The sequence below is a fragment of the Plecotus auritus genome (assembly GCF_963455305.1).
Source record: "Plecotus auritus genome assembly, chromosome: 1".
Lineage (NCBI taxonomy): Eukaryota > Metazoa > Chordata > Mammalia > Chiroptera > Vespertilionidae > Plecotus > Plecotus auritus.
In genome coordinates, this window is record NC_137770.1 from 231,959,857 (window position 1) to 232,229,591 (window position 269,735).

At 40.9% G+C, this 269,735-nt stretch overlaps 1 protein-coding gene across 2 annotated transcripts; it reads right to left on the minus strand.

Moving 5' to 3' along the window:
* Positions 1-31,585: 31,585 nt before the first annotated feature.
* Positions 31,586-180,166, minus strand: STIM2 (stromal interaction molecule 2). Of its 2 annotated transcripts, XM_080657871.1 has the most exons (13): positions 179,508-180,166; positions 119,627-119,757; positions 86,220-86,334; positions 60,243-60,354; positions 56,403-56,518; positions 53,413-53,590; positions 52,521-52,698; positions 47,747-47,914; positions 47,463-47,486; positions 46,943-47,043; positions 46,475-46,713; positions 38,491-38,764; positions 31,586-33,264 (listed from the first exon to the last, which is right to left on the minus strand). In XM_080657871.1, exons 1-13 carry the CDS (start codon positions 179,899-179,901, stop codon positions 32,787-32,789), a joined length of 2,508 nt encoding a protein of 835 aa, XP_080513997.1. In that variant the 5' UTR covers positions 179,902-180,166; the 3' UTR covers positions 31,586-32,786. The 2 variants fall into 2 exon arrangements, with proteins under 2 accessions (XP_080513997.1, XP_080513998.1); XM_080657872.1 differs by lacking the exon at positions 47,463-47,486.
* Positions 180,167-269,735: the final 89,569 nt, after the last annotated feature.

Genomic DNA, 269,735 nt, shown 5'->3' on the forward strand with positions numbered 1-269,735 from the left:
TGACCCATGAACCGCGTCTCTCACCTTTTAATCTGCACATCCAGCAAAGGGTGGGAAGTTTTGTACTTCTTCAAGCTGAACGACTCACTTTCCATTTGAAGCCCATCTGAAAGCAGGCAGGCCATTAGCAGAGCTGCATTCAGAAGAGAATCTCCGCGTGGTGATCAAACCTCACCTGGGGAGGGAGGCGGAGTCTGCTTAACTGCCTCCAACAAAGTCTGAGCGGCATCAAAGCCCAGGAAAGCCCCCCCTTCACAGGCTTCAGAAAATCAGGCCTAGGATGAATAGCCAGCAGGCATGGGGGTTGGAGAGGGGTTTTGACTTGGCCCCTGCGGCTCCTCTTCTCCTGGGAACTTTCCCAAGTCCCACCTTCCCTCTGCCCCCACTCACCCACTTCCCGCTTTTACCTGATAGGACAAGAGGGAACTTTCCATTCTGCCTCTTCCAGGCCTCCCCTGGCTCCATGTGGCTTCATGAACTCTCAGAATCTAATTTAATGCTCAGATTTGCTCAGTCCAGGCTCCTACCACGAATGTGTATTCAGTTCTCCTACAGAATTCCTGATCTCTGTCTATGCATTTCTAACTGCTGTTTTACATGCGTTTATAGGTATCTTCAAAAATGTTTTAGGGGAAGGTAAGATCTCGAAGTAGGGCCTATTGACAGATGATAAGGAGCTGCACCTCTGGGAGACGAAACCACATGTTCAAGAATCTGTGGTGCCACACCCATGTCCTCTCTGTCTAAGTCTCCCTCCTCTCCCAGGGCCTTCTGGCCCCGGGAACTAAAACTCCAGAGGCCAATGTGGCTGGTGGCAACTTACCATGCTCCTATTTGCTAAGCCTGTCCAGGAAACCAAGAGAGAAAGCAGAACTTGGCTTCAAGTACTTTGATACCCAGGCTGTGTGTGTGCGTGTGTGTGTGTCTGTGTGTGTGTGCGCATGAGCATGCTGTGTCTACCCACTTTAATAATTAAGTGTGCATCTGAAACTCTGCAGGAATGGTGACCCTCTCATGTCAATTCCTTTTTAATCCCTAAACCCTCAGGGCTCTATCTCAGGCACCAGGTTTTTAAGCTGCTCAAGAAAGGAGGAAAAACCTTGACACAAACATAAAAGCTCTATTCACCCAGCAGGAACCGCCATTTGCTATCAACACGAAGGCCTTGCCTGACAAGTGGGTTCAGAGGCTCTGTCCCGAATGGAGAAGAAAGAATAACAACAAATTTCCGAGTGTGTCAGCACAGGTGAGGCTGGGCCCAGGCTGGGCCCCCTGGAAGAGTCAGGACTGCAGGAGGCCCGGCCCCGGCAGGCCTGATGGGGACGGTCAGTCCACGGGGCCCTGCTCACAGGTGCACATCCCTCTGCCCCAGGGGCACTCACACTGCGCGGCAATCAGAACCACCCACACGCTCCTGAAAGCAGATGGTGGCCCACCCCAGAGTCTCTGGTCCACAGGGTCTTGGGATGGGGTCTGGGGATGTGAATTCCTACTCTGTTCCCAGGAAAGGGATGCTGCCGGGACACGGGCCACACATGAGAACCATGGCTCCACTCATTTCAGTTAAACATGATGAGACTCTCAGAGACCGTAGAAGCGCCAGGCAGTGTGGGGACAGAGAAATAAATAAAGCGTCCTCTATCCAGGGCCTAAGAGCCAAGCACCTTCCCTGCCTCCTGCCAAGGTGTTTCTCATGCTTTTGAGATAAGGTTGTGTTTCCAATAGGACCACCCAGGAATGCTGGAAACACAGACTCCTAGGCTCCTCGCAGAAAACCTGGAGTTAGTACAGCTCCGATGGGATCTGCATACTCAACAAGCTCCCGGTCATTCTTAGCATCATGAATGTTTAAGACGGACTTGACGTAAAGCCTCGTTTTCCAAAAACCCCAGAACGTCTATGACATCGGGGGTCTCAGAGGATCCCAGGAGTGCTCCCACCTCTACTCTCCATGACCCAGCACGCATTATTCGGAAGTACACTGGCTCTTTCCCATCAGGCATCCTGACTAAAGAGCTCTGGAATAACAAGGGGCAAGACAAAGAAGAATCAAGCAGTGAGACCAAGGCCAGGTGAATTTTATTAAGCCTGGGTGGAAGGCATGAGACGCTGAGAGGTCTGGAAGTGATGTGGTAGATTTCAAAACGACCACAATTCTTTGAAGTGCCTCCCCCAAAAGATGTGCCATCTGTCTTTCCACCCCTTGAATCTGAGCTGGCCTGTGACCGGCTTTGAACAATAGCATGTGCCAGAAGGGACACCGTGCAAGTTCCCATCCACAGGTCTGACCGCTTCCCTTTTTGCTGTTACCAGGAGAATAAGGCCAGCCAGTAGCTGGGAGAAGAGGACGCACACGAGGAAGCCTCAGTCCATAGCTACTCTAATCCTTCATATGCCAGCAAGCCCCAGCCACAAACCACACACATGCCCAAGCAAGATGGGCCAGACCAGAAGAACTGTCCTGCTGAGCCCAATTCAAACCACCTGCAGAATCGAGTGTTAACTGGATGACTGTTCTTTTAAACCACTATGTTTGAGGGGGGGAGGGTGTTACATAGCAAAAGTTACCTGAAGTCAACAGAAGGGAGGCCAAGAAATGTCAGGGGAACCTTGAAAAACAATTCCATCATTGGAGCATTTTGCCGTAGGCCAGATCTAAGTATTGTGCTTCTGCTGTATGATAAGGCCACCTTCTGGCTTCCCCAAACCCCCCAAATTCAAAGCTTTACACTGAATAGTAAAGAGGGAGGACCTTCTAACTCTAACACCTCAGCCTTGCTCATTGTCCATTGCTCTGAACTGCCATTTTCTCACTTATCTCTGTTACCATCCAAGAAGGCAAAGCACGTCAGTGCCCTGCACACACACATCTAAGGAGTGTCCTACAACTACCTTGGTAATTGAACTCTGAAGAACTCTCTGTGCTGGGGCATTCACACTGAGCTAACTCTTAGCAAATGGGAAGCTGAGAAGCAGGTGGCAAGCTGATAGGTAACAGCAAGGAAGGTACCAGGGCCTGGACACCAGTCCTGCCTCTTCTCCTTGGGAATCTTGGGACAGGTGCTTGACCTCCCTGGACTCCAGGTCTTCAGTGGTTGGATTCAATCACCACCCAGTTTCTAGAGACCTGGAGAACAGGGGATGAAGCGCAGCTAAGAGAGCTGGGCCACAGTCCTGGACGAGCTGGCTTTGTGGGTGTGTGACCCATGCATCTGCACAAGCCCCAGGCTCAGCAGAGCCCCCTGCTTGTTGTAATGCTCAACTGTCCTCATCTTGAAATTCTTAGTAATTTTATCTTTGAACTTGGGTTTTGTCAGTGGAGGCCTGTGGGCCAAAGGAGCATGCACATGAGCAGAGGAGATCTACACAGCTCCTGGCTGCCATGGTCACCAATGGTGTTCAGGACCAACAGTGTTCAGGTCCCCCACGAGCACAGAATGTCAGGGGAACCACAGTGTGGAGACTTTCACAAGAATCAGGCTGTGGCTGTATAATAGGGACAGGGACAGCCCTGAGAGACTGTGGTCTCTGTTCAAACCAGAACTTCATTAAAATGCAGAACGAGTTCTGAAAAGCATGAACAACCAGGGTTGGGACATGAATGTGCATACTCTCTCCCCAAAACTCATGTGTTGCCATCTGTTAGGATGACTGTTATTTTAAGCCACCGAGTGGGGCCTTTTGGAAATAGGGTCTGTGCAGATATAATTAATTAACTGAGGTCCCACCAGAGTCGGGTGGGCCCCACTCCAGTATAAGAAGGGGAAGGTGTCTTATAAGAAGGGGAAGGTCAGACACTGACAGGCACACAGGAAGACTGGAGTGAAGCTGTCAAAAGCCAAGAAGCCACCAGAAGCGGGAGAGAGACTTGGAAGCTCCCTCCTTCCCTAGCGCCTCAGAGGGCGATGGCCCCATCAACACCGATCTCAGACTCCGGCCTCCAGAGCCTGAGACCACGCGTGTCTGCTGTTTGCACCGCTCACTTTGTAGCCCTTGGTTACAGCAGCCCCCGCACAGTAAGTCAGAACCTGACCCCATCCCGTCTTCTTCCTATCGTTTCCCTGTGTTCGTCACCACCAGTGCTGAGCATGATGGCCCAGAAGGAAAGACTGGCAATGGCGAACCCCATTTCCTGTCCCTCCTTTCTGACTCATCAGCAGGCCAAAGGCAGAGCTGACATGATGAGCCGGTATCAGGCGGCGAAACTGAGGAACAGCTGAGTTCAAACAGAGACAGACTCTCAGACAGCAGGCAGGAGGTGGGGTGTGGAAGGATTGAACAAAAGGAAAGGAAGAAAAGAGAGGACTCATGGACAACAGTGTGGTGATTGCGGGGGGGTGAAGGGGGGTAGGTGGAGGTGGTAGAGAGCATGGAGGAAATAAAACGTGATGGAAAAAATAAAAATTCTAAAAATGTATTCTCATTTGAGATGAGCTTGAAAGAGAAAAAAAACAGCTGAGTTCATTTTGTGCAGCATTTCTGCTTAGAGCACAATACATGTACATATATAAGCTACGGAATACGAATTATGTAATTTCGTTGATTCTATGAGTTAAATCCTCTTATATTTGCATTTAAAAGAGGCATCACCCAATACAAAGATGAACATGCTTCAAATTAAAGTTTAATTTTAAGTCACTTAGAACAGCATTAAGAAGCAATATAAAACACCACGACAAGTTGAAAAAGAGACCGTGGAAGAAAGAAAAAAGCTTTTTCCTTGACCACCTTTAAAGGCGCTTCATTTCCCGGTTTGTTTGTTACTAAAGGACCTGCATTCTCATGTTGCACTGGGCACTGCACACCACGCAGCTGGCCCCGCTTTAAATCCGCCAAGAGCTGCAGGACATGATATTCCTACTCGGGTGCTGTGACCTTTCAGCTTTTCCCCAACTCCAAATCCAGGTAGTTCTGATATTATTTCTTACAACTATTTATATGCCTATAGCAAACACAAATTTTACATCATCACAGAGCTCAAGTGTGCAAACTGTTGCCTTTTTCATTTCTCCATGACAAATACAAACTTAGTTCTCAAGACTTTTTTTTTTTACCACTGATGGAGGGAGGGAAAAAGCCAATTTAAGGAAACTCAATGACTTTGGGGTTTGAACTCAGTTAATTCAGGATACTCTCCCTGCAAACCACACACACACACACACACACACACACACACACACACACACACTGTTCATCTTTAAACCCAGGAAGGAATTAAAATCAGGGAAGATATTCCAGCTTACCTTCACGGGAGTTCATCCACGCGGACTCGTGAAGGTATGAAATCCCGTTAGTCTCTGGCCTTCAGTCCTCCTCCCTCTGCAGGTGTGGCTGAGATGCTGGAGGCCAGCTCTGCCCTCCAGCCCACACAGCTTCTTTGCATCAATTCATGCTCATGGAAAAGCCCTCCCAGGTCCAGGAGCCTGCCTCAGCCTCTCCTCACTTCTCTGGGGCCTGCTGGGGCCTCAGGGGCTTGACTCGGGGTCCTCTTAGTGTAGGTCAGGGGTCAGCACACTTGGCCCAGGGGCCAAATCTGGCCCACTGCCTGTTTTTATAGGTGAACTTTTCTTGGAGTGTGGTCAGGCCCTTGCACTTATATTTTGTCCATGGCCACTTGCACTCTTCAATGAAGCAGGTGTGACAGAGAATGTATGGCCCACGAGCAAAAATACTTATCATCTGACTCTTTATAGAAAAAGTTTGCCAACTTGTGGCCTCGACACGCTGGCTGTTTCTTCCACTTACTGTTTCTATCATTGCAATAGATGTTCTTTTCTTCTTGGGCAGGTTTGCTCCTGCTCAGGGAGCAAGGCTTCAGTCCTCTCTGCTTTGCACCATCCCCCAAATCAACTGGCGTTTCCATTTACCCCCTAGGAAGGTGGGCCTTTGCCCGTGTCCCAAGATGGAGACTCATCCTTGTCTTAAGCCTGGTGACATTCTCTCCGCTTGTCCTCCACCACCAGGAAGCCTTCCAATCATGTCCCCTCTTTGGACATAAAAACTGATTTTATATCATCAGATTCGGACATGTGTATTAATTAGCTCTTGCCGTATGAGAAATTATCCCAAATTTCACCGCTCAGCCAAACAAACATTGATAACCTCACGGTGTCTATGGGTAAGGACCAGTTGGTCATGACTAGTTAGGTGTCTCTGCCTTACGATCTCTCCCAAGATTGCAGGCAACCTGTCACTGGCTGAGCCCCTGTCATCTCAAGGCTAAGGCGGGGAGGAGCCACTTCCAAGCCCACCCACATGGCCTCTCCAGGAGCTGCCTCAGGGCCTGGCAGCTGGCTTCCCCCGGAGTGAGCAATCCAAGAGAGGGTGAGAGGCACTCCCAAGACGAAAGCCACCTCCTCCTTACACTCTGTCCGTGGAGTGACATCTCATCGTTCTGCCACTTTCTATTCTATCTGAACTAAGGAGCCATATTCCACTTATGGAGGTGGCCTTACAACCACCATATCACTAGGCCTATGACAAACTCCGGCCTCAAAATACCTCTGTCAAAAATAAAACCAAAAAGCCATGTTCTTGCAGTAGAAAGCCTGGCTACCAGACCATTGCGTCTACTGCTCTCTCTGCAATCGCATTCAGAAATTTGTTGGAAAACCATTTGGAAATGCCTCAGTGCTGCTCCCTTTTATCTCACTCCTCCCCTGAAGGCAATGAGTACTTGGTGACAGAAACAAAACAAGAACCACAGAGAAAAATCCCCCAATTTCATCCGACCATATTTAGTACTTCACAAGGCATTCTGGATGTCTGAAATCTATCTGTTGAAGCAAAGGAATCAGGCAGATAAGATGAACCAAATGAATGGGGATTGCCAGAGCATGTGCCATAAATAGTCCACAGTTGTGAGCATGGGACTGTTTGAGTAAGTATTTAGAGGTCAGCAAGCTAGTCTTCCAGGATCGGATCACTGGAAGACACTGGCTAGAGAAAATCAAAGTCACTGCTCAAATGGAACCCATTCCTCACACATACGCATTCTCCTCTCTCTGGCTCCTCCAGTCTCCTTCCTCAATCTCACAACAGCAAGCTTCACACTGTTCACTTGGAGAGCTCAGCCTTGAGTAAGATCAAAGTCAAGTGGCCTCCCGGCATTACAAATATTGAAAACATTTCTCACCTTTCTCCTTCTAAGAATAAGTAACAATAAAAACAACAGCTACTGTCTCTTGCATATGTATTATTACTTACATTATCTCATTTAATTTTCATCTTCACAACAGCCCTGCCAGAGAATTTTTTTTTTTTCAAATGGATGATCAGCTCAGAGAAATTAATGCATTTTCCCCAGGTCACACAGCCATGACATAGACGGTATACACCTGTGTCTGTCTGAGTCCTGAGTTCATTCTCTCTGCAGTGTGAACGATTTGGGGGAAATATAATTTCCACATTAAAATATACATAAATATATCATGCAGCCAAAAAATTAATGTGTGTTGTTAAAATCAAGTAAATGCAAGCTTGTGGTCTGGGCTTGGATACACATAGAGATCTCTGGAGAGATGGGTTTCCTCTTGGTTGCCCTTGAAGTTTCCTTCATAAAAAAAAGTTCAAGATGGTTGGAGTGTGGTCTGGTGCACCAAAAGGTTGCAGGTTTGATTCCCGGTCAAGGCACATTCCTAGCTTGCGGGGTCTACCCTCGGTCGGGAGCATATGGGAGGAAACCAGTCGATGTTTCTCTCTCTCACTCTCTCTCTCTCTTTTTCTTCTTCTTCTTCTTCTTCTTCTTCTTCTTCTTCTTCTTCTTCTTCTTCTTCTTCTCTCTGTAAAAATCGATAAAAAAAAACATATCCTTAGGTGAGGATTTAAAAAAATATATTTTTAAAGTTCAAGAAGCATAACTAACCCCCTGTGTCCCCACAAGTAAGCAAACAACAAGTTTACAACAGCAAGACACCAGATAAAGTTTTTTTTATTTTTTTGTTTGTAATACAGTCTTGATTCCTCTGGGGCCCTCTCAGCACAGCAACTTCTCCCAAACAAGTGAAAATGATTGGGGTTTTTCATCCCTGCCCCGCCCTCCCTGCCTTTGCGTTCTGATACAATCCTACTGAGACCCTTACAGGGAAATGAGACGTTTTGATTTGTTTGTTGATTTCAAAGGCAAGTCCCTGGGAAATACCACAGCAATTGTGTTCCAACTCACCTGAGTAAAATGTGTTTGCTTATTCGAAAACCATCTTTGCAACAGGAGCAAGCCGAGCAGAAGATGCAGAGATGGGAAGGCGGGGGCCCACGGGGGCGCTCGGAAAGTTATGAAGTCCCTAAGATGTACCAATGTGTCATACTGGACAGGAAAGGGAAGGGAAAAAAGTGGGACAGATTGAAGAACACCACTCAATCATTTAGACTCCAGTCACTGAGAACTGGGACATAACCTTGAACGAATAGATAACGGCCATTTAGAGAGCAACTACGCGTCACCAACGCTGCCCGGGTGACCTCATCTGTGCCTCACAAAGACTTTCTGGGGTAAGAACTGTTATTCCATGTTACATGTGAGTAAAATGAGGCAAAAGGTCCAGGAACTTTCTGAGGTCACTGAGCTGAAAAGGGGAGAGAGGGGGGGAAATGGGAGATATCTGTAATACTATCAACAATAAAAAAATATATTTAAAAAAGAAAAACAAAGCACAGCAGCGCCTCCTGGTGGGTGAGCACAGCCAGGTGCTGGGCGGGTGGCTGGCTGCCCAGAGAGGGCATGGGGGGAGCTCCGGGCCCCCCAGACCTTGCTCTGAACTGTACCCTTTATAATCCATCAGCAAACGTTTAAAAAGAAGCAGCAGAGGGACGCTCCCTCCTGGAGTCTGGTTCAGCAGGGCCATCGGGGGCAGCACAGGCTGTACCCTAGAAATCCCCTCATTATAAGTCATCGCATTCTCATTTCTCTAATTAGAAAGCTCCCCCACCAGAGGTCTGCACGCCTCTGGGGAAGCAGAGGTCAGAGAAGCAGCTGCTTGAGTTCATCACCCGGAAGAGCCAGGGCAGTGGAGAAGCCCTGCCGCCCCAGGGGTGATGGCTGAGGGTTTGCCAGAAGCTGCTGCCAGCCTCGTGCCAGCGTCTGCCCCTCTTCTGCCCACAGCCACCTGAAGGACAATAGCTTGGCCTTCTCTTCTTTCCGCATCTCCCTTGAGTGCCTCTGACGGTCTGAATAAAAGCCAGAACCACACAAGGACCAGAACGGTGGGGCGTGCAAGTCTCCATGCTTCCCACGGGACAGCGGAGTGTTGGCCTGGAGACGGCCGTGGCACTGAGCTGACCACAGCCGATCCCGCCGAAACGCTACACAGTCTGCGCCTCCCTAATTCGTCATGCCAGTTTACAAACCCGGGACCACGTGAAGGAATTTTGTAGTGGATGCCATCATTCTATTCTCAGTCTGCTGCTGCATAACGAACCACCCCAAACTTCATGATTTACTAGTAAAACCACCGTTTATTTGGCTCACGATGCCCTGGCCAACAATTTGGGCTGCGTGGAGCCGGTCCCTGGCGTGTGTGTGTCAGCTTCCTTCCAAGAAGTCAGAGGCCCTCCTGGGCATGGGGGTGGCTGGCCGGCCGGTGGCTGGGACAGTGGGGGACCCCTTGCTCTCGCCCTCCAGCACATTAGCCCAGGCTCATGCCTGTGGAGGCTGCTGGGCTCCAAGCGTCTGAATAGAAGTTGCAAAACCGTTTGCTGCCTGGACTCTGAACTGGTGCGCCCTTCAACCACATTCTGTTGGCCTGGCCGACGCCAGTCCCAAGGCCCGCCCAGGGTTAGCAGGCGGGGAAGTCAACCCACCTGCCGCCGAGGCGCAAATGGAATCACGTTCCAATGGGGGATACACACGCGGAGTAGAATGGGCACGTGTGCAAACATCTGCCAGACCTCAGCTCATCTGGGGAGGAGAGGGGTAAATGAAGGTGGAATTGTTCTTAAAAGCCCCTTTGCAGGACTTTGGCACGTGAAAGCGGGTTGTTCATGTCCAAGAGGAAGGCACATGGGGGATGTCCCCAAAAAGCCCTGTGGGTTTTGTGCATCACGTGGGTCTGCTGCTCAGAGAACGGTGCTTGGAAAACAGCACTCTGCCCCCGCCCTTCCCTCTCCTCCCCGCCTGGTCCCAGCTGGAATCTGGGAAGAGATCTGTTCTCATAATTCAGGGAATGAAGCGCCAGCGCCATGGATGGGGCAGACACCACTGTGGGGGAGAAGCCAGTTTTACAGCAGGGCTGGCAGGGGGAATAAAGCGCCACGCGGTCCCCGACCCCCGCTTCCAGCCCGGAGCGCAGTGGGCTGGAGGCTCCCTGAGGTCATTATTGCTGCGCGCCCCGGTGGCCGGGTAATAACTCTGTGCGTATGGAATGTGGTGCCTCTGAGGAGTGCCAAGTAATTTACAATCACCTGTTAATTAATCCTCAGCCCCCACCTGAGAGGAGGGTGGGTTACTGCGCCTCTCTGACAGATGTGTGAAGTGGGCAGAGGGAGACAACGTGACATTAAGCGTCTGCCCAAGGTCACCTTGTTGTCAAACTCGCTGGCCACGTGCCCAGCTCTGCCCACCTCTCGTCCTCCCGTCTGCGTGGATGTCCCTCAGCGCCAGGGTCCAGCCCGTTCAGGAACATCTGAGTTTCTCAGATCAAATGGGAGGATTTTGTTGTTCCAATTCCTGGGGCAGGGGGTGGGGTTCCTGTCCTGGTTTGGGTTGGTTGGGTGCTGACGTGCGCAGAGTTCAGTGCACTCACCCCTTGGGTGTCCCTGAAGAGCTGGCTCTCACTGCGTTACTTTGCATGTTGCTCAGACACATCAGTTACTCGGGGAGTGTGGTTCCCAAGGTGAACAGGGAGCCATGGCAGCTCAGGGTGTGAGACAGGGACCCCAAGATCAGGAGGGATGCCTGTGTCTCCTCTTTTCTTTCCTTTTCTTTTTTCTTCTTTCAATATATTTTTACTAGAGGCCTGGTGCACAAAAATTGCACACTGGGGGGGGGGGCCGTCCCTCAGCCCAGCCTGCACCCTCTCACAGTCTGGGACCCCTTGGAGGATGTCCGCCTGCCGGCTTAGGACCGATCCCCATCCCCTTCCCTCCCCGCCCCCCATTGTGCCCCTAAGCCAGCAGTCAGACATTCCTCTCACAGTCCGGGACCCCTCTCTCCTTACTGCCCGCTGCAGCAGAGGTAGAAGAGGCTCTTGCCCCCACTGCTGCGCTGGCCAGCTGTGAGCTGGGCTTCTGGCTGAGCGGTGCTCCCCCTGTGGAAGCGCACTGACCCCCAGGGGGCAGCTCCTGCATTGAGCCTCTGCCCCCTGGTGGTCAGTGCTCATCATAGCGACCTGTCATTCTGCTGGTCTTTCTGCTGTTCGGCTGATTTGCATATGAGGGTTTTATTATACAGGGTTGATTTTAGAGAGGAAGGGAGAGAGAGATAGAAACATCAATGATAAGAGAGAATCATTTATCGGCTGCCTCCTGCACATCCCACACTGGGGATCAAGCCCACAACCTGGGCATGTGCCCTGACCAGGAACCAACCAGGTTCATAGGTTGAGGCTCAACCACTGAGCCACACCGCCTGGGCCAGGGTCTCGTATTTTCACTATAACATCTGATTAGGAGATAAACACAGACTTGCTGGTCTACACAGACCGCACTTACACCAACGCTCAGTAGGCGGGCGTTGTGATAGAATGTATTGTCGGTTAGCAGCCGAACACGTCACAGAAAACGCTGCTCGCTCCAGAGCAGCCTCTGAGAGTGCTTTCAGGCATCCTTTGCGATTTATTTTCAAAAGGCCCCCTTCCCTACGGATGTGTTTTTCCACACATACGAACCAAACCAACCAGCGAGGGGAGGAAAAACTGTCACCCCCAAAGAAGAGCTATGCGGTCCATTGAAAACCCAGCCCCGAGGGGGAATGAGCCCAAACAGGCAGAGAGCTGAGAGCAGCTGCTGGCAAATGGAACAGACACTTTGGGCGGCACAAAACCCTCGGAGCCCCTACGCACTGAGCATGGTGACTTCCGGGGTCAGTTAATGGGAGAAGGATTTGCAATGTTTGCAACTTTGAGAAATACTATTTGTGTGTGATACAAAGTTATGCCAACTGATGGATCTCATTCCTTCTTTCCCTCCCTCCCTCCCTCCCTCCCTCCCTCCCTCCCTCCCTCCTTCCTTCCTTCTTTCCTTCCTTTCTTCCTTCCCTTCCTTCCTTCCTTCCTTCCTTCCTTCCTTCATTCCTTCATTCCTTCATTCCTTCCTTCCCTCTTTCATCAAATGTTTACTGAGCACTTACTTTGTTGAAGTCCCTGTTCCGGCCTCTGGAGGGATGCACCCCAAGCCTGCAATAGAAATGCAATGAATTAATATTCTTGACTCTCTCTCCACTCCTCTGCCTTCAGGCTGGTGAGACATGGTGGCTCTGCCCGGGTGTGTTGTTGGTCCCATCCTGGCAGATCAGGATGCAAGCAGAAGTCCACCCTAGGACACAGTCTAGGAAGGCTCCGTAGAAGCCCAGATACTCCAGGTCTCAAAGGAGGGAGGCCATGATGGTGGAGCTGCAGTTGGAAGGGACAGAGTGTCACCCAGGAGTCCAGATCATGGCATGTGGCAGGGGTGGCAGGCAGAGCGGGCACGGTGGGGAGGCAGTGTGTCCTGGTGTGCGGGGATTGGCCCCAGCTTGTCGCTACTGGCTCATATCAGGAGGTTCCCGCCGGACCACACTAGCATCCCTCACCCTCAGGCTTCCTTTCACTGGGAGCTACCACACTTCCTTTCTGCTCCTGGGTCCTGAGATCCACCTTGCATGTCTGTGTATGACAGGGGACGATATGCCCTCACGTGTTCTTACTAAATGCTCGTGACTGAGACTTACTATCTTCAACCTGATCTTTTCCCTCCCATCTGCCCTCACCCACCAAATCCTCTTGATTAGATCCCAAAGCCACATCTGGCTGGTTCAAACCTCACCTCCACCTCTGCATGACCCTGGGTGAAAGATTTAACTCCCGAGCCTCGAGGGTTGCATCCGACAGCTGTTTCACAGGGTCGTTGTGACAAAGCAATGAGATGCCCTATGTTCGGTGCTTGGCACAGTTGGCCACCGTCAGTAAATGTTAATCCGCTTTCCAGCTTCTCTCTTTGTTCTTGTGGCAAGTCGCTCATGCAACTGTATTTGACTCGAGTGATAGACTGCTTTGTAGAAAACTTAGTGACAAGTAGCCCTTTAATTGATGATGAGTAATTCAAAGGAATGGGAAGTAGAATCTGTATTGAGCATAAGGTAACAAAGATAGAAATAAGAGGCATAGCCTTGGCGGTGGGGGAAGGATCATAATTGATTTGCATATGCACATTTACCAGGGAGTCGGAAAACAGTCATTTGTTTATTATCAAATCCTGTAATTTCAAATATTTACAAAGCATGTATCAACTCCACACAACCATATTTTGGGAGGTAATCTCCCAGAAATTTGCCACACAAAAATGCACTCTATATTTAAAGAGACAACAACAAAAAGCACCAAGGTGTTATCAAAAGGGGATATAAATATGATACAAAATGAACCAGGTGAGAATAAACGTGTGAGGTTGGGAGGCTTGGCTTGCTTTGGGTAGGTCCTGGAGTGGCTGCCAACATCAGTTTCTATGTAAAGTAGTGAAATAGGTGCCACAAACAGTGCCAAGTTTGGCGGCCATCTGAGGAGTTGCAACTAGTGGATAATGAGTTAGCGTAGACAGCTTGGAGACATTATCTTTTCTGACCTGTTTAGGAAGGAAGGATTTAAAAAAGGTCCAAAAAGAAGCAAAGAGAAATTCTAACTTTACCCACACAGTCTATTGCCTCCCCTCTGTTCACCAGCAGGCACCTGAGCCACAGGAGCTCCGGGGGAGGAGTACCCAGCCCTGGATGACCCAACCCTCCCCGGGGCCCAGCAGGAGCCCCCAGAACCCAGCCCTCACCTGTCTCCCACCTGGAGCCTGCTCAGCACCACGTTGCTATCGCTCTGTGCTCTAAAGGAAGACAAGTGTCTTCACCTGCATTTTATTTTGAGCCAAACACACCTTGGGCCAATCCAAGGGCAATGATGATTCTCTGGCCCTTCCTCCCTACTATGTGCATGACTCCCATACGTCATACACATAGTAGGGCTTAGTGAACAGCAGTAATGACTCTGGGGACAGAGGGCATGTTAGCATTCCAAGCCAGCCCCGGCCCAGCCGTTTCCCTCACAAAGCAAGAATCAGGAAAACCCGAGAGAGCAATACCAGCCCGAAGCTCACCACCCGGGGAAGATGACTCCTCTCCAGTTATTAAAAGAGGCAAGTCTGGCCAAAACCGGTTTGGCTCAGTGGATAGAGCGTCGGCCTGTGGACTGAAGGGTCCCAGGTTTGATTCCGGTCAAGGGCACGTAACTTGGTTGCGGGCACATCCCCAGTAGGGGGTGTGCAAGAGGCAGCTGATCGATGTTTCTCTCTCATCGATGTTTCTAGCTCTCTATCCCTCTTCCTTCCTCTCTGTAAAAAATCAATAAAATATATTTTAAAAAAAAAAGAGGCAAGTCTTCTGAGATGCAGTCCACAGAGCTGCAGTCATAGGTGATCACAAACACAGGGCCACACGGGCAGCAGACGTTACTCCCGTAAGTCATACACGTAGTAGGCAGAATGGAACAATCACGTTGGTAAGATGATTGGGACACACACACACACACACACAGACACACACACACACACACGAGAGGTATTTTCTTCAAAGAGACATATACACATGAAAAACTGATTTTCCTCAGCAAATCCAGAGCTCTCCATGTTCTGCATTAAAGGCATCACGTGACACCTGTGAGCAAACCCAGCGTCAGGTGGGCAGGCCTCCGTGATTCCCATAGCGACACATGGGTGTGGCTGTGACACATGGAGTGGAAGCTCTCTGCAAAGGCAGGAGTTTAGCTGAGCTTGAAGAAAAAGCAGTGTCCAAGGCCCCAGAGCACCCCAAACTCCCCTGGCCTTCCATCACCGATCACAGTGGAGTAGGACAAGCATCACAGTTGTCATTCAAATCAGCCGCACGATTGGGAGGCGGCTGTAAATTTTATTCAGTCATGAGAGTGGCTTTATTGTTGAGGCCACTGCAGGAACACAAATCGGCCAGATTTCTGGTCCATAAAAAGGGCAGCATTGGAGTCTGGAAGAAGGTGAAGCTGAGAAGAGCAAGTCTTCTGAAGATTTATGTGTAAGTGAACTTCAAGTGCAAATCCGGGAAACCGGGCCCTTTAACACGGCTCTCCTCTCGAAATATTTGTCCAAACCTTTGAACTGAGCCCAGCCACTCAGGGTTGCAGCTGTGCGGTGTTCTCGAAAACGTATCAAATATTAAAAACCCCATTTTGCAGCAAAACTAAACTTTCCATGCTGAAAAGGCAGAGTCCTACTGAAGCAAACTTCCCTTTTGTTTTCCACCAAGGGAAACGCAGGCATGTTTACACCTTGGACGTTCTGTGATAGAAGATTTTTTTGTTCTTTCGTTGCGGAATCAGGAAGGGGCATTTTTATCACCTTCATCCTGGACTCTCGCTTCCGGATGTCAATCTCCGAGCAGAGTCACAGACCTCAGTCCTGGGGACTGGGCGGATGCGGGGAAAGATGGAACTGGCCTCTGGGGCCTCCAGTGGTGCTCTGGAGGAACTAGATGGACAACACAGCGACGGTCCCTGGGGCCTGGAGCTCTCTGCGGAAGGCAGGGTTTAGCTGAGCTCGGAGCAAAAGGAGTGTGTAGATAGTGAGCTATTTCCTATTTCCATGACTTTACACACACTATTCCCTCTACCTGGAACGCCCTCTCCATTTTACCTTCTCAAAAATCGCCTCTTGCCCCACTGACGTAGCTCAGTGGCTGAGCATCGACCAGGAGGTCAGGGTATGATTCCAGGTCAGGGCGTATGCCCAGGTTGCTGGCTCCATTCCCAGTGGGGGGGGGGGGGGTGTGCAGGAAGCAGCCGATCAATGATTCTTTCTCATCATTGATGTTTCTATCTCTCTCTTCCTCTCCCTTCCTCGCTCTGAAATCAATAAAAGTATATTTTTTTAAAAAATCACCCCGTGGCCCTGGTCAAGTAGCACAGTTGGATCGAGCGCTGCGTAGCTTAGCTGGTTAGAGCATCATTCTGATATGCCACGGTTGCAGTTCCATCCCTGGTCACAGCAACCAATGTATACATAAACAAATAGAACAACAAATCTCTCTCTCAAATCATTTTTTTTTTTAAATCCCCTCTTCTTCCATTAAGAATCTCTAAGTCTAAAGTCAGGACACCTTCCCACCAGACCAGCCTCCCAGCCCCGCTCGCCCCTTCCTGTTTCCTCAAGTCATTCAGCCTTTGCAGATTCTGTCAATTACACGGGGAGCCTTTGACAGGGGAGCTGGGCTTAACACATGGCTTCCAGACCCCAGGCGAGAGGAGATTGTCCCGAGGTGGTGATGCAGACCTGCGCTTCCCTTAACAAGATCCCATTAGCCAAAGGCTACACTGCTGAAAACACATGCTCTGTACAAAAGGTGACTTGTCTGGAAATTTTTCTTGAAACTAGAAAGGTTGTCAGAATTTTAAATGCTCCAGAGAAGGTGGCTGTTTCTGTGCTCTGAGTCAGATTCCACCGTCCCAGAGGGGAGAGCCGATGAAACCCTGGACAGAAAGTTAGGCAGGCCCCTCACTTGTCTGGGGAATCTTCCCCATTATTTCTCACCGGGCGGATGGAGGACCAGCAGGCTTTCAGAAGGAGGGGGGATTGTGTTGTGGAGACAGGTGTGTCCAGGAAGGCTTGGCGAAAGACAGACAAGACAGACGCTCTGAACTTAGGTCCTGAAGGACTCGGAAGGGAGGGGGAGGGGATGGGGGTGGGGGTCTGGGACAGGCTGAGTCAGGACTGATTCCTGGTCCAGCAGGGGTGGGAGCTGAACGTGAGGAGGACAGGCTGCTTCTCCGATCTCACAGGGCGGGACCCAGCTCATGCTCACAGGAGAGGTGAGCGCCCGAGAGCCTCAGCGACTGCTGCCCTTTCTCCTGGACATCTCACGGAGGGGGGGCGGGGGGGGGGCTGCCAAGCTCGACCTAAAACCGGGCTCCAGGCAGCATATGGAAAGCGGGGGTGTGCCAGCGGCAGAACAAGGGTAAAAGCCATCATTTAAGGCATTCAGTTCGGGGTGTGGGAAGACTTCACCATTGAGGTAAAGCTGCCTCTCTCATAATAACAGGGCCAGGTCACGGAGGACTCTGCCTGCTGCGTCCAGTTGTCTGGGTAAGCCGGGGAAGATGGATGGGTTCCAACCCACGTGCCATTCCCAGTGAAATCACAGCCCCTGCAGGGCTCTGTGAGAAGGTCACGACCTCCTCACGGTGGCCTCAGGGCTCAACCAGGCAGCACCCAGTTCGCCTGTCTGCCTGCACTTTCCCTGTGTTCACAGGGAGGAGAACGGCGGCCAGCTCCATCCGAGGTCAGCCCAGTGTGGATGCAATGGCACCCACAGCATTCCATCCCCGAGGAAGCGTGTGCAGGGACCACAGGACCAGTTTATCGGGGAAATTGTAACACTTGAACACTGGATGAGAGAGAACTCCATGGAAGTCTCCCAACCCTAACATTTTAGGGTGTCATCAAGGTGAGGACAACAAGAAAGCTTAAGTCCCACGTAGGTTCGTCCAGACTTTGACCGGCCAAGCTTGTGCTAAAGGAAACTGCAGGGTCCCTGTTTCACACTCAGCTGTCAAGTGGCCTGACCAGAACTAAAAAGACGCTGCTTTCGAAACCCAAAGCACCAAACCCAAAGAACGAAATCAGTGGAATGTTAGTGGGCTGTGCTTGAAGATAAAATGGAATACTTAATATTCGTCTGGAGCACACCAAAGCCAATTACACAAAACAACTCAAAATGAAATATTTAATTAGCTGCTCTGAAATGGATTTGTTCTCAAACCATTAATTTAATTAACACACACAACTTCCCTTTCCCAGCACTGGCCTTGTTTATGGATGAGGCCGACACACAGCACACATTTGTCTACTTATGTATGTGTATATCGCTAAGAACCTCCCCCTTGTAGTACAGACTATTTTCTGCTCTCTTGCCTCCCATAATTGTGGGTAACATTCATTATCCACAAAATAAAATAAAGAAATTGCTCCAAATGAGAAACATTAGATGTTTCAGAATGCACAGAGAAGGCCTATTTTTCCAATGTGCACTGCAGATGTGGCAGCTGAACGCATGTGCTCACACACACACTAAATGAACAGCCCACATAATCGTGACAATTACTAGTATACGTTGCAATATATTCTGTTTCTACTAATCAACTCTGGAAGCCCAGAAAAGGGGCGGGGGAAGGATTGTTTTGTTATTTTATATATTGCATCTTATGGACACCACCTATTTACTGATAAATTTTACATTATTGAAAAAATACTATAATAAATTTAGAACCTAAAATGACTCCCACTGGAAAATTATATAACTAACGTTTTGAAGGTGGCTGGGATGGGGACTGAGATACCAGTACAATGCTGCCATCTAGAGGACATAATGAGAAACTGCAGCCTCTATTTTTATTTTTCTGATTGCTTTGTTCCCCAGACTTACAATAAGCAAAATAAACGAGTTTGCTGGTATAACTGATATTGACAGGAAAAGGAGACTGGGCTTTATAAATAATGAGATCCCTATTATTCTAACATGGCTTAAATCAGAGCTGTCAAAAAATTTTTCACTTCCACGAACCGTGGGGTTTCTGGGAGGTTGAAGAAGGGGCAGGGGTGCCGACCGGGAAGCGAAGTCACAAACAGATGTCCACCAGGACCCTCCGGAGCCTGAATGAATGAGCAAGCGCAGGCTCAGTAACACCTGGAGTTTCTTCTTGTTGTTGTTGTTTGTATCATGAAAGCTGAAAATGTGTGTCCGTAAATGTGAAATCTCAAAATATTTTCATTTGCCAATTAAAAAAAAATGTTTAACTTTTCAGTCTGAATGAAACATGTCTAGGGGCCAACTTTGGCTCAGAGGGCACTCCGTTTGTGACACTTGAGATGGAAAATACATACATGTTGCTGGTGACAGCTGACCAAACAAGGAAGGGAGGGCGGAGTCCTGGAGTTGGTTACCACCTGGGAAATGTATGAAGTGCAGTCTGTGCCAGACCCAGAGGGGCCCGTGCCGTCAGGCAGAAAGACAAGGATCCAGCATTCGCTTTAGCTGCCCCACTCCATCATCCACAGACTTCGGCTGCGAAGGACTTCCATGCAAACGCAACCAGCCATTTCTCCCAACACGTCACACGCGTAAACGCGCTCATAATGCTGAGTTATCGGTATGTGAGGCCAACCTTGCTCCTAACTCTGCTTACATCTGAGAAATAGCCCCCAAGAATCGTGAACCAGGTGATGAAGACACGATAGGAAAGAAAGGAAGGAGGAAAAGGCTTAGGAAAAAAGGTTAAAAACAGAGAAAACACGAGCCAAAGACGAAAACAGGGCGCTTATTCTGATGTTGTTTTCAAATTATTGCAATGAAAAAGTTAAAAATCACAACTACGGAGATCCAAGATGGCGGCAGAGGAGGTGGAAGATACACTCACCTCCTGGACCAAACTGGAATTACAGCTAAATTACAGAACAGTCACCTTGCATGGCCAACTGAAGACTAGCTGAAGGATTTACGGAAGCCAAAACCAGACTGGTAGGGAGGGTGGAGATTCGAAAAGCATGGCTGATTTTATATGCAATTAAGCAAGCTTGGTTCAGCATCCTTTCAATGACTTTATATACCTGATCCTTTAAATTTCCTTTGAGTCAGCTTCACCATTCTGCTGAGTCCTTTGTTAATGAGTTTAATAAATCTTTGATACAGGCTTATTTAAATTACACACACACACACACACACACACACACACACACACACACACACAGTCCCCAAAAAATGTATACACACTTTAACAGTTGATAGTTTAATTGATGTTTCTTTCTTTTCAGATTCAACACATTGGAATTAATAATTATTCAAAGTGTGTTTATATTTTTGAGGACACCATATCTATATGGTGGTTTTATATGTATATAACATCATTGACTACCTTCCTAGATTCAAATGAAAGCCATGGGAAAGGGATTATTAAAGATACATGCCCTAACCGGTCTGGCTCAGTGGATAGAGCATCGGCCTGCAGACTGAAGGGTCCCAGGTTCGATTCCGGTCAAGGGCATGTACCTTGGTTGTGGGCACATCCCCAGTAGGGGGTGTGCAGGAGGCAGCTGACCGATGTTTCTCTCTCATTGATGTGTCTAACTCTCTATCTTTCTCCCTTCCTCTCTGTAAAAAATCAATAAAATATATATATTTTTTAAAAAGATACAGTGAAAAGGAGAAGCCCGACAGGTCCCCAGCACTATGCATCATCTCATAAAATATGATGATAACGAGGAGGTATAACATCCCCACTTAGATGAACAAACAGGCTCTGAGAGGATAAATGATTTGCCCTGGATCACAGGTAGGAAATGTCAGGGCTCATACTCAGAGCCAGCGAGACTCCAAAGTCCATTTTCATAGTAGTCCCCCAAAGAGTAAGACAATAAGGAAACAGGATTCAGAAGAGGGACACAGGTGGGAAAAGGCACGTAACAATTTCTCAAGATGTACATCTGGCACCTTGTTTTTTCTGAGGGGGGAGGAAGCAGCCGGTACCCCCAGCATTGCCCTTTTACAGGAAGCACACTGTATGTACGTATCAATGTCCACAAGGATAAATTAAGGTAAAAATATTGAGAATCCATAAAACAAACATACAGTGGAAATAAACAGGAACCCAGGGTTTTGTGCCTGTGGTTCTGACTGCTCAGCCCCGGATGCTCCTGCCCAGGTATTTGCATGGCTGTGCCCCTCACTCCTTCATGTCAGTACTGAGCATCCAACTGCAAACTGCAACCCACCACCTCAGCCACCACTTGGGCACTTCCTGCTCCCTTCAACTAACATGTTGCACATTCATTTGTTCATTGTATCCCCCGCGAGAATGGAAACAGCACAAGCGTGAGGCCTTGGTTTTGAAAACGGCGGTATTCCCAGCATCAAGAATGGCTCCTGGTGCATGGAAGCAACTGAAATAGTTTAAAATTTATCTCAGGGTCAAGCAAGTGCACCTCCTACACACACACACACACACACACACAGACACACACACACACACACACTCACACACTCTCACACACACACACAGATACACACACAGACACACACACACTCACACACACATACACACACACACTCACACACACTCACACACAGACACAGACACACACAGACACACACACTCACACACACTCACACACACACACAGACACACACACACCCACACACACAGACACACACACACTCACACACACACAGACACACACACAGACACACACACTCACACACACACTCACACACAGACACACAGAGACACACAGACACACAGAGACACACAGACACACAGAGACACACACACTCACACACACACACAGACACACACACAAGACACACACACAGACACACACACACACACAGAGACACACACACAGACACACACACTCACACACACAGACACACACACACACAGACACACACACACAGACACACACACACACACAGAGACACACACAGACACAGACACACACACACACACACTGACACACACACAGACACACACACACACACTCACACACACACTAACACACACTCACACACACAGACACATACACACACTCACACACACACAGACACACACACACACACAGACACACACACACACAGACACACACAGACACACACACTAACACACACACAGACACACACAGACACACACACACTAACACACACACACACAGACACACACACTCACACACACACAGACACACACACAGACACACACACACACTCACACACACACAGACACACACACACACACACACACACAGACCTCCCCTAGAGAACAGAACTCCCAGGTAAAAATAGACATGAGAATTGCCTATGGCAGATGTTTCTAATTCTTTACTCAGAACCCACCCCCTTCTTTCCTATCGGTAGCATCAGCATTCCAAAAAAAAAAAACAAACAAGTAAATGCTGAAGCATCCATTGCCCGGCCTCTCTAGCTGAGGATGGCTGTGGGGTGTCATTCTGGCAGATGAGCTGGAAAAGGGGGCTGCAGTGGCACCACTGGCACACACCGGTTTGCTTCTGCCCCTCTTCCTGCTTGCGAATGTGATACCAGAAGTAGCACAGTTATCTCAGGCCATCTGGCAACTCAGGATGGCAGTGGAGGGTGCAGAGCCTGGTCTCTGCGGCACCCCAGAGCCCTGGACTGCCTTCCCCGGGACATCCAGTCATATGAGGAAAAATAAACCCCTCATTTTTCTGAGCCACTGCTTAGTTGTGCTATCTGTGACTTGGCAGCTAAATGCAATTCTGTTAAAACCCCCGAAGTCAAAACTGTGCCTCCCTCTTTCCTCTCCTCCAAATCCAGGCCTTACAGTCCACTTGTGGGAAAAGTGGGTGTGCTTGGCACCCACCCAGCCAACTGAATGGAAGGTGGTGGTTTGTTTAACAACCCATTCATCATGGCAGGACAAGTAATAGAGAACAAGAGAGTGAAAGGCCCTCTGCTTTCCCTGTGCGAGCCTACAAAACATTGGGTTCTCTCAAATTTCTCTAATCAGGAAAAATAAGTCACAGAGGAAGTAGGAAGAGGAAATGAAATATTTCCCAGATGGAGAGAAGAGAAAAGTCCCATGGTTTACAGGTTGGGGATATAATACATATATAGCCCTGGCTGGTATGGCACAGTTGGTTGGAGCATTGTTCCTGTGCCAAAAGGTTACCGGTTCAATACCTGGTCTGGCACTATTTCCTTTTCATCTCTCTCTCTCTCCTATCTACACTAATGAAAGAGAAATATGCAAATTGACCATACCTCCGTGACGCCCATCAGCCAATCAGGAGTGAGTATGCAAATTAAACCAACAAAGATGGTGGGTGCAGCCAGGTGGGGCAGGCTGCCTGCTATGAGGGGAAGGGCGGGAGGCGGAGGGAGCTACAGGAGCAGTGCTCCTGCCAGGAGCAAGGACTTGCAGGCTTCCAGGCAGCCAGGAGTGAAGCCAGGGGAAGGAAGGCCTATTCTTGCACAAATCTTCATGCAACGGGCCTCTAGTCTTATATAATAAAAGCCTAATATGCAAATCAACTGAATGACAGAACAACCAGTCACTATGAGGTGCACTGACCACCGGGGGTCAGATGCTCAATGCAGGAGCTGCCCCTAGCCCACAGGTCCCAGGCCAGCCAAGGCGAGGGCAGGGCTGGCAAGTGGGTAGTGCCAGGCTGGCCAAGGAGGGTGCCAATGGGGGCCCCCCGATTGCCCTGCAGAGGGAGGCAACTGGTGGCGGCGGCGGCAGCGGAGGTGGGGGGTGGGGCCGTCGAGCGGGTGATGCCAGGCCAGCCAAGGCGGGTGCCAGTGGGGGGCCCTGATTGCCCTGCCAGTCACCCCACAGATTGGCCCTGATTGCCAGCTGGGCCTGGGGACCCTACCCATGCACAAATTTTGTGCACAGGGCCTCTAGTATATATTATATATGTTATATAATATATAATATGTAATATGTAACATGTAATATGTAATATATTATATATGTGTATATGTGTGTGTGTATGTATATATATACTTGTTACCGGGAAATCCCTGGTTGGACTCAGGCTGCCTGTCACTGTGTCCAATAATGAAGGCAGGGTTGAATCATATAAGTTGTTTATTGAGAAGGCTGGCCAACCAAGAATACAGGGCGTTTATAAGCATTCAAATCCTGTCTTACAGCAGGTGCAGGGGACAGGATTATAAAGGGGAGTGGGGCTGGGGAACAGACGTCAGCTATTGTCATCAGGCAATGAGATGATGTTGATGAGATGATGTTTTGACTCCTGGTGGGTCGGTCTGACCAAGCTTATTCGTTCTGCTTGCTGGATTCACAGCTGAGTCACCTCCTTAATTGCTTTGCACAAGCCTTGAAAAGGAAACAAGAAAAATTTACCCCCCTATCCTATATAATAAAAGCCTACTATGCTAAGGGTCTGACCATTCGTTTGACTGTTTGACCAGTCGCTATGACATGCACTGACCACCAAGGGGCAGATGCTCCGACTGATAGGTTAGCTTGCTGCTGGGGTCCAGCCGATCAGGACTGGGTGAGATGGCCCAAATCAATCCCAATTGCCCCGATCGGGACTGGGTGAGATGGACTGGACACACTCTGGACGAATCTGAGTACTGGGCCGGTTTCAGCCCAATCCCCACAGACCAGGTTGAGGAACCCCACTAGTGCACAAATCCATGCACTGGGCCTCTAGTTCATTTATAAGAAACTTAAACCCCTATTCACATAAGTATATGTGTTCTAAGATTTAAAATAATATGATTATTTTTCAGATTAATTCAGGTGCTCTATCTATCAGATTATAGGTTCCCCCTATCACAATCAGTAAACATATCCTCCAGTATCCTCCAGTGAGGATTATAAATAAATTAATGAATGAAATAAAATGCAGATATAGTAAGTGTTCCCTGATACAATCAGAATCATCTCAGGGAGATTTTTGTTGTTGTTGTTGTTCCTTTACATCTTTATTGTTGGAAGTATTACATAGGTCCTCCTTTTTCCCCCATTAACCTCCTCCATCTGACTCCTGTCCTTGCCCCCCTCCCTCCACAGGCCCTCACCACCCTATTGTCTGTGTCCATAGGTTATGCATATATGCATACAAGTTCATTGGTTGATCTCTTCCCACCCACCGTCCAGGGAGATTTTTGAAAAATGTAGATTCTGAGTCCCTAACCTAGAAGTAAACAAACAGAAACTCTTAAGACAGGTCACCTAAATGTCAATTTGGAGAAAGTTCTCCTAGTGCAACTGACTCACATCCTGGTGAGAACCACTGGTGCTCTGGTGGCCTCACAGTGTGAAACCACAGGTTGAAGTGAAGTTCTAACCCACAATGTGACTGCATTTGGAGATAGGGTCTGCCAAGGTGGTAATTAAATGAGATCACAAAGTCTCTCTCTCTCTGTACATGTATGCACACCCCTATATGTGTACACACACTTGCAAGTGTACACATATGCTCCATGTGAAGATACAGCCAGAAGGCAGGAGGAAGACAGCAGCACCAGACTATTCTGTCACCTGACCTCAATTTCCAGCCTCTGAAACTGGGAGGTAAGTTTTTGTTGCTGAAACCATGCAGGTGTTTGAGCCCCAGCTGACGAATACAGAGCCTCCAACTGCTAACTTTACTTCCTACTGCTCCCTACACTCTCTCTAGGGTCCTTACTTGGCCCCTGAAAGACCCTACTCATTCTCAGCCTTATATTTGTCTCCCTCCATTTGGAAAGAAAACTGCTGTTTACTGAGTATCTAATTTTGTGACAGGGGCTAAGGGGGAATTTAAGGATATATAAGGCAACCCTCAAGCTGTCTGGAAGCAAGAGATGTAAAATAAATGAGAATCATTTTTCCCATGCTTAACCCTTTTAATGATTTTCCTATTGATCTCAGGATCAAGTCTAAAATTTTAAATATTGCCTGGCAGGCAATGCACAATCTTGCCCGCTTCTCTTGCCCTATGACTACAATCCTGTGCTCCTAGCCTTCATTCACTTTCCTGAACACACCCGGGTCTTTCCCCTGCAGCCTTCTCTATATATGCTCTTACCCCTGCCTGGGCCACTCAGAACCCTGTTCACCTCCTTGTCTGTTTCCTGCTGATTCTGCAGGGTTACGTGCAAATGCCGCTTCCTCAGGAAGGCCCCTCCTGACCTTCAAGTTAAATAATCACATAGTCCCATGAACTCTTTCTTCATGGCACTAATAACAAGCATGGCAATTTAATTATTTGTAGAATTGCTCAACAAAGTAGGCCATGTTTATCTTTGTTACTGTTGTATGCCCAGCACTCAGCACATTATCGGTTCTCACTATGTAATTATCAAAAGAGTAAGATCTCATAATACAGAAACCACATTAATCGCCGGATATGTAGTTCAGCCATAACCTGCTGAGCTCAGGAGAGGGGGTGAGCACTAGGCCTGGAGAGACCGAGTGACGGCACAGACACACACTTCGATAGAGCCATTCCCGTTAGGCCCATTCCGACCGCACTCATCACTCAGAGTCCAGCTTTGGGAATATGCTCTGCAAGGAACACACATTACTCCAGGCCATCTTGATCCCTATCTTCCCCGAATCTCCACATAAGATAATGAAAAGACAGTATACAGTGCTCACCGGTACTGCATTTGTCACAGTCTTGAACTGTTTCCTAACCATTGAACTTGTGAATGCCCTTAAACCACCTGAAATTTGAAGGCGGCAATAATGTGCTATCTATGTATTCAGGCCTGGAGTGCTAGTCCTTGGGAGTTCACAGCTAGACAGGCACCTGAGCAGTTCAGTTTATTGGGCAAATAAGTAAACAGGTCATTGTAATATGACGTGACAGGTGTGTGATACACACAAAGTTCTGGCCATTCACAGACGTGGTATTGCACCCACTTTGGGGACATGTATGGAAGTCTTCGTGGAGATGCCCAAACTGAGTTAAAGGGTTCAGGTTAGTGGCCCAAGAATGGAGAGGGCATCTCAGGTAAAAGCTGCAGCCAGAACAGTGGAGGTGGGTGGGAGCAGCCTGGCTCGTTCAGGAAACTGCATGAAATTCTGTCGTAGATGGTTGTGTTATGTCCACAAGGACAAGCCACGAGGCTGGGGGAGTAAGCAGGGCCCAGAATATCCGTCTTCTCCTAGACACTGTGAAGTTCATATTTTATCCCACAGGGGCTGAAAAGGTGTAGGAAGATTTAATGGGAGAAAATCCACCATGTGCTAAGAAAGCTCACCAATGAGGATGAAAGAGGGTGAGTCTGGGTTCACTTTGCTTGTTGAAGGTAATACAATGAGAGGTGAAGGCAGCGAAGCCAGAGGCATTAATTAGCTCAGATACCCAGGGACTGAATGGACAAGACTTGGTGATCTGACAATAAATGTACCCTTTCCCTGCCTACCTTCCCTCATTTCCCAAGGTCCTATGCCCGGTACCCCTGACCCCCACCTCAGCCTTCTTTTTTAAAAAGTTCTTGTGATTGCACTTTTTGGAGACAGATGACCATCCTGAGTGTTAATAGAAAGCTTTCTCAAGGAGAAGAATCAAATTTGAATGGCTGGTATTTCAAAAACAAAACATAAAAGCCACATTCTTATTCTAGAAACCTTTCCCAGGTCCTGAGTGGGGGTATCCTTCCCTCTCCCCCAGAATCCCTTCAATGACACCACTGCCCAGGAACCTCAGGTCTACATTTCAGCAGCTTGCATTCCCACAAGTGGAAAATTAGCCCACGTGACACTCTAGAGCTGATGCTTCAGTGAAAGACATGGTCCTTAAGAAATAAACACAAGATATTCTTAACAGAACTGCACCACTGCCCTGGCTGCTATGTGAAATGAAATGTGGCAATCAAGCAAGAGGAAGAGCAATTTTGACCCAGATAAGATATCTTGAGTGCTGCTTCTACAGGGAACTGGAACCTGCAGGGCAAACCAGGAAGAAGGTGGGGAGGGGAAGCAGAGGCGCTGTCCTTGCTCTGGGGGCTGGAGGTATGAATGGCTGAGCTACTGAAACTGCTCTCACCAGGTGGAGGTCCACTGCCTTCCTTGAGCTCACTGCTCTCTCATTTGCAGAGGCCGATGAAGACACTGCGACATATCCGGTAAAAACTGAAACATCAGAATAATGGAGAACCTGGCCATCAGAACTCTTAAGTTATGAAAGGATCCTGGGCATTGTTTAATCCCAGCACCCCGCCAAGATCTGGACTGAGGCCTCCCCATCATGCCCTTCAACACACACTGCCAGAGACAACCCCTCAGGGCGGGCCACTGGGGAGACCTGTAGAAAGCTTCAAGTCATCCCAACACAGGACGGAGCTAGTCCTGAACCTTGTCCTGAAGCCCACTTGACAACAATTGATTCAAGACAGGATGAGGCCTACCTGGGTTCATCTGAAAGGACATGTCTCCCGACAGAGACTGTTCTGTTTCACGGCTGGGGGTGTGGGGTAGAGACGTCTCTTATCAGTACTATCAGGGCTTATGTGGGATTGCTCAAAGGCTGTGTTTCTCTCTGGTAACAACTTACCTCAAAATGAGCACCTGCACCACTATTACAAAGGGTTTTGCTGGAACTCAGGAACTGCAAACTCATTTGTTACAACTAGACTACGAGGTCGTAGAAGCCCTAAAACTAACTTGCCCGTGGTTATGTCTCGGCCATAGCACATCTCTCCACACCCTCAGCAAATTAGCACCTTTAAATTATCCTTAATATGTTTGAGCTACACAGTCTCTCTCCCCATTAGCTCCCATCTCCCCAACATTTGATTTACATTTCCATCATGGTCCTTATTACAAGGATTTTTGTTTGCTCTGTCTCCCCTATTAGATATCGAGTTCCCTTAGGGCATCAGCCCATCGCATTGGTCTCTATACCTCCAGAGCTTATCATGATGCTTGGTACAGAGTAAGCTATTAAATGTTGATTTAATAATTAAGTGGATTCTATGTTGTCTCTTACCTCTAATTTTTTTGGGGAAATCTACTCTCTCATTCAAGACACAAAAACAGGAGATCAATAAAATTAAAACTTAAATCTAGGTTGACTTTGCTGAGATTTCCAAATAAAAATGAAGAAGTACATGATTTTTAAAAATCACTGTTTTAGTTGGTAAATAAGTAATACAATAGCTACATTTGAAAGACTGTGTAAGACTTAAAAAAACACTAGGACCCCAAAAACTTAATGGGCAAAAGACATGAATAAACAATCCACTGAAATGAAAAACATATAACATGAAAAACTGTCCAACCATACCAGACATTATTTACCTATTAAATTAGCGAAGTTTTACCCACGAGGTAATTCAGAAACGACAGTGTGAAGCAAAAGGGTGCTCATACATTCAAGTATGGGATGAGATATAAACGTGGCTATGTGGATAAGGAACGTTAACAATAGTTATACTCACGGTATGTATGTGAGACTGTGTGTGTGTGTGTACATAGATACATACTTATAAACATAAGCTAAAATATCTATGGTTTTTTCTATACACAATAGGCATATTCCAAGGACTCAAAATGTTGATTAACATACAAGTTAATGATGTGATTCTATCACTTACTAGATAGGTGATCTTCAGTAAGCTATTAATTTTCTGGGCTCAGTTTCATTAGTAAAATGGTGATTTTAAAAATCAAAGGAAAAAAAATGCATCTGCCTTACAAGGTTGGTGCAAAGATTAAATGAGAATGTATACTAATGAGTTCAGAACAGGTCCTGGCACATGGAGCGCTCAATAAAGGTTTAATACTATTAGTCCACAGACTAAAAATTTGAAAACAGCCTAATGATTAATAATAAAAAAAGATGAGATTATGGTGAATCCATACAATGGCATATTATAATCATCAAAATGTTCATTAAAAATTATTAATGATATTGGAGAAATGCTTATATTAAATGAAAAAGCATGATATGAAATTAAATACATAAGAGTATCAGTATATAGAAAATGATCTAGCAGAAAACTAACCAAAATAGTAAAAGCAATTATTTGGGCAAAATTTAATGTTGGCTTTTTTTTTTTTTTTTTGTCTTCTTCATACTTTTAAAATTGATTTTTAGAGAGGAAGGGAGAGGGGGAAAGATAAACATTGATGTGAAAGGGAAACATTGATTGGCTGCCTCCTACACACCCCCCTACCTGGGGATCGAGCCCGAAACCAGGACATGGGCCCTGACTGGGAATCAAGCCAGCAACCTTTTGGTGCATGGGACAGCCTCCATCCGAGCCACACCAGCCAGGGCTCTTGTTATACTTTTCTATCATGAATTGTTTTTTTATAGTAAGGAAGATATTGCTTTAAAAATCAGGAACACACAAGTTTTGTAAGGTTAAAATAAGGTACCAAATGGATCATTTAAAAATTTTACATTAATGTCTAATTCTTCCTGTAAAAATGGTGTAATACAAAACTTTTTGTGGCTTTCCAAAACAATTACTTTCTGTTGAATTTACAAATAGGGAGCTTTGTAATGCAATGTAAATATTACAAGAAACACAAAACAGTAAGTATCCCTTATTTAAACTTGTTTATGAATGTGTGTGAGATTAAGCACAAACGATGCATTCCCTGATGTAGGATGGTGCACACTGTACTTAGGCCAGCCTCTCCCACACTCCACCACAAGTCTTAGCGTCCAGGGGGTTCTGATCCAGAATTCCCTTCTAACCTTAAATAAACAGCAGCAGGCCTTGCTGGGAGCACTTAGAGCCATTCCTCCTCCCAGCTTCATTCCATCTCCAGCAGCTCTTACCTTTTCTCTCCAGCAAACTATACAGGTATCTCATCCCTTTTGCAGTTTTCAAAGGGAAGCACTCCTGTCTGGTTATAAGAAGGAGAAAAAAGATAAGGTATTCCCTTCATTCTGAAGAAACTTCCCAGAATGCTTTTTAATTCTTTGTGCACAACTTTTCCCTTCATTAACAGCCTATGTTCAACCCTTAACCTTTCAGATGATCTTACCTCATACTCAGCCCAAAACACTATGTTTGTTTCAATTTTTGCCCTTACAGTACTATTAACAATATAAATATCCATCCTATATAATAAAAGCCTAATATGCTAAGTGTCCAGTCGTCTGGTCATCCATTCAACCAATCAAAGCGTAATATGCTAACGATATGCTAAAGCTGCTCAACTACTCATTATGATGTGCACTGACCACCAGGAGGCAGATGCTCTGACTGGTAGGTTAGCTTGCTGCTGGGGTCTGGCCAATCAGGACTGAGCGAGATGAACCAGACATGCCCTGGAGCCCTCCCACGGTCCCTCCCAGGCTGGCCAACCTCCCACATCCCTCCCTGGCCCTGTTCGTGCACCAGTGGGGTCCCTCGGCCTGGCCTGCGCCCTCTTGCAATCTGGCCTGAGGGGGGACCCCCCCCTGCCCCGAGTGCACAAATTTCGTGCACTGGGCCTCTAGTATATATATAAGAACCAATCAGGGCCTCGACAGTTTTTAACAACAGTATGAAAAAGAATAAACAATCACACTTTACAGGAGACCTCAGGAAACTGTTAATATTCTTAATAAATTATTTCTGTGGAAGAAATCTCAAACTTCTTGTTTATCAATCAGCATTTTCATCTAAAAAGGACTGGGTTGGACACTGTATTTTAGTCATAATGCTGAAAAACCATTCTAGCTAATAAGTATCAGTTGTTTACCCAAACATCCATCCACATGGTATTACCCAGATAGTTTATGATTGAATTTTTCAAAGTGTTTTAAGTAGAAACTCCCCAATGTTAATGTACTATGTTGCTCTATGTGACAATCTTTATAGTAAAAACTACCCTTAAAATAACCTATCAGTTTAATGAGCCCCAAACTTTACAAATTAATACAACACAATCTAAATGCACCATAGATTTATATTTGTTAATCGTGATATCAGAACATTTAAACATTTCAAACTACATAAAAATATGACAAACAATATAAAATAGAAAGAAGTTTGTTGACAACTTACTTTCAAAACATTGCTATTTCTTATATTGCATTAGCAACAAGATAGCTTACATAGCTCTCCAGGAAACATGTAGTGTTTTTAGTGGAGTGTTATCAACAAAAACCAGCACAGTCCCACACAATAATGTCTCCGATTTATTATCTTTTCCACAGTACAAATTTCTCACAAACCATAAATCCTTTGCGGTTATTCAAAGTCTGTAAACAAGTGTCTGAATCCCCACATTCCCCCGCCTCTGTTTAAGTTTGTGAATGTTTTAAGTCCTCTGATCAAGTTTTCACTCTTCCACTTGCATAAGGAATAAAGAGCCTTCTTCTCTCTTTAAATTATGTATATTTTATCATACAGCCTGCAATGCAGTAAATCACAGTGAAAGCCCTGGGAAAAACAAAACAACATGATCTTTACAGCAGGACTCAAAACTTTAAAATATTAAATGCATTTAAAGAAGCTTCCCATAATAAAAGCATGGGTTTTCATTTCCAGAAATCAAGTCAATTAGAAACCCTAGGTTCTACTTAAAAACCCATTTGATCTAAAAGTGAAAACAGTCCCCTATCCACAGTCATCTTATAAACTTTATACAGTTTCACTTGCAGAGATTTTTTTTCCAGTCTGGAAAACAGTAGTGCAATTAGTTTTAATTCTTGTAAGTTATTTAGTCCAGGATGTAAATAGCTCTGTGGAAAGATAAGAAGATGCTCTGGTAAACAAGAAATTTTTGCAAGCCCATGCTGGCTTACCAGTCCATTAAAGCTCGTAAGTCCATAGTGGCTTTCAATAAATGTTGTATATACATCACTAATAACAAAGCAGAAATAAATAGGCAGAAGTAAACTGTAAACTGTCTCATCTCTTAATAATTTTTCAGAAATAACTGGCTTGATGAATTGATTACATAGTCATTTAAATAAGCAGACAGTAGACAGTTGCCCTTAAGGACATTCCACTAGGGCATCCAATCTGGAAAGCCCCAATGGATTTACATTCCTAAAATTAAAACAAAACAAAAAAAAAAAAAGGGAGGGCGGGAGATAAAAGTTTAAGGATGCCACTTGAATGGAATTCCACCAAGTCAGCCAGTTCACTTGGATTTCTTCTTAAAAAGGTTTTTGATTTTTGATGGCTTTTTGCTCTTCTCTCCATTATGACAGAGGTCATGTGGGATGCTGCTTATCCTGGCAACATTCGGGGCTTCCTGCACTGGTTTACTGTTGTTGCCACCTGAGGAACAGGATGTGTGGCGAGCTTTAGGCACCGGGATGCCACTAGAAAGCTGGTTCATGCTACAGGATTTCTCCAAGATGCCGTTGTACACTTTGCTTGCAGGACTGAAGATCATGCTCTTTGTTTCTGTCAGCCCTACACAATCAGGAGAACCCCGGGAGAGATCTGCAGTTATGGGCGAGTCTCCTCTGGACGAATCCTCTAGAGAGAGCTCATCTTTTGATATCTTTCGAGGAGACAGTGTTTGGTATATCTCAAGGCTTGAAGGAGGAGACTGCTTCCTTCCAATGGAAGAATTTAAGGAGTCACATTCTGAAGCTGTGTCTGGTACTTCCCTGGATGAGACAGAGGTAAAGGTAAAATTTTAAATTAATATTGAGTCCCAGCAGACATTCTAATTAAAACAACTCCCATCATTTCAGCTATCAAAATGTAAATGGGGGAGCCCCAGCCGGTTTGGCTCAGTGGATAGAGCGTCAGCCTGGAGACTGAAGGGTCCTGGGTTCGATTCTGATCAAGGGCACATGCTTCGGTTATGGGCTTGATCCCCAGTAGGGGGTGTGCAGGAGACAGCTGGTCAATGATTCTCATCATTGATGTTTCAATCTCTCTCTCCCTCTCCCTTTTTCTCTGAAATCAATAAAAAAATATTTTTAAAAAATATAAATGGGGAAAATGCTAAAATTTATACACATTTCAACAAAATTTGAAAATTACTAGTTTAAATAATATAACTTAAACTTAATGTTTAATTACTAACATAAACTGTAATAATGCAATCTACCAATCTAAGAAAAATAACGTATGTTATACCTTCTTTGTTAAGAGAAATAAAAATGTTTAAAGTTTACAGACTTTTCTTATCATTTCAACTACTTTTGTGTTAATGAGTATTTTTCTTCCTAAATTATATAGTTGACACGATATATTTGAAAAGATTAATCTTAGTCACTGCTTCTCCCTTTATTTAATTTTTTAGTCATTAAATTGATGAAATATAGCTTCCTGAAGAAGGAACAAAGAAATATACTAAGAAATATATAAATTCTCCCAAGTTTAAAAAACAAAAAGGAAATTGAAGTACATTAGGGCAGGCAAATGAATGGGAGTTGGAAGCCAATGATGTAATGCTATTTAGAAGTGTACATGCAGTAATTTCTCAAAGGTTTATTCCAATGTGATTTCCCCCCCTTTCTCCACAGTGGAAATAAGAAATAAAGAGGAGTGGGAAAATAAAGCTCACAACCCCAAAGCCAACATATAGTAAGTGCTATCAGCCTTCCTTCAAAGTATACCTGGGATCCCACCTCTTACTCCCCACTGCTGCCATCCCTCTTCCTGAACCACAGTGAAGTCACCTCCATCACTGCAATAGCTTCCTAACTGGTCTCCCTGCTTCCGTTCTGGTCCTCACTCTGAGTTACTTCTCCACACAGCCTTTTAGGTATTTTAAAGTCTCCATCAGACCTATCATTCCTGTGCTCAGAACTGTCCAATGCTTCCTCTCATACTCAGGCTAAAACCCCAAGTCCTTGTCCAAGTCACAAAGGCCTGTCTGAGCATGCCCACGGCAGTTTCTGTGGCTGCACGCTCTCCATTCTGCCTCATTCCACCACAGCCTCTCCTTGGCCCTCCCGTAAGCTAATCTTGTGGCTCCCAAAGGGCATTAGCACTAGCTGGTTCCTCTGCCGCCCATCCTCTTCCCCTCCATCTCTACATGGCTTCCCCTTCTCCATGTCATTCAGGTTGTGACACCACCCCTAGCCACTTTATCTAAAACAGCATTTTTTCCCCTTCTATCTGCATCTGTTTAGTATCCCAGAACTTATCACTACCTAAAATGATATTTTACACTAACATGTTCATAGTCAGTTTCCTCAGGAGAAAGGAAACTTAATGAGGACAAGGAGTCTTATTAACTTCTGTATTCTCTGCACTGGAATAGTGGCAAGATTACAGTGGGTATTCAATAAGTATGTAATGGATGGGTGGAAGGAAGGAAGGAAGGAAGGAAGGGAGGGAGGGAGGGAGGGAGGGAGGGAGGGAGGGGGGGAGGGAGGGAGGGAGGATCCTGATGAATAGAGATCATGTCTTATTCTACTTTTTATACACACCATGCCTGACACGAATATTGTTTACTCTATGAAAAAATGATTAAGAAATTTCAAAGTACAGTCAAGGTAAAAATAGCAGGCAAAAGAAATGAGGTGCGAGAAGGAAGAGAGCTGAAGACAGAATAGAAATGCAAGAACACATCTTTTCATAATCTATCAGTTAGAACTAGGACAGGACCTTGTCTCACTTGTCTTGGGAGCTCAAGTTATTAGCAAGTGCATGGCACACAGCAGACTAAATTCATATTTATAGAATGAATGGAACTGAATGAGCTCTCACCTTGGATGACCTATGATTACTATAATTATTTATGCTGATATGCATATTTATTACTTTGATATGTATATGAACATATCTATGTTAATGCCATATTTTAGAAACATTAGATTTCTGAATGTTTTTAGTCATTTCCATATACTTTACCATGTGTGTGAAGATTGTCTTTATTGCACTATAAGCTCTCAGAAGGTACAACATCCCTTGGGCAAATAAAGACTTAAAAATGCTTCCAGATAATGCAGTTCCATGTACTGCATAATTTTCCAATGCTTTTACAATCTGATAATGGGCAGTGGTAACAGAGGCGAGGCAGTCAGGAAAAAATGACTCAAAAATCTATCTTTGGTGGGGACTTTTCTGCTAGCTTTCTTTTGGAGATGTCCATTAATTGAATAGCATATATGATTGTTATTGAAGCTACTCAGCTGCTTTAGTTACTATTTTATTAATTTACTTTCTATTTTGCTACATGGTTTGGCTGCTCTGTGTGAACTTCTAAGGTAGGTTAAAAATATTTCAAAAACTAGTCCCAAAGGTCTAAATTAGGAGTGGGGAACCTTTTTTCTGCCAAGGGCCATTTGGATATTTATAACATCATTTGTGGGCCATACAAAATTAAAAATTAGCTTGCTAAATTTGGTCAAACATTTCATTAACACCCCTAATGCCTTGGCAGGACCAGATCAAATGATTTCTTGGGCCTTGATGTTTGCGGGCCGGATGTTCCCCACCCCTAGACTAAGTCATGTGTGAAAAGAGCACTGATCCACGTTAGGAACACTGTCCTGGTCCTGCTATTGGTCAGCTGTACAATCATGGGCAAGTCACTTAATTTAAAAAGGTCTCCATTTTCCTGTAAAGCTAAGAGAATTTGATTACCCTCTAACAATACTTCCAGTTCTAACATTCTAATTCCAAAACAAATAATCTAAAATGTTGCATCTTCTGCTAACTATTCAGATCTGGAGAGCAGGTATAGTATACCTTAAAACCTCCCATCTTTTCTAGAGCACATATTCTTTGGAAATGTCCAACTTAACTATGTGTGCCATTTATATTATTTTTCTATTTCTTTTTCCCCCTACAGTTGAATTCATGTAAGTTTAATGCATGTGTAACAAGACAACTCAAGGTGAAGTTTAAATGAGTGCATATGTGCATAATGCATCGGACATAAAAGATCAGTAAATAATAAATGTTATTATTTTGTAAGGGTTTTGGTGGCACAACACTTAAGACTGAAAATAGAGAGGAGGAAACGTTTTCTGACTCTAAATTCTTCTCATATTGCTGAGCTAGCTATGAATTTTTGATGTTGCTATTTGAAATGAAACTGAAAACTTCCATCAATTCAAAAATTCTATTGGAAAGCATAAGTCTGGAGTTTTTCTACTAATTTCCATAAGCCACACAAAATGAGTTTTGTTAGTAAAGCCATCCTTCTGGTGACTATAGTTATATTGCAAAGATTATACAAAGTAGCTAATTATAGAGTGCTAACCAAGCAAAGTTGTGTCAAATTCTCCAATTGTAATGAGAATATAAAACATGGACTATCTTCTTAGGAATATGCTATAATGATCACTTGCTAATCATAAAACTTACTTTCACTAGTAGATGAAACAATCATGCATGAAAATAATTATTTGATGATGACATCGACTAAAGAATCCATGATAGAGAGCTACACGGGATCTTGGGAGACCATCCAACCCATTTCATCTGGTTTTGTTTCTCAGACAAAAGTAAGATTTTGGGGCTACATGGCTATTAAGTGGCAAAATCAGAAACCGACTCCGTTTTTCTGTCTAACCATAGGCTTCCACCAGGACAGTGGTTTAGAGAGAGAGATCCTCCATAACAACAGGCCTCATGGAGCACCAGGGTCCCTAAGCTGGACAAGCATACCCTGCCACTACTCCTTTTGATAGAAAACAATCGTTACGAATACAAATTCCTTCTTTAAGTTCCTCACACTTTCTTAAACCTCTAGCATCTGATACTTCTTGTTTACTATAAAGTGTTAACACATAAGAGTAAATCATTAAGTGACAACAAATATTTTAAAAACTCAGTCATATTCAATGTTTCTTTGTGCTCAAGTATATTTAAGCTCATGCCTTTATACTTTACATATAAAATAGTAAGTTTATGTTTAGAGACTTGAGTTACCTGGGTGCTATGGCCTCTTCTAAAAGCTGTATCGCAAAATATCTTCCTATGCCTGTATAGTGGGCAGAATTCTAAGATGGTCCCCAAATTCCCAGCCCTAGTACACAGACATCTTCTCCGAGTCAGTTATTTTGTTGTTGTTGCTTTTGTTAATCCACACCCAAGAATATTTTTCCCACTGACTTTTAGAGAGAGGGAGGGAGGGCCGGAGGGAGACATCGATGTGAGAAAGACACATTGATTGGTTGCCTCCCACACACACCCCAACTGGGGCTGGGAGATCAAAACAGCAACACAAGTATGCACCCCTGACCAGGAATGGAACCTGGGACTCCAGAGTGTGGGCCGACTCTCTAACCAGCGAGCACACTGACCAGGGATCCCAGTTAGTTATTCAATCAAACACTAATATAGAAGGGATTTTGCAGATGTAATTAAGAGCATAAAGCATAACCCAGTCTACCTCAACATAGAGAGATTATTATCCAGGTGAGCCTTTTAAATTTGGGTCTAGAGATGAAAGATAAAGGCAGTCAGAGATTCAAAGCAAAGGAAGGATTTGACAGAAGGGAAACTCTCTGTTGCTGGCTTTGAAGATGGAGGCCACATGGAGAAAGGAACATCGGGCAGCTTCTAGGAACTGAGAGCAGCCCCTGCACGGGAACCAGACCTCAGTGCTATAACACCAAGGCACTGAGTTCTTCCACAACCAACTGAGCTTTGAAGAGGCCCCAAAACTGCAGATGAGAGTGGAGCTCAGTCAATGCCTTGATTTTACCCTTGTCAGATCCTGGGCAGAAAACCCAGCCACTCCAAGCTTGAACTTCAGCATACAGAACTGAGATCTAACAACTGGGTGCTGTTTGACATCACCAAGTTTGTGGTAAGTTCTCATGCAGCAATGGAAAACTAATAAGACACACCAGTCCTACCCACCCAACTCCCACCTCCCACACAGCAGCCCAACATATACTTAGTTTATTCGCTGCCAATACCATTGCTTCTCAGCAGAGAAGTAAATGGCCTCCTCCTCCTCTTCACTCCGATAAAGAGCAGGGCAACTGGACACTGAGAGGATATCCGGATCAGGGGAGGCCAACGAGTGCTGTGTGTGCTGGGGGTGGTGGGCGTGCCGAGGGTGTGGCGGGTGCGGAGCGTGTGCAGGGAGCTGAGCTCGCTGGGTCTGAGGTGAGGATGGCACGATGCTGCGACGAGAGCGACACAAGCTGCTGCTTCTGGCTAATGACCCAGCAGGTTTAGCCATGGTCCCTGAAAACCAAACATAAATTTTAAAAAAGCTCATAAAGCCCCGTGCTCCTCTGTACACGCTGTAAATACTCACAAAAGGGAACTGATGTTACTAGTATGTAACCACTTAATCTACCTTTACTGAAATAAGTGACTGAACCATTATTACCATCCTCCAGCATCTTTACTGCTCCTCAGGAAAGTTAAGAAATAAAAAATAAAATCTAACAAAAATGAAATCAGGTCTAAAAATAAATAGAAATGAACATAAACAAATTAAGTTTTAATATTAAATTTGATATTACTAACCAAAAAGATTTTAAAATTTACCCAACATAACAAATCCTTAAATTTAAAAAATCAACATAGCATATTTATAAGGAATTTGTACTTTGTTACAAAATAAATTTCAACATTAAAAGAAGGAAATTATCAGTAAAATATAAGTTGGATTTTTCAACTGTTTGATCCCTGGTTGGGGTGCATGTGGGAGGCAACTAGTCCATGTGATGCCCCCCTACCTCTCTTTCTCTCAAAAAAAAAAAAAAAAAGAAAAGAAAAGAAATCAATTAAAAAAAAGAACCGTAGCTGGAGCATCGGCCTGTAAACTGAAGGGTCTCGGGTTCAATTCCGGTCAGTGACACATACCTCAGTTGCAGACTTGATCCCTGGCCCTGTCGGGGCTTGTGCAGGAGGCAACCAATTGATGTGTCTTTCTCACATCAATGTTCCTCTCTCTTTCTCTCCCTCTCCCCCTTCATTTCCACTCTAATAATCAATGGAAAAAATATCCTCAGTTGAGGATTAAAAAAAAAAAAAAAGATATTGCTTACAACCATACAGTAATTTCCAACATTTTTTTTCTTAATTATGCTGCCATGTCTTTTGCCTGAAAAAAACATATGAATCCCTGTATTAGAGTTATATACACTTGGAGTTGAGGGTCTTTCTTCCTTGTTGCCTGAAGAGGACTGGATGGGGCTACAGACAGTTATAACACTATAAAATCACAGTATTAAAAAGCAGGCACTGCCCTGACTGGTTTGGCTCAGTGGATGGAGCGTCGGCCTGCAGACTGAGAGGTCCCAGGTTCGATTCCGGTCAAGGGCATGTACCTTGGTTGCAGGCATATCCCCAGTAGGAGGTGTGCAGGAGGCAGCTGGTCGATGTTTCTCTCTCATCGATGTTTCTAACTCTCTATCCCTCTCCCTTCCTCTCTGTAAAAAATCAATAAAATATATTTAAAAAAAAAAAAAGCAGGCACTTTGACCTTTCAACAGCATTCCTTTACATAATGTGAATGTTTTACAACATGTTCAGGCTATTATTAATTTCCAATTAAGGCAGATATCCACCCCGCCTGTGATTTATAAGAGCAGTTAAATAAAACATCCAAGTTCATTATATAGAAATTTATTACTGAGGTAATTTTCATTCTATTATCAATAATTAGATAAGAGAAGCACAGTGATTTAGTATGACCCTCTATTGCAAACTGTATTTCCTTATGCCAGGGAAGATAAATTTTGTTTTGTAATAAGGGATTCCCCCTGCCACCAACAATCAGAAATAGTAAGTCATATATGGACTTCTAGTTCTAGCAATATGGCAGTCAAAGATTACCTGATCAGCAATTCCCAACTCTCAACAATGTACTTTAAATACCCTCAAACATTTCAATATGATGAATAAAATACAACAATAGTTCTAAATGCAAACTTGCAAGGAAGAATAAAAAAAATCAGATGCCAAAACAGAGAAGATAAAAGAAAGAACTACTGGGCCTGTGAGTGACGGTGGAATTACTGTGGAGGTTCCCAGTCCCAATAATTCAAGGGTTTGGGTTTTAATTTGGGGATATAAAAGACATCTTGAGCCCACATGAAGTAAGGAATAGGAATTGTGAGTGTTCTGGATAAAAACTTGGGTCTAGATAGGCTACATTCCTCAGTGAAAGCATGTTTTAAAAAATAATCTCTTTAAAATAGCTCAGTAAAAAACTTCAGACAGGAAAAGGCAATAGTTAAAGTGATTCTTAGAGAAAAATTTGTAGCCATAAAATCATACATTAAGGGAAAAAGGAGAACTAAAAATTCATAAGCTAGGTGTCTAAAAAATAAAACAAAAAAAAGTAAATTCCAATAAAGAAAATAAAAGAGCCCTAACCGGTTTGGCTCAGTGGATAGAGCGTCGGCCTGCGGACTGAAGGGTCCCAGGTTCGATTCCGGTCAAGGGCATGTACCTTGGTTGCAGGCACATCCCCAGTGGGGAGTGTGCAGGAGGCAGCTGATCGATGTTTCTAACTCTCTATCTCTCTCCCTTCCTCTCTGTAAAAAAAATCAATAAAATATATTAAAAAAAAAAAAGAAAGAAAATAAAAGAGCAGAAATAAATGGAGACTATCAACAACAAAAACAGTTCTTTGAGGAGTGAAAGAGTGAGTGAAATAAAATAGTCAAATTATGCCAGGTTAATCAAGGATAGGAAAACGAAAGGATTTTAAGATATAAGTGAAAAATTTTAAATCATGTTAAATACTATGGACAACTTTAAGCCAACACATTTTAAAACTCGGGTAAAACAAACAATATTTTAGAATCACATAACTTAAAACTAGGCTTTTACCCATTATAAGAAGCTAAATCAATAGTTTTGGGGGAAAAAATCTGCCCCCTTCTCTCCTGCCAAAAATCCTTAAACAACAAATAATACTACCAGAGTATGGAATAAAAATTCAAAACATTTATTGGGTATTATTATGGGTCAGGATCTGTTCTAAGTATTTTACAGGTATTATTATTTAAATTACAAAATAATTACACAAGGTGGGTTACATTTTATAGAGACTCAGAGACAGTGCTTCCTACAAGGCTACACAAATAAAAAATAATGGATGTTTTATGAGATATTCAAAACAAAATACTGGACAACATTAACCTATAAGGTGAGGGGGTGTGATACATATAAATGGTGGTGTAAGGATTCAAATCTAAGCAATCTTGTTCCAGAGCCCACATTCTTTTAATTTTGTTTTTATTTATTGTTTTGACAGAAGAGAGAGAGAGAGAGAGAGAGATTGATTTGTTGTTTCACTTATTTCTTATATGTGCCCTGACCAGGGATCGAACCCACAATTTTGGTATTTCAGGATGATGCTCTAACCAACAGCTACCCAGCCAGGGCCAGAGCCCACATTCTTAACCGCTATATTTTACCACCTCTATTTAAAAGTAGGAAAGAATGGGATGGAAAAATAGGCATATTCCTTGACTTACTTTGTGATGCTAGTTTTACTAGTAACCTTGATATCAAAATCAAACAGAGTGTTCGGAAGGAAAAATTATTGGCTAAACAAATGATTAAAAATATAAAAACCCTAAATAAAATAATACAACCAATCAAATCCAATTTATCTTAAGTCATAATGTACTGTTTGCATAATAAATTGGATTTGGTTTGTCACAATGTTGTTTTTATAATAAATTGGATTTGTTTGCTATATTATTTTATTTAGAGTTTTTACATATTTAATTAAATAGATTACAATTGCACAGAATAAAAAAATAAAGCAAGTGATCACCTCAAAATATGTAGAAAAAGCTGGTAAAATTTACATCCATTGATTTAAAAGAAAAATCATTATTAGCAAAATAAAAATAAAAATTAAATTTCTTAATTCAAAAGCAATCTACCAAAAATGTAGACAGAAAAAAATTACACTTCATGATGAAATATTATTGGGAGCATTCTTTTTAAAGTCAGAAATGGCAATCACTACTACCTGCAATCACCACTCTTATCAACAGTTTATTGGAGGCTTTAGATTGAACAAAGGGGAAAAATCATTAGGATTGGGAAGAAAACAGCAACTCGTTATTATTGTCTATACAAAAAAATCCAAAAGGTCCTTAGAAGAGAATTCAATGTTTCTGTATACAAAATCAGCATATCCAAATCAACAGTACTTCCCTAAACATCAGCACAAGCTATCATACCTAGCAATTAACCTTTAAAACAAAAGATATGCAAGAACTACCCAGAGAAAATTACAAATCTTACTTAAAGATATAAAAGTAGGTCTCAAATAGAATTTATGAATAATATTTGTTCCCAAGTAAGTTAGTAAATTCAAAGAAATTCCAGTAAAAGCCCAATGGAATTTCATAAGCTGATCCTAAAAAGACCAAGAGTAGCAATTCTGAAGCTGAATAATAAATGAAGGCTTTGACCTACCAAACCTCAATACTTACTATGAAGCTATAAGTAGCAACTAAGGCAGAATGGGACCAATGAAAGAAAACAGAACCGGGAAGCATTTATTTGTCTATGGAGAGAAGTGGTGTCAAAATTCAGCAGAGATAGAGGAGAAATGAGGCTGGGACAACTGTTTATCCATACAATGATATATTTTGTTCACAATATGAACAAAAATACAATGATATATTTTGTTCACAATATGAACAAAAATAACTTCTAGGTATATTAAAAGACTAAGGGATTAAAGCAAAATTTAAAAACTTTTAGGACAGCTAACAAAATCTACCACCTTCTGAAAAAGACATAAAAAGCACAAATCATAAATTTGCCATTAAAATGTTTTTTTAAACTCTTCTGATTAAAAAAGAAAATAAATAACATAGCACAATAAAAAAGCAAAGGCAAATCCTAGGAGAAGATATCTTCAACCCTCAAATAACCAGTTAACATTTAAAAAAAAATTTCCAGATCAGTAAGAAATCCTGGAGAAAATTCCATAGTAGGAACAAAGAACTCAGGAAGGAATCTGAACAAATGTCAATAAATGATATGGTACTTGATCTCAATAGTCATCAAGGAAATAAAATTTTTAGTAACAGTAAGGTATCATATAACACCCATTCAAGCTATAAACCAAATCACATCATTCGAAGTATTGTAAGGATATAAGAAGACAGGCTCTCATATATAGTGGTTGTGTAAACTGATAGAACCACTTTGAGAGCAACTTGGCAATGACTAGTAATCCATTTCTAGGTGTTCACCCAGAAAAACCCTCAGAGCTACGACATGGAGATGAAGGTAAAGATGCTCATTGTAGTAGTATTTTATAAGGGGAACAAAAAAAAAAGAGAAAGAACCTATCTCCGTACAAAAAGGGATAAACTGTGGTTTATTATTACAATAAATAAATAAATAAATAAATAAATAAATAAATACATACATACATACATACATACACACACACACACACACACACACACTGTGGTTAACTTATATTAAACAGTTACAGTGAATTTAATTAATCTATATAAACATGGAAAATTTATAAAAACAGTTTTGAGCAAAAAGAGTTAAAAACTATACATCAATATGTACAGTTTGATAACATTTATGTAAATTTTAAAATAAATAACAATTGTATCTATTGCTTATGGATAAACCTGCATGTAATAAAAGTACAATTGGCTTTAGAATATAAACAACTTCAGAAGAGTGGGAAAGGGAGGCGATCTGGTTTAGCTGTAGCTGTAGTGGTTTATTTTGATAAAGAGATGAATAAAGCAAAATGTTAATATCTGTTTACCTTTGAAGTAGGTGAGCATATTGTTTTTAGGAATATCTGGAAAGGTGTATAATAACAGATGTTAAATAAATTGCTACTGCATTCCCTGTGAATGTCTATTATAAAAGTACCAACAGGAAAACAAACAATCGTCTGCTCCTACCCACACAGGGCTAACCTTTGATAGTATCTTCTCTGTCTTTTTTCCTTACAAATAATTAAATACAGACAGTATTATGCTATGTATGTATAGTTTTACAACCTTACTTTGCTCTTAACACGCCGCAGGATGTTTCCTTGTCATTATTTCACACTTAGACAGCTTACCTACCCAGAGTACAAATTTAAAACTGCTCAGGAGGGTATATAATGAAGAGCCTTTATCCTACCTTAGACCCTCATCCTATTGCCAGGAGTTTCTTATTTATCAGGTCTAGAAATTATGCTTTTGTAACTAAGCAGAGTGAAGTATCTCTGTTGTGCCACTGGGTGGAGGCAAAGCTCTCCAAGTATAATTTTTGGTATGAGTTATTTTTCAGAGATAATAAATTTGTTCACAGCATTTTTAAACATCATATTAACTTCAAAATCAACTTGTACTTTTTTCATATTTAAAAGTTCAAATTTCTATATTACAATCACTGAAAAGTTAAGATAATTATTCACATTTAATGCTAAGTGTTTTAATGCACATATGAATATCTTTTCCCTTAAAAAAGTACTTTAAAAAATCTAGTCAATTTAGGGGATACATCTTCATGCACACTTTTGATGGTGCATAATTATGCATTCTAAGGAGGCACTGCAACATTAAAAAAAACACTTTAGTTTTCAAACAGCATCATATACCTATGAATCCATGTTATATTTGTCAAGCTTGGGGCATATAATTCAAATAAACACAACATTCAAAGAGCAGAGCTGGCCCAGATCTAGATATAACTCTGCAACCATCACTATCTTGCAGCATAGGGCCAGTAAAATGAGTGAGGTCACACACTCAGTTCTCATTACATTTACAATCTGTCCTCTCCTCCCTCCTCTTGTAAGATTTAGTGCCTCCCCAATCTGTTTGCATTATCTGTCTGCTGGTTTCATTTTTCCAACCTTAGAATTAAAACCACAGAAATGGACATAAACACAAAATCACTATTTATTTGCAAATTTAGAGATTTCTTTCATAAAAATGTTTTAAAAATTAGAACCCTTTCTAAATCATAATTTCAGGAAAGCTATAATTAAATAGAAAAACTCAAACTGGAAATGCTCACATATCATGATTTATCTCAGACTAAAATTTCCATGTAAGTCTTCAATCAATTAATAATTAACTTCTGCTCTCCATTCTTTGGACTCCTGTTCTATATACACTGTTTTCATAAAGATCAGAAAGGTTAGGAAAAATGAAGCCGGTAGGCAATAAGGATAATGATTTCTAATACATAAAATACACCATTTTAAATTCAAACTCTCTATACCTTTGCGAAAAGTCCAAATACTTATTAATAAATTCTGAAATTTATTAATAAAACCTAAAATATTTAAATTTCACTTTCCTGCCAAAATGTATTTTTTACCATGTAAAATTTTTCAAAGAATAGAACATAACAAAGGAACTGTACATTTTCTAGCAACAAAAATATCTACAAAATTTTCTAAACATAGACATAAACACAGTTTAATTTTATATAAAGGTAAATTGATTCAGTGCTTTATGAGTCAACACTCTTTCAATAAAAGCACAGAATTGGAAAAGCAAAACAAAATATTAAATAAACATGCCTACTGAAAATGTCAACTCAATTTTAAAAAAATTACAGGCTGGCTGAAAGTCACACAGTTGGTTAGTGGCAGAGCTAGGATTGGAACACAGGATTAGAGCGTGCCTTAAATTTTACTTTGTACTATAGATTACGCTGCTTTCTGAAAGAATGTTTTCTTTAAAGTTCAGCCCTTCATTCATAAAAGTGATTTAGCATGTATGATGTAACACACACACACACACACACACACACACACACACCCCTCAGACAGTATTCTCAAATAGCAAACACAAATTAACAACAAAAAGAGAAAACAAAGAATGTACAAGATGTTTTATCATAGCCTTCAAAGTAAATGCTCCATAAACGGCGTGGTGTAAAGTTACTTTGAAGCTATCCCAATTCTCTTTTGAACTCATCACTTACCAGGAAACTGTGACACTATCGGAGGTGTATCTTCATCTAAGTCGTCAACTCCTCCAGCGATTGGATAGGGTGGAATGGAGACTCTGGGCATCACCACCCAGCTGTGGTCAGAATAAAGGGAAGAGGTCAGGCTAGGGAGCCCCGAGTTATGGGCTATCTGGAAGCCACAGATCTTCTCAATCTGTTGCCAGCGAAATAGTCGTTCTCGTAAACAAGTTGTCAGCTCAGAGAGAGCTTTCCTGGAAAAGACAACACAAATTAGTTATTTCAAGTCGTCCTTAATATGGCACTGAAAAAAGACAACTACATGAATAGACCATGGCAATTAGCTAATTTCAAGAAGAAATTACACACTCTTAGAATTAGTATGAATTATGTGATTATACATGACCAAATTAAAATATAGATTGTCCCAAGAATTACATATTTCAGCACAGTGAAAATAAACAACTAAAATAACATGCTTACTTTGCTTCCAGAATTTTGTGGTCTACCTCATCTAGGGAGGAGCTGTGTGCAACATGCAGAGTCCCGAACACTGTGCTTCTCTTCTTTTTAATTTTCTCTGCCTAGAAACCAAAGGAGAGAAAAATAAGGCTAGGTTTGGGGAAAATATACATATATTAATGAAGTTTATTTTGTTTAAAAAATATTAATAATCATAAAATCAGTGAAAAATTATTAGTCAATAATATATAGCCCTATTTTCCAAAAAAGAAAATAGATGAGGGAAAAAACAAACATGCTTTCCCAACTTAAACAATATGATTAAAAACTCTGTTCTGGAGAATTTGTCTCCTATTTCTGTGATTCAGAAAGACCTGAATTTTTTATTAAAACTAACAAATAACATTATATCCTACTGCAACAGAGGTGTTAGTGAGTGAACTGAACTCTTTTTTGTGTGTGTGCTACATATCAGATTAATACTTAATCGTATTTCACACAATTTAATAAAGTCAGACATTAATTTCTAGTAACTACTGACCTGAATCAGATATGAAGCAGCAACCTAGAGGAGAAAAGCTCTGTATAAAACATTTATAAGGATAATAAGGATGACTTTTAAATGACACTAAGGTCATTCTGAAAGGTATACACCTCTTTAAAGAAAGCAATTCTACTTTACAGCCTATGATTATGAGTCAATTAATATCAATAAGTTCCAGTTCAAAAAAGGAATCTGCAATAATAAAAATTTATTCATATCTTTGCATTGCAACTGGTTAATCCTTCTAGAAATTTAGTAAGTTTTGAAATATAATAGAGTACCTCATCCTTAGCAATAGCTAATTGCATTTCGGCATTTTGTCTTTTAATATTGTAGTACTGTACTTCTACTTCATGTGTCAACTGAAGCCATTTTTGAAGTGCATCTGGAACAGACCAGCTGCTTCTGAGTTCAAATTCTTTTTCAGCCTTTTTTAAAGCCATTCGAACCTGGATGGGTCAGGGAGGGAGAGAGGGAGGGAGAAGAAGGAAAAAAAGAGAGAAATTTCTTTTATGATATTCAAATTAAAAATTTTTAAAGAAATTAAGATATTTTAGTTCCCAAATTAAGAGAAAAGGCCATTTTAATTATGCTCTTTGTAAACACCATTTTAAATCACGAATTCTAAAACAATATATTTCTGACATTAAAACTTAAGCTGTAGTTTTAAGTGCATCTTAAATTCACTAAGCAAAGTTGTAAAACCAGAGGATAGAGGGGACCTACATAGACCTTAAACTGTAATATTTAGTTTTTATATTTTATTATAACCAGACTCACTAAGAGTGAAAAAAATAAATCTAGGGCATATGAAAACTAAAACTTATCACATTCTTCTCATAATGCATTATTTGTTTATGAAGTAGGATATGAATAAGTGTCCAAAATAGGGTGAATATCTGTTCTACTACCCCTTCTAACATTCCCCCAAAGCCCTACTATATACTCCGTAACTATACACTCACTGTTCTGGAGAATTTTTACCACTGCTATTTAATCCACTGCTCCTAATATACCAGAAAGTAGATAAGTTGTAAATTTTGAGAAAGTAGATTCTGACTGAGAGTCCATCTGATTTTTCCATGAGAAACCATGCATAACCTTCAGTGCCCACGTCTTCCTTTCAGTGCCCTTGAGGGGAGCCAGTGTTAGTGTGGGAGGTGGTATTACATGCTAAGGAAAATATTCTTAAGGAAAGCATCACAAAGAAAAAGGACACAAAAGGAAGAGACAACCCATTCTAGGAATGATTCACTTAAACTATCAGAATTCAAGCTAAAGATATGTAAAGACACATGATGAAATTTATGGAATTACATATGCTGAAGACCTTCAGACAGAGTAAGGAGTGACTATGGAGAATCCTGCTTCTGAACACCATAACTGCAAATTAATTTTCCTCAGGCTAAGTAAGGTAACTAAAACTCCACTTCTAAACCAACATGCAGGAGAATGTTTGATCTAAAAACCCAACATATTTAAATAAACTTTGTTGTTTGCCAGATTAAACTAAGAGTACTATACACAAACTTTTGAAGAAGAAACAGAATGGCTGTCAGATACTGTAAGAAAAAATATGCAGAAAGCATTTTTTAAAAGTCTACAATTTAAGAACAAAAATTCACAATGGACACTAAGTAGATAAATCAAAAAACAAATATTAAAAGCAAGGATAAGATTGCTGAAAACAAATCCTAAGCAACATTTGCCTGACACAATTCAGGCAATGTGCTTCGGACAATACTGTGTTTAATAAGAAGCTTGGCTAAGCTGTGTGGCGTCCTGCTAATCTCTCAGGAAGAGAGAATGTGAGCTCAGGTCCTGTGATGTGCATAATACCACAAAGTGAAGGGCTGCAGGCCCTTCTTCTGACAAGTTTTTAAAGCTAAATTTTCTTATGTAGTTTTCATTGCCAAAGAAGTATATACACAATCTAAACAAATTTCACTGAAGTTTTTCTTTTTAATCATGAAAATTTTCCTTAATGTTATATCTACAAAGTTATTTCTCCTAAAGTAATTCAATGAACACATTTAATATAGAAATGATATATTTCCAGTATAAATTAAGGCTTTACTATGTTTTGATTGACTATCAAATAATGTCTCAATTTTTAAAAAAAATCCTTACCTTCTAGTAATAGCAACTATTTAAACTATTTTTCTGCTAATTCCTAAGTTTATCATTTGACCTAAATTCCAACCCTTAGATTGAATTACATTGTTATTTTTAGGGGAATGGATCTAAAATTGAGTAATTAATAGGTTTCACAAATTATGATTAAGTTGTTTAAAAATATAATTATTGACATAGTTTTTTGTGTAAAACAGCAATAAGTAAAAACATATTAGAAAGAAACAGCCTAAACATCTGGAAAACCTAGCTTTTAGATGAAACTTGATTCGTTATTACCTCTCTGATCTCTAGCAAATTCTTTACTTTCTAAGGCTGACTGTCTCATGTAGAGCAGGGATACTATGAATTGTCCTGACTTAAGCTTCTTTAGACTTTAAGAAAAAAATTACATATGTGAAAAGAATTTACGCAAAAGATATCAAAGTGGTACTATTATTTACCCAAAAGTTTTTGTTTTAGGGTAAAGAATACTATATAAAATATGTACCAGATTCTTCTGCCTTCTAATTTTGAGAACTTGATTTATCCCCCAGACAAAATATAGTAATGCTTCCAACTATGTAGAAATGTGGATTATATAACAATGTACTGAAATTTCCCAGTTAAACTTACTTCCATAAACAAAGCCTTTAATAACATTAAAGGAAAACATGGACTCTGGAATATGACATGCAGTATCTTGACTTTGCCACTTAATCTTGCCACTGTGTCCTAAGGTAAGTTATTTAACCTCTTTACATATCTCATCTGTAAATGAGGGTAATCTCTATGTTTTGTGAAGATTAAAATTTAGCAATGAACCATTTGTAATATGCATAAAACACATAAACACTCATAAAATTGTGTTTCTTATTTCTATAATCATATTGGATAGAGATCTTTCTAAATACCCATTTCTCTCCTTTAAACTTACTTCTCACTGACTCCAGATCTCATTAGGATTCTTTGTACTGAGATATCATACCATGGTAATCTTAGGGTCTCCATGCCAAAAACCTCAGATGAGAATGTTAGTGATTCTTGGGCATTCTTTTCTATTGTCTTGTCCCTCACTGTGAAATAGTCACCTATATAATACTGCTATCAGTTTATATCTCCATAGTGTAGAGAATTCCCATTACTGCTTTCTGATTTGTACTTTTTATCTGCAAAGTTCAGAAAAACAGCTAACAAGCTTTTAATTTAGTATTGGGAACAAACCAAGAGTTAGAAGTCTCAGTGGGAACAGGCAGGGAGTTCTCACAGAAGGAAAGGGCAAAGTAAGTCTTGAACACTATAATTTTAGCTAGGCCTTTTTTGTTGTTGTTATCCTCCTGTTCTTTACTATGATCTGTACAGAAGTGCTTTTTGTTGTTGTTTTTTTCAGGTAAATAGAGCCTGACTACAATTATGTCTAAAAGGCAACTTAAAAGAACAAACTCTTTCCAGGGAAAAGGTCCAAAAAACAGATGTCTTGGGTTATATGAAAAGAAGAGTTAGCAGTTAATAAAAGAGATGGCTGACTGCATTTAGTCAAAAAAATTACAAACTCAAAAGAAATAGTAATTGCACTTTGAACATTTTCTCAGGAGTTGAAATTGAAACTCATTCATCACATAATTTTTATTTATTTAGCACTTGACTAAGAAGGCAACAATGCAGAAAGCAAAGTGGAAGGCAGAACACCTAGGTTCTTGGCCCTGGTTTACAACTGAGTCACTCTCTAATCTGGAGAAAGTTTTCTCCTCCTCATTTTGTACCTCAGTTTTTTTACCAATAATACAAGGGTCAGAGTCAAAAAAGGAGATGAGACCATAGAACCAGAGGTTGCAGTGACATGCTTTGAAGATGAAGGAAGGTGCCAAGAGCCAAGAAATGCAGGCGGCCCCTACAAGTTGGAAAAGCAAGGAAACAGATCCTCCCCTAGGGCCTCAAGAAGGAATGCAGGCCTGAGGACCTGTTTTAAACTCTGACTTTGAGAACTGTAAGACAATAAATATGTGTTGTGTTAAAGCCACTACGTTTGTGTTAATATTTTATAGAAGGAATAAAAAACAAATATATCTGCCTATAATTAAATTCTTCCAGAACCACCACCCACAGGACTACCCAATGCCTGAATGCCTATTATCCATCTTGAGTAAATTCATGGTGGAAGCAGATATTGGAAAGGACATCCTTTAGGCCAGCGGTCGCCAACCTTTCAGACTTCACGGACCACCAGTAGTCCGCGGACCACCAGTTGGCGACCGCTGCTTTACAGTCTAAAATTTAGACAACCTCACAATTGTTAGCAGATTCTATTCTAAAGCCATTTAATAGGACTCAAATGGATGTTTAATAGAGATTCTTTACCTTTGCAGAGAAGTTTAACATTAGACATACTTTACTAGGTTACAGTTGAGAACGGAAACATTACAGATGTTAAATTAAATAAACGCATTACATTTACTCAAGACAATTGACATGGCCTGGGATGAGAGTTCATGAATGAGAGAACATGATGACAATTTTATCTTTTTTTTATATATATATATTTTATTGACTTTTTACAGAAAGGAAGGGAGAGGGATAGAAAGTTAGAAACATCGATGAGAGAGAAACATCGATCAGCTGCCTCCTGCACACCTCCTACTGGGGATGTGCCCGCAACCAAGGTACATGCCCTTGACCGGAATCGAACCTGGGACCCTTCAGTCCACAGGCTGACGCTCTATCCACTGAGCCAAACCGGTTTCGGCAATGGCAACTTTATCTTTTAGTTACTACTTTGTTATTTTGCTAAAAGGATTTTGACCAATGCAAACAATATTAACAAATGATTCTTTGATTAACCGAAGAGTATACAATTGAACTAAATGTACAAGATTGAACAAAAACAAAAAACTCAGAACGGCAATACAAATATTCTAGCAAATACTTTTTTAAAAATGTAAATACCTGTTCCAATTCCTGCTCTGCATATTGACGTCTACTCAATTCACTTTCAGCTCCCTCCCTTAGCTCCTTCAGCCGACAAGCCTCCTCCTTTGCGAAATTGATTTCATCCATCATTTTGCGCTCTAGATTTTGCTTTTCTACAGCAACATTTCTGTTTTCTTCCTGTGCCTTTTCAAGTCTTAAAGAATAAAAATGTAATTCCTCACAAGTTTCCAAAATTTCATTTTATTAAATAAAAAATAAATATATATCAAGTAGTAGGATATATGCAACCAAAATTTGTAGAATTTTCTATTAATCTTAAGTCTGGATAATAAAATAATTAGGTAGCCTATTATATACAGCTATTTTGGTTATCTTTTTAAAAATATATATTTTTATTGATTTCAGATAGGAAGGGAGAGGGAGAGATAGAAACATCAATAATGAGAATCATTGATCAGCTCTGGGCATGTGCCCTGATGGGGAATCGAACTGTGACCTCCTGGTTCATAGGTCTATGTTCAACCAACTGGGCCACACTGGCCAGACTATTTTGGTTATCTTGAGATCAAAATACAGGGATAACAGGGAAATACTCTTTAGCAAAGAGACTTTTAGGAAATACAGAATTATTTAAATCATGTCAAAAATATAATTTAATTTCATATATAATTCCACCTATTTATGATTGATTTCCATTGGTCTCTACCCATTCATTCCCTAGAGCATACCTTCATAATAAATCAATAATTATAAAAATATAATGATACTTTTGTACATATATGAAATGAAGTATACATACATTCCTGATGTATCAACCTAAATGTGTATATGCACATGCCCATATTACATTTTCATAAATAGTATTTTCCTACATAAATAAGACTTATAGCTTGTTTTACTTACTCACCTCTCTTGTAAGTCCATTAGACTTTGCTCTGCAGTTTGCAGACTCTCTAAGTCTTTCATCATTTTTGCAACATGTTCTTTTGATGTTTTATTCTGTGTGTAAGCAAACCAGCAACCTCCAACACCAATTACTATAGAAACTGTGAGGATAAAATCCTTCATCCAGTTATGAGGAGGGCCTATGGAGAGAATTAAAGATGGTTAAATTAATCTTTGAGTGTAACAGAATCTCAATACACAGAGAGACTTTTTTAAAATTAGTAGGCATCTAAAAATAAAACAAACAAAAAAAGTCAAGATGACCCGCCCATATAAAAGCTCAACCTTTTAAAAAATCCTTTTCAAATAATCAATGTGTTTATTGTAACTACCTGATATACTAGACCTACAGGAGACAGAGACAAACCAATATGGATGCTCCATGTCCCTGCTGGTACAGGAGGTAGTAACAGAAGTCCTGGGACCCCTGAAAAACCGACAGCACCTCCCATGATGTACTGAGAATGGTCCTCTGGGTGAAGGAATCATAAAGAATGTCAGCATCGCATTCCAACTCCTATAGTCAAGTTAGGCAGCTGTGATGCTTTGATAAACAAACTGGAATGCTATTCATTCACCAAAAAGCATCTTCCCCAAGCATATAGCCATGTAACTAATTAAGACTAATCCGTGATTTTCAACCAAAGGTGGTATTTTTCCCCAGCAAACATTTAGACTTTTTCTTTTTTGGTCACAATTGGGAGGAGAGTGAAAGCAGCTGGGGAGAGCTGTTACTGATGTCTAGTAGGTAGAAGCCAAAGATGTTGTTAAACATCCCACAATGCCCAAGAAAATAATTTCCCCCCTCACCCTCTTCTACAAAAAAATTACCTAAGAATTATCCAACCTGCAATGTGAATAATGCCAAGGTTAAGAAACCATGGGTTAAATGACCATAACAATATTGTTTTAGATGGTTACTTGCCAGAGATATCTGGGTTATTAGGAAGAATAGGATCACCTTCCCTACCAAGTCAGGCAAGACAGTAACCCCAACATTGTTGTAAGTAAAGAGTAAGGAGCCAGGGCCTACCATCTTCAATGATACAAAACATAGAAATCACTAGTCAAATAATGTCCTCGTTTATTAGGAACTTTACTAGAGTTGTCAATACACATTAATTTTCAGGGGGCTTTTTGGAAGAAGACACAATGATAACTAACACAATAAAATGTATGCATGACAAGTTCCTGTGCTTACAAGTCTAGGGTTCGTATATGTTTGCACAGTGCAATAAATAGCATGCTCTATGCTAGACACCCTCAGGGTTGTGTGTTTCCAGAGTGCATGCCCTCGCCCACAGTGAAAGAGATGCACTACCCCAGGGTAAAGTCTCAAAGGATTTATTTCTATTTCTGCCTCAGACTGAGAGGTTCCACTCAGGCTCTAGTTCAATTATGAGCCCTTTTCAGGCTGAAATATAATCACCAGAAATAACAATAAATAGATGGGCAAGTTTCCAAACTGCAGTATGTACCACAAACTAGAAAAGATTTTAGGGGAAACTCCTTTAAAATGTATCTCTGTTCATTTGACATTGCTGGTTTTGTATAAACCTAACATGGGTGTTCCAACTAGAGGCTCATTCACTCAAATAAAAATTTTAAGACAAACAATAAAAAAATGCAGCTTAATTAGTTTGTTTATTAAAATATTTATTTTCAACATTCTCTGAGACTAGTTTGGCTCCTTTTCAAATAATAATATAATACTGTTTTGGCTTAGACTTAGAGGGTGCTTTGTTCCTGAATTAATAAAATATAAATATTTCTGACCAAGTTTTATATAGAGATAAGTTATGGAATTTAATTCCTATTTTCACCAATCATCCACATGAAAAAATTAGGAAGAATCGCACAGAAGACAACCCCCAGGAGATCCAGTAGAAAACTTAGACAAGGAAAAGGTTAGAAAGGGCATCATCTCCGTGGAATGCTCGGCATTTCAGTAGTGTTCTATTTCCTAGGGTTTGTAATTTCCAACAGTGCATTTCCACCAACCCTCACAAAGGGAAGTTCCAGCTGTTTCACCAGCTGCTCTTTTAGCCTGAGCCAAAAAAGAACCTCCAGTAAAGTCATGGAATCCATCCAACCGCTTCAGCAACTCTTTTTTAGCAGAGCCACTCCCGAGATAGTATCATAGAAACCTGCAAGTGTCCTAGCTTCAAGAATCGAGGTAAAATAAATGTTAGTTTCCTAATTTGTAAAAGTCATTTTTCTTGTATTAATTATGTTATTCATTTTTGGCTTCGGAAAAATAAAACATAATTCCCCTAACATGTGCCTCTTGAAACACTTTCTGAAATTTGAAATTAAATAAGCATATTAAACTTTCCTTCTGAGAAACAGTAGTCCTGTCAAATTAAAGAAATACAGGTTTATTTTCTTTACAAATATGACAGATTAATTACTTAACTATTCCTCTTCAAAACAATCTAAAGAACAATTCACCACCTTGTGCTTGTGTCAGGAGAGTCTGTTATTTTGTAAAGTTTTAAAGTGGGTCTTTACCTTTGATCTATATAAAAAATTATTTTCTTGGTGATTAATGAAATCAAGTTAGGTTCTATTACTTCATGCATCAAGATGGTTAGATTGCACCATTTTTTAAAGGGACTCTTCAGTGAACATCCAACTATAATAACATTAACAAATTGCTATAAAGACATAAAGTTTCAAATCTAGAAATTTAATTCTAAATTTTCAACTAACATAATGTTTATAACTTTTAATATCAGTAAACAAGCGTTGAAAATTTCACACTCTATATTTCAATGACAAAAAGTCTAACCCTATAAATCTTTTGTTTTAAGATAGTATTAAATTTCCTTTATACCTAATAGAGTATTCTTCTTAGTGGTCTACTACCTTCCTTACTTTTTCCTTCTTTAGATAACAAATAGATGATCTGATTATTCTTTTGTATCAAATTCTGTGAGAGCAAATACTAACGTGTTAGAGGTCCAAACAAAACCACATCCAGTGCCTTGAGCTGAAGTTTTTGTCTGTGACTCCGGTCGCTGATTTTCAACTGAGATATCATAAATGAAGGTTCATGTACTGCTATCCTGTTCAGTTAAAAAAATACATATACATTAAATAAAAATATTTCTAGCATATAAATTTAAATATTTGAGCAACATATTTAATACTTTGCATATTAGTGATCATTAATGTAAGAGCTTATTCAAGTGTGATTTAATACTTTATTACATTTATCAAAAACCTTCTCAGTGCAATGTTAGCTGTACAAACACTCCTGAATATTAATAATTTAGTTGCTAGGTTGGTATTTTTGTTTTCTGAGGTTATTTTGTACTATAACTTAATATGATTTTAAAATTTATCAAATTCAAAATATTTTATAATCATTAATTACCTGACATCCTACTGTCATTTCACAAAGAACAAGAAACTTATAAGTAATAGCAGACTTTAAAAAATAGTATCTAAGAAGTCTATACCTTTACAGTCTAATGTTTAAACTGTTTAAAAATTAAACAAAGTCTACTAAGTCATCAGTGGGAAGCAAGCAGTCATCATTGGTTGGGAAAGTAAACTGAAGGACTGATGTAATAAGAAGTACTGACCCATTTTATTAGCTATGAAAAAAGTAAGTAGGGGGCCAAAGGCACAGGTAAAACAAGGTAGTAAAATCACTTCAATTTGGACTTCAAACCCAAGCAGCTCAGTCAGTAGTCAGCTAAGATTTCTTAATAACCAAGTATGATGCTTATAATAATAATAATAATAAAGTAATTGTTAATAACAATGACAATAAAAACAAGCATGTACTATGTATCGGGACCTGGGTCAGGGCTTAATTAAAATTCAAAACAAACTATATTATATGTGAGAGTGTGTGTGTGTATTTCCCATTTTATAGATGAGGAAACTAAAGTAGTGAGAGGTTGAGTAACTTGCTCAAGATTACATAATTAGTAAGAGGTAAGGCAGAGATTCAAACCCAAATATGTATGATTCCAACGACTGCACCTGAACCACTACACTTGAGTTAGGGCGATATCAGAACCTCTGAGTATGAAGAAGTTATAGGAACTCCTATAAGGCTTCTATAAAACTTCAGAGAGTAAAGATCTCTAACTTTCCCTTTATAAAATGGCTTCCTTCATCTTCTCCACAGATACCTTACGTGTATGTTCCTATTACTCCTTTAATATGACACTTATCAAAGTCCTTGAAAGCAAAAACGATCTTCACTCTGTATCCCCAAACCTAGCATGGTGCTTGGCAAAAGTAGATGCTTGATAAATGTTTGTATAATAGATGAATGAATGAATGCATGGATGGATGCATGAATGAATCCATAGCAATACTATCAATAGACTAAATTTAAGAAAGACAATGAGATGTAGTAAAAAGGAAACTATGTAACAGAATTTTATGCAAAGTTCAATATGAGCCCAGAGGTGGAAGTGATTCTACCTGAGTGGGTGAGGATGTCAGGGAAGATCACACAAGTCTGAAAGGAATGAGGAGGAATGTATCAGGTGAAGAGAGCCTCAGTATAAGCTCTGGTAATAAGAATTACAGAGAACAGAATATACAGTAAAAGGCTTAAGATAACCATTATAACTAATATAAAACTAACATAATTTTGGCTATCTATTTCAGAGGTAACAATATTTTAATGTCACAGAAAGGAAACAATAATGAATTGTTTTAGGCATGTATACATCTAGAATGTGTAATATATTTTCTAATGCTTTTTTATAAATAGCTCCTATATCTGCAGTTGCCCTACAAAACACTCTGTAGCTTACATGGTTGTTTAAGTTAAATGATACTGCCTCTTTAAATGGACTTATCTAGCTGCAGTACCATATAAGATTCCAATGTGCTGACCTGAAAGCTTCTACATACATAACTTTTCTTCTGTAGAAACATGTTCACTATTTTTAAAAATTGATCTTGATTAAGTGTGTATTATTTCAACAATTCTACCAGAATTTGAGGTATCTCTGATATCCTTTATTTAATCAAAAGAAAAAAGTAGCTATAACATTTACTGCCATAATACAGAGTAGTCAATTTTATTTAATGCTGTTGTTTTATAAAGAAACTTCCCAAAGACAACATAAGAAAAATACCATGGGTTCCTCATAACCAGGGTAACATATATAACTTAGAAAACTTTAATCCCATTTTAATGCTCTACTATCCTGCTTGTTTCAATTTTTCTTATTTAAAAGCAAGAACTATATTATATTTGATTTTTGTCTTCTTTCCAGCATCTAGTTGCACCATGAACATAAAGATACTGAATACGCACTTGTTGAACTAACACTTATCCCCATAATTTCATCAATATAGTCATGTCCACAGTAAAAAAATACCGATGTCGATATTCAGGATACATTTAAGGGAAATGTGAAAACTTCCAACTTGCAATCAATAAAAGTCATTTATTTAAATAGGGTAGGTAAGCAAATTGATTAGAAATACAATGTGCATATTTCATCATGTATAATAATGCTATATAATAAAAGCCTAATATGCTAAGTGTCTGGTCGTCTGTTCAACCAATCAAAGCGTAATATGTTAATGCCTCTCAACCACTTGCTATGACGTGCACTGACCACCAGGGGGCAGACGCTCCTACCAGTAGGTTAGCTTGCTGCTGGGGTCCAGCCAATCAGGACTGAGCTAGACAGGCTGGGCACGCCCTGGAACCCTCCTGCGGTCCCTCCCTGGCTGGCCAACCTCACACATCCCTTCCCAGCCCCGATCATGCACTGACGGGTTCACTCAGCTTGGCCTGCACCCTCTCACAATCTGGGACCCTTGGGGGATGTCAGAGAGCCGGTTTTGGCCTGATCCTGCAGGCCAGGCCAAGGGACCCCACTGGTGCACAAATCTGTGCACTGGGCCTCTAGTTAGATAATAAAAAGGGATTAGAGTCTTTTTTTGGTATAAGAAACAATCCAGGGAGGAATGAAACATAAGCAACCTTGTAAGGGTCAAATTCTGGTAGAATTACTGCAAATTTTAACATTAAAATCTATAAATATTAAGTTTACTAATGGAGATTTAGGAAACATAATTCAGAAAACTAGTAACAATTACAGACATAGAAAGGATAAATTAGCATCCTAAACTCTGGTATCAGATTTATTTGTGTTCAAATGCTGCCTTGGGCAAAATATTTAAATTCTCTCTGACTTGGTTTTTTAAATCTATAAAATGGGGATAATAATACATAGTTCATGTTAACCATGAAACTTATATGAGATAATATAGAGTACCTCTATGCAATTTACAGTTAAAAGTGCTTGCTATTATTTACATTTTGTTCATTAAAATTCATTTTTTAAGGTTTAACTTATGGCCACTAATACTGAGTGGTTATTGTTATTAAAAGAATGCCAATTAAGAAGGATCTATAAATTAATCCATTCAAACAGATCTTTTCATAAAGGTGGATCTGTATCAAATAAACAATTTTTTTTTTCATATTTACCAGATGGTCTGAGGTTGGTTCCTTTGATGTTATCTAAAAAAAAAGATACAGCTGGCCCACCTTCTCATTCTCAAAATTACTTTTCTTGGGTATAAATTTTTTAAAGGGTGTTTGGTATTGTTTAGACAAGAAAAATTGATTAAAACTTGCAAAAAACTCATACCTTCAAAAATTAAAGAATGGATATATGTATAATATGTCCTTTGAGTTCTTAGCCACAGAAGTAACTTGTAGATTTGGCAATGAAAAGTAACATGTAGCATATAACTCTCCATGAGTGGAAAAAAAACATTTGGATAATAAACACTCACCTGGGAAGCGTTGTTCCTTTGACATTATTGTCTCTAAAGTTCTTCTCATACTGGGGTAGTTCTACAAATTCTATTAACCACTGAAGTGTGTCCTCAAGGGTCCAATTATGAACTACAAGGTATAAAAGGGGAAAGCATATTTATACACACCTACTTTCAGAATTTATATAAATTATGTATCTATTTATATAGATACACATAAACACACACATATATAATTACTATAATTTCAGAGGAAATAAAGATGTTAGACTCAATTTTTCAATTCAATTCAATCAATGTTAAGTACTAAAATGGTATTTAGCATTCTCTGAGAGCTAAAAACAATGAAGAAATACCTCCTACCCTAAAGGGCTTACAAATCTAGAACAGAGAAAACACATTAAAAGAGACAAAACATTAACATGGTTAATTCTAAAATAAGTAACTATGCAAAGTTTGTGCAGGATGAAACAAACCATTATTTCCCTGAATGTAGAAATCTTATTATTCATCATTCTTTCCACATATGCACCGGGAATATGGTAATAAACAAGATGAATATAAAGTTCTTGCCCTCATGGAACATAAATTACCTTGGGACTAGGGAGGAGCAATTTATGAAAAAAAGAAAGGGGGGCAGATTTCAGATATTGATCAGCTATTAAGGAAGGAAAGATGTCAGGATAAACCTCTCTGAAGAGCTATTATCAAGACCAAGACCTAAAAATTAAAAGGAACCAACACTGTGATGATCTGGGTGAAAAATATCCCAAATTGGCAGGAAAAGCTAATTTAAGGACCTTATGATAGGAATGAACTAGCTGTGGTTGAGAGATAGGAAGAAAAGAAGTCAGAGTGCAGATCATAGAGGGTTTTCAAAAATTCTGGACATTTTTCCAATTTCAATAAAATGGTAAAGGGTAAAATAATCTATGTTTTGAAACTATCAGCCTTCAAAATGTGGAGAATGGATTATAGGAGACAAGACTGAAAACAGAGAGAAATAAGGAAACCACTCCTTATATATCTGCCCAAGCAGAAGAGATTATTGCCTTGGATTATGGTGCTGGTAGAGAATATGGTGACATGTGGTTAGATTCAGGACATATTCTGGGATAATGCTGCTAGATGTGCTGATAAAGTGGGTGGGGGTTGATAGCTAAAGTAAAGCCCAAAAAAAGTACAGAGGATGGTGCCATTAACTGAGATAGGAAAGAATGGTGGGGACAGACTGGGGAGGCAAGTATCGGCAGGTGGCAGAGATCAAAGATCTGTTTTTAGACATGCTATGTTTAAAGTATGTAGTAGATATTTAAGTGTAGATAAGCAGTCAGATATACAAGTCTGAACCTTAGGAAAGAGTGAGGTTAGGAATGGAGACATAAATTGAGAGTCATCAGCATGTAGATTAGACTGAATGAGAACTTCCAGAAGAATGAGGATAGTTAGTAATGGATTCTAAGAGACTGGATCAAAATCGTGAGGAAAATGATAGCCAACATCTCTTCTCCTGGACACTGATTTTTGAATTAAGCTTTCTATATACACTTTTTCCTTTGAGCCTTAAAAACACACACACACACACACAACAAAACAAAACAAAACAAAACAAAACAAAACAAAAAACTTACGAGGCACTAACATGATCATCTCCATTTTGGAGATGAGGAACTGAGACGTTGGTGAGACCAAAGTAGTCAGTAGCAAGACTAAATGTGAACCTAGGCTGACCAACCACAGGACCTGATGCCATACTATTCTGAGAGCAATAATATTAATTAACAACCAGTTAAATATTGGAAGTAACTCAGACATTTGTTTGAAGAGTATGAAGGACCATGATAGTTTATCCAAAGGAAATGATGCAAATACACTTGAAAAATGAAGAGCTCCATATTATCTGCATTTAACTTAAGGATTTTGGAAAACAAAGTGTTTATATACCACAGAAAAGGTCCAAGAAAAATGAAGAAAACAAGTGAACAATAAAAGCAGACCTGGGAATCCATCTGTATAAAAAGGAATCTGCCTTTTTTAATTATTTAGAGAAAAAGCTTAAACAAATTATTAGTTAAAAATTAACAAAAATTCATTTAAAATTATATATGGTAATTGATAATTTTATATTGATTCAAAGCTTTGACTATTTTCTTCATGTTCTCTCCTTCATGTATTCCTATCATAAGCCTAGACATGTGCCTGAGGTTGCTGTATCAATTTAGCCAAATAACTTAGAATATCAGCCAAAGATTCAGGCCTTGGGTACCTTCCACTAAATTTAAAATATTGAAAGTAGCCTTTTTACTCTTAAGTTTCTTCCTATTCAAGATGAAGTGCATTAAGAATTGTCCTGTCTTGATTGCCAAAAACAACAACAGTGCAGTTGCATTTCACACACCCACACAAAAACCTCAGCCAAGAAAATAGGATAAGATTCTCTGTCATTTCTAGAATGTTAACTAATCAACAGCAAAAAGCCCTAATGTAAGCACACATAAAAATATTCCCTCAATTCCAATAGAAAGGTCAGAAAAATGGAAAAATCAAATGAAAAATAATATATAGTTAGAAGTGCCCAAATCCTAGCATTACTCTACCTAGTAAATTAAATATTATAGCGATTCTAAAGTAATCTTTTTATAATGAATCTTTAAACAAAATTCTAATACACACAGTTTACTTCGGGGGGAAGTTTACTTCTTGTGCTACGTGGTATCTTTGGGGATGCCTAATAATTACCTTCTCTTCTCATGACCAGGACTTGCATTTTGTCTTAGCCTTTTCTACTCCAAATATACTAGTTGTCTTTCAATTCTTAGGACAGATCATTCTATGTCCCTCCTCAGGGCCTTGCACATGCTGTTTCACAGGATTAAATCCTTTTCTCCATCCCTGTGACTCATATTCACCTATTTACTTTATTGAGTCTTCATATCTCAATTAACACTTTCAGGGGAGTCTTCCCAAACATTGCTCTATGATCATAAATTACTTTGTACTTCTTGTGCATAGCATTTAACTACTTATATTTATTTGTATAATTATTATTTCAGTATTTGTTTAATCCACTAAAGATTAGCTTCTGGCTCACCATTCTATCCCTAGCACTTGGTATACAAAGAGTGTTCAACACATTATTTATTGGATCTTCTTGAATAAATGAAGTAGAACATGTATATTTGACAAGTATTATCAAAATCTATTTTCACATTTTAGTGAAGAGACCCTAATAAACAGAAATAGAAATATGTCTGCATAAGCAATTCTTGAGAGCAAAGGAGTTATTTATTTGATAATTATCTGGTTCCTTATTGCCCGCCTCTCATTGCCTGTTCACATGTGCTGTTGCTAAATAGCACTTTCACCAGAGGGAGGCAGAAAAAGAGATGGTATTCTTTTAAAAAATATATTTCCCTATCTGCAAAGCTACAGAAATACCAATTCTACACTTTAATGTATCATTTCTGCAGTGAATTGTGCCAATACTCTAGGTTGGTGTCTCTGAATGATTTGGGCAATTTATTACAAGACCAACAGAAAGAGCTCTGGAAAGAGACCCGATTCCAGTTTCAGCTGTGCCGCTGATTCACGGACTCCACAGCCAGGTTATTTAACTCAGTTTCTTCACACACAAAATAATGAAATAGAGCTAGACTATCTTTAAAATTAAGTCAAATTCTGTTTCTATGATTCCATTATAACAAACAAAAGTTGGCATTTAAAATATTGCCTAGACAGTAGGTTAGAGAATACTGAGAGGGAAAAAAGTAACTAACTCTAAGAACTTTCAGGACAGCAATAGAAATTGCTGCTGACACTGTAAGGTGTTTATTAAACATCAGGGCATTTGCAAACATTATTTCAAATAATTGTTGCAGCCACCCTTAGAAGTAGACACTTATATCATCATATGGATCCTAAAAGTTTATGAAGGTATAATTCTTAATTAAATATCACTGGTTAGCAAATGATCCAACTAGGTTTCAGACCAAGTCTGTTTCTAGAGTTGTTAACCACTGTGCAGTAACATTGCCTCTTTAGAATTAGGTTAGTGTCCTGACAATCAAATAGGCACTACAAATAGACAGTTTATGCTCCAGACATACTTGCATACATATTTTCAGCTCCCTGAATACCATAGTCCTCCATGCCACTCCTTCAACATGGGACAACTTTCACTTCTCCTTCCTTCCTTACCAGGCTTGCCCTTCCTTAGCCTGTAAGACTCAGCCCAGGATCTCCTTCCTTCCACCAAGTTTTTCCTATCCATCCACTTCCAGATTATAGTTGCTCTTTGTGTTCCCTGATCACCTGTACATACACCTGTGCAGGATTTCACATACTCTAATGTAACTGTCCATGCCTGTCTTACCTCCTGGATGATGAGTTTCTAGTGGGCAGAAACTTTTCTCTGCTTAATACAGTGTTTATTAACACCACAATGTCACATTCATTTGATATAAGATTTTACATTTTATTATACACTTTCACATATTTTTTCATTTAATCCCCCACAAACCACATTTGAGAGATAGCTGTTATTTCTACAGTCTAAACAGAGAACCTTGCTCAAGGGAGGCCAAGTAATCACACACATGATCACACATGTCTAGCAACTGGGACAGCTAGAATTTGAACTCTAATCCTCTGATTCTAAGTTCACTGCCAATATGGGTGGCTCCTGGTTTGGAACAATAACTCGCTGTTTAACTCTAAAACTTGAAACATATTTTTTCTTAGAAACAAATCTTTCAGACATACAGTAATACTAATAATAAAATAATCAAGCATTATATATGAGCAACCTGTCACAGGTAATTGCATTAATGGTTCCAGGATTCCACAGACACTTCAAGTATATATTGTGGCCTACTGAAGGCCTGGAGGTGGTGACAGTAACTCAATGGAGCTATGCCGGTTCTTCATCATGGGGGTGACTCCTATGACTTACAAAAGGGGCTCTAACAGACTGAAGGGCAAAGGAGATTCAGAGCTGGAGCAGGGCTCAGGGGAGAGTGGGGACAGGATGGGGAACATAACCAAGCCTCTAGGAGATGAGGGTGAGAGGATGAGGGTATGTGGGGTGGGCACCTGTTTATGGATTTCCACAGGAACAGAGGCAAGGTGAGGAGTCTCCTCATCTCTCCCTTGCTATCAACGGGGCTGATTCTACCACAGGAAATGATGTTGCTGATTCTGCACCAAAATTGTCTCCCTTTTCTCCCCTTCCTATTTGCTACTGACAGAACCACTACCATATAATTATTTTGGATGTATAAAAATATAAAAAATGATAACTGAGCCTAAGAGGAGAATGCTTTTAGATAGCAGTAGCTTCAGTAGAAATGGGGAGAATGAAGAGACGGTAAGGGCTAGAAATAGCCAGCACCAGAGAGGTAAGGAACCCGGCATTCCTGTGGCCACCCAGCTGAAGCAGCCTTCTGAAAAAGACGCACGTCATACACAGGTACACGCTCAGTTGTACAAACTAGGTTAGAAGTAGGAGGAAGTGATCTTAATTTCTATAACACTTACTTTTTATACCAAATGTCTTATCATATGTCCTGCATATTTTGTAACTATTTGCTTCACTATATCTTATGTTTGTACTATACTATATACTAGAGGCCCTGTACACAATTTGTGCACCAGTGGGGTCCCTTGGCCTGGCCTAGGGGATCAGGCCAAAAATGGCTCTCCCACATCCCCCGAGGGGTCCCAGATTGCGAGAGGGCACAGGCCAGGCCAAGGGACCCCACCAGTGCACAATCGGGGCTGGGGAGAGACGCGGGAGGTTGGCCAGCCGGGGAGGGATTGCGGGAGGGCTCCAGGGCATGTCTGGCCTGTCTAGCTCAGTCCCTATCGGCCGGACCCCGGCAGCAAGCTAACCTACCTGTCAGAGCATCTGCCCTCTCATGGTCAGTGCATGTCATAGCAACTGGTTGACTGGTCAACTGTCTGCCCCCTGATGGTCATTGCACATCATAGCGAGTGGTTGAGCAGTGTTAGCATATCATTAGCTTATTACCCTTTGATTGGTTCAACGGACGACCAGACAACCGGACACTTAGCATATTAGGCTTTTATTATATAGGATTGTAAACTTCCATAACAGGCACCATGTAGCCCAGCACAGAGTTGCTGTATATTAGCTGAATGTACTAGTATAACTGACAGAGAAGAACCTGTTTTGTTTTGTTTCTAATTGTCTTCTTCCTTTCCCATAGTTGTGTGAAAGACAGACTATACTATTTTCATATTATCTCATTTCAGAGCAGCACTGGGAAAACCTTGACTCCCAAACAGGATCACAGGGACCTACATAACATAACGCAGGTTAGAAGGTGCCAGTTAATAGCTGTGTGTTTGACAGCAGGATGAGGTAAGAATTTGTGTGTGCTTCCAGTCCATCCCTGCCTTCAGCAAATGTGATACACAAATCAGTGTGAAAGATAAACGTCAAAAAATGAAATATCCATGTTTACTTGCTCCTTTCATCTATAAAAGGCAATCTTATAAAACCAATGCACCCAGTGCACTTAGCCATATACTTGTATTAAGTTACAGGCCTAAAAATACAAAAAGGCTTAGTGAAGTACTACCATGTAAGTTTTCATCTGTTATAATTAATATACATACATGCTGTCCTAAAAACCTTCACAGATGATTTGTGAATCACCTACATACTGTAGAGAAAAAACTAATTTCTAGTTATAAAGTATTAGTGTGCATGTAGAAATATGTTAATAATAGTAGTAGCTAATATTTTATGAATACTTGACAATTTCCAGTAACTATGCAAAATGCTTTTCATGAATTATCTCATTAAACTCTTTCAACACCCCTATGAAGCAGGTTTTAGCAGTAACATTATAATCTTGGTTTACAGATCAGGAAGCTGAGGCGCAGAGAGTATGAGTAAACTTGTCTGAATTCACACACCAAGTAAGTTTTGGAGATAGGATTCAAACTATGTCTGTTGGCTTCAAAGCTCCAAGTTAACCACTAAGCTCCTCCTCCTGTCCTTCCCCAGTATGCTGAGAAAATTTCCAAGTGAAGCCAAGCTCATCATCAGTCATGTCAAACCTTGGATATATTAGACACACTACTACACTTATTCTGCATTTCATTTCTTAATAGCTCTCCTACTAGTTTTTAAAAACTGCTATAATTCTAAATTTATTATAAAAAACATCTGTGGTGTTGTTCTTAATGTTAAGAAAGCCCCTGGCATAACTAATATATTTTAGAGAAACCAACTTCTGATATCATAATACAGTACTATATACTAATACTTAAATACAGTATAGTTAAATACACACTACTTTCTATTAAGGCCTGAAAACATCTTATAAGTATCAAAGATTTGGTAAGAGGATCATAGAGGAGAAATAATAAACATTATTAATGAAAGTGACTATATTTAAAGTTGGCCATATAAAATGGTTATTGAAAAAAAGTTCTATATTTTGAATTTTTTTAAAAGGGATTTTGCTTTCTGGGTTTTTAAAAAAATATGTTTTTACTGATTTCAGGAAGAGCATGGGAGAGGTAGAAAGATAGAAACATCTATGAGAGAGAAACATCAATCAGCTGACTCCTGCATGCCCCTACTGGAACCTGCAACCCGGGCATATGCCCTGACCAGGAATCGGACCTGTGACCTCTTGGTGCATGGGACAACGCTAAATCCACTGACCCATACTGACTGGGCTAAAATTCTATATTTTGAAGCTTCTCTGATATAAAAACTATACACAGTTTTAAAAATATTTGAATTATTGGCATGTTTACAAGAAGTACTGTATTCTAAAATATGAGTACACAGTAATATTCACGACTTTTCCAAATTCAATTTCAACTGACAATTCCAAGTCATATAAAAGCCTTATAAGTTCTCTGTACAGTGACGGACATACGGATCACAGGAAAATGCTATTAACCTAAGGTTCAATACAGCAGGACTCTGATAAAAAGTAGCTTGAATTAAATGTAATATAAACATAAAAAATAACTGATGAACAAAAACAGATCCAGAGACAGAGAAGCATCAATCAGACCGTCAAACCTCAGGGGGAAGGCAAGGGAGGGTGGGGGGAAGGGAAAGAGATCAACCAAAGGACTTGATGCATGCATATAAGCATAATCAATAGACATAGACACTAGGGGGGTGAGAGCATGAGTGGGGAGGTGGGAGGGGGAGCTTTAGGGGGATAAGGACACATATGTAATATCTTAACCAATAAAGAGAAAAAGTAACGTTTTAAAACACGGAGAGGAAAAGTTTAAAGCCTTTCACATTTCATCTCAGCTCAGTTACAGACGTGTGTGTCACTCTGAGTGAGACTTTCCTGCTCAGCTGCTCAGACAGGCTTATCTTTAGAACAGTGCAGGATGCAAGCGCCTCATCTGCACGCGGGTCAGCGGAGCATGTCTTTGTACCATGGACGAAATTCCTGCAACATGCTGAATTTGGACCCCTAAAAGGCACAGTCGGAATCTGGGAAGTTGAACCAAAGAGAAATACACACTTTCTTTCATGAGCTCCTTACCTTTAACCATGCAAGAATTACGTGAAATTTTTAGGCAAACTAGGTAAATGTCTTGAACATTCAGAACTTAAAAATGATCAGGCTATTCTCCTCCCAACAGTGGTACAACGGTCACTAGGGAAAGGCATTACTACTTTTTCTGTTGTAAACTGCAGTCTTATTAAACAGAGTGTACTATCAACACCTTGCTTCATGAAGATGGTGAGAGATAATACAGGCATATCTTAAAAATAGAAACTGGAGAAACAATGAGTCTCAAAACTATAAGGCTGTTCTGAAGATTAACAAAATGTATTTGGAAATGACTCCAAGGAATGGTAAAGGTGCTCTACAAGTGTAAATTTATAATCATAATAAAATATAGAATCAGAAATTTTTGTAATTAAAGAAATTTAATGAATACACTTTTTTTTTTTTTTTTTTTTTTTTTTTTTTTTTTTTTACAAATGATTCAACAAAACCAAAACCAGTGGACACAATGGCCATACTGGAACTAAATGTTTAACCCAGTTGTCCATACTATCTCATTATGCTGTCACTGAAGATATCACCTGAGGGACTGAGTAGCTGAATCTCTGGGTATTCATTCTTTCATTTTAGACTTGTCCCTCAGCCTCTTCTTTAAAACAAAACAAACAACACCCCTCCCCCAACACACACACAAATCTGAAAACCACTAAGCTGAGAACAAAAAGAACATTTCACATCAAACAAACGTAAGTTCTTTTAAGGGCAGACAATACTTACACATTTCTAAATTCCCAACATGTTTTACAATGACAAAAATATAGCAGGCACTAAACAAATGTGGAATGGCAGCTACATCTTAGGAACTCAATTAATACTTATGGATGAATGAATGACAAAATAATTCTACTAACCAAGGCTGCTAAAAAAAAATGCCACCTTCATTCACTCTTTTTAGTGGCATTTCTAAAGAAATAAACTCTTTCAAAAATATGACGAAGCTTCACAAAATTGAGAGGATGCTGGTTTTCAAAAAATATGTTTAACAAAAAAAAAATCTACTTGTAAATTATAACTCACATATGTTTTCTTTACTTTTCTACTATTAAAATTATCAAAAATGCTCAATATATTTTTCTCTTGCAATTTGAAAGTTTCTTCAAAAGATTTTCTATGCAAGTAACTAGGGATTCTTTCATTCTGCAAATATTTACTGAGTACATGGTAATTACTACTGGGCAATGAATAAAATAAATGTAAGTCATCAGTCAAGGAATTATTGCCAAGACTAGCAGAAAGCTCAATGTGGAAAAAAAATGTATTGATTTTAAGAGGGAGTTCAACAAAAAATGAACACAAAGCCCGGCTAATAAATACTTTCTAAAGGGCATAAAAGGCCAGCTAAGAATTGCGCTTTCACACCTGTTGTCACACAGTCTTCAGGCAGGAAGAGACATACATTCTGAACTTGTTAACACTAGTTTCTTCTAGAACAGAAGGAAAAAAATCACCAATTCCAATGGCAGAAGCATTTTCAAGGGAGTTTTATTCAGGAAATTTCTATATGATCTGCAACTTTTTCTACTACAATTAACATTTTAAAATCTAACAGTTCACAAATACTATTACATTTACTTGGTATATAGCATTTTCCAACTCAGACTTCCTATCTACAGTACTGCTTAAACTAATTATTATCAATGCCAAAGCAGCTTTCAGGAAAACTTCGCTTGTTTTGTGAGTAATGACACATGGTTAAGACAGTAAAATATTAAATAGCCTCCCCACTTACAGGGGACTGCTATCAATAGCTAGAGTTATATGAGGAAAGGAAAATGTGAATAATGTGCCTCAGTAGTAAAAATTAATTCATAAAACTAGACTCATTAACACAATGACACTATCACTCAGACTTTTTAAAGTTTTTTCCAATTTTCAAATTCATTTCAAAACCCTGGCCAGTGTGGCTCAGTTGGATGAGCATCGCCCCATGCTGCAAGTGGTCACTAGTTCGATTCCTAGTCAGGGCACATGGCCAGGTTGCTGGCTCAATCCCTGGTAGAGAGCGTGTAGGAGGCCGCCAATTGGAGTTTCTCTCTCATTAATGTTTCTCTCTCCATCTACCTTCCTCTCTCTCTCTCTCTCTCTCTCTCTCAAACCAATAAAAAACAGAGAACAACAAGAAAACCTTTTAATTGACCAGCAATTGCCAGGTTCCATATCAGGATGAGAAAATAGGCTAGCGATGGCCAGAATCTGCATAATGGAGACCCTGGGGTGGTGACTCTATGAAGCCAGAGGTCCATACAAGTCAGTCTCCTGAATGATGTAACATCCCAATGGGGGCAGGAGACTAGCTATATACAAGGGTACTGAGCAGATTAAGAAAATATATTGAAGGTAAGAGAGCTAGGTTTTCAATCAGTGAAAGGAGTTAGAAATAGGGAAAGAAGTTAAGTTAGAATTAACTCAGGAGTTGGTATCAGTGTGAACTCATAATTTTTAATATAGAGAGAGTAATAAATATAGGGGTATATGTTTCTTAACTCTGTCCACTGAGAGAGCCTGAGACAAAAATACCTCATAGCCGTGAGCACAACTAGTACACAAACATTGGTTTCTAAATAGCATCTCAACTAAAAGTAACCCCCGTTTCCTTGGGGAAACGGTTTTTCCAGGGCTAGGGTTGAGAAATAAAATGAGCCTGGAACATCCTTTTGTACTAGAAAGTAAGGGAGAGCTCAAAAAATGATGGAGACATTCATATAAAAGAATACAGAAGCCAGCTTGAAATGCTTCTCACGAGCCGAATTTGGGATAATTTAAGCTTGCAAATAATGATAACGAATTATAACCCACTGAATAAAATAGGAAAAAAGAAATCCAGGAGCCCACACTGATATAAATAAATAAATGCAGAAGATCAAGCTTCAGGATAATCATAAATTGAGATGCACTATTTCTCCAATTTCTGTTTTCAAAATATGTATGTTATCCCCAACAATCTTCACAGGACAAGGTGTTAATAATACATTCTATTTAAATCTCTTCCTTACAGTAGAATGCAAATTAATAAATAGAGGGAATTTGAAAAATCGCAATCTGGCAACCATCAGAGTAATAATTTAGGCAAGAAACATCAATGGATGTTAAAACTAGTGGGTTACATTATATGAGAACTGTGATTTTACAAAGTCTCCAAGTTTCTCTTCACACACACAAAAATTATTAATTACAAAGGTGGGGATAAAGTATCTTTATAGTTATAGAAATGTAGCAGATAGTATCTTAAAATCAAGTAATCACAGGTAACACCTCCAGTAACAATGACATCATGTGCCACTCAAAAGAATGTAATGAAAAGAATCATTTCTGCAACAGTCCATCCCAAAATGCATGGCCTGGATCTAAGTATACGAAAACATCGAACAAATCCTAATTTAGTTACAATCTATAAAAACTGTAGATTGAAAATTAGTGACCAAAGACATGCAAGTCCAGGAAATACTAAGAAACTGTTCTGAATTTTAAAAAACTACAGAGCCAGACAACTGGGTATGATGCATACTCCTGGATCCTTTGGCTATAAAGGTCATTATTAGTGCAAATGCCAAAATTGGAATGAGGGCCTCTTGACAAAGTGTGTTTTGGTCTTGCAACTTTTCACTAAATTTGAAATTCAATTAAGAAACTAAATTTAAAAGAAATCTTGTAACTCTTTTTCAATTAGGTAGGTAGAGAGTTCTAATAATTGCTAACTTCTCTATTACTTTGTAGCTTGTGGTTTTCTTCATAAAAGTAAGGTAATCTTTCAACAGCAGACACTGGGCCCTATTAGCTGTCAAGTACTGTTCTAAATTCTATATATTCATTAACTTATTTAATACTAAAACCATCCTCTACAGTGGGTACTATTATTAGCTACATTTTATAGATGGGGGAGTTCAGGACAGACAGATGAAGGTACTTGCCCAAGGTCACAAATCTAGTAAGTGTTTTGTAGAGACTTGAATCCAGACAGTCAAGCTCTATAAACATTTTGGGATACTGTCTCTCCAGGAAAGGATAACCATACTTTGGGGTTTCTCAATATATCAGTGTCTAAAAGATGAGAGGCTTCAGTGATTATGAAGTCTCAGAACCCATAAAAAGTTTACTTGTTCAATATTCACATAATACCAGATTAAAAAATTGTAAGATTTCACAATATTGGAAAGCTTCTAGTATTTAGGATGCTTATCTAGTAAAGAACTAATAAACTACTATAAATATATTTATAATACATTTTGAAAAGTAGACTTTAAAGGAAACCCAATTCTTCTATTGACTTTGGTTGCATTCTTTTAGAATAATCTAAAATGCTAGTAGTCTTTTTTAAAAATGTGGTGATTATATTGGTTTAAAATACTAAAACATTATTATTTCTCTACTTTTATGGGCTGGAGTTAAAATAACCTGTTTCATATTTGTTTTGCCTTTTCTAATTGTCTATTTGGTAATTACAAGTTCTATTCCTTTGTATTGATTTGTTCTCTTGCAAGTGACTTATTTCCTAGATCCAAAAGTGTTTTCCTTTTGTTTTTTCTTCAGACCCCAGCTGTGCCAATGAGGAAGAAAGTAATTCTGCTTACTTTGGCATGACAGTGGTGGAGACAAACTAACAAGTTATTAACAAATAATGAAATTCAGAGTTCTTATTGAACTATAAATTGCTATTTCTTATGCAAAACAAAGTATTTTGTAGTAAGTAATGATTATTTATTTTAATGGAAGTGTTGACAAACCTAAATCAATAGAAATGATCTAACTCTTGCCCAACCAATTCATTTGTAATATAAACAAATTCTTATATTCTAGAAGACAAATACTATAGCCATTTGTAGTCTATACATGCTTTCAGACTACACAAATGCTATAATGTATTGTAGCAATTTGGCATTTCAGAGAAGTCTGCTCCTTGTTTCCTATTAATGTAAATAAAAATCAGAGACACTGATACTAATACCAAATTAATTTTTTTTAAATACTACCCAAATTTTTCATTAAAAATATAGAAAAGACAGCACTGTAAACTATAAAACTACCATATCTTAAGGTAGCCTAGGTCATAAAAAAGTATTGCTTTTTGTAGAATTGGTAACAGCAAGATATTACGTACATCTTATAAGTCAATAAAACTTTTTGTCATTTCATAAAGGCATATGCTCCTAGACAATTTTCTTAATTCCTTTATAAACTTTAAACTTATTGGTTCTCTATTGTTATATTTGTTATTTTTCTCTATGGCCTCACTTGGCAAAAATTCATGAGTAACTCAAATGACAAGAACTGCAAGACAACGTGAAGACACAGCACTGCATAAACCTTCCACATTATCAAGCATACAGTAAAGCGTAACAACACTAGAAAGAGAATTTCATATTCTTACATATTACTTAATTGTGATTAACACTATTTGCCTTTAGAGGGTATTAATCATCTCATTCACAAGATTTCCAAACTAACTCAGAGTAGACAGTGCCTAGTTTTTAACACTTCAAATTTCATTTTCTGCTCCTCTAGGGATACTTTTAAAAATACCTACGCTCCTCTTACACAGTATAGACATGTCTGGTGATCCTAGGTGAATGCAGACAGGTTTCCACCTTGTCAAAGTAACAATGCCATGCAGTAGTGAAAATCCATACATACTAGTCAGGAAGATTTGGGGAAGAGGTGAGGTGGCACAAAATTTACTGATATAGTTTCCAGTGTTGAGAGTTATATTAACTTATTTCTTTAAAATACCAATTTGGGATTTAATGAGACATCTATATTTGGGAAATGATGTATTCAATTAACATAAAATTCAGAGTGGGACAAAAAAAAGGCCATGAGAAAATCCAATTTTAGTCCAGAAGTTTTTCACTGCAAGTGTCAAGAACAGATCAGATTTTTCTGAAGGAATAGCTATGTTTTATATCATGTGACCATGCTACCAGACCCCCCAAACCAACCTCTGGATCCAGAATAGCCTTTGAAGCTTTTCTTCTAGCTACTAACCTCAAACTCTCCTTTTTCATGCTCATCAATCTGTTGTGGCTGTTTGTGTGCTAGGCACTCCTTCTCCTCTCTGTCATCTGAGACAAAGCTCATGATCGCCAGTGAGAGGAGGCCAGGGGATGAAGTAATCATAGGACTCCATTCTGGGGTCACAGTGATAGGTCTCGGTATAACCACATAACCTAAGCCAGTTACTTCCTGATTTTTTTCTAACTAGAGCAGGCAGGGAAGACTCCCTATTTCTCTTTGGTATGATGTTGGGAAAACATAAGCCTCAAACTTCCAGCAGTCACAGTGCTAGTCTCTAGGAAATGCAGTAAAAAAAAATAAAACCAAAATTCAGAAAGAAACAGAGAGAGAAACAGATAACCAGAGTAGATTCAGCCCCTGACTACACACCTACACCATCCCATTAAGTAAGGATAGTTTTTAAATTAAGAGAGATTGATTTTCTCAACTGGGCCATTCCATTAATATATAAACATGTTGTAAAATCTTCCATCTTTCAGAAAATAAAATCTTCCTTCACATCAAATTTGTCTTTAGGTATCATAGCTCCATTTCTCTTCTCCGTCTTTTGAAAATCAACAATATTTACTGTTTTCACTTCCTCTTCAATCCACCTTAACCGGACTTTCACTTCCACCACTATGGTGCAACTGCTTTAGCAAACAAACTTAACTTATACTTTGCTAGTCCTATGGTGAGGTCTCTGTCATCTCATGTGAATTTCTTGAGCTGTTGACACTGACTGTGACCTCTTTCTTAAAACATGTCCTTCATATGCTGTCAGGACCCTACATATCTAACTGGTTCCCCTCATATCTATAACTGATCATTTATTCTTCTTTCTTTTCTGGCTTCCTCTCTGCTTCTTGGCCTTTCAGCACTAAGTCCTTCACCTGTTTGCATCATGATCTCAGTATTTTTCAACCTTTTTTTCATTATTCTCACACACACACACACACACACACACACACACACACACACACGTGTGCGCGCACCCAACTGAGCCTGTTCAGACTTTTTTTTCCTCATTACTTCCATTTCCAAGACATTTTAATACTACAGGTGCATAACACCTAGGAACCATCCTAATTCTCATCCCCACACCCCTATCAACTCCCTGAATCCAACCTAACAGCAAATCCTATCAGTTATTCCTTCAAACTATAAAGGACCTCTCTGCTACCTCCCTCTCACCTAGACACCGCAAGAGCATCGACAGGTTTCCAACTACATTCTTGCTCCTCTTCCTCAAGAGCCTAATATCCATACAGTACTTACAACAATATTTTCCAAAGATAAATCACAACACTATGTTGCTCAAAACTCTTAAATGGAGCTAGACTTGCAACATACTTACATTATACTTACAATAAATCCCAAACTCTTTAATAGGCCTTGAACGATCGTATGAGATCTAGCCCTGCCTCTGTACATCTCACTGATCCATTTGTCTCCTACCATCCCCCCGCACCCTGCTCCAATCCCTTATAACCTTCAAGCTATACTGACTTTCTTACAGTCCCCCAAATACTTGGAGGTCATGCTAGACTTAAGAATGTTAGCCTACCTGATCCCTAACCCTGGAATATACTTCACCCAGACATTTCCTTGGCTCACTCTCATCACTCAGATCTATAACCAAATAGCATTTCTTTGGGGAGTTCTTCCTTAACTAGACCTCACCCTACCTGGTCACTGACTATGTGTTAGCCTGCTTACTTTTAACATATCACTTATCTGTTCCAGCAGTCATGTGAGTGTATATATATCTACCTGCACACAGACAAACTGTTCATTGTCTTTCTAAAAGAGTGTTAACTCCATGAGGGCAGGATATCTATTTAGCTCAAAGTTCTATCTCCAAAATTCAGAACAATGCCTGCCTCACAGGAAGAACTAAATAAAGTTTTGATGACTTAACAAATAAATGGAGCAAGTGAGTCTGACCTTTGTCACTTGTAATTAATCAAATAATTGATGATAAAGTTACACTTACAATAAATTTCCCATTATTTGAGGTAGGTAATCTGAGTCTATCTTTTGCCACTAAAACAAAAAAATCTTACTAAAACAAACAACTTAAACTTTAAAATAAAGCTCTGTAGTTAAAAAAAAAAAAAAAGAAGAAGAAGACATAATATACTGTAATTTCAAGCCACCCAACAAAGCATGTTGAACAATCAGTTATGCATAGGAATTTATTAAGCATTTAGTTCTGTGATAAATTCAGCCTTCAGTATTAGCATAGTGTAGGTACCATTAAAAACTGGAGTAATTACTTTTTTGGGCATTCCTGAAAATCACTCAAAAAATCAAGACACAGTCCTAAAACATATATCCACTAACTTAAAACTCAACCTTCCTTTTTCAAAAGCTTCCAATTACACATCTAAAAGAGAATGCAGTCTAATGTCATGGCCAGATTCATGCAATTGAGCATGCTCATTAAAAACAGATAAGAGAAATTTAGACAATTACCAAAGCAGATCAATCTTCAACTATCTCACACTGCAATCTGGGATGTGCTTACCTTTGCTAAGGTCACAGGCTCTGGATCAGTGGGTATGCAGCTAGTACACAGAAACCTATTATTATTCATGGTAGTAGAGCTGTAGCACTATCATTAAAATTCTGCCACAAAATATTTGATACTGGTCAAAACATGGAAAATAATGATGTTAGAATTCTATTTTCTTACAATATATAATTCAGAAACCAAACAAATACGTAAGTACATTTAAAAGGTAGGGAATTTCTTGAGCCTTGCTCTCTAATTATTCACCCTCCCACTTCCCCTTTTGTGAGCCCACCTCCATTCCTTCCAAAAAGTTCCAGACATTGTTTTAAAAGAACTGATTTAAATTCTTCATAAGAAATAAATTCTGTGAAGGATTTGAAAATGGTTAGTAACATGCCCATAAGTCAGTACCATCTAATAACAAAGAATTATTCTATCAATAAAGTTTTTTTTGCCTGTATTAGCTTAAATTCCTTTAATCTAATATATTTTCAATCCATAAACAAATACAATTATCCATAAAAAAAATAAATGCGGACATTAAATGGAAAGGTAATAAGATGCAATCGCAATTACCAACTCTTATACATAGTGGTAGTACTTTCTGAACAAAGTACTGGCTGAATTGGCCCTGGCCAGTGTGGCTCAGTTGGCTGACTGTCATCCCATGCACAGAGAAGTAGCCAGTTCTATTCCCGGTGGGTTCGATTCCTGGTCGGGGCACAATTAATCCTAGCAAACCAGTAATAAGCAATGACCCTATATTTCCGAGAGTCAAGTGTTCTGAAGTAAAAGAGTGAGAGTGTCAGCAATGAAGGAGAAATAGAAAAGAAGACAACTACTGTAACAAAAACAAAAATGAATTAGCCCTAAATGAAGAGGTCTGAAATGAAGGGAACAGTGATAGAAATGCTAACGTAGGACGAAGATTAAGAAAGATTAGAAACTTATTATGCTCTGAACTCATTTGGATAACGTTATAACAAAAACAAAGCTGTTTAACTATAAAGAAATCAAGGACATACTTTATATAAAACACAGAAATGAATTCTGATCAATACAGAACAGTGTTTTGCAAACTGATTAAGTAATCTGCACACCAATCAAATAACATTTACACTACTCTTTGAGGGGGAAAAAAACCCATGTTAAGCCCACAGGTATCCCCAGTTTTTCAAAAGTTCACATTATACCACTTTGCTTTTATAAAGATCTAGAACAGTACCTGTTCATCAATGACCAAAAGAAATACGAAGAAGATTTTTACTTTTACGAAAAAGGGTGAAAAGTGAAGTGTTTGGTGTTTGGCAGCCAACTGTTAGAGAGGCACCTTGAGCAGCAAGACTGGCACCACTATCCCCTTTCACACACATAATAAATACTGCTAACCAACAATTTCTACAGTATATAGCCTTCTTTGCTACTGAGATCAGACACAGATCAAGCTTCCTTAATGCAGTGCTCTAGGTAACCACTATCAATTGGTAGCTTTGGTATATGAGTGTAATCTTACGTGCCACTTTGGAGCAGCTCAACAGGCTGAAAAGTCAAGGCTCACTAGTCTGTTCTCTCTCTCTGACTGACCCTATTTTCTACTATTCCTCAACTCAGATGCCTCTTTCAGCAATGTCAGTCTCCAATATTCCCAACTTGTTCCCATTTTGTCTTACAAGAACAGTAGTAACAAGAGATAGTCATTGAGTACTTGCTATGTGCTAGGCACTGTTCTAAGCCCTTTACATGCACAAATTCATTTCATCCTCAACAATTTGATGTGGTAGATGGCTTTTATCCCCTTTAACAGATGATGAAACTAAGACACATAAAAGTTAAACATGACATATTAATGGCAAAAGGCAAAAATATAAAACATTCATTTATTCTTATCTCACATATACTAACTCTGACTATAATAGTACCACTTACCTAGTATTTAATCAAACCTTCTTGTGTGGTTCCTTAACATTTCACCTGTGATACTAACAATAATAAAAGCCCCTTGATGAGAAAGGTATTATCTTATACTTCCTTGTATCCTACCACAGTGAGTGCCACACATAATGTAAATATACATATAAATATTGTGTGGTTGGACCCTAGCTTGTATGGCTCAGTAGATGGAGCATCGACCTGCAGACTGAAGGGCCCCAGGTTCGATTCCAGTCGTGGGCATGTGCCCGGGTTGCGGGCTTGGTCCCTAGTGGGGGGTGTGCAGGAGGCAGCCAATCGGTGGTTTTCTCATTGATGTTTCTATCTCTCTCTCCCTTCCTCTCTGAAATCAATAGAAATATATATATAGTGTTGTTGGTATCACAAAGATAATGTGACCTTATTATCTGCAAGGCCTACATTTTTAGTTCCTCTTCTGATAATGCTAAACAATATTTACTCACCCTTTTGCTTTTGTTTTCATTCCAGTCTCATTGTAACCAATAGGATACATCTGAAAAAGCTGGTACATTTTATGAACATTTAAAGATCTATTTACACTTTCACTCCTAGGTGAAAATCCTTATAAATATTAAGGATACCCTATATTATAAAAGCCTAATATGCTCAATGTCCGGTAGACCGGTTGCCTGTTCAAACAATTAAAGCGTAATATGCTAATGATATGCTAAGACCACTCAACTGCTTGCTATGACGTGCACTGACCACCGGGTAAGACAGTCAACCAGTTGACCAGTCGCTATGATGTGCACTGACCACCAGAGGGCAGACGTTCTGACCAGTAGGTTTGCTTGCTGCTGGGGTCTGGCCAATCGGGATTGAGTGAGATGGGCCAGACACGCCCTGGAGCCCTCCCGTGGTCCCTCCCCGGCTGGCCAACCTCCCGTGTCCCTCCCCAGCCCCGATCGTGCACTGATGGGATCCCTAGGCCTGGCCTGTGCCCTCTCACAATCCAGGACCCCTCGGGGGATGTTGAAGAGCTTGTTTTGGCCTGATCCCACAGGCCAGGCCGAGGGACCCCACTGGTGCACAAATTCATGCACTGGGCCTCGAGTATATAAATAAAATGTTTATAAATCCTCCTTACTTATAGAGATTTAACATACATGGTCAGGAATATTTTTTCCTTTATATTTCCTTTTTCATTTACATTTTGTTTTCATAAACAGAAGAAAACAGTCATTTCTGTCTGGCTGGGCTTGACAACAGTCATTATTAAGTGTCTACCTCTCTCTTCTCTCAGACAATTTCAGTTCCTTTAAACTTCTAATTAAAAAAAAAAATTAAACCTTCTGCAGAATTTCAAAATACCTATTCGATTTGTAAAGCCCCAAGTTACACAATGACCTTAGGTAAGGTAAGACCCATGCTGAATAGGATGGAAAGATTACCTCATGGTTGACACATGTTATAATATTTAACCCAATGAGTTACCTTTTTAAAAACAGTACATTACTTAATCAGGTTTTTATCCACCATGATCCTTAAATCTTATACATAACCAATGATTTTCCATCTACATTTTCCTTCATTAGGTAACTGGCTACTATTTAATTGTATTCAGCAATTCTAACAACATATCCAGTTTATAAAAATCTGTCTAAAATCTAATACTCATTTTTAAAAGGCTTTTATTGGCACTGGACTATTATCATGTACAAATTGACCAAGCATTCTCTACAGAAACCTACCCCCAAAAAAGTGCACTCTGGTCACATTGAAATTTTTCTGTGAAATTAGGATCAATTTCTATGCAACACACTTTTAATTTTCGTCAGTTGACAACATTCCATAAAGATCTTGGGTACATTTCACCCTCCAGAAATTACATACTACAATGGCAAGTATTTAGGCTAATAGACCTGTTCATTTTATTAATAAGTATTATGGGACTGAATCAAAAACCTTACAAAACTTTATATACAGCTGAACATTTCAGTTATTCAGCTTTACTATAAAGATAAGTGAACATTTACTGCCTACCAGGTATTGTCAGGTACTTTTACTGCATTAGTCATTCATATCACACAAGAATTGCATTTTATAAGTGAATTTTATAATGTGCCCAATGTCTTAATGTTCATAAAGAGAAGGGCCAGCAGTTACATTTGAAGAACTTGAAAGCACACATACTTCCTATAGCCTGCCACCTCCATTTCCACTTCTAGTAAACTTTCAGGTAACTGAAGGAACCATGAGGGGGCTACCATTTGTGGTCTACCTCTTTATCCCCTTCCAGAACTCCTGGTCAACCCTCACAGCCTATCCCAAACACAATTTTCAGAGAGATAATTACTCCTTTCAGGAGCTATCTCTATATCCTACACTTGTTTCTATTATTGTACATATCACATATATTGTAATTATTTGTGTACTTTTTCTTTCCTACTTAGCTATTTACTGCTAATATCCCAGAGACTGTTTAACTCATTTTTAATACCCAGGCTCCAATGCCGGCTTACGACACATTAGATATACCTATTCTACTGGTGCTTCTGTAACATGAATTAGCTTATGTGTAACTGGTAAATAGGGATCATGTCAATATAAAATATGTCACATCATTTCATATGTGACTGTTCCTCACATGTTATCATTTTACACTGCCAAGTAGCAGCAAAAGGATCCAAAGCTTACAGAATGCCAACACAGCAAACCATGAACTTAATATCCCCTTACACACCCCTCTTCCTTTAAGCTCAATTTGGCCACAGCCTCTGTCTTAGAAATCTTTGTTTCTCAGTTCTCATCTTCCAGCATTTTTCCCTTGTCTTCATAATTTAGTAATCTCAACTCTATCTAAAACCCTCTCCCATTAAGTTATCTTTACTTATTTTTTAAGATAAAGTCCAATACCTACTATAGTATTTATTGATTAGAAATTTAACAAATCTTTTTACCTGTGCTAGTATTTTTATTAGTAGTGTTAGGGCTCTGGTTACAAAGTTGCATAGGTTTTAAGTATGATTCAAGCCCATTATTTCCCATAAACTCTGTAATTTTTAAGTTCATAATTTTGCAAGATAACGTGTTTTTCAGGAGTGCATACATTTCATTTTCGCAGAAATGCCTGAACTGAAATGATGTTTGATACACTGAATATTTGATGAAACTAACTACTATCTAATGTTCAGTGTTACACATTCATCTATTCATCAAATGTTTACTAAATATTAAAGTACATAAGGCACTGCTCCAGTCATTAGAGATACACCAATGATGTGCAAAGTATAACTGTGTATGATTGTGTGCGTAGGCATATGTGTGTGTGCACACATGTGTATATTTGTATTCATATTGAACTAAATAACCTTGAATTGCATATTATTGCTACAGGTACATTCTAATTTCTGTATCAGCAGTTTCCAAAACTTTTCACTGGAATAATTTTTTTGTTTCCCAAAAGAACTCTTTATACAGAAACAAAATATACCAAATAAAAGCAGAACCCTACACATTCGGCATGTCCTATTCCTGAGATACTCCAAGAAAACTGGGGCTTGATAGGCTATGATTTAAAAACAGTGAGTGATCTAGCAACAATGCCCCGCCTTTACGTGACCCCTTTAATACGAAAAAAGAGTCTGACATGGGTTGAGAATATGAATTAGATCACTGTTAAGCTTCTGGAGGTTTACTTCACTCGACTGACTCCTCTCTCTTCTCTTTCATGAAACTGTTTTAGTAGGAGCCCTGAGACAACTCCTCCCACGCCCTAATCCCCTAAACATGTATGTAAAAGACGGGCTTCGGAGAAAAGGAAGCAAGAATAGATAAGTTAGGACAAGTCTTTGGAGACTTAGAGGAAAATCTTCTCATCATAATGGTGAAATCGTAAGGGTGGAAATTAAGGTAAAAACCTAGGAAAAATAAGAGGCTTTTCAACTTTAAATGGCCTTAAGCTTAAAAAAGAAAAACAACAAACATTCTCATAGATCACAAAAGATCTCACCAAACTCACCAGGACAGAAAGCCAAAATTGGGTTTAACGACAGAGTTCCCTTGGATTTGGGACACGTTAGTAAACAAAATAAATAAAGACCCCCCTGGCTTATATTCTTGGGGTCAGGGGAGAGAGAGAAAGGAGACAAACATCCTATCTAATAAAAGAGTAATATGCAAATTAACGGTCACTCCAAGACACAAGATGGCTGCCCCCATGTGGTCAAAGATGGCTGCCCCCATGTGGACACAAGATGGCCGCCACAAGATGGCCGGCAGGGGAGGGCAATTGTAGGCAATCAGGCCAGCAGGGGAGGGCAGTTAGGGGTGAACAGGCTGGCAGGAGAGGGCAGTTGGGGGGGACCAGGCCTGCAGAGGAGGGCAGTTGCAGGGGGACCAGGCTGGCAGGCAGAGGCGGTTAGGGGCAATCAGGCAGGCAAGTGAGCGGTTGGGAGCCAGCAGTCCTGGATTGTGAGAGGGATGTCTGACTGCCCGTTTAGGCCCGGTGGGATCGGAACTAAAAGGGCAGTAGGACATCCCTCAAGGGGTCCCAGATTGGAGAGGGTGCAGGTTGGGCTGAGGGACACCATCCCGTCCCCCCCCCCCCATGTACAAATTTCGTGCACCAGGCCTCTAGTAATGATGAATAAGTTAATTATGTAATATATTAGAAGGTGATACACAATATGGGAAAAGGAAAGTGTGAAGCTGAGTAACAGGAATCAAGATAGCTAAATAGAGTGGTCAGGGTGGGCCTCAAGAGAGAATAGCCCTGATAGACTTTAATAAAAGTGGTAATGGAGTGAGCCATGAGGGTGTCTGCATTCCTGCAGTTGTAGAATAGCAAGGAGTCCGCTAGGATAAAGCTCAGTGAGAGTGAAAGATGGACAGGACAGAGAAGGAAGAGAGGTAACAGGGTGGGAGTGGAGAGCAGATCATGTAGACTCTACATTGTAGAGGCTTATAAGTTCTTTGTAAAGATTTTGGCTTTTACTCTGAGTCACTGAAGGGTATTGAACAGATCTGACTTATATTTCCAATAGGTTACTCTGCTAAATGAAGAATAGACTGTAGCAGAACACAAGTATATGCAGGGAGACCATTAAAGGGCTACTGCACTTACTCAGGCAAGAGATGGGGGCTGAACCAGGTGGTAGCAAAGCAAGTGATGAGAAATGGCCAAATACTTTTTGCTTCTTTCAATGGCTAAGTGTACTACATTCAACTTATCACATACCTAATACCTAAAATATACTAATAGCAATAATGGATATCCAATTCCTTTAGTAGTATCTACATATTACTATATTTCTTGTTAATAGTCTTACTGAGTTTCATACCATTTAGCACTTTCCCCTATAAAATGTATATTCATTTATTCCTATTCTTACTCAAGTTCATATTACTTAAAAGTGGTATGGGGAGGGGAAATGGAGAGAAAGATTTCTTAAGTCTATTATTTATTTAAATTGGTGGTGTTTTTTTACCTTCTTTTTCTTCTTCCCAGTATATTGCAAAACACGCCTCTTTTAAAAAGTGAAATACACACACACACACACACACACACACTGGAGGCCTGGTGCACAAAATTCGTGTATGGGGGGGGGGGGGTGTCCCCTCAGCCCAGCCTGCACCCTGTCCAATCCAGGACCCCCTTGGGGGATGTCCGACTGCCGGTACAGGCCCTGGGATCAGGCCTAAACCAGCAATCGGACATCCGTCTCATAATCCTGGACCGCTGGCTCCTAATTACTCACCTGCCTGCCTGCCTGGTCACCCCTAACTGCCACCCTGTGCTGGCCTGATTGCCCCTCACTGCCTCTGCGTGCCAGCCTGATCACCTCTAACTGCCCCCCCTGCCGGCCTGGTCACCCCTAACTGTCCCCCACTGCTGGCCAGGTCGCCCCCAACTGCCTACTCCCTGCTGGCCTGGTCACTCCAACTGCCCCCCTCTGCCGGCCTAGTTGCCCCCAACTGCTCCCCCTGCTGGCCTAGTCGCCCCTCACTGAACCCCCTGCCAGCTTAATCGCCCCCAACTGCCGCCCCCTGCCGGCCTGGTCGCCCTATGCAGCCTGCTGTTCAGTCGTTTGGCTGTCCCTCACTAACCCCCCTGCCGGCCTGGTCGCCCCACGCAGCCTGCTTGTTCAGTCATTTGGTCGTCCCTCACTAACCCCCTGCTGGCCTGGTCATCAGCAGCCAGCTTGTATGGGTGTGAGGGTCAATTTGCATATTAACTCTTTATTATATAGGATATATATACGTGTATATATATATATATATATATATATATATATATATATGCTAGCTGTAAACCATTTACATTAATAAAAATATTGAGCATTGGTGGAATAACCATTACTAAACATTACCATTGACAGTCTAGCAAATTTTATTACTTTTCTATATTCCTCCTTGGTAATCTGTCCCAGATTCCTTTTAATTTCACATCATCATCAAACTTGCAAAGAAAAACATATGCTACAACATAATTATTTGACTTTGGTAAAAGAACAGAAACATTAGATATTTTGGTTGACTGTTACTCAAAAAAAAAAAAAAAAGCTTAATGGACTTTTAAAAATATTTTAGTAGCTTTCTAGTATTAGGGATCAAATTGAGGTTTTAGGTCATATACTTTTCCTGCCCTAAACAATTACTGTCCATAAATAAGCTTGAGGATTTACGAGTAGAAAAAGAAATAAAATATAAATTACACAATGTTAGCATGCAAATATTAGGAAACTCCATTAAGGGTATATTTAAGGAAAAATGTACATGTTCCATGCCTTCTAAAGACTTCAGAAACTGTTCTCCATAACTAAAAAAACTTTGGGATCCATGTTTACTTGATAAAATAATTATTTACTAAAATATAAGTATCCTCAGAGAAATATCCTCACAGAAATGTTACATTGATTGTTTTTTTTGTAAGATTACATGCAATTAGTGAGTTAACAATGGCTAATCAGGGCAGAAGAGCAAGTAAGGGATCTAGATCACTAAAAATAGTTTTACCTTCTGATGTTTTCCATCGTTTCCATAAATCCTCAACAGTTATGTGTTTATCTTCTCTGTGCAGATGGCTGTGTTTTTTAGTAGCATCTTTATATTTCATATCTTCTCTGATAAACTATAAAAGAGAAAACACTAAGTTAAATATACTTAAATTCACTATTTTAGTCTCTATAATGGAGAAAAAAAAGTCTAAAATCCAGTGGGTAATGATTATCAGGTAATAACTGGTACATTTTTTGGTATTTTATATTCACATTATTCACACGTTTATATAATTTATTTAATGAAATGCCTTCTATTACTAATCATGACAACAGCAGCAGCAGTAAAAGTACTTATTTAATGTTCATTATTTGTCAGGAACTATTCTACATTATTTACTATGTCTATATATCTATCATAATACATACACACACAGTTATTTAACTTTATGACAGATCTATTATGCGTGCCCAATTTATAGATGAGAAAACCAAGGCTCAAAGAGGTTAAGTATTTTGTCCAAGGTTGAAAAAATAATAAAAAGCAAAGATAAGATTCCAACCCAAGCAATTTGGTTGTGCTCAACACCATAATATCCTGCCTCAATATTATATATTTTTACCAACTACTTAGTATCTCAAAACAAATTAAATACTAATCTCAATTACTGCACCAAATTTCTATATTCTCTTACCTTTTAAGCTATTACTTACACTATTAGTTTAATAGTGGAGAGAAAGCACTAAAAACTTTTTTGCTGAAAACCAACCTGTTTTACATTACTTCTTATATAAAAATTTTTCATTGTTCCCCATTGTCTGCCAAATAAAAAGCAAACTCCTTTTTATGGCTTACATACCATACCCAATTCTGTCCCTGACAATCTTTTAGGCCTTATCTCTTGACACTTTTCCCATATAAACTCATCAATCAAATTACATGAAACTAATAGTTTTTTTTTCCCCAATTACTATGCTTTTTTTTTTAAAATATATTTTATTGATTTTTTACAGAGAGGAAGGAAGAGGGATAGAGAGTTAGAAACATCGATGAGAGAGAAACATCGATTCAGCTGCCTCCTGCACACCTCCTACTGGGGATGTGCCCGTAACCAAGTTACGTGCCCTTGACCGGAATCGAACCTGGGACCTTTCAGTCTGCAGGCCGACGCTCTATCCACTGAGCCAAACCGGTTTTGGCCAATTACTATGCTTTTTATACTTCAACACTTCTGATTTGTATTGTTTTACTTGGTCCTTTTATTTATTTACTAGTGGCCCGGTGCACGAAATTCGTACACTTAAAAAAGGAATTAATTAGAGGAAATATTTTAATATTGCTATTTGCCCTTATAATATAAGTGTCAGAGATGAAAGAAAATTAGTAAATATATATGAAAATCTCCCTCCTGACAGAGTCTGGGGCACACTGCAGGACCCAGAGTCAAGTCCCCACAACCTGCATGCCTCGAAATCGCACCCAACCTAGCCGGCCCCACCACTGTCATGTCCCACAGGGTGGGTGGGCGCAGCCTCAGGTGCCCCGGCCCCAGGGTAGGGGGCACGGCCTCAGGTCCCCCAGCCCAGCCTCAGGTCCCCGGCCTTGGAGCTGGGGCAGGGTGCACGGCCTCGGGGCAGGTGACACAGCCTCAGGTCCTCCAGCTCTGTTGCCAGGGCAGGGGGCACATCCTCAGGTCCCCAGGCCTGGCCTCAGGTCTCCTGGCCTCAGGTCCCCTGGCTCTGGTGTGGGGTGGGAGGCACAGCCTCAGGTCCCCCAGCCCCGGCGCCAGGGAGGGGGCATGGCCTCAGGTCCCCTGGCCCCAGCGCCGGGGTGGGGGGCGCAACCTCAGGTCCCCCGGCCCCAGCGCCGGGGCAGAGGTGCAACCTCAGGTCCCCCAGCGTGGCCTCGGGTCCCCCAGCCTGGGCACAAAGGCACAAGGGTGCAAGGGCATGAGGGTGTAACGACCATTTGCATATTAGCTCTTTATTATATAGGATTTTCTTCTGATTCCAAAAATATACAATCATACAAAAGATTAATTCAGAAATCTACAATGCAGAAAGTGAAAATCCCCAAGGGCATATTTTTCTCACTTTTTGGATGCTGACAATGGACATCACCTTTAAACAAAAGATCAACTTTTGCTTTTGAGTAGAGTTATTCTCTACTGAAACAAAAAAGACAATTTTAATAGCTGTATAATATTGAGCAAATCATTTCACTTTCCTGAGCTTTAATACCTTGGGTGCAAAAATGAAGAAGCAAGCTTTTTAGGATCAACAACACTATTCCACGGTGGTCAGTCATTAAACTGATACCAATCTATAGTATAGACAGAAATGGAAAATAGCATTTAGAACCTTTATAGCAATCTGACGATGTTTTCAAAGCATCTGACCTAAGCATGTGATAAATGTACTTACCATGCATGCCTTATGCATAATGAATTAAAAATGAAAAATCTGGTCCTTCACCATAATTTGAAAAGCACTAACCTAAAAGGTCTATTCTGGCCCTTATATATTCTGTTGTTTGAAATAATGCCTTACTCTGTTTCTAAATGCCCCTTTAAAAGTTATTTTTAAACGGTCCTGCCTCATTACCCCAATTACTTTTTATCTATTTCTATTCCTATTTTCTATTTCTCTTTTCCTGCCCACCCCTCCTGCTCTTCCTGACTGATATCTTCGGAATCTAGTACATATACCTGAACAAGTCACTTCCATTGAGATACTGAAACACTGCCCCTATCTTTAACAGAGTCCAAGAGTTAGAGAGAAATTCTAGATTAAAAACCATAACTGACAGAACAGGGTAGGAAGCCTGCTTTGGAAATGGTTCAGTCAGTTGAAATAAATGGCAGCTGTTTCATTTAAAACAACAACAACGTCTTGGGAAATTCTTCTCACAACATGAACACAAAGAACCCAGAAGTAGAGTTTGTGGCTTTAGGATCAATATTTCAGAATAAAGCTAATTTTCATATATAGACTAGATGCAGCATTCTAGTAACTTGAACTCTAAGGAAGCCCAGAATAAGTGTATAGCTATCTGCCAAAATATCTACACTAATAAAAGAGAAAGATGCAAATTGACCGTACCTTCATGACGCTCACCAGCCAATCAGCAGTGAGTATGCAAATTGACCCAACAAAGATGGCGGGTTAATTTGCATACACAGGCACCCAGTGGCCAGGGGCAGGATGCTTGCGTCATCGCCATGGCAACGATGCAGGCGTTTTGCTCCACCCTAGCCACTCTGGGCCTCTGGGCAGCGTGGGAAGGCGAATAGGCAGCTCCGGGCCAGAGCAAAGGCTGTGCCAGCAGCCAGGGTAAGGAAGGCCCATTCTGCATGAATCTTCGGGCGCCTAGTACACTTAATAAAAGAATGCAAAAAACATTTTTAAACATATGATAGCATCTAAAGCTCATTGATGTAAAAGAACTACCTATTTCCTAAGGAAGTTGGGTGAAAACTAAAAAACACATTGAATTATATTTCCTCTGAAATTACCATTTAAAAATGAATATACAGAGTGGTGAAAAATAGGTTTATAGTTGTTCATATGGAAAATAATACAATAATTAATAAATAATGATAAAAGAATAAAGTCCTGTGTTTTATGTACTCACAACTATAAACCTACTTTTGCCCGCTCTGAATACTTCTGTTTTAAAATATAAGCCCAAGAATGCAATTCATAACAAACCACATAAAAGTATATCTCTTCTATGTATCTTCAACATTTTGATCATAAAATATGATTTGAAAATAGTATGATTAAAATTACTTTACATTGAAACTAAGTTGGAAAATGTTTAACAGAACCTAATACACTTGAAATCATCTGCTCCCATTAAACCTTCCCAAAATCCTACAGAAGAGCAGGCCATTCTAAGCAGACTTCAAAAACTCCCTAGAAAACTGCAAATTTTAGAAATGAGACAGGCTACTAAGAAAAATTTTAAGGACAGTCACCAATAACTGAAAATGCATGACAAATTACAAATACTTCTTATTCATTGAAATATGAATTATGAAATCGGAAAACAGACCCTTAAATTCTATGAAGTAAATCTTCAAATAATGTACAACAAATAATGTAGATTTCTTGGGAAGCATATCCAATTATGCAAACCTACTATAGGAAAACCTGAATTGACAATACAAATAAAAGAGTGCTAATAAATAATTACTATTGGACATCTTTTTAAAAATATTTACAAAGGTAATTCTTTTAAATAAATTATTCTAGTACCATTATAGAAATTACATACCCAAATCCAGAAAGGTAGCTTTTAAATAATCAACCAATTTCAGTTTCTTGTACCTATTATTATTTTGTATATTTGTGCTGTTATTTTTGTTACATTTATTTTTGTTGTTTATATTTTATTTTTATGTTACCTTACTTGTACTTTGTATTTGTGCTATTATTTTTATGACACTGCTTTAATATTATCTGATACATGTTAGTAAAGTCCTTACTTAACGTCATCAATAGGTTCTGTGACTTTAAACAAAATGATGTATAATGAAACCAATTTTACCACAGGCTAATTGATATAAACAGGAGTTAGGGTCCCCTCCCGGAGCTGCGGGCTTGGACGCGGAGTCGCCGCCATCTGGAACCGGAAAGTGGAGCTTATCGGAAGCCTGAGAATCCACAACTGCGGCACCCACGGAACAGCTGCGAGCCCCAGAACAACGCTCCCCAATTGGCACAAACACACGGGTTCAGAGGAGCTCTACACTCCACCACGGAAAGGTCAGATTTCGCCTAGGATGAGGTGAGGTCTCTGGTCCCAGCGCGAGAGAGGAACGCGCGTTTTGCGGGAGCTGGAGGACCAGGGAAGTCTGTGCCTAGAAAAATCGGTGGCTGCTGGGGCTGGCGTGATCTGTGAATGTGGAAGGGGGTCCTCAGAGCTGCTAACAGAAGGGCTCTCTAAAAAGCAACCCATTTTGATCTGAAGTGCAGGGACACCCTAAGAATTCCAGGGGTGTGCTAGACTTACGCGCAGCCACGGAGTGCGCACACTTGGGCTTTTTCCTCTTGAAATTCTTGCTTCTGATTACTAAGCCCAATTCATAGGTTCACCCAGTTGGGGACACCCTGGGAGACTGCAGGGGAAAGTTATTTTTCTGGAACCTGGGGATTGGAGCGGGGAGTGACCATTGGAGAGCCAGCTCTGAGGCAGCCCACTCCCACAAACCGGTAGTGAGTGCCACAGGGAAAGAAGGCTCTAACACTCCCTAGAGAGGCCATAGATAAACCCGGAAGTCAATCCAGAAACACTGCCACCCAGGGGCTGAATCACAAATTGACTCTTGTGTAATCAAAAATAAAGGAATACGAATTAAGACACACCGCCTGCTTAAAATCAGGACTGGCTTACATCACTGAAGAGCAGTGGAACGCAGGGAACTGCAATACTGTCCGGACTGAGAAACAGGCGTGCCAAACAGAACAACAGAGGAAGTGAATGACCTTCACTACTCCACATTTTATTTTTATTTTTTTATTTTCATTTTTTGCATCTTTTACTCAAGAAACTAATTTTTTTCCTCACTTGATTTTACCTTTTTAATTATTACATTTTTATTTTCAATCCGTATTATTACTACTGCTATTTTATCTTTTTTTTTTTTTTTAAGTGTCATTTTATTTTCTCTTCATTTTGTTTTGGGATTAATGTTCTACATTCTATTTTTATCTTTCCTTTAGCATCATTTTACTCTATCTCAAATCTACCTTTATGCCATCACTCTCTTCCTCACTTTTCCCTTTTCAGTGTCCTGTTTATCTTACCCCTTTCCTGCTTTAGATTTTCCCTATTCTTTCTGTTTACCCCCTTTTAAAATTTCACCCTACTTATATATCTAATCTCCAATCCCCTGCTCCAAGTCCATACACACCTCTCTCTTCGCTGTCTTAACTATCCAAAAAATTGTGTTTCTCTCTGTCCTTTTGTTGTTCGCTTGAATGTAGATTATATCGAATTTTTATGCTTTTTTGTGAGATTGTTTTGCTTATTCTTCTTTTGTTTATTTTTTTGTTTGTTTAGTGCTTCAGCTTTCCCTTGCCTCACTCAATATTAGTTGGTGTTGTAGTTTGTATTAATCCCCAGGTACTTGTTGCTGGCATTTGCTGGGATAAGTGATTGTTCTATTGGAGTTTTATCCCCAATATATATAGTCTGTTTCCCTTTCTCTCTTAGTCTCTTTCTTGTCTCTCTTACTTTTTTTTCTTCTTTTTTTTTTTCCCTTTTCCCAATTTCATTTTGACACCACCCTTTTTTTTTCTTCTTCTTTCTTTCTTTTTCCTCTTCTTCTTTCTCTAATATCCCCTAATTTGCCTTTCTCCGGTGGTCACCTTTATTGGAGGTTATTAATATCGTGAATACATTCCTGTTCAGTGCCTTGTGTGTTGTACCTGGTAGTGCTGTATTTTGTGCCTTTAAATTGACGCAGGAGAGAGAGAACTACATAACCAGACACCCAGAGAAGAGAGACCATGGGGAGACAAAGACACAGCCCGCATATGAAAGAAAAGCAGGCATCACCAGAAAAGGAAGTAAACGAAATGGAAGCAAGCAACCTTCCAGAAAAAGAATTCAGAGAAATGGTCATAAGGTGGCTGAAAAGAATGGAAGACAAATTCGACAATATGAGCAAGAACCAAGAGGAAATGAAGAAGAACCAAGAAGAAATGAAAAATGACATCGCTGCTGTAAAGAACTCAATAGAAAGCATCAAGAGTAGACTAGAAGAAGCAGAGGACCGCATCAGTGAGCTAGAAGACAAGATGGGAAAAAATACCCAAGTAGAGCAACTTCTAGAAAAAAAAATTAAAAGGCAGGAGGAGAGCCTAAGGGAACTTTGGGACAACACGAAACAAAACAACATCCGCATAATAGGGGTACCAGAAGGAAAGGAAGCTGAGCAAGGAATAGAAAACCTATTTGAAGAAATAATGACAGAAAATTTCCCTGATATAGAGAAGAAAAAACCCACACAAATCCAAGAAGCTCACAGAGGCCCAAGCAAAATGAACCCCAAAAGACCGACGCCAAGGCACATCATAATTAAATTGGCAAACACTAACGACAAAGTAAGAATCTTAAAAGCGGCCAGAGAGAGACAGAAAGTTACATACAAAGGAACCCCCATCAGACTAGCAACTGATTTCTCAACAGAAACTCATCAGGCCAGAAGGGAATGGAATGAAATATACAAAGTCATGCAAAGGAAGGGTCTGAATCCAAGAATACTGTACCCAGCAAGGCTGTCAATCAAAATTGAAGGTGAAATCAGGAGCTTCACAGACAAAAAAGGACTAAGGGAATTTATTACCACCAAACCAGCAATGAAAGAAATGCTAAAGGGTCTGCTGTAAAAAAAAAAAGAAATAGGAAGCGAAGAAGGAACACAGGTGTAAAGAATAGGAATGGCGACAAATAAGTACCTATCAATAATAACTTTAAATGTAAATGGATTAAATGCCCCAATCAAAAGACATAGGGTAATGGATTGGATAAGAAAACATGACCCATATATCTGCTGTCTACAAGAAACCCACCTCAGAAAAAAAGACGCACACAGACTGAGGGTGAAGGGATGGAAAAAGGTTTTCCAGGCAAATGGAACTGAAAAAAAAGCTGGGGTAGCAATACTTATATCTGACAAATTAGATCTCAAAGTGAAGGACATAACAAGAGATAAGGAAGGCCACTTCATAATACTAAAGGGAGCAATCCAACAAGAAGAAATAACTCTGGGAAACATATATGCACCCAATACAGGAGCACCCAAATACATAAAAAAACTCCTGGAGGATATCAAGGGAGAGATTGACAGCAATACAATCATAGTAGGAGACTTTAATACCCCACTATCACCATTGGACAAATCCTCTAAGCAAAAAATCAGCAAAGAAACATCAATCCTAAATGACTCACTAGACCAGATGGAATTAATTGACATCTTCAGAACATTTCACCCCAAAGCCACAGAATATACATTCTTCTCAAGTGCACATGGGTCATTTTCAAAGATAGACCATATGTTGGGACATAGGCAAAGTCTCTTCAAATTCAAGAAGATAGAAATCATATCAAGCATCTTCTCAGATCACAGTGGCATAAAACTGGAAATCAACTACAATAAAAACAACCCAAAGAAGTCAAACACATGGAGGCTAAACAGCATGCTATTAAACCATGACTGGGTTACCAGAGAGATCAAAGAAGAAATAAAAAACATCATGGCAACAAATGACAATGAAAACACTACAATCCAAAATCTATGGGACACAGCGAAAGCAGTCTTGAGAGGGAAGTTCATAGCTCTACAAGCCTACTGCAAAAAACAAGAAACAGGGGTAATAAATTATCTAACCCAACAACTCAAAGAGTTAGAAAAAGAGCAACAAGAAAAGCCCAGTGTAAGCAGAAGGAAGGAAATAATAAAGATCAGAGCACAGATAAACGACATAGAGACCAAAGAAACAATACAAAAGATCAACAAAACCAAGAGCTGGTTCTTTGAAAGGATAAACAAGATTGATGAACCTCTAGCCAGGCTCACCAAGAAGCAAAGAGAGAGGACCCAAATAAACAAAATCAGAAATGAAAGAGGTGAAATAACAACAGATCCTGCCAAAATACAAAGGATTGTTAAAAAATACTACGAACAACTCTATTCCAACAAACTGGACAACCTGGAGGAAATGGACATATTCCTAGAAAAATATAACCTTCCAAAACTCAATCAGGAAGAATCTAAACAGCTCAATATGCCAGTAACTCTGGAAGAAATTGAAGCAGTCATCAAAGAGCTCCCGGCAAACAAAAGCCCGGGGCCAGACGGCTTCACAGGAGAGTTTTACCAAACATTCAAGGAAGAACTAAAACCTATCCTCCTCAGACTATTCCAAAAAATTCAAGAGGAAGGAACACTTCCAAGCTCCTTCTATGAAGCCAGCATCACCCTAATACCAAAACCAGATAAAGACAACACAATGAAAGAGAATTACAGGCCAATATCCCTCATGAATGTAGATGCCAAAATCCTCAACAAAATTCTAGCAAATCGGATCCAGCAGTACATCAGAAAGATCATACACCATGACCAAGTAGGGTTTATCCCAGGAATGCAAGGATGGTTCAATATCCGAAAATCAATAAATGTGATACATCACATAAACAAATTGAAAGATAAAAATCACATAGTCATATCAATTGATGCAGAAAAAGCATTTGACAAAATCCAACACCCTTTCTTGATAAAAACTCTCAACAAGGTGGGAATAGAAGGATCATACCTCAACATAATAAAAGCTATATATGATAAACCCACAGCTAACATCATACTCAATGGGCAAAAACTAAAACCATTTCCCCTAAGAACAGGAACAAGACAAGGATGCCCACTCTCACCACTCCTGTTTGACATAGTACTGGAAGTATTAGCCATTGCAATTAGACAAGAAGAAGAAATAAAAGGCATCCAAATTGGAAAAGAAGAAGTAAAGCTGTCCTTATTTGCAGATGACATGATATTGTACATAAAAAACCCGAAAGACTCTATCAAAAAACTAACAGACTTAATAAATGAATTTGGCAATGTAGCAGGATACAAAATTAACGCCAAGAAATCTATGGCATTTCTATACACCAACAGTGAACTTACAGAAAGAGAGACTAAAAAAGCAATCCCATTTTCCATCGCACCAAAAAAATTAAGATACTTAGGAATAAACCTAACCAAGGAGGTAAAAGACCTATATGCGGAAAACTACAGGACACTGAAAAAAGAGATAGAGGAAGATGTAAACAGATGGAAGAACATACCATGTTCATGGATTGGTAGAATCAACATCATCAAAATGTCCATACTACCCAAAGCAATCTATAGATTCAATGCACTCCCCATTAAAATACCAACAGCATATTTCACAGACCTAGAAAGAACTCTCCAAAAATTCATCTGGAATAAAAAAAGACCCCGAATAGCCACAGCAATCCTGAGAAAGAAGAATAAAGTAGGAGGGATCTCAATACCAGATTTCAAACTGTATTACAAAGCCACTGTCCTCAAAACAGCCTGGTACTGGCACAAGAACAGACATATAGATCAATGGAATAGAATAGAGAATCCAGATATCGACCCAAACCAATATGCGCAATTAATATTTGACAAAGGAGGCATGAGCATACAATGGAGTCAAGACAGTCTCTTCAATAAATGGTGCTGGGAAAACTGGACAGATACATGCAAAAAAATGAAACTAGATCACCAACTTACACCATACACAAAAATAAACTCAAAATGGATACAGGACTTAAATATAAGATGGGAAACCATAAAAATACTAGAGGAATCCACAGGCAGCAAAATCTCAGACACATGCCAAAAGAACTTTTTCAGTGATACTGCCCCTAGGGCAATGGAAGCCAAAGAGAAAATAAACAAATGGGACTACATCAAAATAAAAAGCTTTTGCACAGCAAAAGAAACCATCAACAAAACAACAAGAAACCCCACTGTATGGGAGAACATATTTGCAAATGGTATCACTGATAAAGGTTTAATTTCCAACATCTACAGGCAGCTTATACAACTTAATAAAAGGAAGATAAATGATCCAATAAAAAAATGGGCAACGGACCTAAATAGATACTTTTCGAAAGAAGACAGAAGGAAGGCCAAGAGACACATGAAAACATGCTCAAAGTCACTTATTATCCGAGAGATGCAAATCAAAACGACAATGCGATACCATCTCACACCTGTCAGAATGGCTATCATCAACAAATCAACAAACGACAAGTGTTGGCGAGGATGCGGAGAAAAAGGAACCCTCGTGCACTGCTGGTGGGAATGCAGACTGGTGCAGCCACTGTGGAGAACAGTATGGAGTTTCCTCAAAAAACTGAAAATGGAACTCCCATTTGACCCAGTAATCCCACTCCTAGGAATATATCCTAAGAAACCAGAAACACCAATCAGAAAGGATATATGCACCCCTATGTTCATAGCAGCACAATTTACAATAGCTAAGATTTGGAAACAGCCTAGGTGCCCGTCAGCAGATGACTGGATCAGAAAACTATGGTACATCTACACAATGGAATACTATGCTGCCATAAAAAAGAAGGAATTACTACCATTTATAGACACCTGGATGGAATTAGAGAACATTATGCTAAGTGAAATAAGCCAGTCAATGAAAGAAAAATACCACATGATCTCACTCATTTAGGGATAAAAAACATTATAAACTGATGAACCAAAAGATAGTTACAGAGGCAGTAAAGCATCAAACAGAGTGTCTAATTACAGCGGTAAGGTTAGGGAGAGGTGGGGGAAATAAGAGATCAACTGAAGGACTTGTATGCATGCATATAAGAGTAACCAACGGATGCAAAACATTGGGGGGTGAGGGCAGGTATGGGAGTGGGGTGGGGGGGGGGGCAATGGTAAGATATGTACACATATAATACCTTAATAAAAATTTGAAGAAAAAAAAACAGGAGTTAGGTTCCTATGGCATCTCACCAACATTTTGACAAACTGAGGTTGAATGAAATGACATGACTGGAGAACCTGCTGTACAGACATATTTTGGGGCTTTTTCCCTGAGAACCTACTAACATTAGTGTAAATCCCTGAAAGCATCCACTCACCACTCCCTCACTCCATCACCCACTGCCATAGCCATCTGATCAAAGGACAAACAGTTGACCAAAAGAAGGCAATCCAGAGCCATTCTCTCTCACAGGACACTATAATTCAAACCATGAAAAGGGTCACTTGGCCATGGCTCTGGGTTTTTAAGGTGATAAAAACCCTGGTATTGAAGGTGGCATTTTATGGACAGTCAAGATAGGCCAGGTGATAAGGACAACAGAGGAAGCCAATATGCAGGAAGAGAAAGTAATAAAAGAGGACAAAGATAAGGACAGAAAGAGAAAGAAATGGCACCAGGAATTGCCTTGACTCTTGATGACCTTCCAGTTTCAGTCCCTCAGGATGCCTGGGCTACACAATTCTTGTCCTGATTTCCACAACATGACAATGATAAATCTGTCTCCCCTTTTATTTTTAAATACACAATTTTAAGACCTCAATTTCTAGGAGAAGTGATTTATTATCCCAGTTAGGCACTCAAACTCTGCAGTCTGACATACTATATTCAAAATCTAACCATTACTTAAATCCTCTTTCACCTCATATTTCTCCTCTGTACAATGAGAAAAATAAAACTGTCTATTTCATATGGTTAAGAAGATTAATTTAAAAATGTATAATGCATACAAGTGTTAGACAATAAAATTACATTAACTCAAACTATTTTGGTTGGTTTTTATATATTGATTTTGTTATTGCTATTGAAGTTTAAAGCCTGAATAAATGAGTTTCACCCTGACTATATTGGTAGGCTTAATGAACATTTGGGAAACATCAGACATTTATAAAGATAAGATTACCCAATATTCTTAAAGTACCATTTCAGATATTCTAAAACAAAATACATAATACATAAATAGAAAAAACATAGCTCTTTCACTGACAATGTAAGCAGAGACTTTTCCAAAGGACACCTGCCATCAAAACAACAGTGTCCAAGGTCTGATATGTGAGTCAGTTAAAGCAGATGGGTTCCTTGAAAAATTTGCAGGGTCTTCCTGTCTTGAGAACAATATTAAATTGCTTAGCATAATGTCTCAGAGGAAATGATGCATAACAAGAAGGATACTACTCTTATCACACTTTGAAAGATGAAAAAGCTAAGGCTAAAGGAGAGTTTGCAATGTATTGTATTTTATATAGCTATTTAATAGACCTAATACTGGAAATAAATTCTAAAGAATTCCAAAGTTCAAGTTCTTCACCACCATCCTAACCTGGATGTTCTGTAAAAATGCAGATTTCAAAACTCTTAAAGGTGATAACATGCTAATAAAGCATGAATTGCCCTTGTTTCTCTCTTCAATCCAAAATAGTTCTATCAAACAGGTTTCACAGTGGTTGAGAGTACAGCTCAGTCTCCAAACTACATCTACATCCCAAATCTACTATTTATTGGTATGACCTTAAGTTGCTTCACTCTCTGTGCGTAGTTTTCTAGTCAGCAAAATGGTAATAAAAGTCATAAGTCAAAGAGGTGTGAGGATTAAGTTATTTATTTCACATGAAGTGTAAAGAAGAGTGCTTGATACAGAGTAAACACTCAACAATGTCACCTATTTCATGTAAATCACTTATTTTTTTAAAGTAATGAATTAAACTTTTGCCTTGACTTGTATATTCTGTATCATTTCTTGAAATGACTGAACATTATTTTAACATACTCTCTCTTAACTTCTAATGCAAGAAGGGTTTGATAATTCCCAAGAGATACAAAGAACTAAATCTGGCATTCCTAGTCTTATTGAGATTAAAATCCTCTTATGTATTTATTAACCATTGGTATTTCTTTAATGAAATATCTATTATAAACACAATTTACATGTGGGAACATGTGTTCTTTTCTCTCTGATAAAGCAAAGAGAGACAGAAAAAGGAAGAACAACACTTTCTAATCTCCTTCCTCACTTTTCATGTCAACATGGGAGGACATACAATGCTTGGAGCTACTGCCGCCCTTTCCAATCATAATTAGGAAATCAACAAAATGAAAGAAAAGCTAACACAGAGCCCTACACATTACTGAGTCTCTGAATTAACCTTGGAAGCATTTAGTCCCAGACTTATGGATATAATTTCAAATATTAAGCTGCTATTATTTAAGCTATTTTTAATTCAGGTATTCTATTACTTGCAACAACAACAAAAAATCATCGTAAATATACAACAGTATATTTCCACAAAGAACACATTCCAAACTCATAGTGGATGCCTGGAACCACAGACAGTACTGAACCCTGAATGTACTGTTTTCCTCTATACATACATATAGTATCTGGATAAAGTTTAATCTATAAATTAGGCATAGTAAGAAATTAACAACAGCAAATAATAAAACTATTTTAATATATTGCAATAAAAGTTATGTAAATGTGGTCAGTCTCTCTCTCTCTCTCTCTCTCTCTCTCTCTCTCTCTCTCTCTCTCTCTCTCTCTCTCTCTCTGATAACTGATCTAATAACCAAAATGGCTACTAAGTGGCACTGGGCAGGTAGCCTATACAGAAGGGGTATGTTAGAGAACAGGATGATTCATGTCCTGGGATGGAGTGGGACAGCGAGAGATTTCACTAACGGTGCACAATTTAAAACTTGTGAATCATTTGTCAAATTCTCCATTTAATATTTTTGGGCCGTGGTTGCCTGTGAGTAACTAAAACCATGGAAAGAGACATTGTTGATGAGGGACTACTTTACTGTCTCAAATATCAAAACTCCTATAACTTGCTGGTCCCCATCAATTAGGTCTAGTACCTAGAGTTCTAGACTCATTTAATGGCTGGTAATGAGCAAAGATGGCTTTTGAAGCAGAAAAACAAAAGCAAGAGAGAAATAGGGAATTATAAATATAAGGAATCACAAAAGCTAATTAATAAATTGACTTGATAAACCAGATTATCCAACATCTAATGACTGTGTCCATATATCCTTTTACTAAAATCTGTTTTTTCTTCTGTGTGGGAACTCAAGGAAGGGCAAATTTTCACATTGAAATAAAAGGAAAAAGAAGAGTGCACATAAGTGTACACACACACACACACACACACACACACACACACACACACACGTGCACACGCACACAAGCAAGCCTGGCAATTGCAGCAGCAAATAGTAAGAGATCTTTCTAAGGAGAGAAGAAAAAGATCTGGAGATAAAAGTCAGAGCTATAAATTGAGCAGTTCTTTCCATTTGACATACTTTCAGCTTTGCATCTTAAATTTAATATTTTTGGACCGTGGTTACCTATGGATAACTAAAAGGAATGAATAGTTCGACTACATTAAGGAAACTGACAGGTTCTTAACAGCAGTTCGAATAAGTATTCACCTGTTTTTTCTGTGTAGTTTCACTTTTATTATTAAAATTTTTAATCAATCTGGTTTGCTTTTTACATAAGGTAAAAGGTTAGAATCTAATTTTATTTTTCTCTAAATCTTAATTATCCAATCATTGCTTATTGAAGTAACTTTAATATCCCAATGATCTGCAATGCTACCTGTATATATTTTAAACATAGTCAGATATCAGTATTATTGCATGGTTTACCTAATCGTGCGCATGCGTGATTCTATTCCTGGTATATTCATTCTATTGAGTGCACTTACTTGTTTCACTTTAATACTAATAGAAGAAAATCAATGATGATTTTTGCATGTGCAATTTCTAATAATGACATCATATACAAACGCAATCATTTTATATATGGCTCTAGCACAAATCTAATTGACATCACTGCAACTTAGTAAATGTGCTATGAATCCCAGTACTAAGAGTACTAAAATAGCACATGATTTTTAAGATTTTATTTTTTAGAACAGTTTTAGATTCATAGCGAAGTTTAGCAAAAAAGTAGAGTTCCCAAATACCCCTTGCCCCAGAGTACATGCATTTTTTATTGAAATACTCTCTATGCACTATTATATTTAACACGTTAAGCGCCATGTCAATCACCGGTGACTGACACTGTACTTTCCGGAAAGGAAGACAAAACAGGCTTGGCGCTTAACGTGTTAAAGATCTATGATGAGCTTTATGTATAGATCAGTACACAGAGGCATACATATGCATAGAGTTAACAAAAGTTTGAGGAAATATTATTTGGGTAATCAATAAAAAAAAGAGATATTCAGTGATAGTTAACTTAAAAAGAATATTTTGTTACTTTCATTAAGAAACTATTTTCACTAGTTACTGGGAAAGATTATTACACAGAAGTAAAAATAAACTTTTAGAACACTAATGTTAGCTCTTCCGCATCCTGTCACTCTTAAGAGTATTTACTAACAAAATATATTTTAACAAACACACATTTTAATTTTCATTAAGATGAAACATCATGAAAGCACAATGCAATAAATTCTTCACATAAATATTTTCCTATTATGAACCAGACCCTCGCTGTTCTAAGTGGTGAGAATATAGCAAAATAAAGCAAACAAAACCCCTACCCTCAAATAATATACTTTCTTGCACAAGGAATCCATAAATTAATAAAGTAAGTAAAATTAAAAGTATATTGTTACTGTCCTGGCTGGTGTTTCTCAGTGGTTAGAGCATCATTCCCTGCACCAAAGGTCGTGGGTTTGATTCCAGGTCAGGGCACATACTCAGGTTTTGAGTTCAATTCCCAGTCGGGGCATGTATGGGAGGCAGCTGATCATTGTCTCTCTTCCCCTCTCCTTTCCCTTCCCCTCCCCCTCCCTCTCCTTTTCTCTCTCTAGAATCAATGAAAAGAACATACCCTCAGGTGAGGATTCTTTTAAAAAGTATGTTGTTACTTGAAATAAGAAATGTTGATTTTTTTTTATGAAGAGAGTAAAATATGTAAGTATTTTCTTATTAAAAAAATCAAAGGACAGATAACCCATAAAATTGGGGGGGGGGGCCTTAGCTGGTTTGGTTCAGTGGATGGAGCATCAGCCTGCAGACTGAAGGGTCCCAGGTTCAATTCCAGTCAAGGGCACATGCCTGGTTGCGGGTTCAATCCCCAGTGGGGGCTCGATCCCCAGTGGGAGGCAGCCGATCAGTGATTCTCTCTTATCACTGATGTTTCTATTGCTCTCTCCTTCTTCCTTCCTCTCTGATATCAATAAAAATGTATTTAAAAAAAAATTAGGGGGGGAAGGTTAGCTTTAAAGGGATAGAGGAAATAAGATATATGGGACAGAAACAAAAGGTATACTTTTTGCATATACCTTTGTTTCATAGACAGAAGTGTGAAACCATATAAATATTTTTATAATTATAAAATAAAATAAATTTTTAAATGTAATCACTAAAAGTTACAAGTTAAATTAAACAAATGAACCTAACTGTATTATCTAGTTAGAAATGTAATCATGCAGTTAGGAACTATCTCCACTGACTTTAACTCTAGGAACAACAACAAAAAAAGAACTTATTAAAAAAAGGGTTCAACTGTTTTCAGTAACCACATGAATGACGTTAATGGTAGTAAATATGTATCCTGAGACTGTTGTGTGTACACTGTGGGATAAGTCTAATGAGTAATTATGCTGGCATTGTTAAGCACCAAGAGTTCCCGTGTGATTGCAGGAAGACACGGGTAAAATCAATGAAGTTAAATAAAAACCTTGTAGTACTAAATTTATATCATAAGTATCAGGCTGAATTCATAGTATATATCATCATCTTTAAAAAAAAAAAAAACATAAAAAAAATATTCCCTAGGTTTATCCACAGAAGAAACAAGGAAACAATGACTAACAGCACTACTAGTACCTTGATTGTGGTCTGTCAGGTATATTTTCCTCCAATAAAACAAATCAAGGCTTCTCAGGGAAATGGTTGAAGAAAGAGGAATTCTGGAGCCAGAAATGTACAAGCTGAGCCTGGAACATCTTAACACAGTAGAAAGCCAGAAACTATCACAGACTACTAAGGCAAGCTAAAGTAAGTTTCTGCTGGCCAAATATAAGACAACTTCAACAACAACAAAATAAATCATAATATTTAAATGAAATCCATTTAAGTCCATGAATTCATAATATTATACATATACCCATATACTCACAACCCCCCCCCCCCCCCACACACACACACACATTCTTCTATCTCCTTTGGAGGATCCTTGGGAACTACCTAATTACTATTAGCAGTATTTTTTGAGAGAGAGAGAGAGGTGGATGGGGAGGAAGGAGGGGGAAGAGAGGGAGGAAGGGAGGAAAGGAGGGAGAGAGAGAGAGAGAGAGAGAGAGAGAGAGAGAGAGAGAGAGAGAGAGAGAGAGAGAGAGAGAGAAACATTGATTAGTTGTCTCCCATTACACATCCTGACTGGGAATTGAACTGGCAACCTAGGTATGTGCCCTGACCAGGAATCAAACCTGCAATCTCTTGGTGAAAGGGATGATGCTCCAACCAACTGAGCCATCCGGCCAGGGCCTACCTAATTATTTTTGAAAAGCTATAAATAAAGGGAAAGAATCATCCTTTCATCCTGTCTTTCCTGTATAAATAGAAAATCAAATAATTGCTATATTAAAATTTCTCTTTAAAGAAGTATTCCAACTAATAAGAAAAAAGAACAGAATTAAAATATTGGCATTTGCAACCTCTAATAGATTAATGAATCTTGGCAATAATCAACGATGGTTAATAAGATCACAAAACATCAAAGATAATGTCAATTTTTTTGGCCCACTTTAAGGAGTGTTACGATGCAACTGTTTAAACAGTAACTCCATTGTCAGAAATGAAGATAACAGAGAAAAATAAATTGGGTCAAGCAGAAAATCAGGACATATTACCCTTAGATATCCAAATGGAGATATTGATGCAATTGGATATATGAATCCAGAGCTTAGGAGTCCAATAAATGGAGGGTATTTAAAAGCTTTGAAATTAGATAAAATCACCAAGGGGGTAAGTAGGCAAATAGGTGTAAAAACTAAATTCAGGAGCACTCCAATATTAGGAGGTCAGGGAGATGAAGAACAAATCAGCAAAGAAACAGAAAAGAAGTAACCAATACAGTAGAAGAAAAATGTGGTTTCCTAGAAGCCAAGTGAAAAAAAGTATGTTGAAAAGGAAAGCATGTTAAACTAAAGAGGATGGTAAGTGATATGAAGACTGACAACTGACCACTGTATTGCAACATGGACATCTCTGCTGAGCATAGTAAGAACAGTTTTGGTGGAGTAACAGGCAAAAGCTTAAGTGAGTTCAAGAAAGAATGAGATGAAAGAAATAGTACACAGGTCCTTTCAAGGATCTTGTTGCAAGGAAAGGGTAAAGGAACTGGGAAATAACCAAAGGGAGAAGAAGATTCGGAGAAGTTTTTATTTGTTGCGTTTATAAGGTGGAAAAACAATGGCAGTTTTGCGTCAGATGGGAAAGATCCAGTAGAAATCGAAAATATGGTTGCTGAAGAGAAGAAAAAAATGCTACTTCACTGTCCTAAAGTGGTAAGAGGAGATAAGATCGAGTACACAGTCGAAGAATTCACTTCTGCAAGGGGCACAGTGAACCCGCAGCAACAGGAGAGAATATAGAGTTTATGGACACAAATGTAGACGGATGAGTCCCCAGTGATTATATGACCTCCATCAATAAGAAAGGCACATTCTTGGGCCTCTTCCCAGGTTACTGAGTAAGAAACTCTAGGTGGGCCTACTCATCTGTGTTTTGAAAAATCCTCCAGGCGATTATGATGCACACTAAAGATTGAGACCACTGGACTATGAAGATACAATATAAGTTTTGAGGAGGAAAAGAGAATAACAAAACACTATGTTCTGAAATGTTTTAGTTAAGTAATAATGGTCAAAATGGATTTTAAAGGAAGAAAAGACTAGCAATTGGGAAGACCACTTAGAAATCAAATCACAAGAATAAAGCTCAACACCTCAGAGAGGGGGTCAGGGAAGCACTGAGCCTGAGTTGTAAGTAAAATAGTGATACCATCAATAAAAACACGAAGGTAGTTAAGAAGAGACAGGGAACAGGTTTTTAAGAAAGTCAGTGAGTGACTGGTTCAGCATGAGACTTTCTAGACAGGAAAACAGAAAGAGATGGCAATGTAGATTTTCAGAATTTAGGACAGAGTAGGAGATCCTAGAAGACAAAATGTGAAAATGAAATTCAGGACAAAAGTCAGAACTGAGCATATACAGACATAATAATTAAAGCCATGAGCCTAAGTAAAGCTTCCTAATTGAAAGAAAGGAAAAAAGAAGAGCAAAAAAACCCAAAATCTTATGGCAGACACTTCAGGTTTCTGGTTCTGCATGTAAGGAGCTTGGAAGTTGCCACTTCATTCTAACAGGAAAAAGCTGAATTGACTGAAAAGTAAAAAACTCATCTTGGATCCATTAGAAAGGGGAGAACACAGGGCTAATTGCTGCCTAGTGCTGGGGTAGGAAAATCTGAACTAAAATTGACGAATTGCTGGAGATTCAGTGCAGACAACTGGAAGTCTGAGAGTTAAAAACTCCAGGGATACCCAGTCATACGAAGGATGTAGACGTTTAGAACAAGTCACCCCAAGATATGCCTCTGTGGTACATGAATTACTCTGACCTAAAGACAACAGAGACTCTGTGGGCTCAAGATAAAGTTCTGCACCCACCTTCCTAACTACCTAGAAGATTCTGAATTAGAAGCCTTGCCCATAAGAGATTATCAGAAATAAAATCTGTTTACATATCTATATGACAGCGCAAACTACTAATTACTGAATATCTATCTACTCTTCTTATCGCTCTGTAATGACCCTCTGAAACCCCAAGGTGCTTTAGCCCATCTTTAGTTCAGTGTCACATGTATCTCATTTTCCCTTTCTGTCTCTGAATCTTTCATGTGTGGGGGTTTCCGATTCTCTCATGTATGAGGGATCACATGTGTACACATGTGATTAAATTTGATTATTTTCTCTTGTAACTCGGTCTCATGCAGATTTAATTATTAGATCAGCCTAAAGAAGTTAGGAAGGTAGAAGAAAGTTTCTTCCTCTCCTTCAAGCACCTTCAAGCACCCCCATGATATTGTAAAAATTATCTCCAGGTTCCCACAGTAAATATGGGGGGGGGGGGGGGCAGGGGAAGGGGCGCGGTTCCCTGCTGTTTCCAGCAAGCAGGGGAAAGGGGAAAAGAACCATTTAAAAATATTCCAGAGCACTCTGTTGCTCTAAACAAGGTGTGCCCTCAAGGGAAACTAGCTATCCAGAGCCTAATTTGTAGGGATGCTATCAGAGCCTAACACACAAGGGGAACTACTCAACTCCAGGAGGCTCTATCTTCAGCGGAAGAAGGGAAACACCTAACTCTAGTTCACTCTAGCCATCCCGTCTCACTTAAGTAGGAAGAAAAACAAAAACAAAACCTGGGAAACCTGGGTGAAGTTTACAGTGCAGAAACAGAGGCTCACTAAAAGACTGAGACCTAACCCCTAATCATAGGACTGGAGAACACCTCCCCTCCCACCACACCTCACCATATTACTAGAGGCCTATTTACAGCAGTTCCTTTTACCCCATACATCATATCCAACTATCAAGAAAAAATTACATGGCATACTAAAAATAAAGCAAGGGTCAATGCATATTATTTTAAATTAATATAGAAAATATTGTTAAGCTAAATTATTTCTAAAGACTAAAAAATCACTTAACTCTAAGAAACAAGAGTAAGAAAAACACCCGAGTCTCTGTCCTGTTAATAGAAAATCTGTACTATATTATATAGAGACTTAGGGTAATAAACTAAACTGAGATAGATCCAAGCTTTACTAATAGCACAAACCTTGGCACAATGCTTAGATCAAATGAATAACAACTCAGTGAAGGAGCAAGATCCAGCTAAAGGTAAGTGCAATGGAAAGCAGACGGTGATAAGACATACAGCAAAGTAAGTACAAAGCCCCATTTGCCTGGGACAGTCATACTAGTATATACCAATTGGCCTGGTGTAATTATTAATAGCACCCTCTTCTACTCTCAATAGTATTCCAGCTTGGATGATGAATTATGCAGTCACCCTATCTATAATTACAACAATATATGGCATGGAGTTAATGCTACAGTAAAGGTACGTTTATATTTAATTCATTTGCAAAATGGGAATAAATAGATTCTGTACCCACCCCCAACTCAGAGATCTTTGAGAAGATGAGACAGTATCTGAAATGTGCTAAACTCTCAAAAAATATATATTACATAAATGCAGTGCCATGCTGTGATCCTGAAAATGCCCAGAAACGGAGGGGGCGGAGAGGAGCAGGACTGGCAGTAAAGTCAGGCTAGAACTGAAGGAGCACAGATGCAGGTCCTGATTCACACTCCTACTCTTCTGCCCCCTTCCAGGCTGTAACCCTATTTAATATGAAACTCTTGGTAAGGCAAATTAAAAATGAATGGAACAGGAATGGGAAACAATTTTTAATGAAAAATTGTATTTATTTAAAAAACATTTTTTATTTTTCAATTAGAGTTGGCATTCAATATTATATTAGTTTCAGGTGTATAGCATAGTGGTTTGACAATTACATAACTTACAAAATGATCCCCCCAAGAAGTCTAGTACCCATCTGGCACCATACAGTTATTACAATATTATTGACTATATCCCGTATGGTGTACTTTACATCCCCGTGACTATTTTGTAACTGTTAATTTATAATTCTTAACCCCTTCACCTTACTCACCCACCCTCACAACACCCCTCCCATCTAACAATCACCAGTTTGTTTTCCGTATCTATGAGTTTGTTCATTTATTTTTTTAGAACCCACATATATGTGGATTCATATGCTGTATCTTTCTCTATATGACTTATTTCACTTAACATAATACTCTCTAGATCCATACATGTAAAAAAGGTAAGATTTCATTATTTTTTATGGCTAAGCAACATTCCATTATACATATGTACCACATCTTTATCCAGTTGTCTATTGATGGACACTTACCTTGCGTCCGTATCTTGACTATCCTATATAATAAAATGTAAATTGACCAAACAGCGGACAACCGGTCAGCAGGGAGCAAGGCCAGTGAGCGGACGGCGCCAGGCCAGCCAAGATAGGTGGTGGCGGAGGGGCAATTGGGGTGGCTGGTGCCATCCCCCGATGGGCTCGCAGGTCACCTCCTGCAGTCAGACATCCCTCGAGGGCTCCTGGTCTGAGAGAGGGCGCAGGCCAGGCTGAGGGACCCCCTGCCCCCGAGTGCATGAATTTTCATGCACCAGGCCTCTAGTCCTATATAATAAAGAGGTAATATGCAAATTGACCCTCACTCCTTCACAAGATGGCTGCCTACAACCAGGCCAGCAGGAGGTTAGTGAGAGATGACCAAACAATTGAACAAGCAGGCTGTGTGGGGTAACCAGACTGGCAGGGGGATTAGTGAGGGACGACCAAACGACTGAACAAGCAGGCTGCGTGGGGCGACCAGGCCGGCAGGGGGGTTAGTGAGGGATGACCAAATGACTGAACAAGCAGGCTGCGTGGGCGACCAAGCTGGCAGGGGAGGGGCAGTTGGGGGATGACCAGGATCGCAGGGGGGGCAGTTAGGGTTGACCAGGCCAGCAGAGGGGGGCAGTTGGGGCAACCAGGCCAGCAGGGGTGCAGTAGGAGGCGACCAGGCCGGTGGGGGGGGGGGCAGTAAGGGGTGACCAGGCCGATGGGTGGGGGGGGGGCAGTTAGGAGCAGTCAGGCCAGCACACAGAGGCAGTGAGGGGCGATCAGGCTGGCGGGGGGCAGTAAGGGGTGGCCAGGCAAGCGGGGGGGGGGGGGCAGTTGAGGGCGACCTGGCCAGCAGTGGGGGGTAGTTAGGGGCAACCAGGCCGGTGGGGGGGGTGCAGTTGGGGACAACCAGGCGGGCAGGGGGGCAGTTGGGGGCAATTAGGCTGGCAGGGAGGGCAGTTGGAGGTGACCAGGCCAGCAGGGAGGGCAGTTAGGGGTGATCAGGCGGGCACGCAGAGGCAGTGAGGGGTGATCAGGCCGGCAGGGGGGGGAGTTGGGGCGACCAGGCTGGCAGGGGGGGCAGTTAGGGGTGACCAGGCCGGTAGAGGGGGGCAGTTTGGGGTGACCAGGCTGGCCGTGGGGGCAGTAAGAGGCGACCAAACCAGTGTGGGGGCAGTTAGGGGTGACCAGGCTGGCAGAGGGGGGCAGTTGGGGGCAACCAGGCCAGCAGGGGGGGGACATTAAGGGGTGACCAGGCTGGCAGGGGGGAGGGGCAGTTACAAGCAACCAGGCCGGCAGGGAGGGGGCAGTTGGGGGTGACCTGGCCAGCAGCTGGGGGCAGTTAGGGGTGACCAGACCGGCGTGGGGGGGGCAGTTAGGGGTGGTAAGGATGGCACACAGAGGCAGTGAGGGGTGATCAGGCCAGGGGGGGTGGGCAGTTAGGGGCAACCAGGCAGGCAGGCAGGTGAGTAATTAGGAGCCAGCAGTCCAAAATTGTGAGAGGGATGTCCGACTGCTGGTTTAGGCCCCATCCCTCAGATCGGGCCTAAACTGGCAGTCAGACATCCCCCAAAGGGTCCCGGATTGGAGAGGGTGCAGGCTGGGCTGAGGGGACTGCCCCGCCCCCCCGTGAATGAATTTCGTGCACCGGGCCTCTAGTTGTAAATAATGCTGCAGTGAACATACAGATATATATACATCTTTTCAAATTAGTGTTCTGTTTTTCTTCAGATAAATACCCAGAAGTGGGATTGCTGGGTCATATCGTAGTTCTAGTTTTAGTTCTGTGAGGAACCTCTATATTGTGCTCCATAGTAACTGAAATACCAGCTGACATCTTAATTGCAGCCTTGTGTGAGACTCAGAGCCAGAATACCCAGCTAAGTAGCATCTATATTTCTGACCCATTGAAACCGTGAGATGATAAATGTATAATGTTGTAAGCCACTACACTTGGGAGAAATTTGTTACACAGCTATATAACTAACACACAGGTTAAATTTTTAACCTAGAAAATTTCAGTTAAAGAAATATGCATTTATTCCTTTAGAAACAGTTTAATTCAAAACTCAACAATCCTATTTTTACAAAATTTTCTACTATTTTTTCTAACCTTACTTTTAGCTATTTTCATAAGTGACTATCCTTGTTTCAGATACAGATACATCTATGTTGTTAACTAAATTCTCTGAGGTGTCTAGACAAACGATGACAAAAGTATTTTTTAGGCAGAATAGCTAATAAAAGAAAAACTGAAATATTAGGTACAACGATATTTTTCATGTAAGTTAATCTTAAAGTTGATTATACAAAAACTCTAAAACTATGCTGAATGACATCAATGAAAGGGGAAAATGGATAAAAAGGAAGAAAATTTTTAAAAGAGAAGGAATATTTTAAAATTTAAAAGTAAAAAGTAATAAAGTTCAGGCACACTAGAAACTATAATAAATTTTCCAGTTACAAAGCAGGCAATAATAATGTGAATTCTCACTGCCTCCTACTGCTGTGTTCAGGGCAACAAAGCCATTCATTTATCTTATTTAAAATTATTTGTTGATCAAGTACCTATACTTCCCAAAATATCTTCAATATTGACAGCACATGCCAACATTACTGCAACCAACACCTCAATCTAAACAGGTCACAGATTCAGCATCTATCAACATCTACTCTTTTTTTTTAAATCATGTTCAAAAGATAATGATGTAGAGAGCAAAAGCTTTTTATATTGTTCCTAATCTGAAATACTCCTATCAGCAGGCCAACGCTCTCTCCACTGAACCAAACAAGCTAGGGTGAAATATATCTGTTTTTAAACAAAATTCACCTACTACACTGATAAAATTCTATTTTAATATACTTTTTAATATAAACTTTTTTATTCTAATTTTTATTACAAATGTTTAGAATTCCATTAAAATGTGAAAGACTTAGTAAGAATTCCACTGACCTATATGTTATACAGACATGCATGCTTACTTTGTTCGGCACAGTGATATTAGTAAACACTTCACACATTTGGGCATTTAATATCTGATGATGAGGTAAAAAGATTAAAATAACTTGTAATTCTAGAAACTATTATGCAATTAAATGGGCTGTAAAACATCTGCATAAGCTTCCTAATACCTCTCTATATATTATATATAATTTTAACATCTTTCCTTTGAAGGTATTTTTAATGATTAAGAAAATGTGGGGGTTTTTTGTTATTTTTTCAGACAAATATTTTTACAATTGCGACATATTAACAAATATATTTGGTCTTTGTCCCTGGTCCCTGACTCTTGCAGTTTCTTGATAGGAGTATTTTTTGCCCTTAGTTTGTGCTAGTGAGATGACCTTGGGTTAGTCTCCTACATCCTCAGGATGGAACTGGTCACCAAAAAGACTCAGTGATTAAGGTTGGAACTTTCAGTCCCACCCACCTGGCCTCTGAGGAAACTGAGTTCTATAAAAAAGCTCTTGAATTTTGAAATTCAAAGCACTTCCAGGTTGGTGAAAATATTGAGATGCTGGGAAGGTGGCATGCCCAGAGAGGGCCTGAAAGTTCCAGACCCTTCCTCCCATACCTTGTCCTATATATCTCTTCCATTTGGCTGTTCCAAAGTTGTATTCTTCATAATAAACCAGTAAACATAAGTAAACTGTTTTCCTGAGTTTTGTGATCCATCCCAACAAATTATCAAATCTGAGAAGGGGGTGTAGGAACACCTGGTTGAGAGCAGGTTGGTCAGAAGTACATATGGCCAGAGACTAGTGACTGGCATCTCAAGTGGGAGGCAGCCTTATGGGACTAAGCCCTTTAACCTGTGGGATCTGACACTACTCCAGGTGGATAGTGTCAGAATTGAACTGAATTGTTAGACACCCAGTTGATGTTGGAGAATTGAAGACTTGATTGGTATCAGAAAACACAACAGAATAGTAATATTTATAAGTTCATATATCAATAACAAAAGTGGTTTCTAAGAATCTAGCCTTATTCTAGGTACAAAATTAACCAATCTTAGTAAGTTAATTTTTAACTTCTGAAACGTGGCTATCTAAAACTATTTCAGCTTTAAACATGAAAATGTACAGCAATATTTTCAAATATTTTATAATACTAAGACTCTTAAAATTAATCATATATGCTCTCCCAAAATAATCCTTCAGCACTAACATGTTTTTAACCTAAAACAATGCTAAGCAATGATTAAATCCTCAAGTAATACCAAAATCAAAGGAAAACAAAGCACCATCAGGATAATACCTTAAAATTATGTCCTTTCAGTACAGTACCATGAAGTTTAATGTTAAAAGTTACCTCCAATTTAATTGTTCAACATAATTATAAAACGACATGGACCATTCACATACTAAATACTATATATTTCAGATTTGGCATGGAATTTGTTTGATAAAACTAATATGGTTATACTATAAATGACTAAGAAAATGGACAACAATAATTTTATGAAGGCTGTTTAGCCTAAAAAATAATTCTCTCTGTAAAAAGTATCAAATACACTAACAAATTTTATTTATTCCATAATTTATATAGATAGTAACAATTTATGGACTAATAGAATTTATGTTAGCATATTTGATATTCAAATCTTTTTTTTTTTTTTTAATCCTCACTCAGGGATATGTTTTTATTGATTTTAGAGAGAGGAAAGGAGAGAGGAGGGGGGAGAGAGAGAGACAGAGAGAGAGAGAGAGAGAGAGAGAGAGAGAGAGAGAGAAAGAAGCATCCATGTGAGAGAGAAAAACATCAATTGGTTGTCTACCATACTTGCCCAAACCAGGAATCAAACCCGCAACCTAGGTATGTGCCCTGAACGGAAATTGCATTTGTAACCTTTTGGTACACAAGACAATGTTCCAACCAACTGAGCCACCTGGCCAGGGTTGATATCCAAATGCTTAAGCAATTATACCGGCAACAAAATAAACCACTTGAGATTAGAAGGAACAATTCATCACTAATAACCTAGAGAATTATTAGTAAAAGTAATCTTATAGCTTGACTGTGTGTACTGGAAGAGAGTGAAGAAATGGTAAGGATGTTAAAAGAATGAATTACTCAATATAATAAAACTAGAGGCCCAATACACGAAATTCATGCAAGCGGCTCGGCCCTCACAGCCCAGTTTTGTCCGGAAGGTTGTCCAGCGGGTCGTCTGGATGGTTGTTCTGCTGTTCGCTCTAATTAGCATATTAGCTCTTTATTATATAGGATGACTCAAATTAAATGGTAATTGCTTTATATTGGTTTCCAGTATAATAGTAAAACTCAATAATCCATCAACTTCATTTTACTCATTCTACCTGAAGACAAACAGAATATATTTAAATGTTCTTTAAGTTGGAAACATAGTATAAGCTAGCATTATTCTATCACCTGTGGTTCTATAAATGAATGAAATAAACTGGACTATTTAGAACTGAAAGATATTCTGATATTAATGTCACTGGGCCCTAACCAAAATAATTTAACCACAATGAGAAAAGATAATCTCAGTAAGCAGAAGTCAGCTAATGCAGGGACAGCTATAGTAATAAAAGGGCAATATGCTAATTAGACTGGATGTCTTCCAGATGTACCTCCTGACAAAGCTGGGCCCGGGAGAAGCCACCCGTCCATGGTCCCGAGTGCCTGTGGGTGCAGCCCAGGCAAAGCTGCCCCCAGTCCCAGGCACCTGAGCCTGCGGCCAGCCTGGTTGAAGCCGGCCTGGGTCCCAGGTACCTGCAGCCAGCCAGAAGGAGGGAAGTCCAGGTCCCGGGTTCCTGCAGCCAGCCGGAGGAGGGAAGCCTGGGTCCCGGGTGTGGGGCCAAGGCAGAGGCAGTTAGGGGCGATCAGGCAGGCAGAGGTGGTTAGGGGCGATCAGGCAAGCAGGCAGAGAGGTTAGGGGCAATCAGGCAGGCCAGCAGGCGAGTAGTTAGGAGCCAGTGGTCCCGGATTGTGAAAGGGATCAGGCCTAAACTGGCAGTTGGACATCCTCAAGGAGTCCCGGATTGGAGAGGGTGCAGGCCAGGCTGAAGGACATCATCCCCACACACACCCAGTGCATGAATTTCGTGCACCAGGCCTCTAGTTAAATATAAGACTAAAGAGTTAATGTCTGGTATCTGATCTAATATGCACTAAGAAATCACTGTTACGTTTCCTAGCTAGAGAAAAACACTCTCAAAGTGATATTCATGATGGATTAGAGAGGAAACATGTAGAGGTGATAATCTAGGCCAGGGGTGGGCAAACTTTTTGACTCGAGGGCCACAATGGGTTCTTAAACTGGACCGGAGGGCCGGAACAAAAGCATGGATGGAGTGTTTGTGTGAACTAATATAAATTCAAAGTAAAGGAGTGGAGTGGAGAGCAAGAGAACCGGATAGAACAGCCGGATCCGGCCTGCGGGCCGTAGTTTGCCCAAGGCTGATCTAGGCACAAGATAACAAATACCAAGATGAGCAATTTTCAACCTTTCTCACCTCTTGGCATACAGAAACTAATTACTAACATTCTATGGCACACCAAAAAATATATTATACCTTTTGCCAATTTGAAAAAAAAAGGTATGATTTTGATTCGTTCACACTAGAAGGCTAGTGTTGTGTGGGCTGTTATCATTTTTTATTTGACAATCTAAGGGAAAAGAGGTCAGTGCCACTGACTAAACTGTCAGGTATAGCATGTTTTAAAAATTCTTATGGCACACCAGTGTGTGTGTCATGGCACACCAGTTGAAAACACTGTCCTAGATTAAAATAGAGCAAGCAATAACTAGAACAGATAAGTGAGAAAGAAAATAACTTTTAAGAACACAAGATTTTTTTTATAGCAAGGGTTGGCAAACTACAGCTTGCTGCTTATTTTCACAAATAAAGTTTTACTGGGACACAGACATGCCCTTTAGTCCTGCCCTGTTGTCTATGGCTGCTTGGCACTACAACAGGAGAGTTAATAGCTACTACAGAGAGAATATGACCCACAAAAATCTAAAAATTTTAGTAGCTGGCCTGCATTAGTTTCCTAGGGCTGCTGTATCAAAATACCACAAACAAAATGGCTTAAACCAATAGAAATGAATTTTTCACAATTCTAGAGGCTGCAAGTCTGAAATCAAATTGTCAGTAGAGCCGTGCTCTCTCGAAGGCTTAGGGATAGAATCTGTCCCATGCTTTTCTCTTAGTTTGTGGTGTCACCACCAATCCTTATCATTCTTTGACTTATAGCTGCATAACTCTAATCTCTGCCTCCACTGTCATATGGTCATCTGCTCCCCTTGTCCATGTCTCCTCTCCACATGATGTTCTCCTCTCTTTTAAGGACACCAATCACTGGATTAAGGGCCCACACTACTTCAATATGTCCCCATCTTAACTAATTATATCTGAAACTAGAGGCCCAGTGCACGAAATCCGTGCACAGGGGGAGGGTGTCCCTCAGACCAGCCTGCACCCTCTCCAATCCAGGACTGCTGGCTCCCAACTGCTGGCCTTCATGATTGCCCCTAACCACTTCTGCCTGCCAGCCTGATCACCCCCTAACCACTCCCCTGCCAGCCTGATTGATGCCTAACTGCTCCCCTGCCAGCCTGTTTGCCCCTAACTGCCTCCCCCTGCAGGCCTGGTCCCCCCTAACTGCCCTCCCCTGCAGGCCTGGTACCCCCCAACTGCTCTACCCTGCAGGCCTGGGTCCCCCCCAACTTCCCTTCCCTGCAGACCCAATCACCCCCAACTTCCCTCCTCTGCCAGCTGGGTCACCCCTAACTGCCCTCCCCAGCAGGCTTGATAGCCCCCAACTGCCCTCCCTTGCAGGCCTGGTCCCTCCCAACTGCCCTTCCCTGCTGGCCATCTTGTGGTGGCCATCTTGTGTCCACATGGGGGCAGGATCTTTGACCACATGGGGGCAGCCATCTTGTGTGTTGGAGTGATGGTCAATCTGCATTTACTCTTTTATTAGATAGGATAGAGGCCTGGTGCATGGGTGGGGGCCAGCTGGTTTGCCCTGAAGGGTGTCCTGGATCAGGGTGGGGGTTCCCTTGGGGTGTGGGGCAGCCTGGATGAGGGGCCTGTGGTGGTTTTCAGGCCGCCCACACCCCCTGGCGACCCAAGCAGAGGCCCTGGGATCTGGGATTTATTTATCTTCTACAATTGAAACTTTGTAGCCTGGAGTGGAGCCAAGCCTTCTGCTCGCTCCGTGGTAGCAGCCATTTCTGTTGGGATTTATGTATCTTCTATAATTGAAACTTTGCAGCCTTAAGCAGAGGCCAAAGCAGGCCAGGGATGCAGAAGCTTGGCTTCCTCCATCCCCGCGGGCAACCCTAGCCTCCTGCTCTCTCCAGCTCCATGGCTGTCGCCATTTCAGTTGGGATTTACTTATCTTCTATAACTGAAACTTTGTAGCATTGAGTGGAGGCCTGGACCGGCAAGAGCAGGCGGAAAGCTTGGCTTCCTCCATTGCCAGGGAAACCCAAGCCTCCCTCCTGCTCTCTGTGGCTGTAGCCATCTTGGCTGGGTTTATTTGCATATTCCCTCCTGATTGGCTGGTGGGCGTGGCTGGTGGATGTAGCGGAGGTATGGTCAATTTGCATATTACTCTTTTATTAGATAGGATGGCCCTATTTCCAAATAAAGTCACATTCTGAGATAATGGGGTTAGGACTTCAAAATATGTTTTTGGAAGGTACACACCAACCTATAACTTGATCCTTTACAGAAAAAGCCTGCCAATTCCTGATTTAGAAGAATAAGAATTGAGAAGTAGAACCAGGAGTACCATTCAACAGTGAGGGATTTCAAAGAAGACTGATGAGATTTTGTTTTGAAAGCAAAAGTAAGAGAACTCAGATATATGTACAAGAATCTGGACTGGCTTAGAGATGGAGGAATTAGAAGTAACCTAAAAATGAATGAACATTCCCAAGGTAAATGCTTTATACATCAGTTCAAGCACTGATGTTTAGAGAATGTTACTGTTAGATAACAATGTGATTAAATTAACAATAAGATTAGGGGATATGACTATTAAATAATATTAGATAATAGTATAGAAAATAATGTAATTTAGTATCATATAAACTAAAAGAGAAACATTTCAACAGTGACAAATACAACAAACAAACTAAAGAGGACCAAAAAATAACCAAGGGATTTACTTAACTGGAGGCCCGTTGCACGATATTTGTGCAAGAATAGGCCTTCCTTCCCCTGGCTTCCCTCCCAGCCGCCTAGGAGCCAACAAGTCCCTCCTCCCAGCCCGCCCAGGAGCTGGCAAGTCCCCGCTCCCCCGTCGCCCGGGAGCCGGCAAGTCCCCACTTCCGGCCCGCCCAGGAGCCGGCAAGTCCCTGCTCCCCGGTCGCCCGGGAGCCGGCAAGTCCCTGCTCCTGGCCCGCCCGGGAGCCGGCAAGTCCCCGCTCCTGTCCAGAGCACTGCTCCTGGAGCTCCCTCCACCGCCTTCATAGCAGGCGTCACGCCTCTCCTGGCCGCTCCACGCCTGCATATGCAAATTAACCTCCATCTTTGTTGGGTTGATTTGCATACTCACTCTGATTGGTTGTGGACATAGTGGAGTGATGGTTAATTTGCATGTTTCTCTTTTATTAGGTAAGACTAGAGGCCCAGTGCACGAAATTCGTGCACTCTGAGGGGGGCATCCCTCAGCCCCACCTGCACCCTCTCACAGCTTGGGAGCCCTTGGGGGATGTCCAACTGACGGCTTAGGCCCACTCGCCATCAGTCAGACATCCTTAGCACTGCCGCGGAGGCAGGAGAGGCTCCCGCCACCGCCGCTGCACTCGCCAGCCATGAGCCCAGCTTCTGGCTGAGCGGCACTCCCCTGTGGGAGTGCACTGACCAACAGGGGGCAGCTCCTGCGTTGAGCATCTGCCCCCTGGTGGTCAGTGCACATCACAGCAACCAGTCGTTCTGCCGTTTGGTTGATTTACATATTAGCCTTTTATTACATAGGATTAGACCACAGCGGAATAAAGAAAACAACTTTTATGGAGAAACTAAGAGGGACACCAGATGAGGGGGGTAGATAAGAATGCTTGAGAAATAAGGCATTATTTATTGTACAGTGAGTACAGTAGTAATTATATAGGTGACCCCCAATAAATCACATCTCCCAGTATTCATGCCCTTGTATAATCTTCTCCCCCGTAGACTCTGAGCTTAGCCAAAACTTGCTTTAGCCAATGTGATATGAACAGGCTCTGGCAAGCAGAGGCATGATAAGCACTTCTACATGAGAACTTGTTTTCTTGCAACACTGACACCTGGAAGCCAGCTGCCATACTGTGAGGAAGCTTGAGCTAGACTCCTAAATGAGAGGTCACATGGAGAGAGACCTTGAAAGACAAGCGGTCACCTTAAATATTCCAGCCCCAGCAGAGTTCCCAACTGAGTGGAAGTGCCATAGTGACCTCAGCCCATACCTAGGAGAACAGAAAAGGTGCCCAGCTAAGTAAGCCCAGTCAAGCCAGAAAATAATAAAATAATAATAAACTGTTGTCATTTTAAGCCATTAAATTTTGTGGTGGTTTGTAAAGCAGCAATAGGTAACTGACAGAGCCAGAATAAAATAAATATTTGAGAAATCCAGGAACATGAGACTAAGGATTCTTACAAAACTGGGAAGACTTGATATACACATGAAGGAAAAAAAGAAAAAAAAACATAAAATACAAAGGGTAAAATTAAAATGTAAAGCGAAAAACAAAAGATGTTGAAGGAGTTGAGTCATACAAGGAATAATGGGAAAATTTAAGACTAAAACTTCATTGTGTGTTATGAGAATTCCAGGGAAAAAGTTTTTCCACCTACTTCATCACTTTCATCTACTTCAATTCCACCATCTTTGTCATCATCCATTTGTTTGTGTATTGTTTGAAGAGCTTCCAGACTAAATCTATCTTCTTCTGTGAAGCATGGTGGACTCAATGACAGGCAGGGATCTGAAAATAGAACAAAGAACAATTACCAACTTGCCATACCAAAATCCAGGCTATCCTTAGAAAGTATAATATTTTTTAAAACCAACAAATTAAATTTCAAACTAAGTCAAACAAAGAGGCTTTTAAAAGTCTAGCAGAGTATTCTTCAAATCAAAATTACCACATCTAAACACAATTGACTAAGAATAAATAATTCATCTTAATTGATATTAGGCAACTACAACCAAAAGTTACACCAATAGATATAAGAGCAGATTTAAATGCCAAGGGATTTAAAATTTTCAATAATATCTTTATTCTCAAACCATTCTACTTAAGACCTCATTTAATGTTGTACTTTATTGATCTCTATTTTATGAATCATTTTATCCACACAATTAATTATGAACAGGCAGGGCTGGGACAATATTCTTCTTTTTCTCAATTGTTCATAATACCCAGAACTTAGTTGGGCACATTTGGGGGCTCTGATAAATTAACTATCATACATTTACTAAAGTTCTAGACTTCTATATTATGCAAACCAGTGAAAGGTTATAAGCTAAAGTGATAATAAGAATATCCAGTAGTCAAAAAGCTCACAGACTAGTGAGAAAGAAGATATGTGGACAATATACTGGGTTAGGTACCACTGAGAACATTAGTCTAACCCGGACTAGGAAAGAAATGTCAGAAGTTTTCTAGAGGTAACCTCGGGAAGTTTTAAATGACCTGTAGTTGATGCACCGGGAAGGAGAGAAAAGCATGCTTGGAAAAAGAAACATCATATGTTCAGTGGCATGAAAACAACATTCAGAGAAATGCGACTGGTTAACATGTGGAAACGAGTCAAAAGATCAGGTAAGAAATTGATAACAAGAGGCCAGATCTCTAAAAGTGATTTTCCATACTAAGGAATTTTGATTTTTAATACTGAAGACTATAAGAAGCCCATAAAGGATTTGAAGGAGAGGACTAACACAATCAGATTAGTTATAGAAATATCTCTGGTGACAGTGTAAAATAGACAGGCTGGAGGCAAGACTTGGAGGCATAGCTGTCAGACAGAGTACAGTAATCCCGGAAGTACTCAACTGTCCATGCCTCCAAGGAATGGAGGAGGTAAAGGATAAAGATTGCTGCTCTAGGGTTTGGTGCTTGGCCAAGTTACAGTAGCGGAAGGAAAGAAAAGACAGGTGTTGAGGATATGGCAAGAGTAATTAATTTCTCCACCTAAAATTTTATTTCCTTTTGGTACAATGACTTAAGGCCTAGAAATCTAACTTAGAATAGTTGGGAATTCTGAACTCCAATATCTGTTCTAAAGTCTTTTACATTCCTTTCTCAGTTTCCTTTCCAGCTTAATTCAGCACAAATGATCATTTTAATTCAAATTACTGACTTAAATTTCTTTAAAATATATGAACCTTTTTGAAGATCTATACCTAAATGAATCAGGTATAATGGCTACAAAGACAATGGCTAAAATATCAAAATTGTTCTCCTTTGCCAACCTCTCATAGACATCTACCTTAGCTACCCAAAAATGCATCAGTGCACATCATGTACTCCATATCAGAACATGTTTCTCCTCCAAACAGATTTCCCTGTACCTTTAAATATGATATGGAGTGCCTATAATGTGCCAAGGCCCTTGTTGGTGTGGTGCAACCAATATGACAACTAAGACCAATTTCTATCCTCAGTACCCTCACCTGTGTTAAATGCAACATGGTTTAATATCTTTTCAGCATTATACTCTGAACATTCCTATCTTTTCTCTGGATCAAGGCCAACACCTTCCACTGAGAAAAAATGAATCAGCTAAACAGAATAAAACTTAAGTCAGCAATCAATACCAATGTTAAATTCCAGGTTGTTTTCCTCTACTCAAAGGCAGATGTTCAGTCTGATTATGCAGAAATAGGCAAATGAATTAAAGTGATTTCACCTAATAAGAAGCACCTATTACAGTGTAGAAGTCAATGCCATTTTATGTACATGATTTAATCCCTACAACCTAGTGTGAGTCACGCATTACCTCTAATATTCAGATGAGAAAATGAGACTCATGAGTAACAGGTTTAAGATCCCAACCCTGAAAATGACAGTACTGAGATTCAAACCAAGTCTTTGAAGTACCAGAAGTACCAACTCATGCTCCAGAATCAGTAGAATAAACATAAATGGGTGTCACTAGTGTCAGAGAAGAATAAAGTTTTGCTATCCTAGATATTACCAGGACCTGGTTGAGGACCTGAGAGAACCAAGAAGCATAAATGTGCCCCAGGGAAGGGGATCACTTGACACTTCAGGAATGATATTCACAATCTAGAATACAAACTTATACTTGCCACATTTCTCTTCCTTTAGATAATGATATGTCTTCACTTTAATTCACACTCCCTTGAACAAACCTTTCTCACAAGTATATCATTCCCACATAGACTGACATATTTGTTGAATGGTTTAAATATATATAAATACTAGAGGCCCAGTGCACGAAATTCCTGCATGAGTCCCTAGGCCTGGCCGGCAAGGGCCAATCGGCGCTTTCTGGCTGCCGGCCAGGGCCTTCCTTCCCCAGCTGCCGGCCGGGGCCTTCCTTTGTTCCACACCGCCCCCTGGAGGTCAGCACACGTCATAGCAAACGATCAAACTCCCAGTCTCCCAGTCGAACTCCTGCGGGGACAATTTGCATATTAGCCTTTTATATAGAGAGAAGATAAGAAGCCAAATAAATTAATTTCTGAATACAAGTTATTTATCCAGCAAATACATAAATGCCACACTCTAGGTTAGACACCAGGTATACAAAAGTAAGAACAAAATTAAATATAGCAGGTGTAATGACAGATAAGTAATAAATATATAGTGGTGGCAAGCCTAAGGGAATAGCCCTGTCTATATGCATAGCAAGAAAAGCTTAAAGAAGGAAGTGATATTTATGTTGATTCTTGAAAGATGAGCAAGTGTCTGCTAGGAAGATATGTATAAGAAAGAACATAAGCTGCTAAAAGTTATTGCACTAACAAAATAATGACAATAACTATTGAAGGGGTTTAGAACAGGCCTGCCTAAGATATGCTACCTTGGCATGTGGATTATTTTAAACTGAAAGACATAGAGAACCTGTGGACTCACAAGAAACTTTTACCTCTCCCTTAAGAAATTTAAATGTGAGGCCTTGCCCCTAATAAGAGTTATTAGCAGATATGATTTTTTATGACCTATCTATAGGGCAGGGCAAATTTCTAATTACTGAACATCTGCTCTCATTATCTTGCGAATGACCTTCTGCTGAAGCCCCAAGATGCGTTACCTCATCCTTAGCTCAGAAAGTCTTAATTCATTTTCCCTTTTTTGTCTCTAAATTTCTCATGGATGTGGGGTTCCCATATACGTGTATATAATAAAATTTGGTTATTTTCTCTTGTTAATCTGTCTCATATAGATTTAATTGTTAGACCAGCCAAAAAAAACCATGAAGGGTAGAGGAAAGTTTCTTCTTCCCCCACATTATCAATTATGGAATGTCCATTGTACATCACATATATATAAATAACATATTATTCATTTTAGTTTGCCTATAAAGTAGGCAGCATTATTCCCATTTGATTAGATAATTAAGAAAAAATATTGACATCAATGCAGGCCAGATTATGAAGGGATTTACAGATTATCCTAAAGTGATAATGAAAAAGAAAAATATTAATAAATTACTCACTGAAAACCGCTGCTTACAGTTGCCCCTGTTTTCTCCCAAGTATACCCATGGCTGGATAATTCCTTTCAGTCCAACTCTAATGTTTCTCCTCACAGACCATCCTACTTCCCTATCAAAAACAGCCTTCCCTTTTACTCTCTACCTATTTTATTTTTCTTCATAACACTTTATCACAGCATACTATGTTATGTTTTTATTTTCTTACTGCCAAATTCCCCCACTATAATGCAATAATGTTACCACAGACTTTGTTTTAATCATTACTCTTTCCTAAGTACCTAGAGCAGTGTCTGGAACATCATCAGTGCTCAAAAAATATGTGCTTACTGAATTACTTATCTAGTCTTTAATATAAATGTATGGAAGAGAAAAACTTTTCAGTAAATGACTTGGTTAATTAGAAAAGTAAGATGTACAAACTGACACTAAAACTCCTCACTTCTTTATGGCACCAAAGTTAAATCTAAGTAGTTAGTAGAAATCTAATAACATTATTCCTCTGATTAAAACTATTCAATGGCCTCCTAGGGCTTAAGGTTTAAAACCTATTTATTCATGGTCAAATATTACTGTTTAAGTATTTCTTGAACAAAATATACATGTTAAGCAAAAATAATTGAAGGAAACTTTAAAATATTTAGGACAGTGTTTCTCAAGTCTCTTATGCTCTAGCATAAAAATAAAACTTTATGAGGGCAAGGACTAAACCTCTTTTATTGATTACTAGACATTAGTACTAGTATTATACAGTATATGTATATTATTACTATACATTACATCTAATAAATAATTACACCTGACTTTTACATACAAGTAACTGAGTTTTGAGTGTCATTGGAAAAGAGAAATATGTGGAGGTTAGAAAAAGAGAAAGCAGAACAACAAAAAAAGGTAAGCTCTGGGATCCACAAAGAGTAGGCTGGCTTGCCTAATGGTTCTCAATTGAGAGTGCTACTTAGTGCTCCTCCCTTCTCCCTCCTGCTCACCTCTCCCCAACTGCTGCTTCTGGCATTTAGTGGAGGGGTGAGAAGGACAGGGATGTTAAGTAACTGACCCTGTTTTCAATAACCAACAACCCAATTCAAACTAAAAAAAAAGTCTTCTTCCTCTTCTGATACTCGCTTTAGGGCAGAAGTTGTTTTATTCCCTTTTATGCCCAGTCCGGCTTAACAAAGAACTGTCCTCTGCTATGCCACTAGTATTCCTAAAGGAAGAAGAAAATACTAGTAAGTGACAGGTGGAGGAGTAGTAAGGCCTAAGTCTGGAAAGATAGCCTGGGGCTATCTGTCAGGGAGACACAATAAACCTCAGAAAGAGGAGTCTAAAAGACGCTACTCATGATTTTTAAATAGGACTGTAACATGATAACAAGAGTAAAAGAGAGAAATTTCAACTTATATTTTGTGTAGTGCTTTCAGTTCAAAATCTTGCCCATATAGTCAGTTTAAATTAAATGTTCGCTCCCAACAATGCCTTCATCCCAACCATCCAGACAAAGTAATGTAATGTAAACTGTAATCTGGCAGTGAGGATAGAAAGAAAAGGTCAAGCTGAAGTAACAACTGAATGTAGCAAAAGGAGACAAGTTTTACTGGCATTTTTAGGCCAAAAAGTGCAGGTGAAACAAAGGTACGTTTCTCTTCTATTTGGCTAAGCCAGATCAAACAACATAGAGTTAGAAAATGTGTCAAATGTGATTCCATTAAGCCTTCACTAGAGGGATATTTAAGCCACATTCTATACTTTTTCATCACGATCAATTACTATATGTAGAAGATACAGTTCAGAACCCTAAGAAGATAATAGCTTAAGAAATAAATGAAGCTGAAAAAGTAAATCCAGTCTTTAGAGCTAGTGTCCTTCCTACAATACCATTAAGGTCAGCAAATTTCATGCAGAAAAGATCAAAAGAAGGGGAGTCAGCTGACTGTTAATCACAGACCAATGACTGTAGCCCGTTAACAATGAGCAACATCATATACTGCCAAGAACTTGGCTTACACACTGAAAACTATTTATGAGTCTCATGATTAGGATTTTCTTAATTATTACTACTGAGAGAACATTTTAAAATAAATATAATTTGTGTTTATTATTTCCATCAATAGTTCAGGCATTTATCAAATAAAATACTCCAATCTGAATTATCTGAAAGTATATTTTTTAAAAAATCTTCAGAGATAATTCTTTGGCGTCAGTTTTCAATAACCAACAATGCGATTCAAACTAAAAAAGTCTTCTTTCTCTTCTGATATCCTCTTTAGGGCAGAGGCTGTTTTATTCCCTTTTATTCTCAATGTCTAGCATACCAGCAACAGCTAGTATATAGTTTGATTAATGACTATTTCTCAAAAAATCTAATAAATAATACAGGCTGCTGCATACATTTTAAAAAAAGAAGTGAACTTCAACCCATTATCTATTACATTATCTGGTATATAGCAGATATTTAAAATATACTAACATTTATTGAGAACACATTATGTGCCAAAACAACAAATGAGAAAGGAAAAGTTGTAACTGGCATATCCAATGCTATACCTGGATGCTATAAAAATGCACATCTAGAGTGTAAGGTCTGGGGCTGGGAAAGCAGGAACTTTACAAACTTTGCTTTCTAGCCTGCTTTAGCCTGCTTGAATAATGAGGAAGTAAACTTAAGCTGTCTGACCTTGTAGGCCAGAGACTAGATATGCCCATAATTTCAATGCCATGCCAGGTGCATTTTTTAATTGGATAGAACTGTGTTGTTTTCAAGGCCAGCAGCGAGATAACCACTAAGTGCACATAGGGCTGGCTCTTTAATAAAAAGGGAAGTTCTGCTTGTAGCCTTGCTTAGAATTTGAATTCATTTTCTCTAAGCCCACCGGTGAACCCACCGGTGAATAAAGTGTGACTGTGCTCTTGGACCGCGGGACCTCACCCGAGAGCTTTCAATAAACGCGATTTTTCGCTTTTACCCTGCTTGTCTTGGTCAACTTATTGGCTTCGGTCAGATTAAGTCTTACATCTCTGATTAAACCTTACATAGAGGACTCTAGAATCCCTAATATTAACTCAAACTTTTGAAAATTTCAACAGTTAAAGGAGACAGCCCTTACCAATAGAAGGCTGAGAAACTACTACAAAAGTATCTATTTATGGCAAAAGTAACAGAAAGTATTATACTCAACAAAAAATGAAGGCCTTTACTTTGAAACTGCTTCTGTCTGATGATAGCCTCTTTAAGATTTGAATCTCTTTAATCATTCTGTATTAAAAAAGTACCTATTAATTAGTCTGTACTCTTGTGAAAAGAAAGAAGTTTCCCCTATTCGTAGCTACAAATTTCCCTAAAAAAAACTGCTAATTTTGCCTGGCTAGTGTGGCTCAGTGGCTAAGAGTCGACCCATGCACCAAGAGGTAACTGGTTCAATTCCTGGTTAGGCCACATGCCTGGGTTTCAGGCTCGATGCCCAACAGGGGCATGCAGGAGGCAAATAATGGATGTTTCATCGATGTTTCTAATTCTTCCTCTCCCTTCCTTTTTCTTTAAAATCAAAACATACTTTTTAAAAACTGCTAAGTTAACTATACCTTCCAAATGTTTTAACTAGACTATCCAATACAAACTCAATTGCTTAGGTCCCTTCCCACTTTTCAGGGACATTTTTCAATTTACCATCTTATAAACATTTCATTCCCACTGATTCCCCCACCCATACAAAGCATCATCATGTCCTTGCCACTTGAAAAAGTTCCTGCTGGTCTTCTCAAAGAGCCTCATTCAAGGTAGAAGACAGAAGGTAATGCCTCTGTCTCAATACTACTGTGATATGCAATTCATTTACCAACACATTCCTCTGTCCAAAAAAATATATATATTTATAAATGTATGGTTAATCAATATGTTCCTTTGATGTATATAAATAGATGGAATATTTATGTGGTTGTATTTATCTCTATATTTATTGACAGCTACCAAATTTTTTCTGTCGTGTTTTATACTATAAACTCTTAGATATCAATATGTTTATAACATTGTTGCATCTGTCATATGTGGTAAAATACTGCTGACTAGGTACCAAAAATAAAGTAAACAGGTGCATGAATTACACTTATTTACTGGATCCTGGTTTCCCAGGATGCTATGAAAACTTAGTAAAAAATATTTTAAACAAAAAAGAAGAATTTGGGCACACACACACACACAGAATCACAGAAGCAATTCCAAACTTCTCTGCAAAGATCTTACTGACATACACAACTGGGAGCAACATGACCAAATTAATAAGGAATCAGGATTCTAAGAATCCAGGCCTCTTCCGAGACAGTACCTCATGCCACTAACATTTTGATTAGCAATGTTATGTGCACAGAGTAGTGGAATAGCTTTGCTCATTTTTAATTTGGAGGGAATAATATGATAATTCAGAGTAACAACTATAACAATGTGAATGTATTTAATGCCACTGAATTGTACACTTAAAGTAGTTAATTCTGTTATACCTATTACCACAATAAAAACAAACTACAGCCCTGACAGGTTTGGCTCAGTGGATAGAGCGTTGGCCTGCGGACTCAAGGGTCCCAGGTTCGATTCCGGTCAAGGGCATGTACCTTGGTTGCAGGCACATCCCCAGTAGGGGGTGTGCAGGAGGCAGCTGATTGATGCTTCTCTCTCATCAATGTTTCTAACTCTCTCTCCCTCTCCCTTCCTCTCTGTAAAAAATCAATAAAATATATTTTAAAAAATGAAATAAAATAAAAAACAAACTACAACCAAAAAAGAAAAAAGCTATAATGAACAAAAATCATTAATATTATCCCACCTAAATCAATACTTGGAAAATAAGGAGAATGTTGTTGCTACTGCCAGGCATTGATTCAAGAGCATGACACTGTTACACATTTCTCTCATTGCAAGAACTTAAAATTACATAAAATGACATTAATATCCCAATTTGACAGATAACAAAAGTCTATAGTGGGACGAAAAGAACTTTTAATTCATTCTCATCCTGTCACTTATTGTATAACCTCAGTAAAATTACTTAATAGCAACCTTGCAAGAGTGTTGCAGAATTAAACTATATATCACCTAACATAGTATGTAGCACATATTTGGAGCTCAATAAGCAACACTCAAAAGATAGCCTATTACAATTATCCAGAAAGATAAAGTGCCTGTAGGAATTAGCTAATAAATGGCACAGTTTGAATTCAATGCTATGTCTCCTGAAATTTAAGTCTAGTCTTTCCATTATATTGCTACTACCTTAACAGATATCAAAAATATGTTTTTAATTAAACTTAACTCCAAATATCTTGTGGCTGATTCCAAAACCAAATACCCCTAAAATACAAAGAAAAGAAAGAGGGAAGAGAGCATTAATGGGCAACTATTATATATCAGGTGCTTTACTTGGTTATCTAAGTGTCTCTCAACACACTGTAACTTTAGGATCATGCTGCTGTTTCTCATGATGAATAAAGCAAGATTCTCATAGGTAGTAATTTGCCCAGGCTTAAACAACTGGTTAATCATTGGTTGAAATTCAACCCAGGTCTGTACAAATGCAAAGAACTTAATTTTCCCCTATACCCCACAATCTATCAAAAGAATCAGACTTCGCTGTTTAAAATATACCCAAGCCCTGGCTGGTGTGACTCAGTTGGTTGGAGCATCATCGCATGCACCAGAAGGTCACGGGTTCGATTCCCAGTCAGGGCACATACCTAGGTTGCAGGTTCAATCCCGCAGGGGCACGAAGTATGTGAGGCAACCAATCTATGTTTCTCTGTCTCTCCCCCTTCCTCCCTCTCTAAAATCAATATCCTTTTTAAAAGAATTTCGGAAAGCAAATTCCAAACAAGGAATCCTACTTAAAAGCAGGTTCATTAAAAGCAGTATTTACTGCAAGTATATGATCTCCAAAGATTACTATTTTGAAAAACAAAAGGCTCATTCAGATATAAGTTTTGCTATGTGCTTATTTGTTCAAACAATTATTTTAGGAAGTTTTTAACTTTCTAAGTGAAAACAAATTCGTGTTTCCAGTTGGGAAGCAGAGTTCATTGCCCCTCCAATTTGGTCTCAGCAACTAAAAGGAATAATTCCCAGTCCATGTACTGTTTGTTACATAATAACAGAAAAATTAAAAAAGCTATGCTTCACTCATTGAAGCAGGGTGAGTCAGGCATATGTGCAATGTGATAATGGCCACGGCAGATAAATGAGGCCACAACCAGAGACTTGATGTTTAGGACATTTGTAAATCAAATACTTCTAAGTTGGGAACCACCTATATAATGTAAAAAGAAACAGCCAGCCAACCCTTTTTCCTATATAACATCCAAAAACAGGCACTGGTTTGCTTTGGTTTGACTTTGTTTGGGGAGGGGACAGTCTCATAAAAATCCTCTATTAAAGTTTTGCAAATTCAGCTTTCAACACACAGGATTCCAAAGTAATGTAGTTAACAAAGCTTACTGAAACCCTTATTGATAATTAAAACATCAAATCAGAAAATATTATAATGGTGTCTCTGAATTTTAAAGAAAATAGCTTCCTAGAATTTTAAAAAATAGCCTCTTTAATTTATCCAAAACAGCAGAGAGAAATTGAGGATGTCAGTACTTATTAGCAACCTGCAAAAGGCCTTGAAGCAAAAAGCAGAATCAAGCAAAGCATCCCTTTTAATAGTTTATGACAGAAATGACACCTAACTCTGAGGATCATTAACTTCATTCTCCAATAGTCTTTTCTATCCTTTTCACATCATGTGATTATAGCACCTATTTCTGCTTTAAAATATGTAAGTAACAGTGAAGGGAGTTCAGAGTTACACAGAGGTTACTGGAGATGTCTCATGTAGCAAATATTGTTTATAATAAGTATGGTAAACCAAAATACTCCCAAGAGTAATGTCATTTTTCTGACAGTATTTACTTCAGCAGAAACGATTTTTTTTTTAAAATATATTTTATTGATATTTTACAGAGAGGAAGGGAGAGGGATAGAGAGCTAGAAACATCGATGAGAGAGAAACATCGATCAGCTGCCTCCTGCACACCTCCCACTGGGGATGTGCCCGCAACCAATGTATGTGCCCTTGACCGGAGTCGAACCCGGGACCCTTGAGTCCGCAGGCCGACGCTCTATCCACTGAGCCAAACTGGTTTTGGCAGTAGAAACGATTTATTGCCATCAACTTTTAGGTGTTCTCTCTGTCTAAACACCCTATTTTACTGACGATAACACTAAAAGTAATGGAATTATTTAATTAATATATCAAAAATACACACACAAATTAAAATTGTCCTTCAGATTCAAATAATTCTCTTTAGGAATGTATATAAATTGACTCCAACAACTCTGCCACTGTTCAAAACTCATGGCACTCATGAATTAGCCATAAAATTACCCCAAAACATGTGCAATGTTTTCTGTATATTCTTAAAAAAAGTGTAACTTTTTCCATTTAGGATGGATCTAAACTTAGGAAAGTAATTGACAGAATATCATTTCTGATCCAAATGAGGTATCATGTCCAGTAAAGAAAAAGATTTTTCTCATATGTTCCATAAATATAAAATAAATTCTAATTCATTAACCCTTAAACTTAATCTTATTTAGAATAAGCCATTAATACTTTAAATTATTTTAAATATTTGTGACCTAAAAATAACTGTGTGATAATATAAGTTCCTGGAGAGAGTACTAAAGATATAAAACTGGCCTAATATATATCTTAACTGTTATTTAGCAGTTCAATACCAATATAAATATTCATTGATTGAAATGTAATAATCCCTTTTATTTCATAAGTTTTCCAAAATATCATTTCTCAACTTGAACTAAAACCAATGTAAGCTATTGATTTAACCATGAGTTTTGTTCAGTGCTATATTCCCATCATCTAGACTGCCTAGAACAGCGGTCGCCAATCGGTGGTCCACAGACCACTGGTAGTCCATGAGGTCCGAAAGGTTGGCAACCACTGGCCTAGAACATAGCAAGCACTCAATAAGTATTTACTGAATGAGTGCATCAATATAAAAATTTAATGAGTGGTCATAGATTAAGCTGATTTCCACTTATATTTACCTAGCTAAATTATACTAGAAACTTTTCTCTTTTTTTAATTTATTGATTTGAGAGAGAGAGTGGAACGAGGAGAGAAAAAAAACACACATCAATTTGTTGTTCCACTTATTTATGCATTCATTGGCTGACTCTTTCATGTGCCCTGACCAGAGTTAGAACCCACAACCATGGCATATTGGGATGATGCTCTAACCAACTGAGCTACCCGGCCGGGGCCTGAAACTTCTCATTTTTATATGGAACAAGCAACAAAATATTACCAAACCATCGAATGTGACAAAGTTCCAGGCACTTAACGCCATACTTACAACTGCTCAGAGCGAAAAACTCTAAGGTCATTCTTGACTACTCCTCTCTTACACATCCTATCCAAGCTCAGGAAATCTGTTGGCTCTACCTTCAAAATCCATGGCCACTCATTATAATCACTCCCTGCAAACATCCTCCATTCTCTCAAACATAAAGATAAATATCATCTTCCTTAGCATTTTGTCATTTTAGAGAAAGGGCATCTAGATATACAAACGAAATTTCAGATTGATTAGATATTAAAAACTAAACTCATTATAAACTTTTTTTTACTTCATTAACAACAGGAAGACTGTTCTTACAGATACTCCAAAAAAACTCAACCTACCACATGACAGATTGGAACACTGCAACAGCTCCCTTCCAGCTCAGGATATAAGGAAAAGACAAGATGCAGGGTGGCATCAAATAGGCAGAAATTTGCCTAAGAGGACACGTTGTCAAAAAGACTGACAATTACTGTATTCTTCCTGCCTGCAGAACTCAATCAGAAATTTCTAAGAAAGTATTTAGAATGATCCAGAATGGAATGAAAGAAGTCATTCATAAAACAGTGCTGGTCATTTTAAGTAATATTAGCTTTGCTTCCTGAAATATGTGCCTGTGTTACTGAAAAGTCTTATTTACATTATTAGCATAATCCAGGCCTATATTTCACTTCCATCTAAAGTTAAATGGCTTTGTAACTGAAAATATCATTTTTATACTAAATATGGCTAAACTCTTAGCAATTAAGAGCAAGTTCTTTCCAGATCAGCAATCTCAAGGTGATCAGAGAGTCTGTCTTCTAAACACAAACCTTTAGATCTCAGTATTTTCGACAGGGAAGGGAAATAAGTGAGAACATCTGTATACTGTCTAATTATTAAGAGCTCAAATTCAATTCCCTTTTCTCCTTATTTCCACCACTGCCATCATCACTTCTCCCACAGCTTCCCTATTATGGTCTCCCTATCGTGAGTACCATCACACTACAAATTTATCCCCTTTTATGGCCACCATATCTTTTTATAATATGAAGCTGGTCACATCGTCCCTCCTAATGAAATACTTCAGTACCTCCCAATCCTCCAAAGGATAAAGCCCAAATTGCACAGCAAAGACCCATTCTGATGATCCCTGAAGAATCTCTTCTCCAGTGATTCACCTCTATAAAACCTTCCTGACCTTCCTAACATGTTTCCTATTCTCCATTCCTAGGTCACTTTGTGCATACCTACCATAATTGCAAGTAACTGTTTACCTATCAACCTACATTCCCCCTAAATAAACCACCATCAACTGGGGTCAGACCTGAGCTCAAATCTCAATTCCATTATTTACTAATCATGTAATCTTCAGCAAACCTCATGACATCTTTGGTTCTTAGTTTACTCAGCTGCAAAATTAGCATAAAATACTCACTGTCATGTGTTCCTATTTAGAGCAATGAAAAAAATATAAGTAAAAAAATAATATATAGTTCTAAAAAACCTATAGAACTGTAGTGCAGCTAATAACACCCACAGAACCTAAAAACAGCAACAAAGTAACATTTATTATATAAAGGAACTAAACCTTCTCTATGGTGGGTACAAGTTCCACCTTTGTGATGAGAATACATGCAGACAATCCCTGACTTGATGGTTTGACTTACAATTTTTCGACTTTATGATGATGCAGCAATACCCATTCAGTAGAACCTGTATTTCAAATTTTGATCTTTTCCCGGGCCAGCAATAGGCAGAATGATACTCTCTTGTGATGCTGGGCAGAGGCAGCAAACCTCAGCTCCAGCCAGCCACAGGATCACAAGGGTAACTCTAGTGTGTACTGTTTGTCAGCATTTTTTGGATATTGTGTTTTGTGTTTTCACATTCATCACGTCTACAAAACACCTGTGTCTACTGCTTCTGGTCAGAAGAGGAAGCCAATTACTCTTGAGATGAAACTTAAGATAATTGCCCAACTATATACAGGCTAATGTAAGTGTTCTGATGATGTTGAAGGTAAGTTAGACTAAGCTATGAAGTTCAGTAGGTTAGATATATTAAGTGCATTTTTACTTACAATATTTTCCATCTGCAATGAGTTTACTGGGACATAACCCTATTGTAAGTTGAGCAGTATCTATAATGACTTTTACTAGTATTTAAAGAAAATGGCCTGGACCTGGACAGTGTGGCTCAGTTGGTTGGAGCATCATTCCATGCACCAAAAGGTCGTGGGTTCGATTTCTGGTCAGGGCACATACCTAGGTTGTGGGGTTCAATCCCCAGTTGGGGCATGTACAGGAGGCAACCAATTGATGTATCTCTCTCATATAAATGTCTCTCTCTCTCTCTCTTCCTCCCTTTTTTTTTTTTTTCTCTCTCTCTCTCTCCCTCCCCTCCCCCACTTCCTCCCTACCTGGAACCAATAGAAAGAAAATATCCTGTTTTTCAGAGAGAAACAATGTCACAAGCCTACAACAGCTATACATAATGTATACAACAGCTAACCTAACATTAAATCTGATCTTCCATTTTAAGCCAACAAAATTATAATTCACTTTAAATAAATCTTTATTGAATCCTCATAGAAATTAGTATTTAAACAAAATAAAAACAGCCTCAGTTCTTAGAAACATTTTATTCAAAGTAACTATTCACAAATGTAGCATCTGAAGGTATTACCCTTAAAAAATACAAGTGGGATTAAAATGACTGAAGTAAACTTTACAAATCATCTAAAATATGGGATACATATTTTCTACAAAGATGTTTGGGATTTTTAAATTGCCTCAGTAAACCTGAGTTCCTCCCTTTAATGTGTCCCTATGTGTCTCATCATTTCACAGGAAACAAACTTCCTAGGAGAGGAAGGGTAAGAAAGGAAGTTAGGAGGAAATTCTTAAATGAGAGTAGACAACAGAACTGGAAATAAGGATTAACAATTGAAATATGTGCTGTACCTTAGAAAGAGAAAGGGGGTGAGGAGGCAATGCTGGAGTAAAGAGTGGGGTACAGGCTGAGATCTCAAGCATACTGCAGCAGTGACAGAGAGAGAAAAGAAGTCACCTCCTGGAGACAAGACATCACAAATACTACACAATATATTGAATCTTCAAAGCTCAAATAATCACAAACCTTTCCATTAGTGGTATCAACCTAAAAACTTGAAGGAAACAATTTTGTCTATATTTAGAAAAAAATAAGACTAGATAAAATAAGAAATTAAATAGACAAATTAGATTTCAAGGAACTACTTTTTATAAGCACTACTAAAGAGTTTTCATGTTAAATATAAGGTAAAATTTTTCTAAAATTATACTGAAGCAATGGTTTTTAAAGGAATTTTTTTCAACTGGATTTCAAGTACAAAGCTATGCAGCAACCACACCTGGTCTTACTTCTTACAGTATTAGATGAATTTTAATCCCTGAAAAGTATAACAAGTCTCTCTTTGTCTAAATTCTGGAAAAAAAAAATTTCAATAACTACTTGGACAGCAGTTTTAATTACTGGTAACTTAAGAAACCAACGTCTTAAAATTCCTTTTTCTCCCTAATGTCACATGTACCTTTCTACCTAACCTCTTGGGAATGATACACTCAGCTATGTTTCTAAAGAAGTCACAGTTTCTCTCAAATACCTAGTATTTAATTTGAACAAAAGCAAAACAGAAAAAACCCAGTGATTTGGGAAGCAGGAAGTCTGGGTTGTGCAGTCAGCACTGTATACACAATACACTAGTAGCTTCTATTTCCTATAAAATGAAGGAGCTCAAACAGATCTCAAAGGTTCCTTCTAACTCACTAACTTTCACTATTTTTAAAACCTTTCATTGATATAGTTTATGGTTTATAAAGCACTTCTCAGTTTATCATCCCGAAAACTATGTGAAGTAGATACTCTTTTTACAAATGACAAATATGGGGCCCAGAAAGTAAGAGATATACCCAAGATAGTAACTGGTAGAGCCAGAAGTTGAACCCGGATACCTAACTCAAAGTCCTCTAAACATTCCTTATATATTCATTATTAGGAAATCTTACAAACTGAAGAAGCTTAAAACATAAATTTAGATAACTGTATTAAAGCAATACATGGGGCAAAAGTAAGTTTATAGTTAGTTGTTCATATGGAAAATAATACAATAATTAATAAATAATAATACAAGAAAAAACTGTATTCCCCATACTCACAATTGAAAACCTACTTTTGCCCCACCCTGTATAATAGATAAGCTATTTTTTTAAAAATGTAATTGTGTTCAACATAATTTGTAATTGTATTCATTATAATTTGTAATTATTTACAGACAAAAAGTATGCAGGTTAGAGCTCAGAAAATAAAGACAAATGAGCTGTTACTCAAACCATTCACTAAAAATTAATCAGCAACTGAATTTTTCATTTCTAACTAGTAGCTTGTCATCACAGGAAGATATTACTTTTACTTTACATTCTTCAAAGAACTAAAATACAAATCAACTGGGAATTTTTCCCACAAAGAAAATTCCAAGCCCAGATGGATTTATTAGTGAATTCTACCAATAATCAAGAAAAAGGGAATTCCACTCTTTTTTTAAAAAAAATATATTTTTAGATATCAGAGAGGAAGGGAGAGGGAGAGAGAGAAACATCAATGATGAGAGAGAATCATTGATTGGCTGCCTCCTGCACGCCCCCTTACTGGGGATCGAGCTCACAACCCTGGCATGTGCCCTTGACCAGAATCGAACTTGGGACCTTTCAGTCCGCAGGCCGATGCTCTATCCACTGAGCAAAACAGGCCAAGGCGAGAATTCCACTCTTTACACAAACTTTTACAGAAAGAAGAAACTTCTTCAACTCAATTTATTTTGGTACTAGCTTAACACTAGTACCAAAGTCAAGAAAACAGTACTAAAAATGAAAATTACAAAGCCAACCTCACTCGTGAACATAAATGTAAAAATCTGAAAACATTAGCAAATTAAATTCAACAAACTACATCATGACAAAGTTGAGTTTATTATAGAAATGGAAGATTGGTTCAACATTAGAAAATCAATTCATGTAAATCATAAACAGATTAAAGGTAGAAAAATCATATGATCATGGGGGAAATGCAGAATAGCATTCCATAAAATCAGACAATAAGACATAATGAAATGCACAGTTATATAAGGAAATATCCTTAATCTGATAAAAGAAACTATGGCAACCCACATTCTTAATAGTAAGATATTAAAAGCACAGTCTCTGAGGTGAGGAATCAGAGAAGGGTTGTATTATTCCACTTCTATTCAAACAGTCCCAGAGTTCTATACTACTACAGCAGTGGTCGGCAAACTCATTAGTCAACAGAGCGGCAAACCGCGGCTCGCGAGCCGCATGTGGTTCACGAGCCGCAGTTTGCCGACCACTGTACTACAGTAAAGAAAGAAAAAGAAGTGAAAGGTATAAAGTCTTGAAAGGCAGAATAAAAAAAATGCCATCTGCAGAGGATAAAAATCTAAAAATAACTAAGAATTTAGTAAGACTGCTGGGTTTAATAGATCAATATACAAAAATCAATTATATTTCTAAATACCCACAGGTAGAAAGTATAATTTTTAAAGGAAATGTCATTGGAAAGCATAACATACCATTTTTAAAAATCCGCAAATTCAAAATGATTCACAGAAAATAACAGGGGAGGGACACCTCACTGGTATCTTCTGTAGATTGCTCGAGCACCAACTCATTACTCTGAAAGCTGATCAATACAGGGGAGGAATGGAATCATAGTTCCATTCTCAGTCACATGCCCTAGTTGCAGGCTTGGTCCCCAGTGCGTGGAGTGCAGGAGGCAGCCAATTAATGATTGTCTCTCATTGATGTTTCTCTCTCTCTCTTCCTCTCTGAAATCAATAAAAATATTTTTAAAGTACATACAATGATTCGTTTAATATATAGTTCAAGACAAAATTAAATAACATTTAGGTATACATACAAAAATGGTAAAAGTGAAAAGAAAAAGAAGGAAAGAATTGCCGCAAAAGTAATGACACCTTCGGCAATAATTTGTCATTGAAGGTGAACATAAAGGAAGGGAATTTCTGAAGGTTTTAGTAGTTCTGCTTCTTGATATGATGGTGGTCAAGGTGACATGTCAGCCTGCCCTACAAATTTCAAGCTTTCTAGCCCCCACAATCTCCTTAGGCTATTTCTTAAAAGAAATCTGTGTGTGTGTGTGTGTGTGTGTGTGTGTGTGTGTGTGTGTACATATATACTTCTTCTATTTCTCTGAAGAGTCCTGACTGATACTGATTTGGATACCAAGTGTAGTTCTAAAGGGAAATAATTTTAAGGATGAGTTTTCTAAAGTGGTTTCTGAAATTGGTTCTCTACTCTGATTAGATATAAAAGTGCTAATCACTTCACTTCCAGTAAAGAAGGCACTTGTAGTTTATGGCATGATACTGTAACAGAGATACACAAAATATAACCACTGAGTAATCCTAATCAAATACCTGTAAAAAGCAAGATTCTGGGCAAACGTGCAATTGATATCTTAGAACATTTGTCAAACTAGCAACTATTCAACTATTTGAGATTCACTGGTGATAACTGCTGGATAAAGTTGGGAAACAAGAGGATAAGCTCAGGCTTAATATGCTCAACTGGGATCCTTAAATGCAATGGGAATAATTGGATCCTGGCGAAACAGGGGGCAAGTGGCAGTATTTAATCACCAAATACAAGGTGGACATGGTCACTAAAACAGACAGCAGAGAGAAAACAGTAATCAGAGCAGTCTGACCCACAGAGACCTATGGCATTTGCTAGTTAATCAGGGTGCCTCTAGAAGAGAAACAGATGGGCTGTCTACTAAATTCTTACTTGATCTAGATAAGCAAGTGTTCTAGGTCAAGTGAAGACTAATTTGAATTACTGAGACAGAGTCAAGTCCCCTCAATAAATTCCCAAACCTGAGCCAGTTTACAAACAAACACATTGAATCAAGGGAACAATGGAGCACCCTGAAAAGGGCCCCTGCTATATAGCCAAAATTCATACTGCTATTCTGCGGGAAGCCACCATTTGCCAATACTGTCAGTGCACTAAGGAACGCGGAAGGCCGATGGACCTTGGGCGTTAGCAGGGCTGTCGCTAAGCACCAATTGTTGAGATAGTTGTGGCTCAAGGCAATTCCTTAACCTGATAATCCTTTTACTGTTTACCAAACTTTACCTTTGATATGCCTGTATGCACTGCTAAAGGGCAAATGTGTATTCAAGTAAATAAAAAGCGGACCAGGCAATAAGACGAGGTGCCTCTTCAAGAAAGAGGTCTCCACCTGACCCCCCCATGCCTTCTAAATTCTTATTTCTTGTATAGCATTTTCATTTGTGCTTCAACCCCTCCTTCAGATCCTGAACCTAGCCATGCAGGTCACAGCACTATTCTTTCTCCTAGCCTCCCCAAATTGATCTACAGCCTTTTACCAAGGTGACTATGCAATGGGAAAAGAAAATATAGCTGACACTTGAACAACACAGGATTTAGTGACACGGACCTCCCACACAGTTGTAAATCTATATGTAACTTTTGACTCCAAAAAACTTAACTACAGTAGGCCCTAAGTATCCAAGGAAAAGTGGTTCCAAGATCTCCATGAATACCAAAACCCAAAGGTGCTCAAATCTCTTATATAAAACTAGAGCCCTGGTGCACAAAATTCGTGCACGGGGGGGGGGGGGGTAGTGTCCCTCAGCCCAGCCTGCATGCTCTCCAATCCAGGACTGCTGGCTCCCAACTGCTCACCTGCTTGCCTTCCTGATTGCCCCTAACCGCTTCTGCCTGCCAGCCTGATCACCCCCTAACCACTCCCCTGCAGGCTCGATTGCCTCCAACTGCCCTCCCTTGCAGGCCTGGTCCCTCCCAACTGCCCTCCCCTGCTGGCCTGATCGCCCACAACTGCCCTCCCTTGCAGACCTGGTTCCTCCCAAACTGCCCTCCCCTGCTGTGCACGGGTGGGGGCCAGCTGGTTTGCCCTGAAGGGTGTCCCGGATCAGGGTGGGGGTTCCTTTGGGGTGTGGGGTGGCCTGGGCAAGGGGCCTGTGGTGGTTTGCAGGCCAGCCATGCCCCCTGGTGACCCAAGCGGAGGACCTGGTATCTGGGATTTATTTATCTTCTATAATTGAAACTTTGTAGCCTTGAGCGGAGCCAAGCCTCCTGCTTGCTCTGTGGTCTGGCCGCAGCCATTTTTGTTGGATTTATTTGTCTTATATAATTGAAACTTTGTAGTCTTGAATGGAGGAGGCTAAGGCAGGCCATGGCTGTGGAAGCTTGGCTTCCTCCATTGCCAGGGCAACTCAAGCCACCTGCTCTCTCCAGCTCCGTGGCTGCCACCATTTTTGTTGGGATTTATTTATCTTCTATAACTGAAACTTTGTAGCCTTGAGTGGAGGCCTGGGCCTGCCAGGGTGTGTGGAAAGTTTGGCTTCCTCCATTGCCCGGGAAACCCAAGCCTCCTGCTCGCTCCATGGCTGCAGCCATCTTGGTTGGGTTAATTTGCATACTCGCTCAGGATTGGCTGGTGGGCGTGGCTTGTGGGTGTAGCAGAATGATGGCTAATTTGCATATTACAGAACAATGTCTACAGTCAGCCCTCCATATCCAAGGATTTCCAACATCCCAAGAGTATTTATTTAAAAAATCTATATATAAGTAGACCTGTGCAGTTCAAACCCTTGTTCAAGAGTCAACTGTAATTAGACTTTTCAAGGATTTTGGACATTGGCAATGAACACTAATTCCAAGAGATCCAAAATGTTGCTATAGTCCCTGTGTCAAGAGTAGGGGATTATAGAGGTCATGCAATCAATGGAGTTTTAACTTGGGCCCATCTCATAATGAGTTCAGTGGGTCCCCCCTGAATCGGCATATAACTTTTAATTCCCAAAAACTTAACTACAGTTGGCCTTCAGTATCCAAGAAAAATTGGTTCCAGGATCCCGCATGATTACTTCCCCAGTTGCAGATTTCATAACTGAAACAGACATACTTAGCAACTGGCAAAATCCCCACACTGGTTCCCAGACCTGTGGGATAAGGACTGGACATTAGACAAGGGAAGGCCAGAAGCTATTAGACCTGCCTCTATCTAGGAAAATAGTAATTCCGCATTCATGAAGAAATTGCACAGATTAGTGACATCATCCAGGACTTAAAGAATGCAGGGGCCCCAGCCGGGTGGCTCATTTGGTTAGAGCATCATCCATCCCATACATCATAAAAGGTTGCAGGTTTGATTCTAGTTGGGCGAGTATGGGAGACAACCAACCAACCACTATTTCCCCCTTACATTGATGTTTCTCTCTCCCTCCATCCCTGCCTCTCTCTCTAAATATCAATAAAAATATATCCTTGGATGAAGATTAAAAATAAATAAATGAAATTTTTTTTAAATTAAGAATGCAGGGTTGGTGATTCCTACCACTTGCATTGCCATTCAATTAACCTATATGGCCTATGCAGAAAACAGATAGATCTTGGAGAATAACAGTATATTATCATTAATTTAACTCGGTGGTGACTCCGACTATAGCTGCTGCAACAGATAATAGTTTCATTGCTTGAGCAAATTAACACATCCTCTAGTACCTGGTCTGCAGAAATAGATCTGTCAAATGCTTTTTTTCTTAATACCTATTAATAAAGCAGTTTGTTTTCAGCTAGCAATATATCTTCCCTGTCCTACCATAGGGTTATGGTTCAAATCATAATCTAGTTTGCAGGGATCTTGATAGCCTTTCCCTTGCACAAGGTATCACAATGACCCGTTACATTCATTATATTACACTAACTGGACCTAGGGAGCAAGAACTTGCAACTATTCTGGACTTACTGGTGAGACATTTGAGTGTCAGAGGGTGGAAATAAACTGAACAAAGATTCAGGGGCCTTCCACCTAAGTGAAATTCCTACGCACCCAGTGGTACAGGGTATGTTAAGATATCCCTTCTAAGGTAAAAGGTAAGTTTGTGCATCTAGCCCCTCCTACCTACAAACAAAAAAGAGACAACACCTAGTGGGCCTCTTTGGATTTTGAAAGCAACATAGTCCTCATTTGAATGTATTACTCCAGCCCATTTGCAAAGTGTACCAATCAGGGTTTTCCAAAACTACAGAACCAATGGGCATGCATGCCTAAATATAATATAAACATATTATATAATATTTATATATTATAGACATAGGGAGAAGGAAAGAGAGAAAAAAAACATTAAGAGATTTATTTTAAGGAATTGGCTCACACAATTGTGGAGGCTGGCAAGTATGAAATCTGTAATATAGTCTGTTAGGCAAGAAACTCATAGAGGAGTTAATGTTACAGTCTTGAGTCCAAAATCTGTTGAGTAGATCAACAGATTTCTGGAAACTCAGACAAGATTTCTAGGATAGTCTTGAGGCAAAATTTCTTCTTTTCTGGGGAAACCTCAGTTTTTGCTCTTAAGGCTTTCAATGGATTGGATGATGCCCACCCACATTATCAAGGATAAACTCCTTTACTTAGAGTCAACTGGCTACAACTGTTAATCACATCTACAAATTATCTTGACAGCAACACCTACATTAACCCACTGTACGCCATAAGCATCTGTAGACGCAAGTGGCAGACCTCCCTCACATCCACACGTGTCGATAAAAAAAAAAGGCTTCCCTAAGTGGCAGCCCTGACCAACTTTAAAATCATTTTTCGTGAGATTTTCAACTGAAATATTCAAGAACACCCAAATTGTAATATATTTATTTTTATAATATTCATTGCAAATTGATTTTTAAAATTAAATTCAAAATATTGTGGCTTGTGGGGATGGTTTCCATTTTGGACGTGTGGCACTTAACTGGTTAGTGTTTGGGCAAACAACTGGGCACCATAGCCCAGCCAAGCTGACACATAAAATTTATCCATCATACCAGGTGACCCAAAAAGTCTGGAATATGGCCAGAAAAAAACAAGGCTCTGCAACAAGTCTGACCTTCAAACTGCTCTGCCACTTGGGCCATATGATTCAGCAGATCCAATGGAGATGCTGTTTGGAGCCTATGGTAGACCCATATAGATTAATCACAGTACAGACCCTTAGGATTTTGGAATAAAGCCTTGAAATCCTCTACAGATAACTACTCTCCTTTTGGGAAGCACATTTTGGCTTGTTACTGGGCCTCAGTAGAGACTGATGCTTAAGTATGGGCCACCAAGTTAACTTGTGACCTGAACTGCCCCTCATGAACTGGGTGTTGTCTGACCCACCAAGTCATAAAGTTGGGCATGCACACCAGTACTCCATCACCAAATTGAATTAGTATATACATGGTCAAGATCACACAGGCCCTGAAGGCACAAGTAAGCTATATGAAGAAGTGAACCAAATGCCCATAGTCTCCATTCCTGCTACATTGTGTTCTCTCTCACAACATACATTTATGACCTTGTGGAAAGTTCTCTACCACCTTTTCCTGAATAAAGAAAAAAAAAACTTGTCCGGCCAGTATGGCTCAATGGTTGAGTGTCAACCGAGGAAGCAGGAGGACACAGTTCGATTCCCAGTCAGGGCACATCGCCAGTAGGAGGCGTGCAGGAGGCAGCCGGTTAATGGTTCTCATCATTAGATATTTCTATCTCTCTCTCACTCTCCCTTCCTCTCTGAAATCAATAACAATATTAAAAAAAAAAAGAAAAGAAAACTTGGGCCTCATTTACAGATAATTCTGCAAAATATGCAGGCATTATTCAAAAGCGGACAGCTACAGCATTACAGCCTCTTTCTGGGACATCCTTAAAGGACAGTGGTGGTGAAGGAAATCCTCCTAGGACAGAACTTTGAGTAGTGTGCCTGGCTGTTCCTTTTACTTGGAAGAAATGGCCAGAGGTACCACAGCATACCAATTCATAGGATGCAGCCAAAGGTTTATCTTGATGGTCAGGAACTTGGAAAGACATTATTAGGAAACTGTTGACAAAGTGATCTGGAGAAGAGATATGTGAATAGACCTCTCTGACAGGGCAAAAAACATAGAAAGATCTGTGGCCCATGTAAATGTTTATCAAAGGGTCACCTCAGCAGAGCAGGATTTTAGTAATCAAGCTGATAGATACAGGCATACTTCGTTTTATTATACTTCACTTTATGGTGCTTCACAGATATTGCCATTCCAACCCTGCATCACACATGTCATTGAGAACCATTTTACAGCATTTGCTCACTTAGTGTCTCTGTCACATTTTGGTAATTCTCACAATAATTCAAATTTTTCATTATTATAATATAGACCACATATTGGGACACAGGCAAAGTCTCTACAAATTCAAGAAGAATGACATCAGATCAAGCATCTTCTCAGATCACAATGGCATACATAATATTAGAAATCGACTACAATAAAAAACAATCAAAAAAATTCAAACACTTGGAGGGTAAATAGCATGCTATTAAACAATGATTGGGTTACCAAAGAGATCAAAGAAGAAATTACAAACATCCTGGAAACGAGTAATAATGAAAACACAACAATCTAAAATCTATGGGACACAGGGAAAGCAGTCCTAAGAAGGAAGTTCACAGCACTACCTCAAAAAGCAATAAAAACTTGTAATAAATTATCTAACTCTACAACTTAAAGAATTAGAAAGAGAGCAGCAAGAAAAGCCCAGGGTGAGCAGAAGGAAGGCAAAAATAAAGATCAGAGCAGAAATAAATGACATAGAGACAAAATATATATATATATATATATATATATATATATATATATATATATATATATATACAAAAGATAAATAAAACCAAGATCTGGTTCTTTGAAAGGATAAATAAGATTGATGTGCCCTAGCCGATTTGGCTCAGTGAATAGAGCATCGGCCTGTGGACTAAAGGGTCCCAAGTTCAATTCTGGTCAAGGGCACGTGCTCAGGTTGCAGGCTTGATCCTCAGTAGGGGGCATGCAGGAGGCAGCCAACCAGTGATTCTCTCTCAGCATTGATGTTTCTATCTCTCTCTCTCCCTCGCCCTTCCTCTCTGAAAAATATTTTTAAAAAAAGATTGATGAACCTCTTGCCAAGCTCACCAAGAAGCAAATAGAGAGGACCCAAATAAACAAAATCAGAAATGAAAGAGGTGAAATAACAATAGACCCCAGAGAAATACAAAGGATTGTAAAAGAAAAAATACTATGAACAACTCTATTCCAACGAAGTAGTCAACCTAGAGCAGGGGTGGGCAAACTTTTTGACTCGAGGGCCACAATGGGTTCTTAAACTGGACCAGAGGGCTGGAACAAAAGCATGGATGGAGTGTTTGTGTGAACTAATATAAATTCAAAGTAAAGGAGCGGAGGGGAGAGCAAGAGAACCCTCCACTCTTTCGGCTCCGCGGGCCGGATAGAACAGCCGAAAGGGCCAGATCCGGCCCGCGGGCCGTAGTGTGCCCATGTCTGACCTAGAGGAAATGGACATATTCCTAGAAAAATACAACCTTCCAAAATTCAATCAGGAAGAATTAAAAAATCTGAATAGGCCAGTAACTATGGAGGAAAACTTCCAGCAAACAAAAGCCCTGGAGCAGACCGCTTCACAGAGGAGTTTTACCAAACATTCAAAGAAGAACTAAAACCTATCCTCCTCAGACTATTCAAAAAATTCAAGGAACAGTTCCAAGCACTTTCTATGAAGCCAGCATCACCCTAATCCCCAAATCAGATAAAGAACTACAAAGAAAGAGAATTACAGGCCAATATCTCTGATGAACATAGATGCTAAAATCCTCAACAAAATCCTAGCAAATCGGACCCAGCAGTACATTAGAAAGATCATACACCATGACCAAGTGGGATTTATTCCAGGGACGCAAGGATGGTACAATATCCGCAAATCAATAAACGTGATACATCACATAAACAAACTGAGAGATAAAAATCACATTGTCATATTAATTGATGCAGAAAAGGCATTTGACAAAATCCAACATCCTTTTCATGATAAAAACCCTCAGCAAAGTGGGAATACAGGGATCATACCTCAACATAATAAGAGCCTTATATGACAAACCTACAGCCAACATCATACTCAATGGCCAAAAACTAAAACCATTTCCCCTAAGTACAGGAACAAGAAAGGGATGCCCACTCTCACCACTCCTGTTCGACATAGTACTGGAAGTGCTAGCCATAGCAATTAGATAAGAAGAAGAAATAAAAGGCATCCAAATTGGAAAAGAAGTAAAACTGTCATTCTTTGCATATGACATGATATTGTACATAAGAAACCCTAAAGACTCCATCAAAAAAATATTAAACTTAATAAATGAATTTGACAATGTAGCAGGATACAAAATTAACATCCAGAAATCTATGGCTTTTTTATATATCAATAATGAACTTACAGGAAGAGAAATTTAAAAAGCAAGATACTTAGGAATAAACTTAACTAAGGAGGTAAAAGACCTGTTTCAGAAAACTGCAGGACATTGAAAAAAGACATAGAGGAAGACATAAACAAATGGAAGAATATACCATGTTCATGGATTGATAGAATCAACATCATTAAAATGTCCATACTACCCAAAGCAATCTATAGATTCAATGCAATCCCCATTAAAATACCAACAGCATATTGCACAGACCTAGAACAAATTCTCCAAAAATTCATATGGAATAAAAAAAAGAGCGCGAATAGCCACAGCAATCCTGAGAAAGAACAAAGTAGGAGGGATCTCAATACCAGATATCAAGCTATATTACAAAGCCACTGTCCTCAAAACTGCCTGGTACTAGCACAGAACAGACATATAGACCAATGGAACAGAACAGAGAACCCAGAAATTGATCCAAGCCAGTATGCTCAATTAATATTTAACAAAGGAGGCAAAAGCATACAATGGAGTCAAGACAGTCTCTTCAATAAATGGTGTTAGGAAAATTGGACAGATACATGCAAAAAAATGACACTTGACTATAAACTTACACCATGCACAAAAATAAACTCAAAATAGATAAAGGACTTAAATGTAAGTCGGGAAACCATAAAAATCTTAGAGGAAACCACAGGCAGCAAAATATCAGACATATGTCATAGCAATGTTTACCAATACAGCTCCTAGGGCAATGGAAATTAAGGAGAAAATAAACAAATGGGACTACATCAAAATAAAAAACTTCTGCACAGTAAAAGAAACCATCAACAAAACACAAGAAAGCCCACTGTATGGGAGAACATATATGCCAATGTTATCTCTGATAAGGGTTTAATCTCCAAAATTTACAGCTCATACAACTTAACAAAAGGAAGATAAACAATCCCATCAAAAAATGGGCAAAGGACCTAAAAAGACACTTTTCGAAAGAAGACATACAGAAGGCCAAGAAACATATGAAAACATGCTCAAAGTCACTAATTATCGGGAGATGCAAATCAAAACAACAACGAGGTACCATCTCACACCTGTCAGAATGGCTATCAACAAATCAACAAAGGACAAGTGCTGGCGAGGATGTGGAGAAAAAGGAACCCTCGTGCACTGCTGGTGGGAATGCAGACTGGGTGCAGCCACTGTGGAGAACAGTATGGAGTTTCCTTAAAAAAAAAATAAAAATGGAACTCCCATTTGATCCAGTGATCCCACTTCTAAGAATATATCCCAAGAAATCAGAAACACCAACCAGAAAGGATATATGCACTCCTATGTTCACAGCAGCACAATTTACAATAGCTAAGACTTGGAAAACAGCCTAAGTGGCCATCAGCAGACAAATGGATTTAAAAACTGTGGTACATCTACACAATGGAATACTACGCTTCTGTAAAAAAAAAAAAAAGAAGGAACTCTTACCATTTGCAACAGCGTGGATGGACTTAGAGAACATTTTGCTAAGCGAAGTAAGCCAGTTGAAGAAAGATAAATACCACATGATCTCACTCATTTGAGGAATATAGTGAACAACATAAACTAATGAACAAAAATAGATCCAGAGACAGAGAAGCATCGAACTGACTGTCAAACCTCAGAGGGAAGGCGGGGGGGGGGGGGGGTGGGGGGGGGTCAGGGGTAAGAGATCAAACTAAGGACTTGTATGCATGCATATAAGCATTACCAATGGACATAGACACTAGGGAGGTGATGGCATGTGCTGGGGGGTGAGAGTGGCCGGGGAGATGTCAATGGGGGGAAAAATAATATTGTAATAGCTATGTACGGGCCAGGGGGATACTGGAAATATCAGGGGGACCATTCTGTAAAATATATGATTGTGTAACCACTATGTTGTATACATGAAACTAATACAGAATAATACTGAATGTGAACTATAACTGAAAAAGACAGAAAATTGTATGTTATATGTTTTTCATCACAATAAAAAAATAAATAAAAACCAATGTTAGGAGCATATTTTGAATAACCATGAAACAAAAATATATATGAACAAATATTATCAAGATTATACAATAACAATGACCATCATGTTGCCTTGCTTATTATCCTGCTGTATGTCCTGAGTTAATAGAATTAGACTTGTTTTTTACCAGAAACTAACATATAGTTCTAACACTTGGCTTACCAGTTATTTTCAATTAGACAGAGCATAATTTAGATTGGTATTATTAGCACATTAAAAACTTCCTCTCTCCCAACCTTATTCTGAAAGATTGTAAGACAACTAGAACAAAACCTAATAACCCAAGCCACTTTATCAGGCAGAAAAGCCACCCTCTCCCAATTTCAAAGTAAAATCTTTCAAAAAAAAAAAAAAGTGGACATAGGAGGAAAGAAGGTCATACATGGGCTCAGCAACATGGACTTTTACTCACAATAGCTGACGTGGTTGCAGCCATGGCTTAGAGTCCAATATGCCAGCAGCAGAGACCAGCACTGAGTCCTCAATATGTACATTCCCCAGGGTGATCACCAGCTACCTGATGGTTGTGAAAGTATTTTGTAGACATAGTTAACATCTACAATCTGTTGACTTTAAGCAAAGATTATTCTCCATAATGTGGGTGGACCTGATCCAATCTGTGAAAGTCCTTAAAAGCAAAACTGAGATTTCCCTGAGAAAGAAAAGTTCTGCCTCAAGGCTAAAACATTTATTCCTGCCCTATAGATTTTGGACTTAGAAGTCCCTGCAATGCTCTGCATAATTTCCTTAAAATTAATCTCAATCATATATATACAAATTATTTTAATAATTTTAAAATAATTATTAAGATATAATTAATTTAGATATATTTTCCTCTTCTGTTGTATTTCTCTAAAGAATTCTGACTTGATACAAGGTCCTTCAAAACATTAAGACACAAGGCAGCCAGCCATTCTATGCTTCTAAGAATAGATCTAGAACCCTTAGAACAGTGGTTCTCAACCTTTCTAATGCCGCGACCCGTTGATACAGTTCTTCATGTTGTGGTGACCCCCAACCATAAAATTATTTTTGTTGCTACTTCATAACTGTAATTTTGCTACTGTTATCAATCGTAATGTAAATACCTGTGTTTTCCGATGGTCTTAGGCAACCCTGCTAGCGGTTCTCAACCTGTGGGTCACGACCCACAGGTTGAGAACCGCTGCTGTAGAGCCTAAGACCATCGGAAAACACAGATATTTACATTACGATTCATTAACAGTAGCAAAATTACAGTTATGAAGTAGCAACGAAAATAATTTTATGGTTGGGGTTCCCCACAACATGAGGAACTGTATCAAAGGGTCGCGGCATTAGAAAGGTTGAGAACCACTGCCTTAGAAGGTACTGAGCTATTTCAGCTCAATATAAAAAGTTTTCATAATCCAGAGCTGTCTCCTAATGGAAAAGACTTCTCAGAAACCATTGAGCTCCCTGTCACTGAATGCATTTGAGGAGCTAATGAATGGGAGATGCACTTTAGGGGTTCCTATAATTAGTAGAAAATTTGAACGTTAAGGTTTGTCCATCTCTTCCAATTCAAAGTCCCTAACTCTATAACAGAAAACCTCAACCCAAACAGAAACTACTTTTACCATCTTTCCCAGTCTCCTTTACTAAATCCAAGTTATCTGCTTCTGCTCTTCTCACAAGTAGTTCCTAAAGACTTCATTATTTGATGTTTATGCTTATCACAAGTCCAGAAAAACTTACATTTGTATCTCTGTAGTTCCTTCCAAAGGGACCAGAAGAAAGGAAAAGGAGAAAAAGCAAAGGGAGAAGCAACTACAAGAAAATTCAATGAAATTGAATTGAAATACTACAGACTGATAATTGGGATATATATCTATGGACTTTGAAATATGCATAATATAATGAATACAGTTTGCAACAAATAAGGAATAAACAAATTTACTAATAAACAGAAAAATTAATCCAAAGTGAATAAAGCAAAAGAAATCTAGCATTTACTAAGTACTAGTATATATTTATCTGCTAAACACTCATAATAATTCATTCTCTCTACTGCCTTTCAAAATGAAGTAAGCTCTAGTTATATAATCAAGCAAATTAACTTAAACGTAAGTAACAGAGACAATAATATATTTCAAACAATTTAAGAGATTATACAAAATCAGGAAAGGAAGATCAAAAACCAAATAAACTTCAAAGGCAAAACAAATTAAAGTATGGACAAACAAAACAGATCAGGTATTTATTTGTAATTACATCAGCACATAAGAGAAAAGCTAAAAATCAGAAACTAAATAAAGTTATGAGAAATAAAAGCAGTAACGACCAAGAGTAAGAAAATAAACTAAAATAAACCTTAGGTTTTGTTTTTTTAAATATATTTTTACTGATTTCAGAGAGGAAGGCAGAGGGAGAGAGAGATAGAAACATCAATGATGAGAAAGAATCACTGATCGGCTGCCTCCTGCACACCCCCCACTGGGGACTGAGCCCACAACCCGAGCATGTGCCCTTGACTGGAATTGAACCCGGGACCTTTCAGTCTATAGGCCAATTATCCACTGAGCCAAACCAGCTAGGGCAAAACCCTATGTTTTAAAGGGACTGGGGACACGGAGATAGGCAATGGTTTGGTGTTTATGCTACCTCATAATATCCAGCATTTGAAAACTGTAAGAACTTTGTTCCAATGTCTTAACTCCTCAAATTATATAAAATAGCATAAACTTTTATATTTTTACATCACAATGCTTATATTACAATGAACTTGATTTTCAGAACAACAGAACAGAACAGCTTTCACTGTGTTTGGTAATCTGCATGCAGAACCACCCATACCACCTCCCACCATCTCCACAGCTGGCCCTAGAGTGCCATCACCTTCTCCCATCAACAGAAGCCTCCTCAGTGGTCTCCCTGCTTCCTGAAACTAGTCCTTCTATAGTCTAATCTCAAGGAAATAACTGAAGTGATTCTTTTAAAACACAAGTCAGATCACATCACAGCTTTTCTCAAAGTCCGACGTTGGCTCCTCATCTCACTCAGAGAAATGTCCTCTGTAAATTTTGGCCTTGGCTACTTCACTGACTTAATCTCTTACTCCTCCCTCCATTGCTTTGTGAAAAATAATCCATCACCAGCCCAGTGGTGTCCTTGGAAATTTCTCCAAAATCCAAGCCTGTTTCACCTCAGGGCCCAGGATGCACTTGCTGTTCCCTCCACCTAAGGGATATCCAAATCACTTGGTTCCTCCCCCTCCCTTCTTCTCAACTGTCACCTCTGCTTTCTCTGACCACTGTATACAAAACAGAAAATACACAGATACACTCTGCCTGACATTCTCTATTCCCTCTATTAAGTTTTCCTCCACAGCATATATTACTTCCTAACATATATTTACTTGTCTGCTTGTTGACTATCAGATTTATCCACTTAAAGGTAAGTTCATTGTTTTGTTTTGTTTTATCCGTTGCTCCAGTGCCTAGAACATATCTATAAGTGCTCAATAAATATATTTTGAATTAATATATTAGTCTTAAATTAAAATTTCAAACAATCTTCTCAATTATGTGAATATGCTAGTAAACAGTAAAAACTGTAAGCAGGGAAATCTGATATACTTCTCTACTTTTCCCTCCATTCTTCTCACTGTTTTGGCTTTACAATGAATATAAAAAGAAAAGTGAATGCTCCACCTATCACATTTTTCTTTTTTTTCCACTTAACCACAAATTATGAGCTTCCAGAGTCTACAACTTCCTTATTTGTCAAGTAAGAGGAACTGGCCCATGGTAATAAGCTTCTAAAGATCTAGTATTTAAAAGTCAGATTTGAAGCAAAGTGTATATGAATTTTTCAATAAATCATCATAGGATTTATCAATATTAGGATAAATCAACATTGTATCCTAAATAATAAAGAGCTGGTATGCTAATTAGACCAAACAGCAAAACGACCATCCGGATGACCTTCCGGACGAAGCCGGGGCTGCGAGGGCCGAGCCCTTGCATGAATTTCGTGCATCGGGCCTCTAGTATGTATATATAAATTACATATATGTATACCCTATCTATATCCTGAGGTGCTAAATTTAACTTCTTTTTATAATGCAAATAACACTGGACCTTACATTGTAAGCTTCTCTGCTCTTAAACTCCTTAAAGTACGATAAGCACAATGAACACTTCATTTACCTAAAAGCTCTTTCTGATTTCACCTAGGCAAAATGCAAATAAACCTAAAACTACAAATCCTCAGAAATGAAAACGATGTCACAAATATCAAACACTAAAACTTTATACACTTTACTGAAAGGAGGATCTACCAAGAGTTATGACAATTCAGGCTTTGATACCCATCTTCCAGCCTTAACAGATACCAAAAAAAATTTTGAAATTGGATATAAACATGTTGATGATTCCACATTTATAATACCTTCAAAAACAAAAAAGAAAGCTATTCTATAATACTGAAGTATGAGAACAGTGATTAACTCTGGGCAGAGGCCAGCAGTGATTATAAGAGGGCATACAGGACTTCAAGGAGGAAGGCAGGATTATGTTTCTTGATCTGGGTGCTGGTAATATGAAAACATTAACTTTGTGAAAAATAGGTGAGCTATATACTGATTCTGTGCCTTTTTCTACATGCTGCTATACTTAAATAAAAAGCTTGTAAAGAGCCCTAGCTGGTTTGGCTCAGTGGATAGAGTGTTGGCCTGCAGACTGAAGGATCTGGTCAAGGGTACATGCCTGGGTTGTGGGCTCGATACCCAGTAGGGGGCGTGTGGAAGGCCAATCGATGATTCTCTCTCATCGCTGATGTTTCTATCTCTCTCCCCCTCTCCCTTCCTCTCTGAAATAAATAAATATATATATATATATATATATATATATATATATATATATATATATTTAAAAAGCTTGTGAAGAAATAAACAGTACAGAAGTTCAAAGCTGTGAAAGATAAGGTTAAAAAACCCTACACAAATAAATAGTCCTGAAGAATTCCTGTGCTTCTGCATGTGCACCAACAGCAACATCGTGCCTGTTAAACCACACTCAGTACAAGGCAAAGAAATAAATAACAAATTTTAGAAATAATCTGCTTCCAAAATGTTTGAAATAAAACATTTATAATCCAAAGAAGTTGATCTGCAATTATTCAAGAGTCAAAAGAATACTTAGTTAAGGTCCTGAGTCCTATTGGTAGAATCCCATTTCTACCACTTGCCAGCTGTGTGAACTTGTACTTAACCTCTCAAGGCCTCCATTACCTTGCCTATAAAACAGAGATCTACTCATAAGTATTGTTGTGAGGACTAAATGAGTTATTCTGTGTGAAGCATTTAGAACAACATGACACGTAGTAAGCACTCAATAAATGGTTCTCTATTTGTGTGGGATATTTAATCTCCTCAAAATGCTAAATAAACAAGGTGTTTCTACCATAGCCAACTGATAGATTGGTGGGCACTGAAAGCAACAAAGAGCTCCTTCTTTTAAAAAACTTACACAGTGCTCTTTATATAAAGCAGGATCATTAACTATTAGCTTTCTTTATATTTGCATTTCCCTAGTAGATGCTGTAGTAGCAATAAATCAGACTCCAGTTCCATTTTAATTCTTTTAAAATCATTTATTAGAATTATCTTTAAAAATTAAATAAAAAACCATTTACAGGACTGCATCATCACAGGAAGAAACATTAGGAATTTAAAATACTAACAGCTAACAGTCTATAAGAGTTACTATTGGCAAACACTGTGCAAAACATTTTTTCAACATTTTTATTTAACCCTATTAAGTAGGTATATTATTGTTCACCCTGACTAAAATGGCTTACATTCATTTTACTTCAGAGCCTATTTTATCTCCTTCACCTTATTCTCTCACAACTCTTCATATATACCACAGATACATTCACTTAAATAAAAAAACGACCTTTTAACTATAACAAGAGACAAAGGAGGACAAGACATAGGAAGCCTCAAGTGCAAAGACTCTGAAACAGAGTTTGGCATACTCTTGCAGCAGAAAGGAAGTTGGGGTGGGGGCTGTAAAAAGAGATAAATCTGGAGAGGAAGACAGGGGCCAGACAAAGGACTTGCAGGCAAGGGTAAGAAGTTTCTATTTTATTGTAATTACAAAGGGAAGCCACTGAAAGGGGGAGGTAATGATCATTTGCATTTTTACAAGCTTCTGAGAGATACACTATAGAAGATCAAGATCAATAACAAGAAGTTAGGAAGCTACTGAAGGATCCCAGTGAGAGGTAAGGGCAGCCTGGACTAGTGTGATGGCAATAGAGCAAAGTAGAAAAACTCAAAATATATGTGGTGGTTAGAGCCCATAGTATTTACTACCAGATGGTCAGGATGTGGGAGATGAGGACCCAGAATAATCAAGTACAGCTCCTAGGAATCTGGCTGAACATTATTTACAAAACTAAGACTTGGTATGTTTCCAATAATAAAAGAATAGTTAAGTATGTTATGATGTATCCATTAGATGGAGCATTATTAATGTTTGCGGAAGGTTTGCTTCTTAGTATCTATGATGTAATGGGCATGATGTCCTACTATGTAGGCCTTCAATTTCCTAAAATAATTACTTAATCCCTCCATAAATTACTACAACTAGTACCTACCACTCTCATAGACTTTTGGGGAGGATCAAATGTGAACCTATGAAAACCAACAATAAAGTGACTGTGATCAATAACTTAAAGCTGCTAGAAGGTACCCAGAGTAAAGAAGGTAGTCAGTAAATGTTTTGTGGATAAATAGATGGGCAGATAAAAGAAACGGTGGAGCAGGAATTTAAACCCAGGTCATCTGACTCAATCTCTACAAAACCATGCACTCTTTACAAGAGGTGAGTAATAAAGATTAAAAACTGTAAGAACCGTTAGATTGTGAAATCAACTAAGGAGAACTATGGAATCCTCATTAAAGACTTTTTTTTTGGTACAAATTATACAACAATCCAAGATCTAGAGGGTTTTGTATTATACATAGTCAAGTAGATTATCTAGAATAATTAGTAATTTCTGAATCACAAAAATAATTAAAAAGCTTACTAACTTTTCAGTAAGCACCTTACTTAAGTAAGGTTGATGAGTCAGCCTGAACACACTGCAAAGGGAACACAACTAGGAATTTAGTTAAACCATGGGAGTCTAGGCAGCAAGGACTTATCTTCAGGAAGTCAAGAGCTACATAGGGAATACAAGAGAGCCAGGATAAAAGAAAACAATCTGAAACTTGGAAGGAGCCTAGCCAGTGTGGCTCAGTAGCTGAGCATCAACCTATGCATGAGGAGGTCATAGTCCGATTCCCGGTCAGGGCACATGCCCGGGTTTGGGGCTCAATCCCCAGTGGGGGGCATGCAGGAGGCAGCTGGTCGATGTATATTTCTCTCTCATAGATGTTTCTATCTCTTTCTCCCTTCCTCTCTTTAAAGTCAATAAAAACATATTTTTAAAAAACAAAAAATAAAACTTGGAAGGGAAGCAATGGCGAAAGAGACATACATACCAAAAATCAGGATTAGTTCAAAGTCTGACAAATAGGCAAAGACCATGAGAAGCAGTTATCTGTCTCCGGGATAGGGTTAGGAAACCCTCCCACCCCCAGGGCCCAGGTAAAGACCCACTGCTCCTAGAGCAGTGGTCGGCAAACTCATTAGTCAACAGAGCCAAATATCAACAGTACAACGATTGAAATTTCTTTTGAGAGCCGAAAACCGACTTCTGTGCATGGGCCACGAAGTTTCAATCGCACTGTAGGTGCGCGCCCACACTTGGTATTTTGTAGAAGAGCCACACTCAAGGGGCCAAAGAGCTGCATGTGGCTCGCGGGCCGCAGTCCTAGAGGATAGGCAGAAGTGAAGCCCACTACTTCAGGAGAGGGACAAAGCAGTACACTACCACTGGCCTAAGTCCTCCCTCAGCTACATGGTAGCATTTGGCTGCCATTGGGGAAAGGGAAAAAAGACCGAGAAAACTGGACTTTGAAGGCCCAGGCTAAAAAACCCAACCTACGACTGAGGGTAGATCAGAAGAACCAAGAACTCCCCCACTCCCACTACAAACCTAGCACACACACATACACACAGAGCCCCTCAAAGTACAGACATGCTGCTGATCATTGACAATGGAGCAGAACACTACTCAGGCCACACAAAGCGACAGCAATCCACCACTTGCAAAGTTCAAGTCTGTGGTACACTGGAAGTGACAATGGCAAAACAGAGCCATACATAGCTCAACTAGAGACAAAACTAACTCAACCTACCATACAAATGGTCTGACAGAAGAAGTGTACTAATTTGTAGGCATGGACAATATTTACTTCAGCTTTAACTGTCCTATCATTCAATAAAAAATTATGAGACATTAAAAAAGCAAAAAAACAAACAAAATCTCAAAGTCAAGATATACAGCAAACAACAGAACGAAACACAGAGATGATCCAAATGTTGGAACTATCAAAGAGGATGCTAAAATAACTATGATTAATATGTTAAAAGATCTAGAGGAAAAAATTAGTATGTCAAAGGATCTGAACAATATGTATGGACAGATGGGGAATTTCAGCAGAGATATGGAAACTATAAAAGAGAGGCAAACTGCAATAATAACATTTTAAAAAGATAATTTCAAATTTGGAGAAATTCTTTGACAGGATTATCAGTGCACTTATGATAGGTCAATAGGAATTATCAAAACTGAAACAAAAAAGGGGAAAGAGTTGTTTTGTTTTGTTTTTAAGAAACCAGAAGGGAGCGCACAATTGTGGAACAATGTCAAATGGCCTAATAAACACTTAATTGGAGTCCCAAAGGGAGAAGAAAAATAAAAGAATCATCTGAAAAGATTAAGGTTGAGATTTTCCAAAATTAATTAGACAACAAACCAAAGAACCAAGGAGGTCAGAAAACTTTTATAATTGTAAAGGTATCCTTACCTTAAATGAAGCAAGTTAAAGTAAAACATTTAGACAAAATATACAATTTTAAATAATTAACTACTAAAAACTATGTGTTTAGCAGATAGTGTAAAATATTTTCTACTATCTATAAAAATACAATGACATACTATTTACCATCTCCACATAAAAATGAACTACAGGAAATGGGTGAAACAGTAGTAAGAAAAGATTAGATAGAGATTTTTTAAAGCCTGAACTGTAAAGTATAACCCAATAAACACATATTACAGTTTCCTTCCAATAGCCACCAAACAAATATAGACATCAGACTATATTACTTTGACAAAACAAATGTTAATTTTCAGCAAGTACATTAAGTAAAGTTGTGAGTTGTAAAAACAATTATTGTATGTGAATTAATAAGTAAATCCTCTAGGAAAATTCTACTTTGTGAAAATTGTATTACAAATTTATGGTTTATCATGTCCATTATGAAAATTTGTGTCAGGAATTACTGGTGGAAAAAAGAGGGATCTAGAAATTGACAAGAATAAAGCAAAGAAGAACCAGACTCGAGACTTTCAAAATGCAATCTTGAGCTAAAGGAAACCTAGGTAAAGTCTACTTAAGTATTCCCCTGTGTCTGAAATCTAGGAAAGTGATAAGATCCAAAGACCCATCTAAGTGGTGGGAACAGAACCAACTTATAATACTCAACATCCTCATGTCTCCTGATACAAGGTCCCTACAAGAAGAATTCAAATTTTACCAATACCCTGTGAATTGCAGAAAATGTCTGAGCCGTAGTAGTGGAGATATTCAAATACTTGTTAAATAAATTTACCCAAAGCTTTTGCCATTTTATTCATCCAAGTTAAACAACATGTCTGAAACCACTGTGGACCCTAAGAGGTATGATCCAACAATTCCAAGTAACAAAAAAAGGATATCTAAATTTTCGATTAACTAAATACTGAGTAGCATACTAATATGTTTATATACTATTTACTACAATCTAAAATGGTTTTTCAAGCATTTCACAAGCTACAGAAGAAAATTCTGGATACTTCCTTATAATAAAAGGATAATAAATGAAAATTTAAGTTTTCTGAATTCCTAATTCAGAACATGCAAATTATTTTTACTATGGTATTTTCTTTTAGCAAATATAAATATTAATAAAGACATTCATGGACTTATTGGTCCTCACTTCACAGACTATTTTTTTCCCATAAGATCTTAGTCCTTCAACTTTGAATTCTGCTAGGGTAAGATTCCTCGGGAAAATCTTCATAATGATTAGAAAAAAATTACCTATAAATATACCAGGCTTTGCTCTGGAATTTGCATGTAATAAAAAACAGCTGTTGTTTATCTAGAAATCATGAAAAACTGAAAACAAAAAAAAATACTAATCATCTTTAAATTCCTAAGCAGAGTCTATTCTCATGTTTGATTTTAAGTTAGAGACCCTAAAATATCATAACGATTTTTTATTCCTTTACTAATCTAGAATATGAAGGTAAAAAACAGTCCTAACTATGTACAGTTCAATATTCAAAAAAAAACAACTTTTAAGTCTTCAAAATGTAAATCTAAATTTACAGTATGCTATAAAACTAATTGATAACTTTATAAACAAGTTTATACAATTTATCATATTCATATATGTTTGATTAAATCAGAGGATCAATATATATGCATGTTTCTATACAGCCTTGGGCAAACTACGGCCCGCGGGCCGGATCCGGCTGTTCTATCCGGTTCTCTTGCTCTCCCCTCCGCTCCTTTACTTTGAATTTATATTAGTTCACACAAACACTCCATCCATGCTTTTGTTCCGGCCCTCCGGTCCAGTTTAAGAACCCATTGTGGCCCTTGAGTCAAAAAGTTTGCCCACCCCTGTATGACATTTCAAAATAAATCCCATAAAGAAATATTATAAAGCATTTGGCAAAAACAATAATTAAAAGTTAACAGACTTGAGTTCTAATTCTAGGTCAACTTTATTACCTCAAAGTTGATCTAATAATACATGTACCTATTTCTGTACACATTGTAAATGACGGAAATTTATCATGACTTCTGTAACTGACGTTATAGGGCAAAAGGATTAATAAATCCTCTTCAATTATAAAGGAGTCTGGGAACTAGTGAATACTGGGATCAGTGGCATTCATAAAATGATAAAGTTGCCAATTTGTTCAAAGATCACAGACTGCATATAGTAAAACTATTATTGCACAACAAATGACCAGAACATTAAAAGTAAAATTATGACATTAGAGGCTTCATTTGTTTGGTTTCTAATATTTCTTTAGCATCTAAAAAGTGTTAAGCAGAAGGCATTCAAACATTTGTTGAATAAATATATTCCGTAACTAAGTAGCACAACATAATATACCAGACTGTGCCTAATACATACTGACTTTACTACTCTTAATTTCACATTAACCAGCCCTTTTTAAATGTTTTCAAAGTCTGGGAGATTACAAATTGAATAAATTGCAGTCTTTTAAATAATCATTTTAATTTCTCTAAACTCTTTAAAAATATGTGAATTTATCCATTAAAGAAGAGTTCCATTTGAGATCTTGCTCCAGCACAGTCGGCAGTTTGGCTCAAATGAACTGATAAAATTCTCTACAAGTCTGGGCATTTCTTACATTGACATTTACTTGGAGTAGTTGGCAGGATTATGAGGAAGTCTACCCAGCACCACCCTGTAGACCAGAACCCGGTCCTAGGTACAAGAAGCAAGGGTCCATCGTGCCCACAGGCTCCCGACTTCACACTGGGTAAACTGGGGTGAATTTCTCTCAGAAGCCCAGGCCTCCTTGCTTTAAGTAGCAGGCCATGACTTTAATTAAGCTGTTCTTACAAAATCCTCGAGGTGGATAAAGGTTAAGAAAATCCAGGGAAAGGGTGGGAGGGAACGGGGGGCTACTTTAATTTCAGCTTTTTAACTGGATTGCTTAGAGAACAAATCTTTGCTGGTTAAATGAGAGTCTCTTTAGCTCTGAAGGAGAAAGAACACTTGCTTTCCCAACCCAAATAGCCAATGGGGTGATAATAGTTGTCCAGATCCCCAAATCCAGGGTGGAGGAGATGGGTGCTAGGAATCAACCTGGTGCAGTAATGCAGTCAATGCCTGAGAAGCTGGCTGGAGCCTTGAGGAGAAGGGCAGAGCACCCTGGAATGTGTTATCCCGAGAGAGGGGCCTGTGCCCTGGAAAGCCACAAGGTTCCAGCAGCCTTAGGTAAGCTCTCCCTGGCTCTTGCTCGAGAATTCTTAGGTGACTAAGAATCGTTGTGGGGTTGCCTGAGGAAAAATTTTCTCTAGGGCGTAAAGCAGTCTTACAGAGATATCCATGGCATTCAGTCTAGAGACATGCATGTAAGAACTGGTTTTCCCTAGAAGTTTCTTCAGAGTCTACAGTTTTATAAACTAGTGAATTTTTCTCATCTCACTATATATACACATATATATTCATATATGTGTATATATAGTGAGATAATTTTCTATCTCCAGATGGTATTGTTAAAATTAATTAAAAAGTAAGCACTTGTAAGAAATGGGTATTCTCAAATTCTCAAAAAAATAGAAACTATCTCAATGCTTTTCAATTTCACGTGATCTAAGATTAATCCTTAGTAAATAAAAACTAGTTTCAGTTTGTTGGTTTAAGTTAGTGATCGGCAAACCGCGGCTCGCGAGCCGCAGTTTGCCGCTCTGTTGACTAATGAGTTTGCCGACCACTGGTTTAAGTGAAGTAGACATGTCTTTATTTTGCCTAGGTTTTACAAATCTAAATCCATGTTAATAGTTGACTTTTATGTCTATAAAAAATGTTTCTATAAGTTACATACATCCAAGCTAAAGAATAATTGATTTCTTCTTAGTTTTCATTAGACATTGAGGTTTTTTTTTGAGAGTTTTTTTTTCCCACTGATAATTAGAGAGTGGAAGAGAGAGGGAAAGACAGAGAGAAATATCGATGTGAGAGAAACACATCGATTGGTTGCCTCCTGCACAAGCCCTGACCAGGGCCTGAGCCAGGGAGAAGCCCGCAACCAAGGTACATGCCCTTGACCAGAATCGAACCCAGGACCCTTCAGTCCGCAGTCAAGCAGGTTAGGGCAGATATTGAGGTTTTAAAGGTTAAAAACCTCAATATATATAGCACAACTTCTAGATTATATCATACTAGAGGCCCGGTGCACGAAATTCGGGCATGGGGGAGGGGGGATCCCTTAGCCCAGCCTACACCCTCTCCAATCTGGAACCCCTCAAGGGATGTTCGACTGCCAGGATAGGGCCTAAACGGGTAGTCAGACATCCCTCTCACAATCCAGGACTGCTGGCTCCCAACCACTTGCCTGCCTGCCTGCCTGCCTGCCCCTAACCGCTTCGGCCTGCCAGCCTGATCACCCCCTAACCACTCCCCTGCCAGCCGGATCAATGCCTAACTGCTCCCCTACCAGCTGGATTGCACCAAACTGCCCTCCCCTGCTGGCCTAGTCACCCCTAACTGCCCTCCCCTGCAGGCCTGGCCCCCCCCAACTGCCCTCCCCTGCAGGCCTGGTCTCCCTCAACTGCCCTCCCCTGCAGGCCTGGTCTCCCCCAACTGCCCTCCCTTGAAGGCCTGGTCTCCCCCAACTGCCCTCCCCTGCAGGCCTGGTCCCCCCCAACTGCCCTTCCCTGCAGGCCTGGTCCCTCCCAACTGCCCTCCTCTGCAGGCCTGATTACCCACAACTGCCCTCCCCTGCAGGCCTGATCACCCCCAACTGCCCTCCCTTGCAGGCCTGGTCCCTCCCAACTGCCCTCCCCTGCTGGCCTGATCACCCACAACTGCCCTCCCCTGCAGGCCATCTTGTGACGGCCATCTTGTGTCCACATGGAGGCAGCCATCTTGTGTGTTGGAGCAACAATCAATTTGCATATTACTCTTTTTATTAGACAGGATGGGTAAAAAATGGTTGAAAATTAAGTAAATAGTCAATGCTATGAGAAACCCAAGATGGAGGTTTAGTTCTTCCTGGCTCCCTAACACCTCATTTTTTGGATTTTTACATCCCTTCATCCAGCATTTAAGCTGGACCTGAATTAGATGAAGGAATTTATGAGTGACTTTATTGAAAGTAGACATTTTACACTATTGCAAAGATAACAAAAATGTATAAGACAACTTTTAATGCCCTTTTTATGGCTTATGTAAATGTTATACTAGATGCTAAATACAAAAAAAAAAAATAGATAGAAGGCAAACCTCATATCATGATAGTTGACAAGATAGAAATAATCAAGAGTGTTTTTTTCATAGTGAAGGTCCTAAGACCTGATGCTTTCCATTTATTTGCCCTTGCAGTTTGGAGGAAATTCAGCCTCAACTCAGATCCAATGGTTACAATATTGCCCCATCCACAAGAGTCAACAAGATGATGTCCATACCTAGACTTCCTAGGAATGAGCCTTTCTAGTGCTGTGAGACCAAACTACCAAACCAAAAGGTTGGTTATCAATGCATCCTTCAGATTGGTTTATGACCAATAAATCTGTGGACAAAAAAGGAAAGGCGAGGTTCTATAGAAAGTAACCTCACAGGGTGATCTGATCATAAATTCCTAACTGGGCAGGTCATGGGGAGTAGTCATAACTGAGGCATCTAACTTTTTAGCAAAAGATTTATCTTTGCCTTAAGCAAGCCCTGTCCATTCTTGTGCATCAAGGTTAACACACCTTTGAAATAAATAATTGCCTGCAAGAGAGCACATAATCTTAACTACAATAATTTTCTGTGTATAAGACACCCCCCACTTTTCCAACCAAAATTAAGAAATCAATATTTTAAACATAAAATACATTTTTATTTAGTAATTACCACAGGTAATGTATACATACCAGTACTATGATATTATGCAGCATATCACTTTATTCAGCCTCTGTTGCATCACTGCTCTCTTGTTCTTCACTTTAGTTCCAGACATCAATTTCTTCAACTCCTATTGTATCACTGCTGTCTTCTGAATCACTGTCTATATATGTGAGATCATCCTCATAAACTGGTGGCATTTTCTGAGCTAACTTTGTTCCTGTTCTCATGGCCAAACCTTCTCTCCTCATGAAACTGAAGCACCATTTTGCCTTTCCTATAAAATCAATAATGTTCATTTCACTTGCAAACATTATTGCCTGACACTGAATAAGCTTGGTTGACACACATAAACCACTCTGACGCTGCTCCATAATCCAAGTCTTAAGCCTCTGCTCCAAATTGCCCATTTTGCTGGTTTTCCTCTTAAGTTCTTCTTCTTTTTGGGCATCTTAAGGAGTTGTTCTTCCTGTTTTCTCCACTGTCTGATCATACACTGAGTGGGAGGTGGTTCAAACTGTCTCTCTGCAGTTCTATTTCCATTATCTTTTGCATAGCTGATTACATTCAGTTTAAATTTTGCAGAGTAAGACAATCGTTTACTGGTATTTATCTTTTTATTTGTTGACATCTTTATGGGCTCAGAATGCTCAGGTCCCTGTTGCATCTGTGCACTCTCCACCTCCACCTCCAATTACGGCATCAGCTAACGTCAGTAACAATAAGGCTCATGATTGGAGGAAGCCTATTTGACAAGGTATGGGCAGCTACACACCCGCGTGGCTCCCTCCTCCCTCCTCCGCTGACTTCCATGTATAAGACGCCCTTCAATTTTCAGTCTAACAATTTTAGAAAAAAAATAGCATCTTATACACAGAAAAATATGGTGTATGTAATCCCATTCCTGAGTTGCTTCCTACCACCTTCATGTACTCTTCTTTATATTCCCTCCTTAACATAAAATCATAAAAAAAAACTGCAAACTGTTATTCTCTGAAGCATTTATTTCAGTCTGTTGAAATCTTGCTTTCAGGTGCATCTTCAGTTTGGTTCAAATAAATTTTATAATTTTTTTTTTTTAAAAAAAGAAGAGTCATGACTTAAGCCAACTGAAAAATAGAGTAATCATAACTCAAAAACTGCTCACTTTATGTAAGAAACTGAAAATTTATCCTGTAACATTTTTCCAGTCACAAATAAAGATGTTACAGTTCGTCCGAAACATATTTAAAACATATAAATTTTCAGTGCCAGCAAAGACATCTTAGATAAAAACAGATGTCAATGATTAAATCATAGTATATTCCATACTGACTCACCATTTATTTCAAAGTGTTGGATACACTGTGTCAGAGCGATATTTGTAAACTATTAATCACTATACAGATATAAGATATAATTAATTACAATAAGAAATAAACCTCCAATTCAAAAAGTATTTACAAAGCTATGGTACAACTTTTACAAGAAAGCTACCTTAATAGATAATTTAAATTATTAAAAAGAAAGAATAACCACTGTGATACAACATAAGTAGAAAGATACTGCCAGTCAGAATTGCAAAAAGGAGGGTATAAACAATCTGTTAAGAAAGTTCCAAGGGAGCCCTGGCCAGTTTCTCTCAGTGGTTAGGGCATCAGCCCACGAACTGAAGGATGGAGGGTTTGATTCCAGACAGAGCATGTGCCTCGGTTGCAGGCTCGATCCCCAGCCCTGGTCGAGGCACATGCAGAAGCAACCAATCAATGTGTCTCTATCACATCAATGTTTCTCTCTCTGTGTCCCTCCCTTCCCCTCTCTCTAAAAATCAATGGAAAATATCCTCAGGTAAGGATTAACAAAAAAAAGAAATTTTAAGGTAGAAGAAGCCAGATTATTGAAGGTGACTCTGGAAAGACTTTATAACAAAAGAAACAGAGAAGAGCAGGAACCTTGCCAATTTTTACCCACTATTCTATCTCTAACTTGTACAATAGTACACTGAACACAGAACAGTCTCAATAAATATTTACTGACTGAATGAACAAACATTTGAAATGCACCTTGAGAGATGGAGAAGACACTCTAGTATGAAGGAAACATTCACGCACGGAAATAAAGGATGATATAAGGTACGTTCAAAGAACAAAGAGTAGTCTAATTTTGCTGGAGTGAACTTATGAAATACAGATCAGTAGGAGTTTGTGTCTGCTATGAGCTATATAACAAGTTTAAACTTAATTTGCTATTAATTAAAAATAACATTTCTAATAATGAAAGTAATATATGTAAGAGAATACAAGGTGAGTTACAAGATGATTGCCTCATCTAGCACAAATGATTTAGTTCAGAACTAATGTGAATGGAAAGAATGGGAAAAGGTCAAATGTAACCCCAAGAATTTGGATGGTTATAAAAACCATTAAAAGAAATAAAGTATTTTTATTTTATTTTATTTTTTCCATCACCATTTATCCCCTAGGAAAGGAAAGGAAAGGAAAGGAAAGGAAAGGAAAGGAAAGGAAAGGAAAGGAAAGGAAAGGAAAGGAAAGGAAGGCAGGTAAAGTTAAAAACAAACAAAAAATGATGGTTGATTGGAGGGGAAAGTCAGGTAAAGAATATTACATTTATTGAGCACTTATTCCTTGCCTAAGCACCCCCATTTTACAAGTGAGGCAAAAGAGGTCAAGATACTTCCCCAAAGCTCGCAAAGTGAATTTTAATCATGTCATTCCTTCCCTTCTTCCTTCCTAAGAGAACCTCCCTTTTCTTCAAATATGGGGCAGCAATGTGCTCAAAAAGGTGGGGCCCCAGCCCTAGGAAAATTAAACCTGACTGTTTCCCTTGTCCAACGACCCAGGCCTGACCTTTGAGACATGAGAAGAAGTATGTTGAGGGCATCAGAATAGTGGGGATAATGAGGAACCTTCACCAATTTAAGAGCTGTCCTTGATTTCTCCCTTTAACTCTGGTTTCCCAATGGATTTCAGCAAACCAAATCCATTCTAATTACAAAATATCTTGCTAACCCTTCCTCTTCTACAATCCTAGTCCAAACTAGGATTAACTCTCAACTGGATTGCTAATAACTATTTTCCTAGGCAACCTCACTATAGTCACTCTTGCTCAAACAATTCATTCCCAAACAGCAGCCAAAAAAAAAAAAAAAAAAAAAAAAAAAAAAAAAATCTTTAAAATGGAAATCATGGAGCAATTGGAACCCTTGTGCTCTGTTAGTGGGATTGTAAAAAGGTACAACCACCATGGAAAATAGTATGGAGGTTCCTCAAAAAATTAAAAAATAGAACTACCCTATGATCCAGCAATCCTAACACTGAGTATATATAGCCAAAAGAATTGAGAGCAGAGAATATGTGCACAGCTGTGTTCATAGCAGTACTATTCACAATAGCCAAGAGGTAAAAGCAACCCAAGGGTTCATCTACAGACGACTGGATATAAAAAACACGGTATACATAAAATGGATATTACACAGCTTTAAGGAAGGAAATTCTGTTACATGCTACAACAAGAATGAACTTAGAGGACATTTATGTTACATGAAATAAGCTAGTCACAATGAAACAAATACTGTATGAGGTATCTTAAGCAGTCAAATTCATAGAAACAGAAAGTAAAATGGTGGCTACCAGGGGCTAGAAAGGAGCTCTTTGATGGCACAGAGCTTCAGCTTCACAAGATGAAAAAGTTCTGGAGATCTGTTTCACAACAATGTGACTATACTTAACACAACTGAACTGTACACTTAAACATAGTTAAAACGGTAAGAATGGTTTAAAAACTGGTACATTTACACAAGGGAATACTATGCAGCTGTAAAAAAAAAAGAAGGATCTCAAACCCTTTGATACCCATGGAGGGACCTGGGTAACAGGTCAGAGAATGTTATGCAAAGTGAAATAAGCCAGTCAGAGAAAGACAAGTATTACATGATCTCATTTATATGTGGAATCTAATGAATAAAATAAACTGACTAATAGAACCAGAGACATTGAAGCATGCAACAGACTAATGTATTTCAGATGGGTGTGGGGGTGGGAAGGGATTAACCAAAGAACTTACATGCATGTATGCATAACCCATGGACATGGACAATAGTGCAGTGAAGGCCTAAAAAGGGGGCAGGAGCAGGATGGAGAGGATTAATGCGAGAGGAGAAGGGGAGCATCTATAATACTTTCAACAATAGAGATAAATTTTTAAAAAGATAAATTTTAAAAAATTAATAAAAAAGTTAAGATGGTAAATTTTCATGTTTTTTTTTTACAGAAAAAAAGGTAAATAAATCATATCACTTCACTCCCTCCTTAAAACACTTCAGTTATTTCCTATCACCCACTATTTAAAACCCAAAAAAAGGTTTGTGAGGCTTTGTACCATTTGGCCTTTTCCTCTTATAAAACCAGATCACATGCTACTCTCCCCTTCCCCAAGATGTTCAGTAGAAATGATACTCTTTCACTTCTTCAAATAATTCTAATTCCTTGACAGCATTTCTCACAAATTGAAATCCTTTTTCTTAATATCTTCCCAATTGAAATGCAAGTTCCATGGGAACAAGGACCTAATCAATCTTGTTCATTGTTGTGTCCCTAGTAATTATCATATGCCTGGTATATACTTAATATTCAAATATTGAGAGATTTCACATTTTGAAAAAAAATTACTCTGAGTCTATTATAAAATATATACAAATATATATACAGATCTTAAAAGTCTATAACTGATGTTACAGCTGTTATATCTAGTTGCTGAGCAGACATACTTTCTACTTTGTACTTTTTAGTATATCCTAACTTCCCTTTAATAAATCTTTATATGCAGAAATTAAAGATCTTTTAAGTCTGATATTTTAACTGTAAAGTGCTTTAAATCTTTTAATTATATAAAATAAAGGTGCAAAATGACTTAAGCTATTGATGGAACTAACTTTTTAAGCCCAGCTTGGCTCAGTGGTTTTGTGTTGACATATGAACCAGGAGGTCACGGTTTGATTCCGGGTCAGGGCACATTCCCAGGTTGCAGGCCTGATCCCCAGTGTGGGGTGTGCAGGAGGCAGCTGATCAATGATTCTCTCTCATCACTGATGTTTCGTTCTCTCTCCCTCTCCCTTCCTCTCTGAAATCAATATAAATATATATTTTTAAAAATACCATATTACTCTTTAATCTCACTGTCTATACTCAGTTTCATATTTCCACAGTTTTAAGTACTCTCTGACCATTAATGAGTATTTAGATCACAGAGGTGACTAAAAACTGTATCTTCATACTTTTTAAATGAATATAAAACATCTTAACAATAATTCTCAATACATCACAGCACATTTATACAACTAACCTACATCTATACCTATAGATTTTTTTTTAAGTCAACAATTGAAAGCTTACACTTGCCAGATTCTGTTCTAAGCACTTTACATAGATTGACTCATTCATACTTCAAACTCATTTCAGAGGTAAGGAAAGTTAGGCACTAGCAGATTAAATTACCTACCCAAAATTATAAAACCACAGCCAGACTGGGACTCAAGCCCAAGAAATCCTGCTCAAGTCTAAAGGCTATGCTCTTAATCACACTGTACAAAAGTGGGAACAGATTTATGGCCCAGAAAAAGTTCAAGATACAAAAGGCTATGCTTCTTAAAAATTATATCCCATCTTTAAGGAATATTCATTTTAAAAAGTACAAATAGTAATTCCCCACTTATTGATACCATATTTTTAAAAAGTCATTTATCTTAAGCCTCAAGCATTATATAATTTAAATGATTTTTTAAGATGTCAGACATTTAATAGTAAAATTTTAGAAAAGAAAAACTGGTTATTTACCAATGATAAATGAAGAATGAACTCATAAAGTTCCTTAGATGATAACAGAATTTAACATTAATCAGAATGTGTAATTCTGCTACTTCTCCAGCTCATTTCCTAATTCAACCAATTACACCCTGTGCTTCATTATATTCTTGACACTGGAGAATTTCTAAAGTATAAACTATTTGAGAGAAATCCTAAATCTCCATTACATATAGTAACCTGTTATGGGGAGGATGATGCCTCACAAGAATTCTGTAAGGGTTAAACGAGATAAAATATACAAATATCTGGCATAAATTTGAATCCCACATGCAAATATGAATGTTGGTGTCCTACAAGCGAGCTGATCATTGACTCTGCCTTATTTGGTAATTCACAATCTCCATCTAGCATTCTTTGATAAATACCACTCCCCACTTGGCTTCCTCCTCTCCTACCACTATACTTTTCCCTATCTGACAAACTCTTGCACATTTCAGTGAATACAGTTACGCTGGGGGAAACTCTTCATTAATAACCCACCTCTTCACATCAAAGCTAGGAACTCCTCTTTGTCATTCTATTAAATGCAGCACACACCCTTCTGCCCTATACCTACATCACAATGCATCATCACCCTTTAAGTGGGTATATATACTCTTGGAATACAAAGCAGGGTCAATATCTTACTGATCTTGAAATTCCAAAGACCTAGCTTAGTTACTGGCATGTAACAGTAATTGAAGTTTTTTGTTTACTGGGTTTTTGTTTGTTTGTTTGTTAATGAAGAATAAAAGTGATACAAAAGAGAAAGGGGGAAAAAAAATACCCTACATTTATTTATATCATACCTTGTTCCAAAGAAGGGAGAAGGGAGGATTATTCTTAATACTACAAATATATAACAAGAAATTCCTAATATTCTGAGAGGGCCCTGGCCGGTGTGTTAAGTGGTTAGAGCATCAACCCAGGCACCGAAGAAGAGCAGGTTCAATTCCTGGTCAAGGGCACATACCTGGGTTGCAGGTTTGATCCCTGGCCTGGTTGGGGCGTGTGCAGGAGGCAACCAATTGATGTGTCTCTCTCACATCAATGTTTCTCTTTCTCTCTCTCTCTCTCTCAACCCCTCTCCCTCCTTCTCTTCCTTCCACTCTCTCTAAAAAAATCAATGGGAAAAATATCCTCGGGTTAGGATTAAACAAAATAGGTCTATTTTGTTTAATAACTATATTTTGTTTAATCCTCACAGAAGATATGCTTTTTCATTATTTTTTTAGAGAGAGAAGAAGGGGGAGAGATAAAGAAACACTGATGTGAGAGAAAAACACCCATTGGTTGCCTCCCATAGGCAAAACAACTGGGAATGGAACCTGAAACCCAGGCATGTGAAAGCTTAGGCTCTACAGCAGCGGTTCTCAACCTGTGGGTCGCCTAAGACCATCGGAAAACACAGATATTCACATTACGATTCATAACAGTAGCAACATTACAGCTATGAAGTAGCCACAAAAATAATTTTATGGTTGGGGGTCACCACAACATGAGGAACTGTATTAAAGGGTCGCGGCAATAGAAAGGTTGAGAACCACTGCTAGGAGTTTGTGATGAGGTAGTTTAATATTTTTTAGTCACGTAAATGCAATATTCACTCCAAGTATTTTTAAAATTAAAAACCCAGTACTTAATTCAGTAAAGTAGTTTTGAAATGTTTCAGTTCCCTATAATGGCAAGCTCTGGAAGATCAAAGAAAGAGGCAGAGAAAGAACGGGAAAAGACTAGAGGAAAAGGAGTAAGTTACACAGCGGCCAAGATCCATAAGCACACATAAAGACAAATTCACTTGCAAGAAACACTGGGACAGACACAGGCACTTAGGTTCTGAGATGAATGTCAATCCAAGTAAACTGTTCTTCTCATACTCTGTGGTTCCCTAGTCCTGGGGAAATGGGGGATGCAGAAGAGAGGAGGTGCTACCAATATCTTAAGAAAACACTGAATAAGCCACTATTAAATATCCTAAAACTATTTTCAGCCTTAATCTTAAGCTGTTTCACTTTAGACAATACAGCTGAGGAAGCCTAGAAGAAAGGAAATTACTCTCAGGCCTGCAGCCATGATGGTTATGCAGTATCACCTCGAGGGCCAAATGAAATAAAGCCAAAAATCAAATCAATCATTGGCTTGGGGTGCCCTATCCCCAATTTAGAACTTTCCTAGTAATGAAGTTCTCTGAGGAGGAAATGTTCAGCTAGATGAGGAACACTAGACTGAGGAGAGAACCACAGTTAAAAGCAAGCAGCAAGAACGAAACCAGTCAAGAGAATAGTTACTAAAGGTAGGATTAGAAAGTGTCAAGAAGGATTAAATATCTAATACCTACTAACATAAAGATCTAGAAGGATAAGGAAAAGAACAAATCAATTTTTTATCTACAGATCAAACTTGAAATTCACACCGTGAAATTCAAAAGTTAATTTTGAAACAAATAATATGCCAGTACTATGAAATGTCATTCAACTCTGATGCACTATAATGTTAGTTAAATGATGAAATTGTTATTCTTTATTAAGGAACAAACATTCATTTTTAAATATGGAATACTACAAAGCTCTATATAAACAACTTTGTAAATCACCTCATAAGTCCAATCATACACAAAAATAATTTTTATATAAAATGGGCACATTTGAAATAAGAAAGACACCACAAGAGTGTTTCTTCTTGCATATTTTCAAGTACTTGTACCAATTTAAGTCATTTTACAAACTCCAGGTGTTTAAAATTAAAAGGTAACTTTTGTTTCTTAAACTTCTAACAGCCAGATTCCTTTTAAATCTAACAATAAAATTTTATAAAGTTTCCTCTAAACATTTTCATAGGCAATGCATAATTTAAACTATCAAAACGTCTACTCCAATATAGCTTCCTAACTGGCCTCTTTTTTTAAATTTCTATTATCCCCTCACTTCCATCTACCCAGACCTTTCTCAAACAAAGAGTCATGACATTCATTCCCTTGTTCCAAAACCACAGTACTTCTCAAACCCTGACAGAATAATAGATTTAGAACTCAAGTTTAGGAACAAAACACTCGGAAATGTCAAAATACCTTTCAAGCCTTTTGTTTTACCTTAAAAATTAAATTTATAGTCTCCGTAACATATTCATTTTTAGTATTGGTAAATTAAACATAGCAAAATATTTTGTTAATATTGATTAAATACTTAATGTTTCTTTCACAAATAATCTAGTAAAATGAATATGCCAAGAAAATGCATCATAATTTTCCTGTGGCTTTCCATACTCCCCAGCACATGGTTAAGTACCCAATTTTAGATGTGTTGATATTTCAATATCTAGGATTTAAATTAGGGAATATTAAAGCCCTTGATAATCTGGCCTGAACCTTCATTACTCTATATATACCCTGTGCTTAACTAAAAAATATAAAGCTAAAAAAAAAAAAACCCCACCTATTAAGTTACTCCTTATCCTCCATATGCCGCCTCCTAGAAAGCCCTTTCACTCATCTCCTCAAGAAGCTGTATCCATACACAAGGTCCAGCTCAAATCCTACCATCCTCCAAGCAATCTTCCCTAATAGCCTTCCTTTCTCAAAAATTTTGCAGTCCATCGTGGTAGTACTAATCAGTCTGTCTCATTATGTTTATTTGTATGTATAAGGATGCATACAACATCTAGTTGTGTGTATAAGGATGCATACAACATTTAGTTGTGTGTATAAGGATGCATACAACATTTACTTGTATGCATAAAGATGCATACAACATACCAGTTAAGAAGCAAAGCTTTGGAATCAGAGAAACTCAGGTCAACATCTGACTCTGCAATTTACTAAGTATGACCTTGAGCAAATTACTTAAGAATCATCCTGCGTTGGCTTTGTCTGTTTTATGAAAATAGCCACTATCAGGGTTAATCTCAGAATCAAAAACAGTGATGGGTATAAAGCACTAGCACAATACTGACAGTAATAGTTTAATAAATATACCTGTTATTCCCAATATGCAGACCCATGTCTTACTCATTTTTGTATTCTTTTCCATGTAGTGTTTTGCATGTGCTTAATAATTTCTTGGTTGATGAAATCTAATCAATTTAGAACTAATCTCCTAGACCTAGACAGATCTTAATAAGATCCAAATTCTAGTGAATATCAAAAATGGCTTGCTTATCATATTATTACTAGTTAATTTTAACATTAGCTTAACCATTTTATACTTTAGCTACCATATACATAAAGATCACAAAGCATCATTCTGAAAGTATTCCACATTGCATTATTATCTTAAGTAGGCCAATATGGAAAATGCCTGATATCCTATCTAATAAAAGAGTAATATGCAAATTGACCGTACCTCTGCTACACCCACAAGCCACGCCCACCATCCAATCAGGCGGGAATATGCAAATAAACCCAACCAAGATGGCTGCAGCCACAGAGAGCAGGAGGGAGGCTTGGGTTTCCCTGGCAATGGAGGAAGCCAAGCTTTCCGCCTGCCCAGGCCTCCACTCAATGCTACAAAGTTTCAATTATAGAAGATAAATAAAGCCCAACAGAAATGGCGGCAGCCACGGAGCTGGAGAGAGCAGGAGGCTAGGGTTGCCCGCGGGGATGGAGGAAGCCAAGCTTCTGCAACCCTGGCCTACTTTGGCCTCTGCTTAAGGCTACAAAGTTTCAATTATAGAAGATACATAAATCCCAACAGAAATGACTGCTGCCACGGAGCAAGCAGAAGGCTTGGCTCCGCTCCAGGCTACAAAGTTTCAATTGTAGAAGATAAATAAATCCCACATCCCAGGGCCACTGCTTGGGTCGCCGGGGGGCGTGGCCGGCCTGCAAACCACCACAGGCCCCTCGCCCAGGCCGCCTCACACCCCAAGGGAACCCCCACCCTGATCCAGGACACCCTTCAGGGCAAACCAGCTGGCTCCCACCCATGCACCAGGCCTCTATCCTATCTAATAAAAGAGTAATATGCAGATTGACCATCACTCCAACACACAAGATGGCTGCCCCCATGTGGTCAAAGATCCTGCCCCCATGTGGACACAAGATGGCCACCACAAGATGGCCAGCAGGGGAAGGCAGTTGGGAGGAACCAGGCCTGCAAGGGAGGGCAGTTGGGGGCAATCAATCCTGCTGGGGAGGGCAATTAGGGGTGACCCGGCCAGCAGAGGAGGGAAGTTGGGGGTGACTGGGTCTGCAGGGAAGGGCAGTTGGGGGGGACCCTGGCCTGCAGGGGAGAGCAGTTGGGGGGTACCAGGCATGCAGGGGAGGGCAGTTAGGGGTGACCAGGCCTGCAGGGGAGGGCAGTTAGGGGCAAACAGGCTGGCAGGGGAGCAGTTAGGCATCAATCAAGCTGGCAGGGGAGTGGTTAGGGGGTGATCAGGCTGGCAGGCAGAAGCAGTTAGGGGCAATCAGGAAGGGGTCCCAGATTGGAGAGGGCGCAGGCTGGGCTGAGGGACAACCCCCCCCCCGTGCACGAATTTCATGCACCGGGCCTCTAGTAGTTACATAAAAGTCTAAATCTAAACACATTAGTAAGTATCCAAAGCAAGACTTTAGCAAATTAAAGAATTCCCAGGTGGATCCTACTATTTTAAAGTTACACTAACTCCTGAATCCATTTCTCCAACTGACCCTCTGAGTTGTTCTTGTGCCAGGGGATTCCCAACAGAGACCAATCAGTTTTGCCATGGTATTCTCAAGAAGAGCACCAAGGTATGCAATGTTTCCAGATCAACAAGATTCCTACTAATTCTTAAATGTGCACAATAGGCTGTATCAAAATGGATGAGTATATTCTTTATTCCTAAAATTCACAACAGCAAAACAAAAGCAAATAAACAAAAACCTACAGCAATGCCAAAGACTTATGAAGAAAGGGACCATGATAACTACAAGGAAGGAAAAAGAAGATACAGCAGAAAACCTAGCCATCAAAAGACAGCTTCAGGAAATCGTAAGCTAAATTCAGAAAGAGAAACTTCAGCCCTGGCTGTTGGCTCAGTTGGTTGGAGCGTCATCCTGTACACCAAAAGGTTGTAGGTTCAATTCCTGGTCAGGGCACAAACCTAGATTTTGGGTTTGATCCCTGGTCAGGGCTCAGACATGAGGCAACCTATCAATGTTTCTCTCTCTCTCAAACCAATTGTTAAAAAGATCCTACCCTAGCCATCCTCCAAGTATGGCTAGGTGGATAAAGTGGTCAAAGCATCGGCCCATGGATTGAAGGGTCCTGGGTTCAATTCTGGTCAAGGGCACATACCTCAGTGCAGGCTCCTCCCCAGCCCTAGTCCCAGCATATGTGGGAGGCAACCAATTGATGTGTATCTGTCACATCAATGTTTCTCTCTCTGTCTCTCCCCCTCCTTTCCACTCTCTCTAAAAATTAATGGATAAATATCCACGGGTGAGGATTAACAACAACAATAAATATATACTGAGTGGCCAGATTATTATGATCTCTGAACGCATAATAATCCGGCCACTCAGTGTATTTGTATCTCAAATGGGTACCAAAAGTATTCTAGACTTTTGCTGGAGATCAACCACCTATTTGCTCTGAGCTTTCTATCAGCCAGTGCAAAGGGGAAAACTGATCAGGTGCACGATTTATAGTATCTTTGATATCAAATAAATGAGGTACTCAAGAGAAGTACACTGAGTGGCCAGATTATTATGCATTCAGAGATCATAATAATCTGGCCACTCAATGTATATATTTGTTGGTTTAAAAAAATAAAAGAAAAACTTCACTAAAGGAGGAAAAGCAGTTTTACTATAGTACTATGTGAACTACACTGAGTTTATTGTCACACTGTAAACATTAACAAATGTATTCATCCTAAAATATTCCTCAAAGCAACATATATAAACTGCATTCAAAAAAATTAAAAAACTATTTTAAAAATGACATTAGCTGTTTAAATGTTAGGGATGCAAGATGAGATCATTAAAAGTAAAAGCTTAAAATCTTTCCAGTAACAATCATATTCATGTGAGATATTTTCATCTAAATTAATGAAAAATCCACAACACATGTGTTTAATGCTAATGAATATAGTGGCTCTTCTAAACTACTTTGAAACTGAGAAGAATTGTTTTAAATTTTCATTGAAATTTTAATACTTCCAAAAGACATGTTTTAAAATGTTTTTTAAATTAGTGATATTATAGTTAAGAAAAAACTTTTATATAGGCACTAAATAAGGTCGCATCCATGCATTTAAAAAAAATGATAGAAGCAAATATTTCCAAAGTTATTATTTGTTTCAAAAAATTATGAAACAAGTAGTTCCATATAAGAAAATTTTAACATTTAAATATTTATTATTTTGCAATAATAATTGTCCTATATATATATATATATATATATATGCGATATATTTATGTATTTGTGAGTGTGTGTGTGTGTGTGTGTATGTATAATGTGTATATATACAGGGTGTCCCAAAATATGTATAAACTTTAACAGCTGATTCTATTACATTTTGAAAATGAAATGTATTTTAATAAACAACACCTTTATAACTATTCAAAGTATTGAATAATTTTTTTTCTTGCCCTTTCATAAACTATTTCTCAAGGACCATATCTGATGAGATCAATTCCTCCTGACTAGGATCAACTCATTAATACTAAACCTGTTAGGCAAAAAAAGAAAAACATATAGTAACCAGTAACCAGTAAATTATTAAAGCACTGCTTTACATCACAATCAATAAACTCTCAGTCATCAATCCCTAACTTGCCTTAAACTTTAATTACTTTCAAAGAAAGAGCCCTAATACATATAATTTAAGCCCTTATTACACAGCATTATAAATATTGATTCCCCCGTATCAAAATATATGCACACTGAATCATTAAAAGGTAATATAAGAAAAGGAAATGTAAACATTCATTATGATAGCAGATCTGTTTACTTTGATGATTTCTCATAATATCTCTATAAGAACACTTGCTTGCTTTAAACATGCGATAGATGATTTAAAGGAAGTTTATTCTTAAAATACACTAAAGGTCTGAAGTAAAACTTTTGAGAGGCACAACTTTACTAGAAAAAATGATTTCTAAATTTTATTAATGAGGCAAACTCTAATGAAGGTTCTAAAGATAAATATTAAACATACCAATCTGCAGAGGAAGAGAGAAGATAAAGTGATTTTGGCTGTCATTTTCAGAGCTATTCGGAATAATCACAGCTAAATAACAATTTTAATATGAAGCCAAGGAGATTAATTCTCTCAGAATTCTTTCAAGAATTTGCCATTTTCAAAATTCACATGAAGCTTAGTTTTATTACTGATGCTCTCTAGTCCATTTCTATCCATTAACACTGCCTAGAATAAGATAACAGTATTTTTTAAGTTCAGTCTATGGGTCTACTTCCTGAAGTGTACAACATTAATAATTATGTTCTGGGTGTAGCACAACATTTACCAATGGAAACCATAAAAGAAAGCACTATTCACACAATCAGAAAACTAGGAAGGAACTTTACAGAGACCATACAGTTCAAAGAAATGTTTAATATGCTCTTTCTTTATCGTAGACTCGCAATCTACCTTTTCCCAGATACCAGTGCTACTGACTGTACTTACATAAACTTATTAAAATGACCACATTTTAACTTGTATATTGTGTACTTTACCTTAAACTTTAAATGGACATGATTAATTTGCTAAAAATCTATCTTCTACCAAAGGGAAAGAACAAGAACATTACAAATAAATTCCAGGGTTAATATTATTTTAGTACACTTATTTTAAAGCACTATAGTACAACTTCACTTTGCACTATAGTGCAAAAAGCTTGATATGTCAAACTTTTTAACCAGTAAGTACCAGCCTTCCTTTATCACAATGCTGCAAACATCCCAGAAATTTAAGTCTTCAAAAGGAAAGATTATAAAGTTTATTAAAATAAAATTCCATCGCAAGTCATTTTCTTGATATAATCTACATAGCATACAATAAATATACTGTTAGTGGTTCATAAATACTAAGTTTTCTGAATCACGTGTCCTTCTACCAACCACATGTTAACAAAACACCCAATTACTTTTTTAATCTTTTCTTCTCCCTATAGCTCCTAGAAGCTCAAATATTTGTTTCCCTGCCTTCCTGCGTGAGGCAATAAACCTTCATATTACATTTTTATCCTGCAACTTTCCTAATAAGCACTATTCTTCACCACATTTTTATTTGGAGGATAAAGACTATTCAAGCATAAGGCTATCCAATCTATTCTCTCACTCAAACTATACTATGCACCTAATACTAACCATTCTATAACCATTTCACCCAAATTACCAAGTGATAGGTTTGATGTTTCAAGTCCCATTCAAAAGGGCTCGATATGTTTCAGAGTAGAGCAAGTTAAATATTCCAATCATTATATTCTAGACATTACAAAACTTCCAAAAAGCTTGAGAAGTTCACCAACGCCCTCCTCTCTCCTCTCCAGAATAGTAAACATCCTGTCACAGAATCCAGAGAATAGTGGCTTTGCTCTAGAGAACAGAGCAAACACTTCTCAGAGCAGCTGTTAGTAACTTTCAGATGGCTGCTGGACTAGCACTTCAGTTAAATTAATGATGTCATCTTGTTCTGCTTTACTTTCTCTTTTTTAGTCCTGCAATTAATGTAGAAAACCTACAGATTGCTTTTTAAAATAAAGTACAAAAAAAAAAAAAACCACATACGGCTACACTACTTCTCCAAAAGAAATCATTTTAAGATCCTTACATCATTACTTAATCCACAACGTATCAGTTATACATGACACTGGAAGGCTGAAAAAGATTCACTTTTCTACCTACTTACCAATCATGTTTGCAAGTTTTCAATAATGTCGAGAACGTTCTATATTTTAAAGGTGCTGGTGCAGTCTATCAGAAGAACTGTGCAGCTCACATACAAGCCCTGAATAGTCCTGCACTTGATCAATTGTAGGTACATTTCTTGTTACCTGCTGCGCTTTCTGCACCCTTTGTCACCCGGCGATGCTCCCACCAGCAAATACTTTCCCGTCTTTTAAAACGGCCTTCCTCCCATAGCTCAAAAACACACATTAGGCTTAGAGGTTTCCTCATTCTAAGACGGAACCACTAATCCCACTAGGTATTATGACTCAAAGAATCCTTGAGCAGCCTCCCCTGGGACATCGTGCTCAACGGGGCTTTGAACCTCAAAACTCGCTGCCCGCTGCCTTTGCAAAGGCAGCACCAGAAGCAGACTCAATACCGCATTGCCGCTGTTGACTTTTTCTAGCAGCTTAAAAAAAAAAAAAAAAAAAATCAGCCCAGCACCCTGCAGACCCTACTGGCTCTTCTGCAGCACGGAAGGGAAGCTCCGCAGAGCTCAGCAAGGATCACCGGGGAGCCCGACTTACGGGCGGAGAGGCGAGTGCCCTGGAGAGGCTCTGTCGAAAGCGGGGTGTCGGGACTAAGGGGAAGGCGTCCGAGTGTAGGGGACCGCGACAGAGCAGCGGCCAGGACACCGGCGCCTGGGCGCTCGGCTCGGCATCGCGCACTGGCCAGGGCCGTCGGATAGCGGGCGCCCGGGGGCCCCTCTCGAGAATGGGGATCCTGCAACGACGGGTTGAGCCCCCACCCCCACCCCCACCCCCACCCCGCCGTCTCCCGGCCCTCACCTGTCAAGAGCGCCGGGCTGTTGCCTCCAGCCGAGGCGGGAGAGGAGGCGGCAGCCGCCGACGCGCGCCTCCCACGGAGGTTCCTGGGCACCAGCTCGCATCCGTCCGCCGCGCCAGCCACCAGCAGCCCGAGCACCAGCAGCGCAACCCAGCGCCGCCGCCGCAGCCAGCCCGAGGCCAGGCCGGGCGCCGTCGCGGGATGAGGGCGCGGAGGAGGAGCGGGGAGCAATCGCGGCGGCGCCCCGACCGCCCGCCACTCGCTCCCTCCTCGCGAAGCTGTCGCCTGCGACTCCTCGGGCCGCCCCCGCCGCCTCAGACTCCAGCTCCCTGAGGACGCCAGCCTGGTCCCCTTGGCACCGGCGGCCTGCGGAGCCCGGGTCCCAGCGGCGTTCATTGGTTCCGGTTATTGAAAAAAAAAAAGTGAGGGGCAGAGAGGTGCGGCGTCTCCGGCCGCGCGCGACACCCGCGCTGCTGCGGCAGCGAGACCAGGACCCGCTGCTCTGGCGCCTCCGAACACCAGTCCAGCGCCCGAGCCGCCGCCGCCGCCGCGGCGCATCCCCCCGCCCCCTCCGGCCCGCGCTTGTCGTAGTACCACAGGCGGCCGGCGCCTCCTCCCCACACACTTGCTCGCATACCAATCCCCCGCCTCCTTCAGTGCCTGCTCCGCGCAGGCGCGGCGCTGCTCCACTGCGCCTGCGCGGCGCCCAGCCCCGCCCCCGAGGGCGTTCCCCGGAGGATGGGAGTGCGCGGGGTGGTTTCTAATGATTTAGCTGAGCTGCTAAAATGGGGGGTCCGAAGGAAGACGGGCACGCCCTCCTTCCCCCATTCAAGCCCTCGCCGAGATTGCCGGGAAGGGGGGCTGGGTGGGGGGGGGGAGGAAGACCCAGGGAACGGCTAGAAGAGTACGGATAGTCCAAATCGTTTAGAGGAGTTATAGCCCCTGTAGACCGCAGCAAAAATAATTGCATGGGTCCTGAGCACCTGGTAATCAGAAACAGCATCAGGGGAAATATAATCTGTAAAACAGAATTTCAATATAGGTGGGGCTTTCAGGAGGCTAGCAATGTAGAAGTGGAGGTTAGACTAGCCTAGCGTTTTATTGACATGTCAACACTTTAAACGCTTGCCCATGTGCTAGGCACTGTTCTAAGCGCTTTACAGATTTATACATTATAACTCTTAGGTTTGGTAGTGGTATCCTTGTTATCAGACCCATTCACAAATGAGGAAACAAAGGCCCAGAAATGTTAAATAACTTACACACACACACACAGCTGGTTAATGAGAGACATTTAGCACCAGTGAATGGAAATACTGAAAGGGATTTATTGTAGCCTCTCACTCTCCTATAGTCAAACATTACCTGAACTCATTATCTCCCTACACCCATCTCACCCACGGAGCCTTTGCTGTGGGTTGAATAGGTTGACAGAAGAAAGGTGGTTCAGCCTTGACTTGGCTTCACCTACCTCGAATGAAGCACCACTGTGGACATGTGATGCACAGTTCAGAAAAGAACCAAGATTTCTTTGAGGCTAACCAATCTTTCCACAATTATTTCTTGACAGACTTCTTGGAGACATGATGTTCAGGTGGCAATTCTTTATAGGGCAACAGGGAGATTATATTTCCCCTGCTGAAAGGCACAGCAATTAAGTCACACTTGCTGAGTGTGCACCAAAAGGACATGATTCTGCTAGAGAACCAGGAAAATGTAAACGAAATAATGAGTAATGTCTCCAGAAGGCAACATTTCATTCACTTAATACTTACTGAGTGCCTAGCATGTGCCAGGCAGGTTACTGAGTAGTGAGGATTCAACCAGGAATAAGAAAAGTACTTGAAAAGTCTTTTACTAGTAAGTCAGCACTCAGCTATAGAAGATAGAAAACATAGCCCCTATCTGGGGAATCTTACAATCTTGCTTAGGAGATAAAATTTATACCCATTAAACAATTAGAGGCTAATACAAAGTAGTAATCAGTTGTTAAATTGGGTAAATAAACTGTATTATATCAATGACAGCAGTATAAAACCACGAACAAATGAACAAATAATGGAGACCAACCTTCTTTAAACCATCATGATGAGGGGTTTTCTTCTTCCTTTCTTTGAAAGATAGGGAGGATGTTGACAATGAGAGGGTACTGGATTTGGGGTTAAGTGTTTATTATTCTCACCATTGTAGCCACAAAGGAGACAGGGAACCTGCAAGCACTGAAGAAACTTTTTCTCACTTTCCACCTCATTTCATCTCTGACATCCGTACAGAAGTTTCTGACTGTGAAATGAGTGGCCAGAGTGTGTCTTCTTAATGAACAGAGGTATGTATCACTGTGCATCTAGCATAAACTTTACTGCATAAAAGAGAAAGTCCATTGCTTTGGAAGACAAGCCTATCTCTGGAATTACAGATGCATCTATTTGCAAGCCAAACAGAAAAGGTTCCCTTTAAGGAAATCACTTCCCTTTCTCCTCAGGCTTCCTCTCCCACTTTTCAAGCCTTTAATTTATTTTCCTTGCTTCCCAGCAGCTTCCTTCTTTCCACTTGTCAAATGCCATTCAAAATCTACTATGAGCCCCTTTTCCTTGCCACCCTTCTGTCTCCCACAGCCTGGTTTATACCTCTTAACAACCAAAGTTCACGATTTGCCATGCATTTACAGAACGTCCTTACTGTCTGATTTTCATGACTTCAAGCGTCTGATGGGCAGCTTTGAATTTTGGAATCAGACAAACGTGGTGGATATGGCAACTCCACCCCTTTTCATCTGTGTGACCTGTAGAAAAATTAATCTGTCCTCGGTTTCCAGCAGGGAACTTGGGGATCATGTAATAATGCCTGCCCCACAAGGTTGTTGTTGGCGGCGTGAGAGTGAAATAATGACAGGTCAGTCTCCGTGCAGTGCCTGGCACACAGGTATGTCGTCTCCCCTCGGGGAGAACGGGCCCCAGGCTCTGGGCGTGTATTCCGAGTGTTCCAGGCTTAGAAGAAGCTCATCGCACTTTGCGTGGTGGTTTGGTTTCATCTTCCCACAAATAACTCCCTACCTCCGTGGGGCACAGCCAGCACCAAGGCACAGCAGGATCCGGGCCCTCCCCATCCCAGCAGCAAACCCGCCCTTCCCTAGAGTCGGGCTCCCTTCCCATCTCCTTCTTCTCCCCTTTCTCCCCCGCAGCGGGGACAGCCCAAGACACCCCACCCACTCCAACCTGGAGAACCGGATCCGCTCCCGCGGGCGGGGCCAGCACAGCGCCTGCGCCGCCCCGAAGCCTCGCGCATGCCCGCTGCCTCCCGCCGCCTTTCCGCAGGTGCGCCCGCGGTTCCGGGACGCTGCGCGACGCGGAGCACCAGGCTTCCGGCTTCCACTCCGGGGGCGCTGCGTCCGGGCGCCCGACCGCCGTGCAGTGACGTCACGGCGCGGGCTGACGCGGAGGCTGTGGGTGGGCGGGAGGTGGGCTGGGCTGGAGCTAGACGAGAGGGGAATTCCGGCCGCGGTTAACCAGAGGGGCTCCTTCTTAAGTCTCGCCCGCCCGCCCACGGAGCTTCTGACCAGCCTTTGACCCGAAGGGCGGGGTGCAAGTAGGAGGTCTCGGCTTCCACTCGGCGCCCCCGGAATATCGGGGGCTGATTGAGCGCCGTCCGAAAGCCGCCATCATTTGCTCATCGAGGTTCATAAGCCTCATAAGCTTCGTGGAGAAATGCAAAGAGCTCCCTTTGGTGGAAGCCGTGTTGAGTACGGCTTGCTGCTGGTTTTCCACTAACTCCCACACAAGCTTGCAAGGAAATTGAGGTCCAGAGAACTCTGGAAACATCTCCAAAGTGGTACTAGAGGCCCAAAATCCAAACAGTAAATGAGGCCTCAGTAGGTAACTATGGCCCTCAAATAGTTGAATCAATTAAAGCACTAAAAAAAAAAAAAGACACACTGGAGGTAACTCATTAGCAAGATTCTCCCTAAAGCAAAGTTGGATATTCCTCAACTAGTTTAGGGAAGGTGGTGAACCTCATCTTCGCTTCTTCCCGGGAGTTTAAGAAATCTTTTAAAAACTGTCCTACATACGGAATAGGGAATCAAAAAAGCTTTTTTTTTTCTTTATATTTTATTGATTTTTTTACAGAGAGGGAGAGAGAAGGATAGAGAGTTAGAAACATTGGTGAGCGAGAAACACCAATCAGCTGCCTCCTGCACACCTCCCACTGGGGATGTGCCCGCAACCAAGGTACATGCCCTTGACCAGAATCAAACCCGGGACCCTTCAGTCCGCAGGCAGATGCTCTATCCACTGAGCCAAACCGGTTAGGGCTTAACATAGTTTTTTAAAAAGCCACACATCAGAGCAAAAGGAAGTCAGCTTTGCCTACCAAAGCCAAGGGAGTCAGTGGGCTTGTGGGGTCATTTCTATTAAAGAAGATGTTTACTCTGCTACTGCATCATTTGAGGTGTTCCATTAATATTGATCACCTAACACCTGATAAGGGCTAAAGCTGTAGGAGTGCTGACAGTGCCTGTAAAGAGAGTAAAGTTGTGAGGAAAACAAGTAGAGATATTCACTATTGAAAAACCACAAGAAAATGAGAACTCATTTGCACAGAGATGAATCCTTGGATAGTAAATGACAGCTGTGAACATGAAAGGCAAATTATGCAACAGGTAACATGATATGGTATGCCTATGCTCTTGCAGCAAGAGACTGAAAAAGTGATTGATAGAATGAAAAAGTTTTAAACTATGATGCAAGAGACTACATTTTTAAGTCAAATGTAGACTTAGTAAACCTAATCGTAAGACACATAACATCAGGTGTTTGTTCTAGAATTAAAGCATAGGATGGTAAAATATATGTTCCGGGGAAAGTACGGTTCCATAGCTGCAGAGCACCAATCAAATGTTCATGCTATCTGCGAGCTATGGGGCACAAGGTTGCTAAGGGGTCCCTTATAACCCTTGAAGAGATTATCTAGGAAGGAATTACCTTCGATTTCAAAGTATATAAAACATAGGATTTTAGAAAAAGATACCATAGCACATACATGAGCAAGGAGGAGAAAAGTAGACCTGTTTCAAAGTTTCAAAGGGTTGCACACCTCCCTTTTTTTGTGTGTGTGGAACATTCATACAGAGACTGCAAGTTTAACCCCCCCTCTGGCTGAGTCTAATGAATTATAAGTGCAGCCATTTGGAATCTAAACCCTGCATAAGGAGAGCAACCGCTCTATCTTAGTTCCAGGAAAGCCAGATAGGCTTATTTGAGTGAGATATGATGTCTTTAAGAATATGGATTCTCAACATAGTTAAAATGGCTATATTACCCAAAGCAATATACAGATTTAATGCAATTCCCATCAAAATCTCAATGGCATTTTTAAAAGAGAACAAAAAAAAATTATCACATTTGTATGGAAGCACGAGACCCCAAACAGCCAAAGCAATCCTGAGAAAAAAAGAATAAAGCTGCCTGACCGGTGTAGCACAGTAGTTGAGCATTGACCTATGAACTAGGAGGTCACAGTTCAATTCCCAGTGAGGGCATATGCCCTGGTTTCAGGTTTGATCCCCAGTGTGGGGCATGCAGGAGGCAGCTGATTAATGATTCTCTCTCATCATTGATGTTTCTATCTCTTGCTCCCTCTCCTTTCCTCTCTGAAATCAATAAAAATATTTTTAAAAAGATATATGTATCCCTATGTTCATTGCAATATTATTCACAGTGGCCAAGACATGGGAACAACCTAAGTGTCCTTTGATGGATGACGGGATAAGGAAGATGTGGTACATATATACAATGGAATACTACTCAGCCATACAAAAAGGTAAAATACTGCCATTTATGACAACATAGGTAGATCTTGAGAATATCATGCTAAGCAAAATAACTCAGATGAAAAAGTAAAAAACTATGTGATTTCACTCATATGTGGGATATAAAACAGAAGACAATAAACATACACAGAACAGTATGGTGGTTAATAGAGGGAAAGGGGGCAAGAGGGTTGGAGAGAATAAAGGGAGTCAAACATATGATGGAAGGAGACTTGACCTTGAGTGGGAAACACACTGCAATATGCAGATGATGTTTTGTAGAATTATCCACGTGAGACTATGTAAATTATTAACCAATGTCACACCAATAAATTTAATAATTAAAAGAGGAATATGTATTTTGGGGTTCATATACTTATTTACTAATTGTGTGACTTTGGTCAAGTTACTAAACATATTAACCTCAGTTTCCCCTTCTGTAAAAAGGTAGTAGTAGTAATACCTAGACAGGGTAATTTTGAGGTAAAAATAATTATAAAAGTTCCTGGTGCATAGTTAGCAATTACTATCTAAGCTCTTGATGGTGTTAAAAACAAGAGCTTTTTTTTTTTTTTTCAGTTAAATTGTACACAAGAGGAAAGTGGAAAGAAAGAACACAAGAAAGATATATAAGAGCACATATAACAAAAGTAAGCACATACCCTATTACAGAGTGATATGCCTGAGGGGCAGTCAATGGTGATATTTTAATCTAGGTTCCAAGAAAATAGGACCTGAGGTAAAAGCTCATATAACAACAATTCCTTAGGAAGTACACCTCAGGGAAGCAAGAGTAAAGGGACGGAAAAACGAGGAGGGAAGGAGGTAGAAAAAAATCAAGGAGATGGACTACTGAGCTGGCCAGCGCTTGCAACGAAGAGTGTTGGTTGCTCAGTCTCTCCTGATGTCTACCTAAAGGACTTGGGAGGCGATGGTATTTGAGAACAGAGAAAGGGAGAGCAACTGAGATCCTGGCTCCCCTCAGTGGAAGGTTGCTACAGGAGACATAAACTCCCCCATACTTTCGAATCATACCACCTGCCTTTCCAGGCAGCTGCCAAGGAAGCCAGATCCCTCAACAGCAGTGGTATTATTCATGCATGAGCTGAGCCAGCAAGTGAAAGGGAGCCAATAGCACTTCCCAACTGGCCACCTGCAGCTACCAGCAATGTCTACCACCTCTGTAGAAACAGAGAAGCCCCAACAACAACAACAAAAGGCTGGGGTTTCAAGACATTACGCAAGGCATGATTAAGTCGTGCCCAAAAGCAACATGAGGGACCTGGCACAGGCAGAGTATCAGGACACCTCGGCCACTGCCACCAGGGCAGCCACAGAGCCCAACAAACCTCCCTCCAAATGAATATTGAAATGTCTTTTCTGCAACCTGGAAGGATGCTGTTGCAGTGTAGTAGTGTTTCTGAATGGTGACGGTATCAGACCAAAAACTGTGGCCAGGCAAACACCAGAAGGTACATAAACTGGGTTCAACGTAATAGTAATAGGAGAACCGAGATATATAAGGCGTTGTGAGCTAAAAGAAGCCCTTGCTGCTCTCAAATACTAAATGCATTTTAGGGGTTAGGTGCTAGGATCCAAGATGAATAGGATGATCCCTATGTCCAGGATGGATAATCCTCACAGTCACACCACAGTAGTACAAAGGTAGGTATTTATTTCATTCCTTTTATTCATGCTTTGTCATTTAATATCTGTCACCATCAAATGTGGTTAAATTGTTCTAAGAAAACAGTTGGATTCAAGAAGTTCTTGCCTCAAAAAATTAATATCAAGTGAGTTTATGAATGATCTCATGCTTTACATGATGCAGCTGCCAGGAACTGGTGAAATGAGGCATTTGTCTGAATGTTTGAATATTTACACAAAGGTGTTCCAGCATGTGTTTGCAGTTGGAGGGAATGCAATGAATAAAGGATAATTTGGAAACAAGCCTTCTGTCGGAAGGAAAGGAAAGGAAGGAAAACAGAGAGCCTGGAAATATGGAGGTTCAAATTATAAAGGAGCACATTCTCATAACATTATTGCAAATCCAGGAGGAAGAAGAGGAGAGTTTAATGTCTCTTTATAACTAAGACAAATTAGTGCTATCTGGCCATGTTTACTATACAGAAAAAGAAAGAAAGAAGAAGAAAGAAAGAAAGAAAGAAAGAAAGAAAGAAAGAAAGAAAGAAAGAAAGGAAGGAAGGAAGGAAGGAAGGAAGGAAGGAAGGAAGGAAGGAAGAAAGAAAGAAAGGAAGGAAGAAAGAAAGATCATGGAATTACACACTTTGAGATAAATAAGTAAAATAAGTCATGTGCTGTTAGATTGCTAATGGGGAGGGGGGGGGAAGGCAAGGAGAAGGAAGGTGACTTTTGAGTAAAGAATTGAACAAAGTGAGTTAATCATACAGATATCTGGGGAGGGAGGATCTCAGCATGCAGAAAAGGTTGGGAAAATGGTATGTGTATGTTTGGGGTGGGGTAGGGGGGGAGGCTTGTTCCAGGAATAGCAAGGAGGTAAGCATGACTGGAGTAGATCAAGGAAGAGAACAGTAGAAGATATAAGAGAAGTAATAGGGGCCAGAAAATGCAGGGTCTTACAGGTCATAGAAAGAACTTCAGCTTTTTCCCCTGCATGAGTTTAGAAACCAGTGGGAGGTTTTGAGTACTGTGATGTGATATGACATATTTTTATAGGATCGTTCTAGTTGCTTCATGGCAGGAGCAGGGACAATAGTTAGGGAACTTCTGCAACAATCCAGATATGAGATCACGTCAGTTTGGGCCATAACAGTGGCAGAAGTGATGGTAAAAGTGGAATTCTTGGTAAATTTTGAGAGTAGAATCAAAGCTTTATGGACCAATCCAACACAATATGTGAGACGAAAGTCAAGGAGAACACTGAAATTTTTGCCTTAAGCAACTGGAAGAATGGAGTTGTCATTAGCCAAGATGGGGGAGCTATAAGAAGAGCAGGTGGGAGAGGATAGGGACAAGATTAGAAGCTCAGTTTGGGTAGGCTTAATTTGAGATATTATTAAGCAGCCAAGTGGAAACATCAGTGAACAGTTGGATATACAGGTCTCGAGTTCAGAGGGAAGCCCAGGCTGGAGATTTAAATTTAAGAGTCATCAGCATGTAGATTGAATTTAAAGCCAGGAGATTATTCAGATATTCCCCAAATGTATCCTTCCTGTCTTGGTCTTCATTCACTAAACAGATACAAATAAAAGAAACAGGACTTATCACAGCAAGGAACAAATTTATAGACTTCACTACCCATAAAAGTAGTACAAAACAAATATTTAAATAATTGCAAAGAAGGATTAAATGAATGGTCAAGTGATCTAAAGTCTGTTTATTATTGCACCCCTCACCCAAAGTTTGAAACGTCAAGGAGTAAATTTCACAATAAAAGAAAGCCTTTGGAACCCATCAACCCTGGGATCAGAACCAAGTTGCCAGCAGAGCTGGTTTTTTCTGAGGGCCCAGGGAGCAGGATCCCTTCCAGGACTCTCTCCTTCGCTTGCACATGGACATCTTCTCCCTCTGTCTCTTCACAGTGTCTTTCCACTATGCATGTCTATCTCCAAATTTCCCCATTTTACAAGGACACCAGTCATTTTGGGTTAGGGCCCACCTTAATGACCTCACTTTAGCTTGATGACATCTGCGAAGAGCCCATCTCTAACTCAGGTCACCTTTCAGAGGTATTGGGGTTTAGGACTTCAACATGAATTCGGGGAAGGACACAATTCAACCCATGGCAATGCCTATGTAAAATAATAGACCTAGATTTGAAGACTGCCTTGAAGCTTAAATAAATACAGTATCTGATACAGTTCCTGTACATAATAGGCAATCAAATTATGGGGTGACAGAAAACATACTTTGGCAAACAATAGTGATCTAAGTATAATCTCTAAAAGAAACTTTCATCAGCATGATACAGGACATGAGTTGGCTATAAAAATAATGAAAATGTCACTCTCCCTCAAAGCCAACCAAAAGTTGAAGCTATAAGTATGTTGGGTGACCCTAAAACATTGAAAGTGATTTAAGAATTAAAATTGATATGATATGCAAAGGGAATTATTTTTTACCATATTTATTAATTATAATTAATGCCAATCACTATGCTACCTGTTAGGCATCAGAGGTTAAAACGAGAGATTTTCTGCTCCCAGAAACTTTCCATCTAGTGATGGAGACATATGAATAAGGATTTACAGTAAAAATATGAAAATAGGGATATAAGTAGAATGCTACATACCACAATCCATCTGGGATGCTACGGAAGACTTCATAAAGAAGCTAAGAGTTGAGATGGCTTTGAAAGACAGGAAGCTATTACCAAGCTAAAGGCTAACTAGACAAAGAGAAAGGGGAAGACATTCTAATTGGAAGTAATAGCAACTGGGCCTTTTTAAAATAAATGAAGTAAAATCTTCCTTATAGAAGACTATATACACACTTTTTGGAGAACAATCATATTTTGCTCATTATTAGCATGTAAATCAATGAATAATAGATCTTGGCATCATGAAGCCTCAGACTCATGATGTGTGTGTATGTGTATCTCTCTATTTGTGTTCATTTTAATATTAAACCTCTTGGAAAGTTCTTAGAATACTGCATTATAATTGCAAAGATCCAAACCTAAGAGCTTATTTCTACCTAATAAGAAATGTGGTTGGACAGATGGGAGAAAGCCACTGTAATGTGCACCCACAGGAGCAGATATGGGTGGGAGATCATCTCTGGAAAAGCTAGTGGCTTCTTATTGTAAAGTAAAAGAAAAAAAGCAACAATGGCAACAAGGCTTTTGAGAATTTGATAAGGGATATTCACTCTTAGGCTGCCAGAAAGCTCAAAGCTAAATTTGCTGCAAGATTTTAATTCTTTTACAGGAAGTTAAACCTATACAACAGTTTACTCTTTCATCTTAGTTTTTATTTTTCTGTCCTATAAAAATGGTGGTTCTATACATAGAAGTGGAGAATAAAGCAAGAGAGGCAATTCTGGATTTGGGATATGATTAGTGTGAAATGCCTTGGTACATACAGGTGCAAAAATACAACAAGCATTTATACGTATAACAGGTCAGAGCTCACTGCTCTTCTCAGCTATACTTATTCTTTGATCATTTCATCCAAACTCATGGCTTTAAATGCCATCATAATTTAATGACTTCCAAATTCATTTCTCCAACTCAGAGCTATCTTGTGAACTCCAGACCCATTTTGACATCTCCACTTAGATATCTAATTAGTATCTCAAATACATGTTTAAAAACCCAAGTTCCTGTTATTCTCTCCCAAACTGCTTCTCTCTACAGTCTCCATCTGTCATGAGCAAGGGAGCATCCCTGATTAGAGTCACTCAGACACATTTGTGTCTTTCCACAATGCCAGGTTTCTTAGGAGAGACTCCTCAATAAGCCAATAGAGTCGCACGCAGGTTATATACAGAGAGGGGGCCATTACACTACAGAAGCAAGCAGAGCAAGCATCCAGGTCGAAGTCTGGTCACTAGTGGGTGTGCAGGTGGAGAGGGGGCATTGTCACAAGCCAGGTGGCTGCAGTGGCAGCACGTGTCCTGTGGAGTGGAAGTCTAGCAGGGCTCCAAGCGTGACCCTGGGCACAGCCACGCTCGAGCACTGGGTGGTTGGAGCTCTGAGTTCTAATAGCCCACAAGAGCTGGAGGTCTCACTCAGATTGGTGTCCAGATGGAGTCCTTGTCCAAATGCCCAGGCTTGTGGTTCTTAGTATTCTAGGCCCCTCCTAAGTCATTCTCCTTACACTCCATTACCTCAGTCTTGTCATCACTTGACATGATTGTCATGACTGACAGTGACTCCATATTGGATTGTCAACGGTGTCCAAAACGTCCACTCTGCTCAGACTCTATCCACTATCTTCAATGTCTGAGATCCTTCCTCACATTCTCACATCTAATCACTCAGCAGATCCTGTCGACTTTACCATTTCTCAACACTTACACAGCTGCCACTCTGGTCCAAGCACCATTAACTCTCGCCTGGATTATTGCAATTGCCTCTTAACTGGTTTCCTTGTTTTTCCCGTGCCCTCCAAAGTTTATTTTTAATATATCTGCCAAAGACCATGTTATTTCTCTCCTGAAAACCCTCAAACAGGCCATCTCTCTGGAGTAAAAGCCATAAAATGGCAGACAGGGCCCTGCATGATCTCCATCACCTCTCTGACCTCATTTCCTATTGCCCTCTTCATGCCATGGGCAGAAACCCCCTCACTCCTCCTGCCTCAGGCTTTTGCATTTGCGTTTTCTTCTGCCAGGAATGTTGCCCCGGGCTTTTTCTTTTGCTTTTCCTTCTGCCTGGAATGTTCTTCCAAGAAATACCCACAATGCTTGCTTCCTACTCTATCTCCTTCAGCTCTTTGCACAGATGTGCCCACAGATGTGGTGCTTTCCCAGACCACACAATTTAAAATTACAACACTCACATCTATCCTCCAACATGATTTTCTCCATAGCCCTTATGGAGAAAATACTACCTAAAATATGATTACCTAAAATACTACCTATTGTATGTACTTACAGTATTGTCAGTCTCACCCACAAGAATGTAAGGTCTATGAGGGTAGACATTTTATCTCCTGAGTGAGAAAAGTACCTGATAGAGTAGGTGTTCAATTACTATGTGGTGGATGTTTATCAAATCAATGACTAAACACATAATCTGGGACCCCACAGGACTTCCTGTCGAAGATTAAAAAGAAAGGGGAGGCTGTTCACAAATGGGTGGAAGGTGGACTTGTGTCCAGGTGGCAGATCACTCAGAAAGAATATACAATCTGAGAAGAATAAAGGGCTGAAATCAATCTTAGGAGCAGTTAGAGAAAGGACAGTGGAAGGAGCCTGAAAACAAGTAACAAGAATATAGAAGAAGAACAAGGCGAGAATGAGCAAGTAAAAGATAGACATACTTTCAAAAGGAGTGCTTAGCAGCATCGGATACAGCAGAAAGGTGAGGACTGGCAATAAAAAGTGTCTGTAGATTTTACTTAGCTATTTGGAAAAACTCAAGAAATGCTGATCTTCTTACACCGTATATCCAACTCCATATGGATAAAGTGTTGAATGAAAAAAAATTCAGTGAAGAAATATGTTCTTGATGGGAAAGAATTTTCTAAGCTTAAAATAAATTATATAATTTACAAATGTACTAACTGATAAATTTCACTCTATTAAGATGAAAATATTCTCTATATCAAAAAGAAGCACAGCCAAAATGAAAAGGCTAAAATAAACTGGGAAAAATATGTGCAGTACATCTAACAATGAGGAAATATTTTATATTAAAATCTTTTACAGTAAGAAAAATCTTAAAATTCTAATATATGAAAGATGAAAAGCAGGAACAGATTTTACAAAAGTGTAAATATAAACAGTTGAAAATGGTCTGCTTGACTAATAAACGAAAAAATATCAATTAAAACAATGTTAAGATTTTTTTTCCTATTAACACAGTTAAAAATATAATTATGAAAACTAAACTGTGAAAAAGGATTATTTGTCTACTCTCAGTATATCTAACCAGGTACAATCCATTCTAAGGCAATTAAAAAATATAATGAGATAGTCACAATAGCCAAAAGGTGGAAACAATCCAAATGTCCATCAGTCAATGAAGGAATAAGGTATATACTTATAATAAAATATTACTTAGTCTTAAAAAGAAATGAAATTTGATATTTGCTACAACATGCTGAACCTTGAAAACATTATGTTAAGTGAAATAAGCCAGACATAAAAGGACAAATATTGTATGATGCCACTTATATGTGGTACCTAAAATAGTCAAAGTCATAGAGAAGGAGAGTAGAATAGTAGTTGCCAGGGTCTGGGAAGTGGTGAATGGGAGGAAGTTATTATTTCATAGGCAGAGTTTTAATTTTGGATGCTACAAAGCTCTGGAGATGGGTAGGTGATGGTTATACAACATTTGTCAACATATCTAATGCCACTGAATTACACACTTAAAAATAGTCAACATGATAAATTTTATTTGTGTTTAAATTTAAATAGTAAAATAATTATTAATAGTTTTGAATACTATTTTGTTACTAATACTAGTAAAATATTAAATTTTTAATAATTACTGGTACATATTATTAATAGTAAATAGTTACCATTACTAAATAATAAAATAGTCAAAATGGTAAAAATATTTGTATGTAAACAAATCTCAAAACATATATATAACAAAAGCCTTCAAATGACCCAGTAATTCCACTTTTAGAAATTACTCTCATGGAAATAACCCAAAATTTAAGCAAAATGTTTGTCAGGATGTTATTCATAATTGCAAAACAACTCTTTGGAAACAAAAAGTGGTGGAATAAACTATGGCACTCTCCCAAACTGTACGCTCGCAGACTCTGGGACCATGCCTGTTCTTGCTCTCCACTTCTTCTCACTACCTTTCTGTGCTTGACACATAGAAAACACCAAAAAAAAAAAAAATGTTTGTTGACTTAATTCATATGATGAAATGTTATGTATAAGAAAACTTATAACAACATATAAGTTAATACAATAAGTGGGAAAAGGAAGATAAAACTTGTGTATACAGTTTGACTTTAACTATGTGAAACAAGGATTTTTATGTAAGATAATGAATTCTCTGATTGCATAAGCCGATCTGAGTTGTGGCTTTTTATTACAACCTGAAAACATCCCAACTGATCCTTGTACCCACACAAACGCTTATCTCATGAAGAGTTCCTCGTGCTTTCCCAGAGTTTATTGAAAAGTGAAAAGTAGAAAGAGAAATAGTACCATTAATAAAAGTTACCAGACAGCAAGGGAGAAAACAGGAAAATTATTTAAACAAAATACAAAACGGAACTACGGTATCATAAAAACACAGCCGGCTGGAGTGTTTAGTGTAGGATCAGACAGTTTTACAGACTTCATAAACTTTTAAAGTGATTATTATAATGATGGATATCACCCCGAGTCACCAATAGCAATGCCCAGTTTGTGCGATATATTTTTGTGTGAGAAAATGGTGCACGTTATGTAACACTGTTTAGAAGGATTTTCATTAAAATGTTTAAAGCATTTAGAAGTTTCAGGGTTTATGGGGGCAAATTGACATTGAATTCTTCAGGGAAAATAACTTAGCTGGAACTCCTCATTTTCCCAATATTGTTAAGGAGAAATGAAGTTATTTTTACTTGACAATCTAAAATTCTTGTGTTTATGTTGGAAGTTGGGTTTTCCCAAAATCTGGAGTACCTCATACTCACTTGAGACAGGGCAGGAGGCTTGTTTAAAATGCAGTCTCCTCAATAAGCCGGTCAGAGAAAGACAAGCAGCATATCATTCCACTCATGTGTGGAATTTAATGAGCAAACCAAGCTACAAGCAACGGAGAGACAGACTCACAGATAGAGAGCAGGCAGACAGCTCAGGGGGGCGGGGAGGGAATGTGGAGGCAGGGGAATTGAGCAAAAAAGAAAAAGAGATGGAGAGAGAGAGAAAGAAGACTCAGGGACATGGACAACAGTGTGGTGGTTTCAGGGGGAAGAGGGAGAAAGTGGTGGTGCAAGAGGGTATAGAGGGGATAAATGGTGTTGGAAAAAAGAAAAGAAAAGAAAAGGAAAAAATGCAGTTTCCTCTGTAGACTCTAACTTAGTAAGTCTAGGATGGGGCATTTTGTAATGGGCACTTTGGGGTGCAGCACATTTGGGATACTGGCATTTTTAACAGTCACCCAATGATTTGCTTGGGACTTTCTAAAACAATGGAATCAAGCTATGAAGACTTAATTTAGGAATTGCTAGTGAGTTATCTGCTTTACCAAGCCTCCAGCCCAAAACCTATTACTGCTTGCTATTCTGCATGTAAAGAGGTCAATAGCCTCACTTCTTAAATGAAAAAAAAAAGTACTAACCTACCTAAAATAACCTGCTGCTTTTTGTTGTTGTTGTTAATCCTCACTCCAGGATATTTTTCCATTGATTTTTAGAGAGAGTGGAAGGGAGGGGGAGAGACACAGAGAGAGAAACATCGATGTGAGAAAGAGACATCGAATGGTTGCCTCCCACACAAGCCCTGACCAGGGCCGAGGATCGAGTCTGCAACTAAGGTATGTGCCCTTGACCAGAATCAAACCCGGAACCCTTCAGGACTTGGGCTGACGCTGTATCCACTGAGCCAAACTGGCCAGGGCAACCCGCTGCATTTTTAAGGCAGTTGCAAATCATACCTGTACTGACTTTAGTTAAGATTTTATAGTTCCGTTTTTAACTTTAAAGAACTCCTAATTTTGCTATTACTAATGCTTAATGTTTAGTTTAATAATAGACCTTATCCTAGATTTCAGAGTTAATGCTGAAAAAAATGTAATAGAGTATATGACATTAGTGGTCTCTGGTGTCAGCACAACATTTTGTCACTACCTTTTCTGCAGAATGCCTGGACACCATATCTCCTTTCTGAGTCCTGCAATTGTTTCATCCCAACATCTGATACCTGGATGGAGGGTAAGTTGTTAGTAACACACCAGGAAAAACATGTAATGAATATAGAGGAGTCTTAGCCAAATGTATGGGGTGACTGAAAAGTTTGGGGAGATGTGAATGAGTTTACTTGATATTTTTTCCTCAATAAGCAAGTCAGCGAGTGAACTTTAAAAAGCGTCATGATACCACTTATATGATGAATATAAAATAGTTAAACTCTTAGAAGCAGAGAGTAGAACGGTGGTTATCAGGGGTTGGGGCGAGGGGGAAACAGGGAGGTATTAGTTGAAGGTACCAAAGTTTCAGTGATACAAGATAAATAAGTCCTAGATACCTATGGTTAACAATACTAATTGCATACTTAAAACTTGCTAGGAAGATAAACTAATGTTGTGTCCTTATCAAGTAATAATAATAATTATAATAATAAGAAGAAGGTAAGAGGAGACTTTTGGAAGTAACGGGTAAGTTTATGGCATAGATCATGACAATGGTTTCATGGGTATACACTGATCTCCAAACCCATCAAGCTGTATACATTAATTATTACAATTTCTGTATGAATTTACAGCTTTATTATATATATCAAGACATTTATGAAAAAATAAAAAGAATGTTTCCAGCCAGAGTGGCTCAGTTGGTTGAGCACTGTCCTGTGCACTGAAAGGTCCTGAGTTCGATTCCTGGTCAGGGCACATACAGGGGCAGCATGTTCAATCCTTGGTTGGGACACATACGAAAGGCAACCAGCTGATGTTTCTCTCACACAATAATGTTGTTTTCTCTCTCTCTCTCTCTCTCTCACTCTCTCTCTTCTCTCTCTCTCTCTCTATCTCTCTCCCTCTCTCAGCATGTCCTGGGTGAGGATTAAAAATTTTAAAAGGAAATTAAAATATAAAGTATCATGTTAACACTGTCCAAAAAATTTAATACAGAAATTATGTCAGAACTTGTTAATTTCCACTATATCATGTTTCTGCCAGTAGCAAAGAATTTCTCCCTCCTTCTTTCTCTTTTTTCCCTTCATGACAGGTCTATGCTTGAAATGAACCTCTAGCTATCCAGATATGGGGTCTGCCTCCACTTTCTGTCCCCCTGGGCTCAGGTAGCTCTAGAAAATAGCTTTATCCTTGACAATAATCTGTTGTTTTTTTTCTGGTACCCATAAATTCTGTCTTAATTTTTCTGTACCATTTAATCATTTACTGAAAGTCCCCAATATACTATGCTAGACAAAAATTGAGAGATAAAAAATACATCCTGTCTTTGATTTGCTCAAAGTCCAGTAGCAGAGACAGACATATAAGCAAATAATTACAAGACAGCATAATAAATGTTGTAAAAGCAGGCTGTTGGCAGGGAATAAAAAAAGACTATCTCTGCTTGGGCAGTTACTAAAAGGCTTCTTGGAGGATATAATATGTGGCCTGGGTTTTAAACAGGTATTGAACAAGTATTTTATGCATATCATACAGCATGAGGATGAAGATATGAGAGGGCATGGAGTGTTTGGTAGAACTAATAGAACTTGGTGACCAATAGGGTATGGGAACTTGAGAGAAAGGAGGGAGATGAGAATGATTCATTCATTAGCACCTACTCTGTTGCAAGGAAGTGGCTGGGATATTTTATTAAGAGAAAAGGGAAATATAAAGGTGGAAGCAGACTTGGGAGATGAGGACACGCTGAGTTTGAGTTGCCTGCAACACCTCCAGCCATACTGGCCTAATACGCCCTCAGCAATATGGGTTTGAGAGGAGGAGCAGGGTCCACGCTGATGGAGGAGGTAGAGCCATCAGCCAATGAAGAATTAGGCAGGACAATATACACAATTTGTGAGAACTGGTGAAAAATAAAAATGTGGGCCTCCTTGTTAAAAAAGCAGGAGAAGGTGCCTTCGTTGGTTCGGCTCCGTGGTTACAGTGTCAGCCCACAGACCAAAGGATGGTGGGTTCAATTCCCAATCAAGGGCACGTAAGCTCCATTGTAGGCTCTATCCCCGGCCCCACTTGGGGCCCATGCGGGAGGCAACCAATTGATGTATCTCTCTCACATTGATGTTTCTCTGTCTCTCCCCTTCCCTTCCACTCTCTCTCTAGAAAATCAATGGAAAAAATATCCTCGGGTGAGGAAGTAACAAAACAAACAAACAAAAAGCAGGAAAAGGTGCCATTGAAGTTATTAAATGTACTAAGTTACTAAAATACAAAGCGTGTTCCTTTCTTCCATAGTGTCTCAACATGTCATGGTGGTTTTTATTTGCTATTTAATGTTGCTCAGAATAAATAAAAATGTTAAATAATTGCATAGGTGTTACCATTTATCTTTATATCGTGCAATGCCAGTTTGAATTGTAAATATCAGAACATTTAAACTTGTATGTGGAATCACTGGAATTATGCAATTCATATTTCATGGCTTGACCCTGGAGGGCAACTCGAGCTGGTCAGAAGAAATGAATACAAGCCAGCCTAGGAAAGTGAGAAGGAGGAAGAAAAGGGTTCCCAGGCACAATGTGGGCCCAGAGGTTCTGGGGTACTAGTAGGGTCAGTTGAGAGCCTGGGACCGGTAAGGTCTGCATGCACTTGGACCTGATGGCTGCATGTTCCCTCTCCAGCCAGCCCCAAGCCCGATGACTCACACTCCACAGGGAGCTGGGAAGTTAAGTCAGGCATCACTCCTGTCCATGGGCCAGCTGTCCCAACCCACAGCAGATGGGTGACTCCAAGGGTATTACAACCTCTGTGCCAGGATGCACTAGGTATTTGGATCAAAAGTGGTATTTGGATCTCATGCCCAGGGAATGAGATGCCAGCCTGGTGTAGGGACAGCCACCACTGCCCCGAGATGCTACTGGCTATGAGCCAACCCTCCTGGAACCTGCACTCGAATCCCGGCCAAGACCGAGGGCAGCAGCACTTTGGGGGAATGGAGTTTAGAGGAAAAGCCAGCAGGACTCAGGGCACAAGGGTCAAGGGTCCAGAAGCCGGTGACAAGAGCCCTTCCTAGAGAAGCGGGGGAGGAGGGGTTGCTCTTAAAAGAGATGCCAAGTCCCCAGGACAAGCTCCCGTTGCCCATCAGACTTCACTCACAAAACACCAATTCAAAGATAGTGTACAAAATTCAGGTGCATGGCATTAAACCGCAAGCATGGAGCCCTCGGAGTAGGGGGCCCTTTGCAATGCACAGTTACAACCGTGGAACCAGCCCTACACCTATGCATTGCCCATAAGGATGAGAAAATAGAAAGGACCAAGGATGAAGACTAGGGAACCTCAGCATGAGAGAGGTAGGTGGGGAAGAAATAGTGAAAACCAGGCAGAGATGAACAGGCAGAAGAGAGAAAGAGAGAGAGAGAGAGGAGAGAGAGAGAGAGAGAGAGAGGTGGGCCCAGAAGCGGAGAGAAGTGGAGGACGGTCTACAGTTCAGGCTTCCCCTGGGAGGTCTGCAGATAGGCGTACTGGTCCCCCAAGCTTTTAAAAATCGGAGCCAATATTTTAACATTGAAAGCATTCTCATAAAAACTGAGCTTTTCTTTAAAGAAAAAATGAAAAGATTCAACAGCGCCGTGTCCATATTCCTCCGTGGCCAAAGTAAAATCCAGAGATGACAGCAGCTGTTCCCCTGGGAGGGGCACGTGCCCACTGCCACAGGCTTCCTGTGACTCATTTCTACACGGGCAGCGACACCAGCCAGCTTTACCTGTGTAGATTCCCGCAGAGACCTGAGTTCAGAAACTCGGGTCTGCACTGTGTCCAATGCTGCAGAAAGGGCAAGGAAGAGGGCCTCAAAAATAGGTCATTGGATTTGGCAAGCAGAAAAACATTGGTAAGATCTTAATAAGAACAGTGTGAATGGAGCGATGCATGGAAGGCAGATGGCAGTGGGTTGCAAAGTGAATGGGAGGTTGAGACAGCGAGGGTGGAGACTAATATTTCAAGGCCTTTTTTTTGGTCACAAAGGAGGGTGATGCAGAAGTAGTTTGAACTCACCCAGCTATCCCCGTTCCTCCCTGTCCTCCTTCCCACAAACTCTCTATAACTAAACATAGAAGTAAAGCAACAAGACATGAAGCAAGAGCTCTGTTTGAAATGTTACACTTGAGGAAAAAACCAATTCAAGACCAGAGGTGGAAATTAACTGGGATTTTCCTTACTCAAAGATACCAATCATAGTATTTCTTGCTGCCAGTATTGGTGATTCGAAAACAATACATTTACGCCGTTCAGAGGTTTGTGGGTGCTTTTTTTAAAAGCTACTTTATCCTATTTAATGTAATATTATTCACTTCATTTGTTTATTGATTATTTTATTTATTTTAAGCCATTTTATTCTATGATAATGTAATTTTCATATCAAGTTTCAGGAAAAATTTTGCTTATATGTCAGTACAACACAGAGTTACACAGGTTAGGCACTACTTTAAAATCTAGAAAAACTCTTTGAAAGCCTGATAGTTGATTTTTTAAAAAAATTCTTTATTGTAGTAAGTTTTACATATGTCTCCTTTTTCCCCTATTGATCTCTCCCCACCCGCTCCCACCCCCCAGCACATGCCCCCACCCCCTTATTGACTGTATCCATTGGTCATGCTCATATGCATGGATACAAGTCTTTTGGTTAATCTCTTACCCCACCCTCCCCTGCCTTCCCTCTGAAGTGTGATGGTCTGTTCGATGCTTCCATGACTCTGGGTCTATTTTTTGTTCATCAGTTTATGGTGTGTGTGTGTGTGTGTGTGTGTGTGTGTGTGTGTGTGTAATAACAGGTAAACTACTCAAATCCTAAGCTATTGTGTAAAATAAGCAATATTTCCCCTTCCCATTGTTGAACAGACTAATTTTAAAATAATGACATCTGTTTCTACCTACTCTTCTGTGCTGTTGTTTAGATGTTTTATAGGTTTCTTTCTTCATAAAGAACGTAACTTAGAAGGCTAGTATTTCATCATGAGCATGGATAGGTGTGGATTTAGCGGGCTCCGCATTTTATGAAAGGTCTCACCTGGTCAAGTATGCCCTCCCTTCAATGTGGAATTCACTGGAATCTCCAGGGCTGAATGCCTCTTGCCTGGCGTTACTAAAGAGGCTGATTTGTTAACAAATTTCTCTGATGTGATGTAGGTCAAGTTTTGGAATCCTTGCAAAGTAATCAGATTTCAACCTTAGCTTTCACTTATCTATCAAAGTACAGGAAGCCTGTTCACTCCCTCGGTGGCCTGCTCTCACCTACTGCTTAGAGTGTGGTCTGCAGATCTCACCTGGGTCCTGTGAGAGGCACAGCGTTGAACACTACCATGTCTGTTCATGGGATGGTCTGACTGTGAGTGGATGTCAAGCCTTTTAGACAAGCTACACTTACTTAAAAAGGGAGAAGTTATATAATTCTTTCATGTTTGTTTAATGACGTTGTAGAAGGCAACTAGCTTTTATTTAACAAACAGCTGGACATATTTATGAAAAGCCCCTGAGCATAACTTTAAGCACCATTGATCTATAACTTTAAACACTATTATTTGATGCTGATCAATAACTTTGGCCTCCACACTAAGCTGATAGTGTCTACATGAAGTCCAACTTGCAAGTCAGCGGGCTAGCTTTGTGTGCATAATCCCAACAACTGGCTCAGCCTAGACTTGGATAGCGGTGGCAGGGGGAGCTCATGAGTGAGCAGCGGAGGGTGTGGGAGGGAAGGCCTTTGTGGTAGGCAGAGAAAACGGATGCGAAAGATGCCAAGAGGCTGTTAAAATAGGCTATTCTCACTCTTACTTCTTCAATATTCAGTGACTCTTTAGCCACTAGATTCTGTCCCCACTACATCACTGACAAATCTGCAAACCCCTGGGATTTATCTTCAATCTTTATTCTCCTTAAACCTCGCAGGAGGTTAACAGCCAGAGCAGGACTCTTTCTTTCTGCTGCCTTTGGATTTCCCCTTGGGCCCAGCTGGCAAGGGAGCCTGGGAAATGTAGTTTTCAGACATGGAGACCTGGCCCTACAAAGCCGCATACAGAAGGACAGATGAGGCTGTGAGATAACAGCAAATAACTGGGCAAGGGCCTAATTAAAATACCATGTTTTTCCTGAAGTATTTCTTGATTCTTATTCTTCCCTGCCCCTATACCACCCCCAGCTAAAAGAAACTTCTCCCTCTTCTGACTTTTATCTGAATGTAGTTTGCCTCTTGGACTCAGTTTGAAGTATAACTATTTAGAAACCACTTTGTGCCAGACACTGTACTGGATGCTGAAAATACAAATATGAGTAAGACAGACTTGACTTCTGTTTCCTTTGAGCTTCATGGACTTTACAGTCAGAAAAAGCTAAAAACATATGATTTCACTTATGTGTGGGACATAAAACTGAAACTCATAGACACAGAAACAATATGGTGGTTACCAGAGGGAAGTGGGGAGGGAAGTAGAAATGGGGAAAGGGGGCCAAATACATGGTAACAGAAGATGATCTGACGTTGGGTGGTGGGCACACAATGACATATGCAGATCCTGTGTCATAGCAATCTGCACTTGAAACCGATATGCTCTTATTAACTAATGTCACCCCAGTAAATTTAACTTTAAAAAGTCTAGTTGGGGAGACATAAGTAAACATGCAATTACAATGTAGTTTGATAAGCACTAAGATATGTGTTGGAATTCACAAGAATGATGTTTAAACCAAACTGGGAGGGTCAGGAAGTGCTCCCAGAGAAAGCCAAAGTCTGAAGCCAAAGAGGCAGGGGTCAGGGTCAAATGCTGTTGGTAGAAAAAAGCCATGTACAAAGGCCCAGCGGTGAGAGAGTGCACTTTCCTGGAAGAACCGAGCAGAGCAGCCAGCGTGGAGATTTTTAAGTGGAAAATGGGAAAGGGAGGATTGGGGAGAGAAAGGGCTGAGGGGGCAGGTGGTGTCAGATCATGCAAGTCCTTGCAAGCCACACTGAAGGACAATGGAAAGCGTTTGAAGGTTTATTGCAGGGATGTGAGATGATCAGGTGGTCACTTGAAGAAGTTTGTGTGTAAATAACATCCCTGCACAAGTTCCACTCTCCGTGGCTGTTTGTATACCACAAGCAGCCCCATCTGTCTTCAAGTGCCTTAGAGACATTTGGTCTCTAAAAGACTCCTCTTTGTTTGAGGTTAAAATCTCACCCTTTCTGCTACTGACTGCATGATTCTATTTATCAGACATTCTGAAAAGGCAAAACTATAGGGACAGAAACCAAATCCGTGGTTGCAGAGAGGCTGATTGCCCAGGGGCATAAGGAAATTGTTTCTGATGATGGAACTATGTTTTTACAACTGTACGTGTCTGTCAAAACTCGTAGGGTCATACCCTGAAAACGGTGATTTTGCTGCTTGTAAATTATGCCTGTATAACCCTGACTTCAAAAAAAAACCACACATTCTTCCTTCTTACTGACTCTTGCACATGCATCGCACCCCTGGTTACTCTGTTCTGCCACGTCCTGCCTTGGCATTTGTGAAGTCTGATTACCCTGTCGGTTTAAATCTGTTAGCGGGCTAGTCAGTGTGCATTTCCTTGCTTGTCGGTCTTTATGTCTGCAACTATGTTTTAAGCTCTCAAGGACAATGGATAGAGCTTACTTACATTGTGTTTTTCCCACAGGTAACTCGGCGCTCACTGATTCTGAGGGGGTATGACTTGATCCAGAAGAGGGATTTCAGTTCGGATGGACTCTCTGCATTGTGGTGGACTTCCTTCTGGCTCATGTGACGTCCCTCCCAGCCTCTCCCTTGTCATCTTGGTTCATTTGTTCAAGCCCCGCCCCTTCTGTTCCTGTACAGAAATGAACGTTTCTAACCAGACAGCATGCAAAACTAAGTATTACACAGGAAGATATCATGACTAACAGTTCAAATGTGGAAAGTGGAAAGAGGACCAGTGTTCTACTGTTTCGTCTTGGAAATGAAAGGAGTGCCGACTTCCGGAGCCGCACAAGGATGTCTTTTCTCCCTCGTTGGACAAGCCACAGCCTGAAGCCGGGCGGGCACGGCCTGCTTGTGTATGTGATGCCAGAACCTGTGATTCTAAAAGATATCAGGTTTCCAGAAAACACACAGATCTACTTGTGGAGGATCAGAGAGGGATTTCCCACCCAGAGTGAGGCCTTAGGGTAAAAGGATTATTTTATCATAATTATTAACCAAAAATCTGACTTCTTTGAGTTGCTTGGAAGGACAAATCACGGCTTAAAGAAATCAGCTGTATTTCTGTCTTATGCCCTGGAAACATGTGACATGTAGAGCTCTAGATTTGAACCGTTAGGTGTTTTACATCTCTCATAGCTTGCCCAGCATGCAGAAATTACTTTCATTCCACCACAACAGCCAACAGAATAATATAATCAGGCATTTTGTTTATGCAAAGTAGCTTCAAGTTGGTCTACAACATAAACTTGGCAAATATGTGAGCCTTATTATTTTCATTCAGTGGCATCTTTAAACCTCTAAGGGATCAGCAAACTGCGGCCATGAGCCATATCTGGCCCACTACTTGTTGTTTTTTGTAAATAAAGTTTTATTGAAATACCTCCACTCTCATTGTTTACATATTGTCCATGGCTACTTTCCACAGAACAACAGAGTTGTGAAGTTGTGGCAGAAACCATGTGGCCTGAAAAGGTGGAATTTCTTACTATGTGACCCTTTACAGAAGAAGTTTGACCACTCCTGTGCTGAGAAAATAAAATTCCCGTAGTCAGTGAATCACACCTGTGCTATCAGGACTTACTTTTCAAGAATGTAAAGGGAGCATCTATGTTGTAGATGCTCTCACTAATACAGATATTGCTCTCACTAATACAGATATTTTACTTTAAATAAAAAATAGGGGGAAAAGTGAATAAAACTCATGGTTTTGTGTGTTTTTTTTCCTAGAAAGTATCTCAGGCAAAGTTTCTAGCTGGCCCGTTTTGTGATATTTAAAATTGATGGTCACGTGTCTATGTGTTTTCATGCACCTTCAGTAATAAATAACTTAAAACGACTTACCTAAAACGGTAATTATTATTAAACTTTGGGTGGATTACAAGCATCTTGGGGTACCAGCAAAGATGTGAAGATTCTCTCTTCGGGGCTAAACATGGGCAAATACACTCAAACTCTATGTATATTTTCAAGAGTTCCCAGAAGTTTGAAACCTACCCGTACAGTTCAGATAAAGGACTCCTTTGCCGATTGTGAGTCTCCACAGGCAGAACTCCAGGCACAAACCAGTTTGTGGAGGGGGCTGTGGAGGGCATCAGGGCAGGCCCAGCATCCATGGAAAATCAGACCTCACAGGCCACCTTTTTGTTTTATAAAACTGAAATCTTAAAGGGTTTTTAGGCTGCCGATGCCTGAGCTGGGTCCTGGTTCTATTGTGATCTTAGATACAAACAAAAACCTCCGTGAGCCTCTGAATTGCAGAAGTTGCAATCTGGTGGTTGGGGGATTCCCAGTAATAGAAGACAAGTGTAGAGTTCAGAAGTGGTAAGTGTCCCAGAAATATGCAAACATGCACCGCTCTGAGCGTCCCCCTACATCACTGCAATGGCCCATCTCCTATCTCTTTCCGTTTTGTCCACTCATTAGCGTGCAGTGGAAGTCATTGTTGCAGAAACATCGATTCTGCAAAGGTAGGGAGGGTGTCACATCCACTTGAAGTAATTAAAATAACCGAAAGAGAGCTCAGCTCTCTAGAGCTGGGAGCCAGGAACGCTCTGGCAAAGTTTCCACTTGCGTGCTGACCCACAGTGCTCGGGAATCCGGGCCACACATGAGTGTTTATCATTTGCATATAAGCATTGTTTATCCACAGACAGAACAGAACGCACGATGTGAACAACGTGGGGACTGGTGGCACTGACTGACCTCCGCGCAGCCACAAATCCATGTAGAACTTTTGATTCCATAAAAACTTAATCACTAAGAGCCTACTGTAGACAGGAAGCCTTACTGATAACATAGTCGATTTAACACATGTTTTGTATATGTATTATATACTGTTACTATGTATTAGATACTGTATTACAATAAAGTAAAAGAAAATATCAAGAAAATCTGGCCTTAGCTGGTTTGGCTCAGTGGATAGAGCGTTGGCCTGCAGACTGAAGGGTCCAGGGTTCGATTCCAGCCAAGGGCACATGCCTGGGTTGTGGGCTCAGTCCCCAGTTGAGGGCGTGCAGAAGGCAGCTGATCAATGATTCTCTCTCACCATTGATGTTTCTATTTCTCTCTCCCTCTCCCTTCCTCTCTGAAATCAATAAAAGAAAAATAAATACATTTTTTAAAAAACAAGGAAATCGGAAGAGAAAATACATGTATAGTATTTATTTTAAAAAATCCACATATAAGTTCAAATCAGTGTTGTTCGAGGGTTAATGGTGCCCCTCAAGTTGAGTGAACTTGAGTGTCATCTTCCTGCCAAATTCCGTGTGAGAGTGAGCGCTCCTCCAGTAGGACTTCTTACCGAAATCTCTTTTGTGGACCCTGGCCACCATGGGATGAAGTGGCTAAATCACTGAGACCCTGTTCCTCCAGTCCCTGGACTGTTTTATGGGTGTGGAGGGGGTGCGGAAGGAATTGCCAAAAGATAAGCTACAATCTCTCCACCCCCATACCCCCTGCCCTGTCCTATGGGGAAGTGGACTGGCCCCAGGTCAGGTGACAAGGCTAGCTAGAGTAACTCTGGGAGTGCAAAACCCACCTCCTGGGTAGTCAGCTATGCTCTTTGTCCACAGGCATCACAACTGCCTGGACCCAACCTAGCAATAGATTTCAGTCCTGACCAAGTAAAAATAAGCCAACAAAACCATGTTACCTGCCTCTAATAAACTTTCACCTTGAACGCTTGGTGATGCATTGCTTGGCCTAGTTGCTTCCTCTGAGAAATGGTCATCGTTTCTGCAGGTATGTGGCCAGTTTATCTTTTTTTCTCTGTGAGCAAGGGGAAGAGATGGGAGAATTCCCCAGTCTGTGAGATTGGAGATGGGTTAGTGGAAAGGGACTGGGCGAGGAGCTAGAGAAAGTGGGTGTTGATCTTAGCTTGCAGTTGCTGCAAATCCTTTCACCCCTTAGGGATCGTTTCTTCGGCTATAAATAGAGAGCTCAGGAGGAGATGATTCCTAAATGCCCTCCTACCTCTACAATGTGATTTTTGTAATTGCTTTGAAATGCCTTGGGACATTCAAAGAACCTTTGACTCCCGCAGTGGGAACAGAGTCTCAGGGGGGACATGGCCTGGGTTTTATGGAAAGAACTGAATTGTAATAAGGCTTTTCCCATTAAGGCATTTGGTACAGGCAAGCATTTAATAATAAACTTCCCCATGAGCTCATTTAAAGCTTCATTAAAAAGCAAACATATTTTTCAAAGTGAGTTCCTTCTAATTACCTGTTATTTGAGCTTCATGTTTCCTTCAGTATGGAGTCCTGGGCATCTGTGAATGGCCAGGCAGAGTTCGTAGCGTTCAAGAAAGATAATTGGTTTGATAAAGTTTGTAGATACAATGACTAAGGGGTGTAAACGAAATGGGTTTGTCCTACCTTCCCTTCCCACTCTGCTGCATCACAACCTCTATTATTTAAAACAGAATGTAAAAGCTAACATTTACTTAGTGCCTTCCCTTTGCCAAACACTGTTTTAAAGGCTAACTCTGAACACAGCACTTAAAATATTCCAGACACCATTCTTAGTCCTTTAAATTTGTTAATTTAATGAATTCACGCTAGTATCCTTTCAAGTGGGTCCTTTTACTATCCCTATTTACCAGTGAGGAAGCTGAAAGCACAGAGAGGTTAAGTAACTCGCCCAAGGTCACACAGCTAATAAACAACAAAAGCAGGATTTGAAGGTGGTCAGGCTCCACAGTTCATACTCTTAATTACTTCGCCATGGTGCACTATACTTGGACCTGCATGGATTCGGGAAGCAATGTTTTATAATAGAAGTTTTTCCAATGCCATTTCATCCAGTGTTTCCCATCCCAGCAAAGGTTAATTGAAAGATGATCTGGAATGACAGAATTGTTTCCATTTGATAATCTTTCAGCACAAGAACAACAGCTCCAAGGTTATATGGAACAGCCAAAGATGTTTCAGTCCTTTCTTTCTATCTTCATTCCCATAACAAATTTCTGAAAACACTGTTAGAATAGTTTACTTTAGGTTAAGGTAGAGTTCACAGGCCAGGTTGTCTCCATAAGACAGTTGAGGCTGGAGCCTAGGAGGGGGAAATTAATTGCCCAGTTGACTCACATCAAGTCTACTTGGGAGCAGTGAATACAATGGCACGCCTTCGTTCATGCACACAGCCTGTTGATCCTCTGCCAAGCCCATTGTATAGAAGAGGAAACTGAGTCTCAGAGTTCTCAATGCTTCTCCTGGGGGCCACACACTTAATGACAGCCAGAGGAGGAATTCTGCCTTGCAGCCCTGGGCAGTTTCTGTCCTACCCTTTATACCCACAGCTGGCAATGCATCTGCCCAGCCGGATCTCGGAGGAACCGTTTCAAAGTTCTTTCCTAATAAGAATCTTAGATATGGATTTGTTTGTTGGGTGGCCTCTGTTCCCCTTCATGCCCGGTGAAATGGTCCCATCCTCCAAAACATTTGCTTGGATTTAGGGCTGGATAAGTGCCAACCTAATGTTTTTGACTCAAATGACGGATTTGGTGACTAAGATGAGAGATCATTTTTTTGGACAGCATTTTAATCAAGTGAAAGTGAAGTACAGAGTGTTTGGACTTTGCATTTGCCATTTACTGTGATGACATTTTTGATGAGGAGGAAAAGAAAGGTAAGGAGCAGCAGGTATATCATTGTATCACAGTCTGCCCTGGTTCACCAGAGTTACCATGGGAAGGGCAAGCTACCCTGGTTAAAGTTAAAAATTACTTAGCTTTCGCCAGATACAATTGAATAAGCACATTAACAGTTTATAAAAGAGGTTGTGAAACCTCCTAAGGAAAAGAAAATATTATGTAACCGCTTTAGCAGAGACTTGCCTCGCCCAGCATCTCAGTAGGGGGTTGAATTACATGACTGGAAGGTTCATTCCTATTTCATAACTATTATTATTTCTCTGGAAGGGCTTATCTTTTATTGCTAATAACACTTATTCTCCACTTTCTCTGCTTGGTCCTCTCAATCTACGTCACCACCCACACGCAGAGCCATCGTAAATATCTACCAACACCGGGGCACTAATGGTTATTAAGTAAAATAGCACCGTCTTTGCTGCTTACCAGCAGGGTCAAAACCTTGACATGTCATCATGCCGAGCTTTGCTGGATTTTGTTGTTGGGTTGTTGAATATCTAGCTGAACCTACCTAACAAAATACGTGCGGACGTCAACTATCCATGACTCTCCAAGGGAGCATTTTGAAAGGTATATTATGGAAGAGAAATAAGAAACAATGATGATTGTAAAGCCCTAATATCTTAATAAGGATAATCTCTTTGTTTAGATTTTAAAACATGGTTAATAGTAATGCCATTCACTTATTTTTCTAAATAATGTTCACCTACTATAAGCAGACAGTAAGGGCACTAATGTATATAAACTTTAAATTGTTTTAAACATCCTGCTTTTAATGATTATTGCCTTTACTAAATATATAGTAGGTTGCTGGGCAAAATGTTCTAATACTAGAATTAATGACAGATAGAATGTGAAGTTCTACCTGCAGTGGGAATATAATTTTCCTTTTATAACAAAAATATGGTTTTCAAATATGAAAAAAAGCTTTTAAAAATACAAACAATTTCTCTTCTATATTCTCCCAGAGGCAATATGGGTGACTTGAGTCCCAGTCCCACATATTAATGAGACTTTGGTTAAGTTATTTAAACCCTCTGCATCTTAGTTTCTTCATTCATAAACATGGACATAGCAAAAGAAACTGACTCAGGGAATTGGCGAAGATCAAACAGGGTGTTTATATCATTGCATCACAGTCAACACTCAAATGGTTATTATATTCTCTTACTAACAGTTAATGTTTATTGAGGTCTTAACTTGTATGAGGAGGCCCTGTTGTAAGTGCTTTACTCATCTTATCTTAATGTTGTAATAACAATCCTAGGAAGTAGGTACTATTATCCCCATTTCACAGATAAGGAAAACGAGGACTAGAGATTTTCAGCAATTTGTCCGTGTCACAACTGCTAAGTGACAGAGCTGGATTTTGAACCCCAGCAGTCTAGCTCCAAACACTTGGACTTAAGTAGTAAAACGAAACTATAGGTACCTCTCCAGCCATTGTACTGGACTCATGGCAGGTCAGTGACACAGAAAATTGTCACCAAAAATTCAAAGCAAGGAACAATGGGTGCTTCCTCCTCAAATGCACCCACTAGGGCCTGGAGTTCTTTTTGCACACACAGAAAATATCTTTGGGAAAAATCACTGAAATGGCTGGTAAGGAGTAACTAGGTACTCCTGAAAGAAAAGTGAAAGAACTCCAGATTTTTGGATGTGAAGAGGCAAATCAAGAAAACGTCAGCACAAACATCCGACCAACATCTGAAGACAATGCTCCTCTTGCTTAGTGATGGGGTGGCAGCCACGGCCAGTGCATGTGACGGCTGGGGGCAGTGGACCTGCACACTCAGCCAGCCTTGTGCAGAGCAGCTTGGCAATGTCTATCAAGAGCCTCAAACAGGCACATGCCCTCTACACAGCAACTCCACTTCCAGGAGCTTGTTCCATGCGAAGGGATACATAAACATGTTCATTTAAACATTATCAATAATAATAAAAGCGTAATATGCTAATTAGACCGGACAACCTTCCGGATGAAGCCGGGGCTGCAAGGGAAGCCCAGGTCCTGGGTACCAGAGGGAAGCCGTGCTGGCAGTGGGGGGAAGGAAGGCCTACTCTTGAATGAATTGTGTGCATCGGGCCTCTAGTTTGTAATAAAATGCTGAAATCAACCTAATGAATTTATTACGTTTATGTCAATGTGAACTTATTCTAAATAAATGGCCATGGATGTGTACAAAGATTTATCAACACAGATGTTCATGTTAGTAAATCCTATATAATAAAGAGGTAATAGGCAAATTGACCCTCGCACCCTCACAATATGGCTGCCTATGACCAGGCCAGCAGGGGGGTTAGTGAGGAACAACCAAACGACTGAACAAGCAGCCTGTGTGGGGCGACCAGGCTGGCAGGCGGGTTAGTGAGGGACGACCAAATGACTGAACAAGGAGGCTGCGTGGGGCGACCAGGCCGGCAGGGGGGTTAGTGAGGGATGACCAAATGACTGAATAAGCAGGCTGCGTGGGGCGACCAGGCCGGCAGGGGGGTTAGTGAGGGATAACCAAACGACTGAACAAGCAGGCTGTGTGGGGCAACCAGGTTGGCAGGGGGGGGGGGCAGTTAGGAGCAACCAGGCCAGCAGGGAGAGGGCAGTTGGGGGTGACCTGGCCAGCAAGGCGGGGGGGTGCAGTTAGGGGTGACCAGGCAGGCAGGCAAGCAGCTGAGCAATTAGGAGCCAGCAGTCCAGGATTGTGAGAGGGATGTCCTGAGTATCGGGCCTAAACCAGCAGTTGGACATCCCCCAAGGGGTCCCAGATTGGAGAGGGTGCAGGCTCGGCTGAGGGGACCCCCCCCCATGTATGAATTTTGTACACCAGGCCTCTAGTAGTAAATAACAATGAGCAAGAGAGAGAGAAAGTGAGAGAAACAAAGGAAATGACTTTACCTGTTAAAAGGAATTAAGTGTAGTGCTCCTACATAATTTGGGAATTATGTTGTAGAAGTCTACAAATATGCATATTAAAAAAAACTCAAAGAATATACGCTAAGAGCTTGGCAGTCAGAATCTGAGTGGTGGTACTGAAAGTCAATTTTGTTTTATTTTCTTTGTGTTTCCCAGACTTTCAGCCTTCCACATATATTACTTTTGCACTAGGGGAAAATAAGACTATTGTTATAAATAGAAAGAAATACTTATTTTAGTGTAAAAAAATTTTTAGGTCCGTATTAATCAAGATTCTAGACTGCAGGGGACAGAAAACCTAGATCCAACTGTCTTAACCAGAAGGAAGATACTGCTTTGCTTACTTCAGGAACAGCTGGATCCAGGCCTCAGATAATGTCGTTAGGACTTGGGCCTTCTCTCACCATCTTTTTATCTCTTGTCTCTCTTTCCTCTCTAATGTTTCATTTTCAGAAATGTTCCCTTCATGTGGTGACACCATGTCTATGAAGATGTTTATAGCCTTCTCCCTCAACAAACCCATTACTTTCTATTTCAATAAGACTTACAATAAAAGTCCTGGATCTTATTTTCATTGGCCATTGTGGGATGGTATTCTCACCCCTGATCCAATCAAGTAGCCCCTTAAATGGTTATGCCTGGGTCACATGTCCACTGCTGGAGCCAGGAGTTGGGGTCAGCTAGGAAGGCATGGTGTGGGGGAATGGTAGTTCTAAGAATTCTGGTGAAGTAAAAACCAGAACAACAAATAAGGTACATTCACCACAGATTTCAAAGTTCCTTTAGATGCTGGCTATGCATGGCTAGGAATAGCATTAGCAGCCTTGAATCATTGAGGTCTCTTGTGGTTGCAAGTGACAGAGAATTTAATTAGACCTGGCTTAAACAATAAAGAGAATGTATTGTCTTATACAACAGAAAAGTCCAGAGGGAGGGCTGGCTTCAGGTGAGTCTAAGCTACCAAAGCATCTGGCTTTTGCAGTTCCTCTAATGATGACACTTTCATCTCTAGATTCCACTCAAAGGCTCCTGGCAACTCTGGGGTGTCTCCCCAGGGTAGCAGATTGCCCTGGAAGTTCACACCTCACATCCTCACACCACACCAGGTAGCAGATCACACCTCACATCCTCACACCACACCATCTGTGATCCAGAGACAGAGAATCTTTTTTTGTATTTTCCACACAAGTCCTGTGATTGCCCTCTCTTTTTTCTCCTTGGTAAGTCTAGCTAAAGTTTTGTCTGTTTCTTTATCTTTTCCAAAATTCAGCTCTCAGTTTCATTGATCTTTTCTATTGTCTTTTTAGTCTCTACTTCACTTCTCTTTTCCACTCTGATCCTTGTTATTTCCTTCCTTCTACTAACTTCGGGCTTAGTTTGTTCTTCCTTTTCTCGTGCCTTGACATGTAAAGTCAGATTGCTTCTCGGAGCGTTTTCTTTTTTCTTCCTGTAGGTGCTTACCATTATGAATCATTGGCCCAAACTGAGCCACGTGCTCATCCCACCACCAATCTATGTGGCCTGAGGATGGGATACACTGTTTGGCTTGAGCCAATTATAGTGCATTTTTGGAACTGAGGGTGAGGTTAACCACATCTAAACCATCAGTGAACACGGAGGAGGGGTGTATTCCCACGGAGAGTCAAAGTAGGGAAGGGAGAATCTATGCTGGAGAGGTAACTAACCGATGTCCACCATATCTCCTTAGGGGCATGACATGCTTTAAACTCTAGTTAGTTGTTACTTTTTGAAAGGGGAATAGTTATTAAAACTATACCCTGCTTGCGGCTTAGTTGCAGAATATTGCTAATAACTGACACGGTTAAAGGAAGAACCATTCAGAGAAAGATAAGTATCACATGCTCTCACTCGTATGTGGAATCTAATTAACAACATAAACTGATGAACAAAAATAGGTCCAGAGGCATAGAAGCATTGAACAGATTGTCAAACCTCAGAGGGAGGGCAGGGCAGGGAGGGTGGGTGGGAAGAGATCAACCAATGAACTTGTACGCATATCCACTGAGTGGCCAGATTATTATGATCTCTGAACGCCTGATGCATGAATTCGTGCATGGGTGCGGTCCGGCCAGCCTGGCCAGGGGGAGGGGACATGGGCAGTTGGCTGGCCTGTCTGTTGGTTGAACTCTTGGTCAAGGGGACACTTTGCATATTAACCTTTTATTATATAGGATATACACTGAGTGGCCAGATTATTATGCGTTCAGAGATCATAACAATCTGGCCATTCAGTGTATACATAACCCATGGACACAGACAATAGGGTGGTGAAGGCCTGGGGTGGGGGGCAGGGGCGGGCTGGGAGAGGTCAATGGGGGGAAAGGAGACATACATAATACTTTCAACAATAAAGATTTAAATAAATAAAGGAAGGAAGAACCATACATTTAGGACAGGTCTTCCATCACATCTCCATTTGGAGCCTTTTGAATGTGCTTGCTGTCATCAAGAGGGTGGAGACAGGACAGGATTCTGTATGCTGTCTTACTCAGCCCCTGTCAGCCTCTCTTCTCCCGGGTTGTAATAACCTGAAAACAGTTTTGTGTGTGTGTGCATGTTTTAAATGCATATTTTCATGAAACATATGGGCTTTGAAATGTCAGCACACAGGGAGGAAAGCAGGAAGTGGAAAGAGTTTTGCGCTCCTGTCTCTCTTATTTACACAACGGGTTCAAAGTCACGCAGGGTTAGCAAGTAAAACAAACAAAATGCCCCATGCCCACTTCGGATGGCATCTGTGAACTAGGACAGTCGCTAGCTTGGGGTTTTGGAAGGTCTGCAGGAGACGACACAGGCTAGGATGGAGCCGTTTTCTTTTTCTCTGCAGAAGGAAGTGTGCACGCCTCCCTTCGGAGCCAGCCTCCGCTGCGATAAATAAAAGTGCCCCTGCCTGAGACGGAGGCAGGAGAGCCTCAGCAACTGACAGCTTAAGAGGGAGAAAAATATCATCCGGGCGAATGTCACTGCAAATGAGGGGCAGCTTTGAAGGTGACATGGCTGCACACGCTCTGCGCAGACAACAGCAGGGCTCGGCAGATGATGTGACTCAGTCATCTGTTTTCCCATGTGGCAGCTGCTGCAGAAAAACCCCATCTTGTCTCACATGAGTCAATAGAATTCTGCAAAAGTGTCATAAATGTCAGTGAAACTGTTTTGTTGTTGTTTTTTTCCATCAGGGTGCAGGAGATGATGGGAGTGGGGAGAGGGGGTCGGGGGCTGAAGTGGCCCGCCTGGCCGCCAGAGGTCTGCCACCTGAAGGATGGTACCCGCTGGCTCGTGCACGATGGCACACTGGGGTGGAGACTTCCAGCACAGACAAGGCGAGCCCTGCCGTGACTCCTGGCTCCCCTCCGTGCTCACAGATCATCAACCTCGAATCAAGGACCCAAAGTATCAGCCAGGAAAAGGAGATTCCTTATTCAGATCTCTGATTCCTGCCATGACTGTTTTATCTGTTGGAGTTTCCCCTTTATGACTGCGCTGGCCTCTTGCTCTCTCTCAAACTACCCAAACATTTCATGCCTCTGGGCATCTGTACTTGCCCTTCCCTCAACTTGGAATGCTTTTCCCTCGGATACCTGCCTGCCTTTCTCCCTCACCAATTTCAGTTCTTTGTTCAAATAATCCCTTCTTGGGGAGACCTTCTCTTGCCACTGTGTCTAAAACTACAACCTTCAATACAAACTCCAAGACCTAGGTCCTATGAGATTTCAAGGGCCCATTATCATGGCTGGGTCTCCAAAGAAACAATGATCAGCTCTTATATATACAAGGAACATTGCAAGACCCGAATTAACCAGGGCTCCATGAAGGTCCACAAAGCACAGAATCGTCCTAAATTTCATGAAATGTCCAAGTGATTATTCATAAAATTTTCAATGACATTTAAAAATCATTTTAGGGTTGGATTTGATTTCACTTCAAAAGAACTTCCAAGTGTGCATGACGACTGCTGACATTCACAGTCAATTGCAAATGAACTGCATCACTCATTGCCAGATGATTCCAAAAGCAAAATTATAATAGACCCCTTTCAGCCAAAATGAGGGTTAAAGTGCAAGGTTGGTGCACTTACATATATCGCTAAGATGTAAGCGGGACCTTCAAGAGAAAGAGTGGCTAGGATTCAAAGTCCTTTCAAACAGAAACTGTGAAGCATTATTCACATCATGCTTGAGGTCCAAAGGTCCTCTCTTCCCATACATCACCTTACAGCCCGCATCCCTACACCAAATGCGGCACAAAGCTTAGGCCTGCAGAAAGCTGAGCAGAGTCATCTGTTCTAGGCACAGTTGCTCAACAGATATTTTTGTGCGTATTCTGTTTCCAGATGGGCCCTGAGAACACAGCCATGAAAACAAATATATCCCTGCACACTTGGAGTGTTCAGTCTAATGGGACCAAAGATTATCCGCAAATAAGTTAAATGTCTAATGAGTTAGGTGGTAGTAAGTGCTGAGAAGAAAAGGAAAGCAGAGAGGGTGTATTGAAGGTTGCAGTTTTAGACACAGGGGCAAGAGAAGGCCTCACCAAGAAGGGATTATTTGAACAAAAAAACTGAAATTGGTGAGGGAAAAGCATTCCAAGTTGAGGGAAGGGCAAGTACAGATGCCCAGAGGCATGAAATGTTTGGGTAGTCTGAGAGAGAGCAAGAGGTCAGTGCAGTCATAAAAGGGTAATCAAGGCTGGGACTAGTATTTGATGAGGTCAGAGAGATTAGTGAGAACCGACTGGGTAGGGCCTCAGGAGCCACCGTAAGTAGTTTGGACTTTATTCTGAGTGAGATAGGAAGCCACTGGAGGCAACAGCGTGACGTGATCTGATTCACGTATTAACAAGTTGACTAAGGCGGCAGCACGGAGCACAGACTGAATGTGACAAGAGCAGAAGCGGGGCGATCATAGCTTTAGCATTGCTTGCCAGTATTCCCACCACCAAGTTCAGTCCTAGCCACCTTGCTCTTCACCACCACCTGTGGTACCCAGAACCCCCGTGGGCCACTGCCGGGGGAGAGGAAACAGACGCCCCAGGTGAGAGCAAGCTGCTCACAAACACCAAAGAAAACAAATCCAGCTCCTCTTTTGTTTGAGGAGCCAGTTAGTTGCCGGGGATTAGTTCTGCCCTCCCTTCCAGCCGCTGCCCTGGGAAGCCACAAGCTGCTCTGTTGAGTGTTGGTCTCCTAGACATCCCTTTGCTGGGGGACGCCACAGACATTGTGTCCAGACGCTCAGGTGATTTTGTACCTAGGAGATAAGCCGGCTTTATCTCGGGGCTGACATCAGGAAGGACGCACTTTTACAGGACGCCTTCCAGCTCTGCTTCCCCAGGGCCCAGGCCTCAGCTGTGGGCTGCGGGCTGCTGGTCCGGAGTCCAGTAGCTGTCAGGCCGCTGTGGGCTGTGGTAAGGGGTCTGGTATCAGGGCAGGGGTCAAACATACATTTTAATAGTATAAAGTGGTGCATGCCTGTTTAAAAATACTCATACAGCCCTAGCCAGTTTGGCTCAGTGGATAGAGTGTCGGCCTGCGGACTGAAGGGTCCCAGGTTCAATTGCGGTCAAGGGCACATGCCTGGGTTGCAGGCTTGATCCCCAGTAGGGATGTGCAGGAGTCAACCAATCAATGATTCTCTCTCATCATGGATGTGTCTATCTCTCTATCCCTCTCCCTTCCTCTCTGAAATCAATAAAAAATATATTTAAAAAAATAAATATGACTCACAATACAAAATTTTTAAAAATTGAAAAGTAAAAATTCCTACTCTCTAGGCAAAACCTTTGTAAACAGCCTGATTTATGGCCTTCCAGGTTCTAAGTGCTTGTTAGAGATGCAGACTCATGGGTCCCTTCCCCGACTATTTCTTTTTTTTTAATTATTTGATTATTTAGCTGTTTGTTTTTCAACATCATTTTTTTTAAATCCTCACCCAAGGGTATTTTTCCATTGATTTTTAGAGAGAGTGGAAGAGAGAGGAAAAGACAGAGAGAAACATTGATCGGTTGCCTCCTGCACTCGCCCTGGAGCCTGGAACTGAGGTATGTGCCCTTGACCAGAATCAAACCCGGGATCCTTCAGTCCACAGGTTGAGGCTCTATCCACTGAGCCAAACTGGCTAGGACCAAACTATTTCTTTAGAACAGGGGTGGGGAACATCGGGCCCTCGGGCCATATAAGGCCTGAGAAATCATTTGGTCTGGCCCTGCCAAGGCGTTAGGTGTGAGTTAAAAATATGGCAGGCTAATGTTTAGGTGGATAATTTTGTATGCACTGCAAATGATGTTATAAATATCCAAAGGGGCCTTGGCAGGAAAAAGACTCCCTACCCCCACTCTAGTGGGGGCGGAGTATTATATTAATACGCATTTTAATAAGTTCACCAGATTACTCTTACGGGCTCTTAAGTTTGAGAAGCCTATTGTCTTTGACCTTCGCATTGGCACAGAATGTGTGTGTACATATAGTTTTACATACACACACACAGGTTAAACACATACTCATACGCACAGAGTGATTCGCATGACACAAACTGAATGTCGCAGGGCTAGTGTGACTCAACAATATCACTGATAACCTCCCATGTCAGTAGTGTATGCAGCAACATCTCGTACTTTTAAACAGCCTCTCCCTATTCCACCGCAGGATGGACACCGTTATTTGGAGCTGGTTTGGGATCCCTCGGTGGCCACTTCGTAGCTGGTAGCTGTGTAACCTTGGTCAAGTTTTTAGCTCTTTTATGGCTCACATTTTTCTTTTGTCTGTAACACCAAGTTATTAGCAGTCTTCCCCAGGTGGCTGTGAGGTTGGAAAGAGCTTAGCGGAAGGCCGGTGAGTAACACTGTGCCTGACGCGGAATCCATCGGTGATGAATAACTGACCCTCGGCCATTTTCTGACTGACCTCATGCTCTTGGATCTGGAAGTCTGGTCTTCTGAGACAGGCTTCCGTGCTCCGGCTGGGAGACTGGGGCTGTGGCTTGAAGTCTCTGAGCAATGCCCTGCAATGCAGAGACTCGCATCAGTGTGTGTTTTCCTCCGAGCCACGGCGCTATCGCCGTGACACGATGGGAAACACGATGGAATCTGCTTTGGAGCACGATTCTTCAAACCGTGTTGGGTGTTTTTCCTTTCAAGTGTTTATGTTGCTATAGAAAAGTTGCAAGAATAGCACAGAGATTCGTCACTTGCATCCCCCCCATATGTGAACATTTATCACATTTGTTTCACACACACACACACACACACACACACATTTTTGTCCTGAACTGGATGTAGTCCGTTGCACTGCTGGTGAGTGACTCCTCCCAGTTTGCCTGGCACTTTCCTGACTTGAACTTGAAAAGTTCTGCATCCGGGAACTTCTTTAGCCAGGCAAACCGGGACGACTGATCACCTTCGCTGCAGCTGTGGTGCCTATTTGCCTATAAATACTTTAATGTGTATGTACTAAAAACACGGACATAACCATGGTACAATGACCAAAATCTGGAAATGACATTTGATACAAAATACTCAGACCTTTTTTTTTTTTTTTTCTTTTTTTCAGATTTCATCCATCTTCCCAATAAGGTCCTTTGTGAAGAGAAAATCCCAGATCACACATTGCATTCACTTGCCGTGTTTCTTTTCTATTCTTTCATCGGGACTGGCTCCTCGGTCTTGGTCTTTTGTGACGTTGATATTTGTGAAGAGCACAGGCCACATATTAGGTAGACTGTCCCTCAGTGTGGGTTCAGGTGAGACTCCCACACAATTGATGCAGGTTACCTGTTTTTGGCAGGAATCCCCCAGAAGGGAGGCACCTGGCGTTGCTTTACCCCGTGACCAGGTATATTACCTTTGATCACTTGACTGAGGGGGTTTCTGCCAGGTTTCTCCACTATAAAGTTACTATTTTCCCCTTTGCAATGAGTCAGTATATTGTGGGGAGATGCTTGGAGACGATGTAAATATTTTGTTTCTCATGAGACTCTCTCACTTTAGCATCCATTGATGACTCTTGCATGCATCTATTATGTTTAAGATGGTTGCCAATGACGGGACTTTATTTTTGAACATGTTGAACAGTGGAGAATCTTTGTTAGAAGAAGTGCATGGCTTTATGGAGGAGACAGACAAGTTGGAGGTAATCACAGCACAACGTAGCAATTGCAGGGGGTAGCAAGCTACAAGCCCCTGGGTCAAATCTAGCCCAACACCTACGCTTGTAAAGTTTTATTGGAACATAGCCATGTGTGTTCACCTGTTGTTTATGACCCTGCTTTCAAACTCCAATGTCAGAATTCAGATGTTGCAAAAGAGACCATGGGCCCTGAAGCCTAACATATTGATGGCCTGGTCCTTACAGAAGTTTGCTGACCCCGGATTAAAGCCTGTGGGGAGAGCCCTGCGGAACTGAACCGCAGTTCTGTTTAAGTCACAGGTAGGGAGCATTCATCTACTCATCTGCTCCGCAGGCCCCAAGGGTTACAGCAAGTCTGGGGGGGGGGGGGGGGGGGGGGCGGAGCATGTATAGCAAGTTGGTGTGTTCCTGCCCCAGAACCTAGTAAAGTATAGGGCTTCTCCACACACATTACTAGTAGGTTACCACATACACTACAGAGGTGCCATGCCAAGTCTTACTTTAAAAAAATTAACTCTGGCCCATCCAGTATGGCTCAGTGGTTGAGCGATGACCGATGAACCAAGAAGTCCCCAGCTCAATTCCCGGTCAGGGCACATGCCTGGGTTATAGGCTCGATCCCCAGCGGGGAGTGTGCAGGAAGCAGCCGATCGATGTCTCTCTCTCATGGATGTTTCTATCTCTCTATCCCTCTCCCTTCTTCTCTCTCTCTAAAATCAATAAAAGAAAAAGATTAACTCTGCTTTTTAAAAATAACTATAAATGATCAAAAAGAAGGAAAATTATACCAAGTCATAACAATTAGATACAATGACCATAATTAGCCTGACCAAAGTCTTTGCATATCAAAGTATTCCCAAGTCCTGTAAGGATGTCCTCCTTCCTTCTAGCAAATATTTGGTACAACAAAACTCCAGGGATCAGGAGAATTTGAACAACTCTCAAAGTGTGCAACGTGTGAAGACAGACTCTGTTTTGGAACTAGATCTGATAAAGATAAATAATAAGGGTTATTGGGAGAGTAAAAGTACCAATTAGTTATTGACACGGGAAATCACTTTTATTCCCAGACTGTGTCCTGTTCACTGAAGCTCTGGACAGGATTAAGCTAAACTGAATGTGTTGCTCAGAAGGCTATGTTTTGCGACAGGAAGAGGAAGTTCTGGAAAATCAATTAAGAACTCAAAGTAACTTAATCTTGTTGATTGTTCCTCTTATGGGGAACACCCATGGGGCGCTGGAATGACCAGCTCCGGGAAAAGATCAGCTTTTTAGGCCGAGCCTATATGATTAAAGTCAAGTGGAGAGTTAAATATCTTTCTGGTGAATTTTGGCCTCCTACCCGCCCCCCCCCCCCCAAACAATCTAAATTTTTCTAAAACCAAAGCAACAATTTTTTACTGATAGAAACTATACATAGGAGATTCCTGTATGAGATAGTGTTGGTATGAGGAGGTGAAGAGAATTTTAGTGAGTCATAAGTTTTTCACTAAAAATGATTACTTTCCGCTCGAAAAAAGCATGTGACTTTAAAACAAAGAAAGCAACCCCGAACTGGATAGAATGTTCAAGATTCGGAAGAACATAAAAATGAAGCCCCAGTTGACTGCAGAATGGCAGAAGATGGGAAATAAAAAGTAGATTGATTCGTGGAGGACTAAGCACAGGAGCTTCTGTCCCAGATGCGCACTGAGGGTGGACGGCAGACTTTAGGCTCCGGCAGCAAAAGAACAGAAATGGACGTGTCGGAAGGAGGGAGGGCCGACGGTGGGCTTTCCTTTTCCGAGTCACCTCTGTGCACAGGGCAGAGTACACTTTGCTTGAAACACAGTGTCACGGACTGAATGTTTGTGTCTCTCCCCAATTCATCTGCTGAAACCCTAACCCCACTGGGTTGGTAGTAGGTGGCGGGCCTTTAGGAGGTACTTATGGTTGGATGAGGTCATGAGGGAGGCTCTCCCGATGGGAGTAGAGCCTTTCTGAAGAGAGGAGACACAGGGCCTCTCTCTGCTCTCTGTCGCATGAGGATACAAGGAGAAGGAAGCCATCTGCAGACCCAGGAAGCAGGTTCGCACCAGATACAGGATGTGCTGGAGATGTGATCTTGCTTTCTCAGCCTCCAGAATTGTGAGAAATAAATGTTTGTTGTTGAGTCTTATGATATCTTTTGTTATAGCTTTCCTCACAGACTAAGACACAAAGCAAACACTCTTTTATCAAAAAGAGTTGAGGGGTTAGGAGATGAGGAATCCTTGAATATTCTAGTTTCTGATGAGATCTTAAATTCTTTTGCATTTCTTTCGCGTTTCCTAGACATATTCACATACATTGATGTGTTTTATTATCACAGCACACTCTGAAACAGGCATCATCAACCTCATTTTACAAAGAGAAAATCCGAGGATCAGCAAAGTGAAGTGAGTTGCCCAAAATTAGCCAATCCTCAAACTCCGGCCTCCGGATGTAAGACCAGAGCCTTTCACAGGGCACTATGGGGACTGTGACTGGTCAACATAGGTCAGTGTGCAGCAGGCAACAGTGTTCACTACAGATGCTTCAAATGGGGACTCTGATAAAGAGCTGCCTACGAGGTGTGGGCAGGGAATGGAGGTGGGTGCAATCCTGGGGAACAGTTACTACCCTAAGAGCTGAAGGAGGAGGGGGACACTCCAGTGGTCCCCAGCTTACAGGGCTGTCCAGCAGGTGCTGACATGGGGAGGGAGGCAGGAAGTGCCAGTGACAGGTGCTGAAGTATGGAAGAAACAGTCCAACCTCCTCCTCCCCTGGCCCTCAGTCCTCCAGCCAGTCACTGCCACTGGCCGTCAAGGGGGTCAGCCAGAACGAGGCCATCCATGTGTGTATCTCCGTGGCAGAGAGCAGGGTAGCGAAGTATGGATCAGGCAGGGATGCGAAGGAGACAGGCAATAATAAGCAAAATAAGCCAGTCAGAGGAAGACAGATATCACATGGTCTCACTTAAATGTGGAGTCTAATGAACAAAATCAACTGACAAACAAGATAGGTCCAGAGACATGGATGCATGGAATGGAATGACAGATCTCAGAAAGTAGGGGTGTCAGGGGGTCGGGAAGAGATTAACCAAAGAACATACACTGAGTGGCCATATTATTATGATCTCTGAACGTATAATAATCTGGCCACTCAGTGTATATGCATATATGTTTAGCCCAGAGACACAGACAATAATGTGGGGAAGGCCTGGAGTGGGGAGGGGTCTGGATGGAGGGGGCAAAGGGAGGGGAGGAATGGGGGACATCTGTAGTACTATCAACAATAAACATTAAAAAGAAAAACTTAGAAGAAAAAAAGAGAAAATAATAGCCAGCACTCCAACCTCACAAAGTTGGAATACCCTAAAAAAATACTTAACACTAAAATAAAAGTGAACATCATTTATAGAGTCTCAGACCCATAATCCCTCACCTGAAGCCTTTGGGCAAGATGTGTTCTGTAATTCAGAATATTTTGTATTCTAGAAAGATAACAGTGGCATAAACCATATAGTTTATATACAGCAGGGTCTAGGGCAGCACAGCAAAAGGTATGAATATTTACTCTAAGTGTGATAAATAAAGATAAATAACTTCTCATTAGTTCAGGTCATTTTTTTGCTACTAAGTGAATTTTGGAGTTGAGGATAAGGAATTATTGACCAGTAGTTCAGTTTTCATAAGGTATCCTGGGATTTGGTGGCATTGTATTGTCATTACTAGAGGCCTAGTGCACAAAATTTGTGCATGAGGGAGGAGGGGCGCGGGTCTCCTCAGCCCAGCCTGTGCCCTCTCGCAATGCGGGACCCCTCGGGGGATGTCTGACTGCTTGTTTACAGGCTGGGATGCAGCATGCACCAGTGACCATACTTTTCATACAGGTGAAAGGCCTCTTGCTGTTGTATGGACAGCTACATTTTTTTGCCCTGATTATAAAAAGGAGTACATAACATGATCCTTCTGAGGCAGTAGTGCCATTTTCTCCATCTTATGGGGGGGTAAAAACTGAAGCAGAGAGAAGTTAAGTAATTGGCTTTGTCACACAGTTATAAGTGTCAGAATCATTCCATTCCATGCATCCATGTCTCTGGACCTATCTTGTTTGTCAGTTGATTTTGTTCATTAGACTCCACATTTAAGTGAGACCATGTGATATCTGTCTTCCTCTGACTGGCTTATTTTGCTTATTATTGCCTGTCTCCTTCGCATCCCCGCCTGATCCATACTTCGCTACCCTACATTGACCACAAAATGTGCAAGCCAGAGTCCATGCATGTCATCGCTGCATCATCCTGTTTTTTCAGTTAGAGTAGCTTTGCCAGGTTTTAATTTTTAAATCTATGAGACTATTCCCAACATATAGGGTAGGGTTCCTAGGCCTGGCCGGCAATCAGGGCCAATCTGTGAGGCAACTGGCGGGGCAATCGGGGGGCCCCCACTGGCACCCGCCTTGGCTGGCATCCTGGCGCCGCCTGCTTGCTGTTCCCTCCCCCCCGCCGACCGGTCATTCTGCAGGTCGTTCTGCCATTCAGTTGATTTGCATATTAGGGTTTTATATAGATAGATCTTAATGCTGATTGTCCTTGTATAGTTTTTCTTTTATTATCTAGTTATTTATATGTGTTTTTCTGGATCCTAGAAAATTACCATATATAGATTTTTTGAAATATTAATTAAAAAATAAAAGAGCACAGCCATTGACTTTGCAGAAGTGTCTGTCCTGGAAATGATTCACGGCAGGATTCAGCTCTAAATAGCAAGCATCCTGGTAGTTACAACTTGGCTTTGTTGACAAGAAAGCAGAGGGACACACTGCTTTTCCTGAGGGCAGTGAATGCTAGGTCAAGGGCATGGCCCCTGAAAGTGAAGCGGGCCTCACCCGGCCTCTGTCCCCCCGGGGGCTGGTGCTCTCTGGAAGGTCCAGGTCAGCAGAGTGAGGAATGGTTTCTTAGAATCCAGTGGAGATCATTAGTGGTAACTTTGCTGGCAGGCATTCCTGGTCTCTAAAGCTCTGAAAACCACAGTTCTCAGAACGACTTAACAGGAAGCCTCACCCACTAACAGAGGAAGCTGAGGAAGGAAGGAAAGATGGCAGTGCTGGGGGAGGGTCAGCAAATTAAACAATAAGCGAAGTCACATGCCTTGGGACCCGTCTATGTGGTCAGAGGAAACGCCCCTACCCATGCTTCCCTCGCTGCCCCCAACGCTTTCCCGGGTCCCCTGCGCTCACCTGGCCTGGATCACCCCTCACGCTGACTCGGAAATGTCCAGCCTCAGGGTTTCCTCTAAAACCTTTCCACCTCCTGCTCCCCATCCTCTTCATGTCTAAAACGCTCACTGTTTTTCACGACCTTCAAAGCCAAGACTCACCTCTTTCACCAGGAAGTAATCACTGCCTTCTCTCCACTCCCGCAGCCACAACGTGGTTTAGAATTTGCTCATAATCCTCAAACTGTATTTCACCTTATATTAGAGGACTTACTATCTTATTCCCTCTCCAAAATTAAAACCTTTGTTTATTTGCTACATTTTTGTCATTAATTCATTAAACATTTATTCAAAACCTACTCTTGTGTAGGTATGGTTGCTAGGCTTGGAGTTTTAAGATAAATAAGATAGGTTTCTTGTCTCAGGGAGCTCACTTGGTCTGGCTGGAGAAAACAGGCAATATGTGAGCGAGGTGGCCTGGGAGCACGTGAGAGTGATGTGTCCCCCAGCTGGTGTGTGTGTCTGTGGGGCGTGCTCCGGGAAGGCTGAAACCTGCAAGGCCAGTGGGAAGTGGACGGATGAATGGTGGGGAAGGATGCTCCTAGCAAAGAGAACAGTATAGACAGGGCCTGAAGACTGGAATATTTTCCAAGAACTGCAAATCATTGAGTACAGCTGGTATATGGGTGTCATGCAGAGGGTATTGGGGAAAGGTGAATCTGGACAGTGGTCAGCAGCCCAATCCTGGTCTTATCAATCTCGCGATGGAATCTGTTTAGCCCATGGTGTCTCCAAGTGACCTGTGTAGATGAGACACTCAGTGAGGCTCCCAGGTCAAGATATGATAACCTGCTGTCTGAGGTTGAGTTCCCATAGGAGCCGATTCTGAGATCAAGATTCAAACAAAAGCAGGTTAATTGGGAGGAGATGTGTTAGGGGGCGGGGAAGTGCGTCAGGGAAGGGGCGGCAGCCAGTGCAGGGAGCTCTGACAGCAGGTTATCGCTGTGCGCATCTGGACTCAGGCCTCTGGATGACTGTAGAACATGCTGTGAAGTCATTCCACGGGAGGAGGGAGGAGGTTGGGTATTTTGGCCAGCACCTCTCGGTCTTTGCCCAAGGGCTGCTGGAAGGGGCTTGAACTTCCCAGCACTGTGGTCTGCCCTGTGTGAGGGCCATGGGAGCCTTCAGCGGGGGAAGATATGCAGGTGCTTGAACAAGGACCAGTGAGTGATAAGGGATGGGGTGATTCATGAGCATTTGTTACATCATATAGAATAATTTGGAAAAACATGCTAGGTTATGGAGTCAGGGCAGGAAAGAGAGGGCCCACTCAAGGGGTAAGAGACGAGAGCTGGAAGAAGAGACGAGTGACAGAGGTGTGGTCAGGCAAGGCACCACAAGGAAGGCAAGTGCCAGGAGCAGGCATCAGTGGGCTCAGCACTAGGGACCTGAGGGTAGCTTTTCCATTCATATGAGGATCTTTGCTGCCAGAACACTCATGATTTATGGCAATCACAGGTTTACCCAACAATGCCTTATATTTGTGAGCTCCTTATAATTATAATTCCTTTTCACTGACCCTCTACTGCTTTTGTCTTAAAATAACTGGGTCTGTTGGGTGAGTAGGTGCTGATACCCATTCCCTATTGAGCCAGGAGTCCAAATCTTATCTCCGCCCTTCCCCCGCCAAAGTCCATTCTTCCCTCCAGTATACTAGATTTTCCCAGAAAATAATGTCTTTGGTGCTCAGCAGTGACGGTATTCTGAGTGTTATCATACATTTTTGTAATTGTTTAGTTGGTGCTTAGTGTCAGTAACCAAACATCTCGATGTCTGAAGTTATCTTTTAGCTTCAAATTTCTTGGTTTAATAATGATCTGACTTAAATGATATGTGACCTAGGGTGGTGTTATAGACAGAATGGTTTTTTACTCTCTCTCCAAATTCATGTGCTGAAATCCTAAGCCCCAATGTGATGGTCTTAGGAGGTGGGGCTTTTGGGAAGTGATGAGGTCATGAGGGTGGAGTCCTCATGAATGGGATTAGTGCCCTTTCTATTATTATTAAGGCCCTGTTGTTATTAGTGCCCTTTCTATGGAATTTCATGTAAAATCACCTTAGACAGAAGGAGGCCAAAAGAACAAAACTTGTTAAATTCCTACCATATACCCGGCAACTTGTAACAATTGTCATTTTAAAGGTGGAGAAATCAGGGCCCAGAGAGGCTGAGTAACTTGCTCAAGGTTACACATCTAGTAGGCAAAGCCAGGAATGGAGTCCATGTCTTGCTAACTCCAAAGTCCATCTTCTCTTATGCTTTAACTAGAGGCCGGGTGCACAAAATTCGTGCATGGGTAGGGTCCCTAGGCCTGGTTGGTGATCAGGGCAGATCGGGGCCTTCTGGCTGCCGGCTGGGGCCTTCCTTCCCTGGCTGCTGGCTGCCAGCTGGGGCCTTCCTTCATTCTGCACCGCCCCCTAGTGGTTAGCCCATGTCATAGCGAGCAATCGAACTTCCGGTTTCCCTGTCGAATTCCGGGGCGGGGGGGGGCACACTTTGCATATTAGCCTTTTATATATATAGATAGAGGTTTCTAGAGGATTATTGCTAAGAAAATTGATACTAGTTAATTTTAGAAATATAACAAACAAGCTAAGCATGCTCAGAGGAATCATTTTCTGGGTCCTCAATGATGAAGTGAGATGCCACTTGCATGGTTAGCAGTGCCTGAGAGCCTGGGCTCTGGGGCCAGACCCCCACCATCACTCTCCTGCTTGTCACTTCTGCCTGATTCACTGCATAACCTTCTTGGGCTTCAGTTTCCCCCTCACCAAAGCATGGTTAGTAACAGACCTTACTGCCAGGGGTATAATGAACATGAAACCAACCTCATGGTGCCTGGTGGTGAGATCGGCTGTGCCTACTTCTGTCACAACCTATGACCTGTCCTAGAGACAGTAAAGGTTGACCTGAAAAGGCCAGGAGTCCAGGACCCATCAGAGAAACCCACAGGGATTAGGTGCTTTTGTGTCCTGGGTGAACTGATCATGTCCCCCGTGGGTGGAAAAGAATGAACTTTCCAAACAAGTGGCACATGGAAGGGTGGGCGGTTCTCGTCAAAAACGTATTTTGGTTTGTGGTTTCTCTGAGCCATTTTTATCTTTGCCAAATGACCCCCTCGGGAAAATGAGGCAGCTCCACGTGTATAAATAGCCAAGATGCAGAGAGGAAGTGAGAGGTTTCCCCAGGGAGGGCAGAGCCGTGGTTGTGGGAGCTCCGAGCCGGGCCCAGCACCTTGCCCATGGGGGGCACGTGGTCAGGATCATGGAGCCAATAGACAGGTTTAAATGGCTTTGTTGTGCAAGACCTTCCTTCCTCCTGGACAGAGGCCATTGATTGTCCTGATGGTGGGCAGCTGCTCAGTCTGTGTTGGGCTGACCTTGGCTGAGGCAGGCGGTGAAGTCAGGAGTGGGAATGACTCTGGTTCCCCACTGAGTCTCCTGGGAACCATGTCTGCCAACACCCCTAAGAGCTCCCTGGTAATGTTACAGGGAAAGGAGAAGGGAAGCCTTTGCCTTCTCATGGGAGTCAGAGCACAGGGGGAAGGACGAGTCTGAATTATCCACTCCCTCTCTCTCTTCTTCTCTCACCCACTCACCAGCAATTGGGTTGTATTAGCTTCCTAGGGCTGTCATTTTACCACCAACGGGGTGGCCTGAAACAACAGCAATTCCTGTCTCACAGTTGTGGAAGGTAGATGTCCAAATCAAGGTGTCAGCAGGGTCCGACGCTCTGAAGGTCCTAGCGGACGACCCTTCTTTGCATCTTCCTAGCTTTGGCATTAGCCAGCAATCTCTGCTGTTGTTTGGCTTGTAGTTGCATCAGTCCAATCTCTGCTTTTGTCTTCATGTGGCTTTCTTCCCTCCGTGTCTGTATATATATTCACATGGCCTTTTATAAGGACACTGGTCATTGGATTTAGAGCCTGCCCTAATTAAGTATGACCTCAACCTCATCTTTTTGGGGGTTTTTTGTTTGTTTGTTAATCTTCACATGAGGATATTTTTCCATTGACTTTTAGAGAGAGTGGAAGGGAGGAGGAGGGACAGACAGAGAGAAACACTGATGTGAGGGAGACACATCGATTGGTTGCCTCCTGTCAGGCCCCAATAAGGATTGGGGATCGAGCCTACAACCGAGGTATGTGCCCTTGCCCAGAATCAAACCCGGGACCCTTTAGCCCGTGGGCTGATGCTTTATCCACTGAGCCAAACTGGCTAAGGTGAATATGACTCATCTTAACTAACCGCACTGGCAAAGACTCTAATTCCAAATAAGGTCACATTCTGAGGTTCCATGTGGACATGAATTTGGGGGGGAACTATCCAACACAGTATAGGAGTCTTCTATACCAGATACCCTGCCAGCTGGCCTGGATATAAAGATGAGGCAGGCACAAAGTAAACTTGTATAATTCCATGTGATAAATATGAGCTCATACTTTATATTTATTGAGCACTTACTAAGTGCCTGGCACTATTTTAAACAGTGTACATTTTCCATCAGTGGGTGAATGGATAACGAAAATGTGGTATGTATACATTGGAATATTACTCAATGATAAAAAAGAAGAAAATCCTGCCCTTTTTGAAAACATGAATGGAACTTGAAGCTATTATGCTAAATGAAATAAGTCAGGCAGAAAAAGACAAATACTGAATGATCTCACTTATATGTTGATTCTAAAAAAAAAAAAGAAGAAGCAAAACTGAACTCATAGATACAGAGAACAGCTTGGTAGCTGCCAGAAGCGAGGTGTAAAAGCATTAGGGGCAGTGGAGGTCAGGAAACAAGAGAAGGTGGTCAAAAGGTACAAACTTCCAGTTATAAGCTACATAAGTTCTGGGGGTATAATGCACAGCACAACGGCTACAGTTAACAATACTGTATATTTGAAAGTTGCTAAGATAGCAGATCTTAAAAGTTCTCATCACAAGAACAAAAAATTGTAACTATGTGAGGTGATGAATGTTAACATAAGCTTATTGGGGTAACCATTTTGCAATATATACATGCTAGTGGCCTGGTGCACAAAATTTGTGCAAGGGGGGGTGTCTCTCAGCCAGCCTGCACCCTCTCCAATCTGGGACCCCTAAGGGGATGTCTGACTGCAGGTTTAGGCCCGATCCCAATCCAGGATTGCTGGCTCCTAACCGCTCACATGCCTGCCTGCCTGATCGCCCCTAACCACTCTGCCTGCCGGCCTGATCAACCCCAACTGCCCCCCCCCTTCCAGCCTGATCACCCCTAACTGCCCCCCCCTGCCAGCCTGATCACCCCCAACTGCCCACCCCTGCCAGCCTGACCACCCCCAACTGCCCCCCCGGCTGGTCTGTTCACCCCTAACCGCCTCTGCCTCGGCTCTGCCACCATGGCTTTGTCCGGAAGGATGTCCAGAAAGTCTCCCATTCTAATTAGCATATTACCCTTTTATTAGTATAGATGTCAAATGTTTATGTTGTGCACCCTAAACTAATATAATTTGTCAATATCACGATAAAATTGGAAAAAACAAAATTAAAAAAACGTCTTAAATGTGCTTTTACACACATCTAATCCTCATAGTGAACCTAAGAGGTAGGTACTATTATTATCCCCATTTTACAGACGAGAAAACGGATTCCAGAAAAGCTGAGTAACCTGCCAAAGGTCCCAGAGCCGGTTCCTTTGGCTGCAGCAGTCGGGGCACATCTCTCTGAGGAGGTGGCACACAGCAGCTACAGGATGGCTGGGGTGGCTGGGGTGAGGACAAGTGTTCCAGGCAGAGGGAAAGCCACGCCAAGGCCCTGAGTCCAACACGAGGGCAGCATGTGTGAGGAGGAGAAAGAAAGCCGCTGTGGCTGAGGCCTAGTGCCAGGCGCAGAGGAGGAGGGGGCAGGCAGGAGGCACTCAGGAGCAGGGGACGCTGGGGCCTGCTTTAATTTGTACCTGGTCTCTCTGGCTGTGACTAGAGAACGGTCAACAGTAGGGCCGAGAGGAAGCTGGCAGTCCGATCAGGTAAGGATGGAGCTGGAGGAAAGGCTGCTGCCAGGCCCTGCTGGCGGAGGTGAGGGGGGAAGGGAAAGAAAACCACCAGCTTGTAGCCGGGGGCCAGGAGCGATGGGGCCACAGGACCATGGGCAGCATGGCGGCAGGCGGGAGCAGTGGTGAGGATGTACTAAGTTTAATGCTGTATGTCTGTTAGACATCTGTCCATCTTTGAAGCCACGGGACTGCATCTGAATAAGGACGTTGGGGCGGAGAATCCTGATGATTTCCTCCTCAGGAGTTGGGCCACTTGTGTGTGGGGTCACTTGTCTGGCTCCCAAACCTGGCTGCCTAGTAGACAACCCCTGAGGCCATGTTCAGATACAGACTCCTGGGCCTCCTCCCACATTCATGGAGTCTACATAGAAGAGGGCTCAGGAGTCTGTAATTCTATCAGGCCTAGGGTAGACCTCAGTGGTAACAGCTTACTTTCATTAAACACATCCTCTGTGCAGTCACTTTCTAACCTTGTTTTTGTAATCTCCTAAGAATTCTGTGAGATGGGTGCTTCCTCCCCCGCGCCCCTGTCAGATGAAAACAGAACCCCCCCCCCCCCCCCCGCCCCTCAGATGAAAACAGAAGAAGCATAGAACTTCTAAGTTTGCCCCAAGTCTCAGAGCCAAGCAAGTGTGGGAGGGGGAGCTGGGCCACGTGCTCTCAGACCATCAGCCGACGGATTTCCTGAATCTCCTGCACGCCCGGGCCCTTGTCTTCCCTTCTCCAGCGGGTTCTCTACTGCCCGAGGGTGTCTCACCTCAGAAAAGCAGCTTCTTGTCCTGAGTGGAGGTTAGAATGTCTGCCCATTTCCTCTTTGAGTAAATATTTTAAATGGGATTTAAATTTTTCCTCCTTAACCTTTCTAAATAAAAATAAACCTTGCCCTCTGGACTGTGTCTGCAGCTTCCCGTTTATTTAAGAACGCCCTTTGTCGCACACACCTCGAGTGCTGGTGAGTGGAGCCGGCCAGAGAGGAGGGCTGTGGTCAGGGCGCAGTGAGGAAGGCCCACAAGCCGGGCTCGCTTCTCTGCAGCTGCGCAGACAGCGCAGGCCCTGGTGCTGACCGGTCCCAGGGGCCGTCAGAGCCAGGCCCCCTTTGAGGGAAACAAGGCTGCTTCCCAGGTCTTCACAGCTTGAACATAGCAGAGGTCTGCCAGCTCCACCAGGTAATAACCTTGAGAATGGGTCCCGTCCCAGACAGACCCCCAGATGGCAGGGTCAATGCCCACGATCTTCAGAGAGCAGGCGTTGTGGACTTTTTAATGACACAGAAGAGTCCAGCTGCCCGCTTGGTTTCCTGTTTGTTTGTTCTGTTTTGTTTGTTTAGGAGTTAGATTCCAGGGCTCGCAGAGACAGAGCAACCGAATGAGAAATAGACACCAAATTCCATCGAATTCCATTGGAATTCAGGTCACACCATTGACTTCCAAGAGATTCCATCTTCCCTACCTCACCTCCTCCCGTCCCTTGACTTATAATTTAGCTGCCATTTACCCAGACATGCAAGCAGGAAAGATTGTTGTTCAGAAGGCCCTGCAGAATGAAACATGGGAGAGACCTCTTCCTCTGCGCAAATGTCCTTTCTCTCCTCCTGCCTCTGCCAGAGCCCCCGCCAGTTTGCCAAGAGCCACCCAGGAACAGATTTCCTCTCTGATCTGCAGCATCTGTCCTGCCCGCCCACTCCCATTCCCTGCTAATCCCTCCAAATGCACTCTTTGCCACAGATGGGCGGGAGACAACTGGGAGCCAGACCGATGCCCCTGGCTCCGGCCACGCTCATTTAGAAACAGAGCGGCAGTCGCCTTCATTCCACCCAGCAAGGGGACGCTGAGAACGCTCTTTAGTCACAGGGCCAGTTCCAAACTCCCAGGCTGGGAAGCCAAGCCTTCCCCATTTCTATGTTTGCACTCATCGATTTCATGCTGATGACTTAGTTATATTTATCTGGGAATGGTTCCGATCCAGGCCCTGGGAAAGTCCGGAGGCTTGGGTGGTATTTATGGCTCAGTAATTGCCTTGCTGTGGGGTCCTGGCTCCAGGAATAATCCTCTGAGCCTGCATCTCTCCATTTTGAAAACCAGGAGAACTCTCCCATGCAACAGCTATTTGTCAGGTGCACGGAATCGGCTGATAAAAAAAAAAAATCTTTATTTTAACAGATAAATCTTGTGATTTATTTTCTTATCCCCCCCCCCCCTTTCCTTATTAGCTGTTCTTTAGCACCCTGGATGTATTCTTGATACTCTATAGACAACTTCGTACTTATCTGTTATGAACTGGGTGATTATGTCCCCGGAGTTCCTATGTTGAAGTCCTAGCTCTGAATGCGATGGCATTAGGAGATGGGACCTTTGGAAGGTAATTAGGACCAGATGAGGGAATGAGGGTGCAGTCCCCATGATAGGATCGGTGGCCCTATAAGAAAAGGTGGAGACAGAGCTTCCTGTCTTGGCCACGTGAGGATAGAAGGTGGCTGTCAACAAACCAAGATGAGACCCCTCACCAAGAACCAAATCTGCTCACACCCAAATCTTGGGCCTTGGCCTCCAGAACTGTGAGAAGCAAATGTCTGCTGATACCCAGTCCATGGTGTTTTGTCACAGCAGCCAGAGCAGACTATGACATTATCCTTTCACTATTTTTTTTCCTATGTCCTTATAATCACCTATACACACCAATGTACATGTACATCCATATAGATACGTACATAAGCTATTTACCACTGTTTTCTTATTTTTATATTTTTCTGTATTGACTTTTTCCGCCAACACCTGATGGGTTGAGTCCCCCTTAATTCACCCAGTTTAGCTCCAATTTATTCTTCACAAGGGCCACCTATGATTTTATGGTGTAGCAGTGCTATAATTTATTTAACCATTTTCATATAGATGATATTTACTTTTGTTTCCAGTTTTGTTTGTTTACTAGTGTTCACAATTTAGTCCACTTCTGTGTAAAGATATCCTTAGGCTTTTAAGCTTTTATTCCTAAGGGATAGATTTCTGAGAGTGGGATTTCTGAGTCAAAAATATATGTATTTTTATTCATAACAAATGTTGCCATATTGCTTCCAAAAAGATTTCATTCAGACGTATTTCTAACCAGAAATTCACTAAAGCCCTCACATCCCCTTAGCAATAGGGCTTGCCACTCTCGTTTTTCCATCTGGCCAGTGTAAATGGATGTCTCATTGTGACTGCTTCGTATCACCTTGTTTGCACATGCGTTTGAGCCTCTTTTCATATGTGTTGGCCACCTGGAATTACTTTTCTATGAACTGAATTATTAGAAAAAATTCCACTTGATTATGAAGTTATTCTTTTGATTCATTGCTGAATTCTATTAGCTGATTTAAAAAATATTTTGCATGCCAAATTGATTGCTTGATTTTTTTTTAATACTGAATTATAGACTTTTTTTACATGTTCATGTCTTAGAATTAAGTGACATTTAATTATTATTTTATACATTATTTTTATTGAGGTGTAAATAACATAAAACATTATGTAACCTTAAGGTGTACAATGTGTTGATTTGATACACTTATATATTGTAAGATGATTACCTCCATAGTGTTAGTTTATACTAATTTTCCATTTTTAAAATTTAAAACTCAACTGTGACACCATCTAATACTAGTATCTATTTCTTTTCTTATTTTTTATTTTTTTATTTCTTCCTTTATTTTATTTTATATATTTTTTTAATCGTCTAAAGTTTTACATATGTCTCCTTTTTCCCCAATTGACTCCCTCCCCCCCCCAGCCATTCCCACCCCTGGCAAGCCCCCACCGCCCCAGTGTCTGTGTCCATTGGTTATGCTAATATGCATGCATACAAGTCCCTTGGTTGCTCTCTAACCCCCCCCCCTCCACTGCCATTTCTCTCTGGATCTATTCTTATTCATCAAATTATGATGATCGTTATATCCCACATATGAGTGAGATCATGTGATATTTATCTTTCTCCGACTGGCTTATTTCACTTAGCATAATGCTCTCCAGTTCCATCCATTCTGTTGCAAATGGTAAAAGTTCTTTCTTTTTTTATAGCAGCGTAGTATTCCATTGTGTAGATGTACCACAGTTTTTTAATCCACTCATCTGCTGATGGGCTCTTAGGCTGTTTCCAAATCTTAGCTGTTGTTAATTGGGCTGCTATGAACATAGGGGTGCATATATGCTTTCTGGTTGGTGTTTCTGGTTTCTTGGGATATATTCCTAGAAGTGGGATTACTGGGTCAAATGGGAGTTCCATTTTTAACTTTTTGAGGAAACTCGATACTGTCTTCCACAGTGGCTGCACCAGTCTGCATTCCCATCAGCAGTGCACGAGGGTTCTTTTTCTCTGCATCCTTGCCAGCACTTGTCGTTTGTTGATTTGTTGATGATAGCCATTCTGACAGGTGTGAGATGGTATCTCATTGTTGTTTTGATTTGCATCTCTTGGATGATTAGTGACTTTGAGCATGTTTTCATATGTCTCTTGGCCTTCTATATGTCCTATTTTGAAAAGTATCTACTTAGGTCCTTGCCCATTTTTTTGATTGGATCGTTTATCTTCCTTTTGTTACGTTGTATGAGTTCTCTGTAAATTTTGGAGATTAAACCCTTATCTGAAATAGCATTGGCAAATATGTTCTCCCATGCTGGGCTTTCTTGTTGTTTTGTTGATGGTTTCTTTTGCTGTGCAGAAGATTTTTATTTTGATGTTGTCCCATTTGTTTAGTTTCTCCTTAGTCTCCATTGCCCTAGAAGCTGTGTTGGTAAAGATATTGCTACGACATACACTGAGTGGCCAGATTATTATGATCTCTGAATGCATAATAATCTGGCCACTCAGTGTATATATACATATAGTAGAGGCCCGGTGCATGAATTCATGCATGGGTGGGGTCCGGCCAGCCTGGCCAGGGGGAGGGGACATGGGCAGTTGGCCAGCCTGCCTGCTGGTCGAACTCCTAGTTGAGGGGACAATTTGCATATTAGCCTTTTATTATATAGGATATACATTGCGTTCAGAGAGCATAATAATCTGGCCACTCGGTGTATGTCTGCTATTTTGCTGCCTATGGAGTCTTGTAGGATTTTATGGTTTCCCATCTTACATTTAAGTCTTTTAGCCATTTTGAGTTTGTTTTTGTGTAAGGTGTAAGTTGGTTATCTAGTTTCATATTTTTGCATATATCTGATCAAATTTCCCACCACCATTTATTGAAGAGACTGTCTTGACTCCATTATGTGCTCTTGCCTCCTTTGTCAAATATTAATTGAGCATAATGACTTGGGTCAATTTCTGGGTTCTCTGTTCTGTTCCATTGGTCTATATGTCTGTTCTTGTGCCAGTACCAGGCAGTTTTGAGAACTGTGGCTTGGTAATATAGTTTGATATCTGGTGTTGTGACCCTCCAACTTTGTTCTTCTTTCTCAGGATTGCTGTGGCTATTCGGGGTCTTTTTTGTTACAGATGAATTTTTGGAGAGTTTGTTCTAGATCTTTGAAATATGTCGTTGCTATTTTAATGGGGATTACATTGAATCTGTAGATTGCTTTGGGTAGTATGGACATTTTAATGATGTTGATTCTACCAATCCATGAACATGGTATGTTCTCCCATTTGTTTATGTCTTCCTCTATCTCTTTTCTCAATGTCCTGTAGTTTTCCAAGTACAGTCTTTTACTTCCTTAGTTAAGTTTATTCCTAGGTATCCTGATTTTTTTGGTGCAATGGTAAATGGGATTGTTTTTTTTTTTGTTGTTGTTTCTTTTTCTGTGAGTTCATTATCCTATCTAATAAAGAGGGAATATGCTAATTGACCATCACTCTGTCACGAAGATGGCTGCACCCACAGCTGAGGCCAAGTTCCCATAAGGAGCCTTAACAAGCAATCAGCAGGGACCTGAGGCTATGACCTCCCCCACCCCCGTGGGGCTTGACAGGGGACCTCAGGCTGTGCCCCCACCTGGCGGGGCTTGATGGAGGACATCAGGGCATGCCCCTGCCCTGATTTGGGCTGGGGGACCTCAGGCCATGCCCCCTGTCCTGACACCGGGCCAGGGAACCTGAGGCTATGCCCCCTGCCTGGCAGGGCTTGACAAGGGTGGGACTGGCTGGGTCTGGATCTAGCCCAATGAGGGGGAGGGGCTGGCTGGGTCTGGGTCTCACATGATTTTGAGGTGCATGTGGGTAGACTTGACTCTGGGTCCTGTGGTGAGCCCCAGACTCTGACAGGAGGAAGATTTTCATATACATTTTACTAATTTTCTTTCATCTCTAACACTTCTATTATAGAGAAAGGGCAAATAGCAATATTAAATTATTTACTCTAATTAATCTCCTTTAAATGTGCACGAATTTCATGCACCAGGTCACTAGTTGGTGTATAAAAAGGCCATAGATTTCTGGGTGTTAATTTTGTATCCTGTTACATTGCCAAATTCGTTTATTAGGTCTAGTAGTTTTTTGATGGAGTCTTTGGGATTTTCTATGTATAGTATCATGTCATCTGCGAATAAGGACAGTTTTACTTCTTACTAGTATCTATTTCAATGATGTCTTTAAAGTTACCTTTTTCATCTCCTCTATGATAATTAACGTTTATTTGATTTTTCTAATTATCTTATGATTAATTTTGATATTTTTCATTTTGTTTAAAAAATTATACATGTCCTTTGTTTTTAATTGTGCATCCATTTATGACTTGTAATCTCTTCTGTATATGTGGTTTTGTCTCTTTTATTTATAAATGTACATGTTTTGCTTTCTTTCTTTTATCCTTAATAAAGCTCATGCAATCTGTTTATTAATATTTCTAATTAATTCAATTTTGGATTTATATACCTATTGTTTTGTTGACTTATATTTCAATAATGTTAGATTTTTGTCTTCATTAATTTTATTTTCCTAGTTTTATTTGCTTTATTTTTTACTTTTTAAGGGTTTTTTTAATTTTTAAAAACTTAATTTTAAATTCCAAAGAATTAACAAAATAAGCCCCCAAAATATGAATAGCTAAGCATAATAATTCTTGACTAAAATAGGAACTTTTTTCAAAAGTAAATTCAAATTAGTAGTGTAAAATGGACATCAATAATTGTTGTTGCTCCTTTAATATGAATCCCTCTCCTTTTTGTCAACAGAACATTAATTTCCTTCTGGGGACAATCTCTTTCTCAACCTCAATCTATAAGATCCAAGCTCCAAGCTCAAGGAAGAGGCATATGACTCAGCCTAACTAATCAGAGTTCTACATCTTCTTGGCCACAGTCATTGGTCCAGGAATGGGCACATGACCCAAGATGGGCCAATCAAATCTCTTTCCCAGGTTTGTTAGAACTATTGGGAAAGACACTCTGCCCTGAGATTTCAGGTGAAGCAAGAGAGTCTGGAGGGGCTAGAGGCTGTCTTTGTTAGCACTTGAAAGAGCCTGTCAGTGAATGAAGTCAACACAGAGGAAGAACACAGAGATAAAGAGATGGATTCTTAATGACATCAGTTGAACCCTTGATCATCCTGTCTGCAGCTGAGTCACCCCCTTTGAACATTCTAGTTATGTGAGCAAATTCCCACTTTTGTTTAGTGTGTTTGAATTGGGCTTCTGTCACACACCGTAAGAGGAATCCTGATAGATACACTCCACGTCATGGATTTTCCACAAGAAACAGGTTCCTGCAGGTCTCTTGGCAGAATGGGTTCAAGTTACCACTGGCATAGTCACTCCATGCACTTTAGCCCACGAGTCTCTGGCTTTGCCAGCTGCAACCCTCACTGTTCCTGACCCCCTCCAAGTCTCCCAGCTTCTCTGAACAGAACATGCATACATATCCTTTGTAGCATTTGCTGGGCAATAGGACAAATACAGCATTTTTTTTTAGGAGTGGTGGTGTCAATTTTCCTGAAAGATTTAGGGAGGATAGATTACTTGTAAAGTAAACCATATTCTTCAGAAAAAAAGGAAAAATTGATGTGAATCTAGAAGATTTCAACAAAATTTTATGCATATGGCAAGTTCCTTTGTCCAATAAACCCTCAATTTTCTGGTGACATATACTTTTGAAGTAATTTCTCCCATTTTAAGGAAAACCCTCTCCTGACTCCATAGTCTCCTCCAGCTATGGCCTCTTTAAGCAACTTCCCTTATAGCAAAACTCATTCAAAGAGTTGTGTCTAAATTTACTATGTCTCCTTCTCTCCATCTTCTTCTCTCCTGAACACACCCCTGTCAGTCTTTTGCTCCCACTTTGCTCTCGTGGAGTCCCCAGTAGCTTCCACATTGCTAAACCCAAGGGCCAATTCTCTGCCTTCAGAATCGAATGTAGTTTATCAGCCTCTCCTCCTGGAAACACTCTTCGAAGACCTACATTCTGCTCCTTGTCTCTCACGGTGGCCACTCCTTTTCTACCTCCTTGGCTGGTTCTTCTCATTTCCCAGATCACTTAGTATGGGGTAGGAACTCCCAGGTCTCAGCCCTGTCCACGTGTCTGGTGGGGTGATCTCATCCAGTTTCATGGCTTTATATACCGTCCATATGCTGACAGCTGCCAAATTCATGTCTGTGGACCTTTCCCCTGAATTCCAGCTACATGCTTGTCATTGCCACTTGGCTATCTAATATGCATCTCAGACTTAACACACTGAATAAAGAAACAATGAATCTCCCCACAACCATCCTGCTCCTCCCCCATCTCATTTAATGACAATTCTACCTTTTATACTTTTAGGCTTCATACTACAGAGACATCATTGATTTCTCTTTTACTCTTATACCCCACATCCAATCAGTCAGAAAACATCTTGGCTCTATGTCCAGAATTTCCACTGGTACCACCCTGGTCTAAGTTGTCATCACCCACCATCTCTTGCTTATATTACTACTAGAGGCCCAGTGCATGAAAATTCATGCACTGGAGGGGGGGTCCCTCAGCCTTGCCTGCTCCCTCTCACAGTCCGGAAGCCCTCAGGGTCAGGAGGCAACCCGGCGATCAGGGGAAGGCGACACTCCCATCACACCTCTGCTGCTGCCACTGCCGACAGTGCAAGCCTCGGCCCGGCCCTGGTTACTTGAGCCTCGGGCAGCCCTGGGCGGCTGGGCAGCCGCCATTGGAGGCTTGCCTGTGCCTCGGGCTGGCCCTGGATGGCTGGGGCTGAGGGGACTGGGGGATTCTGGAGGTAGGTGTGCGGACCAGGTGGGCCTGGCCTAGCTGCACGCCTGGCGCCCCAGCGGGGCTGAGGGGACTGGGCACCGCTATCTTGTGGCTGTGGGCGCCACCATCTTTGAGGGCGTGACAGTCAATTAGCATATTCCCTCCTTATTGGCTGTGGGTGCTGCCATTTTGCAATGGCATGAGGGTCAATTAGCATATTCCCTCCTTATTAGATAGGATCTTAGGCTCCTTACTGGTCTTCTGGCTTCCATCTTTTCCCACTGTAGGTGAGTCTCTACCTAGCAACTAGAGTGATCATTTCAATACTTGTCAGATTATGCTATTCCTCTGCTTCCCAGTTCACGCAGGGTAAAAGCCAAACTCCATCTGATGATCCTCAAGTCTTCACTTGACCTCGCCACTTTTTTCTCCTCACTCATTCCACTTCAGTCATGTTAGATTCCTTGCTGCCCCTCAAACACAAGCGACCTGCTGATGGCCCAAATTTCTTCCTTCTGCAATGCTCTTCCTCAGCTTTGCACATACTTTGCCCCCTCATCTTCTTAGCTCTTGGCATCACTTTTTAGCAAGTCCTTCACTGATTACCTTATTTAAAATGGCATTCTTCTACCCCACTCCTGGTACCTATGATTTATTCATCCCCGACTTTTTAATTTATGCTTATCACCATTTAATGCACCATGATCTAACTTATTTATTCATTTAGTCTCTATCTTCCCAAACTCTACAGCAAGCTCCATGAGGGCAGAAATTTTTGGCCTGTTTTTCTCACTGTTGTATCCCTGGTTAATAGCAAGTACTCAAAATGTTATTTGAATGAAATGAATCAATGATTAAAGAATGAATGATACCAGTTAGTTCTCCTCGATCATGATGACTCTTCTCCAGAAAAGTCTGAGGTTCTCTTCAGAAAGCAGCCCAGAGTAATGCAGGGTTAGGAGCAAGAGGGAAAGAGGTGATAGAAGAGGATTTAGGGCAATGGTCCTGGGGAGGGTGTGCTGGAGGGATTTGGGGCTGGGCAGGGAGGCATGGGGAGGAAACCAGGCCAGTAGGAGGACATTTTAATAGTCAAGTAAAGAACTAATTATGACTTTGGGGTTTAAGCCTTTATAACTGGGACAAAAAGAGAAATACCAACATCTGGAGAGGGAGCTACCTCTGAGGAAGGATCAATTATGACTTTCCAATCCCTCCCTCCCTCCCTCCATTCTTCCCTCCCTCCCTTCTTATTCCCCATATCAGTGGCCTGGTGTATGAAATTCGTGCATGGGGGAGGGGGTGGTTCCCTCACCCTCTCCAATCGCGGACCCCTTGGGGGATGTCCTAAACCAGCAGTCAGACATCCCTCTCGCAATCTGGGACATCCTAACTGCTCACCTGCCTGCCTGCCTGATCACCCCTAACTGCCTCTGACTATCTGCTTGATTGCCCCTAACGGCCCTCCCCTGCCAGCCTGATCTCACCCCAACTGCTCTTCCCTGCTGGCTTGATCACCCCTAACTGCCTCTGCCTGTCTGATCGTCCCTAACTGTCCTCCCCTGTAGGCCTGATCTCGCCCCCAACTGTCCTCCCCTGCCAGCCTGATCTCGCCGCTAATGGCCCTCCTCTTCTGGCCTGATATTGCCTCCAACTTTCCTCCCCCACTGGCCTGATCTTGCCCCCAACTGCCCTCCCCTGCCAGCCTGGTTGCCCCCAACTGCCCTCCCCTGCTGGCCTGATTGCCCCTAACCCCCTGCCGGCCTGATCTCGCTCCTAACTGCCCTCTCCTGCCAGCCTGGTTGCCCCTAACTGCCTCTGCCTCAGCCCCCACCACCACGGCTTTGTCTGGAAGGAAGTCAGACGTCCAGAAGATGGCCGGTCGACCCAGTCTAATTAGCATATTACCCTTTTATTAGTATAGATAGATTATATAGGATAGAATTGCTTAAATGTGGGGGAAAAGCCTTTTTCAGCAGGAGGAGATGCTCTTGGCAGACAAAAACACATAATCCCTATATCTGGACTGATAGCCAGCCATATGCACTATACTGCCAAACCAGTCATTAAAAAATTGAACCGCTTTCTTATACCTTACACCAAACAGCTGTTGCCCTTAAAACCTCTCCTCAGCCCCCACCTTAGGTTCTGCCTTTGCTGTTCACCCAGATTAGGTTCTGATTGGTCAGTTTCTATGCCAGTCAGCATTAAAAGCTCTGCCTCCTAGGCAGCCATTGGTTCCTCACAGTTCACCCACATTTGATTCTGATTGGTCAGTTTCTATGCCAGTCAGCCTCTCCGGGCCTGATCAGTGAGGCAGGGCTGATCAGCAGCCCCTGTGGCTGCTGGCAAGGCCTGAAGAGAAAGAGGCTGCGGATCAGACCCTGCTTCTCTCTCCAGGCCTGATCCACAGCCCCCTTGGCAGTCAGTGCTGGGTTGCCTCAGTGCCTGCAGCATGGCAGACCCAGCCCTGGCGACCCAGCACTGACTGCAGGACTGACTTCCGGTGTCAGGTCAAGACTTCATTCATTTTGGACATTACGGACCCTGGATCTTTATATATATATATATATATATATATATATATATATATATATATATATGCAAGTAATTTTAATAATTATTTGAGTAGAAAAGCAAAAATATTACTTTTGCATAAATACCATATTCAGTTGAAAAAAATATTTGTCTGTCTCATCCAGACTTGTCTTTCTGAGGAAAGGGGTAGTCTTTTGTTTCTCAAGAACCATAGGGACATACTAATAAATGCCTCAATGCAATGCCATCTTTTGCCCCCAAATGTAAACTCTACAGCTGTGTAGTAAGAGTGTCTTTTTAATATTATCTTGGCAATAATTAAGGAATAAAACTCTGGCCTAAATGAAGTACTGTATGATCTCACTTATATGTGGAATCTAAAACAAAATTCATAGAAAAAGAAATCCGATTTGTGGTTACCAGAGGTGGGGTTGGGGTAGAAAGAGAATTGGATGAAGGTAGTAAAAAATACAGACTTCCAGTTATAAGGTCATTAAGTACAAGGATGTAATATGTAGCATGATGATTACGGTTAACGTTGCTGTATGATATTGAAAGTTAAGAGTAGATCCCAAGAGTTCTCATCACAAGAAAAAAAGCACACATTAAAAAAAATTTCTGTCTATATGAGATGATGGATGTTAACTAAACTTATTGTGGTAATCATTTCACAGTGGATGTAGGCGAAATTATTAGGCTGTACACCTTAAACTTACACAGTGCTGTATGTCAATTATAGCTCAATAAAACCAGGGTGGGTGGGCTTCTGTGGCCAACCACCTTTGCACTCCTAAAGATAATTCTCACAGTCTCTCTTGCTCTCTTTCTCCATATCTATTTATCTTACCATCCATCCATCTATCATGATAATAGCAATTGTGTATATAGCTCAGCTCATTTACATAGATATGTGTTCTAGGACCTGTTTTGGAGCTTTGCATATGTTAATTCACTTAATTCCTACAACAGCCTTGTGAAGTAGACTAACCTCTGACTGGAAACCCATCCAAGCAATAGTTCCATGCAGGTGTCTGGCAGGCGGCCTTCCACCTGGTGACTCAGGGGCCTAGGCTCCTTCTTTGGGTGGCTCCATCATCCCCCAGTACTTCAGAGTCCTCTGAGGCACCCTAAGCCAGCCGGTGGGATAAGAGAGGATGAGGAGAATCACTGGGGAATTACTGCACATCACTTCCCCTCCCATTCCATTTGCTAGAGAGTTCAATCACCCAGCAGACCCTAGAGTAAGGGAGGCTGGGCTGGCGAGAACAGCCCAGATGTATGTGAAGAGTTGGCACATATTTGTCTTTGCTGAATGAGGGTACTAGTATGCTGTTTTACACACAGGAAAAGCAAGGTCTAGAAGGTTAAGAAACTTGCCAAAAAGTTATATCAGTAGTAAGTCATGGAGCAGGATTCAAACTCAAGCTCAGCCTCCAGAGTACGGGCTCCTTATTACCACAACTGTGACGCTGTTCCACAGAAATTAGGCCAAAGAGACAACTGATCATCCAAATAAATGAAAAAAGAAAGTAGCAATGACTCCCAGGCCCCCAGAATGCTCCCATTTTCCTGTTTGCTCTCTACCTGTTGCTTCCCTGAGTGTACAGCTAAGAGGGCCAGAAACTCAGCCACAAGCCCGCCACCCGCCCTCAGATGTGTTCTAATCAGGGAGCCAGCCTCAGCCATCCTCCCATTGCTAATGCCTGTCACCCAGAGCGTGTCCTCTTAACAAGAAGCCAGCCTGACAGGTGGGGGGCTATGCGGGAAAGGGTTCACTGGAGGGAGGAGACGGGCTGGTGGCACAAAGACTTTCAAAGTAGTCCTTCTTCGCACATTTTACTTGTCTGGGGGGGACGGGACGGGGGGGCGGGGGGGCGGGGGGCGGGGGGGAGGGGATCATGTTGAGAATACCACCAAATCGCTCTTTCACAGGCCAGGGCAGTGGAAAGGGCCCTGGCAACTTTGCTTCCAGTCTCTTCTTGGCCACCCATTGGTGCAGTGACTTCAGGCAAATCACTCAATCATGCTTTTTGGGCAAAGTAAGGAGGTTTCGGTGTGATGGAGACAGGTAGGGGGTCTTAGAACCCAAAGTATCTGATTAAAGCTATGGGTCCTCTCCCATGAAATGCACACGCCCACCTAATTTTACAGGAGCTGACAGACTTCCTGAAGGGCATCCCTGATCCACTGGTTAGGGTCGGCTGGATCAGAGGTGTCTCTGAGCTCTAATGCTCATTTGTTCCCAAAGGGCAGCAAAGAAAGAGCTGCTTCCCTGGACTCTGCTGCCTCCTCTGGAAGGAAACCTTGTGGGCACCCTCTAGGCTCCTGGTTCAGCCTTCACGAGGTCTGCGCAGCCCTCCCCACAAGCCCAAGGCCTGGGTTGCCTGGAACCCTGCCCCCAGACCTGCTGGCAGAAGGCCTTCCCCACAGCCTTGTGAAAGCATGAGTCACGGCAGATCCCTCTTCTGATTCAGAAGCAGCTTGTATTTGCCTACGGAGGTTTAAGGGCCTTGTTTCCCGCTGTGCCAGCTAATCTTTAAAACCACATGCTCCTTAGCTTTGGGGGGAGTTTGTATGCACAGCCCGATGCTCAGCTGCTCCCCGGGATAGAGGGAGGCTGGAGGGGAGAGTCCTGCAGCTGTCCTGGGCACAGGAAACCCAGCGGCTATTGTCAAAGGTACGGGGAAGGATAAATACTGTAAAAAAGCAGAGCCTCCAAGTTCAAAGGAAATCCGGATGTTGTCAAGGTCAGGCTGAGGAAGGAAGGGGCCTCAAGGGAAACTTTCTGCTTCCTTCTGACCCTTGAGTATTCCCTCCACGGAAAAGCCGGGACTCCTTAGCCTTTCAGATCCTCGGAAGTCAGGCTCTGATTTGCCTTTCCAACCCCACCAGCCTCGGGCTCCAGTTAGCCTCCCGTAGGGACCCCAAGAGTGTCTCCAGCTTTTCTGGGTTCATGCTGCTCCATCAGAATGCCCTTTCCCGCCCTCCATCCGCCTCGGTCCCATCCTGCCTCAGGCCGGCTTCCAGCTCCCCGTCCTCCTGGAAACTCCTCTGGATCATCGCTAATATCAATAAGCATAATTGCTCCTTGAGTGCCTGCCATATGCCAGGTGTTTCACAAGCCTTAACACATTTCATTCCTTCAATGAGCTTGCAGGGCAAGTACTACCATCGGCATTTTATAGGGGAGCAAATTGGGTTTGAAGGGGTTAAGGAAATTCCCTGAGGTCATGCAGCTAGTAAAAGACAGAACAGCAACTCTTGGCTTCAAACCCGCCAAGGCTTACCCTGTTTTTACCGATGGGCAGGCTGAGTTCCGGAGGACCAGGAGCCAGGATGTCGTGTCTTTATGTGGCCAGGGCCAGGGGAGGCCTTTCAGGAAAAGGTCAACAGACGAAGGGCCTCTTCTCAGCGTCTTCAGCCAGAGTCTCCTGGAACCCAAAAGAGCCATGAAAATAATGATAATCGTCACCACAATTCATGAAACAATGGCTTTGGGTCAGAATTCTTTCGAAACCTTTTGACAGGTACACACTGCTGTCAAGAAAATCCTGCAGCACGCATGGGACTTCAGCCCTGAGATCGTAATCACAGGAAACATAGTGTTCCGTTTCCTAAGCAACCGGCATTCTCTCTCTTTCCATCCTGCCTGGCCCTTTATATTACAGTGGGATCCTTGATGGCTAGAGTACAAATCCAAAATGCTCTTCAATAGCATCCAAAGTTGAGGAGCAATTTAAAAATACCCCGGGCCCTCTGTAGCACAAGGCACAGGAAGGGACCCGAGCAGCAGTTGTCTGAACCTACTTCGTTCCTGTTGACACTGACGGGTGAGCAGGCCAGCTTGTCCCACAGGCGTCCATCCACAGGCGCACACGGACATCTGCATGGTGACTGGCCGCTGTGGTCCCACCCGCACCCCTGCCCCCTTCTAGGCTGAGATCTCCTCTCTCCAGTCCTGGTCCCTTCGTGCATTATTCTTACCTTGTCGCACTATGATCATCTGCTTACTGGAATGCTTCGTCCACTAGGCTGTGAACTCCTGGAGAGCAATAACCATGCCGTCACGGCCATCCTCATCATGGTGAGAGTTCACATTCTTCAGCACTAACTGTGTGATGGACACTGTGTTAAGGCTCCACATGCATTGTTGGAATCTAGTCAAAACAACCCTGTGAGGTGGGTGCTCTTGAGTTAGTTCCCTGGGGCCATTTGATTCTCTGCAGTCCCACAGGCATGCTCAGCAAGGTCTCTCTTATTCTAAAAGATCTTTGACAAAAGCTATTTAGAAGAATTATTTTCCCCCTTTAGCAAAGGCCTTGTCTTCCCGAGATAGAAACTTTTTGATCGGAATTTTTAAAGAGCTCCAGTGCAATGTCAAAATAAGAGGTAGGGAGTGTGGGGAGATAAAAGACAGGCAGACGTAGATGTGAAACGGCCTCTAACGGACTGCATGACCTTGGGCACGTTCCCTCACCACTCTGAACCTCAGTTTTAACAAATGTGAAGTGGGGGTGATGAAACCTGTCTCATGGTGTTGGGAAAACTAGGGAGAATGTAGGCACAGTGTCTCAGTGTCTAGCCTGGTGCATGACCCATGGTCGATGTTTACTACATTGCGATGGTTATCATCATGATTTTCGTGGCTGATACTCACCCTTTAATATTAGAGAGTAACCCAAGCTGGTGTTGAGCCTGAATTTATGTCAAGGCAGTTTTCAGTTCTCTACAAATAATTAGCTAATGTTCCCTAAGGCAGAGAACTACTTCTCCCCTCATAAATTCAGAAATGGCTTAGTGTTAGAACATGAACTTGCCATAACAGACCGATGAGGATGTTGGGGTCTAGGGTGAAGATCGTTTCCGTCATCAGAAGATTCACGGGGCCCACTTTAGAGTAGGGTCACCGTGAAAACTCCTGCTGTGGGTCGGGAGTGCCACAACCACACGGAGCTCTTGGTCCTCGGAGGCCTGAGGAGCTGCGTGTGGAGGGAAGCAGAGGGGCAGAGAGCCCTTGGGAATGTCCCCTGGGGAAACCAAAAGGTGAACTTTGGAAATGCTCATGAACAACAACTCCCGCTGTGTTTTAGGTTGCATCTGGCTGGTCGGCCTAGTCATTCCCGAGCCCAGGCATCTGCCTGTCGCCCGCAGGATGAAGCCAGCCCCTGCCTAGGATTCCAGGCTGGGCTCCTGGGCTCCTGGGCTCCTGCCAAGTGCCTTGGGCAGTCACAAGATGACTTGGGGGCTGAGAGATAAGAGGCTTAGACAAATGTCTTTAACCTCTCCCTGGCTTTCCCATATCAGATTAAAGATGCTAGCAAAGACACAGCCTCCAAAATTCTTTACTGGGGGAGCCCCTGGGGGCTACAGGACCCCTGAGATTCTTGGAGATCCTTCTCTCCAGCTGGCAGTCACCACGTCCTTGGTCTCGGCCTGGGCAGAGGAGAAGGGAGAAGGTTAGCCTCCCTACTCCCCGTTTAGGGGGAACAAGTTTATTCGGGTTGCTCTCTATACCTGGTAAGGATGATGAAAGAGTTCTCACTGAGGGTGGGAAACAGGAGAGACGATTTGAAGCCCAAACCGTTGAAGGGCTAAACCTCTCAGTCAGGTTAGCAGCAGGGGCAGGAGTGTGAGCTCTGCTCTGACCTGGCTCCCGGGGACAGCGGTCGGGGAGCTTCCTGGAGACGGCAGCCCCCAGCAGGCACACTCCAGGCACAGTTGTGCCATGGCACCTGGGCCAGGCCTCTCAGGCCAGGTCTGAGGAGCACCAAGGTGTCTAAATTAAAACCTGTGAAGAGTGTTTCTTCTGTTTAGTCACCCCACCTCCACCCTCCCTCCCATCTTATCTCTCACCCGTCTAGCTATTATTTTGACATTGTATTGCCAATCTTTACACTTCAGTTCAAAAAGCATACCCACCTAATTTCTCAGGAATGACAAGTTCTTTTGCATTAAAAGGGAAAATGGGATTGGTTGGTGTTCCTACCAAATAGGTTTTTTTTAAGTGCTTTAAAAAAAAAATCTCAGAATAAGATGTTCCAATTTGTTCTGATCTTCCTGGTCCATTCAAAATGTTTTTCAGACCCGGCCAGTGTGGCTCGGTGGTTGAGCATTGACCCACGAACCAAGAGGTCCCTGGTTCTATTCCTGCTCAGGGCACATGCCTGGGTTTCAGGCTTGGTCCCCAGTAGGAGGCGTGCAGGGGGCAACCAATCCATGTCTCTCTCCCATTGATGTTTCTGTCTCTATTCCATCTCCCTTCCTCTCTCTCTCTTAAAACAAAACAATAAAAACATTTTTGAAAAATGTTTTTCAGGAGCCCTTCATTCTGAAACCACATTTTCTTTCCTCTCACACATTTCAACAGAAGGTGTTTCTCTAACACATGGCAAGCCATCTTCGCATCTAGAATCAATCACTCCTCATGCCCTTAATTAAATCTTCAAGTTGGAAACTAAGCAGTGAGATCCCTTATTCAAAACACCAAAAGAAAACACAGTAGGTTTCATTGCTCATTGTAGCAATGCCAGCCTTCCTCGACCTAACCCACACTTGACATCAGTGGACAGGACCTTTCTTCAAAGCCCTGCACATACCTTTATAGCCTGGGTGCACCGGATGATGACAGAAGACTATCTCCGGTCATGAAAGATGTTGGGACATTCTTTATACAAGATGGAAACACTACCCCGGCAGTGAGCTATGGTTCCTGTTTGAGTCTGATTTGAGTTGTCTTTTGTTATCACAAGGTGTGGACTCCAACTGCAGGATTACAAGTCGCCCTGTTATTTACAATATTTGAAAGGAGATTAGCTGGTGACTCACACATCCTGCAGTCATATTTTGCAGAAAAGTGAGAGTCAAGTGTGGTCATAAGAAATGCAAATATTCTCACAAATAAGACTAACGATCTGTATTCTCTTCCCTGAGCAAGCTGTGTTCATTTCCAGGAAAAACATCAATGCATTGCTTTCAGAATATATGCTATGTTTTTTCTTCCATGGCCTTTTTTTTTTGTTTTATAAGGGGAAAAATATCAATTTGTTTTTAATCAACACAGACTTCTGGAGTATAAACAAATAAGTGATACATTACAGGGAAAGCTGGTACTGCCACAAGATGACTGTGAAAAGAAACATGATAATAATGCCTTTGGTCACCCTTAAACACAGACATGCAATGCAAAATTTAAGACAAAGATGGGAAACTGTGCAAGTAATAAAAAGCCTAACTCCAGTTTTGGTGTTTGGCTGCGGACAACTCTCAAGCCCACCACTCCGCTTTCCCTGTCTGCCCCACATCTGGACCAGCTGATGGGAAAGCCCAGGTGCCTCCTCTTTGGCACCACTGGGGTGTCCAAACCATGTGAGGCCCAGTCAGCGTGCAGGAGGCCTCACCCAGCCCCACCTCTAGCCACAGTAACACCCCAAGCCAGCCTCCTTTCCCTGCTCTTTCGAGATGTTTATGGAGCTCCTTGGAAGCCTGCCTTGCACTGCCTGGAAAGCCTCAGAATGTGAGGAATCAACCTTTTCATAGCCTCTTGGCATAGGTGTGGCATCATCAGTTTTGACAACTGAACTAAATTTTGTGTGTGTGTGTGGGGGGTGTATAGTCCATCTGCCTCTGAGGGATGATCATAATACAGTACGATCCTATTAAAAAGTTTTTACATATGTACACATATTAATAACTAGAGGCCTGGTGCATGAAAATTAATGCACTGGAGGGGCCCCTCAGCCTGGCCTGCTCCCTCCCACAGTCCTAGAGCCCTCACGGGATGTCCCAAGGGGAGTGGGCCTAAACCACAGTCTGGACTCCCTCTGTGGGAGGCAACCGGACTGATCAGGGAAGGCACCGTCCTCATCATCCTGCTGCTGCTGCTGCTGCTGCTGCCACTGCCAGCTGCAGTGGCTGCAAGGCCTGATCCCTGGGCCTCACAGCCACCGGGGCTGCCTGAGCCCACGCCTGCCGTGAGCCCAGCGACACGCAGCACCGGCCCCCATGCCTGTGTCCACTCTGGGCCGCCTGAGCCACCGTGCCGGCTCGGGCAGGCCCTCTGCCTCTGTCTCCGTCTCTGCTCCGGGCCTCACTTGCACGCGCAACCTCCTCCTGTCTGATCGTGACCTGTTATGGAGTCCCGGCCTAATTTGCATATTACCTCTTTATATAGAGATTATAATTGTGAGCAGAAAACAAAACCACACAGAAATACACTGAAACATTGACAGTGATTGCCTCTGAGCAGCAGGAGGATATGGGTAGTGTTTTCCCTCTTCATATGTCTCTGTATTTTCTAAAATTCCTGCTGTAAATATATTCCATTTTACATGTAAGAAAAAAGTAGTAGCATGCAATAAACGGTCAAGAATATTCTGCCTTGCTCTGGCCAGGTTGCTCAGTTAGTTGGAGTGTAGTCTTCTACACCAAAAGGTTTTGGGTTCGATTCCTGGTCAGGGCACATACCTAGCTTTCCAGTTCTCTCTCTCAAATTAATAAAAATATATCCTCAGTGAGGATTTTTAAAAAAAATCTGCCTTAAGTAAGAGAAAAGAAGAAAAATGCTCAGATCATTTTGATTAGTTTTGTTAACTTTACTAAATCCTGAAGAACATACACAGAAAAACCAAATCAAGCATCACATGATCAATTCTTCCTCTCTGTCTTAAAAAGAAAAAAAGAGGCATAATTGCATGAAGTTAAGAAAGTTTGACATTAATCTCTGAAACTATTTCGATGAAAATCAGCATATGAAACACATTTCTGCTAACACATACACACACACACACACACACACACACACACACACACACACACACAAGAACCCTTATCCTCCGAACTCAACGGCTGAACTGAACCCTTTTAACCTAGAATCATCTGAGAATGTTAATTAAAAATGTATTAACATTAGCATCCTGTATGTTTGTGGCCATTCTCTGGGAGACAGGCTGATCCTGAGAGAACTCATCCAGGGTCTTGGGAGATTGTTGAACTACCCACCTGGGGAGAGAAACATTCCCACCTTGGCCATCTATCCTTTGGGGAACAAGGAGTTAATTGTGCTACCATCGGAGAGGAGAACCTGTATAGATTTTGAGCTACATTAACTCTTTGAGGTCCCAGAGTGGCTTTCTCTGAACCCCTAGTAACCGGCAGGAAATTAAAGAGTCTCAAGAACTGGGGAGGGGGAGGAAAAAGGGTGTTACTCCATAGGGTGAACAGGCTGAGTTCTGATGACTAGTTTTACGTGGCACGTGGTAAAATGCCTTGTAAGTAGTGCTTAGGAAGTGTCAGCGCACAAGCCCTGAATAAAAACCATGGTGATCCCAATGCAAAACTGAGACTTAAAGAACCCCTACCTGGCTGCCTTCGCATGGGACATCGTAAGGTCTCTGCTGTACCCTTCCCTTCCCATGCTTCTTTTCTTTCTGCCCATCCCAGAGAAAGGTGAGTTCGTTTGCTCTGCTGTAGAGGTAAACTTTCGGCCCACTGGATCTCTGGGTAAGTGTTTCACCGTCTCAGAAACAGGGCAGGGTAAGGTTGGGGGAGGCGGGGGCGGGGATTCCTCAGCCTCCAGGCATCCAGAGGGAAGCCCTCGCTCAGCCTTTGCTTCACAAACATCCATCCCCACTCAGCCACAGGCCCCGGAGTTTTGAGTGAGAACTCTGGGCACCAGCTGACCCCAATACAAGCCTGCCTCCCCTTCGGCAAGGCCCACACCACCTGCTGATGACAGTGGCGTGGCTCCTGCCAAGGAGAAAATTATGTAAATTAGAAGCTCGAGTGAGAACAGTGCGTGTTAAGTCCTGTCAAGCTACAGTTGTCAGACCAAGCCTTGCATGTCACCAATGGAGCCAGGGCGAAAACCAAGTCAGGTCCCGTCACGCCATGTCTCCTAGGCACTCATCCCAGTCCCCATTCTCCTGGTGTACGCTCGCTCCTCAGTGTTAGGGCCTGAGCTTTGCAGCTCTGGCTTCGTCCACAGCCCAAGTAAGAACACGGGGGACCGAGCAGTGCTCCAGGGACTGCTGGGATGCAAGGCTCAGGGCCCCAGGGACACGGGAGAGCAGGACTAGGGGAAGAAGGGGACACAGACAGTGGTGAAGGCACAGGCACCCAGAGAGGAGTGTACCTGCGAAAGCTCTTGTCCTGGGCCTGCAGTACAGCAGTCGAGCTGGCTGGCCCCTCAGCCCAGGAACCACAGGCCCACGCAGCTAGTGGGGCCATGCAGCCCAGCACCAGGTGTGAAGTGACCTGGGAGGCCCTGGAGAGCCTGCAGCGCCGCCTGGCTTCCCACAGGCCAGGACCGTGCCTTAGGGAAGTTTGCCTTGATTCTGCACTCGTTGTACTTATTGGTATTAAAACTACCCCAAGTAGTTCATTTCACTTGCAGAAACTCCCCGGGCCAGCAGCACTGTCACTGGGAACTTGGCAGAAATATAGAACGCCAGGCCCCACCCCAGATGCACTGAATCAACATCTGCAACTTACGATGCTCCCAGGTGACTCGTGGGCACATTAAGGACTGAGCCAGGGCCTTAATCATTGGTTCTCAACTTGGCTGTACTTCGGGGAAGTTTAAAATATACGGATGCCTGGGCTCTGTCTCCAGAGATTCTGACTTCATAATAGGGGTTGTGGCCCGGGTATCAGGATTTGTAAATGATTCCAAGGTGATTTTAGCTGTACATTTTGAGAACCAATACCTAAAGTATTTTCAGATCTTTCTCCTAGACCAGTGCTTTCCAAATTTTCATCGGCACAGGAATCACCAGGGGATCTTGTAAAAATTCAGATTTTCATTCCATCGTCCTGAAGGAACAGAGCTTCTGCAGTTCCGTGAGCCCAGGGGGCACCAATGCTGCTAGTCGAGCCCAAGGACCTTACTTTGAGAAGCAAGATTTTAAGACACATCAGAGTGATCATTTGGAAAGAAACACAGTGAAATAAACACAGAAAAAAAAAAAAATCCAATTGTGCAATACCTAGACCCAAACAGTAGGGCAGTGTGGGAGAAAGAACTCAGATTCAGAAAAAATAAACAAATGGGACTATATCAAACTGAAAAGGTTTTCATAGCAAAGGAAACCACCAACAAAATACAAAGACAGCCTACTGAGTGGGAAAACATATTCGCCAATGATACACCTGATAGGGGTTAATATCCAAAATTTATAAAGAACTCAACACCAAAAAAACACACAAAACAATCCAATTAAAAAAGGGGCAAAGGACATAAATAGATACTTCTCCAATGAGGACATACAGATGGCCAATATGAAAAGATGCTTACTGTCACTAAGGCAAACCATAATGAGGCATCGCCTCAAACCTGTCAAATGGCTATCATCAATAAATCAATAAACAAGTGTCAGCAAGAAGGTGGGACAAAGGGAACCCTTGTGCACAGTTGGAGGGAATGCAGATTGGTGCTGGGACTATGGAAAACTTTATGGAGTTTCCTAAAAAACTGCCCTATGACCCAGTAATTCCATTTTTGGGTTCTTATCCAAAGAAACTCAAAACATTCATTTGAAAGAATATATGCACCTGTATGTTCACTGCAGCATAATTTACGATAGCCAAGGTATGGACCAGTGCCCATGAATAGACGAGTGGATAAAAATATGCTGGTGCAACCTGGCAGGTGTGGATCAGTGGGTTGAACATTGGCATGTAAATTATTATGTCTGTGAAAGAACTCAGGGTCATGGGTTTGGTTTCCTATCAAGAGCATGTACCAGGGCCCTAACCGGTTTGGCTCAGTGGATAGAGCGTCGGCCTGTGGACTGAAGGGTCCCAGGTTCGATTCCGGTCAAGGGCATGTACCTTGGTTGTGGGCACATCCCCAGTGGGGGGTGTGCAGGAGGCAGCTGATTGATGTTTCTAACTCTCTATCCCTCTCCTTTCCTCTCTGTAAAAATCAACAAAATATATTTTTTTTTTAAAAAGAGCATGTACCAGGGTTGCAGGTTGATCCCTGGTCAGGACATGTGTGGGAAGCAAACAATCCCTGTGTCTCTCTCCCTCCCTCTCTCTTTATACTCCCTGCCTCCCTCCTTTCCACTCTCTTTAAAAATCAATGGAAAAAATATTCTCAGGTGAGGATTAACAAAAAATAATAGTGGTACATATATACAATGGAATATTACTCAGCCATAAAAAAGAATGAAATCTTACCATTTGCAATAGCATGAATGGACCTAGAGGGTATTTATGGTAGGTGAAATAAGTTAGCTAGAGAAAGACAAATACCATATACTAGTAATGTCACTTATATGTGGAATCTAAAGAACAAAATAAATAAGCAAACACAATTAAAACAGACTCATAGGCAGAGAGAGCGGACTGGTTGTTGCCAGAGGAATGGGGTGTTGGGGACTGGGTAAAAGAGGTGAAGGGATTAAGAAATACAAATTGGTAGTTACAAAATAGTTACAGGTAGTAAAGTACAACATAGGGAATATAGTTAATAATATTGCAAAAACCATGTATGGTGCCAGGTAGGCACTAGAAATATCAGGAGGAACACTTTGTAAATTATATGATTGTCTAAGCACTATGCTGAAACTAATAAAAAAATAATATTGAAGCTAAACTGTAATTGACAATTTTAAATTAAAAACTATACTACAAGAAAATGTTCTTGAAATCAAAAAAGATTTGAAATTACATGTTGAAAAAGCACACCACAAACTTTAGAAGATCAACAACGAATACCAAGACAACTTTTAGTTAATTACTTGGCTTTAAAGGAAAAGAAAAAATTCCTTAGGAAATATAAGCAAAAACAGCAAGTGACTTAAAAGGGAAAGACAATTAGATCATCATTTTATTTTTTTAGACAAGAGAAAACAGAGTGACATATTTAAGATATTCAAAGAAAGAAAACGTGAACCAAGGATTTTATATCCAGCCAAACTTACTTTCAAGTAAGAATGATACCTATAAGCTGTTATCAACGTGCAGACTTTAGATATTGTTCCTCCCATGAACCCTTCTCCAGGAATCTACTAGAAAACAAGCACTGGACATCCAAATGCTTGGGTTAAGTAAATAAGTGATTATAGATATTTTATTTCATCATATCTGTGTCCTTGAGGTTATCCATATATGTAAAAGCCTAATATGCTGTGTCGGATCAATCTGTCGACTGCTCGACCAGTCGCTATGACACACACTGACCACCAGGGGGCAGACACTCCAACCAGTAAGTTAGCTTGCTGCTGGGGTCCAGCCTATCGGGACTGGGTGAGACTGGCCAGACACATCCTGGAGGCCTCCCGCAGTCCCTCCCCGGCCAGGCTGAGGGACCCCACTGGTGCATGAATCCATGCACTGGGCCTCTAGTATATATCTACACTAATAAAAGAGAAACATGCAAATTGACTGTACCTCCGCTACGGCCACCAGCCACTCAGGAGCGAGTATGCAAATTAACCCAACCAAGATGGCTGCGGCCATGGAGAAAGCAGGATGCTTGGGTTTCCCGGCAATGGAGGAAGCCAAGCTTCCTGCACACCCTGGCCAGCCCCAGCCTCCACTCAAGGCTACAAAGTTTCAATTATAGAAGATAAATAAATCCCAACAAAAAAGGTGGCAGCCATGGAGCGAGCAGGAGTCTTGGGTTTCCCTGGTGATGGAGGAAGCTGAGCTTCCTGGCCGGCCCAGGCCTCTGCTCAAGGCTACAAAGTTTCAATTATGGAAGATAAATAAGTCCCAGATACCAGAGCCTCTGCTTGGGTCACCGGGGGGCATGGCCAGCCTGCAAACCACCACAGGCCCCTTGCCCAGGCCACCCCACGTCCCAAAGGAACCCCCACCCTGATCCGGGACACCCTTCAGCCGGCTCTCACCTGTGCACCAGGCTTCTATCCTATCTAATAAAAGAGTAATATGCAAATTGAACATCACTCCAACACACAAGATGGCTGCCCCTATGTGGTCAAAGATGGCTTCCCTCATGTGGACAGAAGATGGCTACCACAAGATGGCCAGCAGGGGAGGGCAGTTGAGAGGGACCAGGTCTGCAAGGAAGGGAAGTTGTGGGCAATCAAGCCTGCAGGGGAGGGCAGTTAGGGGTGACCAGGCCAGCAGAGGAGGGAAGTTGGGGGCGACCGGGCCTGCAGGGAAGGGCAGTTGGGGGGGGGGGACCCAGGCCTGCAGGGGAGAGCAGTTAGGGTGACCAGGCCTGCAGGGGAGGGCAGTTAGGGGCAATCACGCTGGCAGGGGAGCAGTTAGGCATCTATCAGGCTGGCAGGGGAGTGGTTAGGGGGTGATCAGGCTGGCAGGCAGAAGCAGTTAGGGGCAATCAGGAAGGCAGGCAGGCGAGCGGTCGGGAGTTAGCAGTCCTGGATTGGAGAGGGTGCAGGCTGGGCTGAGGAACACACCCGCCCCCCTCCCCCCATACACGAATTTCGTGCACTGGGCCTCTAGTATAATATAAAAGAGCTAAAGTAAAAGCACTGTGGTCTGTATTTGAATTGGAAATCACCTCTGTACACTTGAAAGGCCAAGTAACAATGACAAAGCTAGTAGCAATGAATAGCCCTAACAGCCACATGGTGGCTTTGAAATATTGTTTTCCACTAAATGATACCAGAACCTTTCGGAGAATTGGTTGATTTGGGGTTTGGTGTGGGAAATATACACAGTGAACCTGGAAAATACCTAATAACAAGAAAGCTTCCAATGATGATTAGAATCATGTCAAAAGTACATAGCAGCTTCCTTGAAGGGTTTATCATTGACCAAAGATAGGTAACCTGAGCTTCAATAAGGATAAAAATGGCAATGGATTGAGATTTATAAAATACCATATTTAAACCCATGATGTTCATAATGATATGTAAAAAACAACTGACCATCTTTGAAGAATGGTAAGGGACAAACCCATTGTCTTGATAACTGATAAAGGTTAAAACTCACATATTACCCTGGCTTTCCTATATACACTGTCCAAAATGATTCAAATACAATTTGCCATATTAACTCACTAAAAAATCAAAGCCATATGATTATTTCAATAGATGCACAAAAGGCATTTTATAAAACTCAACATCAATTCCTAATAAAAATTATCAGCAAACTTGAAATAGAAGATAACTTCCTTAACTAGACAAAAGGCATCCATAAAAAAACCTACTGTATGGAGAGATAGTGAATGCTTTTCCTAAAATTAGGAACAAGGGGGATATCCACTCTTACAACTTATACTCAACATTTTATTGGAAGTTTTAACCAATGCAAAAAGGCCAGCAAAAGAAACAAAGGCATCCATATTGGAAAGGAAGAAGTAAAACTGTCTTCTTTCACAGACATCATCATTTACATGCAAAATCATAGGGAATCTACAAAAAAGCTATGAAAACTAATCAGTGAAGTTAGCAAGATCACTATATAAAAATCAATTGTATTTCTGTAAACTTACAGTAATCAGTAATTGAAATGAAACAATAGCATTTACAATAGCGATAAAAAATATGAGACTTAGAAAAAACTCTGACAAGGGATGTGGGAGATCTGTATACTGACAACAAATGCAGAGCTATACTGTGGCAGCATTACTGAGCGAAATTAAAAAACAAAGACAAAAAACAACACACTAAATAAATGGAGACATATACCATGTTCATGGATTGGAAGATTAAATATTGATAAGATGTCAATTCTACCCAAATTGATCTATGGATTCAGTGACATCTTGATCAAAATCCCGGAAGTCTCTTTTGTAGAATCTGACAAACTGATTCTATAATTCATATGTGTGAAGAGCTGAGCTGAGCTGAGAGTACAGAGCTGCCAGGTGTCGAGTAGTGGATTAAGGCAACAAGACAAAAACAAAGTCGCAGTCACTGCCACAGGAATCAGCAGCTAAACTGGAAAAGTGCCACCCTCCTCTTCCATTTTCCCCATGAAATAGCTCCGGTTGAAGGGTAGGTGGATCAGCACAGATGTGGGGAGTTGTCTGAATGCTCTGGGAGCCCCAAACAAAAGGCTCAGTATTATGGGCCAGGAGGAGAGAGAGGGGGGAGAGATGGGAGTGCTGTCAGAGTGAAGAAAAGTGTCTTCAGGGCCTCTCCACCGCCGCCACCCTGAGAAAGACTTCTGTGGAAGGCCCTAATAAAGCCCTCTCAATGGAGGGGCCTGGGATAGGAATGCAGAGATGTGACAGCAGGGCCAGCCCATCCAGGACTGCCACTCTTTTAAGGCTGCAATGCACTGGCTGTGCACTAATCGGGTGTGGAGAGGGCAGCTTTTCCCCATGGGGCCTGTCAGGTCAAGCCTTTGTAATCGCGGATGGTCAGGCCTACAAATAAAAGTTACACATAGGTGTTCAGCCAGGAGCCAGACTCCACAAGGAAAAAATGCAGAGATACCAGAATAGCTAAAACAACTTGGAAAAAGAACCAAGTTGGAAGGCTAAAACTACCTGACATCAAATTTATAGACATAAAATTGTTCATAACATTTCCTGTAATTAGCTACAGCATTTCTGATGTTGATAACTTTTGTATTTTTTTCTTTTTCCCCTCATCAGCCTGGATAGAGGTTTATTGATTTTACTAGATGCCCGATGCACAAAGATTCGTGCAAGAATGGGCCTTCCTTCCCCTGGCTGCCAGCACTGCCTTCACTCCGGGTGGAGCCGCCTTTCCACCTTCCCACGCTGCCCAGAGGCCCAGAGTGGCTGGGGTGGTGTGGAACACTGGCGTCGTCACCATGGCCATGACACAAGCATCCTGCCCACCCCCGGCCGCTGGGTGCCTATGTATGCAAATTAACCTGACATCTTTGTTGGGTTAATTTGCATACTCACTCCTGATTGGCTGGTGGGCATCATAAAGGTATGGTCAATTTGCATCTTCCTCTTTTATTAGTGTAGATTGATATTGTCAAAGAGCAAGCTTTTTGTTTTATTGATTTTTCTCTATTGCTTTTGCTTTCTATTTTCTTGATTTCTGCTCTAATCTTTATTATTTCTCTACTTCCACTTACTTTTGGTTGAATTTTCTCATATTTTTCTAGTTTTTAATAGAAGCTAAAATCATTGATTTGAGACCTTTCTCCTTTGCTAATCTAAGCATTTATAGTATAAATTTCCCACTAACTACTTTAGCTACATTCTAAAAATTTCAATATGTTATGTTTTCATTCAGCTCAAATATTTTCCAATTTTCCTTTTCATTTATTTTTTGATCCATGGCTTACTTAGCAGTCTGTTAGGTTCCAAATAGTTCAAGGTTTTCCCATGTAGCTTTGTTATTGATTTCTAATATAATTCCATTGTAGTCAGAGAACATACTTTACATGGCTTGAATCTTTTTAAATTTATTGAGACTCGCTTTATGGCCCAAAATATGTTCTATATTTATAAAAGTTCTGTGTGCACTTATGAATGTAAATTTTGCTGTTGTTGGAGTACTATATAAATGTAATTAAATTTGGTTAATAATCTTGTCTTATATTTTTACTGATATTTCTGCCTACCTTTTCTATAAATAGTGGTAGAGGGGTGTTGAAATTGCTATGATTTTATATTTGTCTGTTTTTCCTTGCACTTCTATCAGTTTTGCTTCCTATATTTAGAAATCGTTATGAGTATAAACGTTTAGGTGTCCGGTGGATCCTTGGGAGTAGAGTCAGGAGGGTAACGTGCGAGGTGTCCTTACACAGTGGCTGAGTGTTTACGATATATTGGTAAAAGAAGTCTGGAAGGTTAGGGAGGATGTTGTTCCTACCCTCTGGATCATGGCACTGACCTTGTCCGAGGGCTGCAGTCCTGGAGGGTTGGACTTCTATATCAGGGAGTCACTGTACCTCATAGAATGCCCCTTACAACACTTCTGTACTTAGCCACCAGCCTAACAATTTCCAGCCTCTGACAGAGTTGGGGACCTCTCTCAAGATGGTATCCTATCAGTCTGCCCAGAAACCTAAATCTTTCTTTCTTTCCATACATGTATTCAGGTCTTTCTGTTTTCTTTCTTTTTAAATATGTTTTTATTGATTTCAGAGAGGAAGGGAGAGGGAAAGAGAGATAGAAACATCAATGATGAGAAAGAATCACTGATGGGCTGCCTCCTGCACGCCCCCACTGGGGATCGAGCCCACAACCCAGGCATGTGCCCTAACCGGGAATCGAACTGGGACCTCCTGGTTCATAGGTTGATGCTCAACCACTGAGCCATGCCAGCCAGGCTCTTTCCATTTTCTTGAGGCTCTCACATATGAAATACCTAATCATTCAGCCCCTTTTCTCCTACACGAGGAGAGGAAGCCCTTCGTTGAGGGTAAGGCAGACCCAGTCCTGACGAAAGGTGACAGAGGAAGAGGAAAATCGGCCTATTTCTTCTATGGAATCTTAGCACTGACATTCCGACCCTCTCATTCTCCCCCACTGCCCCCTCAGGGGTCAGGCCATCACTGGGCCTGCCAAGGGTACAAGCTAAATTGTACACTGGAGAGGACTTTTTGCTTTCTATTTCATGAAAACTTTGCAATGATTCCATTTATAAAGGAGGGATTCCCCCCCACACACTTTTTTTTTGGGGGGGGGGGTCTGTAATTAAAATACTCTCTATCTAAGCCCTGAGTAAGTTGAAACAATGAACCAATGAATAGGCAGAAGCCAAAAGAGAGAGAACAAATTAATGTGAAAGAAAAAAAGCTAAGTCACCAAGCGAGTGCAGTGCTAGAGCAGAGACAGCCACAAGTCTGGATGTCTGAGCAGCAGCGGACCTATTAGATCAGACCACCCTCAGGCTGCCCCACCCGAGAGAGGTGGCGTGGACCACCCCAGCAGCAGGACTGACTGCTCAGTCACCTCTGAGAGGCTCAGCCCATCCAACCCTGTCTATCCCACTCTCCTCAGAATTCCGGGCTTCCAGTCATCAATTCCCTAAACTTGCTTCCCTTAATCTGACCTAATTCCCACCCATCCTCCTCCCTCCCCTCCCTAGAAAACCATTCCCTTCTGCTGCTGGCATTCCCAATTCCCTGTGTGAGGTCAGTAAACAGCTGTATTTCCCCTCTCTTCTCTGAAGGTTCTAGTCACCTCCTCACTTACCTAAAAGCTGGCTGTGCCCCGGGGCCTGGGTTCCTCGGCAGCCCTCTCCAATGGCCGACTTCCTTTCTCTTGTGCCCGGGTGCTTCAGCAGCCTTACTTTATCCCTCATGCCGAGTTTAGAGTGTTACTCCCCCTTCTCTCCTGGGAATGCTCTGCTCCTTTCAGGCTCACCCCATCTGGTTATACCACTCTTCCTCCTCCAAGGTACAGCCCCCTCCTGCATTCAGGGACGGGGACATGAACATCAGTGGGGGACCATTATTTTTCTTTCCTCCTCATTCATTCTCAGTGAAACGAACTTTTACAAGCAACTCAGTTTTCTTCTGCATCCCTCCTCCTGTAGTCTGTATTTGCCATCCTTCTTGGTGGCTTCAATATGCACGCTGGCGGTTCGCCCACCACCATGGACTCGGATGTCTTAACTTCCTTGTATTTTCAGTGATGTTTTCTTCTACTTTACCTCAGTTATCCACCAGGCCTTACATCGTGGCCTCAACAAATATGCCACCACATTTTCAAGTGCTAATATCTCATTCTGACTGCAAACAGTATCCTTCCAAGTTACTTGCAGAAGTATCCTTCCTTCAAAAGGGCTTTTACCTTGGTGTTGTGACCTTCAATCCATCCATTCATTCTTCTTTACTCAAATCCATCACGACCCCTCATTACCCTTCATTTCTCTTATTTCTCTTATATCCTATGACTCATCATGACAGTCTGTTCCTTATAACCCCCCTAACATCTTTGCCACTGAATGAGGTTCAGAGGTCTAACAAACAGCACCCTCCTTCCTGCCCGAGTTGTGAGTTGAGAAAGTGAAAATCTCGGCAGATGGAAGCAGGTGATGTCATCTTTCTGACTGGTAGTTAATAATAGGGAATATGACTCAAGCATGGGCTTTTCGAAATCAGGTCTCAGACACCTCGTCACCCGTTACCTCCCATCCCACGGGGTCCAGATTTTCTAAAGCTCAGGGCGTAGAGGGGCAGTACAAACCCTGTTTGCTGTGAGTTGCTGGATCCCTAGAGAAAGATGAGAGAAAGGGGTTGGCGTTACATGCCCCGCACCGATCCCAACCTCATCAGGGGTATCATTCACTCCTCCACAGGAGGGGAGGGGGGTGAGAAGCATGGCATCAGTAACCTCCCTCTACATGGGAGGAAACATTAGGACTTGGTGGTACATTTCCCCCAATACCTCTTTCTCCCTTACACTTGCCCTATAAAAAACTCCAGCTTTCTGGGGTCATTTTCCTATCAGCACCAGAGCAGTAGAAGGTAGTTTTCAAAATACTTTTGCAGATGTTATCTTATTTAATCATTATAAAAACCACAGGAGAGAAACTGGACAGGTAGAATCACCTATTTTATAGGTAAGAGAATTGAAACAATGTGAACTTACTGTCATATGTTACAGTTGATATGCTAAACCCAATGTATCTGAGAGGAGGTTAATTAACATATTCTTAGGATTCAGGGACTGGGACATGAACATCAGTGGGGGACCATTTTCTTATCATTGGACATACGATGCCATTACTTCAAAAAAGAGGTGTTAGTATTCTATTTCTGTAAAAAGTACTGTCTCTTACCACATTTGTTACTGAAAAAGCAAACACACAAATGTATCTAAAAACTATGAATTCCTAGCATACTACCTTGCTCAAAGAAAGCATTTGATGTTCATTGAATATACACCACACATCTAAAAAAAAGTGTTAAGAGCAGAGAAGTAATACATACACAATTACCTAATTAACATGATAAAGGCACTGATATAGTACCTGAAGCCAAATGGTTAAGTTAAAAAAACATTTGAAGAAGCCCTTTGGATAATCAGCAACAAAAAAATTACATAATTTATCTTGTGTATCAGTATCTCTCTGCACCTCATTCTACATCTGCCTGTCTCCTTCCCTCCCACTGTTTTATCCCTAAATTGGCCAAACTATTAAATTGCTAATTTTTAAAATATTTGTTGTACTTTAAAAAAAATAAGTATATTTAATGGAAAATTAGGTGAACTGCAACACTGCTGTATATTCTACTGCAGGTTCTAGTCAGTGAATAAAGGGGAAAAAATAAAAGGCATATAGATTTGAAAAAAAAAGTAAAATTGTCTTTATTTGTAGTTAACATTATATATGTAGAAAATCCTAGGGAAGCTACAAAAAAGTTTAACAAGGTCTCAGGATACAAGATCAATATAAAAAAAACAATTGTATTTCTACATATTAACAAACCATAAAAAATGAAATTAAAAATACCATTTATAATAACATAAATATGTAAACAATTAGGAATAATTTTAACAAAATATGTGCAAGACCTATACATGGAGAACTCAGAACTATTGCTGAGTGAAATTTTAAAAGACCTAAAGAAACGGAGTGAGATACCATGTTCATGTATTGGAAAACTCAATATTGTTAAGGTATCAATTGTCCCCAAATTGATCTTTAGATTCAACACTATCTCAATAAGAATCACAGCAGCTTTTTTTTTTTTTTAGTACAAATGAAAAATCTGATTGCAAAAGTTATTTAGAAATGCAAAGAACTTAGAATAGTCACAATACTTTTGACATAGGTAAAGAAAATTACTTGATTTCCAGATTTATTCTAAAGCTATAAAAATCAAGACTGTGTGGTACTGGAATCAGGATAGACATATAACCATGAAACAGAACAGAGAGTCAAGAAATAAGCCCACAAATATATGATGAATTGATTTTATAGAGGTGCTATTATAAAAGGGAAAAGACAAGGTGTGCTTTTTTTTCTTCAGCAAATGGTGTCAGAATAATCATATATCTATATGCAAAAACAGGATCCTCAACCTTTAACTTAAATCATACACAAAAATTAACTAAAAAATGAAAGGATCAGAGGCCTAAAAGTAAGAGCTAAATGACAAAGTTTCTAGAAGAAAACAGGAAAAAAAAATCTGTGACTGAGTTATGCAAAGATTTCTCAGATAGGACACACAATGTGAATCATTAAAAAAAAAAAAAAGGATAAACTGAACTCAACAAAATGAAAATGTTTGCTCTTTAAACATAGTTAAGAAAATGAAGAGACTGGCCTATAGGCTGGGAGAAAAATTTACAAACTGGAAGTGTACCCTGAATAAAGAATTGGGCAAAAGATTTGAGCACTTTACAAAAGAATAATTACAAGTGAAAAATAAGTATGAAAAGATGTCCAACATCATTAGTAATTAAGGAAATGCAAATTAAAATCACCTATTGGAATGGCTAACATGATAACAGTGAGGGTTGGTGAGGATTTGGAGCAACCTGCGCTCTTTTACACTGTGCGTGGGGATGTGAAATGGTAGAGCTGCCTCAGAATGAGTTTGGAGATCATTTAGAAAGGTAAACTTATGCTGACATATGACCCAACAAATTCACTCCTAGGTATTTACCCCAAATAAATGAAGATATATGTCCACATGAAGGCTTGTGCACAAATGTTTATAGTAGCTGTATCCATAATACACTGAAACACGAGAACAACATGGATGTCTATTAACAATAACATATAAACAAATTGTGAAATAGTCATTCAATGAAATATTACTGTGATAAAAAGAAACGGACTACTAATTACACAACAACGTGGATGAATCTCGAACATTATGCTGAGTAAAGGAAGCCAAGAACAAAAGAAAAAATATAGGTACTAGTATACATGATTCCAATTACATGAACCTTTAGAAAAGACCAATCTAATCTTTAGGGACAGAAGCATATCAGTGGTTGTCTGGAGTCAATGTGTATATGGGGGACTGAATGGGAAGGGGCATAACGGGAACTGATTTAGGGGAAAAGTTCTGTGCCTTACTGTGATAGTGGTGGTGTGGTTATATACATTTGTCAAACCTTAGAGAACTGTATACTTAAAATGCACACATTTTATTCTATGTAGACTATACCTTAGTGAAGTTGATATAAATGAGAAATATTGAGTGAGCTTAAGCATTTCCAGGTTTTTTTTCCCCACTCAAAGTATTTTTCCCTTTTGGACCTTCCCAGACAACTTCACAAATCTTTGTTGGTAAAATAGTTGTGTGACATTGGACAAGTAAGTTATTATTCGGAACTGAGCAAGTTTCCTCATCAGTAGAATGAGTGGATTATGCTATTAGATGATTTCATCCATTCATTCAAAAAACATTAAAGCCCACCATGGGGCAAGCACTATACCAGGCTCTAGACAGATAAAGTTGAGAAAGAAACAGTTTTGCCTTAAGGAGTCACAGTCCAGTAGAAGAGAAAGACAATCACATAGTATAAGATTATGGTATAACTATGTATACTTAGGGTATGAGGGGAATTCATAAGAGAAGCAGTCTTCCCTGATGATGTAACACCTGAGTTAGGTTTTGAGGTACAAGTGTTATGTGAAGAGGAAAGAGAAGGCGTTCCAAGCACAAGGTGCTATATGGGCGCAGGGCCAATGCAGAGAGACATACTATGTGTTCAAGGTACTTCAGGTAGCTTAGTAGGTCTGGAACATAGAATTCCTGCTTGTAAGGTCAGGGTGGGTCTTGATTTTAAAAGTTAAAAAAGATTCCTCTTGCTTAAAATATATAGACAGGGGTCCCACCAAATAATCATTCTCATGATACAATGGATTGCCTAAATAGTCAAATAACTGTACTTCAGTTAGGGTCCTCTCTGTTGCAAAGAGAATCTTTTGGCTCCTGTGATGAAACAGTCCAGGGGTAGACTCGTGGAGTGCGACCTGGACATCAACAGGTCAACAGAACAGCTTTTCACCCTTTCCATTCCTAGGCTGCAGCCGATCCAGACCCTATATCCAGCTTCCCTGAATGATTAAACCAAAGCCCCGTAATCAAGTTTCATTGGTCCTCACTGGTCTTAGATTTTGCACTGATCCTGAAGCAATCCCTGTGGCTAGAAGGATAGCATATGGTGACTGGCTTGGTGAGGACCCAGAGGTCCTGGGGGCAGGAGTCAGCCTCACCTGAAGTTCATGGGGCAGGGGGTAGATTACCAAATAAAAAATAGAGGAGAAATGATGTTTGAAGAAAAACAGATCCTGACAATTTTCAGAACAGGTCCTGGGATACAAACGCATAAGGAAAATTTTCTTCTTTCATATTCCATACTAGAGCTAGTCCATGGAAATTGACTTGAGAATAAAGTGATGTGAGAATCAGAACATGTATACAAAAAGCGATCACTCAATATTCCAAGCACCACATGAGTGGATGAATAGTTTTATGAGAACAAAGAGAAGGGCCTAATTAATCCTAATTGACAGCTCCGGGGTGTCATCACAATAGAGAAGATGTTTGAGTGCAGCCTTGATAAAGGGAGTTCCTGATAGACAAAGTGGATGGGCTTGGCTGGTTGAGGATGAGCATGTAATCTGTGAGGCTGAAGTACAGGATCGCGGAGCAGTGTGGGAGCACAACAACGGATCGACCGAGCTGTGGAGAATTTCCCTACTTTGCTACAGAGCCTGGACTTTATTTGTTAAGCAGTGGGGCACCATTTAACTTAAGCATGTAAGCGGCCCGTTGAATCTGTACATACTAGTAGAGAGCTGTGGGACTAGAGTAGACATTTCCTGAGATAAGAAGGAAGGAGATAAGTATAAGGGATATAAAGCTAAGTTGTGAAGTGGAGGGCTGTGAGGGAGTTCCAGGCTAATGGTCTCTCTTTGTTCTATGAAACAGAGAGTACTTGCTGAGTGTAAGGGGGTGCTGTGCAGCTAAGATAAGCTGGAAATTTCAGTTAGCCAGCATGCTGCATTACCAAATGTTCTGATCAAGAAGACTGTTCAATAAACTCTTCTAAAAGGTCACACATATTACATTAGTGGGTGAACTGAAATCCAGAAGAGCCAAATATAACGCAGTCTCTGAGTCTATTTCACCATCAGTGCAATGCCGTAGGTAGAATGATTACACAAGCACCCCTGGTCCCTCAGATCCTTGTGAGCACCGGCAGAGCAGATGTGAGGAGGTGTTCGAGGATGGCAGGAGACAGTGAGGAGAATGCAGAAGGAAGGAAGCCAACAGAGGTAGTGGAGGAGGTGCAGTTAGAGATGGAGTGGGCAAGACAGCCGACTGCCCTGAATGCAGTATTCTAACACGCATCCGAGAGCAGCGCAGGGCTGAGGGGTTTGCGACAGCAGCAGAATGCCTGCAGCCTCCAGGACTGGCTGGAGTCACGTGTTCCAAATGCAAGGACCTTACTATGCCCTGATACGTTCGTTTTTTATAGACACCGTCTCACATTATCAAATAAAACCATACAGATGCTAATGAGGATGGACAGTCTTCACATGTTAGCTTCTACCACTTGACCTCAAAATGCCATAGTTAAAATTAATTACCAACATTTTATATTTGCTTGGTGCATTGCAGTTTAAAAAGTCCCTTTCAAATATATTTTCTCATTTGCTCTTACTTAATCCTGGAAGGTACACAGAGCAAATACAATAATTTCCTGCTGTCTGTCCTCCCTGCCTGCCCCTAAATGCAGATAAGAAAGTAAATTATCAAGGGACTTATAGGTATAAACAAAACTAGCCACCCTAGTGTTTTTCTACTAGCCAGTGGTCGGCAAACTCATTAGTCAATAGAGCCAAATATCAACAGTACAACGATTGAAATTTCTTTTGAGGGCCTAATTTTTTAAACTTAAACTTTTTCTAATGCCACTTCTTCAAAATAGACTCACCCAGGCCGTGGTATTTTGTGGAAGAGCCACACTCAAGAGGCCAAGGAGCCACATGTGGCTCGCGAGCCGCAGTTTGCCGACCATGGTACTACACCATGAGACTGCTGCTTTTTAAAAGGCTTATGAATATTCTCCTAAAGAAAGAGGCCAATGATGGGAGTCTCTGTATAAATTTGACCCTAGTCGTTTAAAATTCTCTCTCTTCCTTACATGTTATTTTTCATTTTCTCAGAGAGAGAAGGAGGGAGACAAGAGTCATAGGTGTGCACATAATTATCCTCAGGGTGAGTGTGCATTTGCACACACAGAATGGCAAAGCATATGACCTAACTGCATCATCTGCAAAAACAAAACAATGGGTTTGTTAGGAATCAATCGCTGAATAAATCATTTAGTCCTTAGTAAGTCAGTAAGTACCTGATGGATAAAAGCACATAATATTTTCAAATACCTAGCTATACCAAACTCCTCTACGCTTGCAGTATTATGCGAAGACTCATGTATTTCTTAATATATACTATATAAATAAATGATTCATGAATACATTTGGATAAAACAATACAATTCTAGGCCTTCAGTAAGAGTATTGGTATACAGTGAAACCTCGTTTCTCGAACTTAATTCATTCTGGAAGGTTGTTTGAAAACCAAATCATTTTTTTCCCCATTAGAAATCATGAAAATTGAATTAATCCATTCCAGACCCCCAAATGACTCCGTTTTAACCTTTCTTATATACAGTACATGTCTATGATACTGTTTATTCTATAAATAAGCACTTTAAAAACAAAAGAAGACATGAAGTATAAATGAAAATTTTACAAAAAGGAAAGGAAATATACAGTAAAAACTGAAATTTAACAATAATTATAAGCAGCAACAAAAACAAACAAACAAAAAAACAACAAACATGAAAATATTCACAGCACAATACCCTGAGATTTCAACAGGGTAAACTGACTCATTCCTGCACTCTCTCTTTTGCTTGTCACCTGAGAGATGTGTGACTGACCGTACAGTATCAGCATGAAAGGGGTGCCGGGTTGAGAAGCAAATGGTTCGAGATGGGAGACGTCCGAGAAACAAGGTTCCACTGTATTGATTTAGAGTTTTGTTAAAATGATCAGCATCTTGAATTTGAGACTAAAAGCAAAAGAATGGTTTTTGGACTTCTTTTTTTCATACCAGTATCCCGAATTACAGAAATGGTAGGCCTTGAGGAAGTAATATACGATAAGACCCTTCACTTATAATAAAGACCAACATCAGCTTGAGCCTTGCAT

Bases quoted from the DNA above. Each gene is read 5' to 3' on its own strand.
- STIM2 (XM_080657871.1), bottom strand. From the start codon at position 179,901: ATGAACGCCGCTGGGACCCGGGCTCCGCAGGCCGCCGGTGCCAAGGGG. The intron at 52,699-53,412 runs GTGAGTAAGTAA...TTATTCTTTAAG, and splicing joins CTAATGGACTTACAAGAGAG to ACTTGAAAAGGCACAGGAAG. The intron at 38,765-46,474 runs GTAAGTGATGAG...TTTGGTTTTCAG, and splicing joins GATAGTGTCACAGTTTCCTG to GGACCATGGCTAAACCTGCT.